Source organism: Girardinichthys multiradiatus, chromosome 12 (assembly GCF_021462225.1).
Source record: "Girardinichthys multiradiatus isolate DD_20200921_A chromosome 12, DD_fGirMul_XY1, whole genome shotgun sequence".
Taxonomy (NCBI): Eukaryota; Metazoa; Chordata; class Actinopteri; order Cyprinodontiformes; family Goodeidae; genus Girardinichthys; species Girardinichthys multiradiatus.
In genome coordinates, this window is record NC_061805.1 from 6,852,312 (window position 1) to 7,087,768 (window position 235,457).

Below are 235,457 nucleotides of genomic sequence, written 5' to 3' on the forward strand. Positions count from 1 at the left end.
TTTGGCACTGTGAGCAAGTGCCAGGTCGTGCTGAAAAATGAAATCTTCATCTCCATAAAGCTTTTCAGCAGATGGAAGCATGAAGTGCTCCAAAATCTCCTGATAGCTAGCTGCATTGACCCTGCTCTTGATAAAACACAGTGGACCAACACCAGCAGCTGACACGGCACCCCAGACCATCACTGACTGTGGGTACTTGACACTGGACTTCTGGCATTTTGGCATTTCCTTCTCCCCAGTTTTCCTCCAGACTCTGGCAGCTTGATTTCCGAATGACATGCAGAATTTGCTTTCATCCAAAAAAAGTACTTTGGACCACTGAGCAACAGTCCAGCGCTGCTTCTCTGTAGCCCAGGTCAGGCGCTTCTGCCGCTGTTTCTGGTTCAAAAGTGGCTTGACCTGGGGAATGCGGCACCTGTAGCCCATTTCCTGCACACGCCTGTGCATGGTGGCTCTGGATGTTTCTACTCGAGACTCAGTCCACTGCTTCCGCAGGTCCCCCAAGGTCTAGAATCGGCCCTTCTCCGCAATCTTCCTTAGGGGCCGGTCACCTCTTCTCGTTGTGCAGCGTTTTCTGCCACACTTTTTCCTTCCCACAGACTTCCCACTGAGGTGCCTTGATACAGCACTCTGGGAACAGCCTATTCGTTCAGAAATTTCTTTCTGTGTCTTACGCTCTTGCTTGAGGGTGTCAATAGTGGCCTTCTGGACAGCAGTCAGGTCGGCAGTCTTACCCATGATTGGGGTTTTGAGTGATGAACCAGGCTGGGAGTTTTAAAGGCCTCAGGAATCTTTTGCAGGTGTTTAGAGTTAACTCATTGATTCAGATGATTAGGTTCATAGCTCGTTTAGAGACCCTTTTAATGATATGCTAATTTTGTGAGATAGGAATTTTGGGTTTTCATGAGCTGTATGCCAAAATCATCCGTATTAAGACAATAAAAGACCTGAAATATTTCAGTTAGTGTGCAATGAATCTAAAATATATGAATGTTAAATTTTCATCATGACATTATGGAAAATAATGAACTTTATCACAATATGCTAATATTTTGAGAAGGACCTGTATAGGAAATGCTAAGTGTGCTGCAATTTTAACACTGCTCACCCCCCCTGAACTGATCATCCCCACAGTGAAACTTGGTGTTGGCAATGATGTGGGGATGTTCTTCTCCAACAGCAAGAAGGGGAAATGGTTAGAGTTGATGGAAAGATGGATAAATACAGAGCAAATCTGGAAGAAAACTGTCACAGTGGGGTTTTGGAGTGGACCGAAGCGCAGACAAGAGCTTGGAAACAGCATTTCAAAAAGCAGTCTCTCAGCTTTAATAAAAAAAAGTCATAACGTAACAAAAACACTGCAGGTACTGAACAGGGTCGGGATCCAAACACTTATATTACAGACACTGCAGGAACAAGGAGACTCAAGGCAGGGACAAGGATAAAGGGTCGAGTTGTAACGCAAGGAACCCACAAAACATAATGAAACAAACCAACTAATATGCAGAGAGAAAACAAAGGCAGGTAATCAAAGGAACTAAGGACAGGTGAGGCAAGGAGGCAGGAAGGCAGAGGGAACAGGGGAACCTAATACAAGTAATTAACAAGACACCGAGCAGACCTAAAACAAAACTATAAACAAAGATAAAAATAAAGCATAAGAATCAGGGATAAACATGAACTGAAGGAAACTGAGAAACTGAAGGGAACATAAGAAACACCAAATCTAAGAACGAACAAGGGACCCATAAAGCAAACCAGATTACAGAGTAATGAAACCTAACACCACACAGACTGAACTGACAGGAAGGGAAGCAGAGAACACAAGGACTAGGATGTAAACAAACAAAATGTAAACAATAAGTAAACAACCTAACCAGAGGGGCTGGAGAAATATGATAATCAGTAAACAAAACAAAACACAAAGTCCAAAATGTCACATCCTGACTGTACCTCCACCTCAAGGTCGGATTCCAGACGACCAAAAGCGGCACACAAAGTCCAAAACAAAAAACAACCCAACCAGGGTGGGCGGAGGGGGCCTCGGACAGAGGCGAGAGTCCAAAAACAAAAACCCTAGATCCAGAGGCCAGGGGCACATAAAAAACAAGGGTCCAACAATTTGGCTGCTAATGAGCCAGAAATAGGGCAGCAGATGATCAGGAGGCCTTCCATGGAATAGCCAAAGGCAGGGCAGCAGGCGTTTAGGAAACCGGCAGCGACAGAGATGCAGGCAGTCCGGAGGCCGGCGGCGAGGCCAGGCAAACCCACGACGCGAGGTCCTAGGAGGCCGGCGGCGACGCCAGGCGAACCCACGAAGCGAGGTCCTCTGTGGTGTGTGATGTGGCCAGAACCATGGCGGAGACTTGGACCCAGGCAGGGCCCGCAGAGGCTTGGACCCAGGCAGGAGATCTGGAGGTCGGCCAAGCAGGGTGGATGACCTTCCAGGAACTGTGTCAGGCTCTGGCGTGTCAGGCTCTGGCGTGTCAAACTGTACGTCAGGCTCTGGCGTGTCAAACTGTACGTCAGGCTCTGGCGTGTCAAACTGTACGTCAGGCTCTGGCGTGTCAAGCTGTACGTCAGGCTCTGGCGTGTCAAGCTGTACGTCAGGCTCTGGCGTGTCAAGCTGTACGTCAGGCTCTGGCGTGTCAAGCTGTACGTCAGGCTCTGGCGTGTCAAGCTGTACGTCAGGCTCTGGCGTGTCAAGCTGTACGTCAGGCTCTGGCGTGTCAAGCTGTACGTCAGGCTCTGGCGTGTCAAGCTGTACGTCCGGCTCTGGCGTGTCAAGCTGTACGTCCGGCTCTGGCGTGTCAAGCTGTACGTCGGGCTCTGGCGTGTCAAGCTGTACGTCGGGCTCTGGCGTGTCAAGCTGTACGTCGGGCTCTGGCGTGTCAAGCTGTACGTCGGGCTCTGGCGTGTCAAGCTGTACGTCGGGCTCCGGCGTGTCAAGCTGTACGTCGGGCTCCGGCGTGTCAAGCTGTACGTCGGGCTCCGGCGTGTCAAGCTGTACGTCGGGCTCTGGCGTGTCAAGCTGTACGTCAGGCTCTGGCGTGTCAAGCTGTACGTCAGGCTCTGGCGTGTCAAGCTGTACGTCAGGCTCTGGCGTGTCAAGCTGTACGTCAGGCTCTGGCGTGTCAAACTGTACGTCAGGCTCTGGCGTGTCAAGCTGTACGTCAGGCTCTGGCGTGTCAAGCTGTACGTCAGGCTCTGGCGTGTCAGGCTGTACGTCAGGCTCTGGCGTGTCAGGCTGTACGTCAGGCTCTGGCGTGTCAGGTTGTACGTCAGGCTCTGGCGTGTCAGGTTGTACGTCAGGCTCTGGCGTGTCAGGCTGTACGTCAGGCTCTGGCGTGTCAGGCTGTACGTCAGGCTCTGGCGTGTCAAGCTGTACGTCAGGCTCTGGCGTGTCAAGCTGTACGTCAGGCTCTGGCGTGTCAGGCTGTACGTCAGGCTCTGGCGTGTCAGGTTGTACGTCAGGCTCTGGCGTGTCAGGTTGTACGTCAGGCTCTGGCGTGTCAGGTTGTACGTCAGGCTCTGGCGTGTCAGGCTGTACGTCAGGCTCTGGCGTGTCAGGCTGTACGTCAGGCTCTGGCGTGTCAGGCTGTACTGTACGTCAGGCTCTGGCGTGTCAGGCTGTACGTCAGGCTCTGGCGTGTCAGGCTGTGTGTCAGGCTGTAAAGCCAGGAACACCCCCCAAAGAAAAACCAAAAGGAGTTCCGGACCTGCTTGTGGGGGCAGCCCACTCACGGGCTCCTCCCGGATCAGGCGAGGAAGTGGAGGCAGCCCACTCACGGGCTCCTCCCGGATCAGGCGAGGATGTGGAGGCAGCCCACTCACGGGCTCCTCCCGGATCAGGCGAGGAAGTGGAGGCAGCCCCATCACGGGCTCCTCCCGGATCAGGCGAGGAAGTGGAGGCAGCCCACTCACGGGCTCCTCCCGGATCAGGCGAGGAAGTGGAGGCAGCTCACTCACGGGCTCCTCCCGGATCAGGCGTGGAAGTGGAGGCAGCTCACTCACGGGCTCCTCCTGGATCAGGCGAGGCCCTGTAGACCCGGCGGCCTGCTGTGGCCCTGAAGCGCCGGTGGCAGCCTCGAGGAAAGGAGCAAACAGTCCTCCGGCGGAGAGTGGAAGTGGAGCGTCGAGCCACCCCCTCTCGAGGAACTCCGCCTCCAAAATGAGGTGAATAAAGTCCAAATCCTCGGGGAAGAACCTCGGGTACTCAGCGAAAACCCATTACCCGCTGCCTCCTGAGCTCCGACTGTGGCGTCTCCGGTCCGGACTGGACCCATGCCGGAGAAAACAGCTGCGAGGAAGCCGTGGCAGGTGGACCCTCCGTGGAAGCATAGGAGGCGTCCACCCAAAACTTCCCAACCGGAAACCTTGCTACGGCTGGCGGAGGTGAGGATGGCTCTGCTGGAGGCTCAGCGAGCGTGAGCTGAGGCGAAGCTGCTGTGGGCGTGACGAGCTCAGGAGCTGCTGCTGCTGCTGCGGAGGAATGCTAGCGGCGAGAGCGCCGTTGCTTGGAGGAGGCGTGGGCTGGGGAGGAGCGGTTCCGACCCGGCTCAAAAGCCATAGCAGCCCAGTCGGTCTCACAATAACACTCCTCCATCTCTTCCAGCAATAGAGGCGAAGGTAAAATCTCCACCTCCTCCCCATACAAAGCGCGCAGTGTCTCATCCTGCTGCTCAATCCATCCCTTTAGCTCTGTAGCTCTGCCTGCTTGGTCCTTCTGTCACGGTGGGGTTTTGGAGTGGACCGAAGCGCAGACAAGAGCTTGGAAACAACATTTCAAAAAGCAGTCTCTCAACTTTAATCAAAAAAAGTCATAACGTAACAAAAACACTGCAAGTACTGAACAGGGTCGAGATCCAAACACTTACATTACAGACACTGCAGGAACAAGGAGACTCAAGGCAGGGACGAGGATAAAGGGTCGAGTTGTAACACAAGGAACCCACAAAACATAATGAAACAAACCAACTAATATGCAGAGAGAAAACAAAGGCAGGTAATCAAAGGAACTAAGGACAGGTGAGGCAAGGAGGCAGGAAGGCAGAGGGAACAGGTGAACCTAATACAAGTAATTAACAAGACACCAAGCAGACCTAAAACAAAACTATAAACAAAGATAAAAATAAAACATAAGAATCAGGGATAAACATGAACTGAAGGAAACCGAGAAACTGAAGGGAACATAAGAAACACCAAATCTAAGAATGAACAAGGGACCCATAAAGCAAACCAGATTACAGAGTAATGAAACCTAACACCACACAGACTGAACTGACAGGAAGGGAAGCAGAGAACACAAGGACTAGGAAGTAAACAAACAAAATGTAAACAATAAGTAAACACAACCTAACCAGAGGGGCTGGAGAAATATGATAATTAGTAAACAAAACAAAACACAAAGTCCAAAATGTCACATCCTGACAAAAACCGGTTGGAGGCTGCAAAAGAAACAATGGGATGATTTAGATAAAAGTATATTCATTAGTTAGAATTGCCCAATCCAGTCCAGACCTAAATCTAATTGAGAAAGTATGTCAAGGCTTGAAAAGTTATGTTGACTGATGCAAACCATGAGAGCCAACAGAGCTTAAGCTAATTTACAAACAAATAATGACATACTCCAAGGGACTTACATCTTTATTTGCAGTGAAAGTGTCAGCTTCTGAGTTTGGATCGGACCAAAGTGCACACAAGAGCTTGGCAGCCACATAATTAAAGGAATCTCCATCTTTAATTAGCAATCTCGAGGAAGTAGCAAAACACAAAGAACTGATCAGGGAAATGAAACATGGCAGAACAGTGAGTAAATAAACAGAGGAACCAGCAGGGAACAAGGAACACAGACCAACTAATATACAGGGAGAAAACAAAGGCAAGTAATCACAGGAACTAAGAACAGGTGTGACAAGCTGGCAGGGAGGCAGAGGGGACAGGTGGAACTGATTAACAACACAGGGAAACAGAACTAAACAAAAGTTAACACAAAACAGAAACCAAGTCCAAGGATGTCATGACAGAAAGGTGGTTCTACGAAGTATTGTCCCAGTGGGTCTGGATTGAAATGTAATTTTCAGATTTCTGCTTGTAAATCAAATTTGTATCCTTTTCCTTCCACTTCACAGATATGTGCAGTTGTAAGCTGGCCTCACAGAAAATCCTGCTACAAAAGGTTGAGGTTTGTGATTGTAACATGACCACATGAAATTCCAGAGGTATTAATACATTTATGAGGCACTGCATGGACATCTTTTGATATATCTGGGAATGCAACTTCTTGTTAGTGACCCCAGTGGTTCAATGTTATTTTCCTCTTTTGTGTAAAACATTCGGTTTATATCAAAAGTGGTTTTCGCTGCACGAACTGTGATTATACTCTCAAAGGGTCACCACTGTGAAAAGTGCTTATAATCATGTATCTTGGCCCAAATCAATATGAAGTGGATTTAGACTCTTCATGGAGGTCGTTATGCTCCCTCTCATTTTCTTGTTGCTAGGCGACAACTTTTGGTAGCAAGTTTTGGCTTCTCCCTCTTTAGTGTCAACAACATATTTACGTTTTGTAGCTGATAGTTTTTTTATGTTTTTTTGCGGCACTAGTGGCCTTTATTTTATCTTTTTTTATATTAAGCAAACAGGAAATGGTGGAAAGAGTGGGGGAGGGTGTGCAGAAAAGGCCGTGGCGGAGTAGCCAAACCTGTTTGTACAGGAGACTTACTTAGATGATCTTATCTGCCATTGGGGACAGTTTCATATTGATTAGGTGAAGGGGGTCAAATATGGACCTTCCAAAGTGAAACACTACACTTCCTGTTGCCATGGGGTGGGGCTTCGATGATGTCAGCATTTGACCATTGAATATTGTTTGGTGCCTGATGTGGATCATTCACAGAAGGTATCATGTCTCTGTGACTTTCCTTGTAGGAGCTATAAAAATTTTGTCTTTTATGGTGAGAAGTCAAATTTCGAGGTTTGGCCACGCCCACATGCTTTCATGTAGCAAAAAGCTTTTTATAACTTTTGATCCCCAATGCCTTAGTACCACTGATTTTGAAGTCTCTAAGTCAAAAGCTGTAGGAGGAGGAGTTCGGATACAAAGGCTAGAAACTGCCAAAGTCGTAACTTCAGTCCAAAATGGCTGACTTCCTGTGGGGTTTGGACCAAGGCTCCAGGAGATTTTTTTTTTATTTGCTGAGTACTTACTGTTAGGAATAACCTTTATTAATATGACTCATAGCTGTTTTTCCCGTTTATACCCTGGTGATTTAAAGTGTAAGTTCTAAGGTTTTCCTTTTGTTAAAATAGGATAAGAATGCTCATAAACACACAATACAAGGATAAATGGCCCAAGGGTTGTCATGAATGACCTGAGGCTGGGGCATTGGGTTTGATAGTGAAGCAGCCGGTATAACTGGCTTGATTAGAAAACACTGCAGATTAAGGATGGACACCCGCTACTACACAATCTACCATATAGACACCACAATGGTGACACATAGTGTACTGATAATCACTGAGGGAGTGCACATCCATTGCATTGGAGTGCCAGATATAAAACTACATGTGACCTTCTATCGAGGCTCTTCGTCATCTTCTAACAGACGGCGACGGTCCGAGACGGGAGCCTTAGTGCTGATCTCTGTAATCATTCCTCTGCCTTAATTTAGATTAAAGGAGCTAAAAGTTAGAAACTGTTTGAAATTCATTCATTTAAGAGTCTTTAGATAGAGTGTGCGATTGCTTCTGGGGTCCAAGGACCGGAGGAGCTCCGAGGCATCTGACCGCCAACAGGGTGCAGTTGCTCGGACAAATTGGTGTTCCCGCCCGCGCCACAGAAGCGAAAACCACTTTTGGATAGGGTTGCCACGGAAGGACAAAACATAACAGCAGCGGCCGCAAACTAAAAGGTAGGGAGATTCCTATTTAAAAAAATCTCCAGTGTTTTTCCTGTAAAAACGCTGTGTTGTTGGTTCAGAGTGAGCTGTTTTTGTAATTCTTGGAGGCAGAGAAATGGTCCAGAATAACTGTTGCGTACGCATTAATAAGTGATAAGACGTGTTAATAAGCGGTGCGACTTTAACGGTGTCAGCCCGGGAAGAAAGGTACTATCTTCTATGCTATGCTATGCTACAATCTTGCATGCAAGGGAAGATAGTTTTCCCTCACACACAATATAAAAGCAACTTCCCTGAATGAGGCACGCAAAAACTCGGGTAAGGTCTGTCGGGTCCAGGACCTTGTTAAAGAAGTCCGAAAGATACTGCAGAGGGGAAGTATTAGGTTTCAATAGCCCCTTGGACTTCTTAGAAGTCCTTAAAGCTGTTTACTTCCTTAGGAGCAAACACGCAGAGATAGATGCGCATCCTCTGCATGGTTTAAAGGTCCTGCGGTTCTCTTAAAGAACCCAAAAGCGCCGCCGAGAGGGAGTCTTGAGTTTCAACAGCTCTCTAATTTTTCCTTAAGAAAAATTTAAAAGCCGCTGGCTCCTTTTGGAGTAAACAGCTGTATAAATATAAAAGTGTAACATCAACTGGCCAGTGTGAATGTGTGTGAGTTGATAACAGTGAGCTGACAGAAGTGTCGGGGGACACATTACACTGATGGACTTTGACATCTACATGCTAAGCTAACAGACCCGAGCTCACTGAATAAACTCTGCTGTGAATAAACTGTGGTGTCTGAGAGATAACAAAATAAGCTCTCATTTGGACCAGGAAACGGTGCTGTACTGTCTGGTTGGCCAGAGTGTGTGAAAGTGTGTGTGAAGTGAGAAAATGGCTGAAACATCACCAGAAAATGAGCTCACAGCTTGTTCTCTAGGAGCAATGCTTGGAGACAGGGAGGGGAAACATAGTAGCAAGTTTCACCCACAAAGATGCTTTAACAAGTTAAAACAACAGTTTGACGGAGCTTGTTTGGGTCCCGGAAATAATTGTCGAGTCACCAGAAAAGGGTAAGAAATAATTTTTAACATTAAGTGACACAAAGTGGTTCCACTCTAAAATTCTGTATTTACAAGGTAATCGAACTTTTATGTGGCCAATGTTTATCCATTTTGTCTGTCTGTTTTTGTGAAATGAATGTCTGTTTCATGTTATATAAAAATTAGTGTATATGTGGCAATTACATTTAATTTAAATTGTTTTCTGATATGAAACTAATTGGAATTTTGAGTTTTTAGGTCTGGGGAAGCAGTCCTGGCCATGGACCGCCTTCTTGAAAGGTAAAAACATTTTAAACTGTCTGACGCTCAGTGTTCTTTATTAAATAAGGTATCACAATAATAACTAGAGACTACAAGAGCAGGTCTGATCCTCAACAGTACCATAATAATATTAGCTCAGTTCTTTATGATAACATGAAAGGAAATGCCAGAAAGGGACAATCTCTCCCCTCAAAACATGATTTTAACAGATGGTTTGACTTTTTCCAGTCAGAATGATCAAATTAGGCTCAAATTTAACACAAGATGAAATGCACCTTAACAGAATTACTGGACAGGACTGAAATGGAGAAAACTTGAATTAACTGAAACAAACTTTAGTCACTCGAAATAAATACAAAGTGTAATTAAAAGGAATGTGTTTATAAAACTGGGCAAGACAAACTAAGATTATAAGACACAACATGCCCTTCATTTTTGGGTTCATCAATTTCATTAAGCCTTCTAAACGGATGAGAAGTGAGTTTTTTCCACAGGTATCAGTTACAGTTAAATGTAATTGAAACAGATTTCAAAAATGGTATCTATGGTTCAGATTTAATACTTACAATCACAATTTAATGAACACAATACTTTGACCCTTTTTGATGCCTACACTATACATAAAAAGAGACCAATCGAGGTATGGAAAGAGATTAAAATAAGTTCTAGAACTAATGAAATTAGCACTTCGCATTATTAGAATAATAACAACTAATACAAACTAGTGACCCCATTCTTAAACATAATAAGGACTTACTGCATTAGAAAATATAGATAGACCTAAATAAAGCTAGATTAGAATAGAACATTCAATATAGAACAAAAATTGTTATGGAACCAGATGATTACAAGAGAGCAGCTTTATCAGGGCCAAACAGAAACATTTGTAGAGCAGACCCAATGTCCTTCAACCTGTTTTTGACTTTATTTAACCCTGATTTTGACTTTATTTAACCCTTTAATCATGGCACATATTATGTATGGAAGGAAATAAAAGGTATAATTGGCAGCACTGACAACTGATTATTTCAAGAGTAACCCCTTGAGATGTACCATCTCATTTTTGAGAGGGTCCTTGCAGAACAGGAAGGTAAACAACAGTAATATGAATCAAATATTTTGAAAAATCACACAGAAATACCCACAACATTCTCAAGGACCCACAAACACACACTCTCACAACCACCAGCAGCATAGCAACTGCATGGCACATAGACTTAACATCAAGACACATACAAAAAAAAAAACCAGACAAGACATACAGATGCAGAGTTCATGTGCGTATCTCTGTGAGGATTAAGTCCAGAATAAATGAACCTTTGTTCTTACTGAAAGCAAGAGCAAGATGAACTTAGAAATATGAATAGCAGTAATACAGCTAAGTAAGTGAGGCAAAGTATTCCATGCTGATGAAGCTTTAAACTGAAATGCAAAACGTCTAATTGTTTCTATTTCTTGGTGTAAAACACACACAAAAAAAAAAAAAATAACAGTTCAGTATTTCTCAGTGAATTAAATTGAATTAAGTACTTCTAAATACAGAGTATTTCAAAGTTTGAGGGGATGAAGATAAGTTTTTGTGACATGGCCATAAATAACATCGGCGTGTTCTAGGATTGGCAGCACCAGTTGTGTGAAAACTCTTTTACGAGCTGGAAGGGAAAAACATTGTCAGAACGATAATTTGACAATTTTAAGGCAACAGGTTTTCAAACAATATTAAATTTAGGACTTTAGCTTGACCAGTTAGATTCAGATTTTATCTAACTCCAAAAGATGATTTGTCGAAAACTTTACAACAAACAATTGCAGTGATTAAACTTGGACCAACTATCACTCATTTAAGACTTACAGCAGGTGGAAAAATGCTGTTAACTTTATATAATTTGATCAGAATAAACCTATCATTGCCTTCTGACAAGATTAAAATTAATGTCCTATACTAAAACTTGGTTTTCACCAAAACTGGTAGTTGCATTAAATGATACAATTGATTTAACTGATGGAATTAAAAACAATAAAATCCCAGGCGGATTATACATACCAATTTATGTCAAGTCAAATTTATTTATATAGCACTTTCCAGCAACAAGGCACTCAGGACACTGTGCATAAGGAGGAGCATTGCAGTGATGCAAAATCAAATAACAGAGGTAAGAATAGAAGGATGGATAAGAAAATGAAAGGAAAGTTGGACTGAAAACTTAACTAATAATGTTTAGATGGCACAGCCATTATTTATGCATAAACAGGTTCATTGTGGTAGGCAGAAGTACAAATCAATTTTTCAACTTTCACTACAAGAAGTGAAAGTTGAAAAGTTGCTGCAAAAAGGGTGACAAGAGGCCAAGTATCCATAGTTTTTTGTGTCAGACCACCAGGTGCTACAAATTAGGCTATACTTTCCTTTTTATGACCGAAATGATTCTGTTTATAACTAATCTATTTGCTTTTTATCTTCTTTTACTCCTTAAGCTGGTACAGAGCAAGACTGCAATATTGTTTATTTTTGTCTTCTTTGTATAAAATAATAATGGAAATAACGTACAAATATGATTATGTGTTGTGAAATGAAGATGGTGAAAGAAAGAAAAATGCTGATTTCACTACCCAAGTTTGTGATTTCTTATTTGTGTTAATTTGTTGTACTGGGATGGCTGTATGATCAAACTGTTTATTTTGAGGCATTGCCGGTCACAATACTCATGATTTCTCTGGAAAGGTTGATAAAGAGTCGTCCCACTATATGGCCTGATGATGTGAGCGATAACCCTAAACATATGTTTTTCTCCTAGGTGAAGAAGGCCTGAAAAGGTGGCTGGGACCAGCCTGACAAATGGTCCATTGACACATTATTACTTAGAACATGAGATCTCTGGGGTTCAGGAACAATAGGAATCTAAAGATTGTGTTTAAGGCTTAAAAACTTGTGGTTGAGAAGGGTGTGACAGGAATGAATGAAGGCCCAAGGTATGAATGATGAATGATGTGGGCCACATGAGTGAAAGTTTCACGAATCGAATGGTATGTTTCAGTTTTTGTGAGCTCATTATTTGTTTTGGGTTTTGATTCATAGTTGTGTTCAGACAACTAATGAACGTTTTGGAGTGCACCAAGTTTTGTTTTTCATTAGTTTTTCTCCATATATGTGGTCAGATGCTCGCAAGTTGGAGCAATTTTCTGGGTTTTAGTTTCAGAGGGTGAAAACTTAAATTTCTCATGAATTTTCTTGAGGTGAAATTGGATTTAAATTCTCTTTGGGATGGGAACAGAACCAAATAGAACCTGTCATTCTGCCATAGGGTTCTGGTTGAATAATTTGATGATAAAAGATTTGGCCGCCCAAATTCTTTAAGAGGGGAGGCTGAAGCTGGCATGTGTGTGTATTAAGTGTTTGTCTAAAATTCTGTTTCAATGTTTGTCTCAAATGTTTGTCTGACTAACCTTTAGACTTCAGAGAAAACAAAAGAAATAATAATAATAATAATAATCATAGCATTGAAAAATTGGAAATGGATATATCGGGGAAAAATGACTGGTTATAGTGATCAAATGTTTAACAGGAATGAATAACTAAATAACGGTATGATTAAGGTTGTACAGAATATGCAAATTATTTTTATCTAGTATTGGGGGTAGAGGTTACGGGGAAGGACCCTAAAGGTCTAATTTAGGTAGATATAATCAAATTATCAACGTGCTTGAAAGGTTGGTTGTCCAAAACACTGGACACCTTCGTAGTAAATTATGCGAATACTTTGTTCTGGGAATGATTACAAAAATTATGGAAAATTAAGGTTTGAACATATCTAACATTGGCTACTAGTTAATGGACAATAAATTAGCAACTAACTGGGTTACAATATAAATATGATTTTGGGTTAAAGGTGAGAAGACGACTCTATTATATAAGATTCTCATGAAAACAGGTATTGGAGCATTTCCTGTTCCCAACAAGCCCCAAAGGAAATTGTTATTTATTTTATGGGTTCTGACAACAGAGTAAAAGGATGTAGAGATGTGCTTGACACTTTCACCAGGTCGGCTGAGAGAGCTAATCACACAATCAAAAAAAACGATTGGCTAAAGTTTGTGCTGATACAAAAATGAAGTGGCTGGCGCTGCCCTTGGTGATGTTTTACATAAGATCATCACCCACTGAGCTCATGGGTTTAACTCCCCATCAGCTGCTGACAGGAAGAACCATGCTCTGACCTTTCACCTCCTCTTTTCAGTAGGGGTGTGAACCCAGTCTGGATTCACAGAGACAGCAACTGACATGTTCAAATATGTTAATCTGCTGTGAAGTTTTTGTCTCATAACACACAGGAAACTCTAACCAAAGAACCACCAGGAGAAACAAATGGAACTCTGGATGAGGGCAAAACTAAGGTAAGCAGATTATATTGCAGGAAAGAAGAGCCATCCTCCGAAGGAAACCTCAGAGAAATCAGAAAGCACCTGAGGATGTCATTGTTTTCGGAATAGACCTGACCCACATACAGAAGTACGCTCCAGAGAACAAAAATTACCTTTGAGTTTAATTTAACCAAGTACTCCACACCTGAAAGAAAATTTCATTATAGTAGATCATTATCAGGCGATGCTGTAACAACCTTTAAATAATCTGTTCCACTTTTGATTTCCTTAATATTACTGAAAAGCACAGAGGAGGGCAATAATTCTGTTTCTGCCCCTTCACAAATTGATTCTTTTGTTCATAGTGTTTCTTCAACATTGCGTGATGCATTAGACAATGCAGCCCCCTTGAAAAAGAAGGTAATTATTCATAGGAGGCTAGCTCCCTGGTTTATTTCAGAGCTACGTACTTTAAAGCACAATGTTAGAGAATTGGAGAGAAAATGGCGCTCTTCACACCTAGAGGATTCCTACTTTTCCAATGGTTATAATCAGTCTAACAGAGGGAGGTATCCCAATCCTTGTGGTTTTTAGTATAACAATGACCATCAGTGGGACGCTTTGTGGGGTGCCTTGAGACGACATTGTTGTAAATAAGCGCCGTTTAACTAAATAATCTGAACTGAAACTATCTCTGTAGTTATGCTGCTATAGGCTTAGGCTGCTGGAGGACATAATGACCACTTTCACCCTCTTTGCTACATTCTCACAGTACTCTCCAATTTTGCATTATTTGCTGTCATTTCAGCTATTAACTTTGTTCTCTCTTTTCTCTTCCTAGAAGCTACACCTGGCCTGACTCTGTGTCTACCTGTGACACCTTTCTGGAGAGGGGAATCGTCCGAGCTTCTGCTGGCAACAACTTAATGCTCACCCTCTACCGATGATCCACATGGCCCTGTCTATCAGTGTTTAACCCTTTCTCTCTCCTAGACATAGCGATTGACTGAGCTTAACTGTAATAAACTCTATGTGCTCTCTTTCAGACTCTAACCTTGAAAACTGGCTCAGAGTTTATCTGTTCTTTCTTTCTAGGTGAAACGACTAAAGGAGCTACATCCATTAACATTTACTTTTCCTTCCCATAGAACGTTTTCCTGGATCAGTGCTTCTTTGTTCTCTTTGTGTCTCTGCTCTGTTCTCTCTAACCCCAGTCGGTCGTGGCAGATGGCCGCTCACACTGAGCCTGGTTTTGCTGGAGGTTTCTTCCTGTTAAAAGGGAGTTTTTCCTCTCCAATTTCGCTACATGCATGCTCAGTATGAGGGATTGCTGCAAAGTCAACGCCAGTGACTGTCCACTGTCGCTACATGCATGCTCAGTATGAGGGATTGCTGCAAAGTAAATGCCAGTGACTGTCCACTGTCTCTACATGCTCATCCGGGAGGAGTGAATGCTACAAGTCACTGACTGGATGCAATCTGCTGGGTTTCCTTAGACAGAAAAACTTTTTATCCAATTTGAATAAATAACTAACTCTGACTGCACTGTTCAATGATTAGGATTAATAGGAATGTATGTACTTGACTGTTGTGAAGTGCCTTGAGACAACATGTGTTGTGAATTGGCGCTATATAAATAAAACTGAATTGAACTGAAATTAATTGAACTGGTGAGGCAAGGAACTAAAATGAGCCAGAACTAATGATAAACAACTAAGTTGAATAAGTGAACGGCTTAATAAGTATATGCAGTCAGGTCGCCAGGGGTTGAGGGATTCGGGGTCTCGGTTTACGGAGCAGAATTCGTTCTGTTGTTTCCTCTGGTGCTGTTTGAGGGAGACTGGAAAAACCATGTAGTTATCTAAGATGCAGGTGCTTACGTAGGAGGGTGGACAGGGTACGCTTAATGTCTTGATCCAAGAAATGGAGGAATCAGGAAGGCTGCCAGCCAGAGCGAAATTCAGTTGAAGTCAGTAGTTCAGAAAACGAAGTCCTCAAAAACATAGGAAGTCTTAACCCACAGAACTGAACGTTGCAAGCACAATATACACAAAACACAACCCAAAACCTCGACAGAGGAAGAACATACGAATAGGTTCGATTGGATATCTTTTGACTTAACATTTAATTTCTAGCTAACACATCAAAAATATGCTTGTAGAATTAAATTCAATTAGTCCAGTAACCATAATGTCATAAGGTAAGATTAGCTCATCTTTTTGCTTTAAACTAACAAAATACAATTATGTTTGACCTGTTTCATGCATTTTTGAGTGGGCTGGGTTTCTTCAACAAAGGGAATGTGATAAAGAAATTAACAATACAAAATTCTATTTCTTGGGTTAAAGCTTCAAGGAGTATGTCCTGGTAAATTTCACAAAATCTAAAATCACAGAGGGGAAAACTGTGTGAATAATCCACAAACAAATGTTTACTTCTGTGAATGTGGGACACTGTGGAATAATTCGCATGAAGGGTTAAAGGAGTGTTCAACTATTTAATCCATTCAAATAACTTAATGAATATAAATTATGACTTCCTATGTGCTTCTGAGTTATTTATTTATAGATGATGATGTTTGCAACTTAGATTGTAAATTAACTTGATACAAGGCCTTGAACTTTTACTTGCTGCTGAACAGAACTAATTTATGGGGAGTAATTGCTTTGGGGGTGACTACCTATTGACTGGACAGGGGGTGACTACCTATTGACTGGACTACCCTCTCCATCCAGGATGCCCTGACACCGATTGGCCCACTTCATCAGGGGGAACCTTTCAGAAAATGTGTTTTTGAATTTGATATGTCTGCTACAATACAAACTGCTTCCTGTTAAAACTGATTCTAATCTTTTAAATGACACCAAGGTAAAACAGGAGAGAACAAGATGTTGAAATTATTTCTTGTCAAATTACAATAGCTTTGGATATGATCCTAGCAAAAAGAAAAAAGAAGGGTTGCGTGGTTTTTTTGGGGAGGCTTGTTGTTCTTTTATCCCCAACAATTACAACACCTGATGGATCTCTAACAAAGGCCCTAAATGAATTGCAATCACTGTCCATTGAATTAAAATCGCACTCAGGAATCAATGAACAATTCACAAACATGTTTGAGACTTGGTTTGGAAAATGGGGAAACCTACTGTTGAGTATATTCACCTTATTGACTGTTGTGGTGATCGCAGTTTGTGCATGCTGTTGTTCAATGTGTATTCGAGCTCTCATCCTCAGGTGTATTGATCGTGCGATTGGTTCCAGTGATACCAGAGGTTTAAGATTACCAGAATATCAAATGGTTGTGGCTGCCAGAGCACACACTGATGTGGTCTACTGAATATTTGAGCACAAGTGATGATGTGGATCTCATGGAATCAAACCAAAGTGTTGGAGACATTATGATACTGTGCTATGAGGAGGAGGAGGAGGACAAAACCCATTGTTCAGAGCCAGCCTGAAAATGGGAGCAAAATTAAAACACAGCCATAAACCAAGGATGCAACACCAGGCCGTGCCCAAGACCAACCCTTTCCTACGGCCTGGAGGGGGACCGCACCAGTTGACTGCAATAGGTAATTTAACAGGGTCTACGATTCAGGGTCTACAATATACTGATACACATTATGCTGCTCATTTCCGCTGTGCTTCTAGCTTTTTATTATTTTTGTTGTTTTTAATTTTTCACCAGGGCATTATCTTTTTGTGATGTTTTAATAATTTAAATTTCAAACACACATCAGCATAGGTCTGTTCTATGGGAAACTGAAGGGGGTGCACTCACTGAGGGCTGCAGGCAGTTGCCGGAGAGATGGCACTCCGTTTGGGGGGCGGAGTTACGCGATGGCCAAAAGGAACTGCCTGCCATATTTTAGCTTTGGTCCATATGCACTAGACACGTTGACTGATGTGAGGTGCGTTTTTCCCACCTCAACAGGGGGATTGTTATGGATGTATGATTCTGTGGCCTTTTCTAATAATCTCTTTGCTGCCTTAATTAAATACAGGGGTTGGACAATGAAACTGAAACACCTGTCATTTTAGTATGGGAGGTTTCATGGTTGAATTGGACCAGCCTGGAAGCCAGTCTTCATTGATTGCACATTGCACCAGTAAGTGCAGAGTGTGAAGGTTCAATTAGCAGGGTAAGAGCACAGTTTTGCTCAAAATATTGAAATGCACACAACATTATGGGTGACATACCAGAGTTCAAAAGAGGACAAATTGTTGGTGCACGTCTTGCTGGCGCATCTGTGACCAAGACAGCAAGTCTTTGTGATGTATCAAGAGCCACGGTATCCAGAGTAATGTCAGCATACCACCAAGTTGGACGAACCACATCCAACAGGATTAACTGTGGATGCAAGAGGAAGCCTTCTGAAAGGGATGTTCGGGTGCTAACCCGGATTGTATCCAAAAAACATAAAACCACGGCTGCCCAAATCACAGCAGAATTAAATGTGCACCTCAACTCTCCTGTTTCCACCAGAACTGTCCGTCGGGAGCTCCACAGGGTCAATATACATGGCCAGGCTGCTTTAGCCAAACCTTTGGTCACTCATGTCAATGCCAAACGTCGGTTTCAATGGTGCAAGGAGTGCAAATCTTGGGCTGTGGACAATGTAAAACATGTATTGTTCTCTGATGAGTCCACCTTTACTGTTTTCCCCACATCCAGGAGAGTTACGGTGTGGAGAAGCCCCAAAGAAGCATACCACCCAGACTGTTGCATGCCCAGAGTGAAGCATGGTGGTGGATCAGTGATGGTTTGGGCTGCCATATCATGGCATTCCCTTGGCCCAATACTTGTGCTAGATGGGCGTGTCACTGCCAAGGACTACTGAATCATTCTTGAGGACCATGTGCGTCCAATGGTTCAAACATTGTATCCTGAAGGTGGTGCACCAATACACACAGCAAGACTGGTGAAAGATTGGTTTGATGAACATGAAAGTGAAGTTGAACATCTCCCATGGTCTGCACATTCACCAGATCTAAATATTATTGAGCCACTTTGGGGTGTTTTGGAGGAGTGAGTCAGGAAATGTTTTCCTCCACCAGTATCACGTAGTGACCTGGCCACTATCCTGCAAGAAGAATGGCTTAAAATCCCTCTGACTTGTATATGTCATTCCCAAGACGAATTGAAGCTGTATTGGCCGCAAACGGAGGCCCTACACCATACTAGTAAATTATTGTGGTCTAAAACCAGGTGTTTCAGTTTTATTGTCCAACACCTGTATATCTGCCCTTGTTGCTTATCTGCTGCACCTTTCATTGCTACAGCTTACACAACATAACTGTTGATATCACATAAGATAACATACAAAGATAAACTGATACAAGAGGATGACACCCTTTAGGTTCTCATCCTTAGGTGCATGACTACAACCATGGGCTCCATGGACCCAGAGGGGATTGGGAGTGCCAACCGTCTATCAGATGCCAATGGTTATGGGGTCGGGCCCCTCAAATCAAGGGTGTAAGAAAGAGGGGGCCGTGATCAGGCTCACTGGCTTGATAGAGGATAACCCATAAGTGAAAAGGGGAGCTACCGTCTGACCCAATATCCTTTAGAGTGATTTCTGTGACTTAATGAATAATGTTTATATTAAAGGAATCAGAATATTTGATTTAATTGTATGAATGATGTATCAGATAAGTTAATGACAGATTGATTAAGTGAAATTAGTTAAGCACATGTCATGAATGAAAGTATTAATAGAACCTCGCAGGTTAATTTTGGTTATGTGTTCACCTCTGCATAGGTTGATTTTTATAACATGTGTTAAGTAATAAATGGAGGCTGCTTTAAAGTAAAAAGTTTTCTAATGGTGCTAAACCGTTACATTGTTTTTAATCATGATGAAATATTTTTTACTAAGATCCATTTGATTAAGCCACTATGTGGCCTGCTTTAATGATAATAATAGCAGTTGATAATTACCTACAATTGGGCGTAACCTGCCCGGTATGAACAAATGATTCTATATTCCATTTTAAGACTAACATTTTCAGGTAGCTGACCCTGTCAAAGAACGTTTGGGGATGGATGTCGCTCAGAGGGGGACCGAAGATGGACGAAGAAAATCAACACTTAGGGTCTACATTAACTGATTCACATGATGTTAGAATTTTCTGCCGTGCTTCAGGCTGTTGTCCTTTCACTCTCTTCTCTCTAAATCATACACATACAGGTTTGATGAGGTTAGACTTGTCTCTACTAGGTGTTTAAACTGTTGCTTAGACACAACCTTGTGTGTGTGGGGGGGGGTGGGGGACCACGTGACAGCTGGAAGGAGATTCCCTGGTCATATATAGGTTTAACACACACATACAGGGTTGAATGATTGTTTCGGGGGGTGGGTACCCAGTTGCAGGTGGACCGCTACCCAGTGCCTAGGGGTTAACTGATCTAAATTAGTGAGGTGCCTTTAAATGACACCTCATCAGGGGGGATGTTAGGAATAACCTTTATTAATATGACTCATAGCTGTTTTTCCCATCAATACCATAGTGATATAAAGTATTAGTTCTAATGTTTCCCTTTTGTTAAAATAGGATAAGAATGCTCATAAACACACATTACAAGGATAAATGGGCCAAGGGTTGTCATAAATGACCTGAGGCTGGGGCACTGGGTTTGGTAGTGCAGCAGCCGGTATAACTGGTTTGATTAGAAAGCCACAGCACACTTAGATTAAGGATGGACACCCGCTACTACACAACCTACCAGATAGACACCACAATGGTGACACAGTCTACTGATAATCACTGAGGGAGTGCACATCCATTGCATTGGAGTGCCAGATATAAAACTACATGTGACCTCAGCGCCTCAGCGCTGATCTCTGTAATCATTCCTCTGCCTAAATTTAGAATAAAGGAGCTAAAAGTTAGAAACTACTTGAGATTTGTTCATTGAAGAGTCTTTAGATAGAGTGTGTGATTGCTTCTGGGGACCAAGGACCGGAGGAGCTCCGAGGCATCTGACCTCCAACAGGTACCGGTAGCTCGGACATTACTTATGCGTAACAAATATCATAATCCTTGGACCAAATATGGCTGAGGGGTGATTTCTCAAAATCTTCTAGGGGTGCTGTGGAGGAATTTGGCCACGCACACCAAATATGTCACTAGATCTCTTCTGGGGACTGGACTAGGATCAATCATACTGAATTTGGTGCAGATCAGATGATATATGTGGGAATTAGAGCCAAATGTATGGCAATGGCGTGATGTCTCAATTTGCCAACCCGCCATGGCCACACTCTTCAGCGTACAGTCTCTGTGTTCCAAACAAAGTTAGACCAACTTGTTATTTGTTCTTTGACACACTTTCAAGTTGATTGGGTTAAGAGGGTCAGAGAGGGACCTTTCCAAATGAAAAAAGTGGATTAGATGATGTCATCATTTGATCACATAGGATTGTGTTGTCACCGGCGAAGAATCAATCAAACCAGGCTTGGTCTAATTCAGCCTATCAATATGAAAGTCATAAATGTTGAAAATCTTTGCAGAGAAGGCAAACTTTGAGGCCTGGCCTCGCCGCATCAGCATGCTCAAAAACGTTGATAAGAAACTTTGATGAGAGTTCCGGTAGGTTTTAAGGCATACCTCCAAGAGACCTTTTTTAATGATTTGTAGGGATCTACATATGTACCAAATTTCAAATCTGTAGGACTTATCAGTCTGTCATTCTCAGTATAGGGGGCGCTGTAGAGCCATTTGGTCATGCCTACTTTTAATTCCATTGAAATACTAAAATTTCACACGGGGACAATTTTGGATAAAGTTTGGTGACTTTTTGAATATGTTAAAAACACCAAAAGGTAATTCATTTCCAAGATGAATAATAATGTAAAGCATTCAAATTACAATAGGCCTTCGCAGTGCTTCTCTGCTCGGGCCTAATGACTAAGGAGGTGGAAGGAGGTTGTAGGAGTTGGAAGGAGAATGGAAGGTCAGCTTTATAGAGTCAATCACCCAGTCGCCAGTGGGGATTCCGTTTACAAGAAAACCCAACAATTCACTACCTGCTTCACTTACCCTCAGCTTCCTGTGGCACAGCAATTATATTATTTTGCATAATACAATACATAGAGACATTTCCTCACAGCATTAATTTAAGCAACTGACAATCTTCTCAAAGCTGAGTATTATAATTCATTAAGCAGAAAACCATCCTGATAGTTACTCATAGATGCTAGGTTTAAAATCCAAACAGAAATGATATTTTCTGTGTGTATTTTGAATAGAAAGGGTTTATTTCCCTTCTTCTTGAGCTGCTTTGATAAGAAAGAAGTTAAAAAGAATATTAAAGCTGGTCAAAACTTTGAAAACAGATTCTTTTAAAATCTGCAAATTAGTGACCATATTATTCCAAAGGAATTTTTCATCATGTTTGGCATCGCATGAAACAGCGTGTATAGAGAATTCTTCTAAATCCCCTTGGGGTTTACTTTGTTATCATTAAATTCAAACCATTGTGAGAGACATGCATTTATGTAAAAGCCACATAAATTTGAAGAATGAAACTATTTTCCTCCTTGATTATTTTTTGATAATATTTCAAAGTCTCTCAAGCAGTAGCAGAAGGGAACACTTTTGCAAAGTAATTGTGAGAGTTAATAAGTCAGTCATGCATATATGAAAAACTAACTGACTACTGATTACAATAAATGTCCCTGGAGAATAATGGTAACAATTTTTTCAACAGAAATTTGCAGACTCTTTAGAAACCAATAATAACTGTGAGGAAAAATCAGTGCCTTGAGGAGGTATTTGGTGAGTTTGTAAAAGACAAAAATTAAGCTCCCAGCAGTAAGTAATACCTCTTTTCCATTAACGGCTCCAGCAAAGCAAGGCTCCACTAAACTTGATCATGCTCTACTCCACATGAAATTTGTTGTGTTTCCATTGACTCACTGGTGGCTAGAGTTATGGCTTGATGCCCAACTTACAGGCGTCAGCATCATGCGTTGTGCTGCTATTACCCATACTGTTCGGTGGGAGCCTACCAAACATGAGATAAGTTTAAAGTACAAACATTTAAAGTAAAATAAACACTCACCACTGAACACCCTGTCCTTGATTTCGAACTGGAACGGGCCATTGTGGTCCTTAAAACTTTTGTTGTCGCTCTTGAGATTTTTGAGCTTTTCCTGCTACTGCGTAAAATCTGTGGTTTGTCATTCTTTCCGCTACCTTGGCGAATGTTTTCTCATGCCGATGAGATGAGGCTGGCCACACTCATGGCCAATCAGTGAATAACAGGCTGTTCATGTCACAGTTTGGCCCTGCTCTACGGTGGCCGGGGTTGCAAAACACTTTTACAAGTACCGAAACAAATTTACATTTCATAAAACAAATTTACATTTCAGAAAACAAATTTACATTTCATAAAACAAATTTACATTTCAGAAAACAATTTAACAAGATGCGAAACAAATTTACATTTCAGAAAATAAATTTACATTTCAGAAAACACTTTTACATTTCAGAAAACACTTTTACATTTCAGAAAACACTTTTACATTTCAGAAAATCAACCGGAAAGGGAATGTACCAACGCCGAGGCTGACCCGGAAGTCAGCCTCAGGGGCTGCATCCTTCGAAGGCCGTATTTGTAGGCCGATTACGTTACAGCGCAGCGACGAAGGCTGTCCCAATTAATGAACCATTCCGAGCAAATGCTGCCAACAAATGTGTCCTTATTTTGCCCGATTTGAAGGATGGGTCGTGAGTATCCTTCGCGGCCCATCATTTCCCATCATTCATTGCGGGTCGAAGCGGATTGGTCAAGCAGGGGAAGTCATGGCGGACCATAGCAACAAAAGCTGTGAGTAAATTGTGGAAAATTACACTTTCTGTGACACAAATTAACTTCTACAATGTTTTTAGTGCGGGAATATAACTATGTAGACGTGAAATATCTGCTTGATTTATCTAGACATCGCTTAATTTCAAACGTGCTCTGACGTGTTCGGAGTTTTCCGTTCCCGGTGTAGTAACTGGCTCGCCTCGCCAGTCCTACCGGTGGTGAGGCGAGCTAGCCCGGTAGAGATCTGACCGGACTATCGGCACTAAGCTCCCGCTGGCAGTCATCACAGTGAACGTTTAACACAAGTTATTTCTAACAGTTTATGTTATTATTTTAAATGTTACTGAAAATCAATTTAACATTTCAGGTGATATTAAGGTTAACCAGAATGAATGGACAGTTTTATGTAATCCAACTGTATCGCTGGAGAGTGTGATTGAGAATAAATAAGCTTTACAACATGAATTTTTAATGAAGAAACGTGCTAAAAGTTTATTTATAATTCAGTTAGCATTATAATTTCTGATTCCAGGTAAACCCGACGAGGAATACACCTCCAAATGTAAGTGAATCTCAGTAAAGAAGTTAAAAGTTTGAAATAGCTTGTTTTAGACATTTGCATAGAAATATTTTCTTCAAATTAAGACAAATGTGAAATTAAAAAAGGCTTTATTTTTGCTCTGATATTAAGCAAGATGTTTTTTTTTTGGTATTTTCATATTTTTTTTAGGTACAAAGGAGCAGATGGGCCAGTTTATTAAGCTCAGGGGTGAGAATGACCACCTTTTTACTGGAGCTAAAAACTCAGCCACTGTGGCTTGGAGGTACAATAACAACATTCTTTGCAGGCAGTTTCTGTCCAGTTTCAAAAACTCCTATCCTTCCTAACTTTTATAAATATCCATCCAGTGATTAACATACTTCTTTTGGTTTAGGACAATTCTGGAGAAGATGGGCCAACAGGGGAAGGTCACCCCCTTTCCAGGCCAAAACAATGTGGGACAATTTGAAAAAAAAGAATTTTGAATTTAGAGTATGTTCAGACGTTCTCATGTCACACACAAATAAAAAAAGTATTTCTAAAAGTCTTGTTGGTTTCTCTGTTTGGTCAACTCTTTTTTTCTTCCTTCTAACGTTAGGATTGCAAGTATCCAGGGTCAGGAGAGGGAGTCAGTGAAAAGCCCACTGCTGCTACTTGGCCCTGGTTTGTCCTTATGGGTGAGGTGTTGGGACAGAGGTCTTCCACAACGCCTCCTGTCCTAATTGCCTCCATCCCTGAGGACACTCCAAGGCCAAGCGGAGCGGTGGTCAACCAGATGGTGAAGGAAGACAGTGCAGGAAGGGGTCAGAAAAGAAAGAGGGACAGAGATGATGGAGTCGATCAGGGAGGACATGAGGGCACAGAGAATGAACAGACTGTTTTCCAAAGAATGGTACCAAAATAAGGTGCTACATAAAAAATATTAAGTTTTGTTCAGATTGTTTCTTAAAGTTTTAAGGTGTTCTAATAAATTTCAAAATTGTTTTTGTCACTAATGTTATTTACATTTGATCTAACAATACATCAACTTCATTTAAAGCTTTTGTTGCTATGGTCCGCCATGGCTTCCCCTGCTTGACCAATCCGCTTCGACCCGCAATGAATAATGGGAAATGATGGGCCGCGAAGGATACTCACGACCCATCCTTCAAATCGGGCAAAATAATACTCACGACCCATCCTTCAAATCGGGCAAAATAAGGACACATTTGTCGGCAGCATTTGTTCGGAATGATTCATGAATTGGGACAGCCTTCGTCGCCGCGCTGAAACGTAATCGGCCTACAAATACGGCCTTCGAAGGATGCAGCCCCTGAGGCTGACTTCCGGGTCAGCCTCGGTGTTGGTACATTCCCTTTCCGGTTGATTTTCTGAAATGTAAAAGTGTTTTCTGAAATGTAAATTTGTTTTCTGAAATGTAAAAGTGTTTTCTGAAATGTAAAAGTGTTTTCTGAAATGTAAATTTGTTTTCTGAAATGTAAATTTGTTTTCTGAAATGTAAAAGTGTTTTCTGAAATGTAAATTTGTTTTCTGAAATGTAAATTTGTTTCGGTACTTGTAAAAGTGTTTTGCACCCCCCGGCCACCGTACTGCTCACTCATTACCAGGCCGGAAAAGCCAGTAATGGATATGGTGGCAAAACAGGCTGTGTGGAGTTGAGATGGCCAAAGACGAGCCCAGGTACAGGGGGTTAACAATTTTCTTTCCAGGAACTCAGTTCAGTTCAATAAGCTGAATCACAGCAAAGATTAGAGTCAGAACATCATTTAAATCCATTTGAAATATGAATTAATATAAGCCACAAAAGCCATACTCAAATTCAGTCCAAAAATAGAGTCCAGTTCGATCGAATTAAAATAGATTGATTTAGATTAGGTAGCAAAACGTTGTCTATCTACACTATAAAAATAATTCTAACGGGTATAAAATATCAGCCATTAAAATTATTACATTTTAATTAACTATATTAGTTTTAAAAAGTAATGTTAAATTATGCTTAAACTTTAACAACAATTATCAACAGCAGGATACAATGCAGTATAGTCTCACACTAAGAATATAAAATAGTTTCTCTATCTCAGCAGCAAGCAGGGCATGCTAAACTATACATGTATAAAAGCAATAGAAAAATGTTCACAGTGCAACTGAAGAATGATTTATATTTTTTAACTGGTGCTTGTGCATCCCATTTTCCAAATTCCGCCCTGGGCAACTGCCCATGTGGCCTATATCAAAAAGCGTCACTATGTGCAGCTAACAATAAGGTTGATATGTATTTTTGGGTTGTCTTAGTAATAAACATAATCATTGAGTATAAATTGGTAAGAGCTGTCATATGACTTGTGTTTGAAAAATTGTTTATGTTAGAGCAAGAATTTAAATTTCTATCTACCTTAAACTACTTAAGCAAAATCGCTAATGCTAAAGTCAAATTTGCTAGCAAGCTGAGCTTCTAAACCCAGACGCAGTCAATTCCAGTGAAAAGCAAATCTTAGCTATGGTTGTCAGGAAAAATGTCTACATGCCACTTTGAGCAACTGGATTTTAAAAAGTTTATTACTGGATTTTTAGAACAACCAACTCCAGAATGGTTCACAATCTACCTCAATTGAGCAGAATTTGGTTGCTGTCAGCCAGCCAGTAGCTGATGTCTTCACCAGTTATTGAGTAACATAGGAATTCATCTGGAATATTTTTAGTATGGGACAGGGATTTCTTTTCATTATTAAATTTATTACTTTTCTAGTTCCACCAATTATTAATTAACTATTGGCTCTATAGCTTCCTACTATTTCCATTAGATCACGTCCTTTTCTCTTTCACTACTGCCTACATATATACTGAGAAAATAATTTCAGTTAAATCAATCACAGAGCTGACATTGAATGCCCTCTTACCGTAGCCTAGCGTTCTTGTCCTTAGGCAGACATTGTAAAGATTGCTATGGTCCTCTTTTATGTTAAATGATAGGTCAACATTTCTCTTTTAAAATGAAGAAAGCATTCAACCAAGACAAATCCCCAGTAAGTAAGCCAAAACTGTCAAGATGTGGTGTTCAAAGTGGACCCCAGAATGAAGACAGGCAGGAAGCAGCAGTGAGTAAAAATCTTTAATTTAACAAAAAAAAAAAACCTCACTCTCAGGTGGTAGCAGAAGCAGGCAAAAACGAACAGGCTTGACATTACAACTGGTGAGAACAGAGATAATGTTTCCACAATGAGTAAACACAACAGCAGTGTATATTTGGAACATGGTGCAGGTGAAACAAAGAGACTGATTGCGAGGTGCAGGTGGACCGAATGAAGCTGATTACTGACTGACAGTGGATTTAACAATGTAATTAGATTAAAAAAATTAACTGCTTTTCGAAATTCAGCTAGGCCAAGAAATACAAAGCAGTACATTAACCTTTATTGTTTCATAGCAGCTTAACACCAGATGCACTCTCTTTTTTTCTACTTTAGATAGATTTGTTTTAATTTGCTGCAATCAATGCAAAAGCCCAGTCAACATTTGGCACCCTTAAATAATTATCACTGAACAATCAACACGAAAGAGATTAGCGGGTTTACATCCTAGAATAAAAATATGATCAGTTAAAATGGCTTGAAATAATCTTTTACTGTGTGTGTCTGATTAACTCTTTCAGGACTAAAGAAAAAGCCATTTCACTGAAACACTTTTCTGCAGGGGCTGCACGGTGGCGCAGTTGGTTGCACTGTTGTCTCGCAGCAAGAAGGTCCTGGGTTTGACTCCCAGCCAGGGGTCTTTCTGCATGGAGTATGCATGTTCTCCTTGTGCATGCGTGGGTTCTCAGCGGATACTCCGGCTTCCTCCCACAGTCCAAAGACATGCCTGTTAGGTTAATTGGTCTCTCTAAATTGCCCGTAGTGTGTGCATAGTTGTTTGTGTGTTGCCCTGTGATGGATTGGCGACCTGTCCAGGGTGTACCCCGCCTTTCGCCCATAGACTGCTGGAGATAGGCACCAGCTCCCCCGTGACCCACTATGAAATAAGCGGTAGAAAATGACTGACTATTTGTTTATATAAATACATATGTGCTTGGAGCCCCTTTTGCCAAATTGAAAGTTGGGTGAATGGTACAACAGTATGAGGCTGTTTGGTATATTTAGTACTATATTGTTATGGGTCCACCTTCCCCACGACCCACTATGGAAGAAGCGGTATAGAAAACAATTGACTGACTTTTCTGCACATCGGTTTGCCAAAATGCTGTGCAGTTTTCTCATTGACAAAGTCAATATGTTCCTCTTTTATTCCTCCTTTCATCAACAGTTAGTGTGCTGCTTTGCTTTCAGTATTTAAACTTAAAAAACAATTACTGAATGTGGTTCACCTGCATGGATATCTGTGCAAAATATTTGTTTTAATATGAAGCTTTCGCATAGTTTTTGCATATTTTTAAATTTTTTGTAAAGAAAAATGTTATAGGAAACTAGTGCTTTAACTTCAATCATTTAGACCTGTTTATGTGCTGTGCTTGGAAAAATTATGCATACCCCGTTAACGTTTTCACAGTGAAGTTACAACTACTATTTCATTGTGTTTTTAGGGATTTTTTGCCCATTCTTTGTTGAATAGCTAAAGCTCAGGCTGGATGGACAGTGTCTGTGAAGAGGAACTGTTTTTGTTGTGGCACACATTCTGAATTGGATTTAGATCTGGATTCTAGCTGGCATTACCATGCTTAGATCTTAACCATTCCATTGGGGTTCTGGGTGTATTATTATTAGGCCCGAGCAGTAAGCCTGTAAGGGCCTATTGTAATTGTAGCGTTTCTTATTCTTTCTTTCTTATTCCGTTGCCTCTTTGCAGGGCAATTTGGGGACTTTGCCAAGCCCCTAGATGCACAGAAATTGTCCCCCGCATGAAATATTTGTTCTTTAATGTCGTCGTCAATATTCACTGATCAGATGCTGACATCATCGAAGCCCCACCCCCTGAGAACAGGAAGGGTCATGTTTTTCTTTAGATAGTCAAGTTTTGATGTCCTTCACCTAATCAATGTGAAATAGATAACATAATGGTCTAAAACAGTCTCCAGTACTGTCTGATTTGGCTGGATGGTGTGGCTGTGGCATCGTGGCGAATTCTGATGTCAAGCCACGGCCATACGTTTGTCTCTAAATTACACATGCATGGTCCGATTCACTCCAAAATAAATGTGGTTGATCTGTGACAGCCCCAAACAGCTCTATTCGATTACATTGGAATGTGGAACAACAGTGCCCCCTACAAGATTTTAAGTGCTCTATCTCCTTCATACATCATCGGATCCACTTCAAATCTAGTATACATCACTATGGATCAATGCTGAACATGTTGGCACAGTCAATTCATTACATTATTTTAGACCCGCCCACAAATAAACTAGTGAGTGCAGCTTTCATGTGGAAGGTCCGATTTCCCCCACAATTTGAATGCTTCTGACCAGACCACAACTCAGCATGACCGAAGATTGTATGACATGTCACTCACACTACCACCTAGTGGTGACGTGTGGAAATAAACGGCGGCATCAACTGTGGCGTGTAGGTGGCGATGCCAGACACCCGCGATTGCTGCACAGGCTGAGCTGCGCTGAGCTGAGAGGGCCTACAAAGCTGCTTGCAGCTCTAATTATGCTTGTATGTATGCAGGAAGGTGAACCTCCTTTTGAGTCTTCCTGTATGCAGTTTACACTGTATTAAGCATCAGAGTCAGTTTTCGGCTACACATGGTATGTTACTTGTGAGTTAAACTTTGTATTGGTTGTTACCATAGCAACAATTGATACACAGAGAAAACTCTGCAACTCCTCTAGAGTGTACATTTACCTCATGGAGACTCTTATATCTACTCTTCTTGTTTAGACTGTTAGTTCTGGTGGATAGGCTATGGTTGGTTTGCAGTTTGGCATAATGGATTTAACTGTTCTCTATAAGACGTTCAAAGAGATGAAATTATACACAGATCGACTGTATTTACTAGTTAAGTGTCTACTTGTGGCAATTGGTTGCACTGGATATTATTTTGGGGTATTAAAGCAAAAGGAGTCAGAACATAAACGCATGCCACACTTCTAAATGTTTATTTGTGAAAAAATGCTTTAAATATTAGATACTCTATCAGTCTATTACAAAAATCTTCAATAAACCACATTAAAATGTATGATTGTAAACTTGACAAAATGGAAAGTTCAAGTTGTATGAATACTTTTTCAAGGTACTGTATCTATTTTTGCAAGGTATCAATTGCAAAGAACATTTTAAACACTGAGATGATCAGATCTTGTTAATTTCTGACTCTTCTCTCTTCTAATACATGAACACCCTTTGCTCTGACATAATGTAAAGTAACTAAGAGAAATGTGATCAGATCTCGAACAAATTCTTTGGTAGTAGTAAGTTTGCGATTGATCCATGCATCTGTCTTCTATAGTTACCTTTTTTGTGAGTGACAGTGGTTAAATTAAATAAAATTAAACAACAAAATGCTGTACCCAAAAGGAAATTAGATGTTTTTTTAGATGGTAATGGCTGTGAGCTGGGAAGATCTCCTTTAGCATAACATCTGCAAACCCTATATAACGGTAGAACTACCATTTGTGAAACAATTAATTTCTTAGTAACTGTATTAGAATTGTTATCCTGATCCAGTGATGTTGGACAATGCAGAGGGAATTGTATAACAAAGCCAAAACAGAGGATCTTGTAAAATGATTTGTGGTTGTGTGGGACCCAGAACTCAGACACCAGGCAGGCGCTATCATATGAAGAGGAAAAGAGAAGGCAAACTTACAAAAACTGGAGGCATCATGGAGAAGAACAGATCAGAGGAGAAAAATAAAACTCTCCAAAGGCATGACACTAACACAAAAGTACATCCAGGAGTGGTTGAAAACAGGGGCCTGAGAACTGGAGTACAGAACTGGTGAGGTTCATTAAATGAATGAACAGCTGTGAAGGGAACAAAGACTAATAAACTGATGGAAGGCTGAGCAAGAGAATGGCACCAAAAAAATATGAAAATAAACACAGTGGCGAGTAAAATAAACACCAACTATGTAGGAATTACTAAACACTAAAGTATGCAGGAATGGAAAACAAGAATTAATCTTCCTTACCCAGGACTGATTAGAACAACTTTATTTCCTCACAGGATGCACTGGGAAAATGTTCTTCTCTCAAAGTGCACAATCCATTGGACTGTGTTTTTAGTGTGCTGGGTTCTAATACTCAGTCCAGGTTCTGGAAACCTGCTTCTGTCAAAGCCAGGACCTTATATCTTATGCTGGACCCCTTAGACCAAAGACTCAGCACTGTGTTGTCAAAAGCCGGCTTTTTGCATAGAATTGTGGCTATACAGTTTTCAAGGAGAAAGCGGGGGAGGGTGATGTTTGCTGTGAATTTTAGTCTTACTCTCGATGTCAAGAGTTTCTTCTGTCTTCCCTGTTTCTCAGCGGGTTTATAAAGGTGTCCTACTTACTTCTTACACATAAGGAGAAATGTGTGCTCAGAGTTGCATCATGTAGATCAGTGCATTTCACTGTATGACTGGTATACAGTGTAATGAAGTGTTGTTAAGAGCTAAACCATGAGAACATAAGGCCTGAAAACAAAAATATAAATATAAATATAAAAACACATAAAGAAAAAAACAACTCTGCCTCAAGCAGAATCTTAAAAAGATAAATGAGCATCCCTGAGGACCCTAAATTAAAATAGCTTCACTTTGCTGTATATATCATCTTGACAATAAATAATTAATTGCCTGTACATTCAACTGCTTTTGGGAATCTTGTCATTACTATACATGTATAACAAGTCAATGCTTCCATTAATAAAACCACAACTTACAGATGTCTTTTAATAGAAATCAAACTATTAATTATTTTGGTATGTCACCAGTCGATCAAGAGAGCGTTATTTGGCGTTGACAGAACTGCTGGCTCCCTTAACTTCTCCTCAACCTGGAGCAGGGAAATACTGAATGCAATTCCACTTTAAAAAAGTCAAAATGCATGCACAAATTCAATAAGAACAATGCGCTGGCTTTTCACATGGAGGATTTGAGGATCAGTAAAGATTCTGGAGAGTAACCTGAATAAATTATGAAGTGCCTTACACAACAGATAGAGCTTGCAAGGAGAGTGGATAGAGCACACTTGTTTCACCCCATCATTAATCAAGCATGGAAAGCAATCTAAATGCTGTCGATAGAAGATGGTGAATAACATTGAGGGGTCTTTGGTGAATGGGAAGAGAAGGCGTATGTAGGCACTTAGCCAAGATGTAGGCAGACATCAAGGCAGAACTAAATTTCAGCTGCTTGACGTCATTCCAGGTCTTGCCTCAATATTTTGAAATATTTCTGTTAAGTATAAGGCTTTTGTGTCATCCAAAATGAGAGCAGATTACTGTGGAAGAGACTGTCCCGGCCCTTTATTCAAGGCCCTTAGGTCTAATCTGTTTGCTTAAATAATATTAGTGTAAAAACAAGTTCCTTTCAAGAGAAAAAAACTGACACTCTATTATTTTAACCATCATTGTTACCTAATTTAGCTAAAGGGAAAATAAACAAAGGTTCAACAAGACAAGAATAATTCAGAAATAAAAGTGTAACTTTAACAGAATCTTTAGCCTCTAGTGTAGAACTGAGAATTGTGAAAAAAGACGATGGCATAACTGGAACCAGGTGTAGGAATGATAACAATATCCAAACACTAATACAAAAACATTGAAAAATGTAGTCATACACAGTTAAAAGCAGCTTTCTTACAAAGTCACTCACCCACTCAGCAGTGGGTTTTTTTATATGGGCAACATGGCTCACTGCCCAGGGTGCTATTTCATCAGGAGGCAGAATGAGAAATCGAACTGAAAATATAAATAAATAAATATAACAAGTAATCTACTGCTCATGTGCTTGTGCACTCAAAGGTTAGTGGGTGACCCCTGTGTTGTGTACAATGTGAGCCATACAAAAATACTGTATGTCTGTACAGCATAAGCTGGCTAACGTAACAAAGACAGAATCTGCTTCAGAGATGACAAATTAGTGCTTATCTAAACTAAAAAAAAAAAAAAAGATATAACTGCTTTTTAGGAGACTGCAACTGATTAAAAATCTTAGATTAAATTTTAGATTAAAAATCAAAAATTTCCAACGTTATTTTTTGGTAGAAAGATTTTTGAATAATTATTCTTTATTGAATGCATATCCTTTTGAACACAATTTTGATTTCTGACAATTTTACTCTGTTTATCAAAACTTTTTAGAAAATGTCCTAAAAAGTATTTTTCTGCTGGCAGGCGATGGGGTGGGTTGAGTGGGATTGCTCGCCAGAGCACCATTCATGCAAGAACTGACAATGTATTCCCTCTTTGTTCATCATTCCCTCAAATTTATTGTAGGGTTATAATTATTTGGTTGCTTAACAATGCCAAACATGAGGTCATGTTTGTTTTCACATTATTTTGTGGTCATTTGATTTTTATGTTTTTGAAGGCTTTTACATGAATGCAGAACTTAAATATTATGTGCTTCTTTCCTAAAGAAAAGTAGATACTGAGATTAAGGTATCAGTGTACAAGACACTTCCTATGCCGTTTCCTGTGTCAGTGTGAATAAATGGGTGAATGAAAGCTGTTGCAAAGCATTCTACTTATGGTTGAAGGTCTTCTACTAAGACGAATATAAACAGAACATTTGAATATATTTAATTCTCTTACTCAACAGTATATTGGTTGTTTCTTTAAGGTCATCTAATGAAGTGAAGTATGAAAAATTGAATTTTATTTTCTCAATATAGTAGAGACTGTTTAGGACTTAGTTATTTAAAGATAGGTTACATAACAAGTTGTTATTGCTGATGGTGCACAGAGAGCCCAGTCATCCCTATTGTATTGCACCCCCACTTCTGTCAGTCTGCCCCAGGGCTTGGTTTTTTAGCTGTGTTGGTATCTGAAAAACAACAAAGGTTTACATTGTGATCTTTTGTTTCCTAAAACCACTGTCATTTTCAAATGATAACTTCTCTGCATGACGTACTTCCTGCCGTTGATGTTCATGAATTTCTTAAGTATTTGTTATTTAATTTCTTTTTTAGGTCTGACTGGAAGCATAAACTGTAGCTGTTTTCTGATGGTGTGTCAGTTACTTAGAAGGGAATCTGTTTGATACAACTGATGACACCACATGTTGAGGATTTCAAAGTGCTACCTCATACTGTCCCTTGAAACAAACTATAAATAAATGCTCACTCAACAGTATAAACAGCATCCGATTTGAATCTTCTCACAGGATTTTTTATATGTCCTATTGAATGTACATTTAATATTAACATAATATTTTTCTTTTTCTAATGTTTTCATTTTCTTTTTCTCTTCTCTTCTGTTCTCTTTTGTTAATTGAGAAAAGCCTTCTATGGACAGCTGTTAAAAATTAGCATGTCTGCTATACGGCTGAATCCATAAAAAAATGAAAATACACCACTTTCTAATTTATTGTGACAAGTTATAATACACATGTTCAGACAGCAAGTTTAGAGCCATTTGCAAGATCCAGGTTTTGTCCCATGAAAGACTAGTCACGATGGGCAATTGTCATTTGTCCCACAAATGTCCTTGATTCCCACAATAGTTAATTCTATATTGCACATGAATATACACTTTTGTTATTATATCAATATAGCATTATTTTCTTTTTTTATTTTAAACAATCTAATTTAGAACATAGGACACTTGTTCTTGGAAATCGGCCCTTGGACAAATAATTTTAACAATGCAGCTGTTAGTGAAGGCCTATGGTTTTAAACCAGTGCCTCTAGTGGCAGAGCAAAGTATTACATACTTGCCCTCAAAGGCAAGTGAGAAAGTGATATTTTTTTAGTCAGAAAGACTTAATGGGGACCTACTGTGCAAAATTAACTTTTTGATCATTTTTATACTTCCATTTGGGACTCTAAAGCAAACAATTCAAATGCAAAAAAAAAAAAAACCCAAAATAAACAAACAAAACATTCAGCCATTTTTTGGCTGTAAATGAATGGTTTTTTTTTCTATAAATCGCACGGTTTCAAAAGCTGTGTAATTGTGACGTCACAATTACAATGGCACCTAGCAACGTTACCTGAGTCCTGTCCCTGACTAACAACTGAAATGGAGCTCCACCCACTTGATCTTCTGTAGAGGATCACATCTCACCGGCTGATTTGACCTTACACGCGCTTTACAATGGCCTACCCTCAAAGGCAGATGTTCTGTTGTTGGCTGCAAAGACCCACATGTGTCCATGCACATTCTTCTGCTGTCGGATAACAGAGATTCATGGCTGCATTTTATTCTTGAGGGCAATGTTCCAGTCACATCGCCAAAGACAGTACTAGTTTACACAAATAACTTCACCACTGACTGCTTTGAGAACTCACATCAGTACACGTCATGATTTGCACAAAGACTTAGACTGAAGAAAAGTTCAGTCCCTACTGTTACTGGCAAATCTGCATATGAGAGAAATGTAAGTACTTATTGTTGTGTCTTATAAGTTTTGGCTTCTTTTTCATGTGTTCGAAGTGCTAGTTGGGGGCGTGGCCAGATACAGCTAATTTGTATAAAAGCTCCTTTCTGCTCATTCTAAAAGGAGTTTAAAAAAGTGGGGAACTGAGAAGGTGAAATCTCATTATCTGAGAATGATTTCGTTCAAAAAATGTAATTAATATGTTTTGTATAGCCCATACACCTATCCTAAATGTGCTTCAATAGTTATGTCATTGACTAAATGTTAATTCTGGAATATATCATTCAGAAATAAGTCACCTACTCAATACATTGTAGCAGATTTAATTTGTCTCCAGGGCAGGGGAGGAGTAGGACAATAATCCAGGCCGAGAATCTGACGTCTGCAAACGTCATTAACCTAGGAATACCTATACATTTTTCTGCTGTGGTGCCGTATTATGTACTCACATCACAAAAACCTAACCTTATGTTAATCTATTGTCTGCAGTGTATAAACCCTTTTAAACTCAGTCAATCATAGTACCATACAACAAATAATTTGGAATTATTCTTTGACTTGTCTGATTTGAGTGGTACTGAAAAAATAAATACAAATCATTGGAGTGAGAGCGGGAAAAATAATCAGATATCTTCTCTTGACTTTCCCGACTTTCGCTGTCGTTGTTTGTCTTTCCTTCTCTCTCTCTTATCTCTCTCTCTCTCTCAGTCAGTACTTCTGTCTGCTCTGCAAAATAAAATTAACATTTTAAACAATCTATGATTGTTAATTGCATACAGATTGTCATGAGTGAGACATAAAGTATTCTATAAGCAAAGCCTGCAGGTGTATTTTGTGCTCTTAATTGTACCTGAAGGTTCCTGCTCTGACTTCACCACCTCCATGACAGCAGGAACTCTTGCAACACTAGAGCTGCTCACTATACTGACACTGCTTTCTTGAGCACCTTTGTAAAGAAAATCCAAAATCCATCCATAATTTCCTATCTATTCAGATACACTAATTGACTATTTTTATGCATTGGCTAGATTCACAAATATTGTGTAAATAAATATCCATACATATTGTATAAATATTGTATTAATTTCGATGGAATTTGACCTGGTTAAAAGGTTAAATTCAATAAAGTATTTCAATATTTATTTTATTTATTAGTGGAATTCATGAAAGGAACACAAAATCTGAATTCCTGGCCATTTTAGCATTAAACAAATATTGATTATTTTCTTTAACCATATTTTAAATTTTTCAGTACTTTAAGTCAGTTTTGGCCCCCTTGGATCTTTTCTTTTTTTTGCGTGTAGCTTTCTAGTTTATTCTTGTGTTCTTGAAACGTAGTTATTTCTTAGTATTCTCTGTTAGAATATTTTCAGTATCTCTGTTCTGCTCCACTCATGTTTATCAGTTCCCACCCTCATCCACTGCCACCATGTAATCAACTACATTTAACTCCCTGTGCCACCTCGTTCCAGTCCATAGTTTGCACCCGTTTCTTATGTCTTCTCTTTGTCCAGTGCTGTATTCTACTGTTTGCTTGCATGTTTCCAAGTCAGTTACAATGCCTGCCTTTTTGTTCATGCTCCATGTCCAGATCTACCCATGAAACGCTGTAAGTTTTTGTTTTTCTTTACTTCATTATAATTATCATTATTATTCATCATGCCGCTGACAGCTTGTCTGTGCCTCGGTCCAGCTCTAAAAGCATATTTTTGGACATATTCTTTAGTTTTACAAGTGTTGGGCCATCCTCCATTTTGGTCAGGTAAACAACTGTTTCTACACAGCTCAGCAACAGACGTCGCAGATCAACAGGCGTCGCAGCCCTGACATCATCAGAGTTTATAAAAACCAGCAGAAGCAAATGTTTAACCACCATTTCCAGCCTGTAGAGCTTGAAAACTGGAAATCTGTCTGATGCAAGAAGATCAGAAGATCCATATCCCAGTTGAAGACCATCAGACATGACCCAGGTGCAGGTGACAACCCACAGAGGTTTAGTTTTCAAGGAGACGAGTTTCCTCCATTTTTTTCCAGTCGACTGCAACGGTTCTTAATTTTTTTCTCCCGTTTTGGACGGACGAGAAGTTGACCATTTTGAGTTGATCCTGTTTTTCTGCAGACCTACGACTCATCCACAAGCCGGTGAAAAGAAGAAATCGACATTGTTGGAAAAATGTATATGTTATCATTGTTCAGTTTAAACAGTTTATGTTTGAAGTTCTACTATAGCTAAGATGATTCTTATGATTGTTTTTTAGTGTGAAAAAGGGTTTGTGAAAGGTGAAGGAATGCGGTCTGGAATGGATCACTCCCTGGACATGACAAGCTTATACCATATATCATTGATTCAATTGCTCCAATTAAAGGAAAAGTCGTTTCTGGGAAGAAAATGTCTCCATGGAGAAGTGCTCCACCAGTCAGAAGTGAAAAAAAGGAGTGTCAAAAAGCTGAACGCAGGTGGTGAAAGACTGGACTCCAGGTTCACTACATTATTTATAAAGAGAGACTATACAGATATAACCTACAACTGAAAAATGCAAGGGAATCTTTCTTTTCTGAGATTATCAGCAAAAACATTAACAATGCTCGTGCATTATTTGCCGCAGTCGACAGGTTAACAAACCCTCCTGTAACTGTAACATCTGAACTCCACTCTACCAGGGCCTGCAATGAATTTGCTGACTACTTCACTGAAAAAACCCAAAAGATCAGAGGGGCAGTCAGCACCTCCACATCAACTCCAGTACCAATGTTGTCTCCAACTAGAACCGATTTTAACAAAATTTCCCAATTTCACCAAATAAACTACAAAAACTTCGTATCACCAACTAAGCTCATCTTCCTGCTGTCTCGATCTTTTACCCACAGCTTTCCTTAAGAAAGCTTTACCTGTAATAACATCTGATTTAACACAAATAATAAACACGTCCTTTTTGTGAGGTGTTTTTACCCAGGCCCTAAAAATCAGCAATTAGCTGTGACTACACAAGTACAGGCCTATCTCAAACCCCCCCTTCATCAGCAAGATTATTGAAAAAGCTGTGTTTCAACAGTTAAACAACTTCCTAACAATGACCAACCGCTTCAATGTCTTCCAGTCAGGCTTCCTGCTCACCACAGTGCAGAGACTGCCTTTGTCAAGATGTTCAATGACATCCGTACAAATGCAGACTGTGGAAGAACCACAGTGCTGGTATTATTGGACCTTAGTGCAGCATTCGGCACTGTCGATCATACCATTTTATTAGAGCGCCTGGAAAACTGGGTCGGCCTTTCTGGTACAGCACTCAATGGGTTTAAATCCTACTTGAAGGACAGGGACCTTTTTGTGTCAGTAGGTAACTTTACATCAGAGACCACAAAAATCACGTGGCGTTCCCCAAGGGTCCATCTTAGGGCCCCTCCTATTCAATATCTACATGCTCCTCCTAACTCAGATTTTAATGAACAACAACGTAAGTTATCATAACTATGCAGACGACACACAGCTATATGTTACGATGTCACCAGGTGACTATGAACCCATTCAAGCACTGGGTAAATGCTTGGACGAAAACAATGCATGGATGTGCAAAATATTTTTTTCAGCTGAATCAACTGAAGTAATAATCTTTGAGCATGGTGAGGAATAGTTAAGGTGAATTAGGACCACCATTAGTTAGGTGTTAACTGGTTGCATGAAATATGGTTAAAATGTTTATGCTGAGCTGTTTTGATTTTCTGTCTCAATACTGTTGAACTGCGAAGCTTTATTTAATACAGCTAGCAACCACCAATCAGCTTGGAAAACGGGGTGTACTGATGGACTCTCACCTGAACCTTCAGAGGCACATAGAGATAGTAACAAGGTCAGCCTTCTATGACCTAAAGAACATCTCCAGGATTAAACAACTAATGTCTCAGCAGGACCTTGAAAAACTAATTCATGCGTTCATCTTTAGTAGAATTGATTACTGCAACGGTGTCTTCACAAGTCTGCCTAAAAAGTCGATCAGGCAGCTGCATTTGATCCAGAACGCTGCTGCCCGCGTCCTCACTAGAACTAAGAAAGTGGAGCACATCAGCCTGGTTCTAAAGTCCCTACACTGGCTCCCTGTAGCTCAGAGAATGTACTTTAAAATATTTCTGTTAGTCTATAAATCACTAAATGGCTTAGCACCAAAATACATAACAGACTTGTTGTCCGTGTATCAACCACCCAGACCTCTCAGGTCTTCTGGCTCAAATCTACTCTGCAGAACCAGAACCAGAACCAAACATGGAGAAGCAGCTTTTAGTTCTTATGCTCCACTAATCTGGAATTCAACTCCCAAAAAACTGTAAAAGTGCTGAAACTCTAAGCTGCTTTAAATCAAGATTAAAAACTTATTTGTTTTGAGTGGCCTTTGAATGTGTCATCTAAACATTATTAGTTCAGTTTTTAGTCCAATTTTTCTTTAATTTTCTTATCCATGATTCTATTCTCTTTATTTTTTAATTACCCCTCTTGTTTGATTTTCTGTATTACTGTAATGTTTTTCCTTATGTACAGCACCTTGAGTGCCTTGTTGCTGAAAAGCGCTATATAAATAAACTTGACTTGACTTGACTTCTCCTAGGCATGAATAATTGATTCAGACTGTCAAACAAAAACAGCACAAATTACAAATCATAAGCAATGCACGTGATTGCTAAAATTGATCATTTTACTTATGAGTATGCATTAGTCTCTTTCTCTTCCTCCTGTGTCCCTGATCAGGAAGAAAACAATAATTTTAACCACTGCAGTTTAACACATAGAGGTCGCTCAAAAGCTCAATAAGTTTGAACCTAAACTTTTCATTTCAAATTGTTGGCTTTGACACAGATGTTTCAGAAACCTAGCAGATTGCTCATTGTGGAATTATCAAATTTTTCTAGATTTCCTGAAAACTTTTTCACGAAAGCCTGAAATAGTTTATTTATTGTAAACCATAGACACAATGTCATTCTTTGAGAAAAAAAGAGCTAGTCTAAAAAACTGAGGTTGATGTACCATTGTCTCCTCTAAGAAAACACCAAGGGCATCAGCAGACTCCTACATATCAGCAGACATAGCCGATTATTTAGACAGATAAAAGACGAAGGCTCATTTGTATTCATGAAGTAAGAGGGCTGAAGTAAGAGTGAGTAGTGAGTACATGATGACCGGGCGGGAGAGATACTTGTAAATGAAAGCAACCCATAGGTCAAATCAATATTCACTGATAATACTACAAAGAAGCACACCAAGGCCGTTTATATCTTTAAAAACGTCCATTGCGTTCCAGGCCCAGTGAGTGACCCGAGAGAGAAGCTGGAGGACTAGGAAATACACAGCCACATTTAGCCACTCATCCATCAATTGCTCTTCTTTGAGATGAAAAGAAAAACAAAGAGGAACCTGTCAGAGTGAATATTTGAGTGCACATTCAAAATTCCCTTCTGAGATGACTCACATCTGTTGAGAATTATTCACTAAGCTTTCATTTCCATTTTCCCCTCATTCAATCTCTGACTGGCATTTGAACAAAGTTTCCAGTCTCCTGAAGAGGACTGACATTTGCTTTGCCGTTTTTTATCTGAATACTGCATATTTTGGACTCCCAAATTAACTCAACATTCCCACTATCTTGGACTTCTTCCTCATGTAATCTGAAAAGACATTTGCAATGAATATAAACAGATTTTAATATTATAAAAACTTCACAATATTATATTGTCAGTGTTTTTGGCTTGTGCTTCTGGATCTTTGTGTATCTGGACATTAATTGCGCAAATATTTCCCTTTATCAAAGTGTTCCATGTCATTAATCATAATTTTATTATTTTATAAAATGTTAAACAACGTTTAAAAACACTGTGATAGCAAAAAACAAAATAATAATAAAACATGAAAGGACACTTTGGAAACTGGTCACATTTTGTCACATTGCATAAACTTTAATATACTTTATTATTTTTATGTTACCAACTAACAAAAAATAAGATATTTCTGAAGTTGAGAGAAAAGGATATGTCACATGAACATAAATCCATTAATCTTTAAATATGGCCAAAGCAAAATGCTACCATTAACAGGTTTATCTGTGGGGATGGTGCATTCAATGTCTTGTGCATTGTTAGTATTCCACCACACCTAACATTTTGCATGTAGGCCAGAGTGTGAAAAATGTAAGTACATTTTTTAAATTTTGTTGTTTGCTGTGTCTCCTTCATGCCTTGTGACAAACACTATGGATTTCTTTCAGCAATGGCTTTTTTCTTGCCACTTTTCTGTAAAGGCTGAATTTGTTAGGGTGCATAACTAAGGGTGGAACTATTAATAGATTCTCTCACCTGAGCTGTGGATCTCTGTGGCTCCTCTAGAGTTACCAGGATGCTCTGCACTGTATAAATTCCCATTTTTCAGAAGTCTTTGAAAGAGATGTCCATGACTGATAATTCTGTTTTGTTTACTGGAACTCACAGATTTATTCTTCTTTTCTATATGTGGCCAGAAAGGCATTTTCAACGTCTCATCTATCATGTCAGCTTAACAATGTGTGCTACCATTCATAGAGAGACCAAAACACTAAAATAACTGTTGGTAGGTTGTTATTTTAATTGTTATGATGTTGTCTAAAGTATTGCCTCAAAGTGGTGGGGGTCTATTACATAAAATCTCAATAAAATACGCTAAAGTTTATGGTTGCATCATGAAAAAAATTGAAAAAGTTTAAGAGCTATGAATACTTTTCCAATTGTGACATTAAATAAATGTTTGGTTTTAGGATCACGAAAAGTGGTCACTTGAGAAAATTAAACCTTTGAGACCTTTGCTAAAAATTAAGCTTGATTACTTAACAATTCATTTAATCTCTTAAAATAAGTCCTAATTTTAAAAGTTACACTGTAAATGCATGAATGAATATGATTTTTTTATTGTCAGACAAAACCTTACTAAGTTAGAGGAATATTTTAGAACTCAAATATTAGCACTACTCAAAAGTTTCACATCAAAGTCCTTCACTCCCTCTATGCTCAGTGGTGCATTGCACAGAAGAAAGTCATCAGAGAGTTTCTCAGGGTGGTATAACCTCGAGGTGAATTAAATAGGTAGCAGTATTTTGAGCTTTCCAGAGAGATTGGTGTTTTGAATCTGTAAAAAAAACACCAGAGAAGTCAGGAAACGTGATCATCACCATGTTTCCACAGCTCTCTAGATGAATGGAAACCCTGTGGACAAAAACAGCTGAGTTTACTTCATCTTTATGTACAGCACAAGGAAAACACATTTCTTCTGTTTTGGCTTTTTTGGTCACACTTAAATGTTTCAGATTGTCAAACTAATTTTACCTTTAGACAACCATAACGTGAGTCAATACAAAAATCTGTTTTCAAATGGGAATTTCATTTATTAGTGGAATAACCAGTCTGTAATTGCTCAATAACTTGATATGTTTGATATGTTTATTCTGAGCGATTCATAGATGGACTTTCTGGTGTTTATTGGTTATTGTTATATCCTTTAGACTAACCTTAGTTGAGGCAGTTAAGATTTTCAGCTTTGTTTTGGGTTCTGACCTCCTAGATGAGTCATTGATGTGCTCTTAGAGTAATTTTGGTTGGCCGGCCACTCCTGGGAAGGTTCATCCCTGTCTCAGGTTTTTAGTAGTGGAAAGTATTACTGACTCAAAGCCTTAGAAATTGCTTTGTTACTCTTTGCATATGGATATCAACAGCTATATTTGTCATCTGCTCTCAAGATAGAGAAATGATGTTAGTTTTTGAGATATTTTATCCTACTTTACGTTGTCAGACAGGTTCTATTTAACAGATTTTTTGATTCAACAGGTTTAGCGATTTTCGGTCTTGGGTGTAGCTGGTTAACTTAATTAAATCAAAGGAATATAGTTAATCCCAGTTCATTGATGACTTAGCAAGAAGAGCACTTACATTTTCAGAAAGTGCCAGGTTGGTCTGGATAGATATTTTGCCTTTAACAAATAAACTCATCGTTTTAAAACTACTCAGGTTATCTTTGTCTTGTAAATAATATGATGATTTAAAAAAAAAGTGTGAGACAAAAGCAAAAACAGAAAACAGGACAGTATATGGATTCATATGTCAAACTTAAGGATAAAGGTTTCAGAAAATGTGTCAAGTGTGGTCATTGGATGGACCCCAGAATGCACACAGGTAGGCAGGTGCAGCGCGGTAAGTAGAAAAAGATTTAATTAAATAAAAAGAGAACACTTAAAATCAGACATGGAATGGCAGAAATAGGCGAAAACATAGACAGGCTTGGCATGGCAGGAAGAAAATGGATGTATAAGCAAGGGGTAAATAGAACAGCAGAGTATATAAAATGGATGGCAGAGGTGAAAACAAGGAGACTGATTAGCATTAAACAAGGGGACCAAATGAAGCTGATTATGGAGGCAGTGGCTGACAGTGGAAACAAAACCAAGAATGAGTAGAACAGAGATGCAAAGACAGAACAGAACAAAAGGAAAATTCTTTCTGAAGTAACAGAATTAAAATGCATAGTAAACAGAATAAATAAGAAACTAAACCAAAAAGGAATGAACCTATAATTCACCACCTGGTGAGCATAAACAACATCAGAGGAAAGTACCAAAACAAAACTCAATACCTGCAAATCATGATAAAAGGAAATGTTGAGCATCTTGTTTTTAAAATAATGTATTTCCACTAAAATCATGGTACCCACCTCACTTGGCTGCATTTTATCTCCCCTCCTTCCACTGTACAGTAGCATGCTTGAATGTCTGAATGTCCCATTACAACTTCACTCAACGATGAGATTGATTCCATTCATCCGTATTATTAGAGGCCTAGAGGGCAGCCTGTGAATATGCATTACAATATGTCACACCAGAGCGCAAGTGACAATTCTATTAGCTGCCTTACACCTTGCAATACTTCCACACGACCTGCATCTGTAAGTTTTGCTGAAAATCCACCTATGCAAAGTGATGGCATGCTTTGATTATGCTGTGAAAGAAGCAAACATGTGGACTAGCTCAGAGGGTTGGGGCTAATGGGATGGGTGGAAGGGTGCTTCTGTTTTTTTCGGCTCGCTGATTGGTATTGGCTTTAAAGCTTTAGAAAATCTGTCATGGTTCCATTTCAGAAAAGACAAAAACAGATTGAAATTAGAACTCATTCTTTTATTCTTTCAGACAGCGGAAAATGTGCCATCATTGAATGTACTATTTTATCTTGCAGCAGCAGTAATTTTATTTCTGGGTTTATCTTGCAAAGTTAGCAGCAAGATTCATTTTCTGCTAAATACAATGTGAATCCTTAATGTGTGCTGATTTACTGGTTGTGATGGACAGTTAATCCGTGGACATATAGAAACACTTTCTATGGTATCCCATATTCATGGGAAATTAATGTAAGCATTGCAGTGTTGCCATTTTGAAATCTTTTTCGTTGTTGGATGTGTAAGATGGATTAGGTTTTTTTCTGATTTTCTCAATAAACATGTAAGTTATCAGTAATCACAAACATTTACTGTGGGCTAATCCAAATTGCTGATAATATTCCCTGCCTATACAGTGCAATGCAAAAGCAAGCACGCTTTTTACAGCTTTTTTACATTTTATATTTTTACAACCATAAACTTCTGTGTATTTTATCAGGGTTTTGTGTGAATGACCTGCACAAACCTGTCCATATAATTATAAAGTGGAAAAAAATAACTTTTTTTTTTTTTTTAGTCAACCCCCTTTACTTTAATTCATCCTAAAAAAATTCCAGTGCAGCTCATGAACTACAGAAATACCCAAAATGAATTGTCAATGCACCCCTGGAGTAATTTAGTCTGGCCACTCCTGGGAAGGTTCATCACTGTCTCGTGTTTTAATGGATGATGGCTTTGCTGGAGACCCAAAGCTTTGAGGCCCCATCCAGACTGATAGATGTTGGTGACTGTTTCTCATCTGTCAATAAATTTTGATTGAGGCTTAATGTCTTGATTTTGGAGCCTACTTCATACTGTCAGACAGGTTCTATTTAAGTGATCTCTAGATTCTACAAGTCACGTAATGATGGTTGATTTATGATGGAGGGAGGTGGTGCTGGTGGGCCAGTTTGAACTTTGAATATGATTTGAAAACTATTTCTTGTATTTACTCAGGCTATCATTGTCTGATATTAAAATTCCAGTGATGAACAATTTTTTTTAAGTGACAAAAATTGCAAAAACAGAAAATACAAGTTCAAGAGTGGAAATTCACAGCAATTTCTATTAAATAAAAAATGAGATGGGAGCATTTATATGATAATTCATCCTCATAATTTGTCAAAGCTCATGCCAGTCAGATGAAATCATATGGAGCAATTAATTTTAAAATCTCATAGAGCCTCTCAGTCGATCATACGGTGCAGTTCTCAGTGCTACAAATGCTCAAAACCCTTAATAATGCACATTTAAAAAAAAAGAACAAAAACAGAGTGCATTTACACCCTTAACCTGAAGTAGGAGGAGATGCACTGACCTAAATTAGTAACTGCTTCTAGTCATATTTAGCAAAGAGCAACATAAAGCACAAGTGACAGCAGGAATCCATCTACCAGCAGGTTTCTGATAACTGCAGACTTCAGGGCTGCCTGTAAAAGCTTCTATTTTGGACGGCAAAGACTCCCATGCAGCCAAGTGTGCCTCTGCTGCAGTTAGGGCATGTTGACATTCAGTTTTCTTTGCTGGAGGAAATGTCAAAGTGTTTAACATCCACTGCAAGAGTCATTAATCCTTTGATCTTGTTGTCTTGCTAAAACATCAAAATCAAGCCTTTACTTCAAACTCTCTTTGAAAGGTTTCAGGAAATAAGCACAAACTCTAAAATTTGATGTGTTTTTTTAATCATTACTGACAATTGCTGTGTCTCTCAACCCTCATTATTATACTGTTCACAGATAAAAAGCCAGCACTCAACAGTTATTTTTACCACAACTGTCCCGAGAAAATTACTATTATTTCAACCTGCACAATTTTGCAGCACAGAAAAACTAAGATATTGGCAAGCATCAACTTACCTTCTGACAGCCTACATATACTGCTTAACTTTCTGAGCTCCTTTTTAATGACAGAATATTTAAAAAGCCTCAGGGCATTTTTGAAAAAGATGTGCATGCTGCCATCTAATTAATGAACTCTCAGCTACAAGAGCAGCAAACATATTATGAGAGCAATGTCGAAACTGTAGAGCAAGTTCAGGGACTGAGAGAACCTTGCTGTGGCAAGCAACTTCAAAAACTGCTATGGGTAAGGCATGTCCCCTTATGTCGTGCTGTTTTAGGATCATTAAAGTCATCACTGACTGGAATTTAGAAAGAATATGAGAATACTGTAAGGGACCAAAGGGAAAAAAAAAAGACTGTCTGACCTTGATGGAGCTTATTAGCATAAACCAGCCCTGTGGGCCCCATATAAGTGGTAGTGGGGATGGTGTGTCTGTGTTTAAATGGAGTCAGCTCTGCAAGCCGTTTCACAAAATCCTGTGTTACACATACCAAAATAATAAAAAAAGACAAATGTATTTGAGCTGATTTCCCTGATGACTTTACTCACCATCCTGAGATGAAAAAAAATAAAATAATAATTTAACGTGTCATCTAGTGCAAAAATGGAAGAAATAACAGTCCTGCATGATGTCTGAACTGTATCATAGCTTTTTAGAATTTTACCAGACCAAACTACTGAAACCCGAGTGAATTCAAAGCACACTAAAGCTTTCATTTATATTCAAGAGATGTGTCAATGGAGGTATCCTGTCAAATTGATACTTTGCACAACATTTTTGATGTTACATTCACATTTGTAGTTCAGTTTCCTGGTTTGGCCTTACAAAGTAGAAATTAGTCTACATCACACAGAAACAGGAAAAATCACATTAAAGTTTGTCAGTCAGACCTGGTGGATGTTGGAAACAACTGTTTACAGACGACCAAAAGGCTGACTCAGCGGCCTAATTCAAGAGCAGCATCAGAAAAATGAAGAGCTTTTAGAGAGACAAAAATGTGAAGCACATAAAAAACTAGTCTGCTCCCAGAAACACTAAGTAAGCAGGTATAAATGATCTGAGAAGTCTTCATAGTTCATTCTTGACAAGCAATTCAGAAATGCATTTGAGCCCAAGACCATTCAATTCTTTATAGACCAACAGTAAAATTTTAAAATCAATCATTTCACAAAAAGAGTGATTTGAGAACTGGTGTAATGTAATAAATTTTCCTGAGGATTCTTGCAGCAAAACAACCACCATCACCTCAACAAGTTGGCCCTACAGAGGACAAAATCACATCTCCTAGTGTGCAGTGTACATGACAAAAGAACAGCGCTCAGACACATCATCTTTAACAATGTCATGGAGAAGAGGTTTCTTGCAGGACCAAAGTGCAAACAGTAGTGTGGGAACCGTATGGTGAGTTGAAGTCTTTAATTACAAAACTGATAACTTACAAAGGTGTGCACGGATAGGTGTTAAGATGGGCATGGAATGGACAGGCAAACATTTGGATCCAGTAGTGAACAACGAAACCAGAGAGTTTAATTACAGATGCAAGGTGGAGAAATGACCAATGAACCAGAAGAGCTAATCAGATTAAGCGTAGAGCAGCAGGGAAAATGCAAAGCAACTGAAGGAGGGAGGCTAATTAATATAGATGAGCGGGAACACATGTAGAAGTCCAGGGAGTAACAGAAGAAGGGGAGTAACAGAAATCGAACAGGAAATATTTTAAAAGTAAAAGGATCACAAAAAAAACACAAAAGAATGAACTAAAGAAATACACATAACAATAATGAGCACATGAAAATGAACTAAAGAAGGCAAAACCTAAGAAAAAAGTAAACTGTAAAGAAATGGTCATAATATCCACACAATAAAATCAAAACTCAAACACCTACAAGATTGTGACAAACAAAGCAGCAGAATCTTATTGTGGTTTTGGATGGGTACTCTAACATGGGATAGGTGACTGTAATGGGCTGTTTCGGCCTGTTTGACATCTTCCTGTAACTGTCTGTCCCTAACTACCTCAAGCCTGCCACTGAAATTCTCATCCCAAAACAGTCAGCAGTCAGGACCTTTAATGCCTACTCTCCTGTGGCTGTGACCCTCATTGATATGAAGTGCTTCAAGTGGTTGGTCTTAATACTTAATAATAAAAAGAAAACATCTCCATCCCACCCAGCAAACAGCAAACCATACAACTGTAATTGGTCTGAGCTTAAACAATTAGACAGACTACAGGGATGAGGTTGAGAATCAGAGTCAGTGATCAGATATTGCATCAATGTGTGGTTGCAAATCAGTGAACAGGAAGAATGCAGCACAACTTCAGAACAGCCCAGTGGATCGCATATACCAGGCCTTCGTCACTAAAACAAATCCACCAAACCTGATACATTTGCAGGTCTGAGAAAATAATCAGAGACCAAACCGTCTGAGATACAAATGCGTTGCCATCTATCAACAGGGCACATATGCTAGCACATCCTCACCTCACAACCAAAAACAGTTTCATTTGTTTCTATTTGTCACTTATTCCAAAAAAAAATATTTTATTGTACTCATACAGCATGTGTTAAAAACCAGAGTTTTAATGGTAGTAGCTCTTCTTCAAACTCTTGTTTGTGTGTGTTAATCACCATTCCCATTTGTTTTGGGGTTGCTTCATGTGCAGTGTATCTGTGGTGGAACCTAGGGTTTCACACTTTTAGTTCTGCACATAAACGTTCTGCGTGTGTACCAGTGCAGGCCCATTGTATTTTTTTTCCCGACAAATATATGTTCCCTTATATACCTCCTGTATTGCATCCTTGTACCTCAGACTGATAGGGTCCCAAATGCAGGACAAAGTATTTTCTGCAAGTCTAGGGAAGATGTCAGCCTTGTTGTGCTAGTCAGCCTCATTTTCAGTTGCAGGTAGGCAAAGCCGATTCCTTTCTGTGCTTTTATTAACATAATCTCAACCTCTAAACCTGCATTTCATCATTATTTATGTATCCTGCTCTCATTAGGTATTTACGTATACATATTATTTGCATATATAAATACACGTATACATGCATATGTATCCTATATTTTTACTGGTTGTCTCCTAATGAAACTCTGTTGGCCTTCTCCACACTGACAGGGATATTTAGCAAAATAGAAATATTCTGCACCACTTGTCCACACACAAACACAGTTTTTGGTGACAAAAAAATCTCATTAGATTAATAAAAGTTTTTTTTTTTTTTGTATGAATGTGGACTGGATACCGAGAGATTTAAACTGACATAGAGGTTCAAAACTGTATATGCCCACTCTGACTTTCTGATCCAGTAAAATTAACTACAGTTTTGTCATTTTAAATGAGAAATTCAATCTTTCTTGCTTACTCCAGACTTAATTTCAAAACCTTTAGCTGTGTACTGTTTAGCCTCACTCAGGATCTTCCTTTGAATTTTTATGTAGTTATTGTTGATGTTATTGCCACGCTCTGGCAAGGCATGGCTATTACAGTGTTTTTGACTGGATTTTAAAACACTGTGTATATATAGATTTTTTTGTTAAATAGAGAACAAATATCTGTTTAAAAATGATCTAGAGTTGTGTGGCTGATGTCGAAGCTGTGCAAACTTGTTTGCATGTCAAGGAATAGCTGTGGGTCAATAATGTCACATGTGGTTGGGTGCTTTTGACTTCCCAGTCTGAGCTCAGTGGATTAGATACACGTTGAAGGGGGTTTCATATCAGGGTCGAGTGAGGGAGAAGGGTAGGTTTACCCATATTTATAGATCTTTAACTAGTTCTGAGATCTGAAATGTTTGGTAGTCTCTGTTGCAACCTGAAGTATTTTTGCCCCCAATGACTGGAACCATGGTTTAACAGACAATATTGAATGTTTAATAAGTAGTGCTTTATCCAAAATCAAAATAAAAGTTGTACTTCTAAGTGGACCAAATCTATTTTCTATTTATTTACTAAACAATTTATTTACTAAATAAAGACCGAGAGGAAATCATTTATGACACTTTTGTCTTTTTAAACTGAGCTAGTTATTTTATGTGGTTGTGTATTGTGTTTCCTCAAATAATCTATAAATGAATGAACTGCTTAAATGTCAAATACACACTGTGTGATTTTGAAACATACAGCCCCTCCCAGCCCCATCATGCACATGCACTACCTCAGGGCTGACTATACAGTTAAAACTCGAAGGTAAAGCAACGCTGGGTCTAATTATGTCTCGGAGCTACTATGCTGCTTATCTCTGGAGATCTCATTATAAGATCCACAAGCTGTTCAAGCATGTACCCACTCTACTTGCTCTCTCATTCCAACAGCTTGTACAGCATAGCTTTCCAAAATCTCCATTGCCCCTTTGTACTATTGACAGAATAAAGCAATTATCATTGATTAGGAAACAAAACCTTCCACCTGAAGCAAGATTCACTATGATAAAGAGAAAAAAACTGATCTGTAATATGTCTGATATTACTGTTGGCTGTCAATTCTATTTGATCAAGACTTTTGAAGCAGTGGCTTTCAAAGTCCAAGGAACAGTTTGTCTGCTGGACAACTGTTATTATTAAGGTGCACAAATGATGACTTTCTGCATGCTGCTTTTTGGGTGCAATCCACATAAATTCGTTGACCTTTACCCTTGCAGGTGTACAGAAAAAAATATTTACTGATTCCACAAGAAGTCAGATGTAACCTTCATACATGCTAAGCAATCTAAGGAAAGGTCTGGGGAATTTTCTTTTCCTTATGAAAATAAAATGAAAAACTGTACTCTTGAGTTTGGACCTCAAGATGAGGTGTGGTGAGTTTAACTTTGCATTTAAATTGAAATCAAAAGTAGACAGCCTCTGTGAACTGGTAGTTTCAAATGTTCAAAAATATTCACTAAAGGGAGCATCCCATGGCAGGCTGATAAAAAAACAAAAAGGTCTTTACAATACAAATGAGTTTTGATATGGAATACATATACAGATTCCCCCAAAAGACAACAAAAAATTAACTACTTATCTAATTTACTCTGTTATTATTCATGACTGACTACACATTTAATTGCGAAGAGGGTGTCTCTCAAGAAGAGGGTGCATTGAAGAGCTTACAGGTATATCTAAAAAAATTTAATGTCATGAAACTGTTTTGAAGTGAGACTAGTTTATGGTGAAATGTTATTTCCTCTTCCGAATCACTTCTCCAATTGTGCTCCTTGGAACATTTAGATGTGCAGAAATGCAGAAATGCAACCAGTCCCAGTTTGCTTTGAAGCAGCAAGACATTTTTGGGAAGGCCTCTTTACTTCTACCAACCTAACCATTCTGTGAAATACTTGGGTAATTAAAAACGTTTGTTAAACTAGCTTATATTAATTTGCACATACAGTAGCTACTGGACTGCTTTCTGAATACTGACAGATTTCAGCTGAGATGTGCAAGAAGGCTCTTGCACATCTCACATGTATTTTGCACATGTCTTTTGCTCATCCCTTTCTTCATTTGTTCAATGCTTGATAATAATTCCCTGTACCTTTCTACTTCATTACACATTAGCGAGGCGATGCTCACAAGCTAGTTCAAGTCGACTCTAGCTGTGCTGTTGCTTAACACGTGATCTTTTTCACACCACAAAATATACCATGAATAATCTAAAATGTGGGCAGTCTATTTAATCTGCAAAACATCCGCTGCACCCTGCATTTCATGCACTGTTGCCTGCCCACTGCCGTTGCTGCTGTTTGCAGCTTCTGTTCAGCCCCTTCTTCACCCAGCATCGCCTTGGGCTCTGAGGTCAGAGTCCCTCTCTTTACTCCCTGACATGGAAAACATGTTCAGGGTGGTAGAGATGAGCTCATCCTTCATCATGTTGAGCAACATGGTCATGTAGTGATAAGATTGGAGCCTAGACACCAAACTCAAAAGTATATATAATTATTCAATCAACAAACAATTTAGATATAGTTTCTGCAGTGGAATTCTAAAATTAAGGACACATAAATTGGAAAGAGTAATGAATTCAGCTTAAATGCAGCTAAAGTTAGTGATGAGTTGTTGAGCTGCTATATTTGATTTTTGGGTTTGTGTATTAGTAATCTGAAACAGCCTGATATATAATTTTATTTTATTTTACACTCTCTATGTAAGCCTATGTGTATAGATTTTGTGAAATTAGCTAAAAAACTGTCTTTATACTTTTCATGGTGTTTAGATTAACCTTACATGTCTTGATGAAAGAAGAATTTAAAGTGGCCCCACTTTATTTCTTCCATTAATGCCAAGAACTGCTACATCATGTAACACAAATTTGCAATTATTTATTCTGACATATGCAACTTAGATTAATAATTTGCTCTACAACAACATTTAAGAATGTTTGAAGCATTCTTACCTTCTTTGTTTGCCCTGAAAGAACCTTTAGACTTTCATGAAAAAACAACTCTAACTGTTTTAGGCTAGCCAGTGTATTATAAAAGAATCTCACGTTTGCAGATCTGTGGCAGGCTGGTTACTCATAACAAGTCACACTGAATCTTACAACTAAAAAGAGTGCTTTTCCTACTGTCTCAAGCAGTTTTGTTTTGTTCTTTAAAAAGATATACTGTGATCTCTCGAATAAGTAGATTTTCTTCAGCTCTCCTTCAAATTATATATTATCTACATAATTTAAATAGTACTAAACAGACAATACAGTGAAATGTTTAAAGTGACAAATGTTCCCATTTATGTGAGCCTAAAACTGAGGAAAGATTGGCTGCCTTAGATAAGGACTAATAAAGAGCTGAAATACTATAAAGCAGAATTATATCTCATCTTAAGAAGTGTTCATATATTGTATGACATTAATCTCTGTTGGAATGACCCAGTGATAGTTACCATAAAGCCTGGCTCTTATCCAGACTGCAAGGAAATATAAAGGGTTTTTTCACGTTTTTAATAAACTCTGGAGACAGATCCAACTTGACAAAAGGTAATTTGTATTCTACTTTTATTATCTGCTGTGAATTATATTGATTATTGTACCCATATACCTGCAGAAGCATCTGCATCACATTGATACACATGCTGTTAAAAGTAGGCTAATACCCACCAGATGTCTGTCCCTTAAAGTTTGCTCATTAAAGCCAAACTGCCTGTTCAAATCTCTGTGTTTTCCAGGCATAGCATTAATTGCTGTCAGTTTCTCAGCGGGTGTACGCAGATTGCTTTCCTGGTTCCCTCGTTAGAATTATATAGGAAAACAACATGCATTGATGGCAATCCAAGGAGTTAGTATTGGCACAACAAAGGAGATGCTGCCTTCTGTTGTACTTACTGTGGGATCCTGCTGAAGAAACCCAGAAGGTCAAGCCTAAATGTGACTGAATATCAAACTCACCTCTGCTTCCCAGGCTTAACAATGTATTGTCACCATAACAATCAGAATGAATGAGCTCTGACGCTCCAGAAGTTCAGCCTATCACTATTCCTCAGCTCTAGCCTAATCTCACATAGACACAAACCTTACCCATACACTTTTATTATGAGCAACCTCATTATTTAGTTGTCATTGATTCTGTGGGTAAATGCTAGCTCTAATCCTCTAGTCATTTTGTTCCCTGCAGCAACAAACTTGTTGCATTTACTGACTCTTATTTAATTAATGGCACCTTAGTTTTCTTGGAGTTTGCATACAAATGTGTGTTTTTCCCTGAGTGTTTGAAAAAATATTTACCTCCACAAAAAGATAACCATGGTAAATACAAAATGGTCTTTTCAAATGATTTTCTTTCCTAATTGAAAACAGCATTCTAAATCAACCTGGCCATGGATGTAAGTAATTGACCCTATGTCTTATAATTGGTTGTGAAACCATTAGTGGCAATAATTACCATCAGGCATTTGTGTCAATGCTTGTGATAACTGTCAATGCTTGTGATAACTGTCAAAGGCCACTCTAAAACTTTTCTTCTTTTTTGAGCCATTCAGAGGTGGAGTTTCTGTTTTGCTGTGGATCATTGCCCTGCTGAATAATTGGTCTACTCTTGAGCGCAGGCTAATGGCCAGAAAATCTCCTTCACAATTTCCTGTTAGAGAGCAAAATTCATGGGTGTAACAATTACAAATTAAGTTAAAGAGCCACAGACCATCACAGCACAACCACCATGTTTGACTGTTGGCATGATTTTCTTTTTCTGAAATGCCATGTTAAACTAGTTGTAATGCTCACCTTCCAAATAGTTACACTTTTCTCTAGTCAGTTCTTAAGAAAATTTTTTCTTGTCTTGAGGATAAACAAGATCTTGTTGGTAAACATAAGACCGGTCTTTGTGTTGTCAGCTGTATTTTTTCCTTGGAAGTCTCGCATGGATGCAGTTTTTTGCCCAATTCTTTTGGCACTAGTGGCCTGTTTTGACAGTTAACAGACAGGGAATAGGCAGAGAGAGAAGGGAGAGAATACATGCAGAAAAGCTCTTAAGGTCGGGAATTGAACCCAGCACGACTACGTCGAGGACTATGTATATGGAGCACCTGACAGTAAAATATTAGATAGATTATCTGTATAAAATCAGGCTCTTATGGCTCTTCCCAGTGGTCCTAATGCCATTTGCCGAAATTACCACTCGTGGTCAGAAACAACCAATCAAAGCCAGGAGGAATGTCTTGGCAGTGTAAATCACACTCTTGTACGCGCTGCTTACAACCCCACACAGTGCTTACAGTCGTTCAAGCTGAATATTGCCGGTGTGCTGCAGTTGTGCTAATGGTAGAGAAACAACTTAACGTTACAGGAAAATTGGCAATTTCTTGAGGGAGGGCTGTATCGCAGCAGAGAGCACAGGGGAAGGAACCTGTAAGGTGTACTTGTTCAAATGTTCAGGCTAAGTCCACAGTTATCAGAACTCCCAATTGCAGCTTTAACTGAGATAAGTGAGACCTGCAGTGTTTTACGTGATGTTTCATTGTTTTGCTCTTGAAGTGAAATTTGTAGGTTGGCCACTCCTTGGGAGGTTCATCACTTTCAATGTTTCTCTATTGTATAATGATATAATTCTGGTTTGCAGCTGCCACATAGCCTTAAAAATGGCTTGCAACCCTTTTCCAGACTGATGGATATGAAAGTTTTTTTTTTTTTATGTGGCCTTGAAATGTTTTGATCAGAGCATAATGTGTTGCTTTCTGACATCTTTCAGTCTCTTACATGTCGTCTGTGAAGCGATTTGTTTTACACATCAGGCAATAATCACCCTGGTTGTGGCTATTAAAGCTGAACAGAGCTGTCCAAAAAGTCCAGGTAATGACAGGTAATTTATGATTTAACAAGAGTGCTATTACGTTTTCTCAATGGCCCAGTTTGGCTGGGGAAGTTTTTTTCTCTTATAAAATTGATTTAGGTCTTCTTTAAGTGATTTCAAAATGTCTTTGATTATCTCTAACATGACTGAAAAGCAAATCAGAAGAAATCTGTAAGACCATAAATACTGTTTCACAGAACTGCACGTGTGTGTGTGTGTGTGTGTGTGTGTTTGTGTGCGCACTGGCGCGTGCGTGTGTGTATGTCTTTGTGCATTTGTGTGTATGTATGTGAGCATAGAAATGGAGAAATAAGTTTATCTGTAGTTGAAGTGTGACAGAGGGAGGTGGGAAAGCAACCCAACCAAACTAGGGAGCCACCCTCTGAAGATTATGTAGAGGCCCAGTACTGCAGTGTGGGGTGGAGTCAGACCTGAAACACACTGTAGACGCCAGTGAGTAGAAGGGAAAAGTTTGAGTGAGCTCCCTGGGCTCACTTGATTGGTGCCAATCCCTAAATCAACCAACGACCAATCCCCCCCACCTCCAAATCAACAGCATGCACACAAGCCAAATGTCTCTCACCAACCACAGCCAAAAAAAAGGACACGCTATTGCCATGAAGACCAACACAGTGCACAGAATCCTGAAATCCCTGAAAAGCCAAACAAACAAAACCCAGTTTGTAAATCACACTCTTTGGCCACCAACACCAGTGGAGTCCATACCACATGAAGTGAACTGACCCCTCCTATAACATGCGCCCCGATGTGTACCATCCGGGACCGGGTCATGGGGCCAGCAGACTCAGCATAGACACCCAGACGTCCCTCTCCCAAGACACCTCCTCTAGCTTCTCCGGGGGGAGCCCAAGGCGTTCCCAGGCCAGCCAAGAGACATAGTCCCACCAGCGTGTCCTGGGCCGTGTCCTGGGCCTCCTCCCAGTGGGACGTGCCTGGAACACCTCCCGAGGAAGGCGTCCAGGAGGCATCCGGTATAGATGCCTGAGCCACCTCAACTGGTTCCTCTTGATGTGGAGGAGCAGCGGCTCTATTCCGAGCTCCTCACCCTATCTCTAAGGGAGTGCCCGGCCACCCTACGGAGGAAGCTCATTTCAGCCGCTTGTATCTGGGATCTCGTTCTTTCGGTCATGACCCAAAGTTCATGGCCATAGGTGAGGGTAGGAACGTAGACCGACCAGTAAATCGAGAGCTTCGCTTTTCGGCTCAGCTCTCTCTTCACCACAACGGACCAGCACAGCGCCCCCATTACTGTGGCAGCCGCACCAATCTGTCTGTCGGTCTCCCGCTCCATTCTTCCCTCACTCGTGAACAAGACCCCGATATACTTAAACTCCTCCACTTGAGGCAGGAACTCCCCTCCAACCTGAAGAGGACAAGCCACCCTTTTCCAATGAAAGCTATGCATCCAAAATTAAAGCTGCAAAACACCCAGGGCATCCACATGAACAGCTAATAGATCTCACCAGCCACAGGAAGAATGTTCCACCAATAGACAGCAGTCTCACAATCTAAGAAAAGACATCACTAAACCATTAAACCACGGCCCAAATACTAATCAACACCACTGCCATTAGGTCATCAGAAACCACCTCTTCAGAAACCATAACGTTTTGTTTGTACTCATTATTTGGTACCTGTATAACATTTTTTATAACGTTAAAGATTTGTTCAAAGTACTGCTGGTAGTAACCCTAACCCTTAGCAAACCGTACAATAAATACAGTTAAACAATTTGTTGAGTACTTGAGAAATACGGTGACATGCGACATTTTAGCTTCTGCTGTCATCATCACAGTTCATAGCAGCATGTTTTAAATGGACTCCACAGGCAAGCCAGTGTGGTGCAGAGCAGTGCTTTGCTGAATCAAACATTCTGCCAAGAGTTGTAACATTATTTTTCAGGTGTTAAGTCTGAGGAAACCATTTTGTTGGAATAATTTCTTGGTTCAGGCTTTATCCTGACAAGAGGGGCTGTGAGACATTAACCTAGCAGTTTGTTTGTAAACCCTGTCAGAGACCTGAATAAGATATTACCTTGGGAGGACTGAAGCAGTCTTTGTTTAGAGGACACACAGATGATGCATTCCTTATATGAAATGATTAGAGCCAAAGAAGCGGAACACAGTGGCAAGTAGAGGCAATCCCTCAGGGTCAACCAGGTGGAAACTAAATTGAAATAGGCCTTTGGAATATGGATGTTAGAAAGCATGGCTAAACTAAGTATACCAAAAGGGTATTTTCACTTTTCACAGCAGCCTGAAATGTACTCTGTATCCAGGCTGGACGACAGTGGAGAACACGTTTGGACACGCATGTTTTGTGAACCTAACAAATGGGTTCAGTGCAGTATAGACAGCAGTTTTGAGCCCAAATCCTGCTGTCTGGTAAAATAAGTTCATGTTTTAAAGCATAGAAGTAATTTGTTTCTGTTTTTTAAAGTTGTAAGTACAAAAGGGATGGTCAAAATAAATAGTAATTCAACATGATGGAAATAAATCTGCCTTCCATTAAATAACATATGTTTCCTCTAAAACCTATATGTTAACATTTCACAAAAAAACAACTACTGATTATAGAATTAAAAAAATAAAGCATTTAACCAAGGCACAGGTGCAGAGACATACAGTAGCTTGCAAAAGTATGCATAGCAACTGAACTTTCTACAACCTGCACATTGTACTTTAATAGGGTTTTGTATGAAAGATCAACAAACTACAGTAGGTAATTGTCAAGTGGAAGTAAAATAGAATGGTTTTCTACAGTTTTGCCAATAAAAATCTGAAAACTATGTGTAAATTCATTTCACCCTAAATGCAACAGTTCTGTAAAGGCTTCAGATGTGTGTGAGTACATAGTGGTGGCAGTGTAAGTACAGATGCTGTCCTTCAGCAGGGACAGGGTAGGTGATCAGAGTTGATGGGGAAGTTCGATGGAGTTAAATAAAGAACAATCCTGCAAGAAAACCTGTTAGAGGTTCCAAAAGACATGTAGCTGGGGTAGAAGTTCACTTTCAGAATTTCATCCCTAAACATACAGTCAGAGCTAGGATGGAAGTGATTTGGAGCAACAGCAACTCAACCATGAAGTGCTAGACCATATGAAATTTCAGAGCAGGGTCAGAAGATGTGTAGGGAAAATAGTGCACTTTCTCCAGAGGCAAAAGCTGGTGACCTCCAAACTTAATGCAGCCATCAGATTAGCTCAAAAACAGTGCTTGTAGAACTTTGTAAAATGGGTTTGCATGGTGGAGCAGCCAAATCCAAGTCTTACATCTACTGGTGCAATGCAAAACATTGAATACGGTGGTGTAAAGCAGCCTGTCCCTGGTCTAAAGCAGTAGAGATGTGTTGTCTGGAGTGACAAATTATGCCTCTCTGTCTGGCCATCCAATGGATGAGTCTGGGTTTGGGAGTTACAGGAAGAATGGCACTTGGCTTACTCTAGGATGACAAGTGTAGTTAGCTGCGAACGTAGTTATGATGGGGGCTGTTTTAAGGAGCTAGGCTAAGCCCCTGAGATTAGGTCAATGGTTCAGCACACTAAGACTTTTTGGAAGATGTCATCCTTCTAAATTTGTGGCAACGGCTTGGGGATTGCCGTTTTCTGTTTGAACATGACTGCGCAATAAAGACATGCAGGAAGAAGTTTGGTGTGGAAGAACTTGACTGCACAGAGTCCTTACTTCAACCTTATTCCTTTGGAATTAATTATAGTAGAGGCTGCAAGCCAGGCTATCTCATCCAACTTCAGTGTCTGACCTCACAAATTCTCCCCTGGCAAGAGTAGTAAAAACGTTTTATAACCCTCATGTAAAACCTTCCCAGAAGAATTGAAGTTGTTGCTGCCCCAAAGAGCGGGACAGCACATCAAACCCTATGGATGAAGAATGGGATGACTCAAATACATGTATGTCAGAAGGCAGAAGAGCAAATATTTTGGTGAATATTATGCATATCTATGGTCATTTAATTTTTTATGGAAACATTCCTCACACTGAGGCAAAACACTTCTACGATATCCTCTTTTACTTGTATTTTTCATGTTAGTAAAACTTTAGTTATACCAGTTAAATGATACTGTGAACTAGGGATGATCCAATCTGATCCCAGGGATCGCCTCGAGGTCCTGATCATGGCACTCCTGGTGGTCGACTGTCTGTGGTTATGCCAGCTAAAACCTAACGAGGGAGGGTTGTTGTTTTGTCATCCTCCCTCAGTCTGTCCTATTTTAGCTGTACCAGGGGGAAATAGAAATTTCCATGTGATCACTCTATGTGTCTTTTTGAAGAACCTCTTTCCAGTTTGTGGTTTGGAACAATTAAAGCAGAGGGACAGGAATGTGATGGAGACTTGAGCTGTAAGTATTAGTGGCCTCAACAAAAGACAAGCAATTGTTCTGTGAATGTTGGGACCTGGCCTTGCAACATTACAAATGGAAATGCAGGTATTTATTGAACACAGGGATAGCACAAAGTGAGCAAAAAAAACTAATTTTAAATATAAATTAATTGATGAAGATAGGCAACTTATAAAATTGATTTTAATATTCTAATTGTTTTCAGAGGACATTACTCAATTTTCCACTTTTATTTCCCTTTTACAATATATTACTATCATTAAACGGCTTTATACATTTTTTATAATTTAATTTTCAAATAGCTATATACATGCTTTTGGGGCTGACATTCTCAAGTCAGATGAAGCTGAAAAATCATAAACGAAAGGCACATGATTGCTTTCATCCACAGTGAGCCATACAGTCCACAGAAAGAAGTGTTGTGGTTTGTGTGAACACAGGTGAAGTCCCTCCTGATTGGATGATAGCCAGCTGCTCCGAAGCCTATTACATGTCCTGCGAGTGCAGCACATTATGTCCACAGCTACTTCCTCAAATTACTCCAAAAAGATTCAGTTTCATCTGATCATTGATAACAATTATCTTTTCTAATTTAGTCCAGTCCACCTTGTGAAAGTTAATAGACTGAAAAAGCCCCACATATCTTCTTTTCCCCTAAGAAATTAGAGTTTTGCAGTAGATTCACTACTGTACAATACCGAACCAGACTGCACAAAGGGGATGTGCTCTATATATATGGCTGAATGTCAGAAAGGTTGGCCATTTCAAACAGTGCAGCCAGCCTGAAGGTGTGGTGTGAGGACAGAGCTCCGGGGAACAAATAAATTGTTCATGTTCTTCTTTAAGACTAATTTCAGAACCTTTGTTGCCCAAAAGGAGGTCAGCCTGCTTTGCAGTTTATTGTGTGAAATCCTACACCTTGCAGCAATGTACCAGTTTCTGCCCCTCCATTAATAGTTTGCTGCAACTGGAAATACTGGCCAAAATGTTTCAAAAATGACTGTGTTCCCTCAATGCCTGGGATGCCTTATCCAGTTTCGTATCATCCACTTCTGACCGGAACATCTCTGTACCACAAGGCGAAGTCCAAAGTTGGCATCTTTGGACATCTCGACTTCCAAGCACCGACCAGTGTCTCTGTTGATAATTGGGCCATTCTGCAACAAAAGCCACATAAAAATAAGACATTTTAAACAGTAACGCTTCCTGAAATTCCACTATTATGTTCTTTTTATGTTTACCTGTGTAAAGTCCCAAAGCCGCTGGGAAATCCTTGACACGGCACCACATTTTTTCAGACTGGGAGTACGTCCTCTACCATCATCAATGAGGCATTTTGTGTCAGGAAGAAATGTGGTCGACCCCAGGGGTCCAAGCTGGAGAAGACCCTCAGTAGAATAGCGGGCAAGCTGGAACAAACAGGGTACCAATCAGTTAGACCACTGAATTAAAATACTGTAGTGGGAATTATTGCTTGAACCTGTGAAATAAACAATATTCTTAGTAATGCCACTTATGCTTTAAGAAAGTTTTACATAATTATTTTATTCCAATAAAATTTTTATGCTTTAAAGATTTAAAGATGTCTTATTTTTTTCTCTTTTGTATGTCCTAAATTTAATTTTGACTAAATATTTAGTCCTAGTTCATTTTTATTTGCTCTGAGCACTTATTAGAAAAGGGGAACAAAATAACTAAAACCTAAAGTAGCAAGATCCTTGTTCTATGTTCTGTTGCAGTGTACTGATCGGAAGGGTACGATAGCTCATTAATGCAGCACTTCCACAAACTAAAACTTGATCCCACATTATACTGCACACAAAAGGGTTTGTGCTGATCGTCTCTGTTACATAATTTAGATTATAAACAATATTTATTATTTATAGGAGTAGTCCTTGCTGAAAAATGAGATGACAATGATTAGAAAATGTTAAGTATACCAAGAGTTCCTCCTTTGAAACTCTGCAGTGCTTACATCCTGTTCTGCTTCTTCCTTCGTAATTTTAGAGCTTTAATGTTAGAGTTCGAGAGGTAGATTTGAAAACTGTAACCTGTGAATGATTTTTCTTTATTGGAAAAAAGCTTCGTTTAAAGTGTAAACAAAAAAAAGAACTAATTCTTTAACTAAAATAATGGTGATTTTCAGGCCACAATCTCAAAATGTCTCAACAACTCAGATTAATATTCAGATGTAAAAGTATGCAAACATAATCTCTGCATTAAATGCTTACCAATACAATTCAAGAATCTCTGATGGCGGTGTGTCATTTACTATGTAGACATTCTAATGTGGACAGAGTTGAACATTTGAGCACACATGGCTCAATTATTTGTCTCTGTCCATGACCCTGATGTGCCTCTTGCTGGCAGAAGTTGTATAGCACATTATAATGCTGGTTTACTGCAAACTATTTGACTGAACCCAGAACCACAGACCAGGGCTTCATATACATTTTTACACATATACATATTTTCACATTTTACCATGTATCTTTTGAGATTTAGTGACAGATAAATCAGCGGTAAGTGATCTGAGTGGATGTAATGCTTCTTTAGAAAGTTTTCAGGTTATTTTAGATTCAAAGTTATGTCCCAAAAAGCAGAAGAAAATATGCTTTGTCAAGGTTTCCTCCCACGTTTAGATAAAGATATTTCAAACACTGACAGGATGTTTTTCAAAAAGTCAGCAGGGTCAGAGTTCTTGATCTAATTTTTTGCCGTTTTCTGGCGTCCACTGTACTTCTACTAAGTGTTTAATTATGGTTGAGCAAACCCTTAGACAAATATTCAACTTGACAGGCTTTTATATGCGAATACATTTAAAATGAGTCTTTAAATAATTAACAAAAGAAAAAACAAACTAACCCTAACCCTATGCCGAGATAGTTAACATTCAACACTTTATTCCCTTTTTTGTCTTGGATAAGTTTCTTGAAACTTTGTGAAGGTCCTGCTAGAAACAAGTTTTTTATTGTTATTGCCATGTAGACACTATAAATATGTGTAGCTTTTCTTCCACATTCAGCCTGCATTAAGATCCATGTTTTAAATGTGACATGACAGGGAAACTCCCCTAGCTGTGAAGTTTCAATAGAACTTGGTGGGATGGGAATATGGGTGAGAGTCCATCACTTAAATATAGGTATGAGAGACAACAGTATCAGCTATAACTTTGAGTAAATCGCAAATAAAAAAAATATTGTTCAACTTTAAATTTTTCCAGCATATCCTTCCTTTTCACGGTGAGGTAAGTTAAGTAAAGAGTGATTTTCACACAAGCCAGAGATTCAGAGTGTTTATTGGAAAGAGTTAAGTTAAGAGAAAAAAGTTCTTCACTGTACACTGTAAAACTGGCACCTGGGAATAATTTACTGAGGTTCAAAGATAATTCAAAAAGCAGGTTGGAACACAACTGTTTGATAAATCTGGAATATATATAAGGTCAATGTCACTTTCGAGGAAAGAATAGCCATAAGGGAAAGTAACCTTTGTTGAACTGGCCTGACTTTTGAGCTTTGTCTTAAAATGATACACAGCTGAGTGTCATCTGCGTAGTTCTTGACCACTGCTCTGGTAATTTTAAATAGCCGAACAATTAAGTAGGTAGAAATCTTCAGAAAAGGTATGTTGTAGAAGTATGGAACTAGTAAACTAAGAGTTAAGCCCTAGTTACCACATTAGGTGACTGATGTCACAAGATAAGGCAATAGGAATCATTCAAAGTGCTCTTTTCTGTAGTATTTTTCAAAAGAAATCTGACTAGTTTTGAAGCTGCAAACAACTGTACATTACATACACAGGTGTAAACTGTTTTAATCACATTGACAAACATGCACAGTAGTCCTGGGTTTCTGCCGCTGGTAAGATGTTCAAAGATATCACACAGACACTATTTTTTCTGATGACTGAGACAACAGTTGAAAGGGAAAAATCTTATAGTGCAGATCTCTTCTCTGTGTATCTGAATGTCAGTGTTTTTAACTGGTTCTTCCTTGCTATTAATTCAGAGGCATCTGTTAGTTTAAAACTTACTATTACAACAAATCCCTATTATTATGAGAAAACTGTGACTGTAGAATGACTTTTGATCATGGCTCTTTATTTCTTAAGGAACATTTCATCAACATTTTTTCACCACTACTGCATTATTATTAGTATGACGATATGACATGTTGTCATATCATCAGACAAATGTATTTATATGGCAACTTACATATTTTGTTACATTACTGGCTTTAAGGTACTGCCACTTTAGGAGACCAAAAATGCCATTCATGTTTGTCACTCATAACAAAAGGTATAAAATACAAAAACATTCTATCTGGACTAACATGATCTCTGATTAAGTTCTTCAATGGACGGCTGGAAGAAAATCCTATTAGAAGCATTAAATCAAATGATTCAAAAGCACCAAGTTCATCTTCATTTGGGTCAGCATTAAAGAGGCCCAGAGATGTACAAAGCTGCTGCCGTTCTTGTAATGCCCCATTAAAAGACAGAAAATAAACTTGCCTCTGTCAAGAGTGGGTTGTGGTTAGGTAGGATGCTGTTTAATTTAAAAAAACACAAAAAACCCTTCCAGTTTTGTTTTATTTATTCTGGTGTCTAAGCAAAGTTTGCGCTGAGCACATATATCTGTTTTTCAGCTGGATGTTTTGGTATACTTCTTACACACACTCTTACCTAGAAGTGTCCCAGTTGCAGTGTTTTCTTTGCATCCTAAACATATTTCCAAAGGATCTTCATACAGTACAAAGAGCAAAAAGTCAGTCACACAATTATACCTGATTATTGGATTTTGTGTTTCTAATACTATATTTAAATAAAATCCAATTTATTTCATTATTTCCAGTTGTAATTCAGTAAACTACATGCTCTGGTACTGTATTTTTTTTTTCAACTCAGACATATATGTATTACAAGAAAGACCAGTTTCTGCATCACACACAAAACAATCAGCCTGGATGTTCATCCCTGCTTGCCCCTTGCAGAACCAGGCACTGGATCCATATGAAACAGCACCAATGATAATAATTGGACTCCTAGACATCCTCAGTTTGTGAAAAGTATGGGCAATTCAATGTTTCAATTCTTTTTGATAATGTCCCATTAGGGAGATTTATTTTGTATCCGAAAGACAGTTATTCAGTGTGACAATGTCTGCAAACATACAGCGGAGTTAAGAATAACTTTGTTCAGCTAAAAGAAAAACAAAGAATCCTGTAACAGATGGCCTGGCCCTCACAAAGACCTGATCTCAACATTATGGCTTCTGTTTGGGGTGACTTGAAGTGACCAAAGAGTCTCTTCAGAATTACAGAAAGATTACCACTGAATAACAGTGAGTGAATATTATTAGGAACCTCGTGCGGATATAAGTGCCAGCCCATACTTTCATGCATTCTTTGAAGTGGAATTAATTGGATTGAACTGCACTGTATGTAACTTAAACCTGAAACTAACTGTATTGGCGTGTAATATAATAATAATGAACTGAACTGTGTGTAACCAAGTTTCAAGCTGCACGGTGGCACAGTTGGTAGCACTGTTGCCTTGCAGCAAGAAGGTCCTGGGTTCAATTCCCAGCCAGGGGTCTTTCTGCATGGAGTTTGCATGATCTCCCTGTGCATGCATGGGTTCTCACTGGCTTCCTCCCATAGACCAAAGACATGCCTGTTGGGTTAATTGGTCAATCTAAATTGCCCTTAAGTGTATGAATGAGTGTGTGCATGGTTGTAGGTGTGTTGCCCTGCGAGGGACTGGTGACCTGTCCAGGGTGTACCCTGCCTTTCGCCCATAGACTGCAGGAGATAGGCACCAGCTCCCCTGTGACCCACTGTGGAATAAGCGGTAGAAAATGACCGACTATTTGTTTATATGTGCTTGAAGCCCCTTTTGCCAAATTGAAAGTTGGGTGTATGGTACCACAGTATGAGGCTGTTTGGTATATTTAGTACTATATTGTTATGGGTCCACCTTCATAAAAACACTCGTTAGTTACTGATCTATTTATGCAACATGTTTGACTACTTGCAAAAAACTAGGCCACTGATAAAAGGGTGGAAATGAAGGAAGAGATGCACCGAGAAATTGTCTGGTGACCGAGCTCATTCAATTTTCAGCTTCAAAGTCAGTGTTTATTGTCAATTGCACATTGTAACGGACATCTCTATATACAGTAACATTCTAACTCTCCTGCTGCATGAGCAGACAGAGCACACAGAATAATTTATTTAAATATATGTAAAAAACAATACAATGCTCAAATGATCCTAGAGGCTATGTTGTCTGGGGCCTAAATGCCCCTGGTAGGGTCTCCCATGGCAAACAGGTTCTAGGTGATGGGTCAGACAAAGAATGGTTCAAGAACCCCTCATGAAGAACACAATATCGAGGCACGTGACGTCGCCCGGTACGGCGGAGCCGGGGTCCCACCCTGGAGCCAGGCCTGGGGTCGGGACACATCGGAGAGTGCCTGGTGGCCGGGTTGCTCCTCGCGGGACCCGGCCGGGCCAAGCCCGAACGAGAGACGCGAGGCCATCCCCCAGTGGGCCCACCACCTGCAGGGGGAACCGTGAGGGACCGGTGCAAAGAGGATTGGGTGGCGGACGAAGGTGGAGACCTCAACGGCCCGATCCCCAGATGCTTAGGCTGGCTCTAGGGACGTGGAATGTCACCTCGCTGGGGGGGAAGGAGTCTGAGCTTGTGCGGGAGGTCGAGAGATATCGACTAGAAATAGTCGGGCTCGCCTCCACGCACAGCGTGGGCTCTGGAACCCATCTCCTTGAGAGGGGTTGGACTCTCTTCTACTCTGGAGTGGCCCACGGGGAGAGGCGGCGGGCTGGTGTGGGTTTGCTTGTTGCCGCCCAGCTCAGCCATCTCGTGTTGGGGTTTACCCCAGTGGATGAGAGGGTTGTATCCCTGCGCCTTCGGGTTGGGGAGAGGTCTCTGACTATCATTTCAGCCTACGGGCCGAGTGGTAGTCCAGAGTACCCTGCCTTCTTGGCGTCCCTGTCGGGGGTGCTGGATAGTGCCCCTCCCGGGGACTCCATTATTCTGCTGGGGGACTTCAACGCCCACGTGGGGAACGACAGTGACACCTGGAGAGGCGTGATCGGGAGGAATGGCCTCCCCGATCTGAATCCGAGTGGTGTTTTGTTATTGGACTTCTGTGCTAGTCACGGATTGTCCATAACGAACACCATGTTCAAACATAAGGGTGTCCATCAGTGCACTTGGCACCAGGATACCCTAGGCAGGAGGACATTATCGGGCGGTGGAAGGAGTACTTCGAGGATCTCCTCAATCCTGCCATCACGCATTCCGTGGTGGAAACAGAGGCTGGGGACTCGGGGTTGGACTCTTTCATCACCCAGGCTGAAGTCACCGAGGTGGTTAAAAAGCTCCGCGGTGGCAAGGCTTCGGGGGTGGATGAGATCCGCCCTGAGTACCTCAAGTCTCTGGATGTTGTAGGGCTGTCATGGTTGACACGCCTCTTCAACATTGCGTGGCGGTCGGGGACAGTGCCTCTGGACTGGCAGACGGGGGTGGTGGTCCCCCTTTATAAGAAGGGGGGCCGGAGGGTGTGTTCCAACTACAGGGGGATCACACTCCTCAGCCTCCCTGGTAAGGCTTACGCCAGGGTATTGGAGAGGAGAGTCCGACCGATAGTCGAACCTCGGCTTCAGGAGGAACAGTGTGGTTTTCGTCCCAGCCGTGGAACACTGGACCAGCTCTATACCCTCTACAGGGTGCTTGAGGGTTCATAGGAGTTTGCCCAACCGGTTCACATGTGTTTTGTGGACCTGGAGAAGGCATTCGACTGTGTCCCTCGTGATGCCCTGTGGGGAGTGCTCCAGGAGTATGGAATTGGGGGCCCTTTATTAGGGGCCATCCGGTCCCTGTACGAGCGGAGCAGGAGTTTGGTCCGCATTGCCGGCACTAAGTCGGACCTGTTCCCAGTGCATGTTGGACTCCGGCAGGGCTGCCCTTTGTCGCCGGTCCTGTTCATAACTTTTATGGACAGGATTTCTAGACGCAGCCAAGGGCCGGAGGGGGTCTGGTTTGGGGACCAGTGGATTTCGTCTCTTCTTTTTGCGGATGACGTGGTCCTGCTGGCCCCCTCTAGCCAAGACCTACAGCATGCGCTGTGGCGGTTCGCAGCCGAGTGTGAAGCGGCTGGGATGAGGATCAGCTCCTCCAAGTCCGAGGCCATGGTACTCGACCGGAAAAGGGTGGCTTGTCCTCTTCAGGTTGGAGGGGAGTTCCTGCCTCAAGTGGAGGAGTTTAAGTATCTCGGGGTCTTGTTCACGAGTGAGGGAAGAATGGAGCGGGAGATCGACAGACGGATCGGTGCAGCTGCCACGGTAATGGGGGCGCTGTGCCGGTCCATTGTGGTGAAGAGAGAGCTGAGCCGAAAAGCAAAGCTCTCAATTTACTGGTCGGTCTACGTTCCTACCCTCACCTATGGCCATGAACTTTGGGTCATGACCGAAAGAACGAGATCACGGATACAAGCGGCTGAAATGAGCTTCCTCCGTAGGGTGGCCGGGCACTCCCTTAGAGATAGGGTGAGGAGCTCGGCCATCCGGGAGGGGCTCGGAGTAGAGCCGCTGCTCCTCCACATTGAGAGGAGCCAGTTGAGGTGGCTCGGGCATCTATACCGGATGCCTCCTGGACGCCTTCCTCGGGAGGTGTTCCAGGCACGTCCCACCGGGAGGAGGCCCAGGGGACGGCCCAGGACACGCTGGAGGGACTATGTCTCTCGGCTGGCCTGGGAACGCCTTGGGCTCCCCCTGGAGGAGCTGGAGGAGGTGTCTGGAGAGAGGGACGTCTGGGCGTCTCTGCTGAGTCTGCTGCCCCCGCGACCCGGTCCTGGATAAGCGGAAGACGACGAACGAACGAACGAACGAAAAAACAATACAAGTTACAATGCAAAAATGCATTGCTAATAGAAAAAGGCAGAATTACTCTATGTACATATACGAACTACAGGATATGAACACATGCACAGCAAATTTTACAGAATTCTGGTCCAGTTAACAGTGAAAGCAGTGCAATCCAGTACAATCCAGGTTATTTGTGGCCAGTGTAAAAAGTCTTATGGCCGTGGGGAACTGAAGAGTTTTTGAATCTAGTGGTCCTGTATTTGATACCTTCGGCCTGAGGTGTATAAAGTCCATGTTGGAGATAGGTGCAATCTTTAATGATGGAGACCACCCTGCAGTTGACTCGGTAGTGGTAAATGCTCTGCAGAGAGGGGAGAGGCATCCTGATGATCTTCTCAGCTGTCTTTAACTACTCTCTGCAGGCATTTGCGGTCCATTGCAGTGGCGCTGCCATACCACACGGTGATGCAGCTGGTCAAGATGCTCTCAAAACAGCAGCTGTAAAAGTTTCTTAGGATCTCAACAGAGATCCCTTAGATCTCCAACAATGCCAAACTATCTGAGCCTACTCAGAAAGTACAGACACTGTTGAGCTTTCCTAACCAGCTGTGTAGTTTTGAGTGTCTATGTGAAGTCCTCACTGATGTGGACCCCCAACTAGTAGGAACTGCTGATCCTCTCTGCCTCAAGCTCATGGATGAGCAATGGACTATGAGGCCTCCTTCCTTTTCTCAACTACAAACTCCTTCATCTCATTGGTGTTCATTAGCGAGGTTGTTGTCCTCTCACTACATCCCCAGATTAGACACTTCCCTCCTGTAGACTCATCGTCAGTGATATAACTGCAGTGTCATCTGTGAACTTCAAGATGGGGTTGTCTATAGGTGAGGCAACAAATTAATGGGTGTACAGGGTGTAGAGGATAGTGCTAAGGACACACTCCTGTGAGGTGCCCATGTTGGTGGTAATGGTGGCTGAGGTCCTGTTACCAAGCTAATGGTCTGGTGTTTGCCGGTCAAAACATTGAGGAGCCAGTTCATAGGAAGGGGTGAAGGCTAAATTAGTGCAGTTTGTACAAGATGGACATTTTGAAGGCTGAGTATCCTGATGGGAGAGGGAATAGTGGACAGCAGCAGAGATGGTATTAACGGTGGGTCTGTGGGACTGGTAGGCGTACTGCAGGGGGACCAGGGTGTCCAGGGTGATTGACATCAACAATGACACTTCATTATGCATGATTTTGCTGATATAAGAAGACTGAAAGTTAGCCACTTTCATTATTAATGGGGTGATTTAGAATAAATTCAGCGTAAGCACAAGAGGCGAAAGATACTGAACTACCTGAGTTAATGATTTGAATCTTCGTCCTAAATCAAGAATTATGAGTTTGAGGTCCATTAACCCACATTATATGGGTCCCTATACTAACTGCTGATTAACGCAGAAAGTGAATAACAGACTGGTAAGACAGGAAACAACACAATTAATAGAATAGAATAGTTAACAGCAAGGCCAAATGGAGGACATCAAAGTAGCTTATTTATCCTTTTGAGTTCTCAACCTTTGTTTGTCATGGAACATGCTGGATTTGGAAACGTTGGCAGAAATCGTAGAATTGAGGGAAGGATCTACATTCTCTACATTAAGGGCACTAATTGGTATTATAAGGTGCTAAACTCTATGATCATTTAATTTCTTTTTTTTATATATATTAGTAAAACCCTGTTTTACAGTGAGTGCCCTGTCATGCAGTCAACAACGCTTCCAGTAAGAATAATTAATGACTGCTCATGGCAACAAAAAAATATTTTGAACGTTGTTCTTATGTCTTCTCACGGCTCCCACGGGTACATTTCCCACACTTTCTGCAATGGCGGGAGTACGACAAAAACCTAATTTGTGTTTCAGCTTTGGAAAAACAAAAGAAAAGAAAGTGGTATACAGGTCCTTCTCAAAATATTAGCATATTGTGATCAAGTTCATTATTTTCCATAATGTCATGATGAAAATTTAACATTCAAATATTTTAGATTCATTGCACACTAACTGAAATATTTCAGGTCTTTTATTGTCTTAATACGGATGATTGTGGCATACAGCTCATGAAAACTCAAAATTCCTATCTCACAAAATTAGCATATTTCATCCGACCAATAAAAGAAAAGTGTTTTTAATACAAAAAACGTCAACCTTCAAATAATCATGTACAGTTATGCACTCAATACTTGGTCGGGAATCCTTTTGCAGAAATGACTGCTTCAATGCGGCGTGGCATGGAGGCAATCAGCCTGTGGCACTGCTGAGGTCTTATGGAGGCCCAGGATGCTTCCGATAGCGGCCTTTAGCTCATCCAGAATGTTGGGTCTTGAGTCTCTCAACGTTCTCTTCACAATATCCCACAGATTCTCTATGGGGTTCAGGTCAGGAGAGGTGGCAGGCCAATTGAGCACAGTGATACCATGGTCAGTAAACCATTTACCAGTGGTTTTGGCACTGTGAGCAGGTGCCAGGTCGTGCTGAAAAATGAAATCTTCATCTCCATAAAGCTTTTCAGCAGATGGAAGCATGAAGTGCTCCAAAATCTCCTGATAGCTAGCTGCATTGAACCTGCCCTTGATAAAACACAGTGGACCAACACCAGCAGCTGACACGGCACCCCAGACCATCACTGACTGTGGGTACTTGACACTGGACTTCTGGCATTTTGGCATTTCCTTCTCCCCAGTCTTCCTCCAGACTCTGGCACCTTGATTTCCGAATGACATGCAGAATTTGCTTTCATCCGAAAAAAGTACTTTGGACCACTGAGCAACAGTCCAATGCTGCTTCTCTGTAGCCCAGGTCAGGCGCTTCTGCCGCTGTTTCTGGTTAAAAAGTGGCTTGACCTGGGGAATGCGGCACCTGTAGCCCATTTCCTGCACACGCCTGTGCACGGTGGCTCTGGATGTTTCTACTCCAGACTCAGTCCACTGCTTCCGCAGGTCCCCCAAGGTCTGGAATCGGCGCTTCTCCACAAACTTCCTCAGGGTCCGGTCACCTCTTCTCGTTGTGCAGCGTTTTCTGCCACACTTTTTCCTTCCCACAGACTTCCCACTGAGGTGCCTTGATACAGCACTCTGGGAACAGCCTATTCGTTCAGAAATTTCTTTCTGTGTCTTACCCTCTTGCTTGAGGGTGTCAATAGTGGCCTTCTGGACAGCAGTCAGGTCGGCAGTCTTACCAATGATTGGGGTTTTGAGTGATGAACCAGGCTGGGAGTTTTAAAGGCCTCAGGAATCTTTTGCAGGTGCATAGAGTTAACTCGTTGATTCCGATGATTAGGTTCATAGCTCGTTTAGAGACCCTGTTAATGATATGCTAATTTTGTGAGATAGGAATTTTGGGTTTTCATGAGCTGTATGCCAAAATCATCCGTATTAAGACAATAAAAGACCTGAAATATTTCAGTTAGTGTGCAATGAATCTAAAATATATGAATGTTACATTTTTATCATTACATTATGGAAAATAATGAACTTTATCACAATATGCTAATATTTTGAGAAGGACCTGTATAAGGCCATTAAAGCAAACTAGGGACGAAGAAGTGAACCTGTCAGTGTGGTGCAGAGTGGCAGTGACATTTCGCAATTTTGCCACTGTTTCTTGGAGCAGTTTGTCACCGATAAAACAGACATTTCCCTGAAGAGCACTATGCTGTCATAAAAACTGAACTTTGCGTCCACATGTCCAGCAAGCATCCTCTTGGAGTCTGCTTTCAAAAATAAAAAATCAGCTTGTGACACTGGTCGGTGCACATCTAAATGAGGGTCTTGATTAAGGGTTATAGTTTATGTAAGTTTCTTGGAGAATATTATAAAACATGTAATACATCAAACCTCTGCCTGTTTTTGTAGCATTTTAAACTGAGCAACTGAACACTAATAGGGCAGGGGGAAAATGCATTATTCACTGAATAATACATGTTCATTGGCAGTTTTCAAAAACTATGAATTGGCAGAACTTCTCTAACAGTAAACTTTTAAATGAAACACCTAAAAATATTACAGCATATCAATAATATTTTACTGCAAAAAAGCAATTACCGGGTAGCCTATACTAACTTGCTATTGCGATGATGCTTTCTCAGGTTGCACAGTATGTGCATTGCATGTGAAGGATTTAAGGACACCTTTAGCATTTGTCAGATCAGAGCTGAGGGAAGGTTTTACCTCTCAGCAGGGGAAAAGTATTCTGACAACCTCGGCTGCATCAAGGCATGATTTAGCACCAATACTCTTTGGCATACTTAAGCACATAGAATTAGGTGATGCCTGTGCAGTGTTAAGCCCAAACAGGAATAAAATAACAGAGATGTTCAGGAATTTAAAACCAAGTAATTCCACATATGTGTGTTCTGCATACACCACTGTACTTATTTTATTCTTAACTTCCGGATTACTTGTTACAAAAGAAAATCTCTTTCATGAAGTAAAAGCTTCAACAAATGTTTGTGTGGGAGTCTAGGCTTGTCTAAAAAGAGAATTGGTAAGATGCACATTTCCCTCTTGCCACCACTTATAATATTAAATTTGATTTTGCTCTCCATAGAGCATGTAGAGGAGAGTATTTATACATTCTTATGGGGACTACTAAATCTAAAATTAGAAAGAAAAACTTTTTGAACAATTGCACGATGAACTTATGAATGACTGTTTAGAAAAAAGTTATGAATTTTACACACACAAACAGCTGATATAGGAAATTTGGCCTGACCTGGGAGGACATGCCGTGGCAGGGGTAGAGGATGGCTTTGTCATCGTCCTCAGAGCCTTGGTCGAGGCAGTAACCACTGGCTTTACTGTTTCTCACCTGAAAGAAAAACACAGAGGGTGTTTTGAAGGATGCACAAATTAAGATTTGTTTTCTTTAATAAGGAATTGAAGGACATAGAACGTGAAAAGACTCAGCCAAGTGATAACCCTTCAAAGCTATATTGAAAAATCTCATTATAGTTCTTGCCAAATTAGTGTCATTCTGCATCTTTCAGCGGAACGTTTGACTTTTTTTGGGCAGACAAGTGTTTTAACCAACATTACTACACTAAAAAGCTCGACACACATTTAGCAACACACTTAGAATTAGGTATAACATCAGAGGAATGAAAATGAAGAAAAAAAGGTATAAAACCATAAATTCTAGTTAATAACGTAAACATCCCATTATAGTTACTGCTGTGAATATCAAAATATGATTGCTAGGGTTTTAGGTTTGTTTACCCTGGTCACACTAAAAGTAAAGTTCTGATAAAAGGATAAAAGCAAGTAATATGTTACCGGCAATACATAACTTTATTAAGTATCCAAGTCAGTTTGTCCCAGAGGCTAAAACTAAGGGCTAGTCTAAGAGGACCTATGCCATCTTAAAACAACTTCAATCTCAAAAGTATCATAGCAGTTTAAGAGAAGGCTTTTTAAACGGTTTTCATGTATTCATAGGGCATTATTTACTCACAAGCGGATGTTTTTTTTACATGGGAAATGGAAATTAGAGATGGTGCACAATCAATGATGTTTTTGACTGAAACATTGCCTCTTTACTCAATTTCCTGTAAATATAATTACTGGTTTGTGAATCAAATGCAAATCTTTGGATAGTTTAAAGGTTTATAGCATAGCACTTCCATGAACCAGCATAGCACTTCCATGAACCACTGTGATGTTAGCTTCAGACTCTAGGAGCAACAAATCTGGATTCATATTAATTAAGGATGCTAGTAGAGCTATGTAATGCAGGTAAGACATTTTCTAGACTTTTAACAGGAATCTATCTATCTATCTATCTATCTATCTATCTATCTATCTATCTATCTATCTATCTATCTATCTATCTATCTATCTATCTATCTATCTATCTATCTATCTATCTATCTATCTATCTATCTATCTATCTATCTATCTATCTATCTATCTATCTATCTATCTATCTATCTATCTATCTATCTATCTATCTATCTATCTATCTATTGTGCAATAACTTGTTTGCGTGAATGTGCACACCATTATTGATTATGATCCTTGGTTAAAGCGCCTTTGATTTAATTTCAGCTTTGACTATTCTTTAGTAGGTCTATTCCACCTCTTGACTTGGCAAAATTAGCCCACTCTGACTTTCAAATGTTCTCCAACTCCAGACAGATTTAGTTCTGAGCTCTTCCTGGGCTATAAAACTTAAGAAAAAAGTTAGGCTAACTCGGTTTCCTCTGATGAAGTTTATACACTGCTCAAAACAATAAAGGGGACACTCAAATAACACAGCCTAGATCTGAATGAATGAAATATTCTCATTGAATACTTTGTTCTGTACAATGTTGAATGTGCTGACAACAAAATCACACAGAAATCATCAATGGAAATCAAATTTATTAACCAATAGAGGCCTGGATTTGGAGTCAGACACAAAATTAAAATGCAAATCAGGCTGATCCCATTTTGATGTAATGTCCTTAAAACAAGTCAAAATGAGGCTCAGTATTGTGTGTGGCCTCCATGTGCCTGTATGACCTCCCTACAACGACTGGGCATGCTCCTGATGAGACGGCGGATGGTCTCCTGAGGGATCTCCTCCCTGACCTGGACTAAAGCATCCGCCAATTCCTTGACAGTCTGTGGTGCAACGTGACATTGGTGGATGGAGCGAGACATGATGTCCCAGATGTGCTCAATCCGATTCAGGCCTGGGGAACAGGCGGGCCAGTCCATAGCTTCAATGTCTTCATCTTGCAGGAACTGCTGACACACTCCAGCCACATGAGGTCTAGCATTGTCCTGCATTAGGAGGAACCCAGGGCCAACTGCAGTAGGAAATATGGTCTCACAAGGGGTCTGAAGATCTCATCTCGGTACCTAATGGCAGTCAGGCTACCTCTGGCGAGCACATGGAAGAAAGAAATGCCACCCCATACCATTACTGACCCACTGCCAAACCAGTCATGCTGAAGGATGTTGCAGGCTGCATATCACTCTCCACGGTGTCTCCAGACTCTGTCACGTCTGTCACATGTGCTCAGTGTTAACCTGCTTTAATCTGTGAAGAGCACAGGGCACCAGTGTTGAATTTGCCAATCCTGGTGTTCTCTGGCAAATGCCAAGCGTCCTGCACGGTGTTGGGGCTGTCCCATTTGTGGACATCGGGCCCTCATACCATCCTCATGGAGTCATTTCTAACCGTTTGTGCAGACACATGCACATTTGTGGCCTGCTGGAGGTCATTTTGCAGGGCTCTGGCAGTGCTCCTCCTGTTACTCCTTGCACAAAGGCAGAGGTAGCGGTCCTGCTGCTGGGTTGTTGCCCTCCTACGGCCTCCTCCACATCTCCTGGTAGCGCCTCCAGGCTCTGGACACTACGCTGACAGACACAGCAAACCTTCTTGCCACAACTCCCATTGATGTGCCATCCTGGATGAGCTGCACTACTTGAGCCACTTGTGTGGGTTGTAGAGTCTGTCTCATGCTACCACAAGTGTGAAAGCACCACCAACATTCAAAAGTGACCAAAACATCAGCCGGAAAGCATAGGTACTGAGAAGTGGTCTGTGGTCCCCACCTGCAGAACCACTCCTTTATTGAGTGTGTCTTGCTAATTGCCAAAGATTTCCCCCTGTTGTCTATTCCATTTGCACAACAGCATGTGAAATTAATTGTCAATCAGTGTTGCTTCCTAAGTGGACAGTTTGATTTCACATAAGTTTGATTTACTTGGAGTTATATTGTGTTAAGTGTTCCCTTTATTTTTTTGAGCAGTGTATATAAAGGCCTTTTGGAAGAAACTGCCTTGTATTTTAAACTGTTTATAATTTCATTCACCTTGGAAAAATTTTTACTTCCATCAGAGGTTACCCCAAGCATGATACTGTCAGCACCATGTTTTGCTGTGGGTGTGATGTTGTTTTGTGAATGCTCATGCTGGGAAGTTTTTTTCTTGTGCCAAATTTGTGAAATTGTGGCCCAAAGTTGAATTTTGGTTTCATCAGAAAATAATAGATTCTGTCAAGAGTTTTTTTTAGAGATATTAGCCAGGCCTACTGTCTTGCCTTTTTGCTCCTTAGACCAAACAGTCCAGGCATGAACAAAATATAAGCTGTGTTGTCATGGGCATTTGCCAAATATTCCCGCTGCTCCTTCAGTACTACCTTTACTGTGCTATGGTATACATTGTATCTTTTGACTGATAGTTTGGAAAATGTTTTGTAAACTCTATGCACACTATTACTTTAGCTAACAGATGCAAGTGAGAACATGTCACAAAAATCCTGCTAGGGTGGAAAACATTAAAAAGAAAACTTACGAACAGCATTTAAGTAAAAATATTCTTCAGTAGCCATGGTTGAATCAATGTATTTTCTAATTTAGTCTGCAGCAGAAATAACCATGCACTCTGTACATATTGATATGCTGTTGAGAAACAGTCCACTGTCTATTTTTGTGTTGCACGTTTAATTAGACATGTCATCCCTGTGTGCATGTTGTAGTGCCTCCTGTAGGTCCACAACAGCTTATTCACACAGCTGTCACAAAGCTTCAAATCATCCTGAAGGCCACGCCATGATAGGATGTTATCATGCAGTGACCAGCCTCAGTTCTGTCTCCCTCTCTCCTCCAGGGTAGATGATGGTGTGCATTTAGTATGGGCTTGAGGTCTCTGTGATTTGAATGTGTATGGCTTCATTTCCAGGTTGTGACATATCTATCATGTGCTGTTGTCGGGGAAGGTTCCACTCGGTCGGGCTGGTAAGCAAGGCTGAGTGCAGTGCAGTGCTGATGCTTAGTGACAGATGGGACACATGTCTGCTGCAGCTGCTGTGTGACTTCGCAAGGTAACCGCTTCCCAGCTTGTCGACAGATCTGAAATAGTGCCACTTCAGTAGATGTCACTCTGTGAAATCCATTAGCTGGATACTGGAGCAAAAACAGGAGGTGGAGGAAACAGAGGTATAAATCTCCAGAACCTTGAATATAAAAAGGTAATTCTGATGTCTGCTGACATGCAGGGCCTACTGATTTTCCAGAGTTTTCCCATATTCAAATGGTAATGAATTAAAGATTTTTGCTTTTCAGTAAGTCTGCAAACAATGTCTGACTCAGTAGTGTGCCCAATCCTTCAACCTGCCATCAAAACTTCTCTTCCCCCACGGTGCCGAGAGTTTAGGCAGGCACAAGACAATCAAGCTGGAATGGAAAACTAATAAGTGTTTAATTAAAACTCATTATAGGGAAATCATCAAATTTTGTGATGTTGCTCTGCTAAAGCTGAAACTTACCATGAACCTGATATTGTCAAGTCACGGTCCCTGTCTATCATATGAGAGATGGACAAGAAATTTGGTCTGTAAGGTTCATATTATGCGCTTAGTTCTGCAATCTAATGGCAGTAAGACTTCCTGGTTCGGCAAACAGGGACCTTTGATTAACATGCTAAAGAAATGTTCCTAAAGTGCAATCCCAATTACTGGCAAGATGGCAGCTATGTATGCTAGCAGTGAAACTTACAAATTCCTTTTATTAAAGCTGCTAGCCATATTACAACCAGAGACAGAGGACCCAAATTCAGCCAGACACAAAGTATTAAGTTAAAAGGTTTATTCAGGAAGGCAGGGTCAGCACATAGGTAACAAACAGTCAGCTTCCACGAATCACTAAGGACAGAGAGGCGAGTTAGTGGCTGAATAAAACTCAGAACTTGAGAAGAGTTAGATAAAGCCACTAACCTTCTCAGTCTGGGAATAAGGTTCAGAATCCAGAAGAGGATGTTATCCAGATAGTTTATGTGGAAGAGTCCAACAGACTGAAGTCGGATTGCCGACTGATCCAAATCCTCAGGGGAATCAGCTGAAGCTGTGGCAAGAACACAGAGCAGTGACTGTCCTCTTGACAATAATTCCAGGCAGACTTGAGAGCCAGGCAGGCTATGCTGAATAAACCAATGGTTAGGCTGAGGTGTAAATCCATGGACAGAAATTGGGTCGCGTTCCAGGGCTAGAGGCATCAGACGAGGAGCAGGCAGAGGCATGAAACCAGAGGCAGAAAACAGAGTCGAAATCTAGAATCCAATCCGTCAGACAAGGGGCATGCAGGAGGGAATAATCCGTGAAGCAAGGCAAGGTCAGAGAACGAGATCAGGCAGGAAGGAACGCTGGATAACTAATCACAAACTGTTTTCAAAAATCTGGCACCGTCTGCCTGTCAGAGGGCTGTATATAACTGCAGCTCCACAGGTGTGTGACATAATGGTGATTGCGCAGCAGCAAACAGGTGAAGCAGATGAGTTGATTGCATGAGTGAGAGCAGAGCAGGCAGACAGGCCAGAATCATAACAAGCCAGGCTTTTCTGTAAATTAGCCTAACTCAATTCAGATATGCAATGCGCGGAAAAAAGTATTTAGCCCCATACAGATTTCTTGAATTTTTGTTTTTTTGTGACCCTTGAATTTTTCTGATCTATAAACTTTCATATTAGACAAATATACCCACTGAAAATGTTTGCCAAGTGGACATTTAGCCTCAGCAAACATGCATCTGAAGTACAGCCTTTACCATTAGCATCCTACTGGTCAACACTGAATTTATTACTTGGCAGACAGAATGAAAGAAGTTGTTTGAAAAGTTGATGTAATCTGGGTTTAGACAGCAAGCAGTTACACTGTACTGGTTTGTAACTAAGGCGATACAAGCAGTGGTGAATATCCCTGGGAATCAAATAGAAAATTTGAAACAGTTCTGAACACCAGTCATTACAACCAAACTATGTGGAAACATACACAACAATTTGAACATTGAGGCAGATAGGATACAGCAGCGGGAGACCACTCTGGGTCCCACTCCTGTAAAAATGTTTCTCAATTTCAACCCATTTTTTTGCTTCTTTCTACACAAATATGCATGATGTCACAAAGCTCAAATAATCTCAAATTGGTTTCTTGAACATAGTTCACTGTACACCAGTGGCCTCCGCAAAAATCAAATCTAATTTATCTAATAGAGCACCTTTGTGATGTGGTGGAACGGGATGTTCAGTCAACAAATCTGCATCAATTGCATTATACTATCAAGTCAATATCCACCAAAATCTCAAAACAATGTTCCGTATACCATGTTGAATCCATGCCACAAAGAAGTACGGCAGTTCTGAAGGCAAAAGGTACTCAGCACTAGCAAAGTAGTAAATTGATCAGAGCTTATTCTTTATCATAATCAGATCCAACATATTTTATCTAAGGAAAAAGTTGATTCTTTAAAGTTTGGACATCAAACAGCAAATCCTTTGTCAATAATTTAAAGATAATTTCATAAAAGATCCACCATCTATATAGTTTTTTCCATGCTTTTTCAGTGATATTAGCATTCGGTTTAAGGACCAGAGAGATAATTTTCCAGTATTTTGTGTTTTTAAATATAATAAATATTAGCAGCGTTCTACTTCTTTTCAATACTGACTGGACATTTCAGTCTCGCTTTATTTTTCAGTCAGTGTGGAAACTAGCTTTAGACATGTTTTTTTGGGAGATCTTACTTTAAAAGGATTATTACGAAAAGCTGCTAACAGAAAAGATCTTTAAGAGCTCATTTTTATTATTGATCATTTGTTGAATCAAATTATCCACCTTTACTTTAGCATCCTCTTTAAAATCAGCTTCAATCTATTATTTCACCTGTAATAGAAGTACAGCTAATGGTGTGGTTAAATTAACGTTTCGTTGATTTCCTGAAATCCCTTTGGCAAGCACTTATCTCACCTCTCCATATGTGATTGTGTTGTTGTAGATCCGCATCTCTGGGTAGACGTGCTCTAGGTACCAGCGAAAGCTCTGACACTGCATCCTTTTCCTTAAGGCCATACGCTCCGAGACATCCCCAAAATCAACCCCAGGGTTCTGTTAACGTGGTTTAAAAACAAAGACAAAGAAAGGCAGAAATATAGCAGGCACAACACACAGTATAGCCGAGACTTCAGCAGGAAAGGAAGATGCACGAATTATATAGTGTTGAGAAGACACTATTAGCATTTAGGTAAGAGATGGATAGATGCACTTGTCATGTGGGACCTTCATTGTTCCTCCATTAGACATGATCTGTACTTAGCAAATTCTAATCAGCTGCTTGATTATGAGCGCTCACGACAAGATAGCATTATGGAGGATGGTCTCCGAATTGATTGCGCGAAGGTCTAATAGCTGAAATGCCTCAAGCCTAATTCTGACACTCACACACATGCTATGCATATCAATATGTGCACATATAGTCCAGCATAAATCTGGACACATATGGTAATAAATGCATTGTGTATAGATACAGTTACGATATACAGTGATCATATCAGAAGAGTACTGGTCATCCCATAGAGATTAATTCCACAGAAACACACAAAGCTGTTACCAGATGCTGTTCTCTGACAAAGGCTTTTCTATTGACAGCTATGAAACCTACCTCCAACATGTGTCAATATTTAATTCCAGTTAGAAATATCCACTTATTTCTTTGCTACCAGAGCACCAACACACACATGCAGCTTTGCTGAGTTGCTGTTTGGTATTTGGACTCGGGGCGGCCCACTGTGGTGAATCATAAAGTCTTCTCCATTCAGAGTAATTGTGCTCTCAGCAGGCACCTTAGAAAATAACAAGAGTCTCTGAGTGTGTATTGGTGGCTTTGGAGGGGGTTTGATGAAATAATCGTAGCATTAGGTCTTTACTGTACACAAAATAACTCCACACCACAGGACAGCTGGGGTAATAACGCGCCACACCACTGTGTTTGGGAATGGCTAGTTTGTCACATGCCACCTTCTCCCCCCACAGTACGTCCACCTTCTCCTGCTGGAACTTGCTGAGGTGGGTTCTGCTTTTATAAGGGTTTATTTTAGGAGAGTATTTATAGTAGTAATCAGCAGTAGCTGCCTATTAAAATTCTCAAGAACGTCAACAGGTTTTTTTAGGGAGCATTTTGTGGTCTTAGCTGTCCTTCATTTATAATCATCTCCTTCTCAGTGCCAAAGGACAAAATTAGAATTCAATATTAAACTCTCCACTATTAAAGCAGCTGTTTTATTAGTTTGCAGCCCATCTCAAATCACTCCTGAAAGCAATTACGCTAAACTGACGTGAGGGTTGTTTCTTTTACATAGTGCTCATCTTGTCTGAATGGTCTTAGATTCAACTTTTTTCTCCCTTGGACTATTGCCTGTGTGAAGGTCAGGCAGGATGAAATCTGAATTTTGAAATTCTATCGATTTAATGTATTACCTGGCTTGCAGGTTTGAATGAACAAGTGAGATGTAAGGAGAAAGGGTGGCAAAAGGCAGCTTAAGGATTAAAGCATAGAGTAGCCAACACTGAAAAAAGGCTTACATTCATGGGAATGTTCCAGGCCATGTAGACGTGGGATTTGTATTCATCCATCCAAACCTCAGCAGCTCTCAGGGCATTGCGTTTAGCATAGTAGTCTATGTCGTTGTTGTAGGGTTTCTTGGTGCGCTCGATATGGGCGACTCTGGCACACGGCAGGACCTCCATGCTCCCTCCACACTGCCAGACCTAGACGGCATAAAGAAGTAATAGATTTTTAATACTCGTTTAATACTAGTAGTTTATTCTAACCCCCCCAATAACCCCGCACCATTCCAAACCCTTTGTGAAGCGCCTTGAGATGACATGTAAATTAGCGCTATATAATTACAATTTAATTGAATTGAGTTTTTCAATTAAGTACATAGTCCTGATAAGATGATCACAGTGCCATGAAAAGGTAATTGCCCCCTTAGAGTTTTCTCCTGTTTTTGCTTTTTTGTCAAACCAAAATGTTTCAGATCATCAAACAAATTATAATGTTAGACCACGATAACCTGAGTAAGTACAAAAGGTGGTTTACAATTTAGGTTTCTATTAATTAAAAGAAAAAAACTATCAGAAGCACCCCAAACCCAATGATTAGAGAGGTAGGATAGACATTAGGCCACCCTTGGTGGCAACAACTGGTATTAAGTGTGTGTAATAATTGGCAATGAGTCTTTTAGATTGCTATGGTGTACTTTTGGCTTACACAACTCTTTGCAGAGTTGTTTTTAATTCAGACAGAGTGGAGGGTTTCTGAGCATGAGTGGGCTGTCAAAGGTCATGAAACAACATCTCAGTTAAATTTAGGACAAGACTTTGACCATTCCAAACATAAGGTTTTTGTTGTATTTGTTTTCAGCAATTCAGTGATGGACTTGCTGGCGGGCTTTGGATCATTGTTGTGCTTCACAAGCTTTATTTAGCATTCATGGTTTACTTTGACAGGCCAGGTACCAGTATAAAATAAACTCTACCAATTTTTGCAAATTCTGATAAAATACCCCACACAGATAATGCTTAAAAGCTCAAAATTAATGACATTCAGAAATGCTTACAAAACAGTAACATCTGTAGCCTTGAGATGGCATTTCTTTTAAATATTTTCAGTATAGAAATACATTTTTGTATTGTAATGTAAGTGGCAAACACTAAAGTTGCATAGAGATTACAGGGTAATTGAAGTATATTACCAGTGAACACATTTCTCAGGGTCCAGTTTATCACTGTATTGTATAACTTTAGCATTTTATGTCCCTGTTGATCTACAAACATGAGTCACTTATTAAAATGAATATCAGTGATCTACAGTGAATAGTGTGTAAATGTCCTGACTATTTTTGTAGGATAAATGTTTTACAAAGCAAACCTACAGCTCAGAAATTCAGTCCTCAGAGAGTTTCCAGTGACAACCAGAAATCCCTGATACTACATGTGTATGGTACAGAGAGCTATATGAGAAACCCAGCACTGTATTAATGTCATTTTTAAAGCCATCAGTCAGTGCAAAGAGAAATAACTGATTGAAGTCTGCGGGATGTTGTGATCCTTGACTACATGCTCAGGGTGGAAAAGCAGAAAAGTAATTTCTCAAAACCCAACAACTGCCAAAACAAGGTCCTTTTTTGATATAAAGTCTACCTGTCTGAATCTACTTCATGGTGGGGTAAGGATGTGCAGAAGCTACATCCTGACACAGTGCCGTCATAAGACCAAAGCGTATGGCAATGTTCTTACAGTCACACACACTACTGCCTTCATCACCCACTGTGCCCTAATGATTATCACCACAATATGTAGCAGATGCTGCCATTCATTAACATTTCCATGTCCCCAAAATGAGACTCACTGCATACTGTTTAATGAGAATAATGCAACTTAATCCAACTACCTGAAGAAAGAAGCCAGTGTTGAACTGGCAGCGTTTATTTAATGATCGGTAAGATAACGACAGTTAAGGACATGACAGCAACAATCCTGCTTGGATGTGAAAAGGTTAAAACAGAACTTTAAATGTTGCTCATAATCTCCCTCTGGTTCTTTTCATGAAGAGGTTTCTAGATGAGGTTGAAAACTGTAAATGTCATAAAGATACAATTTCTGTGGATTAAAGTACAGTTGTTGCTTTTCTATACACATGATGCATATTTTTGGCTTTAAACAGTAGATTTAGGACTGACTGACTAACAAGGAAACCTGTCACCCAGAGAAACACAATGACTCACTAATGTAGTCCTAATATTTATACCAAACGGACCTTTACAGCACAGCTGAACCAGAAATATCAAGCTTTGTATGTTTTTGTAAAGTCTGTTGCAGTGTTTTAAGTTGTGGCTCTGGTGGTAGGAGTCCATCCCGTAAGCAATGGGTTGGCGGTTCAGATCCCCGCTCTGTCGGTCTCAGTTGTTGTGTCCTTTGGGCAAGACACTTCACCCGCCTTGCCTGCTGATGGTGTTCAGAGGTGGTGCCTGTGTATGGCAGGCTCACTTCTGTTACCATATGCGTTAATTCCTTTGTGTTTAGTGTCTTGCGTAGTTCTTGTGTTTTTCCCTCTGCACCTTTTAGTTTATTCTGTTGTGTAAGTTTTAGTTTTTTATTTTTTTGGTCCTTTTCTGTCTCCCTATGTATAATCTGTGTGTATTAATCTCCTTTCCTAAGTTTCTGTTTTTGTTCTCCTCCACAGCTTTTCAGTAATTTTATTCTCTACCCTTTTCTCAGTATTTAAGATTTTCTTTTTTTTTTTTTTTACCATGTCCTGTCCGGCAGAGTAGCACTCAGAATTGTTGTCTGAGTGCCAAGAAATTGCCCAACAGATTTACTTTCACAAGTGGAGCATCACAGCTAATGCTTTAAAGCTCTGCGTGATATTTATAGAAGAAACTTTATTATAAACGTCTTTGGGAATATTTAAAATTGTTATGGACACGGAGACTGAAATGAAAAGGAAAAAAGAAGCTCAAAAAAGAGAGAGATGGGGAAAAAGGGGAGAAAAGGAGGAAAGAGTGGAGGAGAGAAATAAGGATAAAGAGAATACAAGATTACACCCTGCTTGCTTATACACCTGCAGCGTTTTTTTTTTGTTTTTTTTGTTTTTTTTTAACAAAATAGTACACGGTAATTCTGAATGTAAAATGGACTTATTGAGAGGTGCAGCCCAAAATAGAACATCTGTGTATCTGTCAACACCTGAAGCTTAACACCTGTGAGTATGGGTGTGGACGCGCTTTTGTATACAAGACCCAACCTGTCGCAAAAACAAAAACAAAAACAAAAAAACAGGCACACAGTCACAATCACCCACTCCCACCCTCATGCATACATATAAAACCACTCACACCCAACGTAAGTATAAACAACAATGGACGTCATACACTCACTCACACTCCCCATGCATACTCTATACTCCCAGGTCCAGGCGGTGGTACCCCCTCGGGGCAACCGGCCCCCGGACACAGGAGGCGGTCCCCTTCCCTCCTGGGGCTGAGGCAGGCAGACAGCGCCGGTACTGCCCCGACCCGGGTGACCCTGGCCCAGCTCCCACCCGCCTGCCCTGAACCCAGTCCCCAACAACCCCCATCCACCTCCGGAGAGGGGGCTATGTACAAAAGAGGGGTCCACATGGCCCGAAGCAACCCGCCAACCGGACCCGCCCCAGGACGGAGCAGTCCCAACCCCCCAACGAGCTCCGATCCCAACCCCATGAGTCTCCCACCCCCAGTGAACCCCAACAAGAACCTCCCCACAGGGCCACCCCCAACAATGACACCGATATCGAACACATCCCCCCGAACCCAAACAGCACGAATCCCCACCCCCACAGGGGCACACCCCCACAGGTGAACTCCATGGCTGAGAAGCCGATGAAGCCACACCCACACAGCGCAAGCTCCACACACAGCCCCGCTCTAAGAACCCCCGCCGCACCCCGCTCCCCCACCACACAGCGCGCCGCAACGGCAAGGCAAGCTCCTTGATTTTCATTGTTCCCCACTGGGTCCTTATGTTGCCTGCATGCATGGAGAACTAAAATCGTATTTTTAGTAGGTAAACTATTAGATAATAGTAAACTGGTTACATTCAGTATCCAGTGAATAATGACTCAAATAATGATTAGTTAACAGTTGGTTAATCATTAAATAATTGTTTTGTTCATAGTTCAGTACTTAACTACTAAACTACCATGAGCCTGTTTTCAGATTTATTGTTAAAGAATCAAATTCACAATGTAGAGTATCATCATACTTATGATACTCAGCTGAAAACCTGCCTCTACTTAAGTCCTTGTACCGGAAGAAGTTTAATTAAAGGTTTAGCTAATTTGAGTAAGGAGTGTATCTTCTGAAGAAAGTAGGTATATTTGAATTTCAATGTACTAATCTCACTTCATTAAACTATTGAGTTTTTTATGATACTAGTCAAATCTTTAATCTAATGTAAAGGCAACATTTACAGTGTCATTGAACATACATTAGCTTTAAATAAATAATTAAAATCCAACATTTTCAAGAATATCTAAAGGCCAAATTAATTAATCTTCTGATGTGACAGTACACTTGAATCAATGCACATTTTAGGGTTAGTGCAAAAAAGATTTGTATTTTGCATTTTTTTATTTTGCATGTGTGTTGACTGCCTCTTGACCAGCAGCAGCTGGAGATGGACACAAACAAGGTAAAGAACACGAGACCTCCAGGCATGTGCAGACCAAGGTGTTTACAAATATCTTCAACCTCAGCCTGACCTGGGCTGCTCTACCAGCCTGCCTCAAGTCTACAACCATCATACCTATCCCCAAGCTGAAAAATGTGAGTAGCCTGAACGACAACAGGCTGATTGCACTGATACATGCTATTGCGAATGGCTTTGAAAGGTTGGTCATAGCACATGTGTCAGGCTGCTCTTCCTGGACCTCAGTTTAGCCTTCAACACGGTGACTCTCACCAGCTTAGCGTTCCAACTACACAACCTTGGCCTGAACTCCACCATCTGCAACTGGACCCTGATCTTCATGACCAACCGGCCCAAGTTGTTAGAATGCGGAACTATGCATGTTCGACCATCACCTTGAACAGCAGCATGCCCCAGGGATGACTCCCCTGCTGTTCACCCTATTCACCTATGTCTGCCAGCCAGCCCACTTGACAAATAATATCATTAAATTTACAGATGGTGGGCGCGGCGCTGATGGTGTAGGGGTTAACGCACGACCATGCGGACGCTACAGTCCTCGAAGCAGCCGTCCCAGGTTCGAGTCCCGGACCCGGTGACATTTGCCACATGTCTCCCCCTCTCTCTACCCCTCTTTCCTGTTTGCCTACTGTCAAAAAAAAATTAAATAAAGGCCACTAGTGCTAAAAAAATATCTAAATTTACAGACAGTACTACGATTGTGGGGCTGATCTCCAAAGGTGATGAGGCAGCCTACAGGAGGGAGGTGGGAATCCTGACAACCTGGTGCTCCACCAACAATCTCATTGTGGACAGCGAATGAAATAATTCAAAGAGATTGTGGTGGTTTTTAAAAAAGTACAGAAGATCAGCGCTTGCACCGATAACCATCAACGGAGTAGCAGTGGCGAAGGACCCGGCTTTAAGTTTCTGGGCATCCACATCACTGAGGACCTCTACTAGACTATCCACACCACCTACATCATAGCCAAGGCTCAGCAGTGTCTTCACTTTTTGAGGAGACTAAGGAAGGCTGGATTATCTCAGAACCTCCTCATTAACGTTTATGGAGAGCATCTTGACTCACAGAGTGGTACGTGCCATTAAAAGAAGCAGAAGGTTCTGCACAACATCATAAATTCAGCACAGAGGTTTAGCAGGTCTGACCTACCAGCCATCAGTCACATCTTTGAGACCCAATGTCAAGTAGGGGCAGGAGGATCATCTGAGACACCACTCATTTAGCCCATCCCCTCTGTAAGCTCCTGCCCTCTGGCCACACACACACACACACACACACACACACACACACACACACACACACACGCATACACACACACCTTCTATGGCCTATGCACTGCTTTATTCTTATTCACATTTTGTTGTTGCTCAATGTATTACTTATTTTACTCGCTTTGATTTAATTTTGCAATTGTGCAAATTCATTGTTATGCTAGCAACAGTGTACAATGACAAATAAACTTCTTATCTTTTTGTTTTTAACCGTGTCGTGTCTGGCAGAGTAGCGCTCGGAATTGTTGTCTGAGTGCCGAGAAGAAGCCCAACAAATTTACTTTCACAAGTGGAGCATTACAGCTAACGCTTTAAAGCTGTGCTTGATATTAATAAAAGAAACCTTATTAGAAACTGCTTTGGGATTATTTAAATTGTTATGGACACAGAGACAGAAACGAAAAAGGAAAAAATAAGCATGAAAGTGAGAGAGGTGGGGCAAAAAGGAAAAAGGGAGAGAAGGATAAAAGAATGGAGGAGAGAAAGAAGGATGAAGAGATTACAAGATAACACCCTGCTTGCTTCTACACCTGCAGAAACAGCTTTTTTACCAAAAAGTGCATGGTACTTATGAATGCAAGATGTAATTAGTGGTAAATGCAACTCAATATAGAACATCTGTGTATCTGTTAACACCTGAATCTGAACACCTGTTGGTTTTAGTGTGAGTGCGCTTGTGTATACAAGGTTTCTCAATAAAAATATGCAATGATGAATGTGAGGAGCCACAGACCTGCCCCCCTGGACCTGGGACAGATAAGGAGGATATCTGAGCCATAGGCATCGAAACGCCCCCCAGAGCACAGGAACCCCAGGGAACCATCGCCAGGACTACCACAACCCTCCCAAGAGAAGAGCAGCGGAGAGTCGCAGGGGAACCACTCAGCAGCCATAGTGCAGAAGCCCCAGGGAGCTGCAGCAATAAGCCCACAGCCCCCACCAGCAGCCGTCTACGCCAGAGCAGATCCAGCCATGGCCCCAGAGACCCGAGACCCCGGGACATACCACTCCTCAAGCAGAGGCCCGACAGAGCCCAGGGGACCAGGCCCTGGCAAGCAGCCACCGGGACTGAGCCGGTACACACCAAAGTACCCAGCCCCAGACACCTAGAACCACAAGTACACCAGCAGGCAGAGACAGTGTGGCGGGGAGCAAATAGGCCCCACATCTGATGGGGTGCCTAAATGATCCAGGAGAGGGAGAAGTACAAGACCCAACCTGACACAAAAAACAGGCACACACAGTCACAATCACACATTCCCACCCTCATGCGTAGGCATAAAAACACTGACACCCACGCACCCAACGTAAAGACAAACAACAATGGATTTTGTATACAGGTCCTTCTCAAAATATTAGCATATTGTGATAAAGTTCATTATTTTCCATAAAGTAATGATGAAAATTTAACATTCATATATTTTAGATTCATTGCACACTAACTGAAATATTTCAGGTCTTTTATTGTCTTAATACGGATGATTTTGGCATACAGCTCATGAAAACCCAAAATTCCTATCTCACAAAATTAGCATATCATTAAAAGGGTCTCTAAACGAGCTATGAACCTAATCATCTGAATCAACGAGTTAACTCTAAACACCTGCAAAAGATTCCTGAGGCCTTTAAAACTCCCAGCCTGCTTCATCACTCAAAACCCCAATCATGGGTAAGACTGCCGACCTGACTGCTGTCCAGAAGGCCACTATTGACACCCTCAAGCAAGAGGGTAAGACACAGAAAGAAATTTCTGAACGAATAGGCTGTTCCCAGAGTGCTGTATCAAGGCACCTCAGTGGGAAGTCTGTGGGAAGGAAAAAGTGTGGCAGAAAACGCTGCACAACGAGAAGAGGTGACCGGACCCTGAGGAAGATTGTGGAGAAGGGCCGATTCCAGACCTTGGGGGACCTGCGGAAGCAGTGGACTGAGTCTGGAGTAGAAACATCCAGAGCCACCGTGCACAGGCGTGTGCAGGAAATGGGCTACAGGTGCCGCATTCCCCAGGTCAAGCCACTTTTGAACCAGAAACAGCGGCAGAAGCGCCTGACCCGGGCTACAGAGAAGCAGCACTGGACTGTTGCTCAGTGGTCCAAAGTACTTTTTTCGGATGAAAGCAAATTCTGCATGTCATTCGGAAATCAAGGTGCCAGAGTCTGGAGGAAGACTGGGGAGAAGGAAATGCCAAAATGCCAGAAGTCCAGTGTCAAGTACCCACAGTCAGTGATGGTCTGGGGTGCCGTGTCAGCTGCTGGTGTTGGTCCACTGTGTTTTATCAAGGGCAGGGTCAATGCAGCTAGCTATCAGGAGATTTTGGAGCACTTCATGCTTCCATCTGCTGAAAAGCTTTATGGAGATGAAGATTTCATTTTTCAGCACGACCTGGCACCTGCTCACAGTGCCAAAACCACTGGTAAATGGTTTACTGACCATGGTATCACTGTGCTCAATTGGCCTGCCAACTCTCCTGACCTGAACCCCATAGAGAATCTGTGGGATATTGTGAAGAGAACGTTGAGAGACTCAAGACCCAACACTCTGGATGAGCTAAAGGCCGCTATCGAAGCATCCTGGGCCTCCATAAGACCTCAGCAGTGCCACAGGCTGATTGCCTCCATGCCACGCCGCATTGAAGCAGTCATTTCTGCCAAAGGATTCCCTACCAAGTATTGAGCGCATAACTGTACATGATTATTTGAATGTTGACGTTTTTTGTATTAAAAACACTTTTCTTTTATTGGTCGGATGAAATATGCTAATTCTGTGAGATAGGAATTTTGGGTTTTCATGAGCTGTATGCCACAATCATCCGTGTTAAGACAATAAAAGACCTGAAATATTTCAGTCAGTGTGCAATGAATCAAAAATATATGAATGTTAAATTTTCATCATGACATTATGGAAAATAATTAACTTTATCACAATATGCTAATATTTTGAGAAGGACCTGTATGTGGAGTATTTGACTTGTTGAAAAACCAATTTACAAGGTACTTTCACTTTGGCTTAACGCAGCATGAGCTCTTCAAGCATTGTGATTTCTTCAACCTTATCTATTATCCCTGGGATGCAATAAATAGTATTGATACATAGAATAGGAAATGTCCCCATAGTATAATGCCTAAGCCGACCTGCTTAAGTTCAATGTTTGGGGCTTGTCTGACAAACTGTCTGCAGCCTTTACACTTGAAAGGGATGCTAGCATCAGTCGACAAAATGTACAATTTCTCATTATGCCAGATAATGCCTTCTTGGGCAAGTTACCTCTTGAAGTATTTCAGTTCTTGAACATGCTATTGATTTTGGTCCACAGCATAAGCAATATGTACAATATATCCTGAGAGCTAGGTCTGTTATGGTTTTATTCCTAAACTATGTATACTAGTAAATGCAGAAATAGATTAAATGAAATGGTAAATGGTTTGCCAAAAACAATTAATTTGGTTGGTTATGTAGGACTGCTGTTATTTTGAACATGACTGTATAGCAGGGAGTCAAACTTACAGCACTTCTCCATATATTCAGGGCTCAGAATAACAGCTTGGACCAAAACAACAGGGAGATAGTGCTTCGTTACACAGACTTTATACTGTGCCGTTGTTTTATATCACAAGATGTTATTGCCCTCCTATTACTCAGTGGACTAAGCTTTGTCCAAATATTTACCTTTTGCTTGATCTTTATTTAATCATGACATAACTGCATTTGATAATAAAAATGCCAGTGCACGCTAAATAGAAAGGATCATCTAAAAGAAAGAAATAATATAAGGGGAAAAGTTTCAATGATTGGTTTGTTTCTTTGATACACTGTCAAAAGCAAATGCTTGTTTTCTTCAAGGGTCAATGCTTCTATTTTCAACCTCTTTCCTTACAACAGGCATCACAGTATATTAAGACCTTCAGCTGGAAAAAGACTCCTGACAATCCCTCGCTCACTGTGTGTCCTCAATCACACAGGCGGGGGATTAGACTCCCCTTTTTTGGGGGGGGGACTTGGGGAATGCGGCACCTGTAGACCATTTCCTGCACACGCCTGTGCACGGTGGCTCTGGATGTTTCTACTCCAGACTCAGTCCACTGCTTCCGCAGGTCCCCCAAGGTCTGGAATCGGCCCTTCTCCACAATCTTCCTCAGGGTCCAGTCACCTCTTCTCGTTGTGCAGCGTTTTCTGCCACACTTTTTCCTTCCCACAGACTTCCCACTGAGGTGCCTTGATACAGCACTCTGGGAACAGCCTATTCATTCAGAAATTTCTTTCTGTGTCTTACCCTCTTGCTTGAGGGTGTCAATAGTGGCCTTCTGGACAGCAGTCAGGTAGGCAGTCTTACCCATGATTGGGTTTTTGAGTGATGAACCAGGCTGGGAGTTTTAAAGGCCTCAGGAATCTTTTGCAGGTGTTTAGAGTTAACTCGTTGATTCAGATGATTAGGTTCATAGCTCGTTTAGAGACCCTTTTAATGATATGCTAATTTTGTGAGATAGGAATTTTGGGTTTTCGTGAGCTGTATGCCAAAATCATCCGTATTAAGACAATAAAAGACCTGAAATATTTCAGTTAGTGTGCAATGAATCTAAAATATATGAATGTTAAATTTTCATCATGACATTATGGAAAATAATTAACTTTATCACAATATGCTAATATTTTGAGAAGGACCTGTAAATGAAGCCTGGTTTACTTACTGTATGTCACAGTGTTACAGAAGACATGTTGCCCTTACCTGGAGACTTTTTGTATAAACTGTGAACCCTTTTATTCACCAAGGAAGGTCTCCTCATTTGTTCTGGCTGATGTTTACATTCTATCACAAGCCTGACATTAGAAGTTAAAAAACAGCTTGGTGAGCTGATAACAGACATGGAGAAAACACACCCAGAGTCTCACATCATTGCTCTTGATTTAAACAATGCAAACCTCTCTAATTAACTTCCAAAACAGACATCTGTGGTCAGGTGCCCCCTGCTTGAACCCCTGCCATTTGCTTATTGCGCAAACAGGTCAGTGGATGATGCAGTCAACTTAGGACTACAATTCATCCTGCATCACCTTGTCCACCCAGGGACATATACCAGCATGCTGTTTGTGAACATTAGCCTTCAAAGCCATCAAACTAAACATCCTCCATCAGAAGCCTACACAGGTCAAAGTACAGGCCTCCGCCTATCAGTGGATCACAACCTTATTGACTGACTGGCAGCAGTAGATGAGGCTTGGGAGCATCCTCTCCCACACAAGAACCATTAACCCTCTAAACTTTAAACAAGTTTAGAGGGAGACGATCGAGGGAAGATAAATTAGGAGAAATATGATCTCTCTTTTTAATTTTTGTCACAGTTCTTGTTTCAGACCCTTCCATGACAGATCCATCACCGCCTATGCACTTACAAATAAAAGTATAGAATATCCACTAAATGTCTATTTATATTAATTTATTATACATTGACTTTTGTTTACATACATTTAAATACAATAAATATAAGATGTGTGGATGTATTTATTAAAGAGGGGTGGAACTTACAATGGAAACTGCTTCAGTACAGCACAAGACTAGTTAATATTCCAGCATGAATTAAATACAACAAATATGAACACCAGAAAAAAAATGCTTTAATCTGCAGCCTCTCATGACATCCCACACACAGGTCCTCAGGTCTGCATGTTTGCAAAGTCCTTTCGGAGGCGACCCCTCATTTAATTGCAGCCTGCATCATTAAGTAAAAACACTTAACACAGAGATCTTTGATGTGGTGAGAATGCAATCGCTAATCTAATTTAATTGTCTATGTACATGCAGTTAGTTAATGGCAGCTGGACCATTTGCCAAATAAGCTACATGGGGCTACAGAAAACATCAGCATAAAAGCTAAACAGGCTTTTTCCAGTGGTTTCTCATTGTGTTAAACATAAAGTAGGAAATATATTTTTTAAAATAGGATGGTGAGTACCTACTGAATTTACCAACATACTTTACATAAAAAAAAATATATATATATATGTACAGTTCAAAAGGATTGCTAAAAACATCACTGCACTAAAACAGCAGAGAAGAGGGGTTATTTATTTTACCTAAACTGGAATTACTCCAGAGAATTACTCAAACTGCTTTTTCTGCAATTCTAACTTTGTGAAATAAAAATGTAGGTTTGCTCTCCTTTTATTAGTCTAAATGAGTTTACAGCCGAATACAAAGAAAGGGAGAATGGTGAAACAAGGCAAACATTGGGTTTGACAAAATTGATGGACATATTAAAAAAAGTAAAAGCTTGGTAAAATGTGTCTACAGTGATTCTTTGAAAAAAAAAAAAAATTTATAGAGTTTTTTTCTGGTACATGAAGATCTTCCCAAGGCAATAACAGGAGATAGACAGTGCAAGCTGTATTACAAAAAAGCCATTTTGTATACTATGTCACACCAACTGTATTTGAAAACAAACACATTGTACCGGGAAGATATATACTCACAAGCAACTTTATTCAGTACACCCTGTTAGTCTCAGCAACAACCCATTTTGCCTTCAGAACTGCATGAAAGAGTTAACTAAACTAAACAAAACTAACAAAAGCTATTATCACTGATATTTCTCCTGCCTATACTAAAAAGATGTTGCATCCCCTTAAGCTTTACAGGAAAATTAAATAAATCCTCGCAATAGTGAAAAGCATTTAGATTTACCCTGTATCAGTCAGCCTCATCAGCTGATCGTGGATCTCACAGGATTATTTTCAAACAACTATGAGAGCTGGGAAGAACAAGACCATTCTATGGTGGTGTTGCACAAAAGACAGTGTGATGGCAATTAAAATCTGGTCTATTTCTGTTTTGCAAACACCTTGAAATCTATTAATGAACCATGCAATGTTGAACCTGAGGGAATCAAGAAGCTGTTCAATAATAAACAGGAATAGGTTTCTGAAGCTACTTGAGAAAAGCTTCAGATTGTTTTATCCCAGTAGTGCAATGGTTTTTGAAAACTGCAAGATGAGTCAAATTACCCATCTGAATGCTTTCACCATTAGTGGTCAAATGAAAAGTAGAGCAGTGCAAGAGGAGCCCCTGAGCAGCTAGGCAACTAGACTGAGATGATGCAAGGTGGTGATGAGCTCTTGCACACTTCATAGCATGCTCCATCTGTCCAACAGGACAGTTGACATTTTTAACATACAGCATGGAAAGCTATCTTCTAGTGACAAATATACACTTCAAGATTTCCCGAATGAGTGTGTCAACAGTTAAGGGTCAGCTGGAGTTCATCACTATAAACCTGACTGGTGACTAATGCAGCTCAGCTAGAAACAGACACAGGTAGCTGTGATGAAATGTCAGCAACAAGATTCTGCATCAAATACAACTGAGCTGTCTTACAGATTCATACCACTTCTAGCAATGCATACATAGAATGCAAGCATAGAGAAGTGTCCAAAAATTTGCTATTTTCCTGTGTTCTTACTTCAGACACTAAAGTTTAATTCTCTCAGCTAGATGTATTATTTAGAAATTTGGTGGTGATCCATTAAGTTTGTTTCTCTGCCAGTGCATTACTGAGATGTCACCAGCTACGGAGCCCTCACTAACTATTACTTTTCATCTTGTGAATATTCTAGTGGTGGGCTCATTTTGCCAGCAACTAACATTTCAAAGACTGGCCAAATAGTCATCTAGAAGTGTGACTAATGCATTCAGAATGGGGTGTGCATTTGCATTAATTCAGGAGCTCAATTTGAGCACACATTCACAATGATTTTTCTATCCAATCAGACTTTCAAAATCCACTATTATAATCCTAGCTGTTACCTAAAACCTGACAGAATGCAGAAAACAAAGAAGGCTTAGATACTTAGGTATTGAGTTACAACATTTTTCCATGTCAAAAACTTTGCACTTTTTCTCACTCAAATGACCTGAAGTTTGAGTCCCTTTTTAGAGCCACTTGGATGTTTTAAAAAAGGTAACTCTTCAGATTTAGTAAGTAAATGCAGTGCAAAACCCTTGACTATAAGAAGGGAAGAATAGAAAGACAAACAAATGGATGGATGGATGGATGGAGGAACATTTTGGACATAGGGATACAGAATAAAGTCTGAATGAGCAAACCTTTTCCACACAATTTTTCTTTTCATAATTATCCAGACCTGGAAAATACTTAAATCACATTACATATTTTCCAGAGCAATCTTTCCCAAAGCCGAGGTTGGGACACTACATTAAGTTGCAAGACGTGGGGTGTGGGATCACGAGATAATTTCCAACATACTGTATGTATGTCAAACCTGTATTCAAATAAAAAAGGAGATTTTAAATGTAAAACTTGTGTGTATAATACTTTTATTAAATTGTTTTTGCAAACAAACTCCAATCAGTATCGTAGGGTTTAAGATGGAACTTTATCAGCATTAGAAGTTGCTTAATAACAATCAAAAGCAATTCATAGATCAATAGTTATAGCCCCACGAAAACCAGAAATAATAATTACCATGTTAAAGTTTGTCGACTTCGGAAAAAGGCTGCCGGAAGCAAGAGAATGTCCAGCAGCTCCCAAGAGGAGCATGAGGTACCTGGCCAAAATACAATTCTAACAAACCTAGCAACAATCTTAGTTAAAGCTCAAATAGAATTGCATGAGATAGCATATTATGTTGAAAAAAAACACATACAGTCAGGTAAACACTAATTAATCCAACTGATCTAGCAATATGTTGGGCTAACATGGCTCCTCAGATGGAATCTGTTTGGTTTAACTATCAAGAGAGAGCATCAGATCATTAGAAACAGTGTTTGATTCATTAACACTGCGTGTAAATGACATGCACTTGTATAGTGCTTTATCAAGTTTGAGGACTCCAAAGCACTTTACACACTGACAGTGGTAGGCTACATTGTAGTCACAGCTGGCCACAGGCATACTGACAGAAGTTGGGCTCAAATCTGCCACCTTGCCTGCTGATGGAGCTCCCGGTGGCCCAAGGTGGGTAAAGTATCTTGCCCAAGGACACAATGACTGAGACGGACATGGGGTTCAAACCGGCAACCCACTGGTTACCACCTGACCTTTATAGATTCAAGATGAGTTCAGACAGTACAAATATAAATATTACAGTGACAGAGATGTGTTAAAACTAATCCATAATAAATAACAGCAGAGTTGTTAAGCTGGTATCATTGTTTTCATTTTGGCTTGTGCTTGTGAGTCTAATTGCTTGAGTGCATGACTGAAAAAGACATTGGGGTAATCGAGTTTCTTGGCCTGTTAATTTGGGCACCTACATAGTGTTTGCCTGGAAAAATCAAGAATAGATTTGAGACTGAAAACTGGGAAAGCTGTGCCTCTACTGGTGAAACTGACAGTCTACTAATCACCAGGTTGCTCGTTCAGGTATTAGGTTGCACTTCTAGCACATCAATGACTTTTTTAACTTTGACTGTTGGATTATTGATTCCAAGTTAAACTAGTACACACAACGTCCCTGAAGCTAAAATAAAAATTTTCACAATTAAGAAGAAAGTGATTACCTCATTCGCTGTGTTCTCTTGAGAAAAGTTGTGCTCACTCAGTTACATCTGTCATTGTAAATTAGTTATGCTCTCTCTAAGCAATGTTTAATTATACCTATACTAATTTCAAGGTTCAAAAGCCATGCCAATCATATAACAGCAACACATTTTTATGCATTTTTACACATTCAACTTTCTCAAACATTAATTTCAATGCCATTGGTTTTGCATGTAAAAAGACATTCAGACTTTCATACGATAAAGCAGAATGCAAAAATCTGTCAAATAACATTCAAGGTTAATCATTATGTGCCATTGTAGACATGTCTACATATACACACTTAAGATCTGATTTCTTACCTAGTGCATAGTTGTAACCAAGTGAAAATGTCTTCACTCTTTGAGCTATTTCTCTTGTGGTTTGGGTACTCTTAACAAGATTCCCTTCACATTGGACTTAAAATCCAGCATGATTTTAAAAACAGAATGTATATAGGCTCTGAAGAGTCTTAAAGATGTCTTCTGGGATGCTTTTAGAATGCAGTGCGCTCCCAATTTCAAATTTTAGAGCATGAAATTCCGCTCACTCTTATGACAGTATAGTTATACAGAGCTGTGAGATTGTAGAGGCTGATTATTATAGAGGTAGCAAATCTGATCCCTATGAACTGCATTAAGGAGCCTGTTACCAGCAGTTATCCATAACCTCTGGCCTCACCCATCTATCTATTGGACAATTTGAAAAGAAGGGATACCCTGCATGTTTTATACCAACTTAACCATGCCCACTCTGTACAGGCAGGGCTCCAAATGATACAATGTAAAACTCGTACCACATTGCTTCACACTACTGCTGTGGTTACAACATAAAGCTCTTATCAAGTAGCTGGAACGATCAATCTAGAATCTCCTATGCCAGTAAATACAATGCCATCTGCCTTTTTGCGCACAGAATTTGTTATGCACTGAGTTCCTGAGGGAATAGCAGTGAAAAACCACACACATCTCCATATTGCACATAGGCTGGTTTAATGGAGGATGTTGACAGTTTTTAAGGCTGCAGGTCAGGCTAAATGTAATTGTAATGCTATCAATAAGAAGTCCTGGCCTCAATATTTAGCAATGATAAAGTAGAAGGACAAGGAGGAGCATTGGGTGAAATAAGCACTTTTTTACAATAGCACTGTCACAATCCACAGGTGTTTAGATTTTCGTTTACTTTTGTGTTTGTGTTGTGATCAGTTTCACCTTTGTCACTCTCTCCATTTGTTTTCCTCTAAACCCAACCCAAGACAGACGGATACAGTCAGTTGGAGTCAACAGAGCATTATTCAGAGGATTCAGCAGAGTCCTTTGAAAAATTTAAGAGGATTGTCAGAGTTCAATTGACACAATTGTCAAGACCTGCTCACCATGGAGCTGATTGAGTGTAGTAGCAAACTTTAACATCTTCTCCATTGAGTGGACTCTTCTTCTACTTATGTTGTTGGAGGAGGTGGAGTGGGACTACCAGGCAGCATTGTCTGAGATCTTCCACAAGCCACCTTGAAGGACAAGAAGGACTAAGCCACAGCTTCCACAGCCCCCCCCCCCCCCCCCCCCCCCCCCCCCACATCCATCATGTAGATCTGCATGATCCATCACTCCATATCATAAATTGTTTCCTATTTTTCTGTTCATATGACTGTAGGAGTGGAGCAAAAGAGTGATGGATGCAGAGGCCCTTTTAACTGTGCCTGTCAAAAGCTAGTTCCACCTAGCTGCTGCCCTTCACCTTTGATATGCCTGCCAGTTTGCTAGTGCAGCTAAACCTCTGCAAGATAGTACTCTTGAAATACTCGGGCCCTGTCAGATCACTTCAAGTTCGCAGCCAAGGTTTTTGACATCTGATAGAGTCACTGATGTGACCAGCCTTACTGATGCTCATGTGTTTCTATAGTTCTTAGTTGTGACATTCTACAAGAGCTTTGTCAAAGCCGTGCAAATAACTGAATTGTCTTCAACAGAGATTAATCAGAATTGCTACAATTTGTTCTTCTTTGCATTGCAGTTCTGCCTTAAAATTAACGAGGAACTTTCTACAGTCTACTTTAAATATGTTTGTGTTAAATTTGGTAAATCACATCAACAAGTAACCTGTTACATAGCCTTTTGGTCCTGAACCAAAGTGGCACTACCCTCTGAGGTGTATGCTTCATACCTCATTTTTTTATGAATCAAGGTTGTATGTCTTCATGGTACAGGTAGACATAAAACATGCTTCCCAAACACAGCATCTGATGTGATGCAAATCATGCATACTGCTTGGATCAGTAAGTCTTGAACAGACACCAAGACAATAAAGGTTATGAATTATGCATGCACAGCAATCATTAATGCATGTTTTACAATGTTAGCAGATTGAATAAAATCCCAAAACAAATTCCACAGCACAATAAAGCATATGCAGCATTGCTCCACTTCACCATATGCTGGCAGTAAGTCCTTCAGCAGCAGCTGTAATTCCTCAAACAAAACCTGATCCCAGTCCTTTACAGCTTCATCTATTTTCATTTGTCCCTACTCCTAGACAGATGCATGTTGGAACATACAGTAAATGAGCACCTGAGTAAGTAAAGCTGAGTCCATTAGAGACCAGCAGATTGATTCGGCCACTAAATAATGCAGGCACTGAAAGAGACAAACAGTCGACCAATATTCAGTGCTATTTTTAACATTATGTACACTTTATTGACGAGGAGCAGAAGAATACTTGCATATTGTAGGTGTGGGTTGTGGAAAAAGAAGCAATCAATCCTGTGAGACGTGGCAAGCAAATAGATGCGTTGCTCCAATAGCTCCTAAACATACAGGCATAGACATATTTGGTGAAACATTTGATGGAGATGCGTAAAAAGCTATTATACAAATTAATATTTTACTGCAGCACCATATTCTCAATTTAAAAATGTAGAGAAATCCAACCTTTAATTTAAATACATTTATTAGTTTTTAACAATGCCATGTTTAGAAAAATCAAATATTGAAACCCCTAACATTCCCTTTAAAATGAAGATAACTGAATGTTTTTTATTCTTTACTTTTTTAACCTGATCCAAGTTTCAATAAACTTGTTATTAGTAATCAATGATATCCTTTTCCCATTGGGTATAAATAGGATTTGACACAGAGTCCAATTTCTTCTAACCATAGCTACTAGACAGCACAAACAGTGAACAGCATGTTAAGACTGTTAAATAAATTCCAAAATTCATTGTTCAACTGCAGCGGAAACTGGGATCTTGGGGTCACCACGTTTTCAAAAGGAACATTACATGCTAACAACACGCCAAATGTTTATTTGGGAGTGAAGTCATGAGAAGGCCTTTTATTTCTTACCATTAAAAATTTCAATATATGAAGTTTACTAAACCAGGAGTTTAACTGGAACCATGTGCTCTAAAAATTGAAACCAAGGTTGGTCTTTTTAGCAGTAAACACTCTGGCAGACCCTGGCATTAAACTAAGGATAAATGAGTAGAAAAGCATCTTATATCCAGTTTTATGTACAGTGGATGTGATTCTGTGAGACTTTTTCTCTTCCAAAGACCACAGGAAATCTTATTAGGGCACATAACACCATGAACTCTTTGAAATTCTAGGACAATTTAAATGTAAATGTGTTGGCATCTATAAGTAAACTTAAAATTTGTCTTTCAGCAGGATAGTGATCTAAAAAATCTGCCAAAATCAAGAGAGACATGGACCCAAAATTAACTTTTTTCCATCTCCATCTAAATCCCCAGACCTACAGTACTGTTCAAACGTTTTAGGCAGTTGTGAAAAAAATTCTGTAAACGAAGAATGTTTTCAAAAATGGAAGTGTTAATCATTTATTTTCATCAATTAACAAAATGCAGTGAATGAACAAAAGAGAAATCTAAATCTAATCAATATTTGGTGTGACCACCCTTTGCATTCAAAACAGCATCAGTTCTTCTAGCTACACTTGCACACAGTTTTTGAAGGAACTCGGCTGGTAGGTTGTTCCAAATATCTTGGAGAACTAACCACAGATATTCTGTGGATGTAGGCCTTCTCACATCCTTCTGTCTCTTCATGTAATCCCAGACACACTCCATGATGTTGAGATCAGGGCTTAGTGGAGACCACACCATCACTTAAGGTAATTTTTGTTCTTCTTTATGCTAAATATTGTTCTTTATGACTTTGGCTGTATGTTTGGGTTCATTTACTTAGCATTTGTAAATTGATAAAAATAAACAATCATCATTTATATTTCTGAAGGCAAGGTATCAACAATTGCAGCACCAGTGATTTTTTGGCGTGGTTTTTTTTCTCCCACTTAATTTTCAAGTTAAAAGTTTGAATGTACTACAGCAATTCTTTTAGGCTTTTCACACATCTTACCATGGTACCAATAAATGTGGCCATTTTGTTTATAAAATCTGATTGAATCAAAAATAGTTTAAAGCTAATTATAGTCATGTTAGACTAAAGTAGGCTTGCATTTACCAATAAATCATAAACACATTTCATTTTTAAATGAAAGAAGCTAGGAACCAAATGGATTGGTATAAGGGGACTTGTTTTATTCAACATTCCACATTATGGCATTCTTCCAGTAATTCTTCACATTTATCATTATCCATTTGCTAAATTGTAAGATAAGGGTCCCTCTGAGGCTTTGGGCTGCTTTTCATATATAAAATGAATCAGTTTATTCGAAGGGGCTAGCATATGGTGAGCGCCCGCTGTTGTTTGCAGTGTGATGGACACAGGCACAGCGTTGATCTAGAAAGTGCCAGAATAGCTTCTTTACACAGATGGCTGAGATTCATAACAAGTTTCTGTCCTTTTCAAGGTGACTGTCTTCACTGCGGATGGCTGCAGTCTGCTGGAGATGTTTGATTCAAACATGACTGAGGTTCACTTGGCTTTTGTCTGGCAGACTGTCACAGTAATAGTCTGTAGTATCTAAATGTGGAGAAAAAGTCTCAGCACAACTGCTTAAAAAGAAAAAAACAGAATGAGAAGAATTTGTTTTAAGGTCTGATATGATTTAGCATTAGTTTTTTTCAAAGAATCGAGGTTATGAGAACACGACCTGCTTTGACGTGCTCCCATACCATGTAAGATTCTTTCAGACAGTTGAGAGAAAACAACAACAACAACAACACCCGTCACCTCGAGGGGAACAAAATAAATCTCGCAAGCTTGTGCACATAAATAGAACTCGATTTTAGAGTTGTGAAGGCAAGCAAAATGTTTTGCATAAACTATTTTACTTTTATAGAAGAAATCTCTGTATTTGAAGGGAAAATGTTTTAAATCCCACCTAATATTTATTCACAGACACAATCATAACCAATATTGCAGAGGAGACTGCTTTTTTTTACACAGTCAGCTATCATTGAACTTCAGAGCCGCTTCATGCATTTGTCATGTTTGCATTCTGAAAACATTACATTTATAAAGTTGGATAAAACTTGTACTAAATGTGGAACAACAAAATATTGAACCTTTCTTGCCTTATTGACACAGAAATTGATGCACACTGTGATTAAAATGGTTAAAAACTCACACGTATAGTCTGCTTGCCTTTACCAAATCGAACACATCTGGAGGGATTCTGCTCTGTTTGTATCTAAAAATCTAGATGACTTGTAAGGTTAATCAGCAGTGCTTACATTTTCCTGTTCTATAACTGTATCACTGCAGCAGCTGTTCAGAATAATTTGAAGGTGTCGGCTGATTACATCTACCAACTGTTTCAAAACAGCAGCTGTCACTTTGTCACCTGCAACAATGCTTACCAGCACATCTTAACAACAGTATTTTAATTTTCAGAAATATTTGCATGGTTTTCTTAGGTAGTAGGGAGGCTACATGAAAAAATAAAAATACAGAGACGATGATACAGGAGTAGTGCATGTCCTCACATGTGGCCTATAATTGTCAACTTCTTTATATTTTCCAGTATGGACAGCTAGTGGAGCAAAATACAGGGCAATTGTGCAACAAAACCTACTAGAGGCTGCAAAACACTTGCAATTTAGGTGAAAGTTTATCTTCCAACTGGACAAATAATATACAGTCAATGCTACAATGTAAAATGATAACCTTTTAAAAAATAATGTTAAGCAGTTGTTTTTATTCACTAAGCCCACATTTCTGTTTTAATTTTTTTAAAGGTCTAATGTAATTTTTTCATCATAAATGTCTTACTTTCTAGCTGTAAGTGAAAAATCATAATTATTAACAGAGAGAAAGGTTTCACAGAAAACTGTCATGAAACAGAAAACAAACAGATACTCCCAGGCCGCGACAAAAATATCAGTCTGTGTGTAAATTATCTAGTTTTTCATGTAGTGAATTTAGTTACTGAAATAAATGAACTTTTCCATAATATTCTAATTTTCGAATATGAAAGAGTGGTTCCAATTTTATACATTGGTAAAGACCTCTTCCTCATTTCGTGCTGTTGCAGCTTTGGTTGTTTCATACCAGGCTTTTAGAAACAAAAAGGAGCCATCAGCCACAGGCGTTTAGTATTGACTATCCTTCAGTTCAAACCTGCCTTGGGGACTGTTAATACTGGCTTTGACAACCACAGATTTTATGTGATTCTCTACAGTCTATTGAGTCTACTGTGAGAAAATTTGGTTTGGTGACTCAAATAAATATTATCTACCAGCAGGAGATGGCTCTAAATTAAGAATGTGAACCAAGAGCAAATATTTATGACGGTCTCCATAATTTATCAATAAGATTACAATAATACTACAATAATAAAACTACCTACAGTAATAAGGAGATGTACAATGATTAAGTACATGAACACAAAACTAATCAACATGGGGCAGCCAAATAGTAGCCTATTAGTTGGAAATTTTGAATCCTGATATCTAAATAAAAAATGCTTCCATGACTAAGAAAGAAAGAAAGAAAGAAAAGAAAGAAAGAAAGAAAGAAAGAAAGAGAAAGAAAGAATAAAATGTTTCTGTTCCTTGAGTAGGTTTTCTTCATTTATGTGAAGGCTGTATCCCCTATGTGCTCTGTTTCATTTTGTTTTTCATTCTTGTTCCACATGTGTTCCCACAAGATTGCACAGAATCTATTGTTCAATTGTTGTTTTCCCTCACGGTGTCTACATTTGCTACAGGAATTTATTTGTTTGCTGCAGGGTCGTCAGAGCAGACGTTGATTGATTTTCACATGTATTGTCCACAATGTTTTTGACACTTAGATTCTGCTTTACCTGCCACCGTAGCTCATTCAAGTAATTATTTCTGGGTAAGATTAAATTTTTTTTGCACTCCATCTTTCCTCTTTAGACAGTAATGATTGATGTCTGACTTATCTTTGTACAGCTATACACATTGACCCAGATAAGTTCAAATCTCTGCACATTTTCTTCATGTTAATATGTTTTTCGATTTTCTTTTTTACTGTATCCTGTCCGGAGTATCGCTCAGAATTGTTGTCTGAGTGCCAAGAAATTGCCCAACAGATTTACTTTCACAAGTGGAGCATCACAGCTAATGCTTTAAAGCTCTGCTTGATATTTATAAAAGAAACTTTATTATAAACTTCTATGGGAATATTTCAATTGTTACGGACATGGAGACTGAAATGAAAAGGAAAAAAGAAGCTCAAAAAAGAGAGAGATGGGGGGAAAAAGGGGAGAAAAGGAGGAAAGAGTGGAGGAGAGAAAGAAGGATGAGGAGAATACATGATTACACCCTGCTTGCTTATACACCTGCAGTTGTTTTTTTGTTTTTTTTTTAACAAAATTGTACAATTATATGATATAATTATATAATTATGAATGTAAAATGTACTTAGTAAGAGGTGCAGCCCAATATAGAACATCTGTGTATCTGGCAATACCTGAAGCTTAACACCTGTGAGTATGAGTGTGGACACGCTCCTGTATACAAGGTTTCTCCACAAAAATATGTAATAGCGAGTGTGAGGACCCACAGGCCTGCCCCATGGTCCCTGGATGGACACTGAGGATATCTGAGCCACAGACATCTAAAGGCCCCCCAAAGCACAGGAACCCGAGGAGAATCACCGCTTGGACTACCGCAACCCCCCCAGAGAAGAGCAGTGGAGAGTCCCAGGGGAACCACCCAGCAGCGACAGTGCAGAAGCCCCAGGGAGCCGCAGCAACGAGCCCACAGGCCCCGCTGGCAGCCGTCCACGCCCGAGCAGATCCAGCCATGGACGCAGAGGCCCAAGACCCCGGGACACACCACGCCCCAAGCGGAGGCCCGACAGAGCCCAGGGGGCCAGGTCCTGGCAAGAGGCCACCGGGAGTGAGTCAGCACACACCAAAGCACCCGGCCCTGGACACCGAGAACCACAAGTACACCAGCGGGCAGAGACTCCAACCACCAGCAGGCGGTGTGGCGGGGAGGAAGCTGATCCAGGAGAGGGAGAGGTCCAAGACCCAACCTGTTGCAAAAAAAAAAAAAAACAGGCACCCACTCCCACCCTCATGCATACACATAAAATTACTCACACCCAACGTAAGGATAAACAACAATGGACGTCATACACTCACTCACACTCCCCATGCATGCTCTATACTCCCAGGTCCAGGCCCCGGTACCCCCCTAGGGGCAACCAATGAAATCTGTTGGTTAATACACCCAACAACCGCACATTTAGACTTCTACACTTGCAGCTTCAGCGTATTTGAGCTTCTACATTGAACTTCTACATTGTTGTGAAATATTTTTTTTTGTGCTAGATTTAATTAATAAATCAAATCATAAATTGACCTTTTTTATTTGCTCAGGTTATTTTTGTCTGCTTTCAGAATTTGTTTGATGATCTAAAATATAACACTGGCTTTCCTGTGGTTCAAGCCCACCTTTGGATTGGAAGATCAGATGAAACTTCCCAGTCTGAATTCTTAGTTTGATTGTTTATCTGTTTAGTTATTGTTTAGATCATGTTGCGCTATGATGCAATTTCAGAGAAAAATGCAACACATCTCAAAATAAAAGGGAAGTGATGTTAAAAATCTATTAGTAAGCCTTAAAAGTAGAGGGAATAATCAGACAGCATAACAAGTTTGCCTTTTTAATAAAAGTAAGGAAAAATAAAAAGATGGATAGATCCAAACTCTGCTTCTCAAACAGTTGTTATTAACTGGCAATGAGGCAAGAGTTTTTACTCCTGAAATTAGCTGGATGTAAAAATGTAATTTACAGGGGAACATTTTCTGTTTAATTTGTTTGACAAAGAACACATGAAAAGTGAAGCCTAAACCAAACATAATAAAAATAATGAAGTGGCAGCTGTCATCATTTTTAATAACTACTTGAGATGTATAGGGCTCCAAGTTAAGTGAAGTGTAATTATGTTCCGATCCTGTATAGCTGCTGCTCCTGCCAGACTTTAATTAGCTCTACTTTCCACACTACAGGGAGATTATGACCAGATGCCTTGGGGCCCTGTCCAGGTGGAAATAAAGAGAAGGTTTTAAGGTAAGAGAAAAAATTTAAATAAATAATTTTTTGGTTCATTAAATATGAAAGGAGTCCAATATGAGTTTATTAAATGTCATGATGAGAAGGAGGCTGCCTGGTGAAATCACACTTAGTTTCCTGGACTGATTGATTGGACTGCTGTGAAATGAGAAAGACATAATGAAGTACTTTGGATGGCATCCTGCTGGCTAAGTGAGCTTTTGAGCAGATTGTTTGTGCAAACTCATATAGACTCCAATTATTAGCCTTTTGGCAATAAAGTGGCAGCCTTTATGCTTAGATTGCATGGTGAACATCTTTATAAAATAAAAGTTGTCAAAGGTATACAGTGCAAATAAGATTTAAAGAGATTGAAAGAGGAAAGTAACTGGTGCTTTACTGGCTGGTACAGAAAAAAATTAAACACTAGATTATTTGTTCATTTTTAAAATTTTATTTTTATATAAAGCAAGAAATGCAAATCAATTTTAACACTAATGTAGCTTAAAAGGTAAACGTATCATTGCAGATTTAGAATAATAGCAAAACTTAAACTGCTTCAAATAGCCTGATCAGTTTCGTTTTACCTCCAACAAGAGTAAAAACTGTTTTTACCTCCTTTTACTGTGACTAACTGTATGTGCTCTCTTTCATTATCTAGATTTGAAAACTGGCTCAGAGTTTATCTGCTTAGCTGTCTTTCTCTCCTAGATGAAGGAGCTACTACTATTAATATTTAGTTTTCATTCCCATAAAAAGTACTCCTGGATGAGTGCATCTGTGTTCTTTTTGTGTCTCTGCTCTGTTGTCTCAAAGCCCCAGTAGGTCATGACAGATGGCCGCTCACACTGAGCCTGGTTCTGCTGGAGGTTTCTTCCTGTTAATAGGGGGTTTTCTTTTCCACTGTAGCGACATACACTCCCCGGCCACTTTATTAGGTACGCCTTGCTAGTACGGGGTTGGACCCCCTTTTGCCTTCAGAACTGCCTTAATCCTTCGTGGCATATATTCAACAAGGTACTGGAAACATTCCTCAGAGAGTTTGGTCCATATTGACATGATAGCATCACACAGATGCTGCAGTTTTGTCAGCTGCTCATCCATGATGCGAATCTCTCGTTCCACCACATCCCAAAGGTGCTCTATTGGATTGAGATCTGGTGACTGTGGAGGCCATTTGAGTACAGTGAACTCATTGTCATGTTCAAGAAACCAGTCTGAGATGATTCGTGCTTTGTGACATGGCGCGTTCTCCTGCTGGAAGTAACCATCAGAAGATGGGCACACTGTGGTCATAAAGGAATGGACATGGTCAGCAACAATACTCAGGTAGGCTGTGGCGTTGACACGATGCTCAATTGGTACTAAGGGGCCCAAAGTGTGCCAAGAAAATATTCCCCACACCATTATACCACCAGCCTGAACCGTGGATACAAGGCAGGATGGATCCATGCTTTCATGCTGTTGACGCCAAATTCTGACCCAACCATCCAAATGTCGCAGCAGAAATCGAGACTCATCACACCTGGCAACATTTTTCCAATCTTCTATTGTCCAATTTTGGTGAGCCTGTGCGAATGGTTCTTGGTTGACAGGAGTGGCATCCGGTTTGGTCTTCTGTTGCTGTAGCCCATCCGCCTCAAGGTTCGACATGTTGTGTGTTCAGAGACGCTCTTTTGCATGCCTTGGTTGTAACGAGTGGTTATTTGAGTTAATGTTGCATTTTTATCAGCTCGAACCAGGCTGGCCATTCTCCTCTGACCTCTGGCATCAACAAGGCATTTGTGCCCACAGAACTGCCACTCACTGGATATTTTCTCTTTTTCGGACCATTCTCTATAAACCCTAGAGATGGTAGTGTGTGAAAATCCCAGTAGATCAGCAGTTTCTGATATACTCAGACCACCCCATCTGGTACCAACAAACATACCACGTTCAAAGTCACTTAAATCACCTTTCTTCCCCATTCTGATGCGCAGTTTAAACTGCAGCAGATTGCCTTGACCATGTCTACATGCCATGTGATTGGCTGATTAGAAATTTGTGTTGACAAGCAGTTGGACAGGTGTACCTAATAAAGTGGCCGGTGAGTGTACATGCTCACTATGAGGGATTGCTGCAAAGTCAGTGCAAGTGACTGTTTACTGTCTCTACATGCTCTTCCAGGAGGAGTGAATGCTGCAAGTCACTGACTCGATGCAGTCTGCTGGGATTCCTTAGATAGAAAAACTTTTTAACCAATTTGAATAATAATCTGAATTTGACTGCATGTTTTCATAATTAGGATCAATTTGAATGTATGTACCTGACTTGAAATCTATATGATTCAAATGAAATGACTCTGTAAAGTCTCTTGAGATGACATGTGTTGTGAATTGGTGCTATATAAATAAACCGAAGTGAGACTGAATTGAACTTCTAGTTGACATTGTTCGTATTATTGCTGTCTGCTTTTTGCCCTAAGAACTAACAGATTGTAGGAGATTTTCTGTGATCTGTATAGATGAATGAATGAATGAATGAATGAATGAATGAATGAATGAATGAATCAATCAATCAATCAATCAATCAATCAATCAATCAATGAAATCTTTATGGACATGATTAAAGTAAGTAATAAGTAATAACAAAATATAAAGTATTATGATCAAACATGAATAAAACATTCATACACAGTTATGTGAGGAGCACGAAGAAGCCAAGGCCAATAAGACCTACCAACTGAAGCAAATACCTGTATATGTTTGGATTTTACACCATGAGTAGATGAACTATCTATTTTGACGGGCCGCTCCTGTAAAACCAGCACTCAGGTTCAGGATGCAGACACACTAGTTACTTTTAAGAATACAATCAAAACTTGCTTTTTAAATATAGAGTTATTTTTGGGGTTATGATGCCAGGGGCTCATCATAACCTCATCATACCATCTGCTGTGTTACATTTTAACGCAGCAAAAACATACACAGCTTAAAGGGAATAACTCTTCAGTAAGTGATACTAAAGCACACACAATTTTATCTCCAGCTAGACCAGTGTGCTACAGATTTTTTTAGACACACTGAAAAATTCTGTGGTGTGAGTGTTATAACATAGATAAAACATATATGTACTGCTGCCTTGAAATGTACACAAGCAATACTCAAATGTCACAGCAAAATCTAGTAATCGTTTTATTTTACTATCATGTTTGTTCAGACTGGAAGTAGTAATATTTTCAAGTGGTCCAACCATAGTTCTGACTTGAAATTGATAGAGAATCTGTGGAGGGAGCTAAAGATTAGGGTGATGGCAAGGAAGCCTTCCAACCCCAAAGACATAGGGGTCATCACCAAAGAATAATAATCAACATACCAGTGGAAACATCCAAAAACTTGATCAGCTATTGAATTTCGGAATGTATTGATCATTGAAAGGGGTATAAATAATTTCCGACTAGATGTCTTTAGATAAAATATAAATAGAAACAGATACATTTATTTATTTCAAAACTAATCCTTCTTTTACATTGATTAATTGTCTTCTGAGTACTATCTGTCTCATTTAATTTGAGAAACAAACTTCTTGGTTAAATGAAAATGATTTTAAATCTAAATCTGACGGCAGTATAAATAGTTCTGGCCTAATTATTGAAAACTTTAATGTCATATAACCAATGAAGATTCATTCATTCAGCATGACCAATGCTTGGAGTGGTCAAAATAACCTATTTTCTGATTAATTTGGCCTACATTTCTACTGCTCATAGACTGAGCATAAAGCATTGAATTTTCAACTTGAGAAAAGTGTGTGGCAGCCTCTCTTCCCTACCTGTTTATCTTTTTAAATGCACTCTACCCAAGATGTGGGGGGGTTGTGTCCTCAATTTGGATGTGTGGTCGCCAGCATTTGGATCGGCTGAGCGGTGATGGTGAAGCTGAGCTGGTTAGTCCTTCTCCCTGTGCTGTCGTTGCAGTAGCAGTGTTGTTGCGGAGGCATGGTGGGAGGAAACGGCCCGGGTGCATGCCGCCGACCGGGACTGCTTGCTGCGTGAGTTTGCCCTATCTTGGTGTGGGGTCAGGGGGTCTGTTGTGAGTATGGTGCTCGGTGGTGTCTGCTCTGTAGCACTTGTGGGCAGAGGCTGGGGTGGCATTACACAGGGCCCTTTACTTCCCATTGCGGCACGCTGTGTGGTGGAGGGTGACATGCGGCAGGGGTGCTTGGAGCAGGGCTGTGTGCGGAGCTTGCACTGTGTGGATGTGTCTTCATCGGCTTTTTGGGGTGGAGCTCCTCTGTGGGGGTGTGCCCCAGTGGAGAGGGGATTTATGGCATTTGGGTTCATGAGCATGTGTTCGATATCTGTGTCCTGGTTAGGGGTGACCCTGTGGGGTATTTCATGTTGGGGTTCATGGGGGGTGGGAGGCTCATGGCATTGAGATCTGAATTCATTTGGGGGTTTGGACTGTTTCATCCTGGGACGGCTCTGGCTGGTGGGCTTGTTTGGATCAGGTGGACCCCTCTTTTGCCTGTGGCCCTTCTCCTGATGAGGACAGGGGTCATTGGGGGCTGGGGTCAGAAGTGGGGTCAGGGCCTGGGCCAGGGTTGTTCAGGTTCAGGCAGTATGAAAGGGACCATCTCCTGGGTCCTGGGGCAGGTTACCCCCTGGGGTATCGGTACCTGGACCTGGGAGCATAGAGTATGTATGGGGAGTGTGAGTGAGTGTATGACGTCCATTGTTGTGTGACTTCTCATTGGGTATGGGTGTGAGAGTTTTTATGTGTACACATGAGGGTGAGAATGTGTGATTATGACTGTGTGCACCTGTTTTTGTGTCTGGTTGGGTCTTAAGCCGCTCCCTCTCCTGGATCAGCTTGGGCCCCCCATCAAATGTAGGGCCTATTTCTTTTGCACCACACTCTCAGCCGGTGGCAGGCGTCTCTGCCTGCCAGTGTATTGGTGGTTCATGGTGTCCGGACCTGGGTGCTTTGGTGTTTGCTGGCTCACCCCTGGTGGCTGCTTGCCGGGGCCTGGACCCCTGGCTCTGTCTGGCCTCTGCTGGGGGGTGATGTGCCCCAGGGTCTCGGGTCTCTGGGTCCATGGCTGGATCTGCTCCAGCATAGATAGCTGCCGGCGGGGCCTGTAGGCTCGTCACAGCAGCTCCCTGGGGCTTCTGCAATGTGGCTGCTGTCTGGGCTCTCTTCTGCTTTTCTCTGTAGGGGTTGCAGTAGTCCCGGCGGTGGTTCTCCTGGTCTTCCTGTGCTCTGGGGGGTCTTTGGATGTCTGTGGCTCAGATCTCCTCCATGTCTGTCTCGGGTCCTAGGGAGCAGGTCTGTGACTCCTCACATTTGCTATTGCATATTTTTATGGAGAAACCTTATATACATAAGCGCGCTCACACATACACCACATTGCTGTTGTTAACAGACACGTTAATTTAAAAAAAAGTTGCTTTACCCTGTCCTAAACGAATAGCCAACTGTACCGTTTACAACCTTCATCCCAATGTACACACATCATACACAATAGTTAGGCACCACAAGCCTCAACCATACCTAATCTATGTCACAGGACGTTTTCACAAAATACTCTTCTTTCTTTCTTTCTTTCTTTCTTTCTTTTTTTCTTTCTTTCTTTCTTTCTTTCTTTCAGCTTTAGACCCACATAAGAAGTGATTTTAGCTACACCAACATATACGGCAAAGTAATAAACAGTGAGACAGTAACTTTAGAGTGTCATAATGTGGGTTTCTGTTGGACCAATATGCGGGGAAGAGCTCCTGAAGCTCAAAATTTGCAAGTAAGACTACACTTTATTGCTCATGGCTGGGCACGGACAGGGTACCAGGCGTGCACACAAACACAAACAACACATAAGGAACCAGCGGGGAACAAAGGAAACAAATGGGCTTAAATACAAAACTGGACAGCAGGGGAAACCAGTGACACATGTGACCAGACAATCAGGGGAAAACACAGAACAGGTGTGGGCTTGGGGTGCAGGGAGACAGAAAAGAAAGGACTAGACCAGGTAAAATAACAAAACACAAGCTCAAGAACTCAAAACACAAGCAGGTGTGACTTAGAGTGTACCAGGAGATCAGATCATGTTCTGATCACCTCATCTCCCACTACGTTCTTTATTCTACTCTCTATATACTCTTATATCTGAATAATTAACACTACTTTTTTTCTCTATTTTCTTTTTTACACTGTTGCAGGTATGCCTGTTCTGTTTCTCTTTTCTGTCCTTCACCTTCCAGATGGTTGAGGCAGATGGCTAATCATCCTGCTGGACATATCTTACTGTCAAAACAGTATTCTCCTCTCAAGTGTCACCCACTGCCTAATGCATGAACATGTGATGCAATCACCGGTGTCCCTAGCTGGACAACCTTCTGCAAACGACCATTTCATAACTACCATTAAGCTCAATCGGGCCAAATAAAATTGGACAAATTATATTGCAATATGTAATTAGATTTGAATAAATTATGCTTTTTAGTTCTGCTGCCCTTGGACAAATCTTAATGTGAGACTGTTTCACAGCCCAGACAATGTATGATGCTCTTCAAAGCATTTGTTTCATTAGACAAGAAAAACGATGTTAATCGATGTTAAAATTTGCAAGGATGACACAAAATCTTATACTGACTTGCCAAATCAGCTGATTGTCTGTAAATTAGTTTTTATGTTTAGTACACTGTTTCCATATGGAGTATGACATTATTACAAAATTTCAAATGGAAGGTGAAATCCTCTTCTCCTGAGATGCCCCATAACAGAGCAGTGTGAGATTCATCACAAAATAAACTCATACTGATGCTTATGATAGAATTCATTATTTCTGCTGCTGCGATTGCATTTAGCTGCTATTGTGTTTAGCTGCTATTGTGTTTAGCAACATCAGTTGTTCATGAAGTAAAATGCCTTCAGTGATTCGGAAAAGTATTTACACCCTTTGAACTTATTCACATCTTGTCAAGTTATAACCTCTCACAGACTATTGTTCAATCCAATATGCAAAAATGAAACTTAACAAGGAAAGCCTGTCCACCTAAACTGACAGGCTGGTCAAGAAGAATATAACACAGATGTATTCATCATAGACAAATCTCTTTCATAAACCTCTGACATATGGCCATGCACACAGTGCTTTGAACTTTCAAACAGTCACCTACCAAACAAAGCTGTCAGACTAAACTGACAAGCTGGGCAGGGAAAGAAGCTATCTGGAGGAACTGCAGAGTTCCATCGCTCAGGTGGGAGAAACCATTGACACAAAAACTAGTAGACACGTAATTCATTACCTGGCCTTTAAGGAAGAGTGGCAGGAACACATCCACTTACAGTTTACTACAAGCTATGTTGGGGACACAGCAAACATATAGAAGAATGTGCTCAGGTCAAAGGAGACTAAAATATTTGGCCTACATGCAAAAGGCTACATGTGAAATAAAACTAACCATGCACATGACCCTGAACCCACCATCCTTACCATGAAACATGTTGGTGGAAGCATCATGCTCTGGAAATACTTAATGTTTAGATCAAGCCATGTTCATGTCTTACAATGGTGACATCAAACTCCAGACCCAAATCTATTTGAGAATCTGACAAGACTTGAAAGCTGCTTTTCACAAACAACATCCATCTCCACAATAAAATATACTGACGTTTGTGGTTGTAACATGATCAAGATTGAAAAGGTTTAAGGCATGTGAATACAACTGCAAGGGACTGTAGCTGCCTCCTTTCTAATTGCCAAAATGGAATTAGGAAAAGGTTATTCACATTGATTTAAAAGATTTTCCCTTTATAATGTTCAAGGATCTCACCAGTGTTCTTTGTTTTGCAGATTTATTCCAGTTTCTGATTATTTACAACTCCTGCCCAATAAGTTATTTCACACCTCAGTAAACTGAAAGCTTGAATGAGATGTTTAATTAATTTTTTCTTCCATTATTTTTTTTCTATCGTATTTCCCTTGAAAAGAGCATCACACTCGTTACCATGTGCCGCATAATCAAATTCTGCACATCCTTGCTTCCGAACTGCTTACATAAGGTTGATAGTTATTTGCGTCCTGGAAGCCCTTTTATCAACAGCAAGCAGCCGAGTCTGTGGCTTGCATGTGAGCATGCTATAACCTTCCAGGATGAACCCTGCCTTTTGTCAGCTCACTGCAGTCATTAATACTCTGGCATTGTGTGCTGCTCTGGCTAATTAACAAACATGTTCTTGTCAGTCAACCCTTTCCCAAATGGTAACTTCTCAGCTCATTTCAAAAGCCAGGCCGAGTAGCCCAAGAGGAGCAATTGTGGCCCACCCGTCAGTTGCCTGACTATTCAATTAGTGGCTGTATATTGTAAATGAGTGAAGCTGGTTGTTCAATGTAGATCTATTCAACCTTGTGTATGAGCTAAATGGCTAGTTTTTGTGGTATGCATTTCAGTTTTCTACAAACAAGCCAAAGAAGAGGGGAGGTAATTACATTTGCAATCAATTTGCGTTTGCAGATATAGCGGGATATTTCATTCATTTCGTGAACCAAAACACTTGAGTAAATGTAAGAAGTGTATGTCTGAGATCTAAAACCAGTGTAGTAACTGATATGGCTGCTTAATTATATTCAAATATCGAAATCTTATAAGTCCAATAAATAAAATTATTCAGTCTCATAACTATTGAAAATCAGCCTGAAGGATGAATTGAGAGAGCCGACCTATTGCATAATTTAGAAGGAAAGAAATGAGATTTACTTATTATAAAGCTATATATGAGAATCACACTATTGAAACTACAGTTAAAATTGAATGATTATATTAGAACTAGTCACCAAGAAGAACTTAATTGTTAGCACAGATATTTTATTGATTAGTTACGTAATAAACATTAATAAACGATTATGAAACTAGCACTAATTAAAGATGGAAAAACTTTAGATTATGAGCAAAAGGTATGGTCAAATATCAGAGAGAGAGACATTTATAGAAATTAAATATAATTCTATAAATACCTGACATACCTCGACAGCAAAAGTTTCAAAAGAGAAAAAGGAAGTGGGTATTTATAGGTGCAACCGCTTCTCAGCAAAAAACAAAGCCACATCAGATAATCAAACGCCTTATTGGGGTCACGTTTTGGCACCCCTCAGTGAACTAGACTGGGCTTCTTGACCCGTGTTTCTCACTGTCCTCTATTTCAGGTCCACTGATGGGAGAATATTTACACTACAGCTGTTTAAAAAAGCCCAATGGTTGTTCTGTGGAAGGGAGTCTGGAGCTGTTCTATCTGACCCAGAACATTGGAAGATTTCTCAGTTTGGATCACTCCAAATCCATGTTTGACATGAGTGAAATAAAATTGTTGTAAAAAAAAGTCTATGATTGATGCTCAGCATGTTGAGGCATAGAGGAAAAACAAGACAAAACATTGATGGAATTTTAAACAAAGACTTAAACACCAAAACGTATGGCAAACATTTCTTTTTCACAATCAAATCCTATACCGGTCGATTAAGGGTTTCTTTTGATTCTGATCTGGCTTCTTGGCTCTGTTGTGTTTCAGCCCATCCTAAATTCTTCTCTGTTTGGCTAAATCTGCTAACTAATTTAAGATCCACATTGGGTAATCTCCTTCTGAGAAAAAGATATAGGTTTTGCATCCAAAGTTTAACACCCTAAAGGTTATAACTGATTATGAATTAATCATGGATGATTTCAAAACCGTACCGAGTTCTTAGCAAGCAGAAAAAGATAATCTGTTTTAAGCACATGCATCTAAATAATCTGTATGTCACACTAGCTTCAGAGTCAAAAACAGTGCGTGTTCAGTAAAGTAGCTGAACACGCACTGTAGCTGAATGGGTCTTGCCCACAAACCTCATCTGCCACAGCAGCAAGGTTTCCTTAGGTGCACAAGCAGCATTCACTGAATGACAAAACAGTATATAACCTCAGGGGAGGCCACTGCTGGCTGACACAAGAGAAACTACTGAGTTATCACTCTATGATAACAACAATACATTGATCAGCTAGAAACATGGGAGGCCAGATGACTGTATCATTACTGCAGCCAGCAGCTAAAACATGCTATTTATTTCGAAGAAAAGCTACTCAGTGGGGTATAATGGGAGGCTTTGAAATGGTCATCAACAACCATAAATGTCACTGGCCTCAATAAAGCAGTGCAGCAATTTGTAACCCAAGATCCATTCTCCAGTCGCATTTCAAGTGCTTTTTTTTTTTTTTTACTTAATCAGCATGCACCTCAAATGTGCCATTAAAGCCATCTCTAGATTCTGAAATGGGTGTGAGTCTGGTGTTAAATGAAGAGTTGGATCTTTCAAGGATTTCTCTCTCCTATAATCCTAAGGAGGGTGTCCCGATTCAGAGTAGTTCCACTCGGCTGGAGAGAAACATTTTCTGAATTTAAAAAGCCAACCAATTCTTCAGCATGCCATCCGCTCACATGAAGCGTTAAATTCAACTCAAAGTAGCAGCAAAAGAGATTTAAATTTTTTCTATACCGGCTTTAGAGCCTTTGGGTTGGCTCAAGATTTGCATTATGGGGATTTTTCCCTTCTACTTCTAACTAAGATACCTAAATGTGTCATCATAGCTTCATTTGACCCCCTTAGGTTATGTATCTTAAAGCAGAGAAACACACGACATCTCCATTGAAAGTGCTTTTAAAGTCAAAATATAAATCTCACAATCAGTCCCAGCAGAACTGTTTAACCCTCCTCCAACACAAATTATTGGATTTCTAATTACAGCTTTTGGTGGAGGCTGGAATTTAACTTTTCACGCATAACCATCCAGCTTTGAAAAAAAGATCTAATTAAAAGTATTTTTTTTTGCAGAAAACATTTCATTTTTTCTCCTGATACAGTGCCATTTAATTAAGTTAAAAATAAAAGTCAAAGCCTCATTCTAAATAGGAACTGTCACTGGTTGCATTGTAACGCCACTGTTATACTGTCCTTTGCAAAACTATGTAAATCCATGAAACGTTTTTAAATTTTTACAACAATATACTTTAGGGTGCTCTCCTAACATGACCTGTCAAGTAAAGCTGCCATGTCTAGGTAGGTTTGCATTTGTCCCGTAATAATTCCATTTTCTGGTAAGATGGGATATTGTTTTATAACCTAACCCTGCTTTAAACTTTTCCACAACTTAACTGTGAGCTCTGAGGCCATCACAGAGCAGAAGTAGATGTACTGACATAGATTTACACACAGGCTCTCTTTGCATATTTGGAGACTTCTGCAGGCAACTGGTTGCATGGATTTTATTTATAGATCAAGCACCCCACTTTAGAGTAAAGAGGGATGAACACACATTTCAGATTTTTATTTTAAATATTTTATTTTAAATATTTAAATTTCCTTCCACGTCACAATTATGGACTATTCTGTGTTGGACTATCACATGAAACCCCAATAAAATACATCGGGGTATTGGGAATAAATACCTTTGCAAGTCACTATAGAAGTTCACTGCAAAAGATCCCTCTATGACAGACAGTTGCTGAACTGGGCTCTCCTACAAGACATTAGGAGGAAGGTACAGAGCACCAGGAAGTCATTGACCCCTGGTCAGCCGAAGGTCCCAGTGGTCTCCGCACCGCGCCTCTGAGCTCCACCGTGGGTTCTCCTGGTCCCACCGCTGGCCGTCAGATCATCAGCTCCTACGTCGCCGGCCTGTTGATAGCCGGGTCTGCCGGGGGTGGCCTGCTGATCGCCGGATCTGCTGGGGACGGCCACTGGGCGGGCCGCCTGAACTCCGGGTCTGACGGGGACGGCCTCTGGGCCGTCCACCAGAACTCTTGCCCTCCTTCCGAGGCCCCCTCCTCCCACCGTGGTCGGGTTCTTTTGTTTTGGTTCTTGCCCTCCTTCCGAGGACCCTTCCGCCCACCCTAGTCGGATGTTTGTTTTGTTTTTGTTTTGTGGGCGTCTGGGATCCGCCCTTAAAGGGAAGGGCTATGTCATACCTGCTGGTGTTTTTGTTATATTACCTGGTCTAGTCCTTTCTTTTCTGTCTCCCTGCACCCCAAGCTGACACCTGTTCTGTGTTTTCCCCTGATTGCCTTGTCGCGTTTGTCATTGGTTCTCCCTGCTGTTCAGTTTTTGTATTTAAGCCTGTTTGTTTCCTTTGTTCCCCGCTGGTTCCTTATGTTATGGTAAATGGTAAATGGACTGAACCTATATAGCGCTTTTCCTGTCATACAGACCGCTCAAAGCGCTTTACACTAGAGCCACATTCACCCAATCGCACTCACTAACGCTCACACATTCATAAACCGATACGCAGATCAGTAGGCAACTTGAGGTTAAGTGCCTTGCCCAGGGGCACATCGACATATGGCAGGAGGAAGCTGGAATCAAACCCACAACCTTCTGATTGCAAGACGACTACTCTTCCTACTGAGCCACAGTCGCCTGTGTATTTGCGATCTCGTGTGTTGGCTACCCTGTCTGTGTCCTGACATGGATAATAAATACTCATCTTACCTGAAAACCTCGAGCTTCAGGAGTTCTTCCCTGCATTTTGTTCCATCAAAAACCCACCCATGACACAGGATTATTCCACCATTATCGAGACACATAATAGGTCAGAAGAGTTCTAAAGAGTTGTCTTCTCCCCAGGGAGAAAGATTTGATTTTATTTCAAGAAAAAATATGGATAAAAAAAGCACAGAGTGCATCAACAAATGGGTTAAAACATTAGATGTTCTGACAGGGCTCGTTCAGCCCTAAAATATTAAAATTATGTCTGTAGTCCAACTTTTCTTTACTTTTGTTTTCATTTCCTTTATCATGCCACTGCAATGTACACTTTTTTTTTGTCACTGCAAAGTACTTTTCTTTCATTATGTACAGTACTTTGAATTTGCTTGTTGCTGAAATGTGCTCTATATATATCTACTTGTCTTGCTTTCCCTTTTATTATAAGGTAGCCCCTTACCCGCATGCCCAGCTCGATGTTCTCGCCTCCGTAGACTTCCATGCCTGGATCCAGCAGGCCAATCTCACCAAAGTATTCCCGATCAACCACAAAAGAGCAGCCAATCATAGCTGGAGTCCTGCATAGCCAGAGAAAAAGGGATAAAAACCACATGTATTTAGCAACAACATTTTTAAGGACTTCCAAAATCCATCCCAAGGTTTTTCCACAGCAGTCAGATGATGTGCCTCTAATGTAAAAGTAAGAACTGAATCTGAGCTCCCTAATTTAAAGCTTAAAGTCTATACCTGCAATCAGAAGATCGCATTTTAACATTGCGTATAAAACAAAGCATCTTTCAGACTAATTTTGTTTTTCCAGGAGACTAGAAGCATGCGGACAACATAATGATGTTAATTATTTCACTTTATTACAGATGGCATGCTGTATCTATTTCTGCATTCTGTTCTGCTTTCACCTCAGCACAGACATAAGCTTTAGGAATTAAGCAAAAATGTGGACATAGCACAAAAGTTACTGAATTAAAGTTTTATAATGGGTAGGTAAAAAAATAACTAAAATGATGACTAAAATATGGAAAAATATTCTCTCAGTTATATGGTTTTCTTTTAAAATAAATCAGTTTATGCTGCTGTATCCTTAATATATTTGATCTAGGTTAACATAAAATTTTAGAGTTGACTAAAATTCTTAGGGTTGGGTTTGATTGTTTTTAATTGGATTTACTAAAGTAATTTTTCTCTCTAAATGTTTATCTTGTAGCTAGATTTCTTTGGATTTGCTCGACATAAGATTCTTCAATGGAGCACAAGTTTTGTTTGTATGAAAAAGTATTATGTATAACTTTAGTCAGTCTTCTTGACATTATTGAACACACTCATTTCAAACGAGGATGATATTGTCAGGGAGTGGTGTGGTGGTGGACCCCAGAATGCAGACAGCAGGCAGAGTTGCGGTGAGTAAAAATGTTATTAAACCAAAGAAACTCACTCACAGGTGGTGGCAGGCAGGCATGAATAGACTTGGCATGAACAGAAAAAATAATGGTCGGTAACAGGGAGCTATCATCGTAAATGTTTCTGTGATGACCAAACAGGACAAAGGCGTGTATAAGGAGCATGGTGCAGGTGAAACGGGGAGACTGATTGCATGGTGCAGGTAGACCGAATGAAGTTGACTACAAGAAGAGGCATGAGGGAAAACAGAAACAAAGCTCAGACTAAACATGAATACCAGGACAATAATCAAACCTGGAACATCTTTCAGATCTTAACAGAACACAACCTGAAAAGCACTCAAAACAGAATACAAGAATAATAAGAAACCAAACCAAAACAATGAACAAAAGCACCACCTGGAAGAAGCAGGACCCAAAAACACAAACTAGTGATCAGAATAAACAAAAACTCAAACATCCTCAAATCATAACAGACATGACCAAATCTGCCAAAGGATTCATCAATTTAAATTTGATTTCAGTAACACTGAAATGAAGAAATAGTAAGCTGAGAGCCTAATAACCCGGAAACTAGGTATGACCCGATCCAATCCCAGGATTTGGATGGGTTCTCAATGTGCAGGATGACAGGAGGTGTGGTGGGGCATTGACATCAGAACAATAATGGTGTATTAACTCAATGTAGCAATCCTGTTTTCATATTAGGGTTTAATTTTCTCACTGACATGCAGAACCAAACGGACAGGAGACACGAGAAAGTTTAAAAGATTTCTTTTTGCAACGCAGGGTGAATAAACGCTGGAAACAGGGAATGGGACCGAGACGTCTGTAAGGGAGAGATATGGTTAGTGCTGTGATTCCGGGAAGGATTTATCGGAGGTTTCATGAAGGCATGCAGAGCAGCTTGTGTTTCAGGGAGGAAGGGGTTGCTTTGAGGCAGGTTACGAACTCGGTGGATGCCTTGTAGTAGGTTGAGTTCAGTTGGGGTCTGAGCGATATATCAGCTAGTTTGTTGGAGAGCGAGCAGGCAGTGGCTGCAGCGGCAAGGTTCTGCACAGGATGGCTTGAGGGAAGAGTGTACGTGCAAAGAGAGGCTCACACCTACACAAACACACAATCGTAACACCTGTTGCTTTTACTCTTCTGGTCAGAAATGATTTCTGAGTCTTGTTAATACATTCAAATCCTGCAGCTAGAGAAATTTCATCACTAGATCACTTCCTTGACCTGCGGAGCCGGCTTGTCTTTTCACCTGATGAGGAGTGACGAGCACCTATCTTGGTGAGTCAGGGGCATAACTAGGGCTGAGCGATATGACAATCTAAGCTGGGAGGAAATGCTTAATGGTTTTAATAATTACCCTGCTAAGTTACTAGCTTTGGAACTCACACTTGCTGATAGTACAATGACTTGGTGCACAGACGAGTGAGTAAATGAAGATGGCTTCATCAAAAATACATAACGCGGACTATGAAAATCACACATTTAAAGATGAATGGACAGAAACATACGGTCTCTTACTGCACAACAGCGAGCAAACAAGTGTTCACTGTGAGTACAGTGGATTGTGGGAAAACACAAAAAGCTTTTCACTGACTGGGAGCCTTTCACTGACAGAGTGCCTGGAAGCTGTGGCAGAAACATTTTAAGATGGAAAAGCAGGGCAACAACTTAAGGAAAAGGTTAAGCAGTGACTGCGTGTCACAAGCACAACGAGGAGAGCAGAACTGTTCTACCAAGATGTACAGACCCAGCTCGACTGTCATTCAAAGTACGTTTCATATTGTTGCTTAAAGTGGATTGCACAATTCTGTTCAGCAGATGATTTCATTGGCATATAAATAATTGATCAGTAGTTAAAGAAATCTAGTGTTAATTAAATGTTAAATAAAGATAAAAGAAAATATTTTTGTCTCTTGATTTAAAATGTTGGGACTCCAAAGTGTGGATGAGGGAGGGAGTGGACCTTCTGCTATTGAGGCTAAACAATTCAATGAAAAATGCTTAGAGTACTGTTTATATTTTTTATTTTGCAAGCGCAGTGACTGAAGACTATAACATTAACAATCAACTCAGTGGAGGTCAGCTGTTTTAGTATACCGGTAATTTTTGTCTTAAACAAAAAAGTCAAACAATGTAATGCAGACATGGCAAAATAAAAATAAAAAATAAATTATGACTCAACCTCAATTTAGAAAAAGAAATCTACTGAAATATTCTATTATTAATGTGGAATTGTGGTAAACTTGATAAGACTAAATACTTCATTATTTGTTTGTAGATTTGAGCTTGAATGCCTTAAAAACGTCTGGTCTTCCTCAGGTGGACATCTGCGAGGTTTATCTATGATGGCGTATGTCACCATGTGCACTGAACAACACTGGTCCTTAACACAGGTCGTGTTTGCCTGACAAATCGGTTTTGTGCAGCATTTTTCCTAGTTGTCAGGACAAAAAAAGTAAAGGGGAGCGGCAAGTCATATAAGGGTTCAATCACAAGAAAATGTGAAGAACAAAAAATGCTTACTACCCCTTTGCTATTTTTTCTCTTCTTTGTTACCATTGTAATGCTTTTGCAGTTTAATTAAAACAAAGACAGATTCAGGTTAGATTGAATTAAAGACTACACGTCCTAAATGTCCTACTTCACAGCAAAGACCCAATAAGAAACTAAAGACTACTAATGACTTTTTTTTACATCACAGAAGCTTACAGGACAGCAGAAGAAAAGACAGTTTCACTCTGAGCTCAGGGTTTAGTAGGTGTCCTCTTGCCAAGTCTTAAGGGTTTCGGTTGCAGCCTTTCTACAGGGAGCATTATTATTGTGGAGTGACCAGTGATTCTCTCAATTTATCTATCTAATATAATGCCTGAAGGGAGTTGACCATGCATGTTCTTACATACATAAAGACACTCAAGTGAAATGTTTAGCCTTAGTACGAGGGGCATGGCAGTATATAGCAGTATAAAGAGCTTCTGGGTCTAAATTGGGATTTATTGACTATGGACTAAGAGAGTGCACTGGGCCATATGGCTGTGAGTCAAAGTGAAAGAGGCATTTAAGCTCTGACTTCAGATAAAACACAGTTTGACCTACCACTTTTGAGTGTTATTTTGAACATCCTGGAAGAGTGGATCAAAAAGGACAGTACTAAAAAACCCTCAGAATGATGAATGCTATAGAAAGGCATTTTTACAGAACTGTTGTTCACAGAGTGTAAATGGCTTAAAATCACAGCGTTCATAGTTTGGTAAATGACTTGTATCAAATAAATTTAACACGCGCAAATTAGAACGTTTCAAAGAAAATGCAAAGCAAAAGTATTGCTAAAAACGCTGCATAGTTCTCTCCCACTTTCATGTGATTATAATTTAAAAAATGTAAGTAAACAAACCATATGTTGTGAAGTGCATTACATTGTTTATGCCTGCTAAATTACAATGTATGCTTGTGGTTCCTGACATAACAAAATACAGTCTTGTTTAAATTTTAAGTGGGAGACAAGAAGGTATTTAAGTGGTTTGGTTGTGCGGAGAAACACCAAGCCTTCTCTGTCTCATCCTCTCTCATACTTTTGACAAGCCACGTACCTTGCTATTTCATACACCACAAACTTTGTGAAATTGTTTGGGCAGAGCTTCCTGGCAGCATCAACTCGTTCCTTGTGTACAGACAGATTCAGCACTTTAGCGGTATAATCCTAGCCTTGCTACAATGGTTTTGATTCTTCTTCAATCACACGAGGCATGATGTCGTGAAAACATCCTCAAAGTAATAGAACAGTCAGCAGTGAATGCTTAATTTACATTTTGGAAATTGTAAGTAGTGTAAAAGTAGCTTCTGTCAAAGTTCCATGTTGTTCTCATCTGGAAGGTGATCAAATACGCAATATTAAAGCAATTGCCCCTACTAGATTCAATTAACTGAAGCCAATTATGTGAATAATTAGAGCCATCTGTTTCTCCTAAAAAACACAAAACAGAGGCTAAACACCCTGCATCTGAAGTGCCTTCAAGGATCACCTCATAATTAGCTTTTTCTGAGCTGAGATGCTACAGCAGCAATCCACCATACAGGAATAAACTAGGCAAAGAAAAAGAAATAAGGTGTTTATTTGACAAAAAGTTAGATTACTATGTTATGTATTAGTGTTAAAACGTGAATGAAAACAAGATTTGGTGAGTTCTAATACCAAAAAAGTTTCTCTCTGTTGCTAGTGTTGAAACGCTTTACTGGTTTTACTGATCACCGTCACATGGTTTGGTTATTTTTATTCTCCAGATGGTAAGCCTGCAGGGGTCATTCATGCCTTGCCCTAATAACTTTACCCACTGCTTGCTGTATGAGTGAGTTATACATGTATGGGATAGAGTAAAATAAATTATCCAAGATTGAGATGTACCAATCATAATTTTGTAGCACGTTTCTGGTCTCTTTGACATGCTGATGCTAATTTTTTTTTCAAAGCCATCTTCCAATCTATTACAATAATTTACATCTATTGCAATAGATTGGAAACTGGCAAATATGGCAAAAGCATATATACACCAAATTTTTATTTATTTATATTTTTATTGTAATATAAACATACAAAAAACTATTTGGCTTATTTTTATTTTTATCCATTTTTTTCTGGGCATATTCTCAACAGGTGTTTCATCTGTCTCCCACAAGGATAAAGTAGCCAAACTTTCTGCACCCTTGAATAGCACTGAACAATTTAAAAAAAATCTGATTTTTTGTTTTCATGAAGACCCATTTGTAAGAAAAAAATCTTTGATTTATTGTCAGATGTGCTGAATCGGTAAATCATTCAATAATTCATTGTAAATACACAGCAGCCTTAACAAGCCTTTCTATGATTGATCATTGATATGATCATTTATATCAGGACCAGGGACCAGGGACAATGTCAGAATGTGTGAAAGAAAGCAGCCAGTTTTAGCATTAACATGGAGTTTTGATGTTATTTCAAAAAGCAAAGACAAAATGATAAGAGAGTTTAGCATTTTGCGTAGGAGATAAAGGATGTCAGTTCAAAAGGATCAAACAAAGCACTTTTTTTTAATATGTCCTGCCTTTCTGCTGAACTCTAGCTCACTGTGTAGCAATGTAAATGGACAGCTGGCGTGTTACAAAACCAAATACAGTGCCTTGCGAAAGTACTCGGCCCCCTTGAACTGGTCAACCTCGTCACATTTTAGGCTTCAAACATAAAGATATAAAATTCAAATTTTTTGTGAAGAATCAACAACAAGTGGGACACAATAGTGAAGTGTAATGAAATTTATTGGATGTGTCAAACTTTTTTAACAAATAAAAAACTAAAAAGTGGAGAGTGCAATATTATTCGGTCCCCTTGCGTTAATACTTTGTAGCGCTACGCTTTGCTGCAATTACATCTGCAAGTCACTTGGGGTATGTCTCTTATCAGTTTTGCACATCGAGAGACTGAAATTCTTGCCCATCCTTCCTTGCAAAACAGCTCGAGCTCAGTGAGGTTCTCCACAACAGTATTTCGGACCTGCCTGGTGTGTTCCTTGGTCTTCATGATGCTCTCTGCGCTTTGAACAGAATCCTGAGACTATCACAGAGCAGGTGCATTTATACGGAGACTTGATTACACACAGGTGGATTCTATTTATCATCATCAGTCATTTGGGACAACATTGGATCATTCAGAGATCCTCACAGAACTTCTGGAGTGAGTTTGCTGCACTGAAAGTAAAGGAGCCGAATAATATTGCACGCCCCACTTTTCAGTTTTTTATTTGTTAAAAACGTTTGACACATCCAATAAATTTCATTCCACTTCACGATTGTGTCCCACTTGTTGATTCTTCACAACACATTTGAATTTTATATCTTTCTGTTTGAAGCCTGAAATGTGACAAGAGGTTGATAAGTTCAAGGGGGCCGAATACTTTTGCAAGGCACTGTACATGTCAGTTCAACAAAATATGTACAGCTTTTGGGATTCTTCTAGCTCTTTATAAACACCTTAATTGTATAGACAAGGTGAGATGAGTCTTTTTCCTGCAGTACCCATTCCCATACCTAAGGATGGTGTCACTGCAACCTGGTAACCCTTGGGTATGCTGTGTTCACAGATCGAACAAAAAAATGTATTGTTAGTTTCCGATGGGTCGATCACCTATCTGGATCGGTCAAGCATCAAATCAGCTAGTCACGCCCAGGGTAAATTTGTTGGTGCATCTTTGTTGAAGATGATTTCCTTCTAAACAACTGGTGTGTTCTGGCTGTAGTTTCAAGCTGAATTACATCTTAATGTTAATATGGGAAAGAAATGCAGACATTAATTTACATAAATTCTATGCAGGTTTTATGCTCAGGCAAGTGTCTTTCTGAAAAATTATGTGCATCTCTTCAAAAATGATTTTAGGCTGTATCATCTGGGCCATACAAGAATGGTGCACATAAATTGTAGTGTGGGCCTTTTGCTTTTGAAAGACTTTTCTTTTCCAATTGGGAGATCGTTATCATTTTACTTAAGTTGAGTTAATTTAGTTAGTTGTCTATTTTTCTCTTACACTTGGTTGCCATTTCCATAATATTTTCACTCTGTCTTTTCCCTTTTAGCGTGCTATCAGTAATTACAGCAGTTCCAGATGAGAACCTTTGTCTATCTCTGTCACATCTCCCAAATAGTTTCAATCTCCTGTACTCTTAGAAAGTGACAGTTTTGATCATTCTGGCATCCTTTCATAATTTTTGTGTTTCAATCTAACCAAACAACCAGAAAATGCCTTTTAGACTGACCTCTGAGGATGACAAAGCCTCTGTCACCGATAGACACAAACCCTGAGAAAACAAGCGACATAGTGATTTCCAATAGAAATCCACACAGTCGCTACACTTCAGCTGGCCCCTCAGGCGATCCGTCTGCTGGCAACCAATTGTCAACAGGGAAACGGATCTGACTTTGTAGTGTCTGAAACTCCTCTTGTACTGCTTGTGCACCATATGCCATGTAGCCGACGCCCTGCAATCCTTTATTTTTATAGAGCTTTGAAGAGACAAAATTATTAGCTTGCCAAACTGTCATCAGATTCTGAGTGGAAGAATTTTGTATGGAGAGGGTACAGTTTGTTTATAAAAATAGCTTGGAATTTGTTTTTGTTTTTTTTTGTTTTGTGTTCAAAGTTAAAAAGTACATGGAAATATAAATTTTTCTGTGATAATGAAAGAATCTTGGTGGGTAAGCATCGGAATGTCTTGTACTTGTAACTTAGATGATAGCAATATAAACCACCCTTTTGATTCCAATAAGATATTAATCAGCATAAAACCTTTGGCTTCCTGAGTCCATTTTACAGTTTTGGCTCCTGCCAAACTCAACAACTTGACATTTTTTTATTGTCCATTTATACATTATACAGCACTGTAAAACAGTTGCCCGCCTCACAGATTGTGTCTGTTTTTGCTTGTTTGACAAACTCAAATGTTTCAGATCAATCAAATTGTATTTTTAGACAAATATAATCTGAGTAAACACAAAAAATAGGATTTCATTAGTAAAGAGAAAAAGCTATTCAAACAAACCTGGCTCTTTGTGAAAAAGTAATTGCTTCCTAAACTTAATAACTGGTAACTGGACAATCCCACCCATTCTGGTTTGGTAACCTTTTCCAGACTGATAGACGTCAGTGACGTTTGTGACTTTCTTTTCATCGGGGCTTAGTGTGTTACTTTTTGAGACCTTTAGGCCTACTTCATACTGCCAGACAGCTCAGGTTAACTTTGTCATATATATATAAAATTTTGTTTGATGATGAAGAAATCTGTAAGGGGGGGATACTTTTTACAGCACTCGTTAATGACTCTTGTACAAAATGTATTTTGTATTGTATAAATAACTACACAAAATCCATATCCACCATATCCAGAGACAGTATGTGGCTTTCTTAGCAGCTTTCACACTTTAGCACAGCTTTAAAACAGTATCCTTACTCTTACTTACAGCTTGTTTCCTCCTCATACGGTGGACCTTGTGCTTTCTCATTTCTGTTTAACCAAATCTGGATTATTTTGAAAAATAATATAATAATATGGTTGCACTGTTCTTCAACTGGGGGTTGAAGGACGGGACGTGTGTGTGTGTGTGTGTGCGTGTGTGTGTGCAGTGTAGGTCTGTGTGGCCAAGGGGGAAGTATGTCGGGGGGGGGGGGTCTAATGAAACTCACAATTACACAAATGACACCTCAAGAAAATGGCCTCCTGATAATGCATCAAAATGAAAATGTTAATCATATTAATTAGACAGCTTACTACAGGAAGGCTTTTTGTGTGCAGCATGCTGAACTACAGATCCCCATAGTTTGACAACTCTATATGAATAAGTCATATCCCAAAGCTATCCATATTTCATCAAACACCCTCATCTAAAATGGAAGCTGTTCTCTAGCTCATGCCCTCACCTGATAGGGGCTGTCTCATCGCCCTTGTCCAGCCACTCTTGTGGAGGGATGATGTACATGCACCATAAACCCCAGTTGTAGCCGTGGGCAGCATTGGCATACTGCTGCACCTCAAAGGTGTTGTACTTGATGTTATCTATAGCAGGAAGAATAATACGCGTGTGATCCTCCTTCATCCGGGTCAGAATGGGTTCAGCCCTTTGGAAAGAAAATGACAGCAAAATGTTAAAAGCTGACCTTTTTTAATAACTCATTTAGAAGCTTCACAGCACAGTTCAAAAAGGTGAATGAAGGGAAAGAGAAAAGCAGTTGGTACTTGGCAAATTATAGTGTGATGCTTACTTAATTTCTGTCATCCGAACATTATATTTCTTAACTGAGATAACCTGTATTGGAGCAAAAAAGTGAGGCTGTCCTGCAGAAACTGGTTGGGACAAAATATCTGTCACTGTCAAGAAGAACAGATAAAAGAGACTGCAGCATCTGAAATGTCATTGTTGAGTGAGAAAGTATAACACTGGTGAAGCAGTGCAAAGTTTAAAATATATATATGGGATTGATTTTAATAAGTTTAATCAAGGAATAAACTGCGACTCAGTATTAGCTCGGATCGGTATTCGGTAAAAAACACTGGATTGGGTCATCCTGAACTTCAATTGCTTTTCAGTGGCAGGACTATATAGAAATAAGAATATTTTCAGCATTCTACAACACTTCCAAAATGTTTAAAAGTCTTACAAAATATTTATTCTATAGAAAAACACAAGAAAAACAGTCAATTTGGCTAACCTTTCTATTTAGAATTACTATTTTTCATGTGGTTTTCTCGAAATATAGAGAAAAATATTTTATCACACAAAACCAAACTCAGCATATTTATTCATGATTGGGAGATAACAACATTTTGTTTCACATGAAAAAAACTATTTTCAGTCAGTCAGTCATTTTCTACCGCTTATTCCATAGTGGGTCGCGGGGAAGCTGGTGCCTATCTCCAGCAGTCTATGGGCGAGAGGCGGGGTACACCCTGGACAGGTCACCAGTCCATCACAGGGCAAAACTATTTTCTTGAAGGAAAATAATTTTTGAGCTGGCAAAATTGTTGTAATTGGTGCAAAAATCAGTACTTCTTGTCCTCCATTCAGTTTAATCACTCAGTATTATTGTGCATTGGACTAAGTTATTTAATGTTTGTGCTTCTACAGGGCTTTCATAAGCTACACGTATGCAAATGCATCCCATTTAAGCACCATTTATAAACTACATAATCCATACTAAACGGCCAGGACAGAGTTCTAGTTATCTTGAGAAAACTTCACTACATTTCTCCTTCTGGGTTGAACCCAAACAAACCAGGAAAGAATAAAACAAATTTCCAAAACAGTATTTTGGCTTCAGCTAAAGACATTGCAGTGAGAAATTTGGACACCGTAACAAAGGAATTAGAATATTCCAGCACAAATTTGTTTGGATTACGTATTTTAAGGATGGAATTAATGCAGTATAGAATGTGACTACTTGTGCAGTAACAGAAAGATCTGTTGAAAACCTGCATAACCTGAATATTATGAATTAAAAGCCAAACAGTAATCAGTTTCTGTCAGTTATTGTTTTATGAATACCTGCCTGGTGCAGTGTTGTCTTAGACACACCTGCCAAATGAAAATGGAAGAAGTAAAGGCCTCAAATGTCTTTGGAAATGTTGAAGAAAACAGTTTAACTGCGTATCAGGCTGCTGTCAAAAATGCTAAAACCCAGTTTATTTATAATTTGGTGTTTGAGAATATGAGCAAGCCTCGAACTCTTTTTAATTCTCTGTGAAGGACACAGTACTTAAATGGTTTCAGTCCTACTTGTCAGATTGGAGTTTTTCTGTCCAACTTGGACAGTTTTCTTTCACTGGGGTCCATTTAAAAAAAAATCAAATTCTACTTTATTGTTATGCAGATGACATCCACATTTATTAACCTTCATAATCTGGTGGAGCATAGTTTATTGAAAATCTGCAGAAGTGCTTACATGATGGTAAAATATGGATAAAGCTGAACTTACTTAGCTTAAATTAAAATAAAACAGAGGTCACTGGGTTTGAGAAAACATACCTGCTGACAGTATGCAGTACTGCTGCTGGCTACTTGGCCTCATCAGGCAGTCCTTTTATAAGGAATCTCCAGGTTCTTTTTCATAACTTCAAATTTGACAGACAGTTCAGTGCAGTAGCCTGGCCTAACTTTTATCTTCTAAGGCTAATTAGCAAAGTCAAGCCTTATTTTCCTCGTTATGCCCTTGAAAGTGTCATCCATGCTTTTGTCTTTTCTAGACTGGAGTAAAGCAACTCCCTTTATAGTGGGATTAACCAGTGTCTTCTCCACTGTCTCTGTGTGGTCCAAAGGTTTGCTGCCCGCCTATTAACGGAGACAGGACGAGCTGTGAACAAATTACCCTAATATTGCTTTCTCTTCACTGACTGACTGTTTCTTTTAGAATTGTTTATAAAATTTTACTTTTAGTTTTGAAATGTTTAAATGGTCTGGCAACTCCTTATCTTTCTGAGCTCCTACATAGTTATCATCCTGGTAGAGCTCTGAGATCCTATGTTCAAACGATCCTGGTTGTTCCAAGACCTCCATTTGTGACTTGAGGAGACAAAGCCTTTTCAACTGCAGCTCTGCAATGGTCTCCATCTTTCTGTGAGGTCTGCCAGAACTCTTAATGAATTTAAATCTCTTTCAAAAACTCAACTTTTTACACTGGCTATTAACTCAAGAGAGCATGATCAGTAAGCCAGTCCTTGCATTGTCTTTTGCCGTTTGTCATTTATTTTATTGTTTTTTTATTGTGTTGTTATTGTTTACTACTTTTTTTTAATGACTTGATTGCCATATGGTATGTAAAGCACTCTATGAATATTTTGATTTGATTTGGTATTGAAGAACCATAGACGAAGGAGTGAATTCACACACTGACGTTTTCAAGCTCTACACACATACAGAATACACAAATAACTTCTCTCCAGAATACAAGAATTTACTAACAAAAAACATCAACTTCCAGTTAAAATACCTTAGTCAACAAACCCTTTAACTAGGGCATTAACATTCAACTAAATGACTAAGTAAAAATGAAAAGAATAACAAAAGCTAATAAACTACAACTTAAAAAACAGCCATAAAAGCATAAAACTCAAATCACTAACTAAATTGATGCAGGGATTCCACAGATCAGTGTGTATATGAATATGTAAGAACCAAGGTCTGTTTTGAGGAATTTGGAATGAGGCAAAATTAGCTTTAAATTAAATAAGAGCAACAATTGGTATGTGTTCAAACCACCAGTTCACAATGCAAAGCAGAAGGGAAAATAAAATATTATTTTAAGGAAATAATATTTTATTAATAATTTGCTGAATTAGAAATCAACAACATTCTGGACAATTGATTATTAATGTTGTGTTAACTAGCTATCACAGAGTAATGGACTACCTTAAGCAGATATAGACTCACAATAGTTGTGATGATGTCACATGGGGACTTAACGGTTTAGCTACAGACAATAGCGGCTGCAGCACTATTTGGACACCCCTCTAAGTTCTCTTTAAAAAGCAGAGGTTTAGCTTTAGCATTAGTGATTACAGAGACACAATTTAGCATGTTTAGGGGACTATGCAGATGTATTCTATACAGGATAGTTTGAGGCGATAAAGGGAAAACAGTGATGAAAATAATAAGCTCACGTTACCGGAGAAAACCAAATAAATAGCATAAATGGCAGTTTGTTAAAATAAGAAAGAAATAATACTTTTCCCTGTGGAAAAGCTAACTATCTCCCAAGAGGTTAATTTTATCAGGAAGGCCGACTCAGTTTATCTAACCCAGCTCTTAAAATACAGTAACAGATGGATGGACCTTCTAGCCATCTGCTAAGATCCCAAGTTTCAAACTGCTTCCAGTTACACACCCAGTCGAACTGTTCTGCAACCAGTCAACTAGCATATAAAACCATAATGCAAAATCCAACATATGTAAACCTTTAACCTGCATTTTCATGTTTATTAAAAAAAAATATATAGACATTTAAAGCTGGAAGTGCAAAACATCATTTTGTACATTTTGTTTTGATTAAGAAATTATAATTTTCTTAAAAAAAAAAGCTTATCTTCTTTTACACTTTTCTTTATTCAGTACATCATTAGTAGTAGCAGCATTAGGTCTGTTAACTGACCCTTCAAAGGCCACATTGCAGTACTGCCAGAGATGTGATCCTATTGAGAATTAAATACCTACATTTGATGTCTGCGTCTTTTGGTTTCTCATCAACACCATAAGCCGTTCAATAACCTCCTTCAGCTATTTAAAACTTCTGTTCAGACCAATAAGTCATCCTTCTCGTACAAGCTAAATTTGTTAAATCTAATGCTGAAAAACGATCTTCGAACAAGCTCCTCTTAAATGGAAAACACTGCAGGATATACCCCCTCCACACACACACACACACTTGAATGGAAATGAATGAGTAACCAATGAGTAGTGAATGAAAACTCAGAGAGTAACATTTTGGCAGTCCATGAAGGACAATGCACATTTCTCTCAATTTTTAACATGTAAGGTAGCGTTCTTTACTGTTGCGTGAGGTTTACTTAAGTGCAAAAGTTAACACTTGCACTTTAGAAAGTTTTATACGCCTAACAACCTTGGTGCCACATTTCTCCTCAACTCCTGCAAAGGAGGCTGGTTTTCTTCAAAGTCAAAAAGATGTTTTGTACATAAGAGCTTTTTCAACTTGCAACAGAAGTGCTGTTGACCTACCCTGTCCAGCTAAAGAAAGTTAACTTTTATAAAAGTGTCAGATAACTGTTTTTTTCCCCCATACTTTTTTCCTTTTTTTCTTTAAGTGAAAAGTCTGTCAAGGTTTTCACTTGTGCTCAGCTTTTTCTCTGAAAAGAACACTACAGTGCACCAAACACTTTATATAAATCATAAATGAGCTCTGACGTTGAGAAATCAGATGAGTAAGATTAGGTATTTAAATAAAAGATATAACACATTATAGTCAGACTTCCATGAAGTGTTCAGGAAATTAGGGCAGAATTTGGAGGACGTTTCCAGCTGATGCAGCGAAGTGAGAGCAAAGTGTAAAGCAAGCAGCTGCCTAATACCCTTCTGCATCTCTGCCTTTTGTGTCAGTGCCAAATAAACATAAGATAGCATCACTAAATTACATATTTCACACAAGTCAAGTCAAGTTTATTTATATAGCGCTTTTCAGCAACAAGGCACTCAAGAGCTCTACAATAACATACACAATTTGGTCACTTCATAAGTCACGCTACAACATACTTTTTTAGACATCTTGAAAACATCTGCTGCATGACCTCTGCAGTTTTCACTACTCGAATCAACCAAAGCTCAAATATCGCGGGAGTGATAACATTACCCAATCTCACACCAGGCCATACTGTCTGTGTTGATGAAGATCCACTCATCTCAGCAGGCCAGACTCTTAAAACTGAGAGTTAAACTGACAGCTTGAACTACTTTCTGATTACTACAACTAATAATTATCGAACCACTTGGGGGCACTCATAAAGCACTGGAATGTAGTTCCCAGATGGTCAATTGATCCTTATATATGAAAAAAGGAGATTGTTACATTAGGACAAAATGAATATACTCAGTCCTGATGGAGTAGAACCATGTGGGAAAACTAACTGCAGACGAGTGAAGAGTTTGAGCTGTATGACTAATGACGTATTCACAACGACATTTTGACCAAAACAGATTGAATGCTGGAAGAATGACTGTGTTTTAATTTACAGTTTTGTTACAAGCGGCCATACATCACTGAGCCAAATCACAGAAGACTGAGATAGTCACAGATTGCTTTTAAATCCCTGTGTAGGGTGCCGGTGTGTTAGAAGCTCTTGCTTTTCAGAAAACATTTTTTTCTGACTTTTTCTTCCTCAATTGCCATACCAAACACCATATTCATTTCATTATCTCACATTCAAGTTATCTCTGCCTTCACCTTAGGTGGTCATTGTGTTATGTACTGATGTCTGAGTTCTGCATTTGCTCATATTTTGTTTTATATATTTCTTGCAGTGGCGGATGCTGGTCTTTCAAGGAGGGGACGCTCAATTTCAAGATTGCTGATTTGCTCATTTCGCTGTCAATCAAAAAGGGATTCAGCCTCAGACAGATCATCCAATCATCATGCAGAAGCTGAACGTCCGGGCCAGCCGAGGCCAGCCCACTGCCCCATAGACCCCCAGAAACGCTGAGCGTCCGATGGGCGGGACAAAGCCCAGCATTTTTCCTTCGCTATTGAACTCACTGTCTAAAGCACTGTGATGCTTCGGGAATGAGTGAGAGGAAAGCCACGTTGTTACCAGTGATAAGAAGCTGATTTCTGAACAAAAGTTGAGCTAGTTGTAGCGCAAATTTAGTCAATGACATGTACACACAACAGTATATATTTGATCACATACTTTTTGACATTTTAGGGGAAGCTGAGCTTACCTTGCAGTCTTAGAGCAATCGCCACTGATTTCTTGATATCAGGCATGTGAATGAATGGTCAAAATGTACAATGCACTAAAACAGTCTGCAATTCACAATCTTAAAAAGATATGAAAAGGCTGATGCATACACAGGCAGTGTTTCATGTTTCCAGCAGTTAACAAGGATGTGACGGTAAAAAAAACAGTCATGTGACCCAGTGGTCCAACTTTAGATGTTTTATGCTCAATTAATGTAAGTTTTACAGTGTAAAACATTACTTACTCATGACAAACTCTTGGTTTGCTTTAAGATTAATGTTTAAAGGTTAAAGGTTTTCATAAAAAACTGTTTTTATTTTACTTCCTTTTCTTTATTTTACTTCTAAATAATTCATATTTTACCATCTTGGGGTACTATGTCATCAAATATTAGGCAGTAAAAAAAAGCTGTTTAACTTTATTTAAGCAAAAAACTTTTTTTTCTCAGATATTGACGATTTTACAGTGAAAAAATTCAATCAGAAGCAAACTTCCTCAGAATTAATTGCAGTGTGAGATGTTAAGGTTGACAGAACAAAAAAAAATCTAATACATTTACAAGAGGTTTTTTTTCATTTTGAAGAGAAAATGTATTTCAATGAGCTCACACATGGATGGAGAAAAATAGTTACAAAGAAGAGAGCTATTTTTTAATTTTGTGATTAAGGTCGAACTTGCAAGGAAAAATCATGGAGGCTCAATGAAAGATTTTAAATACATTCAATAATAAAACACGAACTGTAAAATTACATTTTAGTAGTATCATAAATTTTAATAGTATCATAAATGTTATGTTATTTGATTTTCATGTAAAACAACAAGTCTTCCCAACTTTAGACAAGTACGGAAAGGTAAAATAAGTCCTGCAAGTTTTAATTTGCATATATTGAGTGCACATGGAAAATAAATGAATATGGAAAGTGCTTTTAACCATTTTAAATCTTTGACTGTGCTACCAACCACTGTAAGTTTTGCTCCCAGTCTCACAGAGTAGCTTCGACATGCATATTTAGAGCACATAATAAAACTGGCCAGTCTTCTGCCTCCCATGAAAGAAGGTGAATTTCAAGAAGGTAAAGCGGTCTGCACAGAATTTCAATTCATTAGAGCGTCTGAATTCACCTGGAGCACATAGCAGCTTTCAGAGGGAGGGTCTTAGAGTGCAATGTGAGAATCTGCACTCATTCAAACATTTTTGGCCCTGGATGTGGTTAGATGCTAAACAATTGTGAAAACAGCATACATCTGTGTGTCTTCTATGGTTTTGGAGGTCAGCCTAGCCTGGGTTCTGAAGCTCTTAGTATTGTTAGAGCTTTGTCATTCACTTCAATTCAGCTACTCCAGCACAAAGAATGATGGGAACATAATATACTTTTGCTAAGAAAAAAAGCTATGTGCAATGAATTTAAAGTATCTCTGCACCTGTATGACTGCTAGCTACTAAGTACTGTTTCATATTTACAAAAACAATATATTGTGTCCCACAAAAGTATGTATACACCTCACATTTTTTTCACTTTAAAATCACAAGCTTCAATGTATTTTAGCAGGTTTTTATATTATATATCTAATAACACAAAGTAGAGCATTTTAATGTAAAAAATTAATTGTAAATGATATCTGATTTTCAAAGCTTTATGAATATGCACATGTAATGAGTCTCCTTTGATCTAAAAGGGCAAAATAAAATCCAGGGCTACTAACTGGGATTAGAAATCACCTAATTATTAAATACATTTCGACTTTGCGTACTTTAATCTTGGTATAGAATGAGCTGTTCTGTAGAGGCCTAAGAGGTTTCTTCAGCACTGACGGAAGCAGGTCAGAGTTGATGAAAGAATGGACAGAGCTCAATACAGGGAGAAAACCTGTTAGAGGCTGTATACGACTCAACACTGGGAATGTTCATCATCCAGTAGGACAGCAACATACAGCCTGAGCTACATTGCAATGGTTTAGATCAAAGCGTGTCCATGTGTTAGAATGGTCTAGACAAAGCCCAGACCGATATCTGGACTTTGAATAGAAAAAAGACTTCCTCTTCATCTAGACTGACAGAGGTTAAGGTATTTTTCAGGCTGTTCCACGCTGTGTCAACACCTTGGCAAACCACTGTAAAATATAGCTAAGAAATATTAGGTACATACATACAAAACTGGAGGTTGATTTGACTCAGTTTTATCTTGATAAATTCCCGTTTGTCTTCAGATATTCTTACTCAGTCATAAAGGCAGTGGCATGTTCAAAATTAATCAAGGTCCTGCTATCTGATGCATGACACTTATTACAACCTCCCTGAAATGACAATATTATCTTCAGCATATAGTCAGCATTGAGCAGATGTTACTCTGGTTAACATTAATTGTTAATAACCGAAAATTTAACTGGAGAAGCCAAATAAATATCAATTTCTCTGTGCTTCTGACCAACCACAGTATTTGAAGCTATGGAAACAGTTGGCCCTAATTATGGCAACCCTTGCTTTCTACTAATCTGCTTATTTACAGCATGCTACTGTTTAGAAGAATAAAAAGATGGTGTCACAAGGTTAAATCATTATCAGGTGTTGGCAGGGATGGACTCATAGTTGATGCAATACCACAGTAACCATAAGCAACAGTTTTATATCCTCATACTAAAAGCAAAGCAGAGGTGTGGTATTCAGACTCTATAGTTGCTGTGGTGAAAACCACCTGCCTCTTAAATCTTCATGAAGCAGCACGGTGTGAGGGAATGGAAAACTGCTTTCAAATGCACCATACAGCACGATGCAATTATGTTTTCCTTAATAATAAGGTAAATCAGCAATACAATCCAGCTGCAAATGTACAGCCCCCCTAGAGGGAAAGCCTTTGCCAATGAATCACAGTGCTGCAGCTAAGAGCTGACAGTGCTGTCTCTGGCTCAGTATGCAGAGGCAGTGAGTGCAAGGTCATTGAGGGAGATTCACCACAACATCTCAGCAATCATCCATCTCACTTATCAATGCATGTGCCATGGTGAATAATCATATTATGATAAATATGTATTCTATCCGTTCTAACAAACAGAAACTGCAGATAACACGAGTAAATCTCTCTGAATAAAGCAAAGCAGAATGTTTGCAGGTATACAACAGAAGATAAATTCACACACACACATATACATTACACATACACCCACGCTCTGATATAAAGCACCACGGATATGCTTCTTGAAGATTCCTGTCATCTTCTCCATCGCTGTATCCTTTCACCCAGCAGGTGCAATTGAACGGAAATCACAGCGACACTATTTTTCTTTGACTTCTGTAAATAAAATCTCACACAAAAGCAGATCTAAAGGCTGACATATCCACTTAGCTGGGTGCAGGTTGTTTTTTCTCCTCCTCCTTCTACTTTCCAGGGTGTAACCGACAGGTGCAGCCTTCGCAACTTTGGCTCATTAAGACTCATCAGGAGGAGATTAAAGAGGAGCTGGTTTCCTGAAACAGATGCCAGATTGCTTTGCTTACATGAGTGGTAATCAGGCTCTCATCTCTCTGTGTTCCTTGCTCCTTGAAGCTCTGAAACAAACTTCTCTTGTCTCCCATGACAGAAACCAAATCATTTTGTGTCCTAGTTCTGGACTCCAGTGATTTGCTTTTGGTTCCTAGCGTCTGTGTGGAGAATATCTACCTGGATCTGTGTCCTTCTTGCGGCCAGTCCTCCGTCCACCCTCCTTGTAACCAAGTTCAGAATCCTTACCTCTGCCTCCACTCCACTCACCTGCCTAGTGCCAACCAGAAACTCTGTCCATATTGACATATTATACAATAAATCAGTTTCTGACCTTTCACTGTTGTGTCATTGTTGCTTGTAGCAGTCTTCTATCTTAGAACATGACAGAACAGTCTGGCCAGCAACAAGCTCTTTCTGAACAAGGAATCCTTCTGGGACGTCAAAACTCCATCATACAGTCTTTGGTTGAACAACAAGCTTCCATAGTTCATGCCATTAATAACATATCTAATCAAATTCCCAATATAACAACTGGATTTTTTAATAACAATCCATCTTCTCCCCATAAGCCTCCTCCTCTACCACTGCCTTGCCCATCTCCCAGAGGCTGTCTCCTCCATTCTGGAGCCTTTTTCGGGGGAGATTGGTAACTGTTTTTAATGGAAAAATTTATATAAGTTATCATTGCTCAGTTTAAATCATGTTTATGTTTGAACTTCTACTCTAGCTAAGATGATTCTTTTTTTTTTTTTTGTTAGCGTGTAAAAGGGTTTGTGGAAGGTTAAGGAATGCAGTCTGGAGCGGATCACTCCCTGGACATGACAAGCTTATACCATATATGGGATTGGCCACTCTTTTAGGTTGAAATCTCTGTAAGAATTGGCTGAACCAATTCCTGCTTTTTGCTTGTTGGAATGTGAGTTGTAAATAAAAGGCTGGTGCAAGGATTTTTCCCTTTGTGAGAAGGAAGTCGCTGTTCTGGCAGAGGACTGTCTCACCCTTGCAACTCAAACTTACTTGGTTCACTTGTGTCTTTAATTACACTTGTCTGTATTTATCAGCTTTCTAACTATAACAGTTCTCTATTTCAGTGTACTCTAGTATTCAACCAATCTCTTTGCTCTTTTTCTGATGACACCAGCAAGATCACATGCTTAATCGGACTCCCTGCACGAGAAATCTTTAAGGTGGGAAGAAGCTATTATTATGACAGCACAGTTAATTTGTTTACTGACAATTTTGAAAGACTTTTAAACCAACAATTTCTCTGAAACTAAATGATGGAGTATCTGCCAAGAAGCTCCGGAATCTCAGACAGAGGAACAGATCGGTGGCTGAAATGGCAGCTGAATTCTGCACCATATTGGCCAAGTCAAGCTGGAATACACTTAGTGAAATTCCTTAAGATGAACCTGCGAGCAGAGTCGAGCTACAGACACTAGGTGATTTAATTAATGTGTCAATCCACATCAACAAGCAAATCAGAGAAAAAAACCAGAGAGAGACATCTCCATCCTCCTCGTGCCTCAAAATCTATTAATTCAGGAAGTACTGCCATAACTAAAGCGAGAATCAGTTCTCCTTCGCCCCAGCAGGGGGCTTCTGCATCCATGCAAATTGTCCCCAGAAGAAAGGCAATGCAGAATGTCTTCTGGAGACTATCTCTATTGTGGTTTTCCTGGTCATTTCATTGAAACTTATCCAGTCCGTTCAAGAGCCCATACCTGTCAGTGAGAATTTGGATAGTAGCATATGCTTTCCATCAAAAATAAATTCCCAGATTACAAATCCACTGCCTGTGTTAATCCAGATTTTTTTTCCACGTATTATCCTTCATTGACTCAGGTTTAGAACAAAATCTTATTAATCAACTTTGTTGATCAATGCTACATTGCAATCCAGGAATTAACCTCTCCAGTTTTTGTTTAAGTCCTGGATATTAGCTTACTTAAGACCATTACTCAGCAGACACAACCTCTCCATTGCCTGGAAACGATCATGATAATATTTCATTTTTTGTTTTCCATACACAAGACTCTTTTGGTAGGTGGATTATGTTTTTGTGGCCAGGGTGACCAACTGGTCCGACTTTCGCATTGAGTCCTGGAGCTCATCCTGTTTACATCGTAACTGCAGGTATGATTTGCCCTTCTTTGTCTCACATGGGAGCTGGATACTTCTTTGTGCTCAGACCCTGGATTGATTATAGGGGACTCACTATTAAAATTATATATTCTTTACCTCTTGTATCTCTTTTGAATCTGTCCACTTTGTGAAACATGACCTGCGCAATGCATACCATCTTGTCCACATCAAAGAAGGTGACAAATAGAAAATGGCCTTCAAGATCTGTAGTTCATTTTAAGTATATGGTGATCCCTTTTGGTTAACTAATGCTGCTGCTGTTTTTCAGGCTCTATTCAACAATTTTCTAAATGCTTTTGTCTTTGTCTACCTAGATGGTATCCTCACTTTCTCTAAAGATCCACAGGAACACAGACACAACAGACAAGTCCCCCAGATACTCTTAAATATTCTTTTCATTAAGGCATAAATTGTGAATGTCATACCACTTCTATAACCTTTCTTGGGAATGTTTACAAGGGTGGGCAGATTAAAATGGATCTCTGAAAGATTGAAGCAGTACAGAAGTGGCCCGTTCCTACATCCGGGAAGCAGCTGCAGCTGCTCTTAGGATTTCCCAACTTCTACCGAAGTTTCATTTGAAACCATTTGTATTGACCAGAGTCCTATGTCCTAAACCAGGGGTCTCCAATCTTTTGGTTACATGTTCCAAATTTGTCAAGTCAAAATTACTTGCAGACCATAAAATTATTATTTCTAAAAAACTAAAATAACAAAAGTTCTATATATTATGAACTTTTTTACCTGCGCAATAATCAGCTATGCATCCAATGATTTAATTGAGCAAATAAAGTAGTCATAGTTTTGGTAGGAAAATAATGTGGAAATCATTGTAAATCCTACAATTAAAAAGGGTTTTGCACGTTTGTCTTCATAAAAGAAAGGCATCCAGTTTGCTAATTCTTTGGACTCGACTGAAAAAACATAAAAAATAAATTATTCTCAGCTGTAAGAAAATGATTTAGGTTACTCTTTGGGTCAGGTTTGTTGTATTTAGCCAAGTTTAAAAAATGATTTAAAGCCTGCTTTTGAGTAAAAATCCTTAAATAGATGTGTTCCTATTTTCTATTAAATTAAAGAGAGTGCAAAAACGTGGTTACTAAAAGATAAATACTTGGTGAGAAACATTTTCCACTGTAATAAGATTTTACTCAGTCATAATTTTGCCCTAATTAAAAATAAAAAAGTTTCCATATGTATAAACCACCGGTGCTGGCAGCCCAAATCTGTGTAATTTTTTAACTGTAGTTGGGGCCACACAAAATTAGTTCTGCATATGGCCTTCAGGCCGCGCTTTTGACACGTCTTTTCTAAATTATGACAAAAGCAGGAAAAGCTATTGCTGCTGGTTGTCAAAGGTGTGTGTACATGTTTGTGAAGGTGGCAGCTGGGAGAAGAACAGTTCTTATGTTGGCAGCAGGTGAGCTAAGGCCACAGCCTGTTTGGCAGATGTGATGCTGGTGATGGGCCAGTATGATAACTAAGATGACTGAAAGCTGGGAAGCTGTGTGGAGGTGAGAGCATGGATGTGGGGGTAGAAAATGCACGTCTATATCTGGAAAGAACGGATTGGAAAACTGTTGTGGGAACCACACAGGTATCAATTATCATCTGTATCATTAGGCAATGATGCAGATTCTCATGAGGGCTGCTTCCTGGCTAGTTTGACTACAGTTTGACTACTTTCACCTTCAGGTCTTCAATTTCAGTTCCAAGATTCTGTTTTTTGTGTCACACATCTGGGTTCTTTTTTTTTTTTGGGATTTCATGAGATTTAGTGACAGTGGGAAAAATGTGGAGGAAAACCAACAACATGCTGGAAAAGTGTTGGTTAAAATGCAAATATGTGTTTGATGGCCAAAAACACAGAAAATAAATTTAAGTTGTTTTTGTTTCATCCTTGTGGGGCCCTGTCTGTGTAACTTGTTTCTGTTGTCAATGTGCAGAGTAAACTAATGAACCTTCATGTCTGCACCAAGCAAGCAGCTGAGTTTTATTGTCATGTGTTTGTACTTATGCATTAGTGCAACAGCAGCAGGACCTCCTCCCTGATGTTCTTGGTAAAGTTGACTAAAACGCCTTTCACCTGTTTGCCTGGGTCTCAGCAAGTTCGGTGTTCCTGCAGTAGACAACAGACAGACATCTATCTGACTCACAGGAATAATACAAATATGGTGAATTTCTGTTTTCTCTAACAGGCAGGGTTGTTGTCAGTGTTGCCTCACCTCTGAATAAGGTTCCTTTAAAGGATCTCATTCAATCCTCCCTCTGATGGCACCAGCTCAGTCCTGGAGTTTCTGGATTAATAATTTCTTTATTTAAGTATATTATACACCTGGAAACAAAGTCCACTATTGTTGCTTCCATATGTTAAATACTACATGCCATAACAGGACAGTTAGGAAAAGACTAAAGGAGTATAGCTTATTTTAAAGGCTGGAAAAAGGAAGCCTCTTCTCTGTAAAAGTCAGGTGCCTTTTATCAAATCTGCTGATTAACTGACCCTCATCAGTGTGAGCACCTCCATGAAAGCAGGAGTGTTTGGAGTTTGCTGGTCTGCAGCATACAGGTGTATGTTAACACAACACAAAGACAGAAAGACATCAGCAATGACATCAGAGAAGCAACTGTGGCTGCCCATCAATCTAAGAGGGAATTATGAGGCCATATCCACAACTACCTGAAGTCCATCGTTGTATAGAGAGAAAGTTTTTCCACAGTTGGATTTGATCATTTAACACAGCTGCAAATCTTCCCAGGAGGACGTCCCAGCAAAGTCACCCCAAGGTAAGAGTGTGCAATGATCAGAAAGAGAAATTACACAGAACTCAGAATATACAGGGCTCAGCTAGCATGTTAAAGTTTGTACCTACCGTCAGCCACAGTGGTGGAGAGATGGCGATGTGGGCTTGGTTGCAGTCACATGACCTTCGCACATGTGCCCTTCTATCTACCACAGTAATGTAGATTTGAATGTGAAGACATCTGTCTGACAGCTGAAACTTGAACCAAACTGGTTCATGGAGCCATGGGCGGTTCTAGACAGGGGCCAACAGGGACCAATGCCCCTGCAGAACTGCTCATGGCCCCTGTACTAAAGACTAAATCAATTTCTTATGATGATGTGCACTGGGACAGAAACCTTAGCTTATTGGTCGCTTGGACCAATTTCATTTTTTTCCTTTACAGTTTTACTTTAACAATTAATTAAACATTAAGGTGATGCACTCTTAGCCTCAGCCTTATTGAGATAGGATCACAGCTGTCATCTGCTAGATCAGGCGTCTGCAACCTACAACTGCAGAGCCGCAAGTGGCTCTTTGGTTCACTTCATTGATGAAATGATGAAATATTGCCCTGTTTTTTATTTTGTTTCATTCATTCATTCATTTTTTAAATTTTTTTTATTTTTACCGTGTGCTGTCCGGCAGAGTAGCACTCAAAATTGTTGTCTGAGGGCTAAGAAAAGCCCAACAGATTTACTTTCACAAGTAGGGCATTACAGCGAACGCTTTAAAGCTCTGCTTAAAATTCATAAAAAGAAACTTTATTAGAAACTGCTTTGGGATTACTTCAATTGTTATGTACAGGGAGACAGAAATGGAAAGGAAAAAAAAGAAGCACGAAAGAGAGAAAGGGGGCAAAAAGGAAAATGGGAGAGTGGGAGAATAGAATGGAGAAAAGAAAGAAGGATGAAGAGAATACAAGATAACACCCTACTTGCTTCTACACCTGCAGAAACGTTCATATTACCAGCTTTTTTACCAAAAGGTGCACGGTACTTATGAGTGCAAAATGTGTTTAGTGGTAAATGCGGCTCAATATAGAAGAATTTGTTATGTGTATTTGTTAACACCTGAGTGTGAGCGTGCATGTGCATACACGGTTTCTCGTAAAAATATGCAATAGTGAGTATGAGGCGCCACTGTCCCCCTGGACTGGGGACAGGGCACTGGGGACAGATACGGAGGATACGGAGGATATCCGAGCCACAGACATCCAAAGGTCCCGCAGAGCAAAGGAAGCCCAGGAGAACCACTGCCGGGACTACCGTAACCCCCCCAGAGAGGAGCAGGGGAGAATCCCAGGGGAACCACCCAGCAGCCACAGTGCAGAAGCCCCAGGGAGCTGCAGCAATGAGCCTACAGGCCCCGCCGGCAGCCGTCTACGCCCGAGCAGATCCAGCCATGGACCCAGAGACCCGAGACCCCGGGACATATCACTCCCCAAGCAGAGGCCCGACCGAGTCTAGGGGTCCCGGCCCCGGCAAGCAGCCACCGGGAGTGAGCTAGCACACACCAAAGCAACCAGCCCCGGATACTGAGAACCACAAGTACACCGGCAGGCAGAGATACCAACCACTGGCAGGTAGTGTGGCGGGGATGGAATAGGTCCCACATTCGATGGGGGCCTAAACTGATCCAGGAGAGGGAGCAGCCCAAGACCCAACCTGACACAAAAAACAGGCACACACAATCACAATCACACATTCCCACCCTCATGTGTACACATAAAAACACTCACACCCACACACCCAACTTAAAGACAAACAACAATGGACGTCGTACACACACTCATACTCCCCATACATACCCTATACTCCCAGGTCCAGGTGCCGATACCCCATAGGGACAACCAACCAGGGGTGGAGACAGGCAGACCGCCCCAGCACCTGAATCTGGTCTGAGCTAGCCCTGGCTCGTCCCTGCACATGAGCGACCCCGCCCTGGAACCCGACCCCCCGCCCCGACCCCAGTCCAAGGAGGGGGCCATGTACAAAAGAGGGGACTACATGGTCCAAACAACCCAACCAACCAGAGCCGCCACAGAATAAAATAGTCCCAACCCAAAATGAATTCCAATCCCAACCCCATGAGACCTCCACTCCCAGTGAACCCGACATGAATCTCCCCCCCTGGGCCACCCCCAACCAGGACACAGAAATCGAACACATGCCCCTGAACCCAAACGCCATGAATCACCCCCCCACAGCACATGGGCACAGTCCCACAGGAGAGCTTCATCCCCAAAAAGCAAACGAAGCAACACCCACACAGCGCAAGATCCACACACAGCCCCGCTCCAAGCACCCTGCCGCGACCTGCCCCCACCACACAGCGCACCGCGCAACGCTGCCCCAGTCCCCGCCCACAGGCGCAACAGGGCAGACACCGTCAAGCACCAAGCTCACAACGGAGCCCCCGACCCCACACCAAGATGGGACAAACTCACCCGGCAGAGGTCCCCGGCCAGCGGCAAACACTCGGGGGAACGGCGTCCCCCACCCCAGCCCGGAAAACACACAGACACACAACCTCACTGCCACTGAAATGATAGCCCAGGTAGAAACATTATCCAGCTCAGCTCTACCATTGCTGCTCAGCCAATCTAGATGCCGATGACCCCACATCCAGTAAGAGGACACAACCCGCCTTACCCCACACCCTGCAGTCCTCCATGCCACCCCCTAGCCCACCACCCTGATCCCCCACCCAGACACAACAGCCAGCAGAACAGCACACCGCCAAGTCCGCCCAACTATTCGGCCACCGTCAGCAGCCCCAGCCGATCAGTCCATGAGAGGGAAACATGCACCAACCGGGTAACCGGGCTGGACAGGCCAATTGCTCCAGGCCAAGCACATCCCATCAACCGCCCTAGTGCAGGCACAAGACATGCTCCTCCGCCCCACCCACCTGCCCGCCAACCGTAGCCCTGCGCCCGGCCAGGGGCAAGAACCGCAGAAGGAAGAATTGGAGGAAGGCCAACACAGCAGGCCAAGGACCGGGCACCCCGCCAACCCCACAACCAAACCCAGGAGGAGCCCCAGGATGCCTGCCACCCACCGTCCCGCATGGCACACCCCACCACACCAAGCAAGCTGGCCAGCCCCTCCATCAAAGCGAAGACACATCTCAATCAACACTGCACACCGCCTGGCCAAGACCCCCTTGCCGGAGCCCGACGCCTCCCCAACCGATGGACCGGGCACCGAAGCCGGAGACCGAGATCCAAGGCAATCAAAACAATCCCGAGAGGGCCGAAGAGCCAGCCCCAGCACCAGACAACCCCCAAGACCCGAACCTCAACCCCAGCCCAGATCGCGACCAGAAGGTCCACTCCCTCTCCCGGCCTCCGACCCCAGATGGCAAACAGCAAACGAGAGTGTGAAAAGACCCCAAGCCTACCTCTGCCTGCTCAAATGTGGTGTTGATGCATGTTGTTGTAGTGTGCATTTAAAAAGAAAAATGGGTGGGTGCCACGCCACAAAAAGATTCTGCCATTGCCACAAAACGGAGCCAGCCGGAAGCATGTGCAGCATTGACCAAGGGTGCAGCCCCACCACAGAAAAAAGAGCAGACCAGCCAGCCCAGCGCAACCAGAATACGCCACACAAAGGAGGGCACATGACGAACATGCCCAACCACCCCCCAACCACGGGGCAGAGCCAACAGAGCGCCCAGTCCCCGATGCCCGGCACCAGACCCCAGCCACAACCGGGCAAGCAGGGCAACAAAACATGTCCCACACCAACACCGAGGACGCCAACAAGAAACACCCAACCCAAAATGGCAGACCCACAAAAATGCAAGCTCCGGGCCAGCATAGGCATATGCACACCCCAGAGACAAACGAACTGAGACTCCCCGGGGCAGCCAGGCAGTCAAGCAGACCCCGCAATGCACCACCCTGACCACCACCGTGCCCAAGGGAAAGACACAAGCCTAACAAGCAGAAGGGCAGCAAAGAAAGGCCACAGCATGCACAGCAAAGAGGCCACACTCCCCCCCGAGATGCAGAACCACCAACATCCATGCCAGCCAAGCAGAAATGACAGAGCCAAGCCAAGCTGCGGTTCCCCTCAAGCCATCGCCACAGCAACACCACACATCCTTCCATGCATCGGTAGGGGCACGGTGAAGACCACCAACTCCAAGCACACACCACCCATCAGGAACCACCCAGCAGACAAGCAATGCCCACCCCAGCATAAGGCCGAGAAGCCCGCTGCAACCGCCAAGCCCCCGACGCCTGGCCTGCCATACAAAACACAGAGGCCAGAGCCCTGACACCACAGCACACCAAACAGCGGAGGACAGAGCGCAGCAATGAGCACCCAAAGCAAAAGCCATGCACAAAGCCCATGCCCTGCAAGTGTGCCCCCACCAGCCTTCCATAAACAAAGCCTCTTGCAAAAGTGCACCTCCGTGAGAAGAAGACCCAGAGCATCCAGGTCCAAGAACATTCCCGATCCCCATACCCCTGCCTGAAGTAGCCCCACACCGAAGCCCACAAAAGGCAGAGAGCACACAGAGCCAAAACCAAAAATCACCAAGAAGCTGAGACCAGTCCACCCCGAGATCAGCCCCGGCCAGCCCCCCTGCCAAACCATGCAGACCTCTCCGACCCCCATCCCCCAGACAGAACCGGGACTGGTGTCAGGAACCGGAATCTAGACAAGGAACCAGGCATCAAGAACATCCGGGTTCTTGAAGCCAGAGATTAATCAAACACAGATTTACTGATTCACGGATGTCATTCACTATTGCTGTGTACAATATCAGGCCTGCCTTTTTTTGAAGGATGTATTTGTAGGCTGATAACATCCTGGATGAGAAAAGTTGTGAATAAAATTGGATATATTGCGCATTCTGTGAATCAACTGAACTTTTATAAAGTTTTTAGACAAGAATGTAGTTGTGTAAACCTAAAATATCTCATCAGTTTATCAAGATATCGCTTAACTGCACAAATGCGCCGATGTGTTCATCCGCTGCTCCAGCAACCGGCTCGCCTCGCCAGCTGTCAGCTGACCGGGTGGTTGAGGTGCGCTAAACCCAGAGAGAACAGCTGACTCCCAGCACATTGTTTTCAAACTCCCGCTGGGTTTCCCCAGTGGGAGGAAGTTAAACAGATATACAGGTCCTTCTCAAAATATTAGCATATTGTGATAAAGTTCATTATTTTCCATAATGGCATGATGAAAATTTAACATTCATATATTTTAGATTCATTGCACACTAACTGAAATATGTCAGGTCTTTTATTGTCTTAATATGGATGATTTTGGCATACAGCTCATGAAAACCCAAAATTCCTATCTCACAAAATTAGCATATCATGAAAAGGGTCTCTAAACGAGCTATGAACCTAATGATCTGAATCAACGAGTTAACTCTAAACACCTGCAAAAGATTCCTGAGGCCTTTAAAACTCCCAGCCTGGTTCATCACTCAAAACCCCAATCATGGGTAAGACTGCCGACCTGACTGCTGTCCAGAAGGCCACTATTGACACCCTCAAGCAAGAGGGTAAGACACAGAAAGAAATTTCTGAACGAATAGGCTGTTCCCAGAGTGCTGTATCAAGGCACCTCAGTGGGAAGGAAAAACTGTGGCAGAAAACGCTGCACAACGAGAAGAGGTGACCGGACCCTGAGGAAGATTGTGGAGAAGGGCCGATTCCAGACCTTGGGGGACCTGCGGAAGCAGTGGACTGAGTCTGGAGTAGAAACATCCAGAGCCACCGTGCACAGGCGTGTGCAGGAAATGGTCTACAGGTGCCGTATTCCCCAGGTCAAGCCACTTTTGAACCAGAAACAGCGGCAGAAGCGCCTGACCTGGGCTACAGAGAAGCAGCACTGGACTGTTGCTCAGTGGTCCAAAGTACTTTTTTCGGATGAAAGCAAATTCTGCATGTCATTCGGAAATCAAGGTGCCAGAGTCTGGAGGAAGACTGGGGAGAAGGAAATGCCAAAATGCCAGAAGTCCAGTGTCAAGTACCCACAGTCAGTGATGGTCTGGTTGCTGTGTCAGCTGCTGGTGTTGGTCCACTGTGTTTTATCAAGGGCAGGGTCAATGCAGCTAGCTATCAGGAGATTTTGGAGCACTTCATGCTTCCATCTGCTGAAAAGCTTTATGGAGATGAAGATTTCATTTTTCAGCACGACCTGGCACCTGCTCACAGTGCCAAAACCACTGGTAAATGGTTTACTGACCATGGTATCACTGTGCTCAATTGGCCTGCCAACTCTCCTGACCTGAACCCCATAGAGAATCTGTGGGATATTGTGAAGAAAACGTTGAGAGACTCAAGACCCAACACTCTGGATGAGCTAAAGGCCGCTATCGAAGCATCCTGGGCCTCCATAAGACCTCAGCAGTTCCACAGGCTGATTGCCTCCTTGCCACGCCGCATTGAAGCAGTCATTTCTGCCAAAGGATTCCCGACCAAGTATTGAGTGCACAACTGTACATGATTATTTGAAGGTTGACGTTTTTTGTATTAAAAACACTTTTCTTTTATTGGTCGGATGAAATATGCTAATTTTGTGAGATAGGAATTTTGGGTTTTCATGAGCTGTATGCCACAATCATCCGTATTAAGACAATAAAATACCTGAATTATTTCAGTTAGTGTGCAATGAATCTAAAATATATGAATGTTAAATTTTCATCATTACATTATGGGAAATAATTAACTTTATCACAATATGCTAATATTTTGAGAAGGACCTGTAATTCAGTCAGATGAAATCTAATATTAATGTTTGGTTTATTTATTAGTCTCTGGTTCCCTGACCATCAGCACCAGTTCCCCCCAAGGCTGTGTTCTCTGTCCTCTGCTCTTCTCCCAGTACACCAACAGCTGCACCTCCAGTCACCAGTCTGTCAAGCTTCTGAAGTTTGCGGATGACACCACTCTGATCGGACTCATCTCTGATGGTGACGAATCCGCGTACAGATGGGAGGTGGACCATCTGTTGGACTGGTGCAGCCAGAACAACCTTGAGCTCAACCCTCTAAAGACAGTGGAGATGGTTGTGGACTTCAGGCAGAACCCAGCCTCACCTGCCCCCATCACCCTCTGTGACTCCACAATTGACACTGTGGAATCTTTCCGCTTCCTGGGAACCATCATCTCCCGGGACCTCAAGTGGGAACCAAACATCAGCTCCCTCATCAAGAAAGCCCAGCAGAGGATGTTCTTCCTGCGGCAGCTAAAAAAATTCAACCTGCCAAAGACTATGATGTGCACTTCTACACAGCCATTATTGAGACCATCCTCACCTCCTCCATCACCATATGGTACGCCGCTGCTACAGTCAAGGATAAGGGCAGGCTGCAGCATGTCATTTGGTCTGCTGAGAAGGTGATTGGCTGCAGTCTACTGTCACTCCAGGAACTGTACACCGCCAGGACCCTGGAGTGGGCAGGGAAGATTCTGGCTGATCCCTCCCACCCCGGTCACAGACTCTTTGAGACTCTCCCCTCTGGCAGGAGGCTGCGGTCCATCCGGACCAAAACCTCATGCCACAAGAACAGTTCTTTCCCATCTGCCACCAGCCTGGTTAACAAAGCCTGGAAACCACACTGACACTCTCCCTTTCCCCCACACCGCCCCTTTTTTTTGCTGACAGGACACTTGTAACTTCCAACTCTATGCGTTACATTAAAGCTCAGCTTGGACTTCTGCTTTACTTGCACTGCCATACTTGCACACTGATCACCTGCACTGTTGTACCGCTCTCGCATCTTATACTGCTCTACATTTACTCTCACTCACTTAAAACTGTGCACATATATTTATATTTATATTGTAGTTATATTTATACTGTTTGAGTACTGTATTGCACCAACTACGCCAAAACAAATTCCTTGACAAATTCCAAAAACGTACTTGGCAATAAAGCTTTTCTGATTCTGATAATAATAATAATTATTATGCTCTGCAAATAAACTGATTTAAACTTTGTTCCTAAAGTTAATATGTTAGTTTTTAAGTTGTTTAAAGCTTTACAAATAAATTAAACAAATGGTATTTGTCATCAATGTATTTTATCTAGTATTGGATTTTTATCTATGAACACAACAATTTAAATGGCTGAATAATGAACAAGATCAAAAAACAATTTTATACAGTAACTATTTTAAAAATTGGACAATGTTAATTTACTGACATTCACAACAATTGTTTTACTGTTACATTATTAATTTGGAATTATTTAATAATTCTAATGCAAATCTGAATAATGTAGTAATAAATTGCACACCAGTGTGTTCTGTGTTCAACTCACATGACATACTATAAGTTCCTTTGGGAATATTAATTGATCTACATGATCAGGGTGATCCTGTGGATCCTCCTCCTGACCAGTAGGACCTGCCAAAAATGACGCTTCACATCAGGGATGGGTGCAGAAGAAGAGTCCAGCGGGACTCTATTCACAAACGTAGCTTTCATTTGAATGGATCAGATTTTAGTGATAGCAAGATTTAAAAACTGATGTACCTAAATTCCATCTAAAATCTGCATCTAATTAAAACCAATGCACTTAAGTTATACATTTGCATGACTTTGTATTGGTACCAATCACTTAATCTTCACATCCCTAATTTCCTCAAATGGTCGAGGGTTGAGCATATTACCTGAAGTTGAATGATTTTATATTTGATACAATGTGAAAAAAACAGGGTATCCACTGCATTTTAGTTTAGATTATTTGCAGTTAATGAATTGTCAAGACAACAATGAAGAATTGTATACTAAAAGAAATGTCAGAATCTGAGGCACTGCAGGAGTTGTACAAGCATTCCTACAGATTTATGGACAATTAATAATTAATAATAATTATGACAGGCTCAAATTAGGTGCCAACTGCATTGATTTCAGCAACATGTTTGCTGGTAAACTTATGAAACAGACAGACACAGTGAGATCCCCAGAAGTAATTTCAATCTACAAAATAATTCCAGCACCCACAAATAAAATTAATTTGCAGTCCTGATGATTTCAGCTCTTACGAAATGTATGTTTTACAGCAATGGTTCTCAAACTGTGGTACAAGTACCATTAATGGTATTTAGCCTGCCTTTAGTGACCATCCAAGAATAACTATTATAATTTTTAAGGTTAATATATACATATTGATTATTATGTAGTGGACTAGTGAACCAGGAACAAGTTCTGTAAGTGGTTAGTTCTTATGTTTTCTACTTATCTGTGAAGTCAGACCTTGGACCTGGGAATGATAATAATAATTAAACCAAGTTCAAGTTCCAAATTGACAAGCCAGCTCTTTATTGATATTGTTTTGAAAATCAATATCTCGATATAATCCTTAATAAAACATCTTTTAAGATACTCATTTGAGTCAAAATCAAAATAAACTGAGCCACTTATATATTCTCAAGTTAGCACAAAGCTTCGCAAAGATGCCCTCCTTTCCCTTAAAGCGGCTCACCTGATGGCTAACAGTCAGTGTGCGCTAAAGTTTTGAACTCCCATAACATGACAAGAATATCAGAGGATGAGCCCTCTCAACCCTTTTTAGTCAAAAATAAAAATAAATAAATAAACGGAAAGAAAATGTGTTTACAGCATTTTTGCCTTTGAGGCAGATGAACAAGAACAGCCAAAAGATAGCAATGATCCAAGCTGTGCCACAGAGCAGTTGCTATTAAGTGAAGTAACAATTCAAACTGACAACAATGTTTGAGGCATTTAAAAAGTTCAGTAAAGCTCCGTAACCAAAACAGCGAAGTAATAAACATGTCAGACAACATAGGCTGGTGCCCTATAATTATCACGTTAAGTGTTTGAATCGGACCAAAGTGCAGAAAAGAGCTTGGCAGCCGCATGATGAGTTAATCTTGAGGTTTTATTCCAAAACCGTCAAAAGCGTCACAAAAATCACTGCAGGTACATAACCGAGTTCAGAGCCAAAAACCTACATGAGTACTCAGTTCTCCAACGTAGCAAAACTGAACATCAACAAGGGTAGTGACGAGAAACAGTGATGGAGAAACCAGCGGGGAACAAAGAACAAAGACCAACTAATATACAGGGAGAAAACAAAGGCCGGTAATCACAGAAACTAAGAACAGGTGTGACAAGCTGGCAGGGAGGCAGAGGGGACAGGTGGAACTAATAAACAATAAAGGAAAACATACACCTAAACACAGTTAACACAAAAACACAAACCAAGTCCCAGGATGTCATATCATGACAATAATTCAGTCCTAATTCATCAAGTTAAAATTTTTAACTTACGGTTTTAACTTAGGTTTTCCGTTTGAATACCTAACTTAAACCTAACGAAAGTTGACTATAAAACAGTCAGAAATCATGGCAACCTACCCTGGTGACTCTGTTTGACCATAGAAGACAATATAATGTAGAATCAGCAGAAGCATAAAAACTGAACGGGACTTTTGTTGTTCATTTGTATGGATAAGATCCCTGTTAACAATGTTGGGAAAGCTGGTTTCCATCTTGTTCCACAACTGAATCCACACGACATTTCTCTATCATGGATATTAACTTTCTATGCAGTGTGTATTACCAAACCCTGCAAACTAAAGGATTTTGTACAGATGGCTATCAGTAGGTTTTAGATGTGATGCAGCCATATTGGATTTTAAGGTCGCGGTTGGTTAGAAATCTCTGACTTTCAGAATTTCAACCTCTGTTTACGACTGTTATGATGATTTTTCAAACTTAAAAATTAGAAAATTCTACTTCTAGGTAAAAAAAAAATCATAATTTTATCACATCCTTCAGCCAGTGAAACCCTGACAAAGGATAAGAATATTAATTTATTAATGGAAGTAATGTTTTAAATTATGTGTCAGTATGTTGGAAAATTTAGGATTTACAGAGATGGTACCTATTATAAAAACTTTAGGTTCCTTCTTTTAAACTTGGATGTAATTTAATCCATCCACCACTTTAAAAAGAAAATAAAACAAAAAAAATAAATAACAAACCTCCTGTAAACCCCTATTTATATTTTGAACAATTCTATTGATAATGCTGTATCAGAACTTGATATAGAGCTATATCAGCACCAGTATATATTCCACAGATACTGTTACATGACAACCTTCATGATATCTCTTCTAAAAACATGAGCAAGAACAATGAAACAGCTAGGACCAGGTATCTGTCTGCATCCCTTGGACTTTCATCTGTTAAATGTGACCTTTTCTTACCAGCCAGTGTTGAACTCGACGTGAGCATCAAAGAAGCCGACAACAGGAGACGTGGCAGCATTCCAGCCGTGGATTCTGGCTCGGATCAAGCCCTCCCTCTTGTTATTCCTCACAATCTTCACCAGGCCTGGGTAGCGTTTGTTCACGTACTGGTCCAAGTTGAATTTCAACTCCACTAAAAGAAAACAGATGAAGAAAAAGCAATCCTCATAAAAATGAAAGTATAAGAACATCGGAAAGGTAGTTCAGGAAAAATAGATCTTCAAGACAACACCACCTTCTTATTTTTCCACAATAAAAATGTTTGTTACATGCTCATTTTGACATTTACAATGTTTTGGACTTAAATTTTAAATAAAGTATACGGTTTATGGCAGACAAGGTTATTATATTTTTAATGATAACACTTAGTTTGAGAAATGTTAATTTTGTTCTTAACTATATTTATCCATTTGGTCATCGATGCATTTTAAAAAATCTATAATCTTTAAAAACATCAGTTTGCAAAGGTACAGTGCCTTGCAAAACTATTCATACCCCTTGAAGTTTTCACATTACAACCTCAAACTCCTATTTATATCATTGAAATATTATGTGACAGACTAAAAAAACAACACGGGAAATCTCATGACGGTCTTCCAACAGTGACTTTCCTCTTGCCACTCTTCTATAAAGGATATACAGAGCGCAAGACTAGTATTTCACCTGTTGTTCTTCTACCTGAGCTATGGATCTTTGCTGTTCCTCCAGAGTAACCTCGTATTTTTTTTTTTTTGTGGCTGCTTCTCTGATTAATGCATTCCTTGCTTGTCAGTTTAGGTGAGTGGTAGGTTTGAAGTTGTGCCATACTCTTTCATTTTAAGATGATGCATTCAAAAGTGCTCAGTGTGATGTTTAAAGATTTGAATTTTCCTTCATACCCTTTATAAACTTTGTTTTATACATGTCCAGAACTTTATCTAGCTGGGGTGACCAAGGCCCAAAGGGTCATCATGATGCTATTTACTTACTAATGTTACATTTAGTGGCTTTGAAGGAAGTTGGTTGTACTAAGTTCTATTTGGGGGTATTAGAGGAGAGGGCGTTGAATACAAAACCAAATGTTTCATTTTCCTTTCACAGTTATGAGCTGCTTTGTCGATTTTGTAAAACTCACTGTTGCCTTGCTCCTCTTGAACTGTGCTGGACATGACATCTGCTTTTGTTACTTGAAGAAACAGTTGTAAAGTTGTTTTTCTTTTTCATTTGGTTTTCTGGAGCCATTCAGATGTGGGCTTGGTGGTATGCCTCAGATCATTCCCTGGTGCTCAACACAACTGCACCAACTTTATGGGAGTTTGCGCAAACGGTCCACATGTGTTTTGTGGACCTGGAGAAGGCATTCAATACTGTCCTGATCAATCCAGAGTGTTGATTTATTCCCATATCCGTCCATAAACTGCTGGTTTATGTGAATTCTTATTTTTTGATTATTAATCAGTCCTTATGTAGAGTACTGTATGGTTTAAGTAGGTGAAAAGTTTTTTGGACCTGAATAGCTGATCGTAAAAGGGAACTATTTCGTTTAATAATTTTTCACATAGATAAAGAGACAGTGTTTCTGTTCATTTTGTGTGAGTGAGTGATTTTATGTCAACTAAGGTAATGCTCGATTTACCCCTTTTTGATAAAACGGTTGATAACACATTGACATTTAGCATGGTTTTGGTTAATTATTATCAATGATTAATGACAATTAATTAATTGTAATTATTACTGGCCTAACAACAACTAATAATTACAATTAGTCAGTCAGTCAGTCAATAATCACAACACCACAGTGTATCTCTAATATCTGTTCATAAGATATGATTTTTGGTTAGAACTTATTACTATGAATTATGATTTATAATCAAAAAATCATATAATTCTTACAGAATTAAGTCAGACCTGTTAGTAATTTGAGTTGGACTCTAGCAGGGTTGCCCTTTCTCACCAGTACTGTTCATAACTTTCATAAACAGGATTTCTAGTCGTGCAAAGGTCTGGAGTGGAGGGGGTCTGGTTTGGAAACCAGTGGATTTTGTCTATCCTTGTCCTCCTCCAAGTCAAAGGCCATGGTTCTAAACCTCAAAAGGCTGGTTTGCCCTCTCCGGGTTGGAGGGGAGTTCCTGCCTCAAGTGGAGATCAAGTATCTTGGGTTCTTGTTCACGAGGGAGAGGAAAATTTAGCAGGCGATCAACTGACAGATCAGTGCGGCTGCCACAGTAATGCGGACGCTGAGCAGGAAATACTTTCAATTTACCAGTCGATCTACGTTTCTACCCTCACCTATATTCATGAACTTTCGGTCATGACCAAAAGAACGAGATCCCGAATAAATGGGGCTGAACTGAGCTTCCTCTCCAAGTGGCCGGCACCTCACTTAGAGATAGGGTGAGGAGCTTGGCCATCCGAGAGGAGCTCGGAGTAGAGACACTGCTCCTCCACATTGAGAGAAGTCAGCTGAGGTGGCTCAAGCATCAGTTTTGGTTGCCTCCTGGACGCCTCGGGAGGTGTTTTTCGGGAGGAGGCCTAGGGGCAGCCCAGGACACGCTGGAGGGACTAGGTCTCTCGGCTGGCCTGGGAAAACCTCAGGCCTCCTCCAGAAGAGCTGGAGGAGGTGTCCGGGGAAAGGAAAATCTGGGTGTCTCTGCTTGGACTGCTGCCACCGCAACCCGGTCCCAGATAACTGCTATTTGTTCATTCAACGTCCATCTCTACAAAAAAATAAACAAAATGAGGTATGTCACGCCAAAAGTAATGTGCCCCCTCCTGATGCTGTTATTTGTATACCAATCATTCTTTCACACACACTATACAAAAGTGGGGGTAAATTAATAGAGACAAAGAAGTTAATGTTACAAAAATGTGCTTAATTCTTTGTCTTTTACACCCAAATTTTTTGGTACACTAAGATACATAGAAAAACAGCATGACAGAGGTTTAAACATTAGGTATTCATTATGAAGTAATTTTTATTTCAAGCCAATGAAAATTAAAAAACAATAAATGAACAAATACTTCATATTTTGGTCTGCAGCTAGATTAAAAAAGTATTTAAAGATTCAAGTTGCCCCTTTAATGCCACATTAACAATACTTTGTGGCTTACTAAATTAAACATTTGATTATTGTACTTGTTCAAATGCAGAAATGACATTTAAGGGAAAAGAAAATACCCTTTAAGTAAAGTTTTTCTAAAATCTGCAAAACTGGGCCAGGAGGAGCGGTGTATTTGAATTCTTGCATTTAGAAGCTTAAATGGTTTGGGAAAAAGTTATTTTTAAAGCACTAATTCTTCTTAAATCGTCATTTTACAAATGAATCCCACTAATGTTGTCAAAAAGCATATGCATTTAAAGCAGTATTAAAGTACTGACCTAACGTTTGCCCAAAAGGACACATGTACAGGAAGTGCTGGTCCCCATTAAGTCAGATTGCAATATTTTTGCAAAATACATGAATATCATGATATGGAATTCCTCCAGCAATTCATGCTGTTGAATGTAAAGACTGAACCAGCTCTTGTTTTTCGAGTTCATGTGTAGCAAACACTGCAATGTGTGCATTTCTCCACTAATGTACTTATTCTTGGTGTATTATTGCATCTTATGTCCTCGGTGCTCACACATGCTGCTGGATGTACTCGATGGAAAGTTGACCTGTTATAGTGAGGTTTGCAAATTGCTGTCTGTGTTTTATTGGAGGATTGATGGTTGTTTGAGCTTCTCCTCTGGGTTACTGCTGAGCGTTCCACTTTCTGAAAGAGATTAATAAGGACGCTTGTGGGACACCGCCTCTGAGCAGTATCCACACCTAGCTTCTGACTTTGTCTTGCAATATAAATCAGCCAATGAGTCCCCCCCCCAAAAAAATGGGAGTCTAATCCCCCGCCTGTGTGATTGAGGACACACAGTGAGCGAGGGATTGTCAGGAATCTTTTTCCAGCTGAAGGTCTTAATATACTGTGATGCCTGTTGTAAGGAAAGAGATTGAAAATAGAAGCATTGACCCTTGAAGAAAACAAGTGTTTGCTTTTGACAGTGTATCAAAGAAACAAACCAATCATTGAAACTTTTCCCCTTATATTATTTCTTTCTTTTAGATGATCCTTTCTATTTAGCGTGCACTGGCATTTTTATTATCAAATGCAGTTATGTCATGATTAAATAAAGTTAGGTAAATATTTGGACAAAGCTTAGTCCACTGAGTAATAGGAGGGCAATGACATCTTGTGATATAAAAAAACGGCACAGTATAGAGTCTGTGTAATGAAGCACTATCTCCCCGTTGTTTTGGTCCAAGCTGTTATTCTGAGCCCGGAATATATGGAGAAGTGCTGTAAGTTTGACTCCCTGCTATACAGTCGTGTTCAAAATAACAGCAGTCCTACATAACCAACCAAATTAATTGTTTTTGGCAAACCATTTACCAATTCATTTAATCTATTTCTGCATTTACTAGTATACATAGTTTAGGAATAAAACCATAACAGACCTAGCTCTCAGGATATATTGTACATATTGCTTATGCTGTGGACCAAAATCAATAGCATGTTCAAGAACTTAAATACTTCAAGAGGTAACTTGCCCAAGAAGGCATTATCTGGCATAATGAGAAATTGTACATTTTGTCGACTGATGCTAGCATCCCTTTCAAGTGTAAAGGCTGCAGACAGTTTGTCAGACAAGCCCCAAACATTGAATTTAAGCAGGTCGGCTTAGGCATTATACTATGGGGACATTTCCTATTCTATGTATCAATACTATTTATTGCATCCCAGGGATAATAGATAAGGTTGAAGAAATCACAATGCTTGAAGAGCTCATGCTGCGTTAAGCCAAAGTGAAAGTACCTTGTAAATTGGTTTTTCAACAAGTCAAATACTCCACATACAGGTCCTTCTCAAAATATTAGCATATTGTGATAAAGTTCATTATTTTCCATAATGTCATGATGAAAATTTAACATTCATATATTTTTGATTCATTGCACACTAACTGAAATATTTCAGGTCTTTTATTGTCTTAATACAGAGGATTTTGGCATACAGCTCATGAAAACCCAAAATTCCTATCTCACAAAATTAGCATATTTCATCCGACCAATAAAAGAAAAGTGTTTTTAATACAAAAAACGTCAACCTTCAAATAATCATGTACAGTTATGCACTCAATACTTGGTTGGGAATCCTTTGGCAGAAATGACTGCTTCAATGCGACGTGGCATGGAGGCAATCAGCCTGTGGCACTGCTGAGGTCTTATGGAGGCCCAGGATGCTTCAATAGCGGCCTTTAGCTCATCCAAAGTGTTGGGTCTTGAGTCTCTCAACGTTCTCTTCACAATATCCCACAGATTCTCTATGGGGTTCAGGTCAGGAGAGTTGGCAGGCCAATTGAGCACAGTGATACCATGGTCAGTAAACTATTTACCAGTGGTTTTGGCACTGTGAGCAGGTGCCAGGTCGTGCTGAAAAATGAAATCTTCATCTCCATAAAGCTTTTCAGCAGATGGAAGCATGAAGTGCTCCAAAATCTCCTGATAGCTAGCTGCATTGACCCTGCCCTTGATAAAACACAGTGGACCAACACCAGCAGCTGACACGGCCACCAGACCATCACTGACTGTGGGTACTTGACACTGGACTTCTGGCATTTTGGCATTTCCTTCTCCCCAGTCTTCCTCCAGACTCCTTGATTTCCGAATGACATGCAGAATTTGCTTTCATCCGAAAAAAGTACTTTGGACCACTGAGCAACAGTCCAGTGCTGCTTCTCTGTAGCCCAGGTCAAGCGCTTCTGCCGCTGTTTCTGGTTCAAAAGTGGCTTGACCTGGGGAATGCGGCACCTGTAGACCATTTCCTGCACACGCCTGTGCACGGTGGCTCTGGATGTTTCTACTCCAGACTCAGTCCACTGCTTCCGCAGGTCCCCCAAGGTCTGGAATCGGCCCTTCTCCACAATCTTCCTCAGGGTCCGGTCACCTCTTCTCGTTGTGCAGCGTTTTCTGCCACACTTTTTCCTTCCCACAGACTTCCCACTGAGGTGCCTTGATACAGCACTCTGGGAACAGCCTATTCATTCAGAAATTTATTTCTGTGTCTTACCCTCTTGCTTGAGGGTGTCAATAGTGGCCTTCTGGACAGCAGTCAGGTCGGCAGTCTTACCCATGATTGGGTTTTTGAGTGATGAACCAGGCTGGGAGTTTTAAAGGCCTCAGGAATCTTTTGCAGGTGTTTAGAGTTAACTCGTTGATTCAGATGATTAGGTTCATAGCTCGTTTGGAGACCCTTTTAATGATATGCTAATTTTGTGAGATAGGAATTTTGGGTTTTCGTGAGCTGTATGCCAAAATCATCCGTATTAAGACAATAAAAGACCTGAAATATTTCAGTTAGTGTGCAATGAATCTAAAATATATGAATGTTAAATTTTCATCATGACATTATGGAAAATAATGAACTTTATCACAATATGCTAATATTTTGAGAAGGACCTGTATACGAGTAAGCGAGAAGAATCTTGGTTCCAGACCAAAAGATTTATGTAAGAGTGGCCATACCAGTCCCTGCACCTTAATCCAACAGAAAACCTATGGGGTGATATCAAACAGGCTTTCTTTTTGGGGGGGGGGGCACTAATGGCCTTTTTTTTTTGCTTTTTTCTGAAAGTAGGCAGACAGGAAATGGGGTGAAGAGAGGGGGAAGACATGCAGCAAATTTCACCAGGTTGGGACTTGAGAGGTGCAGTGTGCCCAATACAATTGCATGTATGAAAAGAGAAGTTTTAGGAATTTTGAGTTTTACTTTTTTTAAACACGGTGCTAATGCTTTAAACAAAACTGTATGTTAAAGGCTCGTAATGTAAACAAAAAAAAATGGACATATTCAAGGTTCGTACCAAAATAAAGTAAAAAATATGTCTTCCCTTGCTCTCATATGCAATATTATGCTTTGTCTCATTGCACCCCTACTAATTAAATAATGTTAAAGCAAATAATGTTTTGGGTAGGTTTAATCAACAAACAGGCATTTGCAAACTTAAAGAAAGCTGAAAATGTAAAAACTAAAACCCTTTAATATGTTTTTTGGCAAAAAGTGTTTTAGCGCACTGGGTGTACTGATTCCAAATGCCATGTAAAAAAAGAAACATTTAAAACAGATTTTTACATTCAATGTTAGATGAGTCACTGCTAAAAGCTGGATTAAGGCTCCCACGAGGAAGCAGACATCTGTATATAAAGTTCTATTTGCCCTTACTGAATGTCCACAGACAGTGCAGTGTGACTCGTTAAGGATCAGCCTGACCTGGAGCTACACCACATTTAAAGCTTTTAGAGTGTAATTATTTTTGGACTTGGTTGAAAAAGGGAAAAACGGTAGAACATCCCCTGAGCTGATACCAAAAAAAGGAAAGAAAACATACTGAACAATTTTCAAGACACTTGTGGAATAGTGACTATATTTTATGTGAGTGAAACATTAAAGATGAATACCTATTCAGCATACTATGAAATAAGATCAATTTATAGACTATTTAAGGAACCCCTTAAATATTCCGGTATAGCAGAGCACTATGAATGCTGCAACATTAGAGGAACGCTAGAGAATGAAGTAGAGAGCTACTGAATATGCATCCACACTGTGCTCAAATATAAAAATCACACATTTTGGTATAACGGCTTGTCACTGCTTGGAAGGTGGCTTTTATAAAAATTATTTGTTAAGATTCACAAAGACCATTCTAAATACACCTTGTGTTTTAATGAATTGATCCCTGGTTCATTTGGTTGTGTTTTTTCACATTGTGGACTTTCCTAAGACATTTATCTGGAAACATGACAGGAGTTGGTCAGTTTTAATTGATCATGAGCACAATAGTGAGCTTATGTGAGCCATGTCAGTCTACTTGCTCAATCTTAGTATTATGATGACAAATCAAATATTGAAACAGTAAATGATACCCCTGATCTCTGTATAACAGCCTCCAGAGAATGAGGCCTTGTACACACATAGCAGGTTTTTTAAAAAAAAACAAACGAATATCTCCCCTACATCGTTTTTAAAAATAATATCGTACACACGTGAGGTTTTTCAGAAAAGTTTTCATACACACCAACCTGCAGAAATATGCCAATGAGCGTTGTGTTAAACACTCCAGACGAATAGGGGGCAGTGTACTGCAAAAATGAAACCTATGTCAGCCAATGAGAATCCTTCAAAACAATCACGACTTCCTAGTAAGTATAAAACATGGTACCAGGATGTTCGTTTGTGTGGACAGTAGTGTGTGTTGCAGCAGAAGGGCTTGTAAAACACAACAAACCACAAGTGTCTGAACCAATGTAATCTGCACCTCTCTGAAAGCATTCATTTTTACTCCACTGTTTGGCTGAGTCTATAAACAATTGCAGCACATTTGACGTCAGCGCCGCAATATTTGTTGCAGACAGTGATGCCCGAACCATAAAAGTCAGTTTGACCATGTAAACAGAGTTTTTTAATTCTTCACTTTGGTCATAGTTTTCAAAGTTATTAATTTTTAGTGATGTACAAATGAGTTTATGTGTGGATGAAAGGCCAAAACACATAAAAAGTTATTCGTTGAAATGCTGAGTCAGTGTAGAGCGCAGCTGTTCAATATAAGTGTAAAACATTTTGGAAGTGGATGTGGAGGTACTTATTAGAAATACCATAGTAGCATACTGACTCCTCAATCTTCACAAACATCACCACATCTGATGTGTTTTAGTATCACTCCATCCAGATCTTTTACCTTTACTTAATGACTGAGGAGTAAATTCTGAGTAAACCACAAGGATTACGATACTGTATTTTCTAACTGCTCGTGAAGTTGAATAAACAAAAGCTTAAATAAAAGAAATGTTAAAGTGAAAACAATCATTGGAGGTGTTACAATAATGAGTGACTTTGAGAGGACCTCATTCTCGTGGCATTATAGAACAGTTTGTTTACAGGACAAATGCTTCTGCAAACTGAATAACTTGCAGGGCAAACCCTAAAGCACCACTAAAAGAATTTCATATTCCTTGAATTTTTCTGCTTCCGCCTCTCTGCCTGCTCAGACGCTTTTCTCCTAAGCTCCCTGCTTGCTTGCATTCTTTTACTCCTAACTTTTTATCTCTTAGCCAAAATTACGGAAATATTGGACTAAAACTACTTCTTACCAACGACTCCCAAGGATTATTATTATTTTTTATTAATTGATTTTTTCTAAAGGATTTTGATGTTTTTATAATCGAACTCGAAAGCAGGACAAGTTAACGCCAGCTAATCAGCACAAAATGCCTCCCTTCACCACAGAGGACTTCGACTAACTTTTACTGTCTTTTGCTGTTTTAGAGATGAAAATCCACCGACTACAAGTGAATGTGGAGGTGAATATAGGGTACAACGATGATTCAACTCTGCCTGTGATCCCAAACAGTGACAACCAGCTCAACAACTCAGCCAGCAATCAGAACACTGAGAATAAACCTACCGGCAGACCCCCCTGCCATGTTTTAGGCGCGTGCCCAAAAAAATCAAGGTGGACAACTCACTGGATGATCTCAGCAATTAAATAAATTAGAATGGCCAGAATTACAGAGAAATGCCCCCGTTTCCCCTGGGAAAAGGAGACTTCGACAGCGAGCTGCTGTCACAACAATTGATAGGAGCGAGACAGCTGGAAACAATGGAATTCCCCTCCAAAACAGATATCCCCCACTACAGAATGAAAACCAGGAAATATTATCCATCTTCTGAGAACAATAAAAGGTTTGAGAACAGCATTCATTCTAAACAGTCTTCTCCTAAGCTGCCAGAGAAAAAGCGACCCACCGGACCAAGAACCCTAATAGTGGGCAACACAGCAGTGGATGGGATTAAAAATTTCTGCAACAAGAAAAACACAGACGTTATGATTGGTACCAGTAACGTGGTGTCCGATATCTCAGAGAATATTCTTGCAATCACAGAAAAGCGCCCGTCTCTAGAAAACCTTTTTTTACACTGTGGATCCATGGATGCTTTTCTGTGGATATTGTTTCGAGTCTCCTGATGATTAATAAGTGGTTGAAAAAAACATCTGCTACCAGACCTGTGAACTTCATCGACAACTATAATATGTTTTGGGAAAAAAGAAAACTCTTCAAGCAAGATGGTTTCTCTTTGAACAAGCCAGGAGCCAGACATCTCACATCTAATCTCTTCTATTCAGTAAATAATCCACCAGCAGCTTCGACCTTCAGCAGAGAACATGGAGTATTAACAGCAATGATAACGCTGCCTCCAACAGCTCAAGCAGAAACAACTGGCCAGTTGGCTGTGAAAGAGAGGTCATCACAAAAGGTCTCCCCGTCGAAATCCACAGGAGAGGTTGACCCCCCATTATACCCCCCTCCCCAAAAACCCAGACCGACACCCCCGGTAAACCCCACTCAATAATCTGGCTTTATTGAACATTAGATCTCTGTCAGGAGAATCATTTTTAATCAATGACTTCATTACTGACCATGATCTTGATGTTGTTTTTAACAGAAACATGGTTACATGAATTTAATGAAGCTCCCATTCTGATAGAGGCGACGCCTCCGAACTACAATTTTCTTTGTGAGAGCAGACAGCAAAGAAAAGGTGGAGGGGTGGCCACATTTTTTAAAGATTTTTTAGAGTGTAAAAAAGTATTTCTGGGCAAATTTGACTCTTTTGAATATTTGGCTCTCCAGGTAAAGAGCCCGCTCCAAACCATGTTCTTGAATATTTACAGGCCTCCTAAGTCCAAAACAAACTTTTTCAGTGATTTTGATGAGCTTATATCTGTGATATGTGTTGATTATGACTGTTTAATTATTGTGGGAGACTTCAACATTCACATGGACAATCCTGAAGACAAACGTGCAATAGATCTATGTGACACTCTGAGAAATTTTGGTGTGAGTCAACATGTTAAACAGCAAATGCACTTCGTACACCAACTAAGCTCTTCTTCCTGCTGTCTTGATCTTTTACCCACAGCTTTCCTTAAGAAAGCTTTGCCTGTAATAACATCTGATTTAACACAAATAACAAGTTTACGTTTTTAAACTTGATTTAAAGCAACTTAGGGTTGCGGCGCTTTTTACAGTTTTCTGGGAGTTTATTCCAGATTAGTGGAGCATAAGAACTAAAAGCTGCTTCTCCATGTTTAGTTCTGGTTTTGGGTATGCAGAGTAGATTTTAGCCAGAAGACCTGAGAGGTCTGGGTGGTTGATACAACAAGTCTGTAATGTATTTTGGTGCTAAGCCATTCAGTGATTTATAGACTAACAGAAGTATTTTAAAGTCTATTCTCTGAGCTACAGGGACTTCAGAACCGAGGTGATGTGCTCCACTTTCTTAGTTCTAGTGAGGACACAGGCAGCAGCATTCTGGATCAACTGCAGCTGTCTGATCGACTTTTTACGCAGACCTGTGAAGACACCATTGCAGTAATCAATTCTAATAAAGATGAACGCGTGAATTTGTTTTTCAAGGTCCTGCTGAGACATTAGTCCTTTAATCCTGGAGATGTTCTTTAGGTGATAGAAGGCCAACCTAGTTACTACCTTTATGTGCCTCTGAAGGTTCAGGTCTGAGTCCATCACTACAACCAGGTTTCAAGCCTGACTGGTGGTTTCTAGCTGTATTAACTGAAGCTGTGTGCTAACTTTTAAACGCTCTTCCTTTGGTCCAAAGATTATTACTTCAGTTTTGTTTTGATTCAGCTGAAGAAAATTTAGGCCCATCCATGCATTGATTTCTTCTAAGCATTTACCCAGCGCTTGAATGGGTTCATGGTCACCTGGTGACATCGTAACGTATAGCTGTGTGTCGTCTGCATAGTTATGATAACATACGTTGTTGTTTATTAAAATCTGAGTTGGGGGAGCATGTAGATATCGAATAGGAGGGGCCCTAATATGGACCCTTGGGGAACGCCACATGTGATACTGACACAAAAAAGTCCCTGTCCTTCAAGTAGGATTTAAACCAGTTGAGTGCTGTACCAGAAAGGCCGACCCAGTTTTCCAGGTCTAATAAAATGGAGTGATCAACAGTGTCAAATGCTGCACTAAGGTCCAATAATACCAGCACTATGGTTCTTCCACAGTCTGCATATATACGGATGTCATTGAACACCTTGACAAGAGCAGTCTCTGTACTGTGGTGAGCACGGAAGCTCAAGCTGATATAGGCCTGTAGTTCTGCAGTAGCAGCTTGTCCAAGTTGCTCTTTTTCAATAGAGGTTTGATAATTGCTGTTTTTAGGGCCTGGGGAAAACACCTGACAAAAGGGACATGATTATTATTTGAGTTAAATCAGATGTTATTACAGGCAAAGCTTTCTTAAGGAAAGCTGTGGGTAAAAGATTGAGACAGCAGGAAGAAGAGCTTAGTTGCTGTACGATTTCTTCTAAGATTTTGCAGTTTATTTGGTGAAATTGGGAAATTTTGTCAAAATCAGTTCTAGTTGGAGACAACATTGGTACTGGAGTTGATGTGGATGTGCTGACTGCCTCTCTGATCTTTTGGGTTTTTTCAGTAAAGAATTTAGCAAATTCATTGCAGGCCCTGGTAGAGTGGAGTTCAGATGCTACAATTACAGGAGGGTTTGTTAACCTGTCGACCATGGCAAATAATGTACGAGCATTGTTAATGTTTTTGCTGTTGATCTCAGAAAAGAAGGATTCCCTTGCATTTTTTAGTTGTAGGTTATATCTTTATAGTCTCTCTTTATAGATAATGTAGTGAACCTGGAGTCCAGTCTTTCGCCACCTGCGTTCAGCTTTTCGACACTCCTGTTTTTGACTTCTGACTGGTGGAGCACTTCTCCATGGAGATATTTTCTTCCCAGAAACGACTTTCACTTTAATTGGAGTAATTGAATCAATGATGTCCGAGATTTTAGAATGAAAGTTATCTACCAGCTCATCTACAGTGTTACAGGGCAAAGTGGAGGTAGAAGAGTAAATCTGGTTAAAGGTTTCAGCAGCACCGTCCTTAAAGATGCGTTTTCTTATCATGTCTCTTTGGCAAACTGAGTCATTGCAGATGATGCTTTCAAAAATAACAGAAAAGTGGTCAGATAGAGCAACATCAGTTACAGACACCTTGGAAATGTTTAGACCCTTAGTGATGATCAAGTCCAAAATATGTCCCTGTTTGTGCGTTTGCTGTTTAACATGTTGAGTCTAACCAACATTTCTAACAGTGTCACATAGATCTATTGCACTTCTGTCTTCAGGATTTTCCATGTGAATGTTGAAGTCTCCCACAATTATTAAACAGTCATAATCAACACATATCACAGATAAAAGCTCATTAGAATCACTGATGAAGTTTGTTTTGGACTTAGGAGGCCTGTAAATATTCAAGAACATGGTTCGGACCAGGCTCTTTACCGGAGAGCCAAATATTCAAAAGAGTCAAATTTGCCCAGAAATACATTTTTACACTTTAGTAAATCTTTAAACAATGTGGCCACCCCTCCACCTTTTCTTTGCTGTCTGCTCTCACAAAGAAAATTGTAGTTCGGAGGCGTCGCCTCTATCAGAATGGGAGATTCGTTAAATTCATGTAACCATGTTTCTGTTAAAAACAACATCAAGACCGTGGTCAGTAATGAAGTCATTAATTAAAAATGATTCTCCTGACAGAGATCTAATTTTCAGTAAAGCCAGTTTATATGACTTAGTTGGGTCCTGATTTTAAGAGCTCCTTTCATGTTATCAGAATCCAGTAAAGCAAAAAGTGGGCTCAGTGGGGAGATGGGAGAGTTCTGTGTAGTCTGGGTCGGGGTCTGGGGTGAGGGGGGTTTACCGGGGTGTCGGTCTGGGTCTGGGTTTGGGGGGATGGGGGTATAATGGGGTGGTCCACTTCTCCTGTGGATTTTGACGGGGAGACCTTTTGTGATGACCTCTCTTTCTCAGCCAACTGGCTGATTGTTTCTGCTGGAGCTGTTGGGGGCAGCGTTATCTTTGTTGTTGATACTCCATGTTCTCTGCTGAAGGTCGAAGCTGCTGGCGGATTATTTACTGAATAGAAGAGATTAGATGTGAGACGTCTGGCTCCTGGCTTGTTTGAAACAGAAACCATCTTGCTTGAAGAGTTTTCTTTTTTCCCAAAAAATATTAAAGTTGTTGATGAAGTTCACAGGTCATGTTCCCTTGTCATATTATCACTTTGGCCATAACTGCTGGTTGATTCCATACGCACTCCCTGCTGTTTTGCTTTATTTTGTTTAGTTAGGTATTTTACCCCCTTTTTGTGTAGAACTTTGCATGTTTGAGTAGGTGAAGATTATTGAATCAGAAGAGCGGACTGTATCAGGCTGTGATTTAATAGATATTCACATAGATAAAGAGAAGGCGTTTTGTGTTTATTTTGTGCAAGAGTGATTCGTCAGTCAAAATAAGGTTAAAAGTTTCCCACGTTTCGGTAGAAACGGTTGATTAAACAGTGACACCTCTGGTAATAGTTATCAATTATTACCGAGTATTTAACGGTTGTAATTATCAAAGGCGTTGAGCCACATTTACAACACCAGAAGACATCCCTGGTCTTCGATTCATAAATGAGGATTTTGGCTAAGAAATTAATTTTGTAAAATTATGATTGTTAATTATAATTATTGATAAATATTAATTAATCAATAATCATAATTCCAACAAGACAATAAAGCTGGTCAGGGTTGATTAGAACATTAAAGGATCTAAATAAAAGACTATTCAAATGAAAATATTTTAGCGGCTGCAAAAAACCTGAGGCTAGTGCTAGGGATTCCCTTTCCAGCGAACCAGTGATCCTAAACATACAGCCAGAGCTACATTGGAATGGTTTAGATCATTGGTTCTAAACCCTGGTTCTCCAGGCCAATTGTGCTTCATGTTTTACATGTGTCCCTGCTCCAGCACACCAGATTCAAATTACTGCATTGCCTTGCCATCATGCCAAGTGGTGCTGAAGCCTGCTAAACACCATGAAGGAGCAGGAAAACAGCTACTGCCGCATTTCTACTAGTTCCTTCTCAGAGCGGTTTGGTACAGCTCTGCTCACTTTTTAGGATTTTCCATTAGCAATAGTAATGTGGAACCAATAATAACTTTAGCTTCCTTGCCTTTCCAAGCGAGCCGCCTGTGCTAAAAATGTGACATCAGGAGACTGCCAGTTGCTGATTGGGGGTGGGCATCACTAGTCACAGCATATTTTGATAACTAATATCTTGCACCGTCAAAGGCAGCTCACAGAAAAACTTAGGTAAAATATCTCTGTAGATCAAATTCATTAACCATTATATATTTTAAAAATGCATAGATAAATAAATAAAATTCAACATTTTATAACACCAAAAGACAATGTGTACAGGTCCTTCACAAAATATTAGCATATTGTGATAAAGTTAATTATTTTCCATAATGTAATGATGAAAATTTAACATTCATATATTTTAGATTCATTGCACACTAACTGAAATATTTCAGGTATTTTATTGTCTTAATACGGATGATTGTGGCATACAGCTCATGAAAATCCAAAATTCCTATCTCACAAAATCAGCATATCATTAAAAGGGTCTCTAAACGAGCTATGAACCTAATCATCTGAATCAACGAGTTAACTCTAAACACCTGCAAAAGATTCCTGAGGCCTTTAAAACTCCCAGCCTGGTTCATCACTCAAAACCCCAATCATGGGTAAGACTGCCGACCTGACTGCTGTCCAGAAGGCCACTATTGACACCCTCAAGCAAGAGGGTAAGACACAGAAAGAAATTTCTGAACGAATAGGCTGTTCCCAGAGTGCTGTATCAAGGCACCTCAGTGGGAAGTCTGTGGGAAGGAAAAAATGTGGCAGAAAACGCTGCACAACGAGAAGAGGTGACCGGACCCTGAGGAAGATTGTGGAGAAGGGCCGATTCCAGACATTGGGGGACCTGCGGAAGCAGTGGACTGAGTCTGGAGTAGAAACATCCAGAGCCACCGTGCAAAGGCGTGTGCAGGAAATGGTCTACAGGTGCCGCATTCCCCAGGTCAAGCCACTTTTGAACCAGAAACAGCGGCAGAAGCGCCTGACCTGGGCTACAGAGAAGCAGCACTGGACTGTTGCTCAGTGGTCCAAAGTACTTTTTTCGGATGAAAGCAAATTCTGCATGTCATTCGGAAATCAAGGTGCCAGAGTCTGGAGGAAGACTGGGGAGAAGGAAATGCCAAAATGCCAGAAGTCCAGTGTCAAGTACCCACAGTCAGTGATGGTCTGGTTGCCGTGTCAGCTGCTGGTGTTGGTCCACTGTGTTTTATCAAGGACAGGGTCAATGCAGCTAGCTATCAGGAGATTTTGGAGCACTTCATGCTTCCATCTGCTGAAAAGCTTTATGGAGATGAAGATTTCATTTTTCAGCACCACCTGGCACCTGCTCACAGTGCCAAAACCACTGGTAAATGGTTTACTGACCATGGTATCACTGTGCTCAATTGACCTGCCAACTCTCCTGACCTGAACCCCATAGAGAATCTGTGGGATATTGTGAAGAGAACGTTGAGAGACTCAAGACCCAACACTCTGGATGAGCTAAAGGCCGCTATTGAAGCATCCTGGGCCTCCATAAGACCTCAGCAGTGCCACAGGCTGATTGCCTCCATGCCACGCCGCATTGAAGCAGTCATTTCTGCCAAAGGATTCCCGACCAAGTATTGAGTACATAACTGTACATGATTATTTGAAGGTTGACGTTTTTTGTATTAAAAACACTTTTCTTTTATTGGTCGGATGAAATATGCTAATTTTGTGAGATAGGAATTTTGGGTTTTCATGAGCTGTATGCCACAATCATCCGTATTAAGACAATAAAAGACCTGAATTATTTCAGTTAGTGTGCAATGAATCAAAAATATATGAATGTTAAATTTTCATCATGACATTATGGAAAATAATGAACTTTATCACAATATGCTAATATTTTGAGAAGGACCTGTATTTTTAAAATATGTTTTCACCTAAATATAAAGATAAATGTTTGTTAATAAATGAAAAATAATCTGACTTAGCTGTCTCAATATGTGCCACACTTACAAGAAGGTACAGTAAAGGGCCATAAATGTAAATCACTGTAAATAAAATTCTGTGTTTTCTTAATTATATTTTGTGTTAATGTGTCGGATAAATTTTCCACTGTGCGTTAACAAGCCAATCCTATGCTCAGGAACATTACTAGCATTTAATGTACGCAATGAATGAGTCATTTATCATCACTTAAATTTAATTTTATGAGCTGTACTCAACTGCTGCTAAGTTTATCTCCTGTTTTCATTATATGAATCATTAACTCATAAATTGGTGCTGGAATGGAATCCTGTAGACTTTATTAGGCCTGTCAGCGCTTTTAATATTATGAACAACAATAACCTGGAGTCATTCTAGTTGACACATGAAGCAAAAAGGTAATCAAAGGAAGCACAAATATTAAGTAAATTGCTGGATCTGTTATTGTGAAGGAACCTCTCAGTCACTGGTTTAATGTCACTGGCTATCCCAGAAACCAAATGTGTTGCAGTCAAATTTTAGTTGAGGCATGGGCCAAACCTTCCTGAAAAGGTCATGTTAATGTTAATTTTCTAATGTTATGGTACAGCAGCCACCAAAAATCAGCTCACACTTCAGTATGAGTCATTTTTAGAGTCAGGAAACGATTATTCCAATAAGAGCAGCTGACAAATGTGATAAAGAACTGAAAGTGACCTTTCATTAAAGATACAGGAGACAAAGGGACGGAAAAAACACCTTGCAGTCATTTAGTGACATAGCACGGAACTGTGGACACAAATCTGGCCTGGTATCAATATTAATTTGCCACTTTGCTTGAACAATACTAATGAGTTTCCATACCTGGAGCGTTATTGTCACATTTGGGCAAACTCTAACAATTAATTAGTGGGAAAAGATTTTATATATTTCTCATTAAGAAACCAAGATAATTGGAAATTCATATAATTAGTTGATGAGAATAGATAGCTAGCAAACTTTGTAATAAAGAAACTTTGTAATTTTTTTCCCACTTGTTCAGGTATTGCCTCCTTACAGATCATAAATCACATTTAATACCAGACAAATATAATCTGAGTAAATAGAAAATGCAGTTTTAAAATTAGTTAGTTCATTAATTAATGTAAAAAAACCCTATCTAAACATATCTGGATGTATGTGCAAAGGTAATTACTCTCTAAATAACTTGATTGTGCTATAATTGGGCCCAAAAAGTGCCATGTTGGGACCACAGCCATGGTTACAATATGAAATGCGGTACGAACCTTTCTGGAACCTTCAAAATACCTTTCTGGCACCGCCAGGAAAAGGGGTAATGGCGGACTTCCCATGATGCCCCTGTCCGTATAAAACTGCCATCTTTCCAATAAATTGATCTCTGCCACCCCGACCCCGCTGCGGAGCTGGCAGGAGAGACACAGCGCGCTACTGTCTCTTTGCTGGCAAACAGACATAACTCTTCAACTGGATCCAAGAGTGTCATACGATCACCGATCATATGCATTAAGTTAAGTACGAATGAATTACTGTTGGAAGAATCCGGTATTCATTTATAAAAGGGGATAATTAAGGTACAAGCGTGGCTTGACTTTTCTCTTTGAGTTCTACAGATCAAACTGTGGCATAGAGAGTTCCCAGCAGAGACCTTGTTTCTACAACACCGGGTGAAGCAGTTTCCTGGTCTGAAAGGAGGACAGAAGGGACCGCATTACCGTAGCAACTGTGCAGTTGGCCGGCCGACAGAGCAAGCCACCCAACCACAGCTACGGAGATTAGCTGTAACTAACCTTTTGTTAACAGAGTTTCTTCAAACTACCTTGTCGCCCGGACAACTTTTCCTCAGCACGGTTCAAACGAGGTTAGGTTTGGGCAGAGTGATAGAAGTAATTTAGGATGAAATGATCTAAACATTTTTCATTTTATGAAGTTTGGTTTTGTTTGTGAAACTCTGCTATCTTAGTGCTAGCAGACTATCTGCAGCACACATTCTCAGTTTTGTGTTCTGTGTTTGTGTGTTTTGAAAGTTAAGAGAAACTTTATTTAAAGGGTGATTTTAAACACAGAAGATTGACCATAACGCGGTGTCCGCACTTATGCATTTTAACCTTTTTATTAACAGTATTTTAAAGATGTGTGTTTGATTCTGGTGCTAAGCTATCAGCTTCTTTTGTTAGCTTTAACTGCTAACAGCTAAGAACACATGCTTGCCTGCTAAAGAATATTTACTCAGAAAGGATGTTAGTTTTCAATCTAGTAAATAATAGTTTCCTAAACATTATTTTACTAAACTTGATAATTAAGTAAACACCATTAAGACCAATTTCTCCAGAAAGATTTGGCTCTTTTCCAAAATATTTCCTTAAATATTTGACAATTTCCTTAATAATATTTCTTTAAATATTATTTTAATAAATAAAGGCAGCTAATGAGACACCGTAGAGAATTTGTCATCCAGAAGGTTGGTTTTATTCAGCAGATCATTCTTTAAAACATTATTTTATTAAAATAATATTTTATCTGATCTTGTATTGTGAATGGTTGTCTAAAGGTATGCTGATTATTGCCCAAGTTGGTTCCAAGACTAACTTAACTTAATTTTCAGATTCTTCAAGATAATCCTTGGTTCTCAAACACAAACATTGCATGGTAATATTGCATCACTCTTTTGGTCATGATTTCAACCATCTTTAATCAACTGGTTTATATTGTACATGGCCCATTAGTCTTCCCTATTCTTTAATTCTGCTTGGTAGTTAGTTGGATTGTTTTAGCATAGTGAAGAGTTTGTTGATTGAAATATGTTTGACTTTGAGTTGACTTATTTTTGTTAATAAATTCTTGTATTTTAAGAAATTGTGTGAATTCATTCCATGTGTGTGCAGAGTTTATGCTGTTCAATAATGTCAGAGCTTGGCTCACACTTTTTGATTTTGTCCTAATAACACCGCCCTACTGGGCTGGTATTCACAGGACAACCTTTAACAGACCGAAATATTATTTGATAAAATATTAAAATATTAATATTAAATAATATATTCATAATTATAGTCGCAACAGCCATATAGTAATGCTGTATTGATCCTTTTAAATCTATATGGAGGACTATTGGCTCACTTCTCTATGCATAATTGCTTTTATTTTGCCCAAGGCTTTCGCGCATGAACAACCTGCTTAAGGTCATGCCACAGCATCCTAATTTGTTTTTTGTTTGGGCTTTGACTGGGCCACTAATAAAGTTTAATTTTGTTTTTCTTTTGTGCTATTCAGCAGTGGATTTGCTGGTGTACTTTGGATCATTTCCTGCTGCATTACCCAAGTACGCTTGAGCTTGAGGTCACACACTGATGGTCAACTATGTCCTTTAGGATTTTCTGGTAAAGAGCAGGATTCCTAGTTCCAATAAATTCTACAAATCAGCAAGTGGTTTTAACTTGGGGATCTGCCATGGATCTAATTTTTGCCCAGCTCCTTCCTTACTGCGGAATCATGAACACTGATCTTAAATAGGACAAGTGAGGTCTGTAGCACTTTTGATATTGTTCTGCGTTCTTTTCTGAATTACTGGATGAGCTTTTGAAGAAAATTTGGTAGATCTACCACTATTCCATGTTTTTTCTTTTATGTTTTTCTCGAGTGTCAACGCCTTGAAATGGTTTTGTAACCATTTCAAGATTAATTGATGTCAGTTACTTTGTTTTTGTTTCTGAATTTATTTCTAAACATGGGGGCATGATGTGTTGATTTTTAAGATATTGTAGCTCATTTCATGTGTTCAGAAAGTTTCTATAGAAGCCACAACATTTTGACCAGGTTGATTTGGATAGCTGCGTTCCTTTAACAAATTGAACCTTCTTCATCTTTGCCTGTTATTGAAATGACATATATTTGGCAGGGTAAAAGACCTAGAATTAGATATAAGGTCTCACAACTGGAAAAGAGGGTGGGAGGTTGGGGGTTGTCTTCCCTTAGAGATTATTATTTAGCAGCACAAGCCAGAACACTGATATACTGTAGCGACCCAGCATATAATGCTCAATGGAAAACTATTGAAACAAAGGCGACACCCGTTCCTATACAAGCAATTATGGCCGATGCAAATCTGCAAAGTTTCATAAATAATATAGATAATCAGTGGATGAAAACATCCCTTAGAGTGTGGAAAATGATCGTCAAAGAGAATGCACTAGAGAACGACCTGGCAGTCATAAAATGGATTGCGTATGACTCAGACTTCACACCAAACAAACTGGGCGCCAGGTTTAAGGAGTGGACATCCAAGGGAATCACTGCTCTGTGCACAATAATGAATAACAAAATCTTAAATGATTTCGAAACACTCAAGAGAAAATATTCGTTGGACAAACAGGATTTCTATCGATATTTACAAATAAGAAATTTTGTTAACTTAAAAATTAAGAAAATTACTGACAAGAATATAAACCTAATGGAAATTTTTATTAATGCCTATAAATCAAAAATTAAAGGGAAGATCATCTCACTTATCTATAAAAACCTAATAGATCTTAAAAACAATTCAACCCTACATATCAAAGCAAGATGGGAAAAAGAGGGCAACTAAACAATAACAGAGGAGGAATGGACAATAGTGTTGAGATACCAATGGACATATATTAAATCTCTACAATGGCAAGAATTTGGATGGAAAAATCTGATAAGATTCTTTATCACACCTGCTCAGAAATGCCACTATGATGGAAATTCTCCTGCATGTTGGAGAAAATGTAGAAATCAAAACGCAAACCATTATCATGTCTTCTGGGACTGCCCAATTATAAAAATTACTGGAAAGAGATAAATAGTGCCTTACAAGATATTTTCAAGCAAAACATTCCTTTGGAGTTCAAGCTTATGTATTTTGGCATAATCCCTCAAGAGGCTTCAAAAAGAAACAAATATCTGATGACTATTATATTAACAGCAAGTAAGAAAAACATTACAAGAAAATGGTTCTCACAAGACAAACCAACTTTAGATGACTGGATTGACATAACATTTAACATATATAAAATTGGAAAAATAACAGCCTTCCTCAATCATAGGATGGAACAATTCTGTCAATGGTGGCAGATTTGGGTAGACTATGTAAAATCTAAAAGATCTGATTTCATTTTTGGGGACCAAACTTGCTTGGATCCCCTCGACAATCCACTCTCCTATGATAGCCATACTTCATAATTATTTTATATTATATATACAGGTCCTTCTCAAAATATTAGCATATTGTGATAAAGTTCATTATTTTCCATAATGTCATGATGAAAATTTAACATTCATATATTTTAGATTCATTGCACACTAACTGAAATATTTCAGATATTTTATTGTCTTAATACGGATGATTGTGGCATACAGCACATGAAAACCCAAAATTCCTATCTCACAAAATTAGCATATCATTAAAAGGGTCTCTAAACGAGCTATGAACCTAATCATCTGAATCAACGAGTTAACTCTAAACACCTGCAAAAGATTCCTGAGGCCTTTAAAACTCCCAGCCTGGTTCATCACTCAAAACCCCAATCATGGGTAAGACTGCCGACCTGACTGCTGTCCAGAAGGCCACTATTGACACCCTCAAGCAAGAGGGTAAGACACAGAAAGAAATTTCTGAACGAATAGGCTGTTCCCAGAGTGCTGTATCAAGGCACCTCAGTGGGAAGTCTGTGGGAAGGAAAAAGTGTGGCAGAAAACGCTGCACAACGAGAAGAGGTGACCGGACCCTGAGGAAGATTGTGGAGAAGGGCCGATTCCAGACCTTGGGGGACCTGCGGAAGCAGTGGACTGAGTCTGGAGTAGAAACATCCAGAGCCACCGTGCACAGGCGTGTGCAGGAAATGGGCTACAGGTGCCGCATTCCCCAGGTCAAGCCACTTTTGAACCAGAAACAGCGGCAAAAGCGCCTGACCTGGGCTACAGAGAAGCAGCACTGGACTGTTGCACAGTGGTCCAAAGTACTTTTTTCGGATGAAAGCAAATTCTGCATGTCATTCGGAAATCAAGGTGCCAGAGTCTGGAGGAAGACTGGGGAGAAGGAAATGCCAAAATGCCAGAAGTCCAGTGTCAAGTACCCACAGTCAGTGATGGTCTGGTTGCCGTGTCAGCTGCTGGTGTTGGTCCACTGTGTTTTATCAAGGACAGGGTCAATGCAGCTAGCTATCAGGAGATTTTGGAGCACTTCATGCTTCCATCTGCTGAAAAGCTTTATGGAGATGAAGATTTCATTTTTCAGCACGACCTGGCACCTGCTAACAGTGCCAAAACCACTGGTAAATGGTTTACTGACCATGGTATCACTGTGCTCAATTGGCCTGCCAACTCTCCTGACCTGAACCCCATAGAGAATCTGTAGGATATTGTGAAGAGAACGTTGAGAGACTCAAGACCCAACACTCTGGATGAGCTAAAGGCCGCTATCGAAGCATCCTGGGCCTCCATAAGACCTCAGCAGTGCCACAGGCTGATTGCCTCCATGCCACGCCGCATTGAAGCAGTCATTTCTGCCAAAGGATTCCCGACCAAGTATTGAGTGCATAACTGTACATGATTATTTGAAGGTTGACGTTTTTTGTATTAAAAACACTTTTCTTTTTTTGGTTGGATGAAATATGCTAATTTTGTGAGATAGAAATTTTGGGTTTTCATGAGCTGTATGCCACAATCATCCGTATTAAGACAATAAAAGACCTGAAATATTTCAGTTAGTGTGCAATGAATCTAAAATATATGAATGTTAAATTTTCATCATTACATTATGGAAAATAATGAACTTTATCACAATATGCTAATATTTTGAGAAGGACCAGTATATATTTTTTTATTTTTATTTTTTCTTATTTTCACCTTTCCTTTTTTCATACTCTCTTTATTTCCTACTTCGTAATCTTTCTCAGGAAAGTGCAGTTACATTTTTGATTTGACTGTTATAAGGCAGTGATCTATCTGTACACCTTGTTTCAAATGTTGAAGTTAGTTTTGTGATATAGATACTTTCTTGGGAATCAATAAAGATAAAATTATATATAAAAAAAGAAATGAGTTTCCTGATATAAGACATTTAAGTGTGACCAAAAAAACAAAAACAAAAACTGAAGAGATCTGTAAGGGCCTAGCTCCTGGTAAAGTTGTGTAAACATGCTTTAAATAGGTTTTGACCTATTTTATTTATGTAGCATAACACTAAAAACATAAAAGAATCTTGCAATTAAACAGTACTTTTAAGAAGTCTGTACAATGGGCCTTTTCTAAAAAAACGGGCCTTTTCTAAAAAAAAACATCACTTATTCCTCCCTTACCATCCTGTACACTGCACATAGTGAAAATACAAAAGAGGGTTCTTGTACAACCCCGTCTCTTGCTTGTAGACTGCTGGAGATAGGCACCAGCTCACCCGTGACCTAATATTGAAGAAGCGGGTATAGAAAATGGAAGGATGGATGGTTCTTGTACAGCCTAGTGACCAGTGGAAATGTCACTGAGTCATGAAATACTGTATTTATACCCCAAGAAAACAAAATGCTTTTCAAATGTGTTTATTTTAATTTTAAAGTTAGGTGTACAAATACTTTTGGCAGCAGTAGTTTTGTCAAAACAATTAGGCTTTAAAAAGGGATTTTTTTCCACCACCGAATATGTTCTTGAACTAACAATTGGATTGATTATCTAATATAATAGATTAATTAAACCATCTGGTAAAAATGGTTTACAAAATAATAAATTTACAGACAATGTTTTGTTTGGTCAGACAGCCATAATATAATAATTACATTGGTAGTACAAGAGAGGGGATTCCATTATTTAAAAAAATATATATTTTAAATAGTAGTATCAATTGCACATTGGTTTTGCTGCTTGATGCTGCTTGATGCCATGAGGTTTTTGCATTTTGTTGTGCAATAACACTTAGTAACCTCTCTTAGTAATATGTAGTAACCTCAATGTTCCACTTTTTACTTTAAAAAGCCAAAAAGTCCTTTACAAACATTAAATTAAAACATAGTTCAAAAATAATGTCAAGATTTTACCTTGCTCCATTTGCTTAACTGAAAGCAAACTTAAAGGTGCTTACTTCAAAACTTAGATTTGTTTCATGTAAAAGCCTCTGCTTTAGCATAATCATAATCACACATATTTAAAAGACAACATGCATTTGAAGCCATTGAGGGCCTATGTACACATGGAATCTACAGTCAGGCTATTGTGATCACAGCATTATAACAACCTGACTGAACATCCAACAAGTGCATCAGTCCTTGTTTTCATGATACAAGATCTTGAGCCAAGACACTCATTTCTGGAGCTAAGAAAGTACTGATCAGAGCCACACTCACCAATAGGCTACATATAAAAAAGGTACAGCATCACTGGTACATCTTTCAATAGTCATTTTAGAGACCAATTTTCACTTAGAAATGATTTTATTATTTATTGGTGCTATCCCTATGCTTAAAGCAACCCAAGTATATAGTGACATGTCAGACTGGTACCTGCAGTAATCCAAACATTTGTTCGAGATGCAAACAAATGTAGCAGAGCACATCAGTCCTGTTCTTTGTTTCAGCATAAAAACACTGAAAAGAAATGCTCCTCTAAGTTTGATTGTGATGTTAAACCTAAATCTTCTCATTTTACTTGGGTAGTCCTTACCATCAGGATTTAGTGGAAAAACTTTACTTTTAAGACTTTTCTGCTTAATTCTGTCATATGTCTGTCATTGTGTATTGTAATTTTCATTACAATTTTGCTACACAACACACAGTACTTTTGCTAAATTATATAAATACCTGTGGCATATTGTAGATATCACATTTAAATGGGTATTTTTTAAGTATACTTTAGATAAAAAACATAAAGCTTGGGTCCCGGGAACTGATCTGTGGCTCTTCACACCCATTATTGAATATTCCTATGGAGAAATCTTACGTACACGAGCGCGCTCACTTACACATCCACAGGTGTTATGATTCAGGTGTTTACAGATACACAGGTATAAAAATGTACTTTATATTGAGCTGTGGTTGCCACTAAATACATCTTGTATTAATCGGTACCATGTTTTCTTCAGTGACATTCTTGTTATGTATTTGTTGTATGTCCCTGTGGGTTTTTTTCTCTCCTTTTCTTTTTTCTTTCTGCAAGTGTAGAAGCAGATTTGTAGGGTGTTATCTTGTATTCTTCTTATCCTTCTTTCTCTCCTCTATTCTTATCCCCTTCTATCTCTTTAACCTTTTTGCCACATCTCTGTCCCTTTCTTTCTTCCTTTTGTTCCTTTAATTTCTATCTCAGTGTCAATTGCATTTAAAATACTGCCAAAGCAATATATAATAAAGTTGATATATCAACTTATATCTTATATATCAAACATAGCATTAACAAACATTCCATTAGGAATTGGCCTAATGAAATCTTTGGACAGATTTTGAGAAACCTCTGGTAAGGTCATTCTGCATTGCTTCACTGCTAGTACTGTTTAACTCCATATTTACAGGAAGGAGTACCTAAATTAAGCTGTTGTTTTAAGAAATTGTAATTCCATGAATAAAACCATAAAATGATCTTACCACTGTCGCTGTTGTCATCTACCAAAATGATCTCCTTAAGCAGGTGTGCTGGTGTGTGGTTGACCACGCTGTGGACGGAGCGGAGGATCACTGACAGAGCCTCATTCACAAAGATAAAGACCACTGAGATCTGAGGAAGGTCCTCTGAGTATGTCAACTGCTTACACCTGATGAATGAAAAATAAGATTATCAGCCTCTATTAAAATGCTTTTTCAAATGCATTTTACGCATTTTATGAATTGTTACAGCAGAGGATGTGCAAGTGGAATTAACAACATTAATGATCGCTCAGTTCCTTTTAGTTTCCTTGTAATCTACGATGGTAAACAAGTAGAAGTAGTTCACCGAAGTAGTTCACTTAGGTGAACTAAAACAATGAAAACAAACAGGTTAGAGTTTGTAAGATTCTTTCTTGAGATTGTTATAGTCATTGACTCATTTATTTCCACAGTGCACTTCACCTTAAATATCTCACATCCGAAACATTGCCTGTACTTCAAAACAGCAAGCAGGCAAGTAAAAACAAAAAAACAACAGAAAAAAAATGATTTCATTTTAAGTATTAGTTTCATCTGATTGGATTAAGGTTGCTTCAAACCATGACTACAGTTGCAGAATACACACTATCCACAAACGTTAGGGATATTCAGCTTTTGGGTGAAATTTCAGGATGAACCTAAAATGTACTATAACTTTTACAGGTGAGCTTAATGTAACCTTTCTAAACTTTTGAATGCACATGTCCAACTGTTCAGTGTCTCAGTATGTTTTGAACGAGTAGCTGTTCTTTAACAAGGAGCTTAATGGCAAAACCCACAACAGGTAATTGATCCATGAATCGAACGATAAATACAGTTGATCAGCAGTACCTTGCCATTGCAAGACTTTAAACTGGATGTTCTCAGGTGAAAGTACCCACTGAGCTTAGAGTGTCACGGAGACACTCTAGCTCGGAGAGTGTGGAAGAGCCCCAGAGGAAAGGCAAGTGGACGTCCTTTGGCCACTTCCCACACTAATGACCGATTCATTCTGAACAGTGCCCTGCGGAGCCAGATAATGAATGCCAATGAACGGCAGGCAAATTTAAGGGAGGTGACAGGCACCATTCAAAACTGTTTACATCTTTGTGGTTTGCGTGCTAGACAATCTGAAGGTTACCGGACCACACCAGGCACGGGCATCATCATCTTGCATGGGCAAGAGAGCATTTACGCTAGTCGAGGAACCAATGGGCTTCAGTGCTGCTCTCTGATGAAAGTCCATTCACTTTGAGCACAAATGATGGCTGCCAACAATGTTGGAGAGAGTCAGCAAATGTTGGCCACATGTGGGCAGGTGTGTCTAGTCAATACAGAACTGTCCTACACTTTGTGAATGGTAAAGTGACAAGCCCATATGACCTGAACACATCATTAACATCAATTATCCATTCATTGTGACCCTGCATGAACAACACAACACAGCACTACCTTAATGGGTGTCAATGCTCCAGCTCATCTCTCTTGTATCATTAGAGAACAGTTTCTGGAGACTGGCCTACCTTGAATGGAGTGTCCTACACTTTCGCCAGACCTGAATTTATGGTTTTCTATGAGATTTAGGTCTGGTGAAAGTGTAGGCCAATCCATTTAAGGTACACAGCTGACTCTCTGTCTAGAGCTCATAACTCTGTACCCCAGAACCTCAATGACCTGAGGGCCACCCTTAAAGAAGAGTGCGATGCCATATCTCAGCAGACAACATATCAACCTGTGACTAGCATGAAATGTTGCTGTCAAGCTGTGACGTTGACATTTTTTGTTGTGGTATACCCACCACTGTTGTTGGCTTTTGTTTCAATAAAATGTTTGAGATGAGGAAATAATTATTGCATGCTTCTACTTGAATGCTCTACTTTCATGATCTAATATCACGGTAGCGTGAACTTTTTACATTTTCCATAAATTTCACCCAAGCCAAATATCCCTAACATTTTAGGAGTAGTGTATATCAGGCAAATGTTTGAAATTATTTAGTTTTATACTAAATCCTAATTGCTAACTTTTGCTTAATGCTTCTACTATTACCACATGTATGAAAGTGGATCACATATTTTAAAATATCTAATTCCACAATGTTTTCTACATCACAAGAAACCTAAGGCCCTAAAAATAAGGTGTGAGCTGGATACAGATTGATTTAGCATTCGGTCTGGATCCAGACCTGGATCCAGATACACATACACATACACTATCATCTACATTCCCTTTTCCCATGTTTTCTTGTACCCTACTGAGCAGGCTGATTCATTATGTAGGACTAATGAGGTGACTCTTACTAACAGATGAGAATTATTTACAAGACAATGAATCATTTGTGTTTCTCTGGGAGAAAATTCATCAGAGTAAATAAGCTACAATATGAACAAATCTACATGATACATTGAGCTTTAGAAAATCCTTCAGCTGGCTGATTTTTGTGTGAACTTTAAAGGCAGCAGGTGTTAAAGAGATCTAAAGTTTACAAAACTTTATACCTGACATTAACAATGGACATGCCACAATATTCCCAATGTGGAAATGTTCACAAAAATGTTATAAATATTTTCTAGTCTAAAACAAGGTACTTCATTTTTTTCATAATGTGTCACTGGTTTTGACTTGTTTGTCACATCAACCACAAAATAAAAAGTATTTTAATGTGTTTTTTTTTTTTTGTGAAAGACCAACACACAGAAGGATATAATTGTGAAATAAAAGTTTTTAATTTTTTTTATAAAATGGAAATCTGAAAATTGTGGCATGTATTTGTATTCAGCCCTCTTTATTCATGTACTTTTAAGTAAAACCAAGAGCACTCAGTTGTATTCAGAGGTCACAACATTAATAAATAGAGTCTTCATGTGTTTAGTTTAATTTTAGAATAATATTCCAGCTGTTCTGTGAATGTCATACATGTTTGGTAGTCAACATAAGTGAACAAACAGCATCACGAAAACCAAGGAAAGTTCTTTACAAGTTTAAAACAAGGTTATAAAGCAACAGCCCAAGCTTGGACAGGTCCTAGATGAAAATCTGTTAGAGGCTGTAAAAGTAGAGGCTGGGTCAATGGTTAACTAGCAAGCAGGACAATGACCCTAGCAATTCAGCTAAAGCTTCCAAGGAAATGGTTTAGATCAAAGCATGTTGATGTGTTAATGGGCCAGTCAATGCCCTGATCTGAATCCAATTGAAAATCTGGGGCAAGACTTAAACACTGAAGTTCCCAGACACTCTCCATCCAATCAGACTAAGTTTGAACTATTTTGCAAATGAAAATGGGCAAAACCTTTAGTATTTTGATGTGCAAAGTTAGTAGAGACCTACACTAAAATACTTGCAGGTGTAGTGAAAGGTGGCTGGGCAAATTCAGGAGGGCTTAATACCAATACCTGCCAAACTTTGTAGATTTTCATACGTAAAAAAAGACAAGCATGCATAATGTTTCTACCACTTCCCAATTAACCACTACTCTGTGTTAGCCTGTCACATTAAATCCTGTTTAAGTACATTGACGTTGGTGCTTGTAACATAACAAAATGTGAAAGGTTTCAAAGAGTATGAATACTTTTGTACAGCACTGTAACTGCTTTTTTACTCTTGTTGTGAGCCATCTGAACTCCACTGCTGCTTGGCTCCCAGATACCAGCGTTAACTGGAACACAGCAGCATCCGTGGTGTCAGGCCCCTAGGGGATGGCTTCACAGCAGAAGAATCTCAGCATGCTTCTAAAGTTATATCCTCCTTTCCTCACCCAGAAAACCTTATTGAAGCTCTGCAGCAACTGGTTTGTGAGGGTGAATTTGAACATGTGTGTATGGCAGGTTTGTGTAAGGAGATTCTCACCTTCAGTGAAAAGCATTGGCAAAAGAAGACGTGGGATGACACAACAGATGGCACACAATGAATTGTGCAGTTACATAGTAAATACTTTGGATAAGATAAAATATGAATACACTCCTCTGTTGCCCTTTTTTCTTAGCATCCCTTTGTCATACTTCATAGCTGGCCACTCCATTCTTGTAAAATGTCAAAACTTTAACGGCATCTACACAGAAAGTAACTCCACTGAGAAGAGGAAGATGCAGGACTGCGCAGGTTAAATTTTAAAGGGACATTTATTTGATCATTCAAATGTTTATGGCCCTCTAAACCTCACAAAAGGGTGTGCAGGCTGACAAATCCACTGGTTTCCTACATTATGTCAGGACTTGAGCAACGGAGGAACCCAGAATGCAGACTAGCAGGCAGCATGAGGGTGGGTGCAAAAATTATTTAATTAACAAAAACTCAATCCAGATGAGGCAGGATCAAAACAGGCAGATGAGGCAAGCAAGACAGGCATGACATGATCGAGAAAAACATGACATGAGCATGATCGAGAGAACTAGACATGAGCATGATTTGAAAATCAAGACATGAGCATGATCTTAGAGCAAGGCATGAACATGATTTAAATAACTGAACAGGTGTGTATTTATGGAGCGTGACCAGGTGAATCAAGGCACAGAGTTCAGGCAGGCGACCAGGGGGTCGTCCCAAGCAGGCACAGAGTTCAGGCGGGTGACCAGCAGGTCGTCCCGAGCAGGCACAGAGTTCATGAGGAGTCCAGGAGGAGTCCTCCTCGAACCCCTCGTCTCTGGGTTCAGAAGGCAGAACGAGGACAAAACTCTCAGTGCTCAGAAGCTGAGGCATCGCCTGGACCCTCAATGGCGTGAGTAGGAGCTGAGGCATCGCCGAGACCCTCAGTGCCGTGGGCAGAGGCTGAGGCGTCTCCGAGACCCTCAGTAGCATGGGCATAGGCGTCACCGAGACCCTCAGTGACTTCAGCCAAGGCGCCCCTCTTACGACGTCCTCTACGGCATGTGGAGGAGGTTGAGGCAGACGGTGTGTCAGGCTGTGGTGTGTCAGGCTGTGGAGTGTCAGGCTGTGGAGTGTCAGGCTGTGGAGTGTCAGGCTGTGGACCTGAAGTGGGTTGCTCTGCAGCAGTGCTCTGGAGACCTGACGTGGGCTGCTCTGCAGTAGCAGTAGCACCGTTCTGGAGACATGACGTGGACTGAGCTGCAGCACCGCTCATGTGGCTTGGTGTGGATGAAGGAGGACGGCAGTAAAACTGCCTTACTGCCATTTCATAATCCCTCTCCATCTGCCTGATCCTCTCCATCAGCTCAGGAGAGGAATACATGAGGCTGGTCGCCCTGAAGCTTTTGATGTGGCATGCATAGAACCTTAAACGCTGCTCCAGCTCGTCAGGTGTTGCCTTAGAACACCGGGCTAGAGCGAGCGAAGACGGCATGGGCGGAGGTGCATCGAGCGTGGCAGACAGTACTGTGGCAGACGAGAATGCGGGATTACTCGCTGCAGCGAGCCTGGGAGACAGTGCTGTGACAGACGAAGATGCGGGCTTACTTGCCGCAGCCCTCACGTCGGCTGGCAGGGAAACCACCTCCTCGTCAGCCGAACCACAGGAAGGTGCTCCGCGCCGACGTTTCTTGCGGCGGGAGGGGGGCGAGGGCTTCACTGCTGGACCAGAGTGCGCAGCCAGGGGAGCAGGTGGAGAACGGCGCTGAACCGCCTCACGCTCCATCTCCTCCAGCAGCAATGGAGAGCGCAGATCCTCCAGATCGGTCCGCAGATACCTAATTGCCTCCTCCATCTGCTGCTGAACCCATCGATCCCTGGCGCTCTCCTGCATACTCTCCGTGAGGTCCAAGTGTGGCGGAAACATTCAGTCAGGATTTGAGAAACGGAGGAACCCAGAATGCAGACTAGCAGGCAGCATGATGGTAAGTGCAAAAATTATTTAATTAACAAAAACTCACACCAGATGAGGCAGGATCAAAACAGGCAGATGAGGCAAGCAAGACAGGCATGACATGATTGAGAAAAAACAAGACGTGAGCATGATCGAGAGAACTAGACATGAGCATGATTTGAAAAACAAGACATGAGCATAATCTGAGAGCAAGGCATGAACATGATTTGAAAATGTTTCCACGATCAATAACTGAACAGGTGTGTATTTATGGAGCGTGACCAGGTAAAACAAGAAGACAGATTAACTAGGTGCAGGTGAACAGAATGAAGTTGATTGACAGGACAAAACGTGGCTTGAGGAGAACTCTTGAATACAAATTATCAGAAACTAGAAAAACATGAAACTAAAGCATAACCAGGAAAAATAATAAACAGAAGCATGATTCAAAAACGTAATTGTGAAACAGACCAACAAAACCCAAAAACACCCACAAGTTTAGTCCTCGTTCTGGCTTCTGAATCCAGAGATGAGGGGTTCGAGTAGGAAGCGCCACCAGATCTTGTTCATGAGGGGTTCAAGGAAAAGTTTGTCTTCTTTCTGGTTTCTGAACCCAGTGACGAGAGGTTCGAGGAGGAAGCGCCGCCAGACCTTGTTCATGGGGGGTTCAAGGAACAGTTTGTCTTCTTTCTGGTTTCTGAACCCAGAGATGAGGGGTTCGAGGAGGAAGCGCCATCGGATCCTATCTCTGGGGAGCTCAAAGAGCAGCTTGTCCTCGTTCTGGTCCAGACTCTGTTCCTGTCTCTGAGGGTTCGCCAGACTCCACGCCTGACTATGAGGCGCCTGGCTCACAGCGTATCTATGAGGCGCCTGGCTCCAAGCCTCCAGAGTTCCACAGAGTTTCTGGGGGCCCTCTATGCTCCATGGTCGGCCTCCTGAACTGCCACACCGAGGATCCTCTACGCCCAGGTCTCTACGTCTCTGCCGATCTCCAGTTCTTCGCCGCCATCACCGGCTGATCAGACCTCTGAGTAGGGTTTCCTGGACTCCTCATGAACCCTGTGCCTGCTCCGTACGACCTCCTGGTCGCCCGCCTGTACTCTGTGCCTTTATTCGGTTTACGTGCACCTAGTTAATCTGTCTTCTTGTTTCACCTGGTCACGCTCCATAAATACACACCTGCTCAGTTATTCATCGCGGAATCATTTTCAAATCATGTTCATGCCTGCTTTTAGATCATGCTCATGTCTTGTTTGGATCATGCCATGTCTGTCTTGCCTGCCCATTTGTTGTTTTGTTCCTGCATCTTTCTGTGAGTGAGTTTTTGTTAATTAAATCTTTTTTCACCTACCGTCATGCTGTCTGCTCGTTTGCATTCTAGGGTCCTACGTTGCTCAAGTCCTAACAAAAACAGATGAAACCCCTGAGGATAATTAAAAAAATCTGGGCTAAATTTGGAAATGCTAAATAAAAATACAAAACAATGGCTCAGAACATACAAATAAATAAAATTATGACAGTTCAATGACACTGTGACAGCTGTCTTACTTGTGATTACTGTGCAGAAAGAGGATATTTCTGAGAGACTCTGGTCAAAATCAACCTCGCAAGCTTTCGACAGCCCAGATGTGAATTTTCCTCACATGGGTTTAAGACTGGATGGTCCGACAGTAGGGCAATGTTGTTATTTTTTTATCAACAGACTCCGGGTCTGAGTTGAAAGAAGGATCTTCTTCCCATTCTGGGGCTTTGGAATGTCGATTTTCTGTCTTATAAATTAGTACTCTGGACATAGAGTTTCATTTTGCTCATAAGATATGACTTCGGAAGTTGAACAGTCAAATATAATTGGACTTGCCTCCACATATTTGGATCAGCTAGGCTCTGGAATATTAATTCTGGAGGAAGGACTGAACTCTCACATTTGGGAAATCCTCAGAGGCACCCGGGTTTGACATTTAAACTTCATAGTCGGCATAGGTATGCATGACAGAGTTGTCTCTATGCAGCTTCAAACTGCTTCAAGAAGTCTTTAACAGTCACCTCAAGCATTTTTCATGTAACCCAGATGATTATGGGACATGGAATCTAAATGAACAATGTCATGAGTCTCTGCTGTGGAAGCTGGTTCTAGGAGCTGAGGCCAATTTTTAAAAAAAAGGTTTATACAGAGGGAAGGTACACATAGGCCCTGGTTCTAAACCACTTTATACCATAAAACATAAGAAAACACCAGGCTCTTCAAGTATCACCACTTTGACATGAAAAAAGTACAAATTTAAAACTTTCAGCTCTGCAAAGTTGAAGCATAAAGCAGGTTCAGCCCAAATAAAAACATTGGTTGTGAATCCTCTCACTTTTAAATAGGTTTAGAATAGGATAGGAAAATAAGTTCTTTGTTCCAACTCAAAGCTGAAAAACAAGTCCTTCTAAAGTTGTAGTCCTTCTCCCGACATACAATTTCTTTAGCTCATGTTAGTTTGCTTAAAAGCTGCCATATAAAATGTTTTGGTTTTTACGTAAAACATACGCATCCACAATTGTGGATGCAAATGGAGAAATGGGGCACTTGCCAGGGTCATGGAACACTGAAACCGACCAGCCGCCTTGCAGTGTTGCTAAAGGGGTCATGGGAGTTTGACTGACCAATCGAAATGTGGGTTGTCCACATGGAATAGTCTTTTGACCTAATTGCATAATGTATATTATTGGTGATGGTGTATACGGTATCAGGGTCACTATTGCTGATTAACCAGTCCCTGAATAACCGAAAGATATGATGGTGGAGTTAAGATTAATATATACGCCACTAGAGCAGAGAAATGTGTTCTTTTACTTGTTTCAAAAACAAGGACCTTATTCTTTCTTGTCAGGACATTTCTTACTTTACAAGAACTTAAGTTCAATACTCCTAGGAAGTCTTCATATGTACCTCCCACTTTAAATTTCTCAGACACCACAAAAAGAAATATTTTCTGCACAGAAAATGCATCAAGAACAAGCTGCAAGAAATTTCAAGCCTTTAAGCTTTAAGAAAGTAAATGATCTTGTCATTTTGTTCTTTTTCATTTTTTTATCTTTGAGAGAGAGCAAATGTCTCTGTTCTTGCAGAGTCTGTTCTGATAGGTGTGTCTGGATTGGAAACCTCAAGATTGCATTTTTGCATTTTTTTTTGCAATTGATAGGGTTCTGTTGTGTTCAGCCATGACCCTCAGTTTATCCTCAAGTATCAGATACATGTCCAAAAACATGCTCTTATTGCGTTCTGTTGAACAACTCACACCAGTTGTACAGTGCCTTGCGAAAGTACTCGGCCCCCTTGAACTTTTCAACCTCTTGCCACATGTCAGGCTTCAAACATAAAGATATAAAATTCAAATTTTTTGCGAAGAATCAACAAGTGGGAGACAATCGTGAAGTGGAATGAAATTTATTGGATGTGTCAAACTTTTTTAACAAATAAAAAACTGAAAAGTGGGGCGTGCAATATTATTCGGCCCCTTTACTTTCAGTGCAGCAAACTCATTCCAGAAGTTCAGTGAGGATCTCTGAATGATCCAATGTTGTCCCAAATGACTGATGATGATAAATAGAATCCACTTGTGTGTAATCAAGTCTCCGTATAAATGCACCTGCTCTGTGATAGTCTCAGGGTTCTGTTCAAAGCACAGAGAGCATCTTGAAGACCAAGGAACACACCAGGCAGGTCCGAGATACTGTTGTGGAGACGTTGAAAGCCAGATTTGGATACAAAAAGATTTCCCAAGCTTTAAACATCCCAAGGAGCACTGTGCAAGCAATCATATTGAAATGGAAGGAGTATCAGACCACAGCAAATCTACCAAATCCCGGCCGTCCCTCTAAACTTTCATCTCGAACAAGGAGAAGACTGATCAGAGATGCGGCCAAGAGGCCCATGATCACTCTGGATGAACTGCAGAGATCTACAGCTGAGGTGGGAGAGTCTGTCCATAGGACAGAGTCTGTCCATAGGACAACAAATCAGTCGTACACTGCACAAATCTGGCCTTTATGGAAGAGTGGCAAGAAGAAAGCCATTTCTCAAAGATATCCATAAAAAGTCTCATTTAAAGTTTGCCACAAGCCACCTGGGAGACACACCAAACATGTGGAAGAAGGTGCTCTGGTCAGATGAAACCAAAATTGAACTGTTTGGCCACAATGCAAAACGATATGTTTGGCATAAAAGCAACACAGCTCATCACCCTGAACACACCATCCCCACTGTCAAACATGGTGGTAGCAGCATCATGGTTTGGGCCTGCTTTTTGTCAGCAGGGACAGGGAAGATGGTCAAAATTGATGGGAAGATGGATGGGGCCAAATACAGGACCATTCTGGAAGAAAACCTGTTGGAGTCTGCGAGACCTGAGACTGGGACGGAGATTTATCTTCCAACAAGACAATGATCCAAAACATAAAGCCAAATCTACAATGGAATGGTTCACAAATAAACGTATCCAGGTGTTGGAATGGCCAAGTCAAAGTCCAGACCTGAATCCAATCGAGAATCTGTGGAAAGAGCTGAAGACTGCTGTTCAGGAACGCTCTCCATCCAACCTCACTGAGCTCGAGCTGTTTTGCAAGGAAGAATGGGCAAGAATTTCAGTTTCTCATTGTGCAAAACTGATAGAGGCATACCCCAAGTGACCTGCAGCTGTAATTGTAGCAAAGGGTGGCGCTACAAAATATTAACGCAAGGGGGCCGAATGATATTGCACGCCCCACTTTTCAGTATTTTATTTGTTAAAAAAGTTTGACACATCCAATAAATTTCATTCCACTTCACGATTGTGTCCCACTTGTTGATTCTTCACAAAAAAATTGAATTTTATATCTTTATGTTTGAACCCTGAAATGTGGCAAGAGGTTGACCAGTTCAAGGGGGCCGAGTACTTTCGCAAGGCACTGTACATGCCCTCAGCCCCATCTCCCACTGAAGTCCAGGATTCGGTTCTGTCACAGTGCACTACAGCACAACTTATCCAGTGTCTGTGTGCTAAAAGCACCAACTGTCTGTCAGCCCCCTCCACGACACTCATGGGGTCCGTTCCCGTCCAGCTTCTTAAAACACTGGGTCATAATTCTTGGCTGGAAAAAGGTGATGGTTCCATCTGCATTTATTGGGATTTACTGACTGCTTCAAGTGTAAGTGTTAATTGTATTGATGTGTTGTTCACGCATGACACTAGCATGGAGAGAGATAGAGAGATGAATGCATAGGCTGGAGCTGAATTGAAATGAAAAACTTTGTTCCATTGGTCATGAGACATGGATCGTGACCAAAAGGATGAGATCCTAGAGAGAGAGTAGCTGGGCTCAGCTCCCGAAATAGGGTCAAGAGTTTGATAATCCTGAAGGACCTCTGCAGTTCTGAATCCCTTAGGCCCCTCAAGGCATTCAGAGACAGCCAAGTGAATTTCAAATTTGGAAGGAAGGAAGTATAATAATAAATTAAAAAAAATCCCAGTGGATGTACATTAACCTGTTGGAAATGCAGTGAGAAAACATTGCTCTAAGAATTAGCAGAATTATTAGATGCAAGTAAAATCAGTGCAAATCTGCTCCAGAAGTAAAACCTGAAGCCAAATGAGCAACAAGTGAGCCTAAAGTTTCAGAAGGAGCAGTTTGAACAGGTGAAGGGATTTCTTGGCAAATGTCACCTAAACGTAAAAGTTGAAGACCTCTGACACATAAAAAAAAATAATTGTAAGCAGAAGAACACTTTGTAGCAGAAATATCAAAAAACCTTGAAGGAAAAGTGTGTTGCAAGGTAGGTCTCTATCTGTGTGTCTGTCAATGGGTTTGCTTCCTTAAGCTTCTTCAAACAATGTTCCCCAAAAGCAAGTTTGGAAAGAAAAGAAACAGTTAGGGGCCATAGAATAATTATCAAAAGAGCTCTAAGAAGCAGGGGTTTTGTCTGCAAGTGTGTGGATATGTTTGGGTTGGTTGGTTAGGTTTGATGGGTATGTGTGTCTTTTTGTGGCACTGAATGATAGTGTTAAAAAGTGTGTCCAATCAGAACATCACTGAATGCCTGTTCAAATTTAATGGGGTGTTGGTCATTTTCCCCATTTTCTGATTTTTTGTAATTTTGCAGTTTTGGTCCTTTTTTACCCAGTTTTTCCTGGGTTGAAAACTTGCCATTTGCCACAGAGTGTTTTGTCTCTGCCTTGAAAAATGTGTCTTTGTGACTCCAATGAATGATCTGTATCAGTGAGAGGTCAAAGAAAAATTTGGTTTGATCAAGGGTTAAAATCTGTCATGTTTCTTATAAGTCAACTGATCCAAACAGATTAAACCAAAATCCATGGAAATCGTAACATGAATAATATAACATCCTTTTGAAACAATTGGTCATTTGAGTGTTTTATGAGAAATTATCATCATAAATTATCAAAATACATAACAAGAGAATAAAACAGATGTGCAATGATTGAATACATCGGCATTACATGGTTCCTTCATTGGTATAAAATGAAAAGGTGGCTGGAATGAAATGGGAACAGCTGGGTACAAAATTGAGGTATGAATTGGAATAGATGAGAACTGACCCAGCCCTTTTCCGAGGCAGCTAATGTTTGTATGTGCAATGCAGTGCAAAAATTCTGAATTGTTTGTATTTTTTTCAATGCCAATCAGTGAATCCTATCCTCACTACTTTTTTCCAGCAACATTATTGAGACAACTTACTGCATTGCATCTTGAAACACCAACTTCAGTACAAAGGACAGCATGACTCAGAAACGTGTGATTGGAATGGCTGAGAGAGTCATTGGGGTCCCACTCCCTTTCTTGCAGAAAATTGTTACGAAAACGTGCCAGAAGAAAGCCCTCTCTATTGTCAGAGATGCTCCTCACCCCTCGCAGGTAGTGTTTCATTTCCTGCCTTCTGGAAAAAGATATCGCTCTACTGAATCAATAACAAGCAGAATGTGCAGCATCATCAGTAACATGAACTCAATATATTTACAGAAAATACAACAAACTTTTAACTGTAACTCTGTATTCTGTTTAACATTAATGACAAACTTAAGGTAGTTCCTTAGTTTTATTTTATGACTATAGGAGATTATTATTTTGATCATTTTTTCATTCATTTTGAGTTCTTCAGTCTTTATGCTTATTTTGAACAGGAACACAGTATGGTTGTTATTATTTTGGTGGGAATGTCCATAAAAAAAATTCATGAATATGAAATAAAACAAAAATTGTATATAGATAATATAATTTGATGCGTAAATGAAGGAAAAAAGGATAGTAACTGTTATGAAAAAAGTATAGGACACTTCAGATGTAATTTTTTAGGTCTGCAACCAAATAGAATAGCCACAACAAGCACTAAACTTCCATTTCTCATGTAAGGCATGGATATAGCATCATTGTAATGCTTCAACATTAGAATGGAATGTCACAGAAAATTGCATTATTTATCTGAGCAAGTATAAATCACCCCAAAATATGTTCAGGGAGATTTAAGATCTTTCATCACATGATCTTTTTAAAATAGATAAAAATGAGAGCCTTTATTGTGCTTGAATTTAACTTTTATTTCATGTTGAAATTCTTTACAGAGATTGCAGTTTAGAGAGACGCACTCAGCCTCATTTATGAAATTTCTTACCAGACACTTTAGCTAACACTGACATCTCTTCATGCATGACAAGGACAATCTGCAAGCCTTCCCTATTAGGTTGATAGTACTGTATTTGCAGCTCTGGAGGGGAAAGCTTAATTTCATGCTCCGTTATCAATCACTTCTATTACCACAGTTTAATTGCATTTTACAGCAGAGCTAATAAAAGAAAAACTTAAACCAAACAGGGTGTTTTTGTTGGAGGATACGGCATGGGTTTATCTATGCTTTAAACTCTGTTCTCCTGCTCTTTGGGTGAAACAGAAAGCTGTGAATTTTGACATTGATAACCTGTCCGCTGTGTCATTCCCTGTGCATTTATGCATTCCCTGAATGGCTCTATGGTCTTCCTTGAAGCTTTCTTTATTGCCTTACTCAATCTGACTTGCCAGGTCTATAAATACAATGACAAATCTGGCAGTGAGTGTAAGAAGGGATATTTTGCATCACAGCTTTACTTTGCAAAGATGCGAGTATGATGTGGCCTGTGTGCAAAATGACTGGATGCATATTTCACCACTGTTCCTTTACACAAGTGGTAATGAGGTTGTGTCTGATGAATATTACTGAAGTGGTATCTTGAAAAAAGTCACCATGGGCAGTGTAGCCTGATTGCTTATAAGTGAAATGTGTTGGAAGACAGGATTTTAGAGCTGAGATCATAAAGCGATATTTTAGTTACATTGCCCTAGTTATGGGATCCAATTTAGAGCATCACTCAACCTTAAATTTGTACCTGTCCGCAGTAGCGGGGAAGCCTTGTAAAGCTGTAACAGGATGAACGATCGGCTCATCTGTTGGTAATGGGACTGAGCTCTCTGCCCAGCTCTCATAATTTGATCCGGAACAAGCTTTGACAGAAACAGAGCGCCAGATTAAGATGTATTTCTATCACACCACTGCCTTTTTTCTCCTCCAGCAGCTTGCAGCTCCGGTCACCTCGACCCCCCAACCCCCTGGCAAGTTTTATTTGCTGTGAAATTTCACATTAACCTCGCATAACCTGCGGAATGCAGGCAACACCAAAGAAACTTTCCAATCTGCGAGCACTTTTCCCTGAAAGATAACCGTTTGCCTTGTCACCTCCCCTTTACCGCCCCCCCACTTCCCATTTCAAGAGATAAACTCTAGCAGTGAAAAGAGTAACAATTTGCAGTAGGAGCTCCTGTGCCGCAAAGACCTTATGATCCCATTCTGCAGTATCAGGCACTTAGAAGATGAGGTAGGCTTGTTTCTTTAGGCTCCCTCTCTAGTTATCATCCTCCCACAGGCGAACAAAAGCAGACAAGGGGTCCTCGGGGGAACACAACATATGCTGTGTTTCAATAAAGTTTTGGATTTAACTGCTACTTTCACAAAACAAATCAAATCTCAGCAACCACAGATACAGAGGTGACATTAGGTGTAATTGAATAGGAATCCTCTTGATGGAGGAGAACTGAAGGGCGAAAAGCAGGCTTGATCCTTTAGGCTGAATTTTCTATTTGTGTGAGAAAACAAAACCCCATTCCTTCTCATTTGTTTGTGGGATTTCATACTCTCAGCAGCTTGTCTGCATTTATTGTTTTCCACTGCAACGTTCCCATGAGCCAATATCGTACTTGTAAGCCTCCCAAGGACAGCAAATGGCATGCTCGGAGTTACCAGAAATATACAGCCTACTTAAGACCCCTTTGCATCCAAGTTAAGAATGTCAATTGCAAAGGTGAAGGGCAGGAGAGAGAAATACAGGCTAGCAGGTGGTGAAAGAAGATTACAGGCTTTTGTAGAAGACACTATTGGGACTGTAATTATCATGAATTGGTTTTACTGGAGATAGGCATGTTGAAAAAGACAGGGGGTTGAAAAATGTGTAGATTTATCTGTCCTGGTGATGGAGTTTGCCTCCCTGTAGTCATCATACACCTCTTTGCTCACTGATTCCTGTTGGATTAAATGCCTGTTAAACCTAACCCATGCCTATAATCCTCTTTTATCAACAAGACATAATTGCACAGCAAATGTTAGGGATCATGTGCAGTAGCCACACAACTATGTTGTTCTAACCAAATTAATATATTCAAACTTTTTATATGCCTCTTATTCTTGGTAAGAGAAGCTCTCTTCTAGTTAAATAATGGTCCATCATTGCCTTCCTGCAACTCCACAATTGATAAACTAGGCAGCTAAAGACTTTTTTGGACCTCTGAAAATATTTTACAGCATGATATGCCATATATACTGCACAGATGCCCTAATGCTACAGAACCGATGCAAGTGTCATTACAATCTCAGAAATAAGTCATTCAGCGAAATCTGATGTAAATAATAACACGTTACAGACTGTGCACAACAAATTTACCTGTATCTAAAGTAATGCATAATGATTTTCAGGCAGCATAGTTATAAGGCATGCCCCTTTGATTCAGCAATCACATCTGCATGCTTTGAAAGCACACATAGCCTGTGATCTCATGGGATCAACTTGTATAAAATGAATGTTAAGGTAATCCATAATGGGACGACATTAAGAATCCCTCATGATGACAAAAATATCAAGGCACGTGACGTCGCCCGGTACGGCGGAGCCGGGGTCCCACCCTGGAGCCAGGCCTGGGGTCGGGACTCGCCGGAGAGCGCCTGGTGGCCGGGTTGCTCCTTGCGGGACCCGGCTGGGCAAAGCCCGCATGAGAGACACGAGGCCATCCCCTAGTGGGCCCACCACCTGCAGGGGGAAACGTGAGGGACGGGTGCAAAGAGGATTGGGTGGCGGACGAAGGTGGAGACCTCAGCGGCCTGATCCCCAGATGCTTAGGCTGACTCTAGGGACGTGGAATGTCACCTCGCTGGGGGGGAAGGAGCCGAAGCTTGTGCCGGAGGTCGAGAGATATCGACTGGAAATAGTCGGGCTCACCTTCACGCACAGCGTGGGCTCTGGAACCCATCTCCTTGAGAGGGGTTGGACTCTCTTCTACTCTGGAGTGGCCCACTGGGAGAGGCGGCAGGCTGGTGTGGGTTTGCTTGTTGCCGCCCAGCTCAGCCGTCTCGTGTTGGGGTTTACCCCAGTGGATGAGAGGGTTGTATCCCTGCGCCTTCGGGTTGGGGAAAGGTCTCTGACTGTCGTCTCGGCCTATGGGCCGAGCGGTAGTGCGTATTACCCGGCCTTCTTGGTGTCCCTGTCGGGGGTGATGGATAGTGCCCCTCCCGGGGACTCCATTATTCTGCTGGGGGAATTCAACGCTCACGTGGGAAACGACAGTGACACCTGGAGAGGCGTGATCGGGAGGAATGGCCTCCCCGATCTGAATCCGAGCGGTGTTTTGATATTGGACTTCCGTGCTAGTCACGGATTGTCCACAATGAACACCATGTTCAAACATAAGGGTTTCCATCAGTGCACTTGGCACCAGGACACCCTAGGCAGGAGGTCGATGATCGACTTTGTTGTCGTATCATCAGACCTTCGACCGCATGTTATGGACACTCGGGTGAAGAGAGGGGCTGAGCTGTCCACTGATCACCACCTGGTGGTGAGTTGGATCCGCTGGAAGAGGAGAAAGCCGGACAGACTTGGCAGGCCCAAGCGCATAATGAGGGTCTGCTGGGAACGCCTGTCGGAGCCCTCGGCCAGGGATGTATTCAACTCCCACCTCCGGGAGAGCTTTGACCAGATCCCGGGGGATGTGGGAGATATAGAGTCCAAGTGGACCATGTTCTCTGCATCTATTGTCGATGCTGCTGCCCGTAAGGTCTGCGGTGCCTGTCGCGGCGGCAATCCCAGAACCCGGTGGTGGACACCGGCAGTAAGGGATGCTGTCAAGCTAAAGAAGGAGTCCTATCAGCTGTGGATGGCTTGTGGGACTCCTGAGGCAGCTGACGGGTACCGTGAGGCCAAGCGTGCTGCGGCCCAGGCTGTGGCAGAGGCAAAAACCCGGGCCTGGGAGGAGTTCGGTGAGGCCATGGAGAAGGACTACCGGTTGGCCTCGAAGTGATTCTGGCAAACCGTCCGGCGCCTTAGGAGGGGGAAGCAGTGCTTCGCCAACACTGTTTATAGTGGGGGTGGGAGGCTGCTGACCTCGACTGAGGACATTATCAGGTGGTGGAAAGGAGTACTTCGAGAACCTCCTCAATCCTGCCATCACGCATTCCGTGGTGGAAGCAGAGGCTGGGAACTCGGCGTTGGACTCTTTCATCACCCAGGCTGACGTCACCGAGGTGGTTAAAAAGCTCCGCGGTGGCAAGGCAGGTGGATGAGATCCGCCCTATGTAACCTCAAATCTCTCGATGTTGTTGGGCTGTTATGGTTGACACGCCTCTTCAACATTGCGTGGCGGTCGGGGACAGTGCCTCTGGACTGGCAGACTGGGGTGGTGGTCCCCCTTCATAAGAAGGAACTACAGGGGGATCACACTCCTCAGCCTCCCTGGTAAGGCCTACGCCAGAGTATTGGAGAGGAGAGTCTGGCCGATAGTCGAACCTCGGCTTCAGGAGGAGCAGTGTGGTTTTTGTCCCGACCGTGGAACACTGGACCAGCTCAATACCCTCTACAAGGTGCTCGAGGGTTCATGGGAGTTTGCCCAACCGGTTCACATGTGTTTTGTGGACCTGGAGAAGGCATTCGACTGTGTCCCTCGTGATGCCCTGTGGGGGGTGCTCCAGGAGTATGGAATCGGGGGCCCTTTATTAGGGGCCATCCGGTCCCTGTACGAGCGGAGCAGGAGTTTGTTCCGCATTGCCGGCACCAAGTCGGACCTGTTCCCAGTGCATGTTGGACTCCGGCAGGGCTGCCCTTTGTCAACGGTCCTGTTCATAACTTTTATGGACAGGATTTCTAGACGCAGCCAAGGGCTGGAGGGGGTCTGGTTTGGGGACCAGTGGATTTCGTCTCTTCTTTTTGCAGATGACGTGGTCCTGCTGGCCCCATCTAGCCAAGACCTACAGCATGCGCTGTGGCGGTTCGCAGCCGAGTGTGAAGCGGGTGGGATGAAGATCTGCTCCTCCAAGTCCAAGGCCATGGTACTTGACCGGAAAAGGGTGGCCTGTCCTCTTCAGGTTGGAGGGGAGTTCCTGCCTCAAGTAGGGGAAAAATGGAGCGGGAGATCAACAGACGGATTGGTGCGGCTGCCGCAGTAATGGGGGCACTGTGCCGGTCCGTTGTGGTGAAGAGAGAGCTGAGCCGAAAAGCAAAGCTCTCAATTTACTGGTCGGTCTACGTTCCTACCCTCACCTATGGCCATAAACTTTGGGTCATGACCGAAAGAACGAGATCCCGGATACAAGCGGCTGAAATGAGCTTCCTCCGTAGGGTGGCTGGGCACTCCAAAAGAGATAGGGTGAGGATCTCGGCCATCCGGGAGGGGCTCGGAGTAGAGCCGCTGCTCCTCCACATCGAGAGGAGTCAGTTTAGGTGGATCAGGCATTTATACCGGATGCCTCCTGGACGCCTTCCTCGGGAGGTCTTCCAGGCACGTCCCACCGGGAGGAGGCCCAAGGGACGGCCCAGGACACGCTGCAGGGAGTATGTCTCTCGGCTGGCCTGGGAACGCCTTGGGCCTCCTCCCGGTGGAGCTGGAGGAGGTGTCTGTGGAGAGGGACGTCTGGGCGTCTCTGCTGAGTCTGCTGCCCCGGCGACCCAGTCCCAGATAAGCGGAAGACGACGAGTACAAGTACGAGTAATGGGATGATCCTTAAATGGGTGTATGTATTTGCAGATTTGACACATCTAAAACTTGCAAGACACCGACCCTTGGACTGAAGTTGCTCACCTCTCTTTTAAAAGATATTTCCCTGGTTCAACACACTTGAATCAAATATATAGGATTAGGGTTAGGGTTAGGCATAATGAGGAGGTAATTTAGCCATTTAATTCAGGTGTGTTGGACCAAGGACACATGTACAGGGGTTGGACAATGAAACTGAAACACCTGGTTTTAGACCACCCCAAAGTGGTTCAATAATATTTAGATCTGGTGACTGTGCAGACCTTGGGAGATGTTCAACTTCACTTTCATGTTCATCAAACCAATCTTTCATCAGTCTTGCTGTGTGTATTGGTGCATTGTCATCCTGATACATGGCACCGCCTTCAGGATACAATATTTGAACCATTGGATGCACATGGTCTTGAAGAATGGTTCGGTAGTCCTTGGCAGTGACGCACCCATCTAGCACAAGTATTGGGCCAAGGGAATGCCATGATATGGCAGCCCAAACCATCATTGATCCACCCCCATGCTTCACTCTGGGCATGCAACAGTCTGGGTGGTACGCTTCTTTGGCGCTTCTCCCGGATGTGGGGAAAGCAGTAAAGGTGGACTCATCAGAGAACAATACATGTTTCACAATGTCCACAGCCCAAGATTTGTGCTCCTTGCAGCATTGAAACCGACGTTTGGTATCGGCATGAGTGACCAAAGGTTTGGCTAAAGCAGACCGGCCGTGTATATTGACCCTGTGGAGCTCCTGACGGACAGTTCTGGTGGAAACAGGAGTGTTGAGGTGCACATTTAATTCTGCCGTGATTTGGACAGCCGTGGTTTTATGTTTTTTGGATACAATCCGGGTTAGCACCCGAACATCCCTTTCAGTCAGCTTCCTCTTGCGTCCACACTTAATCCTGTTGGATGTGATTTGTCCTTCTTGGTGGTATGCTGACATTACCCTGGATACTGTGGCTCTTGATACATCACAAAGACTTGCTGTCTTGGTCACAGATGCACCAGCAAGACGTGCACCAACAATTTGACCTCTTTTGAACTCTGGTATGTCACCCATAATGTTGTGTGCATTTCAATATTTTGAGCAAATTTGTGCTCTTACCCTGCTAATTGAACCTTCACACTCTGCTCTTACTGGTGTAATGTGCAATCAATGAAGACTGCTTACCAGGCTGGTCCAATTTATTCATAAAACCTCCCACACTAAAATGACAGGTGTTTCAGTTTCATTGTCCAACCCCTGTGTTGCATGATATTGGCCCTCGAGGACTGGAGTTGTCCACCACTGTTCTAGAACAGTGATGGATGAACTCAATGATGTTGTTGGCCAATCAAATGCTAGAAATTGAAATGCTAGATCTAACCTTCTTGATCTTCTCATCTGCAATTATTTATGATTTTTCTTTACACTCATATATCCTGGGGCTGGCAGGTCACCCAAACCACAATACCAACATCATCACTCTACCTTTAAAGCCAGCTTTCCCATTTACATATCTGCTGATGCAGGATTGTGACTACCTTACTAGGCAACTCAGGGGTTTAACAGAGTGGGCTGACAAAAAACAGAGATGGCAAAAAGGTGCCTTAATCCCTGTTATATCCTGTCAGTGTCTGTGTTTTGAGTTTGTGTTTTTGTTTATTTCTCCTGGTCTAGTCCTTTGTTTTCCCTGTCTCCCTGCAGCCTAGCACATACCTGTTCTGTGTTTTCCCTGATTCCATGGTCCCTCTGTTCATTGGTTCACCCTGCTTTCTTTGTTTGTCTTTAAGCTCCTTCGTATTCATTGTTCCCCACTGGTTCCTTATGTTAATTGTGTTAACTGTGTTACCTGTCGTTGATATCCTGTATTAGCTCTGAATCAAGTCTTCATGCTATTATGTCTGGTCTGGTGTCCTGGTCATGTAACCTGCTGTCTGGATTCCATATGGGCAAGAATTAAATCCTTCTTACCTTTACTCACTGTGTCTTGGAGTACACAGTGCACTTTGGTCCTATCACAAAACCCCGCATTATGACAATCCCTGCTTAAAGGGTTTTGTGAAAAAAGCTAGTGACTGACAAAACTGTGGGAGTTTTGAGATCACTTGTGCCAACCGTTTAGTACTAGAGACATATTTTTATTTGTTAGTTTCATAATTCAGTTAAAATGTATTGTGCCAAAGCTTGTAGCCATTACCCCCTATCAACCTAACTCGCTGCTTGGTGAAGTGGGCACCAAATATTTGTCCTGTTGCTAGTCATATCGTCTCGTTCATAATTGCGTACTTTGTAGTTTTTGTCTTTTTCCATCTGAGTGAGATCAACCTAGCATTAATTCGTACCCACAGGGGAACAAAGCCATAATGGGCTAGCAGCAAGCTGCTAATATTTAAAAGATAATGTTATGCTGTCTGGGTTGTTTTAATACTTTGCTTCTGGAGCTTTACTGACCTCTTCAAATTCCTCGCAAACAGCAGTATCAGTCTTTAGCATACTTGTCACTGGTGGACAAAACTTGCATAAAGGACACTCAAGGTCCTTTGTTTTTCCTGTTTGTCTTCCTCAAAGGCAAAATACCTCAAAACAATGCACAATGTATTTGCCCAAAAAAGCTCCTCCAAGGCTATTTTTTAGATATCAGGCTCTCTGTTTTGATTCTCCTCCCTCAGGTAAGCTGCTGTAAGAAACTTGCTTGGAAGTGTGCTTACTGTGTGAAGCTGTGTGCCAATTTGGAGAGAAGCAAACAAATTTGATTAAGGTTAGTATTTTCAAAGAATGCATTGTTTTAGTATCAATTACTTTGAAACATTGATTATTTTAACAATCCTAAGCCAGATTACCTAAATAAAGCATATACAGCAGCTAAAAGAGAAACAGTAAGTAGCCTATGACTATATATTTAATTACCTAAAATATCTGAAGCAGTGAAAGTACAGAAAACATATACATAAAATTAACACAAAGTCCTCCACGCTATTTTAAAACGTCTGGTGCTTTACGATTTATATCCTTCTTTAAAAATCCATAACTGCAGAAGGAGAGAAATGCAGCACAACCAGGCTGAATTCATGATGCCTTTAAAGTAATTTGATCACTGACTAATGGTGGCATGATCTTCCTTAGTCAATCAGGAATTTCTATTTTAGATTGTGTTCTGGGTGAAACTAAGTGCTTACTTGTCCTTCACATTAAAATTCATTGTCACCTAAGACCATACAAAACTTATATTCAATTAAAAGAAATAAATGCTACTAGAATTGGTTTCATTGAATGTCTAATACAATACCCTGTTAAATAATGTGGAAACTGTTTGTCGCTTTTAAATTAGATTTTTTCTCAGGAGTGTAGAAAAGATTTGTTTTAGTCACAGGACCCCAAGAGGACATCTATCACTTTTTTCATCTGGGACCCGGTTGTTAGAGCAACAATTTTAGCAGATATTTCCGGACTTCTTTGTCCTTAGCTGCATCTCCCAGTTCTTCCAAAGGGACCCCAGGACATAAAGGGTTGCAATGTGGATTACTGACAGCTTTGACTTGGTTCTCTTATTACCAAGGTAGACTGGTGTAGTGTCTGTGACACTGCAGATGCTGTCCTAGTCTGCCTCTGTACATGTGTCCCCACTCATTAAAAAAGCGTTAAGATACCAATTTTTATTTTTATTTTTTCAAAAGGCACCAACTGAAGACCAACCACTTGTTTGAAATCCATCCTTTTCTGGCTGAGGATCATCACCTCAGATGTGAGGGTGATACTTCTGAACACTGCTACAAATCATTCTACTGTCAGCTGGAGGGCTCTCTTCAAAAAATCATGTATCATAAGTGTACAATACTATGCTAATCTAATGAGACAGGGTTTTCCACTTATAATCTAAGTGTTTACATTAAAACAGAAGGAGGCTTCAGTTGCTGCTCTATCTATGTCATTTGAACTGCTCTGTCCTGCTCTCAGATACCCTCAGCTGTCCCAAGAGAGGGGCACAGATAAAGAAACTTCTGATGAGGCCTTCCATAGTTAAACCATATTAGATAAAAAAGGACAGTCCTGGCAGAGTCACTGACTAGAAATGAGCTTTACTTACTACTAGTAAAGCAAACCATTTTTCATTCATCAGTTCTAAAAGAAATATAATGGAATGCAACTAGGCATGCAGTCCAGCTTGTGATATTCAGTTTAACATCCTTTTAATGAAGGAATGCCAAAAGAATATTACTGAATAACATGTATCATGAATAAATTTGCAGAGTAAAAAGGCAAAATCTTGTTTTATACAGGTACATCTCAAAAATATTAGAATATTGTGTAAAAGTGCAATACAGAGTAAAATATTTAATGTTTTTTTTTCTTGTAATTTTGATGAATATGGCTGACAGGTAAAGAAACCTCAAAATTCACGGCCAACTGAACTAACAACTGCACAGAATCCAAACACTGCCCATAATAAAGAAAGCATTTATAATCAGAAATCAGAAACCAACCTCTTTTAATTTATACCTCTTAAAAAAAACTTTTTTTTTTTATTTGTAACACTTTTAGATTACTTTATTAATCAGCAATCCGCTCTTTTATTCATCCCCCTCCCCTCCCCTCCCACCCCTCCCCATTCCACTCTCATCTAATTTCCTAGGCTTGAAAAACGCTGAGAAGGAAGGGACATGGATTAATTAAATTGTTATCCCGCTAAACCCAGAGAAACCTCTCTTTGCCATCAGATTTCTTCTACGCCACTCTGCCTGTCGCCATTGTTCTTTGCCACATTGTAATATAATCAGTGCTGCCACTGGCAGCACTGATTATCAGCAGACCCCTAGAGTCCTGACTGTATAAGAGCTACATTTCATTTTCTAAATGCTACATTTCTTTGAAAAAGACCATTAAAAGTCTGATCTAGGGAAAAAAAAATATAATTTCACATTCACTGAATTACATGTTTAAAAAAAGTCAACCATTACCATCATCTTCTCGGAATGTATTCATGTTGCGTTGAGGCATGCCTAAAAGAGCTTGCTTCTCTGGTACTCACCATGGCTAAGGCACCAAGCTGCCTGAGCTTCAGTGGCAGACATGACAAGGAGAAATTTGCAAGACTTGGACAATAAGTCAAACATGGAAGATGAACAGGATTAAATTAAATGAGTGGAGGGGGAAATTCTCAAAGGAGATTTCAGCATGCAAGAAGGCCATCTCTGAAGCAGATGGAGATTAATGAGAGGAGTAGTAGGTTGTTAAGACGGTTGTCAGTAAGGAAGAATGACAACAATTATTTGGTTTAATTCAATGCAAAATCTACCACAGGCATATCAAAGCAGTCATCTAAGAGTTCTATAGGAACATAGTTTATTAATGTGCACTGAGCAACGTGTGGAGAGAAAAGCTTACAGGATTAACTAACTCGCATCTTGTGACGTTCAAAGATCTTCTAGTATCATGTGGAACCTATGATACCAAATTTTGAGATTGCTATTAAACATGGCAACATCCTGTTTTCCTTAAATGTGGTATTTAACTACTGAAAGATGAAAATCGAGAGCTGAACTGCAGTTTTACTCAACTCATGCCATTTAAATTTCACCGCAGATATTAAGACTAGCTAATACAGTTGGGTAGTAATATAGTATTAAGTAAAGCAAATGTTGAAACTCTGATATCTTCTAAATAAAGGTTATTAATCCATTTGTTTAGATATTTGTAACGTTACACAGTCAAAAACTGACAGCAATATATTGGGTTATTTAACCTTTCAAAATAGAAAACTTTGGGGTTCATTTTTCAAAGTCATATTTTTAAATATTTAATTAGTAAGGTAAATATTCAGTTTACAAACTATATTTTTGGGGGCTGCACGGTGACGCAGTTGGTAGTACTGTTGCCCCGGCTGGGTTCGATTCCCAGCCGGGGGTCTTTCAGCATGGACTTTGCATGTTCTCCCTGTGCATGCGTGGGTCCTCACCAGGTACTCCGGCTTCCTCCCACAGTCCAATGACATGCCTGTTAGGTTAATTGGTCACTCTAAATTGCCCTTAGGTGTATGAATGGATGTGTGCATAGTTGTTTGTGTGTTGTCCTGTGATGGACTGTCCAAGGTGTACCCTGCCTCTCGCCCATAGACTGCTGGAGATAGGCACCAGCTCCCCCGCGACCCACTATGGAATAAGCGGTAGAAAATGACTGACTGACTGACTAAATTTTTGGCTTGCAATTTCAATATTTACTTAGCCAACTAAATATTTAGCTCCTAGCTAAATACATAGTTAGTAAGCAAAATTTGTATTTTACAAACTAAGTATTTAATGAGCAAGTTAAATATTTAATTTGCAAACTAAATATTTAACTTGCAATTTAAATATCTAGCTAGCAAGCTAAATATTTAGATCCCCGAATTTAAATGTTTAGTTTATAAATAAAAATTTTCATTTGAAGCATGTAGTTTGTAGCTAAATATTTACCTTTCTAAGTAAATATTTTGTTTGAAAACTAAATATTGAAATGTTAAAATATTTTGACAGGCTAAATAACCCAAAATATTGATGTAAATTTTTGACTGTTTACCCCAAAGAGTACATTTTCTACTCTTTACTTACTGTTTCTCTCTTTTGTAGAGAAATTTAATGTTGCCTTTGACTGTTTTATTTAAACTATTACGTGCAAGATAATTCATTTCAGTCTGCAGACCAACTTTCTTTAATTTCCTTTACTGCTGCAAAGGACTTTTTTAATGTGTTTTCTTTTATGTTTTCATAACTTGACTTGGTTTGGCAATGCTGGTAGCACTGCTACTGTTTACAAGATATGAATGCGCAGATGTAGTTTCACGGACAAACTGCAAAAGAGATTACCCTCAAATTGTCCTGGTGAGGACAAATGGGAGGCAGAATGTATCATGTGCAAAGCTGGCATATGTGGATCTTTGAATGATAAAGGTGCCATAAATCTGTGCGAGGTGAGAGTTCAGCTACTAAGTTGACTGAGTTCATTGTAAAACCCACAATAAGGGTTAGGGTGCACCAGAAGTGGAGTAAATATTTTGAGAATGCCAAAAGCATGACATGTTGCTCAGAATTACAGAAGATTGCAGTTTGTCTTTGCAATTCCCTCACACAAAGCAAATGTTGAGAGGGTTTTCCTGCTGATGCAAAGCCAGGGGAACAAGAAAAGGAACCAGCTTTCTGTTGAGTCACTGAGAGTATTCTGTTTGTATAATGCAATTTGAAACATAGTTCTTGCAAAGACTTTTGAACTTATTCGAGGCACGTGACGTCGCCCGGTACGGCGGAGCCGGGGTCTCACCCTGGAGCCAGGCCTGGGGTCGGGACTCGTCGGAGAGTGCCTGGTGGCCGGGTTGCTCCTCGCGGGACCCGGCCAAGCCCGAACGAGAGATGCAAGACCATCCCCCAGTGGGCCCACCACCTGCAGGGGGAACCGTGAGGGGCCGGTGGAAAGAGGATTGGGCGGCGGACGAAGGTGGAGACCTCGGCGGCCCAATTCCCGGATGCTTAGGCTGGCTCTAGGGACGTGGAATGTCACCTCGCTGGGGGGGAAGGAGCCTGAGCTGGTGCGGGAGGTTGAGAGATATCGACTAGAAATTGTCGGGCTCGCCTCCCCGCACAGCATGGGCCCTGGAACCCATCTCCTTGAGAGGGGCTGGACTCTCTTCTACTCTGGAGTGGCCCACGGGGTGAGGCGGCGGGCTGGTGTGGGTTTGCTTGTTGCCCCCCAGCTCGGCCGTCTCGTGTTGGGGTTTACCCCAGTGGTCTCTGACTATCATTTCGGCCTATGGGCCGAGTGGTAGTGCGGAGTACCCGGCCTTCTTGGCGTCCCTGTCGGGGGTGCTGGATACTGCCCCTCCTGGGGACTCCATTATTCTGCTGGGGGACTTCAACGCCCATGTGGAAAACGACAGTGACACCTGGAGAGGCGTGATTGGGAGGAATGGCCTCCCCGATCTGAATCCAAGCGGTGTTTTGTTATTGGACTTCTGTGCTAGTCATGGATTGTCCATAATGAACACCATGTTCAAACATAAGGGTGTCCATCAGTGCACTTGGCACCAGGATACCCTAGGCAGGAGGTCAATGATCGACTTTGTTGTCATATCATCAGACCTTCGGCCGCATGTTTTGGACACTCAGGTGAAGAGAGGGGCTGAGCTGTCCACTGATCACCACCTGGTGGTGAGTTGGATCCGCTGGAGGAGGAGAAAGCCGGACAGACTTGGCAGGCCCAAGCGCATAGTGAGGGTCTGCTGGGAACGTCTGGCAGAGCCCTCGGCCAGGGATGTATTCAACTCTCACCTCCGGGAGAGCTTTGACCAGATTCCGAGGGATGTTGGAGACATAGAGTCCAAATGGACCATGTTCTCCACATCTATTGTCGATGCTGCTGCCCGTAGCTGCGGCCGTAAGGTCTGCGGTGCCTGTCGTGGCGGCAATCCCCGAACCCGGTGGTGGACACCGGCAGTAAGGGATGCTGTCAAGCTGAAGAAGGAGTCCTATCGGCTGTGGTTGGCTTGTGGGACTCCTGAGGCGGCTGACGGGTACCGTGGGGCCAAGCGTGCCGCGGACGGGGCGGTGGCAGAGGCAAAAACTTGGACCTGGGAGGAGTTCGGTGAGGCCATGGAGAAGGACTACCGGTTGGCCCCGAAGCGATTCTGGCAAACCGTTCAGCGCCTCAGGAGGGGGAAGCAGTGCTTCGCCAACACTGTTTACAGTGGGGGTGGGAAGCTGCTGACCTCGACTGGGGACATTATCGGCGGGGGGAAGCAGTACTTTGAGGATCTCCTCAATCCTGCCATCACGCATTCCCTGGTGGAAACAGAGGCTGGGGACTCGGGGTTGGACTCTTTCATCACCCAGGCTGAAGTCACCGAGGTGGTTAAAAAGCTCCGTGGTGGCAAGGCTTCGGGGTTGGATGAGATCCGCCCTGAGTACCTCAAGTCTTTGGATGTTGTTGGGCTGTCATGGTTGACACGCCTCTTCAACATTGTGTGGTGTATGGGGACAGTGCCTTTGGATTGGCAGACTGGGGTGGTGGTCCCCTTTCATAAGAAGGAACTACAGGGGGGATCACACTCCTCAGCCTCCCTGGTAAGGCCTACGCCAGAGTATTGGAGAGGAGAGTCTGGCCGATAGTCGAACCTCGGCTTCAGGAGGAGCAGTGTGGTTTTTGTCCCGACGGTGGAACACTGGACCAGCTCTATACCCTCTACAGGGTATTCGAGGGTTCATGGGAGTTTGCCCAACCGGTTCACATGTGTTTTGTGGACCCGGAGAAGGCATTCAACTGTATGGAATCGGTGGCTCTTTACTAGGGGCCATCCGGTCTCTGTACAAGCGGAGCAGGAGTTTGGTTCGCATTGCCGGCACTAAGTCGGACCTGTTCCCTGTGCATGTTGGACTCCGGCAGAGCTGCCCTTTGTCACCGGTCCTGTTCATAACTTTTATGGACAGGATTTCTAGGCACAGCCAAGGGCCGGAGGCGGTCTGGTTTGGGGACCAGAGGATTTCGTCTCTTCTTTTTGCAGATGACATGGTCCTGCTGGCCCCATCTAGCCAAGACCTACAGCATGCACTGGGGCGGTTTGCACCCGAGTGTGAAGCGGCTAGGATGAAGATCAGCTCCTCCAAGTCCGAGGCCATGGTTCTCGACCGGAAAAGGGTGGCTTGTCCTCTTCAGGTTGGAGGGGAGTTCCTGTCTCAAGTGAAGGAGTTTAAGTATCTCGGGGTCTTGTTCACGAGTGAGGGAAGAATGGAGTGGGAAATCGACAGACGGATAGGTGTGGCTGCCACAGTAATGGGGGCGCTGTGCCGGTCCGTTGTGGTGAAGAGAGAGCTGATCCGAAAAGCGAAGCTCTCGATTTACCTGTCGGTCTACGTTCTTACCCTCACCTATGGCCATGAACTTTGGGTCATGACCGAAAGAACGAGATCCCGGATACAAGCGGCTGAAATGAGCTTCCTCCGTAGGGTTGCCGGGCACTCCCTTAGAGATAGGGTGAGGAGCTCGGCCATCCAGAAGGGGCTCGGAGTAGAGCCACTGCTTCTCCACATCGAGAGGAGCCAGTTGAGGTGGCTTGGGCATCTATACCGGATGCCTCCTGGACGCCTTCCTCGGGAGGTGTTCCAGGCACGTCCCACCGGGAGGATACCCAGGGGACGGCCCAGGACACGCTGGAAGGACTATGTCTCTCGGCTGGCCTGGGAATGCCTTGGGCTCCCCCCGGAGGAGCTGGAAGAGGTGTCTGGGGAGAGGGACGTCTGGCGTCTCTGCTGAGTCTGCTGCCCCCGCGACCCGGTCCCGGATAAAGCGGAAGACGACGACGACAACGAGAAAACTGCTGAGAAAGATCAGCTCTACTGCAAAATACGGCTGGGCAGACAAGGAGGATGAAGAACAAAACTAAAGACTTGAGTGCAGATTTTTATCATCAATATTACATTGAAATGAAACTATAGAATACTTATTTACTTATAACATTTTTTTCAGATTTTGATCTATTTATTTGTCCAGCATGAAAGTAGAAAGCTATTATTTAATTTTCCAACACAGAGAGGCATTATTGTATCATTTAATTTCAGAGATATCAAAGTCGATTTGGCACCTGTTGACTTATGTTGACTTCTGTTTGAAGTTTATTTAACTATTCTTTCTAACCACTCAGGTATAAGCATACTTTAAATCAGTAAAAATTATTACATATTCTTTGAGTAAACATAGTGTCATTAAGTGTTTCATGACTGGGCCAAGTGTCCTCTATTTTAGAAATCAAATTACGGTCAATCTATATTAAGGTATACCAGGGTATCCAAAATCAGCTACAGTATTGGTATAGATATGGTCATTAAACACTCATGTACATTTGGTGTGAGATGAAATGTGTTACGTTTGTCTTTGTGAGAAAAACGTACTTCATGTTTACTCTTCGTTAGCTTTTATTCCTGTTGTGAAGTGGTGTTATTAAATCAATAGTGACGTCATGTGCTTCGTAGATTGACCACAGTGACTGAAATTCACTGGTGTAAACACTAAAACACTTTAACTGGGGACTTCGAAAGCATTTCCGCCATGCTCATGTGTTCTGTAAAAGGACCTAGGTGGTGAGCAGGGTTTGAATTTAATCTGCTGCTATTATATCCCTGACTTGCCAAGCAAGGTAGTCTTACACAAGTCAAATGACTCGATTACTGATGGTATGTGCACCCAGCTAAATGGGGAAAAATCATAATTACATGTATTGGATGAACATAATATTTCGCCATTAACACACACTGGACATGTTGCACTGAAGAGTACTGCTTTCAGAACCATTATGCTTGAAAACAGAACAAAGGGGTCATATGTCATCAATGTGTTAAACCTTTTAGGAGTTTTCTGGATTTAACTGTCTTTATTCATACTTGAACGATAAACGAGCCTCCAGTCACTAGATGGGAGCAGTGCTCAAACAAATCAACAGGCTGCCTGTACCAGTGGAAGAAGTGCAGAGCACCGGTGTAAACAGAGCTAATGGAGGAGAGGTGGAGAAGTTTGTCATTGGAGTAAAAGAAAGAAACGTAGGATTTGTCAGTGGCAAGAAATGGGGGTAAGCATAAAATCATTAAATATAACGAAGGCCTGAAAGATTTTTGCTCCCTGGGGAGGCATGATAGAAAATAATTGAGAACCACTGGTTTAACTACATGCCTTCTATGGTTCTACAATGCCATTCAGCATTTACCGGTCTAACTTTAGTTGGATAAAGACTTAAAAGTGTCTTTATCTTAAAAACTTCAGAAATTCCATAAACTAAATCCACAAAAACACAAATATTTCACTGTTTAAGAGACTGAAAAGAGTACTAGACAGAACGTTGTCAAGAGAAGAAAAGCACATGTAGCAATGTGTAGCAATAAAAAACGAGACGGATGCAAAAGCCAGACATACTTTTTAGGTCTGTAGTCAGGGATGCTCCTGTCAAGGGAGATACGGTCACTGAGTTGAGCGTTGTAGCCATATTCCTCATACTTCCCCTCTGCATCGTGGCTGTCTTCCCCCAGAGTGGCAGCAGCTCCCCCCTGGCCGAGGCCTCCGGGTCCCTCCACCAGCCCCATCGGCTTTGCTAGACCTTTCAGGAACCAGAAAGACAATAATGAAGATGAGGAAGTACAAGTCTCTGTGACGACACACAAAAATTAGTAAAGGGGAGAAAGGTGAAGTGAGAGGCCATGAGTAGGAGCAACAGACTGAGATTTAGTATCAATGAGAGGAAACTGGTGTATGACAATCTGAGCACCATCAGAGCTCATCCATTGGCCACCATTACGCTACTTATAAAGTAAAAATGACCCAGTGAATACTACTCTCAGAAAACTATACAGTGGTTTTAAGAAAAAGAACAGAGGAATGGAGAAATAGAGAGTAAATAATTGTGCTCAGTTAAATCAAATTGTGTCATTATTGCTTTTTTCTATTTTTCTTTAATACTTCTTTGTTTGTCTCTGTCTTCTTCCACCTTCTTCTAGCCTCTTCCATCATTTCTGTTTCAAATAAAATATTCCCTCTAAGTTTGTTTACTTTTCTGAGATCCATTTTAGTCTGTTCCCCTTTGAAGTCCTTTGAATTCAACTTTCTCTTGAATCTTTTTCCCTGTAATTTGTCACATCATGTTTGTTTTCTAAAGTTCAGATTTATTACACATGAGTTCTGTGTTGGAAAAATATGTTATATTGCAGTATGTATTTAAAATATTGCATGGTAAATGCCACTGCTTGTCTTTAATGAGCTCTTTTAATTTTTTTTTATTTCATTTTATTTTTTTCCAAAATTTAATCATCTTATTTACAATATGTAATGTAATTCTTTGACCTTAAGAAGCATCTAATCATGTGGTTAACGTAACGGGACTAAATATTAAATGATTTAGCAGCATTGTTAAAAATCAACCTTTCAGTTATTTCCAAATATTTTTGTAGTAGCACACATGCTTAATATAAATGCTACAAATCAGTCTTTTAAGTTAGAATAAAACTATTTAGGTACATAAATGTCACACTTTCAGTACAGGCCACAACGGCTTTGTGATTATGTCCTTACTAATTTTTATGTTTTGTCACTGACCAATATTTTGTCTCCCCAGAGAGTTATTAAACTTTAAAAATGTTCTTTCAACTGAACAACTTACATGCTACTATGCTACAGTTACAGTGAGTGATGCTATCAATCCACCTCATTAGTGTGCTCTAAGTCTGAGTAATTCAATTTAATTCGGTTCAGTTTATTTATATAGCACCAATTCACTACACAAGTCATCTCAAGACACTTTGCTAATTAAAATCAATTCAATAGAATCATACTGATTTCAAGACAAGTACATACATTCCTATTGATCCTAGTTATCAAACAGTGCAGTTAAATTCAGTTTATTATTCAAATTGGTTAAATAGTTTTCTATCTAATGAAACCCCACATATTGCATTGAGTCAGTGACTTACAGCATTTACTCCTCCTAAATGAGCATGTAGCAAAAGCAGACAGTCACTGGCATTGTGTTGATTACTTTGCAGCAATCCCTCATACTGAACATGCATGTAGCGACAGCAGAAAGGAAAACTCTCCTTTAACAGGAAGAAACTTCAAGCAGAACCAGTCTCAGTGTGAGTGGCCATCTGCCACAACCAACTGAGGCTTGGAGAAGTAGTAGACAAGACATTTGGATTTTGTGTCAGGATGTAATTTGTGCTTTTCCAGGTCTCAGGATGACTATGGCCAATATCATTGGGTGCTGCTAAACATGTAGTTGCTGTTGCATGGTTACAAACTGGCTTCTCCCATTAGAGGGGAATTACCGTGTCCTGCACCAACCAATATGATAGCATTTTAAAAAGTAAGGATGGGGTTCATGTCGGGGACCAGCAAGTCACAAAATGTTCAGATAGTCTTAGATGCAAGCACGCAGAGCCTTATACCGGCTGTGAGTCTTGGAAGCTGGACAGTTTTCACCAATTGTGTTATCTACTTAAACCCTCTCTTTGAGGGCCAGCTGTTTGATTGAAGAACTTCCGTAATGGAATGAGACCTGACTGGCTGATCCGCTTTAATGTGGATGGTTTTTTTTTTAAATTGACAAGCGGTGGAGTAAACTTTTGGATATGGTGGTGGATATGGTGACCGTCAATTGTGCAATGACTTCAAAGTTTGTACTTTCTTGTGCTTTTCCAGGTCTCAGAATCAGAAACATCTTTATTGTCAAGTTTGTACAAACAAGGAACACGCTCTCAATAATAAAGAATATCTTTTTTAAATGTTAAAACATATAAATATGTGTAAAATATGTGTAAAAAAACAAGTTGGAAGAAATATTTTGCAAACTTGTTGAAGGTACATTCTAACCTGTCTAAAATTTTCTTAAACTTTTTTTCTAATTTTACTGCTGAATTAGAACCTTAAAAACTGTGCTAACTTCTATGCAATGTTGTCTACCTTAAAGAGAAGTGAGGACATTTCAGGACAGACCTTTCAGACTTTACTTCGTTATTGGTTGTTGAACAGTATTTTCTTTGTTTCAAGGTCAAGGAGCATACCTTCTTAGTTTAACGTGTTCATTTGTAAATTGGATCTTTTTTGTCAGTTTTGTAGCGGAGTAGTTAGGTAAGTGTTGTCTGATTAAACATTACTGTGGCCCTCCCCTTTGTCATGACCTGATTCATGCACTGCATGAAAAAAAGAGTTTGTTCCACTAAATCTATTCTTGCATAAATAATAGGGAGTTTTATTTAGGGGTATCAAACCAAATGTGGGTGCATACAAATGCATGCAACATTTTTAAGATTTCCTTTGCAAATTTGTAAAACCATCTATTATAGTCCTTCCATTTCAGAATGATGCACTACTTTCTGTTGGTTTATCACCTTAAACCCCAATGAAATACATTGAGGTTTATGTTTGTAATGTGATAGAATGTAAAAAAAAAAAAAAAGAAAAGGTCAAGGTAATAAATACTTTTTTGGGGACTGTATTTAAACAGGTTCAGCCAAAACTGTCCAATGGCCCTGCTGACCTATAAACTTTACATAAAACCTTCACGGGGTGAGAGTGTGCAGATGTTTCTTTTTTTTAATATCAAAATTTAACAAGATGAGAAAGAAATCCAACAGAAGTCTGCTACATTAAAGCCATTCCCCCAGGAGGCTACTTTCTGCAGCACCCATTGTCCTACATCATTTCTGTTCGGAACCTAAACTCTAAAGAGTTTGTTACCAAACTGCATGGCATCTTCTGTCTGAGGCAACCTTATTCACCATTGTTTAACTATTTAAAATTCAGTGAAATGGAAGGATAATGTCAGATCATTGTTATGCGAGCCAAGCTCCCAGTGTGGCCTCCATGGAGAAGCAGAGCCGCGTCTGTTTTCCACATCAACAGATGGACACACAGACAAAAAGTAAACAGCGCATAGCAATAAAGAGCTCAGCTCTCAGCTCGGGCCCTCCAGGAACCACACAATAATCACCACATTTGGATGGCCCCAAATCCTCGGGTGATGCTGAAGATTTGTAATTGGAGCTGAATGGTTGCAAACTGGCTTCTCCCACGAGAGGGATTAACCGTGCCCTGCACCAGCCAATGGGTGGCATTTTGACAAGTAAGGATGGGGTTCACGTCGTGGACCAGCCATCTGGCATAGCTGCACGTATCCCACAATAATTCTGATAGTCTGAGACGTGAGCGTGTGGGGCCTTACAGTGGCTCTGTGTGAGTCTTGGAAGCTGGACAGTTCCACCAGCTGTGTTGTCTACTTCAAACCTCTCCTCCACTGCTGACTGTGTTTGAAAGAAATTCCATAATAGGATGAGACCTGCCTGTCTGATCCACTTCAACGTGGACCGGGGCTTTTAAGATTCACAAGCATTCTCATAATGTCAGAGTATACCTGACATGTAATCAGTGCTGCAAGATTCAGTGGGAGTCTTTTTTTTAACTCTCATTTATTCTTGCATGGTTTCATATTGTTGTGCCTGCTGATAAAATGCTGCTTTTAAGATGTTTGGTAGGTTGTTCAGGATGTGAAATTGCACTGCTGGCTTTGATTTTTCTTTTATGTTCCAGCCTTTAATGCTGGGGAAAATTGTTTGGTAAAAAGCAGGAAAAAAATATTTTAAATGCATAACTTCATCTATACAAAAACTCAAATACCTCACTTACATTGCAACATTTCCCACCGAATGTGAAAAGCTTGCAAACATGAATGGATGCTTTTAATGCTCCTCTTGAGCGGAAGAATTTGGACCGCATTTGCATGCAGGTAAAGCACTGCACCAAAAACAGCAACGCTTAGGATTAGAAGCTCCACTCCTTCCATGACTACATGAGTTAAAAATGCATGTAACCATAATCTGTGAAGCACTAAAAACATCAAGCAAGTCACCAGTTAGGATATACACCAAAAACAGAACTGAGGGCCAACGCTACTATTGTATTACTGTGAGAAGCGGATACCATGCCAAGATTTTTCTCCTTAAATATATTTTTAAGGGCTTATTGACATGAAATTCACAGCAGAGGTTAGTAAGAATCAGTGTAATCCACACACGCAGAGAAATTTAAATATATTAGTCCATAAATGAAGTGCTCTAATTCTCAACTTCATTCTGGGTGCACCATTTGTTCACAACTTTAAAAGACTAATTAGCCACTAATGCCTTTCTACTGAACAGAGGAGCAATAGAGGGTGGTGCATTGCTCATATTGCTGTTTTGCCATTTTCTGAATGTCTTTAGCCATCTGTAAGTTTCTAATATCAAAACAGACAAAATTAGTTTAGGCTGTGTGGCAGGTTTATTCCGTCACTTTTACAGATCCAGGAGTGTTACTAACATGCTTCGACCCCTTTCAAAAAGTTTATTTGTTTTGGTTATATTAAAATATTGCTTGTTATGACATCAAAACATCTCATGTATGAAGAAATGGGTTGCAAGCATTGTTTATGTGTGGTTATGAGCCATAATTCCACACAAAACATCTTTAAATCTTCTTGGGGGGGCTCTTCATTGACTGGGTCATTCTAGGATTATGATTTGTCTCTAAAGGTGCGTTCCGACCAAACGCGAATGATCCAACAGGAGTTATTTACATGTTAACCCTATGTAAAGGCACGTTCAGGGGCAAAGCGATGCAAAGGATGTGACGCGAACGGCGCGATTAATACAAAGCGAGAGTGAAGTGAAACCGCGATGGATGCGGAGCAAATTTCACTGGAGTTAAAAAATCTGTACTTTTCTGTCAATTTGCGTCGCGTCTATAGCCCTCTTTTCAGCACAAAAGTTGTCATACAAGTACAAAACTCACAGCAGTTGCTTAGGGTACATCTATGTTCATGTTGGAAATTATATTTTATTCATAAATATTTTATTTTCAGATGCATATGTCAGCAAGCCTGATTTGTAGGTTGCCAATCAGCCATTATTACATAATTATTCAATACGCTACCATGCTACATTCTCTTGTCATATTAGCTCTTGCCTAGTGTATTTTGCTGCCCATCGTCCAGAAAAAATGTTTATTATATTTAGAAGATTTGGACAGTACAATTTGGCTGTTTTTCTATTGAGCTGAGATTTATTTACTCACCGAAGACAGATGGACAGGCATTCTGCAGTGGGGATACAGCACCTGTAGTTGGTGTCCCAGAGGCTGATTCACCCCGCAACACGGGCAGCAGGTCCTCAAACTGGGTCCTGGAAAGACGGAAATACCGCTGAAAGCGACCGTCATCCAGACGCTGCTCCTGGAGTAGGTTGTGGTACTCTCCAAACTGGTTCCGTCTCTGTTGAACCCAGGGACGTCGACGCCGGCAGCGTTGTTCAGCTTTCCATAAATAAAGCACCGCGACTCCCTCTCTGTTCAGTTGAAACCGGTAAGCAGCAGATAGAAGCTCCTCCTATTTGATAATGGGATGAAGCGAGTGGAGCGTTGTCGCCCGTTGGCAATGTGAATTGCTGGCGAAATGTCAGGCGAGCGACAGCACGCGAGTGAGGCAAAAAATTCACTGAAATCGCGTTCAACCGGAATGCACCTTAAAACTGACTGAGAATTTCCTTCCCTAGGCTTTGGGATCATGTCTTGCGTGCTGCACACATCCAAACTTGATCTACAGTACCATTCCTACTGAAGCGATGGTGTGTGAAAATACAGATAAATGACTAGTCTCAGTACACTTCTTCTTCAGCAGTGAAGGTTTACACATCAATCATTTATAGAGGCCATTATAGTTGAATTAATTGCTTGTTGTTTTCATAGAAAAATTGTATCTGCTAATTCCAGGTCATTTTGAAGCTCTCTGCAAGTAACTGCTGGCTACTGAACAACTCCTGTGACTACCCTTCTTACTCCTGTGACAGAAATCATGCAGGGAGGACATATTCATGGCTGCCTTATCTTGAGTGAATGTTCTGTTTTAGGATTATATCCACATTGGTGATACCTAAAACATTCAAATGTTTAGAAATACGTCTGTAACTAATGCCATCAGTGTTTTGCAACAATAAGGTTGCAAAGAACTTGATACCCGTCGTGAGTTGGGCAGCACCTTGGAAATGAGAAACCTTTTACAGGCCATCAGTTAGGAATAAATCAGCCAACATTGTTTGGTGAGCAGTTTTTTTATTCACCTCTTTTTCTTCATGTTTTCAATTTTAAATCGCTGCATCATTTAATTTTATTACACACAAATTAATTTATTGCCTACTTTGTTTTGATTTCTTTGCATGTGTAATATATGAAACAGACACTAGGTACCATGCAGGCTTATAAAAATGTTAATAGAATTTCGAGTTGTGACATGTTTCCGATGACGCATTTTTGCATTCAGTGTTTCCAATATAATTAAACTGCACTGCTGTGGCACTTTTATTTCACTGTGAGGCAATTACAGGCCAACAACTGTTTCTGCTGCTATCGCTCTGTTCCCATCTAAAGAGTCAGCTGGATGCAGATCCTTCATAAGCTGGGCACTAATTTCAATCTCATTTTATGCATCTGTCTCTGCTTTGTCTCACCCACAATTCATCCCGTGTGAGTGTAAACCTCTAGCAACTCCAACTTTAAGAGGTAACATTCAGAGTGCATTTGATTGTCATGCGTGAAAAACAATCTCAAAGTCAAAGATGACCCACTTTTTTGTAAAATATTTAAGAGAAGAGTATTTTTTTATGTGTCCAAAGTGATGCAGCTGAGTTCTAAATATTGATGCTGAGGAGATGAGGGGGATCCAGTGATCTTTTGAAGAGAAGGAAAAAATATCTTGTTGGTTTAAAGGATTCAAGAACCAAAACAAACCTATGAAATATTGAGAGCCCACAGAAGGGCTGCAGCAAGTCTAGCATTGCCACTTATAACAGCTGCAGGTATGTCAAGGGGACAGCAAGTGTGATTTGAAAACTGGTGGTGGTAGACCTCTAAGTTTAGACATCCAAGAGTTTGAAATGTAGTGCCAGTAGACGCACTGCAAAGCCTAAGACAAAGGTATGCCTAAGTTTTTTCATGCATCTGAAACTGATTTTTAACAAGTCTGCAGGCATTATTCTAAAAAAGAGGGTAATGTAATTTGTGTCCAATAGCAAACAGGAAACAAAGCTTCAATTTCAATCAGTATCTGTTCTAACACATGTGGTCCACTAAAATATTTAAACACCATGAGCTTTATTGCTCAGTTTGGCATGAAGTTTTAACTAGATGCAGCCCATGTTCCATTTGTAGCCACGGATGTGTTGCCATCCACTGCTTTCACTCTTTTAAAAAAGCCTCAAACCTTTAACTATAGGCAGGCTTATCATCTATGTTAAAATAAGAACCCAGTCTGATTGATCGCAACATTTTGCTGAACTTTATACAGTCTTTGTTCCAAAAATATGAGTTCAGAGGCCTCAGCAAGCTACTCTGTACTCTGTATAGTACAGTCCCTTGCAAAACTATTCATACCCCTTGAACACATTTAATCAGGTAACAGCTACAAACTTCAATGTATTTTAATTGGATTTAGCTCAAAACAAAGTAGCCAATAAAAGGGAAGTGGAGTAAATATCAGGTCTCGGACACATATGCATGCACCATCCTGCGTTAATTCTCTGTAAAAAACAAAAAACCCTATCTATCGCAGCTGCAAGTCTTTTTGAATGTACAGGGGTTGGACAATGAGACTGAAACACCTGGTTTTAGACCACAATAATTTATTAGTATGGTGTAGGGCCTCCTTTTGCGGCCAATACAGCGTCAATTCATCTTGGGAATGACATATACAAGTCCTGCACAGTGGTCAGAGGGATTTTAAGCCATTCTTCTTGCAGGATAGTGGCCAGGTCACTACGTGATACTGGTGGAGGAAACCGTTTCCTGACTCGCTCCTCCAAAATACCCCAAAGTGGCTCAATAATATTTAGATCTGGTGACTGTGCAGGCCATGGGAGATGTTCAACTTCACTTTCATGTTCATCAAACCAATCTTTCACTAGTCTTGCTGTGTGTATTGGTGCATTGTCATCCTGATACATGGCACCGCCTTCAGGATACAATGTTTGAACCATTGGATGGGCATGGTCCTCAAGAATGGTACGGTAGTCCTTGGCAGTGACACACCCATCTAGCACAAGTATTGGGCCAAGGGAATGCCATGATATGGCAGCCCAAACCATCACTGATCCACCCCCATGCTTCACTCTGGGCATGCAACAGTCTGGGTGGTACGCTTCTTTGGGGCTTCTCCACACCGTAACTCTCTTGGATGTGGGGAAAACAGTAAAGGTGGACTCATCAGAGAACAATACATGTTTCACATTGTCCACAGCCCAAGATTTGCGCTCCTTACACCATTGAAACCGACGTTAGGCATCGGCATGAGTGACCAAAGGTTTGGCTATAGCAGCCGGGCCATGTATATTGACCCTGTGGAGCTCCCGACGGACAGTTCTGGTGGAAACAGGAGAGTTGAGGTGCACATTTAATTCTGCCGTGATTTGGGCAGCCGTGGTTTTATGTTTTTTGGATACAATCCGGGTTAGCACCCGAGCATCCCTTTCAGTCAGCTTCCTCTTGCGTCCACACTTAATCCTGTGAAATGTTCAGTTTAAGATCTTGTTTGGAAACATAGGTCAGGGAAAACATTATGGAGAAATTTAAAGTAGGACTATCTGCTGTGTCCCTTTGTCATCGTAATGCTGTTTATTTTTAAAATCTGATCAGAACAATAAAACATTTTATTTGTTGTCTATTTAAGAAACATCTGGTTCATTATTGCAATACCATTAAAACAGATGTCTATTGTAGTATTAGAATAATATGATACCAACAATACATTTAATTACATCTGTAGTAAAGGTTATTAAAAATGTTATTCTTCCTTCAGAATAGTGAAATATGGAGATAAATAATTGATTCAACTCCATTAGACTGGTATTCCGATGCTTCATTAAAAAAAAAGTGTATTTACATCAATATTTACCTTTCTTGTAAATGAATACATGCCCCTCTTCTACTGAATCTTACCATTAACAGTATGCAATCATTGCATGGCTCTAAGCCAGCAGCACTAATAATAGAAATACTTGCTTCATCAGAAACAAGCCCTATTCTCTGCGGCCGCCTGCTGATTGTCAGGTGAGTCGCTGAATTCATTAACATTATTTTGAAGTCTGAGCAAAACTGATATTAATCTGTTTCTGAAGCTATGTTATCATTGAGCTTCTCATCTGCATATCTTTTTTGGATTATATTTCATTTAATCAGGAATCACAGTGCTGAGGTGTGTTGTCACTGCAGCCATCACCATCACACGCTACACATTATATACGCACACCAAGATATGCATCATCCAGATCCAGTCTAAAGCTAATGCGTTTGTCAGCATGGAAGACAGTGAATGTGACATTTCTCCTCTCTCATCTAGGCTTTGCTCCAGTGGGTTTGGCATATAAACAGCCTTAGTTTCTGTGTCATAATTGTGCATCATAGATAAGAAGCCTATCTGGTGCTGCAGCTGAGCCTCAGTGGCCTCCATCCCATCAGCACCTACGCAGCAAGAGACGGATGGCAGTGACATGCATGGCTGATGACAGAAGCCTCATTGTGACCGTGAGCAGTGGGACAACAGCCTATATCACATTGACATACCCGCCTCTGGTCAGAAGAGTAACCCAAGAGCAGCTATTTGCTAACAGCAATGTCTGGTTTGAAGAAGCGTTATTTTAGAGCATTTCCGCTTAGAGTGACAAAACGCTAGAGAAATGATGGTCAGTGGAAAGGAAGGTCACCGAGTTTTATGTGAGCGTAACCCAAAGCCATAGAAAAAAACAGCCTTGGCTAATTTTTATTAAACCAAGCTAATAATTCCTGAAAGTGCATGCTGGGAGTGATCCGTTCTGTCGATAAACAGTGAGATTTATGCAATAAGAGTGCATATTATGTAGATCCTGTTTGAACCAGATTGGAACTGCCCTGAGGCAATAGATCAATGCACCAACTAGCCATCCTTCCATTGTGCTAACATCTTCTGCACCAGTATTGCTCTTCACAATCTAAATAATGTTTCTGGATTAACAGACAAACAGACAGAATGAAGCAAAATTAAATTCAATTCAGTTTTATTTATATAGCGCCAATTCACAACACATGTTGTCTCAAGGCACTTCACAACAGTCAGGTACATACATTTCAATTAATCCTAAACATTGAACAGTGCAGTCGGAGTTAGCTTTTTATTCAAATTGGATAAAATGTTTTTCTGTCTAAGGAAACCGAGCAGATTGCATCCAGTCAGTGACTTGCAGCATTTCCTCCTCCTGGGTGAGAATGTAGAGACAATGGACAGTCACTGGCGTTGACTTTGCAGCAATCCCTCATACTGAGCATGCATGTAGCAACAGCAGAGAGGAAAAACTCCCTTTTAACAAGAAGAAACCACCAGCAGAACCAGGCTCAGTGTGAGCGGCCATCTGCCACGACCGACTGGTGGTTTGAGAGAACAGAGCAGAGACACAAAAAGAACAGAGAAGCACTGATCCAGGAGTACTTTCTATGGGAAGGAAAAGTAAATGTTAATGGATGTAGCTCCTTTAGTCGTTTCACCTAGAAAGAAAGAACAGATAAACTCTGAGCCAGTTTTCAAGGTTAGAGTCTGAAAGAGAGCACATAGAGATTATTACAGTTAAGCTCAATCAATCGCCATGTCTAGGAGAGAGAAAGGGTTAAACACTAAAAGACAGGGCCATGTGGATCATCGGTAGAGGGTGAGCATTAAGTTGTTGCCAGCAGAAGCTCGGACGATTCCCTCTCCAGAAAGGTGTCACAGGTAGACACAGAGCCAGGCCAGGTGCAGCTTCTAGGAAGAGAATAGAGAGAACAAGGTTATAAGCTGAAATAACAGCAAATAACGCAAAATTGGAGAGTAGTGTGAGAATGTAGCGAAGAGGGTGAAAGTGGTCGTTATGTCCTCCAGCAGCCTAAGTCTATAGCAGCATAACTACACAGATAGCTTCAGTTCAGATTATTTAGTTAAACGGTGCTTATTTACAACAATGTCGTCTCAAGGAACCCCATAAAGGGTCCCACTGATGGTCATTGTTATACTAAAAACAACAAGGATTGGGATACCTCTCTCTGTCAGACTGATTATAACCATTGGAAAAGAGAAGGGGTCATACAGGTAGCAGTAATGGAGGGTGTGTTTGCACCTCAACCATAACTGAGCCGGTTTAGGCTAAACCTGACTCCCCCTTACTCCAACCAACCGGGAGGGAGGAAGGCTCCCTCCCTGATAAACTAAGCCACTCTAACTATAAGCTTTATCAAAAAGGAAAGTTTTAAGCCTAGCCTTAAAAGTAGACAGGGTGTCTGCCTCACGGACTAAAGGTGGGAGCTGGTTCCACAGGAGAGGAGCCTGATAACTAAAGGATCTGCCTCCCATTCTACTTCTAGAGACTCTAGGAACCACCAGTAAACCTGCAGTCTGAGAATGAAGTGCCCTGTTAGGAACATATGGAACCATCAGATCTCTGATGTACGATGGAGCAAGATCATTAAGGGCTTTATTAACAAAACAACTCTACACTTCAACTGACCAGCCAATGAGTAATTTGGAAGTGAATTTGCTTCCCTACAGCTGAGTACAAGGAACCTGTATTTATCAGTAGGGAAATCATGGATTGTTCATCCATACCTCAACATGAGGCCACAATAGACACTTTCTAAAATTCTCAGAGGTCCAAGCCACTCAAGGCCATAAGTCATAGATCAAATAGCTTTGCTGCAACGAGATTTCTCCTTGTAGACCCTAAAGTTGAACACTCTATTATGAGAAACAGGGAGCATACAATACAGAGAAGACTGTAGCAACCATTCCTACTGTGGATGATTTGTATTGTTATGGTGCAGTGTTTTTCTGACTTTACTGTAATTTAGAGTTCCAAACATTGTAGAAAACAATAGTGAGAGTACTGCATAAACTGACATTTGACCTATTGAATTGTTATTCCACCAAAAAGCAAAAAAAAATCTTTTTCACTATTTATCTGTAAACACCTCACAATTATCTCTTGTTTCAGTAGATTAAACTGAACATCACTTTTTTTTTAATACCAACTGTAATGACAAACATCATAGCAAAACCTGCTGGAAAGAAATATTTTACAGAGAAAATGGAATTTATCCTATTAAGTTGAAAGGGAACACACTGAAATGGACATCAGGGTCTCAAGAATAAATGCTTGCATTTCAGTATCATTCTTCATAATAGAAGCTCATCTTGTATGTGTATAGAGCGAACTCACAAAGCGGGCTGCACGGTGACGCAGTTGGTAGCACTGTTGCCTTGCAGCAAGAAGGTCCTGGCCCTGCCGGGGTATGCATGGAGTTTGCATGTTCTCCCCGTGCATGCGTGGGTACTCCGGCTTCCTCCCACAGTCCAAAGACATGCCTGTAGGTTAATTGGTCTCTCCAAATTGCCCATAGGTGTATGAATGAGTGTGTGCATGGTTGTTTGTGTATTGCCCCGTGATGGACTGGCGACCTGTCCAGGGTGTACCCCGCCTCTCGCCCATAGACTGCTGGAGTTAGGCACCAGCTTCCTCGCGACCCACTATGGAATAAGCGGTAGAAAATGACTGGACTCACAAAGCCTCAGAAGGTAAGAGTGAAGAGGTATTTACTAATTCTAATGCAACACTTAGAGTCAAAACACTGCTTCAAAAGATTGTTTAAAAGCTCCTTATCTAATTATTCCATGGCTGGTCGCATCAAAAGCAGAGCAGTACTACTGATAATCCTCGTGTTGCTCATTTCTCTGCAGAAGAGGCCAATGAAAAAACTTCACAGTTTGCTTGTTGGGAGTCTGGTGACCATCTATCAGACAACCATAAAAGAGGAATTCTCTGACTTGTTTATGTCATCCAATTCTAATTGATCCCTGCTGCTGCTCCAATGGCATGTAATTGGTAAGCTATAAACAACAAATGGGCAATTATCTCATATCGCTGGTGGACATGGTAATAGTTATTTCAACACTGAGTCCCCCTCTTAGTGTAGTTATTCCCTTCAGCAGGAGAATACCATTGGTCTGTGCACAAGTGAGGAAAAAAAAAGCTGGTGTCCTGCACTATGAAAACGTGATTAAGTACGCCATTAAAGAGTTCAAAACAAATCATGGAGAAATGGCGACAGCAAGCAAATGTTTTAATGCACCCTTGGCTCTTTTCGAGATAAATTGCGACTGAATTACAGTCCGTTTTCAAGACCTATATTTCACAGTGAGACTGTTTGCAAACTGTAAATCAGTTTGTTGGAGCCACACTGAATGTGTGACTTGTTTTGTGAATTTGTTTGAAGAATTAAGTTCAGCAGTTTATTATGTTAAAATCTGTTTAAAATGTTGTGTAACAGCCTGGAACAGAGTGAAATTATTCAGAATAAATCTAATTTATTAAATGTACAGTACAGACCAAAGGTTTGAACACAACTTCTCATTCAAAGAGTTTTCTTTATTTTCATGACTATGAATATTGTAGCTTCACACTGAAGGCATCAAAACTATTAATTAACAACATGTGGAATTATATACTGAACAAAAAAGTGTGAAACAACTGAAAATATGTCTTATATTCTAGGTTCTTCAAAGTAGCCACCTTTTGCTTTGATTACTGCTCCGCACACTCTTGACATTCTGTTGATGAGCTTCAAGAGTCACCTGAAATGGTTTTCACTTTACAGGTGTGCCCTGTCAGGTTTAATAAGTGGGATTTCAAGTCTTATAAATGGGGTTGGGACCGTCAGTTGTGTTGTGCAGGAGGTGGATACAGTACACAGCTGATAGTCCTACTGAATAGACTGTTAGAATTTGTATTATGGCAAGAAAAAAGCAGCTAAGTAAAGAAAAACGAGTGGCCATCATTACTTTAAGAAATGAAGGTCAGTCAGTCCGAACAATTGGGAAAATTTTGAAAGTGTCCCCAAGTGCAGTCGCAAAAACCATCAAGCGCTACAAAGAAACTGGCTCACATGAGGACCCCCCCAGGAAAGGATGACCAATAGTCACCTCTGCTGCGGACGATAAGTTCATCCAAGTCACCAGCCTCAGAAATCGCAGGTTAACAGCAGCTCAGATTAGAGAACAGGTCAATGCCACACAGAGTTCTAGAAGCAGACACATCTCTAGAAAAACTGTTAATAGGAGACTGCGTGAATCAGGTCTTCATGGTAAAATAGCTGCTACGAAACCACTGCTGAGGACAGGCAACAAGCAGAAGAGACTTGTTTGGGCTAAAGAACACAAGGAATGGATATTAGACCAGTGGAAATCTGTGCTTTGGTCTGATGAGTCCAAGTTTGAGATCTTTGGTTCCAACCACTGTGTCTTTGTGCGGCGCAGAAGAGGTGAACGGATGGACTCTACATGACTGGTTCCCACCGTGAAGCATGGAGGAGGAGGTGTGATGGTGTGGGGGTGCTTTGCTGGTGACACCGTTGGGGATTTATTCAAAATTGAAGGCATACTGAACCAGCAGGCTACCACAGCATCTTGCTGCGGCATGCTATTCCATCCGGTTTGCGTTTAGTTGGACCATCATTTATTTTTCAACAGGCCAATGACCCCAAACACACCTCCAGGCTGTGTAAGGACTATTTGACCCTAGAAGGAGAGTGATGGGGTGCTGCGCCAGATGACCTGGCCTCCACAGTCACCGGACCTGAACCCAATCAAGATGGTTTGGGCTGAGCTGGACCGCAGCGTGAAGGCAAAAGGGCCAAAAGGTGCTAAGCATCTCTGGGAACTCCTTCAAGACTGTTGGAAAACCATTTCAGGTGACTACCTATTGAAGCTCATCAACAGAATGCCAAGAGTGTGCGGAGCAGTAATCAAAGCAAAACGTAGCTACTTTGAAGAACCTAGAATATAAGACATATTTTCAGTTGTTTCACACTTTTTTGTTCAGTATATAATTCCACATGTTGTTAATTCATAGTTTTGATGCCTTCAGTGTGAAACTACAATATTCATAGTCATGAAAATAAAGAAAATTCTTTGAATGAGAAGGTGTGTCCAAACTTTTGGTCTGTAATGTACATCAAATGTCTCTAAGGCCTTTGGAGTCATTTCAATATCTGAAATGCTTTAATTCTCCTACGTCCAAATTCATATGTTCAAGGGATAACGACAGGCCAGGCAATTGTGGAAGTACCTTTCTCTTTACAAGTTTCTCTCTTCTATATTCATTTCTATTCTCATTTTTTGAGTGGACACACAACTTTGGACTTAATTCTCACACATGGGACACGGATATAAAAATAATTAAAGCTGACCCTTTGGACCATCCAACCACAAATAAAATAAATGTCCTCCCCCCAATATCATCAACAGAATTGGAAGTAGATTTTGGATTAAAAGATAGGTGTATTTCCTTATTTTATGCCCCCTGGGGGATTTGCCCCACTGTTAACTTGCGCTGTCTTCACATATATCCGAGTGAATGAGGGAATTCAATGTACGACTTGAGAGCCAACACTACAGGCTGAATTTAAGAACCCAAACTTAACTTAAAATGACAGAATGAACATCAAAAAGGTGCTAAAACTCCAGCATAATGACAAGATCAAGCCCAAAACGTCTGCATTTGCACTTTCTTGTAGACATGAAGCCACCAGAATAAGAAACAAATAAAAGACAATTGTAAAACCATCAAAACAGAATATGAGTTTCTGCATCTTTAACAAACAAAATGCTAACTTTCTCCTCTGTGATACATCAGGGTTTAACAGGTTTTAAGAATCTGTATTTTTAATAGGACATTACAAAATGTTTGACAGCTATTGGTGAATGACATAGTAAAATAACATTATCACTGGTTTTAATGGTATAGTTTTACAGTTTGTACATACCTAAGGTTTTGAGGATATGATTAATGTTTCACAAACTTTTCCACTTTGTTTCATTTTTGTATGATCCACAGGCATTTTAGAAACAATGGCATGTATTAAATTTAGAGTTGAATTTAAAATCTTTTGGAACCCTGTTAACACTAGATTATTAATACTAGAAGTTTAATGATATCTCGACCAAAGTGAAGCCTAGTCTTGCAAAGTGTTGTCCACCTCAGGCAAGATATGAATGATTTGAAAGGACTTTAAAAATACCACATATTGATGACTGTTGCCGCTAAAAATGAAAAGATAAATATCAGCTTCAGAGTGTCCCACTTGTGCAAAAGTAAAGGGCTATTTCACCTTAATTATTCTGCACTGAATTTAGATTCTTTAAAAGACAGTTTTTAATTTATAAAACTTTCATTTCATTCATGAAAAGACAAGCGGAAACATTTCTAATCCTTTTTAGGACTACTTCAAAATTAGGATGAAACCTACAACACCTACAGACCAAAAGCTCAGTGGGAACAGCTTAAAACAATGTATTTCTCGTTTATAGTTCTAATGTTGTTTTCTAACAATATATGTATAAAATATAGCTGTCATGAAATAACACGGTAATAACTTAAAGTACCAAATGTATGTAACAGATTTTTAATACTACTTCATAGTGTTTAATAAACATAATTAGAAACAATATTACAGGTGTTTTGGAAGAGACTGAACAACAGAAGGGAATTTTCTGACTATTTGATCGTACTCTAGTACTAGTATTGGATTCCTCCTTCAGCCTGAATGATATGCTCAGTAAATAACACATAGCCTGAGTGACTAGTAAGTAATCTAGCTTTAATATCATCCTACTGTCTGTTCAAATGTTAGCCTTATAAACTGTTTAAAGTTTTAAAAATGAAACATCCTACATTTAAGGATGAAGCTCAGATATAAACTCATTTTATGGAATAAGGTTCTACCGATGTGACCTAACCACAGACTAATGGCAATGCAATGCTATTCATGTTCGTCCTTCTACTGCAGGAACCTTCCAATAAATTGTCCTTTAGATGAGAGACTGCTTGATGAAAATTGTTTTTTGGTGTAGCAGCTGGCATGCAGACATTTTGCTATTTAAATATCTAATGGGTACAAAATTACAGACATAAACACTTATAGTCACAGTGAAGTGTACAAGTCATTTACTGAGGGCTTTTACTGAATACGGCCCAGTAAAATCTGAACGGACAGCACATACAGACAGCATTGCACTCTAATGCATAACCCTGCTTCATTAGCCTCTTAACAAAGCAACAGCCAACACTCATCCACCTGGTTGACACAGTTTCATTTAAGAAACTGATTATTTTAGGTCTTTTCAATGAGGCTGCAAGATTACAGAAAAATATTCATCAATCATGGTCCATGGAAGGACACACTCATGAGACTACAGCTTGCGTTTGCAAAATATTCTCCAATCCAGAAAGGCTATACAGTCTTGTTAAGAAGACAAGACACTTAATGACAGTCTGTTTTCTTACATGTATGCAAATATAGATATTTCATATCAGTCTTAACAATACTGACATATTATAGGTAAATTATAAAAACTGTTTACATTTTTCTGTAAAAGTTTACAAAAAATGCAGTTTTTGGTAAGGAATAAGTTAGGACACCCCCACATATTTACCCACTTAAACTGTGTAAAATTATACTCAGGTGCACATCATTAGAACATTGTTACAAAGGATTTTGAAGGATGTTTTCTGCATTTAAACGTCAGATATTTACTTTAGAGTGCTCCTGGCAGTGAAGTGAGAGTGAACATCATGGTCATTTCAAAAAAGCTCTCTGGGGCCTTCAAAAACAAGACTGTAGCAGCTTATGATTTTGATGAGGGAAGTCTTAAAAAAGTCTCAAAAGAATTTGAAATCAGTCGTTAAACTTTTTGAAAATAGTCTACAAGAAGACATTCAAAACAACTGCCAACATGAACTGGGAAGTACAGAGCTAGAAGTGTCATGGTTTGGGAAGGCTTTGCTGCAGGAGGACCTGGCTAACTCATGTTCATGGTTTCCACCATGAATTTTATGTATCTTAGGGTGCCTAAGAAAAACGCGAGATCATCTGTTAAACAAATCCAGTGTAAACTTTGCTCTGATATTTGTCAGAGACTGGTAGATACTCTGGCTGCAAGAAGCATTTAGCTCACGTTATTTCTGCCATAGGGGATAAGATTAGCTTTTAAGGGGTGGAGTGTCCTAACTTTTTTCTCAGATAGAAAACACATTTTTATTGATATCTTCTGTTTAGCGAGTATAAAGGTCAATTTTGTTGTTTAAGTGCAATTAAAACACTTTCTTTTGAAAATACCAAAATTAAATAAACATCAATATGTGACCGTTTCTTGATAATATATATATATATATATATATATATATATATATATATATATATATATATATATATATAGATGTTTAATGGGGTGTCCTTATTTATTCAGGCTGTATGTGTTAATCTTGTTCTATTTAAACTGGTAATTTGGCCCATCCTTATCTAAAGATTGTATCACTTTTAAGCCAGGTCCTACCGTTTAACTGATTGTAGACCACATCCTCCAGCCTCTCCAGCCGCTGAAGAATAGACTGCCTGTCCACCGAGTTGGAAACTTTTCCATTCCTGGCTCTCAGCCTCTGGTCTGAGAGGCGCCCCAGCTGGATGAGCTCCTCGGATCGGTCCTGGATCCTGCAGTACACCGAGAACAAGATGATCCCGACGAACACCAGGATGTTCACGGTCAGCAAAGTTTTGATTTTGCGTGCCACAGCCATGAAAAAGGGAATACTGGTCTGGCTGAGTCAGTCAAGCCCAGCAGTTGTCCATGAGTGGTGGATGATTTTGCGCTAACTGGTTCATTCAGCACCGCGGACAGCTCAGGAGGCTGCGATCGTAGTAAGCTGATGGAAGTTCAGGACCGCGGAAAAAAGGTTGCTCGGCTCCAGCCGGAGTACGATGTTTTTTCTTTTTTATGGGCTTCAGCGAGAACAGCTATACGTGCTCCCCCCAACACAGCCTCTTGAACTAGGCGTTACAAGCGAAGAATGACGCGAGGGGAGACATATCCCTTCCAAACAGCGGACGACAGTTGCAAAACATCTCTCCCCCGCAACGTGGGAAGTCGCCAGCACAGTTAGCCCCGATGTGTCTCCTCCATCGTGCAGGTAACTCTCTGCTATGGCCGCTCGTGCTGAAGCATTTCCTCACTGTCACTGTTCTTCATTTGCATCTCTTTGATAAAGACGACGGTGGTCACTCGATCCCTCCCGCTCTTCAAATATGAACTCGAGGTGCGTCCAATAAATATGTACTCGCTTGAAAAAAATTAGAGAAGAGGCGGCGTTTCTCTGTCTCCCCTTGCTTTTCTGTTTTTCTCCTCCCCCCGTCAGGAATTTGCAACCCTCCCTAGTCGCCGCTGCAGCTTGAAAATGGGTTGATGGCAGTTTAGCCCTTAAATGCAGCCGTCGCTGAGCGTTGGTGGGAGAATTGCAGAGCTATGTGGCATGGTGTCCCTCCTCTCCTCTCAGCCGCTCCGCTTCGCTCTGCTCTCTGACAGGGAGGAAGAATCGCCGCTGCGTCCTGACGTTGAGAGTCACTATCATGAATATTCAGCAGTCTTGTCGGGCTGACTGGAAGAGATGCACAGGGCGAGTATGAAACCGGCCAAACGCTTCCACTCGGCAGAGCAGCCCTCTCAGCTAATGAACTGCGAAATTGTGCGTGAAGATGTGTTAACAGAAAAGCTGATCCGTAATGCGTGGAGGTTGTAACGTTTTCCATACACTGCACGTGTATGTACGTTCAAATCTGCCCTTTATGCAACTGACCTTCCACGCTTTAGAGTGATGTTCATCTAAAAATGTACACACCAGACAACATGGTATAGTGGAGCAAACAAATTTCATAAGAGGCATCTTCCTATTGCAACTTTAGATAATAAATGAAAAACAAAGTAGCACATATTTGTGAAGTAGAAGAAAAATTACATACATTTTTTGGGGAAAAAAACGTAATGGAAAGTGTTGCATTAGTATTCAACCCCTTGAGTCAACACTTTGAAGAACCACTTTCATTGCAGTTGGAGCTGCAAGTCCTTTGGGGTATGTCTACCAGCTCTGCACATCTTGACTGACATCACGTCAACTGAAAATCAGTTTTCAAGCCATGCCTGACAGGCGGTTTCTCCTGGTGGTATCCTCTCTCACTCAATGACCACAGGAGAAAGGCACCAGAATATGGAAGGATTTATGTATCCTTCAGAGTGATAAATGTCAGCTACAGCCCCCATAAAAAAAACACTCCAAAAATAGTGAAAAAAGACTAATATAATAAAGCAAAACACATTAAAACAAAACTGATAAAAAAAGAACAGGATAAACTAAGTCGCAGAGATGGGAGTTCCCACAACACTTAAACCCCACCCACCCATTTGAGAAGTTGGCCAAAATGTTTACATTTCGCACTCATCTGACCTGACCACCTTCATGGCTTGTGGTAAACTTTAAATAAGACACCTTATGGCTTTCTTTCGACAGTGGCTTTCTTCATGCCACTCTTCAATAAAGGCCAAACTTGTGGAGCAAGTGCTGTCAATAGATTTGCCCACCTAAGCTCTGCATCGCTGGAGCTCCTCCGAAGTTACCATGAAGCTACTGGCCCCTTTCCAGGGGTGTCAGTTTAGATGGACTTCCATCTTTTCCACATCTTTATATGTGACCTTTCTGTTGTGTTTCTTGGTCTTGCTAATGCTGTTTGTTCACTAATGAGCTCCTATGAGCTTCTGAGGTCTTCACCAAACAACTGTGATTGTTTTACAATATATATGCTTACAATAGGTAAAATTATCAAGCAGTGTGGGATAAATTTCCACTGTTATGCTGATGATACTCAGCTATTTTTATCCATACATTCTGATAAATCCAACAAGTTAGATAGTCTACAGGCATGTCCTGAAGACATAAAAACCTGGATGACTTTAAATTCTTTGATTCAGAATTCAGACAAGACAGAAGTTGTCGTCTTTGGACCGTAGTCTTTCAAAAAAGAAACCGCTTAGTCAATCAATTAATCTTGATGGCATTAAATTGGCCTCCAGTAATAAAGTAAAAAAACCTTGCTGTTATTTTGACCAGGACATGTCATTTAAATCCCATATTAAAATAGGTTTCTAGGATGTCCTTCTTTCACCTCCTTAATATTGCCAAAATAAGAAATATTCTGTCCAGAAGAGATGCTAAAAGAACTAGTTCATGCATTTGTTACTTCAAGGCTGGACTTTCGTAAATATTTACTATCAGGATGTCCACAAAATACATTTAAAAGCCTTCAGCTGATGCAAAGCACTGCAGCAAGACTTCTGATGAAAATTATAAAGAGAGATCATATTTCTCCTTATTTAGTTTCCCTTCATTGGCTCCCTGTTGACTCCAACATATAATTTAAAATTCTCCTTTTCACATATAAAGCCCT

At 40.5% G+C, this 235,457-nt stretch overlaps 1 protein-coding gene and 1 long non-coding RNA gene across 3 annotated transcripts; both read right to left on the minus strand.

Annotated features, from left to right (window-relative positions):
* Nucleotides 1–60,276: 60,276 nt before the first annotated feature.
* On the minus strand, nucleotides 60,277–233,643 carry galnt9 (polypeptide N-acetylgalactosaminyltransferase 9). Its single transcript, XM_047380147.1, has 11 exons — nucleotides 232,522–233,643; nucleotides 213,483–213,663; nucleotides 182,455–182,621; nucleotides 155,799–155,973; nucleotides 129,643–129,840; nucleotides 120,247–120,364; nucleotides 82,380–82,565; nucleotides 80,769–80,906; nucleotides 73,755–73,850; nucleotides 61,353–61,520; nucleotides 60,277–61,268 (listed from the first exon to the last, which is right to left on the minus strand). The coding sequence occupies exons 1-11, from the start codon at nucleotides 232,760–232,762 to the stop codon at nucleotides 61,122–61,124; spliced, it is 1,815 nt and encodes a 604-aa protein (XP_047236103.1). The 5' UTR covers nucleotides 232,763–233,643; the 3' UTR covers nucleotides 60,277–61,121.
* Nucleotides 77,363–79,310, minus strand: LOC124877128. Of its 2 annotated transcripts, none has more exons than XR_007040444.1 (2): nucleotides 78,744–79,310; nucleotides 77,363–77,934 (listed from the first exon to the last, which is right to left on the minus strand). It is a non-coding gene; the product is annotated as an uncharacterized LOC124877128 (long non-coding RNA). The 2 variants fall into 2 exon arrangements; XR_007040443.1 differs by having other exon boundaries at nucleotides 77,363–78,671.
* Nucleotides 233,644–235,457: the final 1,814 nt, after the last annotated feature.

Bases quoted from the DNA above. Each gene is read 5' to 3' on its own strand.
- galnt9 (XM_047380147.1), bottom strand. From the start codon at position 232,762: ATGGCTGTGGCACGCAAAATCAAAACTTTGCTGACCGTGAACATCCTG. The intron at 182,622-213,482 runs GTATGTCTGGCT...TTCATTCATCAG, and splicing joins CCTGACTACAGACCTAAAAA to GTGTAAGCAGTTGACATACT. The intron at 61,521-73,754 runs GTCAGGCCAAAT...TGTTTGTTCCAG, and splicing joins GCCACGGCATGTCCTCCCAG to CTTGCCCGCTATTCTACTGA.